This window comes from Helicoverpa armigera, chromosome 20 (assembly GCF_030705265.1).
Source record: "Helicoverpa armigera isolate CAAS_96S chromosome 20, ASM3070526v1, whole genome shotgun sequence".
NCBI lineage: Eukaryota > Metazoa > Arthropoda > Insecta > Lepidoptera > Noctuidae > Helicoverpa > Helicoverpa armigera.
In genome coordinates, this window is record NC_087139.1 from 2,946,456 (window position 1) to 3,190,248 (window position 243,793).

Consider the following 243,793-nt stretch of genomic DNA (forward strand, 5'->3'; position numbering starts at 1 on the left):
CTAACTTACTAACTAACTTACTTATTTACTTACTAACTTATTACTAACTTACTTAGTATTGATAACTTTGACCATCGGATACAATCGGGTAGAAATCATGTGCAGTACCGACGGCTTGATTACGATTGATAATGATGACGAAAATTAACTAGATAAACTATGTAGCAATAACCTTATTATGGTGGGTACAAGTAAATAATTTGACAGAGTAAACTAAAATTTAAAGTCACCAATTCGCCTTGAGCAAACTCTGTATGAGAAAAGGCATTTTCCATGAAGTGGGACAGTAAAAAGGCTGATTTTAATGATGATTCTCTTTATATCAAAAAATCAAAAGTTACTTCGATATTTAAGTAAGTAGTAAACTAAGGGTACATGGCATTGTATGTGCTTACAAACATTGATGGCGATGTTACAAAGAAGTTAAAAATACGCGTATAAAAGAAAATTCATATACCTACAATTTATTTCAAAATAAAACGTCATACGTCTACTTAACTTTTAAAATTTGGTGAAATAAGTAAACGCCGTCTGTATCTTGTGGAAAAGTGTTAATTTCCAACCAATAAAAAATAACATTTTCTTAGTCGTATCTTATTCAAAGTGCAAGACGCTGAAAAACTTTCTCCTATAAAATTGCACCTTAAATCTAAACAGTTAAAGTCCAATGTGTATTAGGATAAGTTAGTTATTATATATGAGTTTCCCAGCTTGGTCAGACGCCGACAAATACTTAGCCAATAAAGTATTTACTGGGGGAGGTAACTGCCATTAACGACAGATTTGCTGAGAAAAGCTGCGTCCATATTGGAGGGAAAATTGAGCATTTGAATTTAAAATTGAATAGTGAATCTTATTTCGATTTTGAAATTAAAATTCGAATGACTTTGAACGATAGAGATGCTGTAAGTGTGAGAATTGCCAACTGTAGTTAAACAAATTTGAAGCATAGTGTAGGTATTTTATGTTCGGAATTTTCAATCTAGAGTCTAGAGCTATGTGCCTAATTAAAATGTACCTACTACTATTACTTTTACCTATTTGTATTACTATTTAAGTAAATTAAGTAGACTAGGTCATAAAAGTAAATATTGACAAGTTTCATAGAGAATTAATAAAAGTCTTCGACAAATACCCACTCATTTTATATGTTGAAATAAAACTGCACAAATATTTATCAATTAAGTCCTAGATACATAGAAAACATGTGTAAACTTTAATTGGAACATTTGATACCTACATTTTTCAGAACCCTCGAACTTTCGAACATTCGAAATAAAATTTTCGACATCGAATTATTGACAGTTACCCAAGTAATACTAACTCAGTGTGAATACAGCCTCTCTATTTATATCGGATTTGTCTCAATTTAAAGTTAATTGTTGCGACAAAACGATTAGTTACCGCCATTTTCCTCGATTCCTTTTCAATTATTCGAATATAATCGAGCGCGGTAATTTATTAGATAATTCGATTTTCGATCGTGCGTCGGAAGGTAGTAATTAGGTTTTATGATTACAGATTTTTAATAAGTTAGTGAGACCATACTTTTATATGGAGTTTGATAACGAAGTTCTTAATTCAATGAGCGATATTTAATTCAATAGTGATTTTGTTTGTAACTGAAAAGATAGTTAGAAAATTGTAGGCATTTTCAATGACCAAAAAGTAATCATTCTATTTGTATTTATGTAGTTAATTTTCTATATCAGGTTATTGGTCAACTAGCAACGTTTTGTGGGGTCTATGCCAAATATTAATTGTGTGCGCTAATCGTCCATAGTTAGCTCAAAATGTGCCAGACAGCGTCCTAACGTAGCGTCAATTCATAATTCTGATATTTAACGTCAGTTGCTTGTTATATAAGTTAACGTTGTTTAGGAAATTAAGTATCTAATGTTTTAGGAATGGGTTTGAATTACAGACATTTTGACTTTTAATTTTAGAGAAGTGTTTTGCTCCATTCAAGATTTGAGCTCAATAACTAAGCCACAGCTTCGACACACGATATGTCGACACGTGTCCTAGCTCGTAATAGTGAGGCGTGAGTTAATCTTAGGTGCAATCAATCGCCTCGGCTAGACGTCCATTCATCTCGGCCGCCGCCAGACCACTGTCCTACTGAACTGCAAAAGCAAGCAACATTTCTGAACGCAATCATTCTCCATTCAATATCCGAATTTGAAAAAAGAACTTGTAGTGATGTGACCTTGCTTTTCCTCAATTCGTTTTTCGTTCAACACGCAGGCGCGCTCATGTTTGGATCAATGCCGAAAAACGGGGGTCCGTGTCCCCCGCGGGCCTGGCCGCAAAGTAAGCGCTTCGCGGCATCTGAAGGGTTAGGCCCGTTGGTCCTGGTTGCTAGGCGACGGCGCCTTCATGTGTGGGTCGATAAAGCCCGCGTTATAATTTTCTTTAATCGCAGGCGGGGGGACTTTGGCGGGTAACGAGGATTTTATGTAATACGAACGAGGATTTTATGTAATACGTATGAAAGTAAATATTTAACCGTGGTTTAAGTTAAATGGTTATGGAATAGATTAGACGTCAACTTTTGTAGCACAAGATGATATTTCAGAATTAGAAACCTCATTGAGAAAGAGATTACAATGATTTCATTAAATCCCTGTTTAACTAATCCATTGTTTTTACATCGAAGATTATGTTTCATAGCTTACAAAGGACCTCTATCTAAATGAATGCAGCAACTAAAAATTCTATACAAAAAAATAATCAGGGATCTATCAACTTTGTTTTCACCTGAAATTACTACTGTCCCTCCTTATATACCTACAATGAATCAGAATACATTCTATTCTATTCCCCATATCGTCCAAACACGACTGTCACTAACCCCGATACATCTAAGTACCATGTACAAGTAATCAAAGACAGTGAAAGTGCTGCCTTGACCCACTGGCTAATAGCTGAGCAAATACGCCGCCTAGCGAGAGTGACATTAGATCCTGTTACACTATACGTAGGTAGGCGTAGACTACATGACAGCTATGTATCTTTGACAGGAGCTGTCATTTCAATGGGGTAGGCACAGATAATACAAATCTAAATCTTATGCGGCCAGTCACTATATGTGGCTATCTATAGCAGATATGTATCTATGACAGGAGCTTGCCTTTCAATGGGGACAGACACAGATTATATTTGGTCAGTCTACTGGGCACGTTAACATAACTCAAGAAGCTACCCATTTTGTTACCAATCAATAAAAAAACTATTCTATTCTCTTCTTTATGTTACCCAGGCAGGATTGTCACTAAGATCAATGGGCTTAGTGCCATGTACAAGTAATCAAAGACAGTGAAAGTGCCACCTTGACCCACTGGCTAATAGCTGAGCAAATACGACGCCTAGCGAGAGTGCCATTAGATCCTGTTACACTATATGTATGTAGCTATCTATCTATGACAGCTGTGTATCTATGACAGGAGCTGTCATTTCAATGACACAGATTATAAAAATATGAATCTGATGCGGCCAGTCACTATATGTGGCCATCTATGACAGCTGTGTATCTATGACAGAAGCTTGCCTTTCAATGGGGACAGACACAGATTATATTTGGCCAGTCTACTGGGCACGTTAACATGACTCAAGAAGCTACCCATTTTGTTCACAATCGATAAAAACTATTCTATTCTATGCTTTATATTGCTAAGACATGACTGTCACTAACCCCATATATCCAAGTGCTATGTATAAGTAATCAAAGACAGTGAAAGTGCTGCCTTGACCCTCTGGCTAATAGCTGAGCAAATACGCCGCCTAGCGAGAGTGACATTAGATACTGTTACACTATCTATATGTACGAAGGTTATATGTGGCTATCTATGACAGCTGTGTATTGTGACGGAGCTTGCAATATCAGAACAGATATAGTCTAAAGATCATGTTGACATATCTACTGTGCTTAGAAAAATCTTCGAGAAGTTTAATTTTTAGATTATTGGCGAACGGCTGTTGAAGAAAAATTATCATCAACTATCAGCCAATATAAAGAAAGTCAAAATAACATAACTTTTCTGATCAACCAGAATTGAATTTCAATGTTGACACAAGATTAGGTACACAAATCCGAACCACCAGGCCTGCCGTGTGTGTTCTTCATCTATTTACTAGAAATTTTGTTCTAATCGTTTTCTAAAAATGCCAATCTTTCTCCAACTACATGGTACTAGGTACATGGTTGCCATTCTAACTCTAGTTACAAACTCATATAGGAATCACAGCAACCAATGATTACATATTCAAAATCAATCAAGACGATATTGTGATTTCAGAACCAATCGCTGCACTACTAATATAGTACCTCACACCTTCAGTGCATAATACAGCCCCCACACAACCCCTATTTACGCACTTGATGTAATCAAAGACAGTGAAAGTGGTGCCTTGACCCCGGCTAGCGAGAGTGGCATAGAGCATAGACCGCCTAACGCCATTGATGACAGCTATGTGTTACCCTAACCGCACACGGGAGACTAAACAGTGGGCCGATGGTTGGCACGACGTAAGAAAAAGACAAAACTTAAACATGTCAAACACTTGTCTAAAAAAAGCTCTGTGGCTGCAAAATGGACCTTATTTCAACGTCATAATCTGAATTTTTTTAAACGAGTGTTATACTGGCGTTTAAAAGTTTTTGTGGTAAGACGGTGTGAATTTAATCAAAGTTTTTAGGACCAAATTCATTGACAGCTTACACGGCAGTTTTTTTAAAACAACCGTTTGCTGCAAATTTTTACATTCTATTTTCAAACTAGACAGTAGTTTTAAGAAAATGTTCGTTTATGTTGTCAGTGCACTTGGGCCTAAAAACTTTGATTGAATTCACGATTTGGGCCTTAGTGTATTTAATACCGGTCAAACATCTGATCGTTGTTAGGTAGGTACTCTCTCTATCTCCTCGTACTAATCAAGTGCCGTTACAAACAGTCGGCCGACTAAAAGTCTCCAGTTTGCGAGTACTCTTAGAGAATCAATTTCAAACGGTAATTATTGTGGTCTGTGGCACTACATCAGTTTGTTGTAAAGGGGATTTAGCGCTAATATACTGAATGGAAAGTTAGAAATTAGTGATAAATCGTTCGGTGCTAACTAAATTGGTTTTCGATAGTCGTTTGCGGTTGAGTTAGAAATTGTTGAACATTAGTTAGGTGTTACGTTTGTAATTGGTACGTGAGCCCTTTGCCATTTTAATAGATATTTAATTTAGTGGATTTCATAAAATGGTGTGCAGTCCTGTTTTCAAGATTATAAAAAAAAAATATTTAGAGCAAAACTAAATGCTACTACTAGAAAGCATCCATTCCTCCAAATCGCTGTCCATTTACCGTCTTACCACAAAAACTTTTTTTAAACGTTAGTTTAAGACTTGTCTAAAAAATGTCTTATTATGACGTTGACATTGGTTCATTTTGCAGCCATATTTTTTTTAGACAAGTGTAAAACAGGTGTTAAAGTTTTTATAGTAAGGCCATTTGAGTTTTCTTATTTGAGAAATATTTTTGAAAATACATGCAAGACTCACTAGAATTATTTACCTAAAAAGTTAAAACCAAAAATTATATACTGTACTCCTCTTCTTCTTAATTTTTAAACAGACGTATTTAATTACTCTACACTATATATAATTTTAAATTAAAGTTCTTTAAGAAACGTATAGAACTTAAAATACAAGAGACATATTCCACCTTCTTCATAATAACACTCGCTCAAACGTCTAAGCTCCTGCACCACTCCGATAGTCAGTCCAAAGCTTTCTAAGGTCAGACAGTGAGAGTGAAGCAGTAATGTGTTACATATTGTACCTACATACAGACATACATATTGTACCTACATACATACATATTGTACCTACATGCATATTGTGTATGGACACAAGATTCACGGCCAGGATCTGCATTCTAGGACATCAAATGACGGATTGGGGATACCGTTGTTAGAATAGTTATAGGTATTGGTTTGGTTGTGTGGATGTGTGAAGTTTGTGATTAAAGATGGGGTGAAATATTTTCAGTATAGTAAGAAGCCTAAGAAACGAAGAATATAGGTATTTATTAGGTGTATGAGAAAATATACTTATCGCATTTTCAGTCTTAAACGGTGATTAAATAACAGTACATGTTTCCTCTTCCTTTATATAGTTGTTACTAGATTATATTTCTAATCATCGTGTTGTATATAACAAGACATTCAAACACAAAATATATTATTTTTGAACCGGCCAACAGGCTCCTTTAAAATGTTAAGCTTATAGCACGAAAGGCCGACAGCTCTTCTTTAAAATTTTAAGAGTATTGCACGAAGAAAAAGCAAGAGACTCCATAGACACGCCAAAAGTAACATTTATTAGGTAAATTAGTTTAGTTTTCACTAATCTTCTAACACATAACCCTACACTGCCTTTCCATTAACCCTATATTAGGCCATCTAACCCCGTTTACAAACCAATCTAACACTAAACGCTTAGACCGTAAACCATAATAGGCATCGCAATCTGTCGGTACCGCACAGGTACTGTTGGTACCGTAGTGTTGGTACTGTTGGTCCTGTTGGTACCACAATGTACGGTAAGGCACTGTTGGTATTCACGCTAGTGTTTGTGGTATGTGAAAGTGAAGGTTTATGTGTCATGGTGTACGGTATGTGTGAATATTGGACGGTTGTGAGATGTAGGGTTAGTGAGTAAACCAGTGGGCAGATGTAGTAGATAAATGTAGTGGACGTACCGTGTCGAGAATGGAGCAAGAAATTTAAACCTAAAATGATTTTTTTACATCTTACTTAGGTAACTATTTTAATATTTTATAAATTTCCTCATCTCGTAGTGCCACCCACCTAATACTAAAATCCGAATTTATAGTTCTCACTGATACTGGTTGAAATATCCAAAAGTTTTCGTGAAATATGGCTTTTATCAATACTCCAAGTAAACATTTTTATGTGGCAAATGAGCACATCACCGCAAGCGACAATAATCCAAAAAGTTTTTATGAACAACAAGAAACATTCCTACTATTTGAATAACAGCTATGTATATAACAAAGACATAAAAAATGCTCAGAGTTATTACAAAACGCGCTTTATATACTTCAACAACCTTATGTTAATACCATAGATAAATCATATAATACATACATCACACAACAAAAATATTCTAAATCTAATTTCCTAATCCCTAACCCGCCGACCGTACTTCGCTCTAGATATCCTCGAACGGGCCACCATAATGTGTATCGACAATGCCTTCCTCATTGAGCGCAACACTACGCTAATAGTAGACTTTATCGCTATCGATACGTTTATTAATTACCTACAAATGGCCAGCACTAGTCCTAACAGGTGTCAATTGATTTGGAATAGAATGCTGTGGTTTGGGGTAGCGGCTCAAATTGTGTTTTAGAATTTAATTTGTACAACTATTTCGTTGTGAAACGTTTAGAATTGCTAAAGTATGTAGATATTAAATTATTGAATTTTCATTTATAAAAAATAATCCCACAGCCATTGATTGCTTCACTACATAAACATTCATAACTAGTTTTTTTATTATTTTTCATCTCCTCTAAGATAGAGTAATTTCTCCAACCGTATTTTACCTGTAAATTCAAACCAATATATAAGCCTTTTTTCGTGTTGAGAAATCATGAAATGACCCCTCACTGTGGATGCAGTGTGGGGGAGCGTCAGACTCTTACTGACTAAACTCCATCATGTACCTTCTTAAGCCCTTTATGTACCAGGGCCGCGGTAACTATTTCGAATAAACCCGCATCCGCGGCTCCTACAATACCTCACATGCCAATATATAAGAAGCCTAAATATCTGAAGCTGTAGGTAAACAACAAATATTTTCCCATCATACATAGATCCTTCGTCACAAGAAGCCATAGGTAAATAAGCCCGAAATTTTTCCGTAGGTACTCCCCTAAGACAGGCCAACGCCCACATAATACCAATATTAGGCCCAAACCCTCCACTGCTCACGTTAATATAATATCCGAAAGTATCATCAATCACCGACCAAGGGCGGGTTAAGTCGACACATGTAAATTTTTCGCACAAATTATACGGAACAGGGTACAGGGTTGCCAGAGTAAAATTTGTTGCTTTGAATGTTGCCAGTTAAAAGTAATGTGATGCTCATTAGGATTGATTGAGTGAGTTGAGATGTTGATTGAAGAATCTGATGAAATATGCATTTTATCTGAGCTAAAGTAAAGTAACAAACAGGTATTTAATGTGAGTTCGTGTTGCGCAATCGCTCTAATATTCGATAACACTCGTCTTATTCTAACTCAATGTTGAAAAAGTCCTGCCTCAAAAATAATTAAATTAAAAACACAACGCAATCAATTCATTCGTGCTAGCATTGATGGAAATCGCTCCGTTATTTAGAAATGGATTGATAAAAACATTTTCTAACCGTCTGAGCCCTCTGACTCTCACCACTTACGTTACACTATATTGCATTTAATTAATCCTATTCATTAATTCCCTCGCTATCACGCTGTAAAATTTACAGCAACATTAGGGGAGAGTCGGGTCAAAAGTAACCTTTCCACAACTGATTACAGTAATTCCATAAGTAGGTATACATTCTACCCCCACGTACCCTTTACGTAAAAAAGGGGAAAAAACAAAAACCGAAAAAGATATTTCACTCCGAAGAGCCCCATTACATTGGTCTTGGTAAAAAAACGTGCTTCCAACGGCTCGCATCAATTAGTGTAGGAGGCGCGGGTAAACAGGCCCGGTTTAGGGGCAAATAATCGGCGCCTCATTTACCGAGCGTTCCGAAATACCCACCCCCACCCAGTGTTTACTAGTCATTAAGCATGAAGACTCCGAACATTATTTGATGCTTAGCTATGAGGGATTTTATTTCGGCCACCTCGCCAATTAGTTGTAGAAAATGGGAGAAAATAGAAAGCAGTAGGTACACGAAGTGCTCAAATTGCCTTTGGATTGACGAAGACCAATTGTTACGTTTGAATCTCCTTTTAATATTGAAAATTAAATTCTTCATTCCCATACAAACCGCGGTATTGACAATTAAATTTTTGATGTGAACGTATCGTATCATATTAACCCAAGAATGCGACATACGTACAACAATTCCGCGCGGATTCCTCGCAACACTTAAAAATTACGTCGCGTCCACAATTTCCGCGGTCGTGTGCCCGACGGGCGTTATTTTTCTCGCGCCATTTACTCAGATGTCCGTCATAGCAGAGATTTTTCCGCGCCAGACACCGGGGAACCGGAGCCAAGTGCTAAAATGCAAATCACGAGTATTAATATTAATATGGACGGAGAGATGAATTCTCGCAGCTCGTATTTATGCATGGCTACTTTAGGCTTTCATGGGAGGCGAAATCTCTTGAATATTTTTGGCTAGTGACTGTTGAGACAGCCGCGATTCTAATTTGTAGTTAGGGTAGAATAAATTATTTTGTGGTTTGTTTTGGAATCTGTGGCTACACATTACTGGCTGCGAACGTTAAATTCGAATTAAGAACATGTCGTATCGAGGTTTGAATGCCGAATTTGTGCAAGTTATGAAAAAGGTTGGATAATATTTTCGTCTGCATAAAACCTACTTAATTTCCCTGAACGCTATCCGTGTTATTCCAGTCCCTTTCCCGTCCATTTAGCTCAGGAAGATGCACGCACAGATAGTGACGCCATAATGGCCGACGTTAAATGCCTTCAATGGCGTCGTTAGGGTTAAAATTAAAAATGACCGTGATGCAGCGTTTTCTTTTTTGTTCCGAAGGGACGGAGCCGAGTTTTGTTGAAAGAATATTTTGAAGGGACGGCCGTTATGACCCTGGGAGGTGTGGGAGGGTTATTATATTAGAGGGTGAGCTCTAAAGGGAACAGTAGCTGACGATGTTGGCCCATAATGAGTTCCTTTTATATTTTTTAATCATATTTTTTTACCTTGTCTCTAGCCGCAGTATTTTAACTTTTTTTTGTGGTAGGCATTTTGGGTATAGGTAGGTACAAAACTAATTTTATTATTTAATAGCATATTTAAATAAGTACACATTAGTGTTTTTACAAAATATCATCTATCCATTTATTTAAACATTACATTTACTAAATATTCTAGTCACCACCTCATCGGTAGGTAACTAATAAAAATACACGAAATTCGCCTAAAAACTCTAATTTAATCATCTAAATTCTATTCTAGACTAGACTTAAGTAAAATGACGCGCCGTCCATCTAGATTACCCGATTTCATCCCACATTACCAAAGCTAGGTATAAAATAAAAGACCAGTTAAGGATTAAGCTTTTACATAATCAACTGTTTGGGCTTAAATAAAAATTAAGCGCTAAGAGTTGGCAGGATATTTTTATTTATGGAGTGTTGTACCAAAGAATATTTTTTTCGGAGGCCCAGCTAAGCTTTTTACAGCTACGTAAAACTGGGCAATTTAGTCTGTCCCCGCAACCGTTAATTAGTATTTTAATTAAAATTAATAGGCGATTACTGGGTACAATTTTCAAGGAGATAAACTTTTAATAGGTCGTGGAGCTTGTTTGAAGCGGGTTAGATTATTACGGCCTGTTTGGCTTAGATAGGTTTTAGATTTGTTTGGTTCATTAAGATTCGACCCATTTTATGTAATATGTATTAAAATGCTGAGGATATTCAACACTGTTCTTGTAGAGGTTCGTATGGGCATATTTTGGTTTTCTTTAATTATTTACTTTATTTATTTTTTTAGAGATAAGGAAAATTATTTACTTTCAACATTATGAAACAGTTTTCATAAACATAGCGTTATAGGTATCTACTGCTAGATACTATCTAGCAGTGCTTTGACGCACAAGTTTCGAAAGTTTTTAAACTCTACTACATTCTCTCATTCTCACAAGATTATCGATAGACTCGATCCGATTCTCAGTTTGGGTAAGAATATAAATAACAAATGCTGCTTCAGGAAAATGTCTGTAAGAACGAATACGAATAAGAAGATACGACAAGTATTAATGTGACACCGGTAAGTAGGACGAGATACTGAACTAAACAGACAGTTACAGCTAAAACAGGAGCAGTGGAAGGTTAAGCGATGCCCTTCACTAGACACTTGTCTTATTAACCCTTTAAAACACAAACGATTTTGCGGTCGCGTCGAAGCCGCGGCCGATGCCAAAAAAGCCAAAATTCTCACGCGTGAAAGTGCCGTACTTCTTTTACCTTTTTCCAATGGCTATCGACGAACCGCCTTTCGATTTCATTACGGACGTCCGACGTTTTTTATTTTTAAATCACGGTGTGCTCCATGCGGCTCAGTTTTTTTTATTTCCCCGAAGTTTCGTCTGTATTTTTTTCCACGGTCTCGTTTCGGTTTTTTATGCACGCGGCCCGCAAACAATGCCATCGCGGCCACCGAATTAACTCCCGACATTTTGCCTTTTGGCGCCAATAAAAATATTTTAATTCGACGCAAGCGTGTTAATTAATAATTAATATTTTTCGACGGGCAGCCGTTTAATGGCATCGTTTAACACGTGTTCCGATGCGATTGTTTTTTCGCGCATCGTTTTCATGAATGGAATGATGACGTAATAGGATAATGTCAGTGGCAATTTTACGTTTTTATTGGACTGCGTGTTGTTGATTTTTTTTTCGGTTACGAGCGCTCGGTCAATGGGACGACTGCATCGTGTTTTAATTTTCAATGTCATTATCACTTTCACAATGAGTACCTACCTACTGATATCTTTATTACGTGCTGTGTGTGAGTGATATCAACATGTTGTTTTTATTTTAATGTGCGGTTGATTGTTCACTTGTGTGAAGCTTGATCTCTTTCTTTAATGTTGAAGGGTTGATCTTAAGCTGATTCCTAACCCTTGTTGAACAAAACTGGTCAGTTGTGAACTCGGGGCGGCGGATCGGGTCACAGGTCACATGTTTGACCTTCGAACACGTTTGATTTGGTTTGGTTATTTTTGACACGTGCTGCAGCGTTAGGGTTAGCCGTACAAAACCAGAATTTAGTTGAGCGGGACGTTTTGATGTAGTTAGTTGGTTGCTATTCTATTTATTCTTTTATTTTTTGATACGTGTTTGTGAACGGTATGATGACTGCAGTGAGCGAGTTTTGGGAGTTCATATTCAATTATTTTATGAGTGACATGCTCTGTCAATGCTGGTTTCAAATCAGAACATCAGACTATGAGTATGCAGTTCAAATCTGACTTTTCTTATAATTCGACCAACAATCTTACTACTAATATTATCCTATTACCTACTATGTCGATGCTAAGTATGCCTAATGGATGCAATTGCCTCATCTTAAAACACGAGACTAATAATAAGGCGCATTGACTGAAAACTGACACTAAGGTATTTGGGAATAAACAAGACAAACTCACAGATCATCATCGACTCATTAAGACATTTCGGCGTTCCGATTCCAAAGGGTTAAAAGGTTACTTATTTCTAAGATATCGCTGTCCATCTTTCTCCAGGCTATATACTCTGACACGCATTTGAAGAGATTTGTGCATATTTATTCCAGCTTTGTCTCTTTTTTATTACATACACCTTGAGTCCTCATAGTCGTAGTATTTACTGTTACAGCCTTTTTATCGTTCCACAGCTGGGCTGCGGCCTTCTCTCGCACGGAGAAGGATTGAGCGTTAACCACCCTTGCTCCATGAGGGTTGGTGATTTCAAAATTTAAAATCCAGGTTTCCTCAAGATGTTTTAGTTCACCTTTTTATCAGCCATTGGTGTCCAAGATATACTCATACCCACCAAATGCGTCGTAGAAGTATTTCTGCCCACCAAATACTTATTTGAAAACAAAGATGGAACAACAATGAGGGTTAGGAACCGCCATCTTTCAGCATTATGTTCAGCTCAATAATCACGAGGGTGCTGCTGTAGCCTCCAGGCCTCATCTCTATACACCTTTTACGACGTAAACACTCGTTGTTAATATGGCTCTCAAAGTTTAGGCAGATACCTATAGAAATTGCCTTGAAGATGTGTCCTTTCCTGAATTTCGTAGAGAAATGAAGAAGCGTGGTGACACTATTATTACTTCATTCCAGTTCTGTGGGGGGAGCCAAGAGCCTAGGTAACCAACTCTTGACATTAACTACCTCAATAATAAACATGAAGGTTGAAAGACTTCTGGATCTCTTGTCTTGTCTTATTATAATGTGCGATTTGCAGAGATTTTTATTCAATTTTATCCTTAACTCAACAAAATTAAAATATTTGGAGTAAGAGTGTTTGTGGCCACCTAGAGCTTCACAATGTCTACTCGTAACATTAAAAAACTAAGCTACGTACAACATAAAGGTTAAAAGTACAACAGTACCATTTATAAACCACACCAATCTACATTTATCAAGTTTAAAACCATACACATTGAGAGCCGCTGTCACCCGCAAGGGTAGGCCGGGGATATAAGGGACAAATCGCCGCTGCCCGCGGCCAGGCACGCAGACCCGTTTGCAAGACGCACCCTCATAATCCCCTTCTCCCCCTCCCCCGCGCCCACCCCTCATTACATACAAGGATAGTTAAAATTTCCCCCTTTCTCCCCTTCGCATTGCAAGGTTTTATGTCTTTAATAAAACGGGGAGCGCTTAAATTTGAGCATATCGCTTACGTAGTTGAGTATTAATATTTGAGTTTGTGTACTTAAATTTGGGATGGGAAATGTTCGTGTGTTATTTGGTTTTTGGGTGGGTAGTGTTTTGGAGGTTTTAAGGCAGGTTTTTTAGAAGCAGTTACGTACTGTATAAACAACTGCCGCAATGTTCCATAATAACAAATCCTGAAGAGGTTTTCATATAAAAATTTCACGATTAATTATAGGATATTGAGAAAAAGAAACTGAAAAACCTACATCCCAGCAGAAGATCGTTTAAAAATTTCAAAATTCCACCTAAGCATCCCAAAAATACACTTAACATCATCCCGCTGAGAATTTAATAAAATTTCCCAACCAAACCTGCTCCAATTTCAAAGCTACATATAAGTCTCCCCGAAGGGTGAAGACCGCATCCGAACCCAACAAATACAGCCTTCTCCCCACCCCCGGATTACGTAGGTACGGAAGATAGTTAAAACCCACCCTGTATAAATTTCACCCGTCAATAAAAGGGCTTTTGTCCCTTAGAATAAAGGGATGTTTTGTTATCTTGAGTATTGGCTAATTTGACAATAACAAAAGGGTTTTCCGTTTTGGGAATTGCGCCCAGATGATAATCAACTTTTTTGTATGTTTATGTGAAAGGCTTTCGTTCGCAATTTCGTTGGGTGGTGAGGATAAAGGCCTAATATGTTTTGAGGCGGAATTTACTCGTCCTCACTCCCTTTTTGTGTTTTTAAAGTACCCTGAGTTATCACGTGTTTAGATATATCTCAGAGTTAGGAATCATTATTTTATATAGCACTTCTTTGTGTGCAAAGAGAGGTGTAAAAAATAATATTGCTTTGTTTGTTATTTCATACTACCTTAGTGCTCCCCTTGGAATCGTCTGCGTTGTATGCTAATAATATAAAACTTATGACTAGGGGAAAATATATTACTCTTTAGTAAATTATAGCTATGTAGCTACTGCAGTCGTGGTGGCCTAGTGGGCAAAGAACCAACCTCTCGAGTATGAGGGCGCGGGTTCGAATCCAGGTCAGGCAAGTACCAATGCAACTTTTCTAAGTTTGTATGTACTTTCTAAGTATATCTTAGACACCAATGGCTGATAAAAAGGTGAAGGAAAACATCTTGAGGAAACCTGGACTATATAGTCTGAAATCACCAACCCGCATTGAGCAAGCGTGGTGATTAATGCTCAATCCTTCTCGGGATCGGGACGATAAATAGGCTGTAACTAGCTACTGACGCTTCGAATAGGTAGGTTCGATAGTTCGAATAGGTAAATAATAGGAAGAAAAGAAAGGAAACACTTTCGATACTTATCTTATGAATCTCTTATTTTAGGAATTACCTGTAGGTTACAAAACCAACTAAATACCAAACTTTTCTTCAATCCTTTCCCAATCATAATAAAATCTAGCCATCACCACTAGAATACCACGACTGGCCCCCAGTAATAGTCCAGTCCTAAAAAATGCAGCGTCGGTTCACAAAAGTCGAGAGTCAAGCGTCAAGTGTTATGGAGCAGGTCAGACTTCCGTGGACTCAACACTCGGAGCGAATCCATTGCGGGTCTCTTTCGTCCTTTTTGAGCCGAATCCGGCCAAGTATTTTATACGGTCTTTTGTGATAGTGGAATTCATGAATCGTTTATGAAGTGTGTTTTGAGTTTGAGTGACCGATTGGTCTTACCTACTTCTTTGTAAATGAGATCTTTGTAGGTCGAGGAAGATAGATTGATTTTGGAAAGTCTTCGTGCAGCAATATAATTCCTAAATGTTTATTTAAGATTATTTTTGACTCACTAAGTTTACGAGGTTTATAAAGTCCTTAGGATCAGGATTTCTTTAAGTTCTTATACTGAGAAGAAGTAAGTTCAGTCTGTGACAGCTTGGGTTCTTAGTCAACGTCCTTTGATGTGGTAGGAATCTTAATGGTGCCATTGTAAAGTATTGGGAACAAATATAATGACCACCATAAAATGCTTTGATACCCTAAGTTTTGTAACCAGAAATATCTACTGAACACCAGAAAAATAAAGTCTAAAAATGTAATAGTACCAGCTATTTTAGTCACGACTTCACTTTAAATTGTATTCGACCACCAAATTTAGTAAATGATCACCAACTCTTGACGACCAAATTAATGTATTATTTTTGCCTAAATAAGTCACTGCGATTGCCATAAAATGTAGGCTTATTACCAAATAAAGTATTATGATGCCATATTAAGTTATGTGTCCGGCTTGCAATGCATGCGTGAGTGTCAGTATGACGAGTGACAGGGGAAAATGGAAGAAAATGACATATTGCGCCGACGCTAAGTAAAATTGGGAACAAGGCAGGAGAAAGAAGAAGAAGAATGTGTTTCTCAATACACTCCCTCGAAAACACACTCTCATCGTACTGTTTAGAGGCATGCAATAGACAATTTTCCACCCTAGTGCAGGAAAAGGGTCCCCATAATGTTATTACATTTATTTTATCAGGCCGAACTTATTTTTTTGGAGTCAGTTTACTTAAACAGGATAGTAAGATGTAAAAACTTTTTTGATGATCATTTACTATTTTTGGCTTACGCATGATTTATTTTGGAGTAATTTCACTTAAATAGGATAGCAAAGTGTTAAAACTTTGGTGATAGTTTTACATTAAAATGCGAGTTTCATTTTGGTGATCATTTACTATTTTTGTCTGCTGTTTGTTACTATATCTGGTGATCAGTTAAACATAAGCCTAAAGTATTTTGTCATCTCTAATGGTAGTATTAATCTCTGAAGCATGCTCAACTTAACCTTACAAGAATCCTACTCACATAAACACAGAACAACCACAGACACAAACAACAAACCCGACCAATCATAACGCCGAAAAACAAAGACAGCTCCCAATCCCCCACTTCGGGAACTCCGATAGTTTACAAACGCTAGCCGGCTTCTTTTTTCTTTCCCGGCGAGAGTTCAAGAGCGAGCGTTTGACCCCGGCCTGACCGTGTCGATGTGTTGATCAATATTGACTGCCTGTGACGTATGGGCTTGTCTTTTTGCTATTAGTAAGAGTTGAGTGTCATTATGGATTTTGTGCGTTTCGGTTTTTTGAGTTTTGGTTGTTGAATTTTTTGTTGGCGTTTTGGGGTTTTTATTGAGGCGATAAAGGGGTTTTAGATGGATTTATCTGCTGGCGTATGGTGCAAAGTAAATACATTGTTGCATCATGCGCCATTGATCTCCAGATTAGACAACTGAGATCGAAAACAACGCTTTTAAAATCACGTTTTATCTAAGTTTTCTTATTTATGAACATCAGTTCTTTCAAAGGCATTTTTATTTAACCTATAGTCATGTGTGCAATTGAATTTTGAGACCTATTCTATATATCATACTATAGATATTTTTCTTCCTCAGCTCATCTCAGAAATCTCATGTGCTACTTTTTTATATTTTCACATATTTCATAATACATACTTGGTATATCATACAGACCTACCCAAAAATCCCCTTACACAATTCTCCGTCATCACGTTAGTACGTACACAAGACAAATTAATTAATTGTAGGGTCGCTCCAGGTCAATTTGGTGCTCGCATCACACTCGAGAAGGGTTGGCATCTGTGTTGGGCACCTGACATCTTCGATAACACTCACCTTCGTGACAACCCTATTTGGACTTCTACCTTGCCTTACCTATGTGCTTTGAGTGGCGGTTACGACTTTTTGTTGATGAAAGGTGGTTAATTTAGTGATGTTATTCGAATTTCAAGAAAAGCAGGGCTCAGTAGCTATTCAGTTATCTGTTTCATTAGTAAGAAAATTTGTAAAACAAGAAAAGAGTAGGGGTTGGGTAATAAAATAAAACAAATCTGGTCGGTTTTGTAGCTTTAATTATTTAAATGTGGATAACATTTCTATTGGGGTTACAATATTATGATCGAGTTATGAATATAATAGTAAACTTTTATCTTTATTTAATGGCTATACTTAACTGTTTTTTATAAAGTATAAAATAAATATATCCGAAACTATATGATTTACATTTTGATTATCACAATACCATCACCATCATCTAAAAATACTGTTACCATCCCTTTAGGGTTTCAAAAGAGATCCTTACACAGGCTACACATAACAGCACCTACTTATACGATCCCGGGATTAAATAAACAAAGTTTTTTGTAGAAATCCCGTGAGTTGAAACATCAAACAGTTTATGTGGGTCCGGTCGGGATCGGTACATTTGCCTAGATTACCCGGCACGCGTAAGGGATCGCAAGAGTAGGTACCGCCGGGGAATATCAAGATAAACGATGTTGAAACGTTAATTTTTGACGTGGATTTTTGCCGAATATTTTATAACGTTTTATGGCTTCTTATTTTTACACGGACAAATACATGGTTACTGAAACAAAATCTTTAATTGCGTTTCTTAAAAAACGAATAACTGGCGCCGAAAAATGTATGTAAGGGTGGTATATTACTCTCTTCCTTTCCTGCTATGTATCCCACATAATGTTAGAGTCAGTTTATTTGATTATCTTCGAATCGTCTTTTTCGAAGATCGTAAGACAGTTACGCTCGTTAAATATGTTGGTCTAATTTTAGTACATAAGATTAACAAATGATTCACTATAGTTCATGTAATACCAGAGCTTCTTCCTACATCTGGATAAAAAGTGTCTCAGTTATTCCTTACATAGCTATTTGTCAGTGAAAGTCCTGTGAAAATAGGTTTAGTCATTTCAGGAACAAACAGACAGCGACATAGACAACGTTAAAAAAATGTTAGCATTATGTACCGACTATGTACTTATCTATAATAATTTAGTAAAAAGCGATTATTATAATATTAAAAACAGATACTACCTACTTACATTTGATCCCATCTGTAGACAGTATGAATATGAACATGAACACAGACACAAAATACTGATTATTATTGTGAAATCACCTGAAGTACTCACCATATTAATTCATATGTTTTTAGCAAAGTTAGTATGTAATTTGTTTGGATGAGCCCTTAAAATAAAAATGCCTTTAAATATTCAAATGCACAACTAACATGATTTACATTCTAACTTCTGCGTGCATATAAAACATTCGTTTCAAAAATTATCGTAATCATATCGTCCCGCATAATAATCCCTAACCAAAAACTGGGCCGAGTTAAATCTTTTCTGTTTTTCGAGCTATTTTTCTCAAGGGCCGTACTCGGAGGGTGAGTTATCGCACGGCCCGGGGTTTAGGGGGTGTTTAAGGGTCGAAAAGGGGGGGTGTGCCCTAATTTTTTACGCAGAGGTTAGTTGAAAAGAGGCTGGGTCCCTTTATAATGGTATTATCTGTATTTGGGATCTCATTGACGTCAATTGACTTATACACGTTTAGACACGTTTTAAACGAAGGTTTTTTAAAACAAAAAAAAAAAACAAATTCGTATCAGCAGAATTTATTTAACACAATTTAGAGTCCAGAAAATTTATCGCCATCTTTATTTTAAATCGCGTTCATTTAAATTACAGAATGGTGCCTTGAATAAATTTGAAGTGGTTTAACTCGTACCTTTTTGTTTAAGCTTCATTATTCTTTATAAAGCACACTTAGAAATACAAATGAATACAAATTAAATTAAACAAAAGTTTCCATTTACATTTACTACACAACTAACAATACTTGTGCCGTGAGTTATTACTCAGTCTAGGTATATGAACAAGATTGCTCCCGAATCAGCTTAATGTAAAATTAATACAGCAAAAACGATAAATCACGAACACCACATGGTACACGAGCCGGTCATAAATTACGAAGATTTAATTAATATAACCGAACAAAATCTTACGCGCCGCCATTTTGGATACCCTTAACCCACCCTCTCCTGCTCGAAACAGACGATTACACTTCGACAACGCGCTTTTTAAATTCGTTGAATAAATGGCAGCGGATAAAAGTCTATACGGCCTATGCGTAAAGAACCGGTTTGTTCGAAATTCAAATTTTGCGCGCGCAAATCTAAGTTTGTCTCTTCCCTACCCCTGTCCTTCTACGGGCATAATTAGGGACGTACCCTGCGAGATGAGATTCGGTTGAAGTTTAAATTGATTCAATCGAGTACCGATGTTTCGCTCGAGAGGCTTCAGCGTGCGTATGTTTTTCCTTTTTTATATTTTTTTAAATGTTTACACGGGACTAGGAATTAATTAGGGATCGGATTGATGTTGCGTTCGATTAGCTTTTAAGGCAGTAAGGATTTCGATTTGTTGACTCGATTCCGGTGGCAGAGGTTTTTAAAAAAAGAAAGAGTTCTCATAATACTTTTGAGTGGCATACTGGCCAAACATGATATCGATTTTCTTTGGTATGTTTGCAGGGAATTTTTAGTGAGTGATATAAATAATATATGAGTTTCTAACTGGGTTAACAGTTAAGCTCAGGTTCAGTACAATAGCTTACAAACGGCTTCAACTACATTTAATAGGAAGTCTGTGGCTGACAATGGCACTTGGCACACAATTCGCTAGTCTCAGACTTTACTGTTCGTGCTTTAGTCAGGTAGACGTGTTTTAGTTTTGAATTCATTTTAGAAGTTCGTTTAGGTACCAAATACCTACTCAGAAAATAACTTGCAATTCTCCGTTAATAATATCTTTTTCTACTGTTTGAGAGCTTTGGAAGCCAAGCATGGTTATTAGAGTGCCACTACGTCTTATGTGTAGTTGATAGCTGTTAGTTTTCAAGGGATACTACCAGTATTTGAACAAAAAAAAAATGATCAAACCATATCAGGGTCATTCTAAAGCTAATCCCAAAGATCTTTTTGTATGGAAAATCATCATCCCTCCCGCTGTGGGTTAGCAGCGTGAGGGAATGTCAGACTCTTACTGACTTAATCCATCATGTTCCTTCGTAGCTTTTTTATGTACCAGGTCCGCAGTAACTCTTTCGAAAGATCCCGCAGCATCAGTTCCAAAGAATTTTCAGACACAAGAAAACAAAAGAATACTTCAATCCACAAATCACTCGAGTCTACATTGAACTCCCCTTCAATAGTCTACATAGTAAATATATGACCGTTCTACACAGCTAGACAAGCACTCAACAGTATGTGTAAATTATGATATAGACATCATTAGAAAACGACGACCTTCGTTTATTTCCAGACATTTGACAGAAGAAAGCCAAAAAAAGTTCTCCAATCCACAAATCACTCGAGTCTACATTGAACCCCCCTTCAATAGTCTACATAGTAAATATATGACCGTACAGCTACACAGCTAGACAAGCACTCAACAGTATTAGATAATTAAGCGCGCAGCTGCGTCTTGTGCTCATCCATCAGCGTCGTTTTTACTCGAATGGGCTGCCGGCAACTGAGTAAATATGTGACAGAGTACGCAGTTGTGTTTAAAAGTGGTTGAGGTTTGAGAGATTGAGAAAATGAGAATGATTTTGAGCAAGTGCTTCCAAAATTTCTGATTCTTGATGAATAAATAAAATTATTTTTTTACCTTTGGGACAGCTAAGATACCAAAAACCAGGTTATAAAACACTGAAAATTTGCATAGAATACATACTACATCTACCTCACCCTAGAAGTTGTGTGACTCGAGGCAAGTGAGAGTAACAAGTTAATTTGAGTGCAAACAATATTATAAATATTATTATGTATGTCTCTGCCACTCGGGACTACAGAGTCCCGGACTTTTGGAAGACGAACGTGGGGCCGAAGCCAACACGCTGAAGGCCATAAAATCTAAATATCCTTATTATTTCGATTTTAAGAAACTTTATTTAGCTTCTTTGCTATTGAGTTTAGTTCCAACGTTCTCGAATGATTCGTAAAGAATTGCAAGTATACTTTAAAACATGGTCCTCTGTTGCTTATCTACTCCTGGCACCGTCCTGGGTACAGTGGTGAAATAATCGTATTTCATTCAAGACAAATGGAGTTCCAGCACTTGATTGAAGTAATGTATACTTATATATATGTACTTACTATGTATTTGCATACTTATTGCGTTAATGGAAACGAAGAATATAATTATAGATGAGGAGTACTGGTTGTATTTAAATATTAAGTATGCCTATTAGTTTAGTGATAGAGAATTCGAAAAGTATAATAAGGCAGGTTCAGCTTTTAAAGTAAGTTATTCGTACTGGCTAATGTCTCTATTTTAGTCTATTTACTTAGGTTTAATTTAATATAAAGGCGAAAATCCACATAGTTTTCTAAGGATTAAAAGTAAAACTGGTATCAGACGAATAACGTTTTCTGAATATTTGGGACAAATCTGAACAGACGATGGATTATTTTGCCACACCGAAAGATCAGGTCAGCCTATTTCAAGTCTCCCTGAAGAATTGTACGGGTCAGACGTTTGGCAGATTCGGCTGAATATTTTAGATCGCCGTCTGAAAGATTTCGATTTTTAAAGAATTTAGTGGTAGGTGTGTTGTGTTGAAGATCGTAGGGTAATACAAAAAAATAAATAATGTATAGAAATGAAATTAATCTGTGATGTATAAAGTCGAGTACAGGAGTTTTTCAGGTAAACTTTTAATTGGTTTCACGATTGTTTATAAAATAAACTGTCAACCAACCTTCAGGGCAAGTATCGCCCTACAGTTTATTCGTCAATGTGCGGTGGCTTTGTAGCATAGAGCAATAAACTTCGAAACAAATTCGAACTTAATTGACGCTTATTAAAAATTCAACATCCAAAAACGACCACGCCTCGAATCTCCAAAATGGCAAACTGGATATTCTTATTAAATCTCACATAATTCTAAACCGGGTGCATTTACGTATTTAACCGGTTCGTCTACGGTTAACTAGAGCCGGGCCGGATAAATTATTTAAGTCCGAACTCTCCGCCATTTCCCTGTGGAACAAAAGCTTGGTTTAGAATTATATATGAGTAGAGCTTAAAGTTTAGAAGCTCTATGTGCAAGTCTAAAAGCTTAGGTCCTGTAGAATTACGAATGGTTAGAGGCGACATACTTAGTAGATAATACATAATGTTTAGAGTCCAACAGCTTCATCAATGGCCACGTAGCAAGATGCATATTGAAGATGACTGAGGCACTGTTTGTTTGCTCGAGCATTTATTTTTGTGGCTGAATAGGCCTAAACTTATTTACAGTTGAGTAACTTTAGGTATTGACTTTCAGGCTGTTCCAACTCATCTTGAAAAACTATTTCTGTTCGCGGCCCTGCAAAGAATGTTTGTCACAATTTCTGGCTTTACTACCATTTGCCAAATTTGGTCAAATGACAGCCAGGGGGACCCACCGTGTCTTCCGAAACACGAAGGACTCGACATCCACGGACGGTCCGCGTCAAACGTTGCTTTAAACTTACGATCGGACCTATGCAGCTGTTACTTAGCCAGAAGCTCTCATGTATTCTTTATCACACCTCCTCAACCGAGCTACCCGGGACACCCAAAACTTACTAAGACTGGTCCAATATCACACACAGTCTACCCATTCTACACTCTATAGAGGGGTGCAGTCAGCACAACATTAGTGAACGGCCGCGCGCCTGTCAGCTAAACGCGCTCCAAATGTGAATCACTACTTGTCCGAACTCAAATAGACGCCTTCTAGCCGGCGAGCGTTAATATTTTAGTTCAACAACAATAAAATGTATTGGAGCAGCTTCTAGAACGTTCCGCGTCTGTTTTGTATGGGTTTCTTTTTGTAAGTAGGCACTTATTGATGTTTTCGGTTTAGAGTACCTACGATTCGGCGGTGATCTTAAATTATATTTAACTTAGATAGGTTTTTGTATCATACTAAAATATCATATTACTAGCATAAGACTGGTCGTCAGATTTTGGCTTTAACCTAGATCGGTTTACGCAGATAAGACTTGAGGAGTGAGGAGTTCAGACAGACAATCGCTCTATATAAAACCCTGACACTCAGCAACTACGTTCTTTAAATATGGATCAACCCCAAAATAATTTGGGAAAAGCTAGATGATGGTGTAAATACAACCACTTAATTGGAGTAAAAACACATTAAACATATTAACACAATCCTATAAGACTAACAAGCTACCATAACCCCAGAAATCCAAGGAGTCGCAATAAACTGGTTTAAAAAATAAAATTAAAAAAAAGCGTCGTCCAAGTGGCCAAGATAAGAATTTATGTTAGCTCCGTAATAACCTAATCCTTTAAATAACAGCTTTAAAGCAAAGACTTGGAACAAACCTCGCGAGCGTGTCTGGGGTTCAGTTAGGGTTGGCTAAATACGCTTTTCTTAGTATTTATTTTAGTTAATATCTACAGAAAATTGTCATGTGTTTCCTTGTTATATTGAAAAAATATATTTTCTTTCCGCATAGTCGATCAGAGTTCCAATTTATTTTTTGACCTTTTGCGTTGTATCTGTGTAGACTTAAAACAACAAAACATTATTTATCCAAACTTGACTGCAAACAGCACTCGAATATCAAAAACAAAGGACAGCCCTCAAAACGCCCACCATGTAGGTATTTCATGTCTTTCTTTATGTATTTTCACCGCATACTTTTCAAATTATATTGCATTCACTAAAACATCACCCGAAAATAATTTATTTATTTAATGGTTCACCTACAATTTTATTGTTACATCGATACATTGTTGAATACAGTGCAACACACTTACAAACAATTAATAAAGATAAAGATTATTACAAAAAATAAAATTCTTACTAGATTTGTATCAGTTCATCTAATTTTAATAATGTCTAATAGAATCGAAAAATACAAAATTGCTCCAATTTTTCTTACAATTTTCTTTTAGGTGTCAGCCCTAAGTTTAGTGACCGTAGTGGATTTGTTTGTTCGTTTTATGCAGCTGCAAGACTTAGCGTAAGCTTGTCTAGCGGTCTACTTGAAATATTGCCACCTGAGCTTATTTACGTCTTTTACTTCTAAATAAAGAAAAATGCTCATTTGCAAACATGGCACCTTAATTAGTTTCAGCTTTTGATGAGTAATTGTAGATTAGTTTATTATACCAAAAGAAGTTTTTTGTTGCTTTCCGAAACTCGGTGGAAATTAGATTAATTTAGAGGTAATTCCTTCATCATCTCAGCCATAGGACGTCCACTGCTGAACATAGGCCTCCCCCATTGATCTCCACAGATACCTGTTGGAGGCGACCTGCATCCAGCGTCTTCCGGTGACCTTTATAAGGTCGTCTGTAAACCTTGTTGGCGGACTTGTTGGTAATTCCTTATATAGTCCTAATTAGCTAATACTACAAAAAACCGAAGCACAAGTATTTTAATAACATTCCTTCGACATTCCATTAGCTGCTGTAGCCTTTAAGACTGTCATCATAATATGATCTGCCTAACCAGTCTTCGAATGACGCATGAAACTGCTACCTTTCACAGATCGCCACTCCATCTTCCCACCATTCCTCTGAATAGACCTGCCATAGTATTCAAGCCCTCCATTAAAAATGTATCAGATCATATCCAGAAATAAGACGAGACAGACGCCACGTCTGTCGAATCACGTGTCTATTTCCGAACGTTATGAATCTTATGAAATTATTCATAGATCATCCGAGAATGTGAGCTGTCAATCCTAATAGCCTGGTTGATATAAATCTGACTTAGTATCGTTTTATATTGTAGGCTCTATGGAATCTGGAAGGTTTTTTTTTTTTTTTAATAAAGCCTTACCGCAGACTTGAGGGTCCGCGCTTTTATTTACATTTTTTTTTTTATTTAATTATAATTTTTTGCCGTCTTGGCCTCACAACTTATGTCTAGTCTTAAGACTATGTGAGTCCACCGCGTATAATTACGTTTTTATTTTAATATATATATGTATACAGAATTTTTTTTTTATTACTTACACAATACTTAACACTATATTCATGGACTTTGGTAACTTAGTTAAACACGATTTTGGGACAGGAACGGATTGGGGATTGGTCTCATTTCCCGCTAGCGACTAGGGACTTTGCGAGTGCTAGTAGGGCTAACATGACAGTGGAGTCTCGATGTTGCATGGCCGTCTTGAGGTTGTATTCGACGACCGTTTTTATTGGCGCGTCCATCGCTCGCTTAATGAAGCGGCCGGTGGCATCGTCGGCGTCATCTGTGTAATAGACGCAGCTAGCCGTATGTCTCGACACTGCCACTACCGCGTGGGAGACGCTGTCCATGTTCCATGGTAATTTTTTCAATCTGGAAGGTTGAAAAAATTACCATGGAACACAACGTTTTAAATATAACGGGAACAAGGTGGGTTTCAGATAAAAGATAATATTCCACTCAGTATTAACTAATCCGTGCGCTCGTAAAAAGTAACCTTGATAAATATCTAACATTAAAATAATTATTCAAATCGATCCAATAGGTACGTACCTACCGAGCTACTGATAAGTGCGATCAAGAAACCTCTTAAGCTTTTTTAATATCAAGTAAACCCTTAATTAATATTCGTATTTCATGCGAAATGTCTGCGATTTTTTATTGAGAATTCGTTCTTGAATATTACTCCAAAAATTGAATAAATTATAAAAATGCCTGCAATCTTTAATCATTAACAAAATTATTCTTCTCTCTAACACTTAAAATCTAACCCAACTACCTAAAGCACAGCACACATAGTAGGTATTTTTCAATCCATCTGCGTCCGAGCTCCAGATGCAGCCAGATTAAATGAGAGTACGAATAATTGGCGGGAAGCTGTCCGAGTAATAGTCTAGTATTTATTCACGTCTTGTGAACTAGCCTTTATTTACGACCAGACTGTTCAATGAGGTCTGAGCTGTGTAGGTTGGTCTTGGGGGTTTTTCTATTGTAGAAAGTAGGTAAATTATGTAAAATAGAAAAAGAAATTGTGTTCAAAATTGTTTTTTACAACAGTTTTATCTAAAATTTTGTTGGGTATATACCTCTTATGTTTGATATAGTATAGTCCTGTAACTACCTAGATGAATCTTAATTTCGGTTTCAATGAAGCTAGAGTCTTCTCAGATCTTTTTGGTTGCTTAACCGCACGGCACAATTAGAAAACCAACCAATCTAATTCCAAATTACAAAATCTACATACCCAAACCAATTTACCCGCTAAATTATACAAAAAACTGCTCGAATTTCCTCGAAAACTGTATCCCAGTCTGGAGGTACAATAAAATTAATTAGAAGTAGCTCTAAACAATTGCTGGGCGACACATCCATCTGGCACGGTACGGTACGGTACGGTACGACACGGTACAAAAAGTCGTGCAGCTGCGAAACGAAATTGAAACAGTTGGAGCTCATTAGAAGAGGCTGACCACGCGACTTGCTCGCTACGTAATTACAAATAGAATGATTATTTTGTGCGAGTACATTTTTAAATTTAGAACCGTTAGTTGTTTCGTTTGATTTTGAAAATGGAATTTGTTTTGCTTTTTGTTTGTTTTGTGAGAAAATTAATTTGAAAATAGAAGAGTCATTTATTTGTTTTTTAAGAAATATTTTTTGTCATGAACCTATTCACGTTCTTAAAATCTTCTTCCAAACATGATATACTAAGTAAATTACTCAGAAAAATACATACAAAGTACATAATATCTTATAGTACATTATATGAAAACACATATTTCAATGAAAAGATGATGTAATCAAATAACTGTCTATCCAAAATTTAATCCAACTAATGAACCAACTACCATCTCAGCGGAATCGCCAAAAATCTTCAAATTTCAACATTTTCAGCGATAAAAGCAGTTCGGCCAAAATGAGCTGCAGCGGTTAAAGCGCTAGATGGCGCTGCGAGCGGTTTTCTTTTGTTCTAGAAGGAAATTGAACAAAGTAATCACTACCTTTTGTTTTAATTGAACGCTCCATGAATGGAATCTCGCGAGTTTCAAGTAATTTGAAGCGCAAAGGGTGGGTGCGGCCGCCATTTTTATGCGGTTAGGAGGGTAGTTCCTTTTGTGAAGGATTTTTATCTTGGCTTAATTGTGGTAATGATTTTTTTGTAGGTTTGGTAGCTTTAGTTGTAGTAGACTGTCGTATTTGTTTGTAAATTAGGGGGATGTAGGGAGATTAAGAAATTGAGCTAAAACTCAATTTAATGTTACCCATAATTTATATACATTACTTTATACCTATGTAGAGCACACATAAGTACCTACGTGCCAAAAAGGTGGTAACTATAAATTAACTTAGCAATTGCAGTATTGTCGATCTAAGAGGCACTTACTCTCACTTATTTTTGTCTTTAAGGAACTTTGTTCCGAAACCAATTTTGTATCTACAAATAATAATAATTTGATATTATTCTCTTTTAAATATTCGAACGTCATTTCTAAAGAGCCTCATCAACTATTCACGCACATACCCACCACTATAACACTGAAATAATAAAAGAACTTCCCAAACGGCCATTTTGTTCGACAAACACGGATCAATAAAAACAAACCAGCAAATTGGACAAAACTCCAATGTTTATCATCACGCGGCTATTTTACTCACAAAATTGCTAATTAGCGTGGCCGCCATTTCTATAGGTGCGCACACATACGCGTATCTCTGAGGATCTATGTGTTAGTTTTAAAGCACGGGGCAGATATGTATTTGATTTTGTTTGTGTGTGTGTGTTAAAATGTTAGGAGTCGTCAATATGCCTTGAGCAAAGGCGTTGTAATGATAAACCTATTAAGGTATGATTTGTGAAAATGCTGCTTTACCCAGTTGTGAAAAAAAAGATAATATTATTAAAATTTCTTTCGGTAACGAATACGTAGAATATGTTTCCATAAAGTATCTAATATTGGCGGGGGAGTTAGATATAGACTTGAAAACCACTCTCACAATATCTACAATAGGTATGGTCACCATATGTTTACCTATTTACTTACTCTTTTAAAAGGTACCTAAGACCTTATGTTTTCGGACATTTTCATTTTACTTGGACTCTATTCACTCATCAAGACAAAATTAAGCCTAAATTAATTCCACGTGCCTATACACGAGCCATTTTATACCTACCCAGATTTCGTATACCTCTTGTTTATAATTCCTTTTGTCTCTTCACAAAGCTTCCCAGCCACGGAGGCTCGACGGAAAATTCATATCAATTATCCCTTTTCAGCAGCTCATTATAAATTCTTTCATAAGATATTTTCAGGCTGGGAGGACACTCTTTATGGCTGAATTTTGTGATAATGGAAAATTAGGGTGACTGCGGTTTTTGTAAGGTTCTCTTGTTACATTGGCAAATGTATTTTGGGTTTTAAATTTGGTAGTTAGTTATGCTTCGTTTTACTTTAAGGATGCGTTGGTATAGTTTGGGTATTTAAGTGTCCTTAAAAGTTTCTATTAACTATTTTGGAGGCGAATATTAGCGAAAATTCACGTTTTTGTTGGTACTTGAGATGGAGAACATAATTTACGTTGTTAGTAAATTGTTAGTAAATTAGGTATGCAACGTGTTTTTGTAAACTACGATATTACAAAGCTACATCATATTTCTCTTTACACATCTAAAAGTATATCACACATACGTACCTATATACAATGAAACAATTTTAAAAGCTACCTTTCGCAATCTGGCCCAAAAAGTAGCAAACAACGCTTACGAACAAAATGTTATTAGTTGCAGCATCACTGGTACATTCACAGTGGTACGTGTACCGTGGTACGAATGGGTTCAATGCGACTTTGGTACAAATTATCGCAGTAATGTGACGCGCGTCGTGTGCTGTTTAATGAGGGATTGTGTGCGGCATCACGGTATGGACGGTGGTACAAATGAAAAGGGGTAGCGGGAGTGGAATGTGAGATGTGGAGACGAAATAGGTAAGGAAAGAATACCTATGAGGTTGGTTAGCGGTAGCGGGTTAGAGGTAGCGTTGAGGTAGGGAAATATTCGGAAGAGAAAAAGTGAGACGTTGAAAAGTACCTATTAAAAATCAAATCCAAAGTCTCAAGGTTTTAGGGAGATCCAAAAGTATTACCGTGGCCCTTAAATGCTTACAGCTGTAACGATGGACAGATTTTAGAACTCAGTCTCACGCGCTCAGAAGGGTGATTTGAACGTTTTCCATTCATAAGGTACACATGTGTCAATTACATACAATTGATAGCAGGAACACATGAACATAACTACTCAAAATAAATATAATTACATGAAATCAAATCATGATTTTAAAGTAGCCATGAAGCTCTACATAACAGAAGTAACGAAAATGTGTATAACATTAATATCGCTTATAACTTGTACCAAAACTCATATTTTTAGTGAAGTGCGTACTTTACGGACGGGCTTACGAGTTATGACGAATTCGCGTGTTTTTCACAGATTACCCGGTACGTATGTACCTGTGTACCTGTGTAAGCGTCGCCTAAGCACGTTTAGACGATTCTCTGCCGAATAGGGGTTTTGTGAAATACTACTATAGAATTATGTCGATGTAGCTGTAGTCTGCGATATTTTTTGACCGAAAAAAGTTGGTTACTAGGTATTCTTTAGTTAAAACTAGATGTTAAAATTTGGGGTTTTTATGTCGTAGACCTATTACAGGTTAAGAAACTTCAATAGCTAGGTGCTTGTTTATATTATGCGATAATACCGCGAATATCTTCATAGCTTCGTAATCAGAAAAATATATCGCTTCTTTTCAGGATCTTTTGGATAATTTGTGATAAGATTAATATTTTACTACGATAAATAACACACGGCTTCTTAAAATACATCTAACAGGGTAGAAAAAATGTTATTTATCACATGCCACCATAAATATGAAGATGCTTTCATCCTCCGGGCTTAGATTACATGTAAATTTTAATGAGAGTAAAAAACGTAACTTGAGCCCAAAGGGAGACTTTGGTGGCAGCACAAATAATACTCCCCTTCCATTTTATGAGGAGGGTTTGTAACGGTTGTCGTATATACTTGTACTTATACTTATGTATGTTCGTTTTGTACTTAGATTTTGGGACTTTTTCTGGAACGGTTATCAATACGTATGTTAAAACGGGAAAGGCCCATTTTCATTGACAACTGTTTTTGACCGATTTTTTAAAAGTAAGTTTTTAGTTTGAAAACCGAAAGTGTAAATTCACAGACCAAAGAAAACAGTCATACCAAAGTCAGTTTTGATTCATTTTAGGAGTGGTTCTATTTACGGGACATTATGTTTTATTCTTCCAAAAAATGTTAGCGCGTAGTAGTTAAATAAAAGTAATACCAAAGTCTTATATATTTATGTCTCAGCGTTAGATAGCTATAAACATCTTTATATACCAGCGCATTATAAAACCTAATTTAAACAACATAGGCAGGGAGCGTGGGTTTAAACCGCGTCCCTTTCCGTTCTTATTTTACATTTTAAGTCTTTGCTGACCCCAGGATTTATATTCAGTGGGCACTTCAGTGTACTCGAGAGACCCATAAATAACACCGCAGAGGTCTGTTGCCCAACTTTTCCCGGCAACCCCCCTTGGGGTCCGGGCCGACCCGCCCCTAGCCCGCAACGACTAAGGTAGAGGCACCGCTTGGGGAAGATGAAAGAACACCCTCATATATCTTTTTCAAAGTGTCTGTAGGTATGAGGATTTTAATTTTGTGAAGGTTCGTTTGCATTGGTTTGGTTGTGTTTGGAGATGGTTTAGGTAGGTACATATCTGTAGTCTGTTTGATAAATTAGTGACTGTGATTAAGTTCGTTTGGGCTTTTTTAGGCAGTTGATAAGTCTAACCTTCGAAAGTAGATTTTCCTATTTTTTTTAAAGAATGTGGTATCCAAAAATAACCACTTCTTCTACGTACAACTATAGTCAGACTTACCTTACGCGTAGGTATGCGTAGTCCAAAATATGTGTTACACAAATTCCTATTAATGAGTTCACTAACACTGATGCAAGCTAATTTTATTTTTCAATTTTTTTTTTAAATTTGTTAATTCTGTCGATAACGTGTTAATCATTTAAAGATTTCTAGGTAATAACAATTCCACATAATATCATTAAAACAAAATTGTATTTCAATTTATTTGGCGCTATTCAATATTGTTGATTGCGTACTTTCTCTCTTTATTTAATTAATAATTACTTGTGTTACACGGTTCTAGGAAAATTCCTACATTCAATTTAATTGTAAACAGTTTGTAATTATAAACAATCAGTTGGTATCAAATTATTTTGATCGTTAAATAGATACTTTTGTATTGTACTTTATTGAATTTGTTAATACAGATCGCTTGCCGTTTTCCCGTGGTTTCGCCCACGGCCCGTGGAAACTAAATAACTGCTTATTCGAGAAGAGTGTAGCTTTTTAAGTGTAATTTCAAATTGGTTCAATAGTTTCGAAGCCTTCGGGGTACAAACAAACTGAAAAAAGTTTCCTATTATTACAATTAGTAATAGATTACCTATGCAATTTATTTGTATGGGGTTAACTTCTCTATATCTATAGAAAAGAAAAAAACTATTACACTTGCTTGCAAAAAATAGTGCCTACCACAGATTACTCCGTTTCAAAAAATTACACTTATTAACAAAAAAACTACTTCAAAAATTAAAAAATAAACCCACAACTTAATTTAATACATACATAAAGCTAATCAACTTAAGTAATTAAGTGTAGGTCCTGTCCTGACAGGGTCACTTGATTAAAATGTATGCTGTAGACCAAATAAAGGAGGGTTTTATTTGCTTTTCGTCCCTGAGGCAATGGGGCCGAATAAATAAGGGCTATGCTCATTAATGTGGTCTTTGTGAAGGTAACTACGGTAATGATGAGATGGATTTTCTTGGTTATGTATGGTAATGATGGAAAGGTATTCATTATAAATTGATCATTCTTGCTTGAGCGTTTGGTAATAAGATTGTTGTGGTGAATTATGAAGATTTTGAGTGAATCATGAAGTTATTGTTGTGATGAGGGTGAAATGTTAAATTGAATCACATTTTTTCGCTATAAATTTCTTAAAGCCACGTTGTTCGTGTATGTATAGATGCTTAATGATTTGGCTAGCTGTAGAAAAAAAGTAAAAGAAAAACAAACAAAAAACTGAAATACCAACCGCACAAAAAAACTAAAACAAACGACGATCCTTATCACCGACACTTGGGATAACAAAAAACAATTCTACGCCAAAAAAAAACAAACGCGAAAAAAAAAACAAAAGGTTAAAAGTTGTCCTTATTTGAATTTTCATTAAAAGTTTCTCCCGTCAGGAACAAAGAACATTTATATTAAAAAAGTCCGGCCGCGGCCAGATATTTATCTGTAGTCTCGAGAGCGAGCCGAATTTCAACTTTCCGCCAAAGAGTTTGAAGAAAAAAATGTAGACGCGACAGTTTGTTGTCCTTTTGGGAAAGTAGGTATGCTAACTATTTCCTGGTCAGAATAGGTACTGAATACATACTTTACGTTACGACAATGATCAACCTTTTTTAGGACTCATTCTGTACGAACAAAACAAAGGCAACTTATTACTCATTATTATTCTTACACGTCTTTGCATCTATAACTAAGAAATATCATCGAGAAATTATCAAGAAATAGTGAGTAAGTATTGCCTTTTCTTGCTGGTATTTTTTTTAACTATAAATCTAATAATGATCTATTTTAAAAATACTAAAAACCCGACTAAAAAACAACTGAAACCTATCAAACAAACGACGGTCAATAATAGTTTTCAGTCATCAGTCAGTGTCAGTGTTAATGCGCTCACACACGATAGTTCGCAAATAATCCTGTTAATATAATAATATAAAAGTTTCGTAGAATGCCCATTGCACTGAAATACGTAACGCATAACTGTCACATTCGTTTTGTTACTGGCTGAATAGAAATGTCACAATGAAATAATGTTTGAATTTTCAAAAAAGGAACGACCATTGCTTATTTAAAAAAATACCTACTCATCTGCTAGCCTTTTCCCAGCACAGCCATCGCAGCTGAGTACCAGTGTTTTACTAGGAGCAACTGCCTATCTGACCTCCTCGGCCCAGTTGCCCGGGCAACCCAATACCCCTATGTAAGACTGTTTGTCAGACTTGCTGGCTTTTGAATACCCGTAATGACTGTCAAAGACGTTCAATGACAGACAAAAGGCCATTGCTGATTAAAAAATAAGATTTTCAATTTTAATGGCACCACAGAGGTTATTATATATTTCAAACTTCCAAAACTATAGTACCTAACCTTATTTGCCTCCCAAAGTTGTGTCCACTTCTCGACCAACCAAAGTGCACGAAAGTTTAATGCCTACGTCCGAGTCTGCGAACTCCTCGGCCGCCCAACTCATTACCGCCCGCCCTGCGCCACAAGACCCGCCCCGGCTACCGCTTGCCTAACTTGTGTAGGGTACAGGGCTGGCTAGGATTACTTAGGTATTAGAAAAATGGAAGACTAGGTAAATAGACAAGAAGATTAATTGCTCCATTTTGTTCTAGAAATTGCTCAGTAATTGTATTTATTGTTACACAATTGTAGCAGTTGTGCTGTACATATATGTATTGTCAAGTATTGTATTCATAAGTAAACGGTTTTTATCAACAAAATAATTCTAAAAACAAAACTTTTAAAATTGGCGTAAGAAAAGTGTTTTGACAAGATAGAGAACGAATTACATTTTTTAAAAATTATATGTTGAGAATTAATAAAATAATGAAATCGTTAGGACAATAGGAAATAAGCGCCATGTATTTTATTTAATACTTCTTATCGAAAGACTATCGTTTTAGTTTTTAATATGTTTACCTACGTAGCTATTCAAACGTGATTACGATTTCTCAATAAAAACAGACAAGTACATAAGTAGCTACTCAATTTCGTAATATACTCCATTAATAATTTTGTTAAAAAATTGCAGAATTTAATACGAAATAACAAAATGCAATTATTATGTTTATGAACTCATAAGAGTTAATTGAAGTAGTTACTTTGATGTATTAAGTGTATAATAATTAAAATTATCGATAAAACCACAACCTTCGAAGTTTCCACTTTCAAGTACGCATAATGAAAATATATGTACTTATTTTTGGAACATTAAAAAGTAGGTATGACTGAAATTTTCTGATCTGTTGCGAAGAAATAATTTTTCAACCTTTTCATTTATTAAAAGTGTTATTAACACTCGATTGCCCGTATTAATATGTAAGTGAAAATTAATACGTAGTTTTCATAATGTTTTACGTCTCCAAAAAATATTGAATATTGGTTTTATTATTTCAAATAAGGCAATTACGAAAACTACCCATATCTCCTACGTTTAATTAGACTAAGCGCTTATAACCTCAGCTTTTCATGTCTAAAATAAAATAGTATGTCCCATAGCTAAAAACGTGGTAACAAAATTAGAAAGAAGAAAATCGACTAAAAATAAAATGACACAGCCAACCCTGCTCGCCACACTCAACAACGGACGTCAACTTAAGCATTCCCACTTGAATAAAAACTTTTTAAAACCCAACCTTAGATTAAAATGTTCTAATTTTAAAACATAATTTAAATTTTTAATCACGCGCAGCCCTGACTCGATGGCAATCTGTAAACGGTAATTAGATTTTACTTTACGATTCGTAGACGGTTGATTGAAGAAAAGTTACGATTAGGGGCCCGGGACGGGAAATCGAACGTTACGGTTTTCAGGTGGCCCCGTGTTAGGGATGGGGCGCGTGAAATGACTTGGAAAGTATTTGATTAAGTTGGGAAAATGGGCCCGTAGTGATGGGAATAAAGCTGGGTAATTTGCAAAGGTTCTCTCTACCTATGTGTTTTCGTTGGAGATTATTCACGTATGGTAAGGTTTAGGTAGGTATATAGACTTTCTCGCTGCTTTGAAATAAGGGCTATCTACTATGTATAATGCATACCTACGTCTTTTTTGTGTTACTCTGATTTTTCCAAAATAAATAACTGAATAAGATAAATCGAGTTTTATAACGAAGGATACTGATAATCAAATGATTATATTATTGTGCCTAACTAGTAGCTTTATAAATAGTAATTATTTAACGTTTTGGAAGGATTTCCACTTCAATTTAATTAATCGAATGCTATTATTTGTTTATTTTTGGATTCTACTGACAATACTGAGATGATTCGCGCAAGATACCGCTTTTCATCGTTGGTGGGTATGTACACGAATGAGCAACAAACATCGACTTTCAAAATGCAAAGCTTTGAGTTTACCGTTTTCGTCAAATTAACCTTTCCAAGATGTAAGTTACAAGTGATTTCACAATATTCAAAATATACAAACAAAATACGACTGTGCACTCGTAGCAGCAGTAGTAGCAGTAATTGTAGCATCGGAATTGCGAAGATATTTGAACGGCAACTTTTCAGACGGGCGTGAAACCGCAGCGTTTTGACCGCTCGTCTGTATGTCGCAAGTAAGGAAGCGTGAACGAATCCGCCGGAGCTGAGGATGGTAACTTTTGTACAATTACCGCACACTGGCGCCGACTCCCGCGCCCCGCGTCCCGCAAGTAGCGTCTGCAAAATAATGTACGTACATTTAGGTTTTTTTTTTTCAATGAGAAATATATTATTACGGAGGTTTTAGCCTAACTACCAGATAAATAGATAAATCCATAATCTAAAAAGGAATTTGAGCTACTATGTGAAACAAACAACAGTACTTAGGTGTACGTTTTACTTATGTAAAATTATTTAGATATTTATCCATAGTATACATAGGTATAATCATTATAAACCAAGCCACAATTCCACTTCTAATTCAATTTATACCTTTAGAAAGAATGGTAGGAGTATCAAATCAGGATGGTATCCTCTTGACAATGAATCCGTATTTAACTATGGTATAGTATTCTTTGATTGAATAATATATCTAGTGCCAACTTTAGAATCAGCGATCTAAATAAAGTGCTCATTGGTACATTTTTGGGAAACCTTTACACATTGTACGACTTAATCATGGAAACAAAAAATCTGTTTTATGAAGATTAAAGAATACAGATAGTAAAAAAAACAAGCTCAATAAAACACAATTAAAAACAGATAATATTTTCCCTTAAAAATATTAAAATACACAAAACTATTAACCCTACACCTGCAGACAGTACTCTCAGAAGTTGCCCACACATGAGTTATAGCCTCACAAGGATAGAAACGTCTAACTTTGCACTTTACCCGTATTTTACACATAATGGTTATATACGACCGGTTAAACTTTCATACGAAACTCACTAATTGAGAGTGCGTTGCGTCTGGGACTTCTAGACTCGAACTAACTTCAGTTTAAATAGTTGCCGGGGTACGAAATTAGATTCGTGCGCTTTGAAAGGGTTAGAGACGCCATTTTGGATTCGATAGTTTTATGGTGTAATTGAAATTCTGTACGTAAAGTGCTGGTTTTAAACCACAAAGGCTTAGTTTGTTTTATAGAAGTAGGTATGTTTTAAATGTATATTTTACACATAATGGTAGATATATATTGGCGGTTAAACTTTCATACGAAACTCACTAATTGAGAGTGCGTTGCGTCTGGGACTTCTAGACTCGAACTAATTTCAGTTTAAATAGTTGGCGGGTACGAAATTAGATTCGTGAGCTTTGAAAGGGTTACGACGCCATTTTGGATTCAATAGTTTTATGGTGTAATTGAAATTCTGTACGTAAACTACTGGGTGTAAACCACAAAGGTTTATTGTTTGTTTTACAGAATATGTATTAGAAATGTTTTTTACATATAATGGTTATATACGACCGGTTAAACTTTCATACGAAACTCACTAATTGAGAGTGCGTTGCGTCTGGGACTTCTAGACTCGAACTAACTTCGGTTTAAATAGTTGGCGGGGTACGAAATTAGATTCGTGCGCTTTGAAAGGGTTACGACGCCATTTTGGATTCAATAGTTTTATGGTGTAATTGAAATTCTGTACGTAAACTACTGGGTGTAAACCACAAAGGTTTATTGTTCGTTTTATAGAAGTACGTATTAGAATTGTTTTTTACATAGTGGTTATATACTGCCGGTTAAACTTTCATACGAAACTCACTAATTGAGAGTGCGTTGCGTCTGGGACTTCTAGACTCGAACTAACTTCAGTTTAAATAGTTGGCGGGGTACGAAATTAGATTCGTACACTTTGAAAGGGTTACAGAAGCCATTTTGGATTCAGTAGATTTTATGGTGAAATTGAAATTCTGTATGTAAAGTGCTGTTTGTGAATCACAAAGGTTTAGTTTGTTTTACATATTAGATGTTTTAGGAAAAGCTTGATGCGGGGCGGGTTAAAATGAATTTAAAGAAGATCGATGGGTGGGATCAATGTTGTGTGTGTGTGTGTGTTTACTACCTATCGCAATTTCCCGAAGCATTACCGCGTTGAATAACTTATGATAAGTATATTAAAGGATCTACAAAATATTTGCCTCTACTCAAAATGTTGCCCATCTACTTATAAATTAAATTACATATTTAAGAAAGTTGAAACCATTTCTAGAATCACTCTACATTCAAAAATCAACAACTACATACAAAAAACAACCTCCTTTTAATACACGCAAAACATTCCCCGAATATTACCTAATTATATTTAATTCCTAACTCAGAGCTTAAACCTTCCCTAAATCGCACACAAACTACAAACTACAAAGTAACAGCTTTCAACATACTAATTTCAATTTTAATTTCGCACATTACACACGGTGCACCTCGTACGATTAACAAGCGAACATTCCTGGACTTTAACCCTACGCTGCAAGCTGCAATGTTACAAAACTAAAATCATAATAATTCGTAACAAATAACTGAGCAGTTGGTTTAATTTAGCTTAGTTCTGCCGTCGCCGCTCCACGAATATTTTAGCGACTATTAAATATTTCGATGTAAGCGGAATAGTTTGTGTGCGGTTGATAGTTTCCTGTTAGGTGTGTTTGAAAATGTGCGAGTTTTAACCGTGTGTGTATTTTTGTTGGTGGCGCCATCTGTAGGGTTTGGGCCGAATTTGTGCGTAGATTTGGGTTGCGTGATTTATGTGTCGCATTTAATCGTAGTTTAATTTTGGTCTGTAGGTGGATATGTATTTATGTAGCTCAAAGTAGAATGAAAAAAAATAGTAGGTATCTTTTATAGTTAAGTTTATTTTTTTATTAATTTTGAAGAGTTGATCTTAATACTTAGTTGCTAATTTTTTCTCCTTTTCCAGATTTACCTATTTCTATAACCTTTAATAAAACTACTAAAAATTCCATCTTCTCGTTCTATTTACCATCGACAAAAAACAAACACACAGCCACGCCTTACCTTCAACAAAGCTACGTTCAAAACAAAACGTAATCTTATATTCCAATTTAAAAATGGAATGGTCGCGTTTCGTTACACGTAACTTCCCCGCCACCTAGCGGTGGTCGCGGGAACTTCGTGCTCGAAGGGTCTACCACTCGACTATTAATTTCCTAAGGGAACTCTACACCCCGGCCCTCGTACTATGAAATGGGAAGAAGGAATATTTTTATTTGTATTTTTTTTTAAGTTTTTTTTTTTAGTTTTTAATTTTAGTGGAATTATGTTAGGAAATAGTGTTATAAAGTTGCGCTTGTGAAAAAATGTCGGGGAATATGTAGTTTGAGCTATAGGTACTTAGTTCGGGACCTAGCAACAAGTTAATGTTTGTGTAACTTATGTGACTAGGGTTTATTTATTTTAATAAAATAAAAACTCTCTTATCCTCTGATATGCAAAACTTTGCTAAATTAATAAGTTTAATTTCTACTTTTTTGTTTCAGAGAATGCTGTTTTAACAAACGGAATGACGGCGATAAAGTTATAGATTGAAGACAAGAAGGATTTTACCTAACGTATCTGAAGTTCAAGATGAAAAAACTCATCTTTTCGGTCATAGAACGTCTTTTTTGAACTCAATTCTTGCTAACTGAATGCTAGCTTTATTTTCTAAAGCTGTAATGTTTGTCTTACTTAATTTCATAGGCTATAAAAAAGTTCAATACTGATAAATTAAAGTTTTGTATTGCCGTTTTTATTGTCAGAAATTAATTATTCCTTAATTCAATGATTATAGTTACTGTATACATGTATGTTTTATTCAAGGTTTTGAAACTTGTAATTTTATTTTGGTAAAGTTCAACGTATCTTTTTAAAACATTTTTACAAAAAAAAACTATTTTTTTTAAACAGCGTATTTTCCCAAGCGTCGTATCGCCCCGCATTCTCATAGTACGCGGGTCCGGGCCGAGGTTTTATCTTCACGCGCGCATGACTATCCTATGGTAATGTAATGAAAAATTACGCCCATCTGATACCGGCGCTGTCTCCGCGCTTTTTGTTCTACCCTTACCTGTGAGGGAGTATGGAATTACTGGATATTATTAGGAGCTTTAAATTGAAACTAGGTAAGTATTTAAAGTAACTTTTGTCAAATTTAAGTGGGTTACGAAGTGAAATCTGTCTTATCTGAGTAGAAGGGACTTTGTGTCAGTCGTTTTCGTAAATACTTTTCGTCAAAGCAGTTTATGTCGATACTTCTTGTCCATTTTAATTTATTACTCTCGTTAGTAAGAATGGGCCTTAGTGTTTACAAGTTTGAAGGTACCTCTCTATATAAATGATGAAATAGAAATCCTGAAGAAAGCTATTACTTATAAGTACAGCTTCAATCAACCCTTTTCATATATCGTGCTATCAAGAAAAACGAACTGGATTCGGTTCAAAGTTAGAAAGATATTTAAGTTTTCAAAAGAATTTAAAGGATCCTTTTTGATACTACTTTTAAAGCAGCTCTGTCTGTCTGTCCGGCTTTCACACCAAAACCACACACTTTATAGTGTCTGAGAGTGAAAACTTATTATCGGGGGCAGATAGATTGGACGTTATTGGGTCTGGGACGCGGATTAAGCCGCGGGAAACACCTAGTATTTACATTATACATACATATTTCATGTAACCCACGATAAATCCTTCCACTCCAATCTTCAAAACCTCGTGACAGGTGGGTACTTTGTTTCTTTGTAGGATGCTGTTTACATTACAGTTCGTAACCCGCATGCTACACTCGCGTGCAAAAAAACGAACCGCCCATGCATCGTCTATGTGTCTACTGTGATTGTGTAGTGGCAAGCTAGTTGGTGGAGTGGTTACTGTGGTGGATTGCTGAGCCAAGGGTCGTGGGTTCGATTCCCGGTACGATGTTTTTGTGTTGACTTGATAAGTATGTTTAAGGATGTGGTGTGGGTGTAAGGATATGTATGTATTTACATTTTCTTACTTCACTTGAGAGTTGAAGTAGTATTGTCAGTTGTACAAATAAACACAAGTTAATCAATAGCTAAAGCTAAGTTATAAGTAGCTTTACTTTGGAGTTAACCGACCACGTGAAAGAACCTCTTTACAGATATGGAGAATGTTTTTTTAATGTTGCAAATAAAAAGAAAATTAAAAGACGTTTTAATAATTATATTTCCTATATTTGTCTATGTATGTAGGTATCGCTTATGAGTGCCAAATGTGCAAGTTCTTTGTGTTCATGTTTTTTTTTTTCAGGAATATCAAAAATGAAATGCAGTTTTGTTAAAAGTATTGTATGTAATTGTAAAGAGCATTCATATATCTCATCCATTAGTTAATCCACTAACTATTATGGATGAGATAAAAAAATGCTCTATTACTCCTATATTTTTTTTTACTACTCTCTGTGAGTCGAATGTATTTTATTTTCTCTCATCAAGGCGCACTAGCAATTTGTAACGAACACAATTTGAATTTGTGAATTGAAATAACATTTTTTTCAATGCTCTAAACATGATATCTGGATGAATAAAAAAATCTGCAAAAAAAATATATTAAAAACTAAATCATATTCATTCAAATGTGGTTAGATCCGTCTTTACAAGCCAAAGGCTCTCCTAGCAATGCGTCTTTACCCTCCGACGCGGCGACTACCCTTATCCCCACCCTTTTCACCCCCTCCCCCTAAACTACCACCCCTGGGTGGCCTTTTTAATGCCCTCCGCTACTCTCAACCTCTCGTTATAATACTCCCGATTCTTAAAAGACGAATTTTACACAAAAAAGACCGTTCAAAACTAAATCCTATTGCTAAACAATAAGGTGTAGATTAGCTTAAAACAAAAATTAACGTTAGATCAGTATCTAATGGGATATCAGATCATCACTGTATGTTCTTTGGAGAAATTTGTTCTTACAATTGTGGATGTCAGTAGGAATTTACACTCTATAGTTAAGTCAATAAGGTTTATTTTCGTGTTGGTGTTTTTGTGTTACTTGTGTCGTTTGGTACGGGGTAGGATCGGAGGTGCAATAATTTAAGCAAAGGGTGGAAAGCGATGGCGAGTTCTTTTTGTAGTTTGTGCGAGTGAGACGTGCGTAGGTCGACAGGGTGCGGGGTTAAACGCGCTGCAGGGACGGACTTAGGGGCCTAGGGGTGGTGGTAAATAGGTGGGATTGTTTCTTTTGTAGAGGAATTGGTGTTTTGTAGTTATTACGATGGTAAAATGTGTATAAAAAATGGTTTACATTATTATAATACTTCGAGTTTAGTTTTAAAAGTAGACTAAGGTAGTTATAATATTGCAAGTATGGATAAGTTACCTTAAAATCGATGTATTTAAATATGTTCTGAAGAGTTCTATATTTCCTTTGCAGTATATCTGGCGTTCTTCTTCTGCAGTGAACCTGAAATAATATAGAAGAGCTAATATAAAATCACACCATAAGTTTACATAAGAATAAATACTTTTTGTTATCTTCAGGAGTGGAATATTAAACTAAGTTTATTTTAAAGCAGTTAAACACTGTAAAACAATAAATAAGATAATTTTGAAGAACACGGGATTTACACGAAAATAATAAATAAAGAAATAACCCTGTGTCTTATTTATCACTATATCAACAGAATAATTCATAACAGGGCCCATTGTTTCATATTCTATGATCATAAAATAAAATACGTTTAAAATAGACAAAATACATGTACCTCTTGTTGAAAATCAAGCCCTCATAGCTAAACCACCGAAGTTGGCATCAAACACTACAATAATACAAAGCACACTGGGTGATTTGTTAATACCACCCAACTTTTCCAAATCCGTCCCTGTGTGCCGTCAACACCCCAAATAGGCCGACGCGCTGCGAACGCTAAAAACGTACCCCTTTACCCCTTTCCCCGATTTTTAAGCCTACTCCCCCACCCCCTAACTCCCGGGTTAGCCAGAGCACATTTACGCGCAATAAATTTTGACCGCTCCTGACTAGCCAAAACAGCCTCACTACTGTACATCACACCAAAGAAATTTCAACTTTATGTATAACTAGATAAGGTTCAAATTCAGTCTAATGAAACACATTCACATAGTATATGTAAAAGAAATGGTCTCGGAGTTTTGAAGCGGCGTTTAACGTTTAGCAAAAAAATGCTCTATTTTTGCAACTTAGAGACGGTTTTCGCTTGTAAAGTTTTTGTATAAAAGAAGGTGCCACTTTTGCATGGCTAGGACAAAGCTATCCTATTTACCTAGGCTTTAGATATTGTGTATTTCTCATTTGTCTTGGCTGTGGTATTGTGAGCCTATGGCAGTGGAGCTGGGAAATAATGTGGTTTTCAACGAATGGCTTTTGTTTTAAGATTGCAATGATCTTGCGTATTATGACGCTTTGTTCTGGTAAGCACTTGTTTATTTATTGCATGAGTTTTCCACGTGAAATGAGAAATGCTTTTTGTGAAACAAATGAAGGTAACGACATTTATCTGCAGGTTCAGAAAACATTAATGTTATTGTTCGCAGTATTAAACATTAGAGTTAGGTACCTACTTACATTAGTAGTCTTTTCTAGAACTACAAGTAGACGCTTTTGTTTTTACATAGCGACATGGACTGTTAATCGAAACATCAATTTTTTTTTCAACGTAGTATAAGATTTTTAACTTCATTTTAAATAAAAGTTTTGTGAATCTTAGTATAGGTATTTTAAGAATGAATAGGAAATTACCTTATTGATCAGCGAAGACTCCACTTTAGTGCAGATTGAGGAAACAATGGTCAGCGTTCACCCGAAGTGGATGCCCTGAAATGATATAAATACAGTATTAATTTTCTTTCAATTTGGATGATGAAATGTTTTATTTTTAAGTGTTTAAAATCAATAAGTAACATAATTGTTTTTTATTGATTTTTCTGCACCTATTTTAGTTTTCTTTGGATATATGTGGAAGTGCGGGCAATAGCTTGTTCCGTTATACCTATGTACACAGTCCATTATAACTAACTAGGTATGTAAAAGAGAAAACTCCTCTCTACCTTTGTATACGTTTGTCAAAATATCTGAAGAATAACATACCTACATAAAACAAACCACTATTCAAGTAATTGTTTAATTTCTAAACTAGCTATGAACCATGGTGTTTAGCTAATTTGTTAGGGGACGCAGGACTAAACTGCGCGCGGTCAGACTTCATAATGTAGGCATTTGTACGAGCATGCGTTTAGGAGATTCGATCTCAGAGTACATCAGAACAAAACATTCTACATCATTAGGGGAAACTTCGAACGTAAGTGGAACGTTCTAATCTAAATCATTGGAACCTCGAAATATTTAAAAGGTACTTAATTTTATAAAAATAAAGGAAAATCGTCACTTTTATGTCACCATTTCAGTTATCTGGTTTCAAAAGAACTTCATCCCAAAATCCGAGACTCTATAGTCCCGTGGTCTGGTGGAGACATATAAATGAAATGATCATGCGTAAAAGTATTTCTGTAGCTGCTTACGTAAGTGTGACAGAGATTGATAAGTGTTTGAGTTGCCCATAAAATTGAGAAGCGTTTCAATATTCGGCCGGTCGGCAGTCGGTTTTGTAAAAGTTGGCATTCTCGAGGTTTTAAAGTTTTTCAGCTACAGCGCACTACGGGTTCAGAAAATTGTATATACTTCTTACGTAAACCGCCTGCAAGTAGTAAGTAAAAATATACCAGAGCAAAACCTCAGGTACAGCGCAGCCACTTTTTATTTATATATTTTTTTCTTGTCTCTATCAGGTATGACAAAGACAAACTACAACAACTTAATACAGTTTGCAGTCTATTTTCTCCCGTTTTCCTCCACAAAAACTTTCTGAACACCTACACCATAAAAGCATCCGCACACTGAAGACTAAACAGTCGGCCAAAAGTCGACCCGATGCATGGCAATTTTTAATTTTATTTTTTTTTATTTATTTTTTCAATCGGTCTAATACCAACTAAATACCTGATCTTTGTAATGTGCGTACTACCATTCATCTTCATACATACTGATTTACAAGTAACTCGCCGTTTTCCCGCGGTTTCACCCGCATCCCGTGGGAGCTACTGCCCGGACCGGGATAAAATGTAGCCTATGTTACTCGCAGATAATATAGCTTTCTAATGGTGAAAGAATATTTAAAAACGGTCCAGTAGTTTTTGAGTTTATCCATTACAACCAAACCAACGATTATCGGCCGACTAAAACTTTGTGGTGTGCACTTACACTTACACACAATTTGCAGTTCATTTTCTCCCACAAAAAACTTTCTAAACTCCCTCTAACATTCAAATCACACTTCGGATCCACAAGCTATGGCATAAAGCTTACTATATATGTATCTTCGCGCTCATTTCGATTACGGGGTAGGCAGCATTGCAGGCTTTAAATCAGTGGTTCTTAACCGGTGGTCCGCGGACCACTGGTGGTCCCTGGAGGCATTCCAAGTGGTCCGCGAAGCTTAGCTTCGCGACATTGCTATACGATATCTAACTTAATTTTTATCGACTTATAATTGCGAGCGGGGGTTTTCGCATGGTACGTATATCGGATGTGTCGTACCTAGTCCCCCCATTCATGAGAAGTTAAGTACGTTTGGGCTAAATTTTACGTAATATTTGGTTTAAGTCCGATAAAATTTCGCGCTCGCTTCGCTCGCGTATTCAGAAACTAAGTGTATTATGGCCCTTATTTTTGCAATTCTCAACAAACAAAACGTTAAGTAGGTACGTTTGGGCAAAGTTTTACGTAATTTTTGTTTTAAGTCCGAAAAATAATAAAGAAATGAGTGCTAATTTAGGTAAACCGATGAGGTGGTCCCCGGCAAGACAAACTTTAGTCAAAGTGGTCCCTCGTGTCAAAAAGGTTAAGAACCACTGCTTTAAATGGAGCTGTAATCACGTTAACTGGTTTAGGGTAGGTTGAATCGTGTGGACATCAAACCTTGTGGGTTTGATTCTTGGGTGATGTTTTATGGAAGAGAAATTGAGACATAAGGTATATTTTTAGGAATACAATCAGTAACACATGATGAGTAACATCATTTAACAGTAAAAATTTAATTTATTTTTGCAGGGACGAAAAAGAAGAGGAAAATTCCAAACTATTTCTTGCAATCATACTGACTATCCTATCTACACGTGGAATTTTTAGAAAATAAAAATAAAAATGATGAGAAATAAAAGTCGTGTTTATGACACCACTACTTATTTTTTATCATCATCCATTAACTTTAAGTCAAAACTGATGAAATCGGCAATATAAGTATTTTTATTGCTTTAAGTTCCCTCATCATCCTTTTTAGGTACTTTACAAAGGTTCGCATTTGGAATTTCTGAGTGTACGGATAATACGTTCAACTATAGCCTTCTGTAGATTCAGTATTTATTCTGTAGGTACAGTCTTCTGTAGATTCTCCCCCACCTTTACCATTAAACCCCTCGTAGATCTCTTCATATAAAACCTTAACGTACATATACCGATTCCTATCTATAAAGCCACATGGTTGATTACGTATGATTAATCTACACTCACACACCCAAAGGGAACAGGCAGGGGAAAAAACAAAGGGCCATTAGTCCAGGAAGTGAGGGCTCATCAAGATAAATAGAAACGACACTATGATGGATCACCTAGCACCGAAGCAATATCTTCCCTCCAAAACTCCTTACACCCTTATCTCCAAGCAACAAAGCTCAAATTCGCATACCTCACACCATCATCCTCAAGCTACACCGTATCTTACAACCTTATCTCAAGGACATAAGGTTCAAAATGAAGGGTGTTTGTGAAGAGGCAAGGTTCCTGCAAGACTGCGTTTGTCATTATCGGAAAGTAAATAGGCGAGGGTTTGTTTATAAAGGAAATAAGGGTGGAATTATTTGTTTAAGGTAATTGATTTGTTAATTTCTAATGGATGGTGGGTAATTCTGTTTTTATACGAGCTTTAGAAGCGAAGGATCCTTATGTGTTGCGTGGATTTGCTCGAGATTTATTTATGTAGACAAACCCTTTTTTGCCTTCAAAAGGTTGGCAAAGGAGAATTATGGTGCGCACATTTCATCAGTAAGTTAGGCCAATAAATGGAATAACCTTATTATTTTGAATGTCTCTACCATCACAGAAATATAAAGTGGTGGAGCTTTGGAAGGCTAAGGCGCCGAGGGAGGAGATAAAACGTAAAAGTCCTTTTAAGTATTTTTTTTATAAAATGGTGACATTATGTATCCGGAGATTATCCCTGGAAAGAAATGTACCCAAGAAAAATCTATAGTTTGTGCTAGACTGTTCTACTATATAGGGATTAGGGAACGAATGGGGAAACTACGGGGACTCCCCACGCCAGACAGAAACCTTATTTAGCAAATCTAACAGTTAATGCAACCACCTTCGCTAAAAGCTAAACAAAATACGAACCCGAAATGAGAAACTCCTGTTTTGGAAAGCAAAAACATGACTTTTCAAAGATTGTTTCAATTTTGTCATGACTTTAGAGACCAGTGTTGCCTAGTCGAACTGATGATTATTCCATATAACGTCGAACTTAGAATTTAAAATGTTACAGAAGAAGTTAAGACTTCCTAATAAGTAAGGAAGACCTCGTAATGGACATAGTCTCGTGATTAATGAAGAACCGTAGTGATGACAATAGCAAAAAGGCAACAAACTTAGACTTAAGTAATCCTTTATATATAAGAAACAATGAAGACTATATCAGATGGTTACGTTCTACTGAATAATGCCTCTTCTGAAAGATTAAGGTATTGCTCTTGAGCACGATATCGAATTTGGAAAACGCGTTGCTTTTGATCAACAGGGACCATGGAGGCCACGAATCGAGATTAGGACTAAAGTAGGAGGATCGTTAAAACAGAAGCAATAGTAAATATTTGTTCATGATCATGGGTTTGTATATGCTGTAAAAAGTATAGTAAAGCGGTCGGCATTTTTTGGCGGCAGTAGGTATTTTTCGGAACAAAGGATTCGAATTAAGAGATGAAAAATGCTGTGAAGGAAAAGCTTTTATTCATATGGTTTAGAACTGGTTATGAGGACTATGAGAATGTAATAAAAAAAAATGTAAAGTTCGAAGCATTTTTTTTATTACGAGTAGCATCTACTCTAGGTATTGATTTCTGAGCTATCTAGTGTATTATTTACAAACTAACAACCACAGAAACCTAATACAACCAATCCAACAGTAATTATCATTCATACCATAATTCTATTAGAACAGTTGTCTAGCGAAACTAAAACGGGGTAAAAAATGACTACGCAAAAACAAAATGGAAGACTGGTTTAGAGTGGGGGCGGCAAAATACGCATGTGCGTGCCCCTACCTCCCTTGGCGGGGGAGACTCGGACCTGCGACCCGCGGCGGGCGGGGCGCGTCCCAGTAGGTACCTATTTTTTCGCCTATCTTTCTTAAGCATCCCTTTGATATCCAAATTTTTTTGGATATTCACATATCTATAGATACCTACCTACGCTTTTGTGTGCGTGCGGTTTGTAGAATTAATAAGCATCCTTTCATTTTCGCCGCCCCGTGTTGGCCAGTCGTTATAAAACATGGGCGCCTTTCTTTTGTCTTTTTGGGCACGGCCGGGGTGAAAGAATTTTAATGTTTAGGTGTTGTAGGTATTTTCGTTTGTTTTGCATTCTATTGGAGATATGTAGGTGTAGGGAAGTACTTGATATTTGTAACTGCTTTACTGCCTGTGCGCTTGGAGTTAGGTTGGAAGAATAGGTATTTTATTTTGAACGAAGGCGAAGAAAAATGTACATACATGTAGAGGGACATAATGTGTACTGACACAATTTTATCAACTTTAGATGAATGGTTAATCATGATAGGTAAACGGATATCCATAAGCGGATAGTGACAAAACAAACAGAGTCGATAATCAATCTCGCACATCACGTTTATTACACTTTTAGATCAAAGCCAGCGCTAGTTCAAATGACTAAAAAATGTTCCTGTCCAACACTACAACATAATCAACGAACTCGCCGTATCGAGCTCCCATAAACTCCAAAAACATGCCTATTCTAAATTCCAATTATTCACTTTGACGTCGCCCGTAGATAATCATCTGTCATACGACGCTGGACGGGGAAACTGACCATTTTACCCCGACCTCCCCGTTTTTAAACATTCACCCCAGATTTTAGCAATCTCCCTAGGTACGCGGGAGACGAGGCAGGTCAACGCTAGCTGGTGGTTGAAAATGGAAAAGCAAAGGCCCGGATAGGTTTTAAGCAGGCTCTGTTTGTGCGTAACGTAAGATTGTGTGACGTTTTTTTGGTCCACAGATAATAAATGATATTTGTGTTTATTTTTGGGTAAGAGTGACGCCCGGTTTTTGTTTGTCATGTAATGCTTTAGGCTGTCGGGCTTAACCGGAGATAGGTGTTTTATGTTGGACTTTTAAAAAGGAATTTTATTTTTGGTAGATAAAATATTGTTTATGTGTAGGTTAGCCCCTATTTTCGTGCTTTGAAAAGCAGTAGTGCTCAAAATGACAAATTCGTTTGAATTTTTACTAACTAAAAAGCACGAACATTCAGTGAAAATAACGTTCAACGAAGAACTAGATAGAGATACGTTTACGTAATCAACTAGGAGTACCTATATTGAGTGAGTAAACACTTCTAATGCATTTCACTTATTAGGTTAGTCTTAGGTCAATAAAGGTTGAACTCGATATCAACTTACCTTTTTCCACTTAAAGATATTACGGCATTCGTTTGTGGTTAGAACTGTTTCATGAAGTTTTTATGTGGTATTTGGAGTACATTTTCGTCTTGAAATTGTAAACATAATTTTGCGAGTACAATTACTAGTTTAGTTCCGTTGTTAGACATGCTCATAGAATGATCTACGCATTTTGATGAAGGTTTCCAAAGTGTAGTTCCTAAGTTTCCACTTCTACCAACACTGCTTAATACTTAAATGTTAGGCGGCTGATTGGTTAAATAAGGCAAAACATTGTCCTACCACCATTGTCAAATACATGATTCCACATCAACTAAAAAAAAGTAGTAAGTACCTAACAAACTAATATACCTACAGCAGGTACATAAAGTACTATCCAGTCCAAAAAACATACCTAAACATTGTTTGTACTTACAAACATTTTTTAAACTTAATAGAATTAAATGTGCCTACGTGACGCCTTTTAAAGGGTGTGATCAATTTTATTTTTTTCAAAGATAAAAAGGGGTTATGTATTTCAAATGTACCTGTACATAATCCGGAAAGCCCGAATTAAATTTTAGCACGTAGGCTGAAAAAAAGGAGGCCCAAACAACCCTTGGTCGGGTAAAAAATGGAATATTTCTTTTTGATTACAACAATATAATTTGTATCTTGTGAGGGGATGTAAGTGAGAGAATGGTTGCGGGTTTTATAAGCTTTTTCATTACAATATTACATGATATACCCAAGGTATGCTGAGGGATTATTCTAAGTACAGCTATATACTTTCTTTGTTTTAAAGGACTCTGAACACAATTCCCGCCAGTGACATCTAACCTATGTACTCTAGCAGATATAGAGTTTTTCATCAAGTGATTATTTGGGATTTTACAATCTGTGGAAGTCAAGATACAAAACTGGTTATACCGTAGGTTTTTTTTAGACCTATAGGCAATTTGCTAACGCGGATTTTTAAGCTGCTTCTGATGGAATGTCGAATTAGATCACGTCAACCCAGTAATTTTTCGCCTCACATCTATGTAGGCATCCATTCCTTTTCGCCTCCGCTTGTAGCTCATACCACTCCCATGAACCCTTTACCGCGCACGACAAATTAAGCAGGCCAGCCCTTTGCGGGCTCCAGGCAAAAATTCAATTACAAACTTCAGCTCCATCCCAAGAGTACATCTAAAGGGTACACTCTACGTTTTTTAGCTCTAAATTTTTATGCGGCCCTTTACAAGGTCGTAAACTGGATGGTTGTATGAATATTCCATTTGGGCCGAAACTCTCCGGTTATGTATTGAAAGTTTACGGAAGGGGAATAATATGGGTATGTGTTTGTAATGGGAGCTACGAGTTTGCTTGATTAAAATGCATTGGAATAGAAGTGGGTGGATGTACGTGGGTTAGTTTAGGGTTAAGGTTTGTCTGTTGTGTAGATGTGATTCTTTGCCGATGAATCGGGTGGTGAGTAAAGAGTAGAGTTAATAAGTTGATATATAAATCAATGTTAAAAAATATCTCCCATCTTTGATGAGCATAAACTATGTATGATTCGTCAAAAATCTTCCTATCAGCTTTATGTCAAGTAAATACTTACCAGGTAATTAAATGATTTAACGAAATTAATTTTGTGATTGTTAATTTTCAGTGCGCGCGAAGATGCGTGAGCGAGTAATTTGTTCATGCAGGACTTACATTCGTTTATTAAATGTACTTATGTATGAACATTTTATAGTATGTAGTTAGTTCACATAATTTGAAGGACGCGATGTGAAAATAATCTTTAAAATTAAGTAAACCAAACGATGATAGTATGACAATCAGCCGTACCTACTTTTAGAAAAAATTGAATTCACGATGAGTCCTGGAATAGTCTCGTGCTCAGACTTTGTTTCATAAAAATTTGGCATACTTATGTATTTACGAGGTATATTTTCATATACACAATGATTTACACAAAAAAAAACACATAACAAATGGATCTAATTTACCCTACACAACACAAAAAATTAGGACAAGGCTCACCGATTTAGAAGTAGATGGCAACCCCAACGCCCCTACATTAAACCCCTTACGATTAGAAGCACGCACTTTTACAGCAATTTGTCAAAAAAGTTGGCAACTTCGCCCCTCCGGGCCCCGCTGGGTCATTTATTATCCACCCCTCCCACTTTTGGGCCCCCCTCAAGGGCCCGTAATTTTACCTTCAAAGCCTTCGCGGGAATGCGTAATGAGTAACGACATGACGTAAATTGCACGGATTTACCCTCATCTGTTTATATAATACGAGTTTTATGTAATAACTGTTTTAGGTAGGTATGTAAGTTTTGAAGTAGGTATGTAGTTACTAGCTACTCCTCTCATCTCGATGGAACTAATTATCGTATCTCGATAAATAAAAGAAAGTAGGCTTTCAAAGAAAGTTGAAAATTAGCACTTTTCGAAGTTCTAGTTTACAAAAGACAGCCCCCAAAAACGCTCGCCCTTCACCACTTCTGGCGAGTTTTTGGTGGGAAGAAGAAACATGGATCAATTAGCACAATTTCTGTATGTGTAGTTATAGAAGCGTCATAGTTCTTATTTACCCGAGTCTATATGTTTCTCTATTTCAAAGTAAAATTATAAAACCACATATACTTACATATCGCTCCATTCCTACACAACATTATGTACGTTTGGTTACATTAAAAACTCAAAAACGGTGCTCGGGTCATTAAAATTCTGCGCTGGAGTTGCGGCATAATATAAAGTCATTATGCAAATGTTGCCAGCTTTTTACTGGAGGTTTAGCCTATTTGCGGAGAAGGCTGTATGTTTTATATGATCATGGCCTGGCTGTGTTTTATGTGGCTGTATGTTTATTGCTTACTTTGATTGTGGAATGAAATGTTTTTTTTTTATGTTTGTATGGTACTGCGAATGGTCTTATAATTTGTGAAGCGTTGTTTGTGTGTTTGGTGTGAAGACTAATCGGTATAATTTGTTGGGTTAATGTGTTACTGTCTTCATTATAATACCTTATATGAGCAAAATTCACGATTTAATCCTCAGTGATCCTTTCAACGTTAGAAAAACTTCGTAATATACTTTCTAAATCAGGTTATTTGTGCAAATTGGTAAACATTTTTTTCACACTAAAACCAAGGAAATCCACTATTTATTCGTAAGTTAATTAAAACCACATTTATAAGATAAACCATTTTGGTAAAGATAAATTGATACTTTACCTTATATGTATTTCTTAAATCCTAACGGATCGATATTCGCAACAAAAAGCATTAAATTGCCTCGAAATAATACAGAGGACTACATTGTGATGCGAATCAGATCGCCCGTGCAACAATGTAAGCTCCTAATTTTATTGCCCTGTCCAATCTGGGCGACATTGAAGGGTAAAACCTTTTTGGAAAGTGTCATTCTTTCTTTTTTTTATTTTTAAATGGAGAACGCGCAACCTTTTTTGTTTACAGCGATTTATAGAAAAGAGGTTCAATCAATCTACGTATGTGTAGATACGGTGAAGATAAAGCAATTTTATTAAGGATCTATTGTTTTAAAAACTTTGGCTAGAAATAGTTTTTTTTGTTTGAATAATATGATGATAATATCCCTCATTTTAGAGTTACATTAAGGTTTGTGTGGCTAACATTTGTTACATAAAAAAGAGCGTTATGTGGCGCCATTTGTAACCGCGCGAACCATAAAATTTGTCCATAAATTACAGAACGCAGGTCGACCCTATAACTATGTAAAAGTTAGGTATCTAAGTAGTAAGTAGATACATACAACTACGTCTATATTTTAGACTATGCTTTGATAAGGGTTTTATTTTCTAGTTTATATTTTTAGTTTCGGTTAAGGTAATATTTATGCAATAGAAATTAGAATTTAATTTAATTTTGCTGAAGAGATATATTAATTATGTAAAATTGCTATAATTATTTAAGCATGAGACAAATTTATTTGAGAAGTAAGTACTTGTTAGTATTTTTTGGTATATTGTTAGTATTTCGTAATTGTTATTGTTAATAAACGAGAGATATTTGACCTAACGTGTTCCTACATACTTAAAACTCTTCCTGCCTATATTTTCATTTCATCAACGGAAGCGAATGGTATTCCCCCACTGCTACTCGATAACAATAGAAGGAGTTGCAATGATTGGTGAAATAGTAAAAGCCGACCTATGGTTGTTAAACGTGCATTTTAATCTAAACTGTAGTATAATTATTTTTTAATTACTCATATTATAATCGTGTAGCTAGCTCAGAGCACAAACAAAAGTAAAGTCAGGTAAAAAATAAAATGTTTGTTTATTAAAAACTTGTAAAAAGGTTTTATTTTACCTGTCAATTCAACCATGCCTTTGATATTACAAATCTGGCTTTGATGTGAAAGAAATGTCTAGATTGGTAAAATTACACACGTATTTAGAAAAAAATAAAATACAAATATCAAATGAACGAACTACCAATAGTTTTCATAATATTTGCGTAACGTTTCAATATTTTATTGCTTATGTTTATATAAAACATTTTAGTGTCCATTTAGCCGTAAAATCCGTTTTTCCAAGCTTCGCGTTGCTGTGCAAAAAAAACTTAATACGCACGCACGTACCTATGTAGGATTTAAAAATGTAATAATATTTTTGTGGTTTGGTACGTACCTATTGTTTTACAAAGAAGACTTATTTTTGTGGTGGTATAATAATACCTAAGTATTGTAACAAAAACAATGGCTACACTATTCGTAAAACTTCACAATAGTTTTTAACTACATTATTAAAACATTATAATATTCCTTATTTCTCCAAGGCCTACATCTGGCTATATTCTGCTATATTAGACATCTATTGACTTTGGTCATGTCTTACTTATGCATTACATAATGTATCCATTTATTAGACCTGGGATTAAAACAATATAATTAATATCTTAAGGAACTTCTTTTGCTTTTTTCTGCCCTGTTCCCAAGTTATTTGGGGTCAGCACTATATCTTAAAAAAATTAAACCGTAAACCCTATACACAGCAGTTGCCATAGAAACAACGAATTCAAAGGGGCACTCAGTATTCTCTTGTTTGTCATAAGAATATGGTTTTCTGTATGGTTTTATATATAGGTATAGGTCCAACCTTTGTACAACCCCCTTGAACATTTACATAACATGATTCCAAAAACCAAACAGGGCTCCGAAAATCCTTTGCCCACTCCTCGGGGCTAATAGGAAATGAGAAAATTAATTAAGTGGGGACAAACACGCAAGCCAATATATGTTTTTGTTTATTTAGGCGCAACTCCGAAACGAAATCGCTGCGTTCATGTTTGGTTCTCTATATGTATGTAGGTATATAGATAATACTATGTGCTTAAGTATGATTAAGATTCTAATTCGGTTTTATGGTTAATTGAATTTTGGAGTAAGTACTTTTTGGGTTGAATTGAATTTGGAATGACCTTTCAGCGTGTGAACTATAAAAAGATGGAGATTGGTGTTAAAATTAGACCTTTCGAAGTCGAAAGAACTATGGGTCTATAAAAGACAGAGATATTTTTTTTCATTATAGGTGCCTAAGGTGTTTTCAAACATCATCTTACAAGCTGTTTAATTTCCCATATACTTAACGATATTCGAAAATCCAATCATCTAATGTTCTAGGATATTTTACAAATCGAGAGCTCATTTGATCCCTACCTGCTAATGCGAATTACATTAACTAGGAAATTAATTGCAATCTCTAGTAAGCAAATTAACAGTTGGATTAGTTATTGTAATCCACTAAAGCTGTGAAAGAATGCTTGTTCCAATTCTAGATACTTGTTCGTCTGATCCAAATGAACCGTTTTTTATTTTATTGTGACTGCTTCATCTACCGAATGTTATAGGTATTTACATAATCAAAGATGCTTTCTGGAGGAGCATTATAAGTTTAGCAGACGACGATTGGACGATTATAAGCTGATATGATTTAGAAAATACGAAAAATAATCAGAGACGGTTTGGATGTAAGTAGATTGTCTTAAACCATTTGTAGTATATTGGGGGAATTGGATCTTATCAAGATCTTTTTATGGAGCTATTTTCAGAAATTAAAAGGTGCCTTGGTAGGTAGAAAAATAATCAAAAGCAAATTAGTATTTCGATTTCCCTAATTTATGCCGCTGTAACGACGCCCAGGTTTACGATCCCCCTTAATTTACCTAAATTAGCTAAAAAATACGCTAATTTCTTAAACAATGGTGAGCACATAAAACCTCTGGTCTGCATGTGCATAGTATATACATCTAATTGCCACCATTACCATTCTCTCTAATGCGAGCCTTAAGCTCCGACGTTGGGTCGTAATTGGACGACTCATAAAGGGGACGGAGGGACCGGAAAAGGGGACGAAAAACGGGCGAGGGGGATCCGGGGCGCGCGGGGAGGGCAGGGAAATGTTATGGAAATGACGCACCGCCATTTCCACGTTTTTGTATTTGATTATCCTTTCAAGACAATATTTTGCAGGGTTCGGAAATTAATGAAGGCAATTTATGCGACACACAGCGTGGGCGCCGGGGTTTTATTTAAATAACTTTTTTTTATACTTTTTTTTTAAAGCCGAGGGTTTTCGGGGCGACTGCCTTTTATAATTGGAGCGGTCTCTGCGTACATTTTTTTGTTTCTGAGGGCTTATGAGCAAGAGTTATGTTTTGAGGTTAGAATAGGCGGGGACCGACCGCTTTGTTTTTGTTTGTACTTTCATTTCTCTATGGGGATTATCACACGTACGATATTAAACGAGAGGGAACCAGCGTGAGTTACGCTTCAAAAAACATTATGAAATCGTAATGAAAAATATTTTTCGCTGTATCATTTTATTTCAATGGTACAAGCAATTACGTTGTTTAATGCAAGCATTCTAGAACGATACTCAAACATAGATTTTGCCTCGCGCATTGATTCGAAATAATATTGGCAGTTTCGAGTTTACAATTGAATTACCCATTTGCTCCAGAATAGGTACTCAAAATGCTCTAAAACATATATTGCCAAATTGCAATCTTCAAACACCATATCATAATAAAAGATTACAATGAGTAGTTTTAATTTAGTCGACATATGAAAACCCCCTTATGTGAACGTCTTACCGCGTATTTGTATAACCTATCTACCTTCTCGTGGTTTTGCAATTGAGATTGAAAGATATACGCTATACTTATGGAGCTAAATGACAAAGCTCAATCTCTAATCGCAAATCAACGGATAGCTTACAGAAATCCATCGTTAGATACATACCCACGCACTTCAGTAAACCATAGCTCCTTCAGATTTTTCGTCCCCAAAACTAGCCATGTCATTCCATTCCACCATGCCACCATGACTAGTTAGGACACAAATCCGGCAATCCAGGACAATTAGCGCAGTCTAGCTCAGGGTCCCATTACTATGGGGTAGCAGTTCCCATCGGAACGTGTCTGCTCGACTTTCACTCTCGATGCTATGCGATCGAGTGGGGATATCGGTTGGGGGTATCGAGAATCGGTATGTCTTGCGGATTAAAATAAATGATGTAGATATTTAAAACGAGATTTAACGAATTTAAGATATTTTAAAGTTAATATAAAATAAAGGGAACGTAAATGGTTTTGAAATGTGTAAAAAAAAAAAAAAAACTATAGATATTGAACCATTTCTTCACGAGTACGAAGCAGGGGTTATCGTATGTTAAACTCATATTTTCTGTATAATTGCAGGTGCCTTTTTCACTTTGGAAAATACACAACGATTCTTTACAATATCATCGCCATGCCATATCTATGAATAATAAAATGAAAAAAATGCCCCCCTATATGCCCTATGTCTCAACACTAAAAAATACCTCCCATAAAAAACAAAAGCTACCTTAATCACGAGCCCAACGCATCCTAACTACGCATAGCCGCGAGGAACACCCAATATACCTATAGCTACTAAATATTAGGTGTACCGTATCTATCGGAACAGATACCGGGATATCGGAGTATCGGTACAGATCACCGTCACTCGTTAGCTCGTCCCGAGTCCCGGGTTCGAGTGAGGTGTAATTGGCGATTCGGGTAGAAAAATCCGCGGTGTCTAGTGGGTATGGTGGTGAGAGGAGAATAATGTTTGTCGAACTTAGGATTGATGAACATATCGATATATTTTTGATATGGGAATAATTGAAGTATATATGTAATCAACGCTCTTCTAGGTGTAAAATCACACATTGGAGTTTTTGAAGCCTAATGTGTCGCTGTAAGATTTGCATTTGCTGTTTTCTCGGAATGAATGGTAACTATTGGAAAACACCTCTGACAGAATCATGACCAAAAACTCGCTCTTCGAAATACCGATTTTGATATTTTGCTTCTTAGTAGTTTTTATTTTCACCCCGGCTCATTGCAAATGCTGTAACATTAATATATTGGGCATAAAACCTTAAACCTGTACAGAATACGGTATTATAAAACGAAATCGTTACACAAAAGATGTTTTTCATGAACCGTTTTCATCGTACGGCCCGTATTACAGTCGGTAGGTACGTATGCAGAGGTAGGTGAGCGACGAAAGCCACTGGGCTGTCGAGCGCCACCAAATCCCTCTGCTTAAAATTGTGCGCCATACCTTTTTATATACAAAAGCCCACCATCTGCCCCAACCCCGCACAAACGAAAATACGCCCTATTCTCAAAACAGAAGAGCGCATTTGTAATTAACAAACAACACCGCCAATGCTCAAAAAAATCTACAATAGAAAATTAACTGTAACAACCAAAAGCTAAGGACCATTTTTGTCCAACCAACATTAGAATGAGACTTTGAGAAAATTCGCATTATGTAATAAAAACATTTATTTTGTCCGTTTCCGAGTAAATAGGACTCCTCTTCCCCTTATATACAGTGATTTAGTGCGCGCGAGATTGTTTTGATAACTCCTTTCATATTTCGCTCGGCGGAGCGTTATCTTAGTAGGAAAATGTGAATATTACGCTTTTTAAAAATGTCTGTTTGTTTTATTTTTTCGCTTCCGCATGCAAAACACGCTCCTTTTCTTGGCATTCGGTGTTAGTTTTAAAAACAAAACACGACGTTTACGCCTTTGTGCAAAAAGTGTTCCATTTTTAATTTAATTTACAAATGGAACGCTGAGCGAGATGTTACAATTCAAATTCTTATTCCTAAAATGGCGTTAACAATGTCAGTTTGGAGATGCGACACGAACTAAATTCATTGGATTATCTTTTAACAATATCACGAGCCTATAGAAGTATTAAATGGCTATTGAAATGTTACAATAAACGCAAACGGATCTTTTACGTGTAGTACCAGTTTTTGCAACCTGCAGCTGGCGTATTTATTTGTGCGAATGATTGTTGCGTACCCCTTTCGCTCTTGACGACAATACGTTCGCAAACCAGTTCGGTGATCTGCAGCTCAAAGTTTGCATTCCGCAGTACCTGTGCGCTGCAGAAACCCTTGTACAAAAAAACAGGTTTCATTCAAACTTTATTGGTGGCTTAAAAAATGATTTTATTCGTTTTTCGAATCCGGTTTTTGCATGATTGCATTAGCTGCGTTTTGCAGAGAGCTCGAAATGAGCGAATTAGGAGAGGGACCGTTTGAATTGCCAATTGTGATCCGATATCGGCATAATGGCGTATATAAAGGAAGCATAAGTCATTTTGTAGCGTTTTTGTGTGGCCTTATAACGGACATTGGATTTTTTGTTACTGAGTATGCTATTGGATTTTTTTAACGATTATTATTGAATCTCAAAAGCTATTGTTAACTGTTAAAACGAAAAATCTAGGGATAATGAGGTTGCGCAACTTAGCTTAGTAGTAGATATAAGTCGGCAAAAAAAAGTTTGTTTCTAATTAGCTAAGTAATTATGCGTCAAGGATATTTTTGATTAAGATCCAAATTATGACTGTTTTTCTAACTAAAAATATGCACGTGGTCATATGAAAAATGTGTATTCGATGTACACAAATTTCGCGAAAATGCTGTACATTTGAAACACGATAGGATTTTAAATTTTTCGCTGGATTCTTCGAAATAACTTTGACGTTTTATTCAGATACCTTTTAACTGCATTTATGAGAAGTATTCCTACCTATATCTATTACGTGATCCCTCCATACTTTCGTTATTAACATGTTTTTTTAACTAAATAGGTTACATAATGATTTATTCCGGCTACGTTGAATTTATGATTATTGTAAAAAAGTTTTAGCTTCACTCCAATAAATATCAATTTCACTAATAGGACAAAGCAATGCTGCATAAAAATTTACTCTTTATGATATATTTTTTTTTGTATTTAATATATTCGTATTTTACTTTGAATGTTTCTATGAATATGCTTTCAGTAGCTAGTTGTGTACCTAAATAATATGAAGTCGTTCAAGCTAATGTCAGCGAAAGTCGTTTAAATATTAAAGTCGTTTACTGGTGGTTTAAAATTATTTTACATTTAACACGTGTTTAAAAAGTCCAGCACACATGCTATACGTCTGTTTAACTATTAATAATATTAAGTACATAAACATGAGCTTTTCAATTAATTTTAAATATTGAAAATTTTACTTTTGTATAATTATCTGCTTTGTTGTATTTTTAGAATCACAAGTTTATATTTGAATAAATAATTCTGTTTATGTCTTCGATTTGATCGTGAAGCATATCGGGTGTGTCGTTCACAATCACATTAAATCATATCACATATACTTTATGATATTCTATGGCGAATTGTAAAAAAAATAACCTAATCCATTCAGTGGTTTAACCACAGGAGTCATTTTTTCGTTTTTATAATTTACAACATCATGTGTAAGCAGAGATAAAGTTAGGAGTATCGTATGTTTTGATCAGTTGACAGCTGTCAGTTTTACTTACTTTTATATGGTGTTCTAATTTTTGCACATTTTTATTCATTTGTTTGAAAAAATCATTTTTTTATTTTTATGTATTTTTCTTTTATCTTTGTGTTAATCGACATATATTAACCAGTATATTAACGCATTTCATTTAATGTGATTATGAACGACACACCCGATATATATATTTCTATGGTACTTTCTATTGGCCGACATCTTCACAGAAACCAAACCGAAAACCATAAAATTCATAAAACCCATTTCCCTACATAATTATAGTAAAGTATAAATGTATAAAATAAAAGTATAATCAATGAGTTGCAATTTAGTCGGCGTAATGCAGATGCTTGATTTGCATTTAGATTAGTGGTGGGCCGCAAGCGTTTTTGTGTTTATATTATAGATATTTTGGGTGTGTGTGCATTTTTGGTGCAGATAATATAGTAAAGAAGCATTTTTTTTTGTAATTAATCAGGCGTATGTTGTTTTGGCGTATTTGGTTGCCTGGATTACTGGGTCAACTGGGTGGAGTCTATTTGAATAGGTCAAATGGGCAGTCAGTCCATGAAAAACGTTGATTCTAAGCTAGGTTATATTGGAAGCCGACCCCAACATCGTCGGAAAAAGGCTAAGTAAGTAGAAATCTTTCTAGATAAACTATTTTAAACGTGAGTTTACGATCACCTATTTTCACCTATTAAAAATATAAGAAGCTGTTGTAATTTTTAAGTCGAAAAAGGATCAATCAGTTAGTCAGATAATAATAGTTACATTTGTTGTTCACAAAATTAATTTCAATAAACTCATAAAACCCAGCTAATCTCTAAACAAAGCGTATTTACGGAGTTCGTAACTCAAAACTTTACTTTTTCACTGTTTTATACGAAAACTGCTGTAAATGCACTCTGTTAAACTTTACAAATATGGAAAAAGTTTTGGAAACGCAGGATGAGAGTAAAATTTACTCTCTCTCATAAACGTACCTACAATTTTTTTTCGTATGAGCTCTCTAATTGTAGAACTCTAAAATTCGGTAGATGTCAAATTAGGCCAGAAACAAATTATCAGAGGGATTATTTTTTTTTTACTTCACTTTTACTTAAGACAATTGAAAACTTATTTATTCAGGCATTTAAAAATACATAATACCTAACAATCTTAGCACAAATATTCTCACCAAATCCCCATCGATTCCCCAACAAAACGAAGACAAAACCACGTTTTTTCCACGATACAAACTGGTTAGGTACATAACATGCCGTTACCCTTGCAAAGATTGTATACAATAAGTATACATATACCGACGTTGCGACAAAGGGTTGCACCCTTCTACCGAGCTCGATCCTGCAGAAACATCGCTGCAACTTTATATACAAGTGCCACATAGCTGCAACGATTTTAAAACCAGTTTCCTTTTTGCAACACATTATAAAGACCAGCTCTGTAACAACTTCCCACAAAAAAACAAACGAATTTCAACCTTATTTATTAAGCAATAAAGCATAGGTATCTTTTTGCAGTGTTGCGGTTTGGTTAGCTTGTAGTTGTGGCCAGGTAAATATGTTTTCTTAAATTAGAGTGGGGACGCGAATTGTTAAAGGATTGCGGGGCCCGATCGAAATTCAGTTCACGTTTGGCTACCGATCGATACGTTGGCTTGTAATTACATCAAAATGTAACAGTGAATAAGTCTTAGAAAACTTTGAAAAATGTTCTACATCAGTAAATGTCAGTTTTTAAAACCAGTGTCTGAAATTTCAAAATGAGAACATCAAATATTCAGAATCAGAATCGAAATACAGCCGAAGCATTTGCAAAAGCTGCAAAATACGTTTGAAATTGTAACTCAACAGAAGTAAGTATCCACAGTTTTGAAGGCTCGTTCTTCGGAGGCAGACCACCATTAAAAGCAAACAATTTATTTATTTATTTGTTCGGAGTAGACGCACGCCATATGGCCGACGCGCATCCTACGCAAAATGAGAACAATTGCTGGACAAAATTGTTGTTGTGTATCCCATTGAGTGGAGTTTTTTACCATTTTCTTCAGTTGTGCCGCTCGGTGCTGCGTCATTTTCATTTATTTATTAGATGATTTCGGCTTTTGTTTCGTTGGACGTTTTCTGTCTAGAGTTTTGCTACTTCTTGTCATATGTTGCATATTTCTGGTGAGGCTCGAATATTTAGTTTTACCGAAACCTTTTACTCCGATGGTGTTAGAGCCGCATTTGAGATAATTTTCTGAATATTAGCAACATTAAAGATCTTTTTAGAGACTTGCAGCCTTACTATAAAAACTAAATCATCTGTTGAACACTTGTCTAAAAGAAGTGTAGCTGCAAAACGGACCTTATTTCAACGTCATAATTTGTCATTTTTTAGAAGTGTTCAACAGAAGTTTAAAAGTTTTTGTGATACCTACGACCGTAAAACTTTTAATTAAACTTGTGTCGATTACCTACAAGTTCTTTCAATCAGTACGCTTCAAGATTCTAAGCAGAACCATTTTCAGGTAAAAACTTCCATTAAGTTCAAAATTCCCTTCCTATATTGAAAAAGCTATACAGGTAGTACCTAATATAGTCTACATATAAATCATTGTACATTTTTCCCAAAACTACGTACCGAATGAAGGGATTCCCGTTCGGGCCAATATTTGTGAAGCCTATTGATATTTGTTCCGGCTCGAATGTTTGACAAAGTGAGCCTGCACTGTTTATGCGCCCCCGTCATCAGGTTGTATTAGAACACCTTTATTTAGGTAGGACTGGAATATTAGGCTTGGGTCTGTTCTTAACGTATTGTGTTCTTAACGAAGTAGGTAATTAATAAGTTTCGGTTAGGTGTTTCACTCGCGTTTCGTGGAAATTATTTCGCTGATAAGAAATAGGCTCCCTCAATTATTATTTTTTTTACAAAAAAACGAATTCTTAAGCTTTAGATATTTGTGTCAGTTTTATCTAAATTATTTATCACATGTGTCAGGTTCTTGTTATAGTTGAAATATTGCCTCAAGGATCGCTTGACTTAGTTTTTATTCAATAGTCAAGCACTCCTTCCTACTCTACCCATTGATGATGATAATATTAAGTCTTAAGACAAATGTCATGCTACGCATTAGTCGTAAACTGTCTTGTTCCATTTCATCCACACAACCTTTTAATCTCAAAACCCCATCAACGAAGAAAAAACACGAAAACAGCTCAAAAATCCGTCACAATATAAATCAACCATCTTCTTTTTCAGTGCCACCAATACGAGTGCAAACGAAAACAGTATCAACGCGTCGCCATTACACGTCAAAAACAAAACAAAATTCGGCGGGAATTTCAAAAATGGAACAATAACCTCTAACTCGGCCACGGACGCCGTTCAGTTAAAAAGACAAAATCGGCCAGTATTTACTCACGATCGAATGGCCGACACTTCGCTGGCGGAATTCTTTTACCGATACCGATATCGATATGAGAATCGATTGCAGTTCGTGGGAATCGAATGGAATTTCATTATCCTATGATTGGGTTTTGGTAAATAGTTTTTATTGTATTCTGTTGTTTTAGTTCTGTTTAGTCTTGAGAGCTTGTTTTGTTATTATGAAAAAATAAAACTGAAAATGAAAATACTGGTAACAGGTATGTATTGAAATGCACTCTCACTTATTTTATGAAATTCAAATCACTTTTCATTACCAAAGCTGTGCCCATGGTATAATAGGCGATTGTAATAACGAGTCAAAATTATTTTCATAATGATAAAATAAGCTCACAAATTATCAAAAACATTGCACCTTTCTCATACTGACATAACATTTAATACGTTAAATAAAACAAAATCACTGTGTATACCTAATCATTATAAGCACTATTGAAAATTCATAAAATTTTCAAAAATGAATACATTACTGGCTCCTTATTATCGAATATCTACCTACGTACATTCTCATTTTTAATTAATTCCATGAATTTATTGCAAGCATTTCTAAATCATTGTGAACTGCAAAATAACTCTTTTTTATTCTTCCGGGAGCAACCTTTTACAAATTTTAATTAGGTTTAAAAATTTGTTCATTCATTCATGTAAAATTGTGAACTTTTCAGCCAACTTATTACAGAATTTTCATAAGCTTTACCGTAATAATGCCTAAGCACCGTCTTTTAAATGTTACTTCAAATATCTAATCCAATCTATAATTAAGAAAAAACTAAAAAAAAAAAACTGATTATGGATTTTTTTTACATACCTAATTTGAGCACTCTTGGCAATATTCTATTCATTATTTTACATTTTTGCAGTACAACGCAAACAATATTCATTCAAAACTTAATCGCGACAAGTATATAAACTTTATCAATACAAAAATATGAAATAAATAAAATAAAATAAAAAACATCATCGAACTTTACAAAAAACTTTTTTTCTAAATTCATTACATTACATTCATACAAAACAAGCATTCTGATTAAAGTAAAAAAAATATGTAACTGTATTTTCTGTTGCTTTGGATTCAATAAATAGTGGATAAAATACCGGTCAATAAAAGTGATCCCAAAGTTTACTAATGCCTTAAACATTTATGTCAAAGTGAAATATATTTTGGAAGGTCATAAAACGCTTTTTTATCAATATGTCATCTATATCCAATTAATTGTCAATGTGAGAAATATCCTAAAATGTCAATAATATGTAAAAAAAACCTGTATTTAAACTTTAGCAGCTGACGTTCACCAAACACTCATCACTTACCGATATTGATTTCAACAAACACAAAATCGATACACAATCAATAAACCATGTTTGTCTCATCACTTAAAAACTATAGACCAATATCTTTTTTCCGTTCCAATTTTAAACTGGGTTTAATATGAGAACTCTTTCGTTTGCTCTTGTCAAATTAGTTTAAATTTAGAACGTCAGCTGCTAATGAACCGCTTTTGTTGTTGCTTTAATACTCTTTTGTCATATTAAAAAAAAAATATGGACCCATCAATGTAAACCATCATGGTACCTAAATCTGCTTAAAATTCAGATTTTTGTAATTAAAACTAAATAAGTATGTATCAAAACTCAAATGTACCTGTCTGATATTTTCCGTTGTCCATGCTCATAACAATGTAATATTTCAAAATGTTCCTTAAAAATCACAAATTAAAATTTATCTCTGATATGTGCCTTATTCCAGATTTAATCTGTTTGCTTCAACATTAGTATAAAAATATGTTTCTAAAATAGTAGGTACACGCACTCTATACGCTCTTTCTTTCAATAATATAATATGTACTGTGTACAAGATAATTTTTTTAATGCAAAACTGTTTGTTAGTTATTTATGTTTCATAGAAATCTTGCAAATTGTATTCCATTCAACATTTGAACTACTTATTAATTTGATTTTATTGTAAAACTTCAACCATATTGTGACTGCATCTACTGAAACTTTGTAACACTGTTTCTGAATCTATTTTGACAACGATTTTGTAACATTTTAGTAATAGTTCAGGCTTATACTCAAGAAAGAAAGACCATTCACCGATTGTCAATTTTTCAATACAAAGTTACAAAATAAACATCAGTACCGAAAGCCTATTTTAGTTATTTCCTCTCCCCTTTCAATCTCATTTGAGTTCTCGCCAAAAAACAATAACATCCTAATTCCAAATGATTTCACTCGCGAAACGCAAACCCATTTAAAACTCTGAAGAGCATGTAATTACACAAAAACAAAAATACACGTTTGCCGCTCCGCCATCTTGGATTCGCGAGGCGTCACAGTTTTTGCTAAAAAAGGCCTAAGTACGCGACCATTCTACATACATATTATGCGAGAGACAGCGGTGATTAAGTGCGGGAGTTCTACCACACAAAAATACACCTTGCCACTTGTAAGATACAGTTGAAATTCGTTTGCGAGGTTTCGTATATTTTTTTTTGGTCGTGCCTCAAGGGATCGAGGAGCATTTAGCCGGCCCACCCTCGCGCTTGCGATGTCTTACACTGCAATATATTATTAATATATGTGGGGCCCAATGGAGAAAAATGGTTGAGCTTCCGAAGGGAAACTGGGTGCTTTATCGTCGGCCTGCTGTGTTAAATGGGGTGGATTATGAAATTGTCTGCGCACCCCGTTTTATAGTCAAAATGGGTGTATAAGAAATTATTACTTTTTGTCATAAATTTTCCATTACGTATATAGAACTAGCTATGTACTTAATTATGATGTTCTATTTGCTTGTTGTTTTTACGACAACTGGAGTTAATTTTTCAGATTGTAACTTTTGTAGGTATATCACCAGACCATCTACAAAGAGGTTAGATATGTAGGTATGTACTTCAAAAATATTTTAACATATGGATGGATTCTCTGAGATGCAAGGGATATCCAAATAAAACAGTCAAGTGTGAAAAGTCTTATGTATTTATTAAACTTACATATTACGACAACCGCCTGGTAAATACAACAAAAAAAAATAATAATACAAAACAACAAAAAGGCCATTCTTTCACATATCTTCATTCTCCATACATCGTTTGTATAAATTAAAGGGTTTTGTGTCAAATGGCAACACCTATTCATACGAAGCCGCCTTTATTTCCGTTATATGCCAAATAATTCCTTTATGTCGAAATAAAGGACGTTTTATTTTCGCTACGGACTGCTTTAAGCTATAAAAATGGTGGAAAAGCTTAATTTAAATGCGTAAGAAATAAATCCGTTTGTTTTTATTCCAAACACCCTGTATTTTGTGGGGTTTATGGGACGTGATACAATTATGTGCGTCGTTATGAAAGAAGTAGGTATTATATATGTAGGTTTGTCAAGTTAACAATAGAAAAAATATCGAATTATGATGTGAAGTTACTGTAATCTACCAGCTATTATATGACTAGATAGCTTATTGGCTGATTTGAAAACTATAGTGAAATATTACGTAACACTCTGTAGATAGAGACCTTAGTAAATCCTGCGTTCTTCTAGTACCATTGTTATCCTATCCTTACGACTCCTCCCACGTAATAAAATTGTACCCATTTTTCTACATTCTTCCGTATCATCTTTATAGACAAAGAATAATTGTGTAGTTAGAAAGAAAGTTTGGAGATCGATGTACTTTCTAATATACTTTTCTCCATATAAAACTACATTGACCAATTTCTCTCTAATTAATTCCTCTACTATCTCACAAAATAAACACGGGCAAAGCTGTCCGCAAAAAATTCAGCTAAAATTATGAAAATTCTCTTCCATAGCATAATCCAGTATTTGATTTACACAGACCACAATTTCCTATCGATATATTCCCGAAAAACTGCAAAATGCTCACGGCATATTCATTTTCATTTTACATCGACATGACATGTTATTTTTAGTCTACCTTCATAATATAATTCCTCTAAAATTTTATAAACAATTTTCAGTATGCCCTCGGCATACATAAAATAGACACGGGATTATACATAAGCTCGAATAAAAGTATATAATAAAACTTCGCACATTGGAAAACCAGTCGTAATATTCCAAATATAAGGTTGATTTTCGTTTGCAGGTTCAAATAGACACCCTCATCTATTACTAGCAATAGGGTGACTCTATTCGCGGACAAAGGGGGTACTCAGTGGTACTATTTTATAAATAATTAATGTACACAATATTTAATTTATTCGTAAATATATTTCGTGATTGGTTTGAGCGTTTATATAAAATTATAAAAGTAGGGTGGGGGAATGAATTATTTACTCATGTTACTATTTTGTAGTTTTCCGGATTAAATAGAACACAGTTTTAATTATTCACGTTAATGACTTTTTAATTGCGTGTGAATGATAATCGGCGATGGTAAGCCTCGATGTGTGTTTGTTTTATTCTAATACTGGTTTTATTTGATGCAATATCATTGTGAGCTTTTTTGATACTCGAATAGAAATTATGTATTGATAGGTTTAGTGAAAGGGAAAATATGCCTTTATTGCAATGATTTCTAATTCGAGATAAAAAATCAGGTTTTGTTTTGAGTAGTATCTAATTTATGGATGTTGGTTCACATGATGTATACCTACTTTGAAAGGCCCTGCAAATGTCATTAAGGATATGTTTATAAGGTTATTGTTTTATTTTCAAGATCTCTTCCTGCTTGCTCAGTATTTAGATGGGGCAGTCTTTGTTGTGAAGCATTCCTTTGCTATTGATGGTAATCCTCAATGTTCATAATCAGCCCTTTAGAGCCCCGCAGCAGGCCACAGACTTCTCATACGGAGAAGGCGGAAATTAATTGCCATTTAAAAATTACCAGCAATAACTGTTACATTGGTACTTGCCTGAACTGGAATCGATCCCACTGACTCGTACTTAAGAGGCAGATGCTTTAAATCGGACTGAGATAGATACAGAGTTGTAAGTATGATAATACAATACAAATTCACAAAGCATCCCGCAGTTTGTAAGTTGTTTGTGATGCACGCCTAGACCTCCGAGCAATAGAGATTGAGAGACTAGAAAAACTTAGCGTTGTCGTCGTACAGCGTTGCTGGCTAAAAGGCATAGAAACTTACCTACAGCTAGCCAAAAGGCCGGACTCCGATCTGAACAATATTAAATTAGACAAATATCCACATTTTTCATTACGTATCTATCTATAATTGAACACGTATTCAAACAATCATGAATTAATATGCAACCCCGCTCTAGCGCACATCTCCGCAGTACTTAGTCTATTCAGTAGGCATCTCCCCACAGCTTCAGTGAACACACCCATCTCAAAAACATTTCGTCTTATCTTTCGACGAGAGCACTATAGAGTCCACCTCTATAGTGCAGGTTCGATCCTAGCAATTGTCTTTTTTTATATCTATAAAAAAGTTTTATAAAACATAATTTGGTAAAAAAAAACAAAAGTTTCTAATTATTATTTTTTTCCCAAATAAAAACGGTGCGCGTATCGTGAAACAGATACTCACCCTACTCAAGGCTTCGTTGCACGCGATGTTTGACACGCGCTCACTTGCTTTGTATGAAAGTCGGCTACTCAACAATAGATGGCGCTTTTTTCAACAACAGTTCTCATGCAGTTATTCAACAATTTAACGTTCTGAATCAAGTCATACGATATTTAAAAAAGGTTTTAAAAATAAGATTACTATTATTTCCATGTATTTAACTTTACTTTTAACTCATAAAAAGTTTTCTAAACCAAAGTAATAACTTAGTTTAGTTCCTCTAAGCTGGTACAGATGGCGCTTATGTAGACGCTACGCTGTAGCGTTTTTGTTGTGTTGTAAATCAAAAAGTCTTCTATAAAAATAGTTTTACATAGTGTAATGCGATTTTGGGATAAACAAAAACAAGTGCAATTCGAATAAAATATCAAATATCTGGAATGCGACAAAACAAATACACAACAACTTTATAGATAATTGCAAACAAATTCCAATTAGTAGTTCATAATGCTTTTAAAACGAATAAAATAACATTCAATCAATTATAAAATAATTGTATTAATTAGCTATCGTGGTTCTACTAATGGAATAGCAATCGCTCACACAAAAACATTGGCAAACGCAATCATTAGACTCTTTTCATGTCATAATCTGACTGACATGCTGTGGCTAATGAAGCAAAACATAGTACATATCTACAAATTGCTACATATTTTTTTAAAATATTTATTTTGATCAGTAAAAAAGATCTTGTTACCTACATGGATTGTTGTTGCTTGGTTATCATTGGACCAAGATTTAATGAGTGTTATACTAGCCTAACATTGAGTAAAAATATCGACACAGTATTTATTAACTCCTTCATAGAAGAATTTTAGTATGTTTTAAAATATTGGAATCAGTGCGGTACAATCATCTCGCGAGCCTTTTCTCAACGATGTTGGGGTCGGTTTCCAGTCAACCGGATGCTGCTAAGTAACAGTGGTTTGCAAAGAGCAACTGCTTATCTGACCTCCTCTAACCAGTTGCCAATCTCTTCGGTATTAAATAAAATATTAACTGCAAGTTTATACAGAAATAGTGTCAGTAATCGTTTGAGATTATTTTACAAAACGAAATTACCTAAAGCCTACTATTGTAAATATGCGTGTTGAGTATATTATATAATTATTGTCTGTCAGCTCATGTACTAAGTATAAAGTTTCTGCTTAGACTTTTCCCAAATATGTTGCGTTCAGCTTCCAGCCAGTCTAACTTAATGGTCCTGAATACGAATATTATGCATGGTGCGACTGCCTACTTGACCCCCTAAACCAATTACCGAGGCAACACGATGTTTCATTAAAAAAAAATCATTAAAAAATGAATTTTTCAATCTTACAATCAAGTCCTTAAAGTATGAAAAAAAAAGTATTAAAAAGTTTCCGACGATTTTTAAACCCGGTAAAGATATCCGCACGCCAACCCGTAGGTAATACTTAAAAAAAATATATCGAAGCACGCGTTGCCATGGCAATAAGCTTCCCGCCAATACAATAACAATTAATTCATTAAGGCCGGTCAGTAAGGGCACAAATAGACAACTGTTTGCTGTGAATAAGTAATGCGGTCAGCATTGTCGACATGCATGGCGGTAGTTCGCCATCACCCCATCGATTGAATACCATTAGATTAGTTTTCAAATTAGTATGAAACTATGCAGGTATATTAGTGTGTGAAAATAAAAGAATACTGTGAAAAAAGTTAAGCCATAGTGCCATCAAATCCCCATCAAAAAAGCTAATATCTAGCCTTTGTTCCAAAAACTACGCATACTTTTCATATTCATCTGAATAGGCAATTAACAGTCGGTAGGTTGGCGCGGAATTATGAAAGACCACGATTAATCAGCGTCAACGTACATACGCTTTGTTCCACAGCTCTATTTACTATGTACATAGCGGTGACATCTCATTATATACCGCGTTATGTGCCTACCCGCCGATCACCTATCTAGGAAGTTTGCACGCAAAAATCTAGCGCTAGGTGCTTGCCCCCCGCACACACGCACATCCCGCCGCGCTGCGAGTGAGACTGCGTGCTAGAAAAAGATAGCCATAAAAAACTCCCGCTGGTGTGAGGTGCTGCCCCCAAAAAAAGCACCAAAAACGCAATCTGCGCAACTTCCCGGCGCAGAATCGTTAACGACTCCGGCTCTCTTTATCGTACACGCCGTGCCTCCTATATTTCTATTTTTTCTCCGTCAAACATTAGACGTAAGACGATTTTGTTACACTACAAAATTCCGCTCTATCACGTCACAATACAGTCTCATTTCGCAGTGCGCGAACGTGGCGTATATTTAGCACGCCGGCCGCTAGACGCACACACCCGCACCGGAACAGAAATAACGATCGCATTTTTGACCGAAAAGGACGGACAGATGGCTGAAAAGAGAAGAAAAAAATGACGACCATTTTGCTTTGCGCACCTACGAGGCGGCCGAGGTGAGCTTTATGTATGCTCTTTTTTTGAGAAAAAAACCCAACCAAAACAAATGCACGTGGCCGGGTGTTATGACCGAAGTCTGGAAAAATTCCCCCGTCCGCTAAGAGATGCCGTTACGAGCGCTATTTTTTCCCGCTCGCCATTTAGTTATGAAAAAATTTACTCGGTGGCGCTTTTGTCGAGCGGTTTAACACGCAAAGCTTCGTACGGAGGGTTACTTTTGATTTTTGGCGACCGATGTCTGTCGCAGTACGGGTTGAGAAGAGAATTTATTGAACTGAGAATGTCTGCGGAAGTGAAGGAAATTGATAGTTTTCCTTCAAGGGAAATGATGATTGGTTGATTGGTATATCTCGCATAAGTAAATTTACTGGGTAATGAATAATAATTGGTCGTTCCTATGGTGTAATATCTTAATATGGGATTTGCCATTCTTAGGACATTAGGATATCCAGGACATATTGTAAAAAGACAAGTATTAGGTAATCCATGTCAAGTCGGGATAGGTGTGGCATTTATCGGCACGTGAAACTGAAAAATAGTAGGTAAAAGGGAAATTGTCTTTCCCATTAAGAATTATGCAGATAAAAGAGTAACCTCGAGATGTTAAAAAGACCGTCGGCAGATTTTTGTACATATACCATTTTGAAACAATGAACCTGGGTCTTAGTTAGAAGACGCTAGACTTTATGAATGTATTTTTATTCAAAGAAAGTATATTAAACAAAGAATTAATAAGGCTTAGCAATGGTATACGAAGTATTATGTTTATATATTGGTATAATACCAGGAGTTATTAATAACTGAATAGAGCAATAAACAAAGCGAGCTAGATAAAGAGAAATTGTAATGCAATTCGACGTTTTTAGAATAAGTAAATATGTAAGTAAATCAAATTGTATTTGGAGAGGTAAATTACTAACGCTACAAAAAATCCTAAGGATTGAAAGATTGGATGAAAATGAGTTATCAGTAACGATAAATGATGTCAGTCACAAAATAAAAATTAAAATGACTGCGACAGAAATAAATGTAAATGTGGATTTTTTTTAGAAGTAAGAAGATTTGGGTACCTGACATCCTGAATCATTACAATATATGTTTTCATTACCTTTTCTACGATATTTCTTTAGTTTTATATTGTTGACAGTGGCACACTTTATATCAAACGCAGTAAGTGATTTTTTTTTGAATATTTTTATGTTTAGCCATTTTAGTACCTAATCATTATGTACATTAAACGCTTTCCCAAGAAAGTACGAAATACTTGGCAATTCGTTCATTTATTTAAATCTATGTTTTTTACGAATTCTTATTTACTAATAGCCTACATGAAAAATACTATAATTATATTCGAACGTTTAAAAGCATAATAACATGGTATGATATTACAAACAATGATATTTCGAGCTATGGAACTTTATTCGCATAAACTGAAAGCAAAGCTTTAATTGCTATTCACAGAAGCTTGTAGCGTTAAAGGATAATAAAACAACTTGATTTTTATTTGTATATTGTTTATTTAAAGCAATATTTAATAATTAACAACCATCACCTTAATGTTATGTAGAAATTATGTGCCAATGTAAGCAGATATTAATTTTTGTGTGTCTAAATTACCCTGATACGATTCCTTATTCCCTATTTATTATTAGTCTGTAGTATATTTTTATATTCAGAGCTCTAAAATAAAAAAACCCATTAGCAAATCTACTAGTTTCTTGTTTATAGGAACCGGGCAAACACCAAAATCATACGTCTATATCTACATTTTGAAACCTAATACGCCGCTGTTCAATTTTTATGAAAATACAATAAAAACGTTTTTTACTATCTCATATATCTATATAGTAACCACAAATAACCATAAATAATTTCCTATGCCAAAATTATTAGAAACCTTTACAAAGTTTCATACTCGTTATCCTAATTTTATCACAGCATTTCCCCCTAGCTCCGAAGCGTGTAAGCAGAAGCATAGCCAAGCCGTAATGAGGCAAAGCAGTAATGCTTACAAGACTTCGAGACGGAGACGACTTCCACCACATCGGCTCGGCCGCTGTCTCTCCACCTGAAAATGTATAAGAATCAAGATTAGTTGTGATTCTCATATTTACTAATGTATGTATAGGTATTGTAAAACTCAAGAGTTTGCTAATTTCAGGAATTATTGGAAAGATAAGAAAATAATTTATAAAATAATCACTGTTAGATAGCCTATTTATTGAGGAAGGTTATATGCTACTTTTATCCGGGTATTGGCAGAGTATTTATGTATAAGTAGTACATAATTGATAGAATACTAAGTAACAAATAATTTTGTACAGCAAAAAGTCTTCCGATTCATAAAATGATGGCTGATTCGTATCAGGTAGGAAGCATATACGTATAAATCTTTTATTACAATTTAAGTTAGCAAGCACGTCTTAAATAGAAAACTCCAAGCAACAAAAAAAATGCAAATGACAAAGAAAATGCTGTCAAATTTAATTTAGTGGTCTATAGATCATTTCGCCTCCTTAGCAAAGCGATTTCTGGCAACAGTGTGTATTTTTATAAATTTAAATTGACATCTGTAAAATTCTACTTCATATTCAAACAAAGGCTATCGAAAACTTTACATAACAATGCAATAAAACTACAAATAACTTTCAAAGACCAGCCTACATGCTGTCAACAAGCACTAGAAAACCAGTAACAGAATAGAAATATTACGTAGTTTTATTTTAATATCATCTAAACATACCTTGTTCAAGTTTCGGCGCAACGGACACACTGTAGACAGCCAATACTTTCTGAAAATAAACAACAGAAACATTTTAGTTTCAACGGGTTTCGAGTAAACTAATAAAAATAACTGCTGGTAACACCATGTCTATACGCTTTTAACTTAACCAATAGTACTAGGAAAATATTTTCTATTGAAAACTGTAGTTAGTTGAACACATTTTTTCACTAACGTTAGATTTGGGATAGTAAAAGATGTTTTGTTAAGTAACAGCAACGTTTAAAACCTTTTTGGTTTTTTGATTCTGTTAATGAAAATGGTTTTTGAATAATTCATGTTATATTTTTAGTTTTTTGTTGTTGTTGTGACTTAGGTTTATCGTTGTTGAGCGCGGTTACTACATTCATATTTTATAGCAAGTGAGTTCTAAATTGAAACAAACTATTATCTATCAAAAAAGTGATCTGAAAAACTGCACAAATCTGAAAGTTGACGTCGTGACACACAAATACAAATTCTTATTTCGTGCTTCATTATGTTTAACGATCATTTTTGTACTCACATGATATATTTGGTGATGATCGAATGAAAGAAAGACGTAGATATATTTTGAGCTCTTCGGGTTCTTGGCGATTGTTTCCAAACATCTGAAAACCATAAAATTTTTGTCATTAGTAAAACGGGGTTCGTTTTAATTAGTATTTTTACCAACATATCCATTTATACACATTTTACATGGATTCGCATTTTCAAATCTGAAAAAAGAGAATCATTACTTCTACAATCCGTTATGATATTCAAAGATTTTTAGGACACCCAAGAATTAGCACTCTCTCGATCCAATTTAGCACATAAAGACTACAAGAATATAATCAACAACACTAATTTCTGAGACCAAAACATCCATTCTTACATAGATTAGTCTAAAATCCTCCTCTAAAAATCTCAATTCAAACAAGTTCTTTCACAAATTCCTAAAAGCCACATTACCCGTACTCCCAAACGACACATAACTAAAATAACAGCGAGATAATTAAAATATTAGCTATAAACAATAACTAACTGCAAAGTATAAGTTTTTAACGATAACTTTGACTGCCAGATATAAACGGATTTATGAGCCTCGAGTGGCGTTTAATTGCACCGAACTTTTAGAACATTATTCGTTGTTATTAATGGTACAAATATCCTTGATTACATGTGCATAGTGTATTTATAATATCTATACTTCTATACTAAAGTACAATAAAAACAACGCTTTTGTTTGTTTGTTTTCAAGGGTACAGAGCCTCCGAAACTATTGAAAAAAATTGTAAAATTATTTGACGTTTGGAAAGCTAGACTATTCCCGAGTAACCTATGCTATATTATAAGGCCTATAACGGGAAGAAGTGAAACCGTGGAGAAACAGCTAATATACCTACTAATATAATAAAGACGAATTGTTATTTATTTGTATGTTTGTAAGAGTATAAAGGCTACAAATCCACGGAAACCATTTGAAAAATTGTTCGCTATTGGAAAGCTAGACTATTCTCACGTAACATAATATAGGCTATATCTTGACCGGCTTCGTGAAGAACAAGCAAGACATAGGTGAAACTGAGGGGAAACAGCTAATCAAATATAAATATGTGTGTGTTAGTGTATATTTGTACAGATGTGTTTAAGTAAATAGCAAAGCAATTAAAATGTTTTGTTTAAACAAATAGCAAGCGTTAAACTATCTAAGTATTGTTTCATGTTTGTATTTTGAAGTTGGAAGAATTTATAGTGTCTTGTTTTTTTATGTTTGTTTTGTGATATATATAGACATTGCTACTTATATTGAGGTTGAATAGGTTTATCTTTCAAAATCACATTAAACGAAATAAATATTTACACTTCTTTTTACACCTGAAACTATCTAACATTTTGTGTACAGCTTAAAACTAATGAACCACATAAAACAATTATTTCTCTTCACTGTTATTACTCGGCAGTCTACCTATAATTCTGGCAGCATACATGTCAGGTTACATAAGGTTCTTATAATTGAGAAGCATGCAAAATATATAAAAGAACTACAGATAGGTACAGCCTTTAAAACACACATCATCCTCCGAGCCTTTTCCCAACTATGTTGGGGTCGGCTTCCAGTGTAACCGGATTCAGCTGAGTACCAGTGCTTTACAAGAAGCGACTGCCTATCTGACCTCCTCAACCCAGTTACCCGGGCAACCCGATACCCCTTGGTTAGCCTATAAAACACACATTTCCCTAATATTATTTTCTTTGTACCTACATAAACTATAAGTACTTATTTGCCTCTACATTCTAACTCAAAAACCGCCTTACATAACCTATTCGAATAAAACATTGGTCTGACATAAATCAAATGACACGGGGGAGGCTAATCGGCTAACACAGTTAAGTCACACTTCCACAAAATTCTTTTACCGGCCGCTCTGCCTACGCTAATTGGGATGAATTACCGATCAAACCCGGAAAAATCGGGTTCGCGCCGCCCTAAACCGATTCGATTATCAACCGAAATTGACCGAAACATGGGTATTTTTTTTGGCATTTTATATTTAACAGTAGATTTTTCATGATGTCACTATGTGATGCGAGTGAGATACTAGTTTATCGTTCCATCTAAAACCGTCTTATATCGTAGTCCATATAATTTGAGTCTACTCACATTCTTATTATGTAGGTACGTAATTCCTCCCGATAAGTAGGTATTTCAAATTTCTTTTCGCAACTATAGTATGTTTTTATTAGTTAGTCCTATCTGTTTTAGCTAAACAAATATATTATGCTTATAAAAAATATTTATTTATGCCTATGTATTACTTACTTACTTACTTATACTCCTCATGGCTGATTTACATTGAGTCAGTAACTGACGTCAGTCCACTGACAAGTAAGTGCTGACCCGGCACTGCCATCGTGTAAATTGATTTGAAGTCAGTATGTACAGTACTACTGACGAAACACTGACACTACACTGACTTTGTGTAAATAGCACGCGTCAGTTTTCGGCGCCTACACTGACGTCAGTTACTGACTCAATGTAAATCAGCCTTCATGTCTAATTACCTTAATTTTAAAACCTTCTAAGGTTGAAAGATTGTTCTAAAGAGTTACAGATGTTTTTGATCGATCGAAATTCTTCAGTGGGTTTTAGTCAATAGAAATCTGAAACTCTCTTCCGAAGCACCCATAGTGGGCCTATCAAATGTCACATAAGATTCTGTATACCGACTTTAAACTGCTAAATCCAACCAAACAACAACACAAAGACACCAAAACTTTCCCATTTACAAATTACTAATAATTCTCTGTTGTTTATAAGGCTATAAATGAGCGAAATTAATTTCTGATTTGCATAGACATGACGTTTACTGGTGTCGGCGCGGCAATCTAAATTAGTGTGGATTGTGAGTGACGGAACACGTTCATTAAACAATTTAATTGGGAACAAAGAAATACGGTGTAGGGGTGTGTTTGTGGTTGTAGGTGTAAATGGTTTGTGAGGAAAATGTTTGTGTTGTACTGACATATTTAAAGATTAGTAAAATGTTTGAAGAAGTAACAAATTCACCCGTAGCACCCAAGACATGTAGGTATATGTAGGTCATAAAATATTTTTGTAAAGATTATCCATGTGCTGATATTCTGTTGAATATCATGGTGCTAACACGACAAGACACTTTTTGTACAGAGGTCTTAAGTACACCCACTATCCTACTAATACATATTAGAAACGCCAAAGTTTCCAAGATAAGGATGCGGGGATGTACATACGTTACTATTTACGAAAACAAAACACATAATGGATTTTCAGGAAACTTGGTAGTAATGTGACTTATGGATATAGACTAATAAACAGAATAGCGTACGTTCTACGCGGATGATACCGCGGGCGGATGAATAACCACCAAAAAGAAACCTACTTAACTTTACCTAACTATCAATTAGAACCGGGTCAACTCAAACACATCCTAAACAGAACGCCTAACACAAAATTGAACCCCCCAAAAACAACAATACAAGACATCAAAATTAAACAACATACCTACTTAATTTCATCAAAAACGGCACTGTACCGTCTTTGAATGACGGCCGGTTTGCTAAAATCCGCTTTTATGTCGTACGGTCCGGCTCGGTGCGGGGGAGTCGTTATACAAGGCGACAAGTTCGGGATAAAGCGTAAATATATCGGGGTGTGAGTGTAGTTTTGGTCGAATTCGCGAGCGAGTGGGCGGCGGTCTTATGCAGTATATGGCAGGTTCGCAGATGGAAGTTTGCATCTTGTAGGTATTTGCAAAAATAAGGAATAGAAATTTTCTAAAACATCATCATCGTCTGCCTTATCTGTATTTTATTTGCGTTGGGTGCCTACATTCCCAAAAAATATAACAAACGCTCACCTATGATTTTATACAGTTTTTGCAGGAAATATGTAATTTCATAACTGAAGAATTGTCAGTTAGCTCGCAGAAACTGTTGATAATGATACAGTAGATACTTCCGTGATACACGCTCACGTAAATTAAAACACAACACAAAATACTTCTAAACTCACAAGCCTGACCTGTCTAAACGAAACACAAACGACAACTACTCCTAAAAATAAGCAATTCAACCCCAAAACTCAAATTTAAATAATTCATACCATTACTGTGGGAATTTCTTCAAAAATCCCAAATTGTAAAGAAACGTCGTTAGATTTCCACATAATTAATAAAATCTATTAGAATAAAAATAGAATAATTTCGTGTAAGGTTAGGGAGATAGACCGGTCATCGTGAGAGTCTTCGGTCAGAGATCAAAACGCATAGTAATGAGGTTCAAAGTTCCCATGCGCTTGCGCCGACCTCGGACCCTTTGACTTGACCGTTGATCTTTTATTGAACTAGTTTTTAATAGATTCGTGATCTTTGGGGATTTTGTGAGATGAGTTTCTTAAAGGGTCAGGTTTTGTTAATTTTTGAGGTCGAGTATCGAGATGAGTTATAAAAAATGGGAATAGGATTATGAACGATTTCCCGTTTTTTTTTTTAATTTTACTTTTATATGAAACTGTTCAACATCATTATTTGAGAGAACATTTTATACAAAAATATTTTTAACAATTTAATATGTTTTTAAAATTACTTAAAATTGTTGAATGTTATTAATTTTATATGTGCCCTTTATTAATTCGTAAACTATCTAAATATTTTGCATATCCTACAACAGATTGCTTGAATTCACATCATGGTGGTGGTGAAGGCGGATCACTTGAGGACGTGTTGTGTATGTGTGAGTGTGTGCGCATGTGTGCGTCTAACAGTAATTATGTATGTATGCGATACATTAGATATTTTAGTTTAATGTTCGTTATTTCGTACGTTGTTAATAAGGATTGTAAGGGTTGCTTGCAGTTTTCAGTTTGGTGAATTTTGATATTTTTTCTTGTATTATAAAAATGTTCTTTAGAAGTTAATTTTAATGATTAGTGGCTAAATTAAATTGATTGTATCATTAACTGAAGTATGTAAAATCTGAAGATAATATAATTAAGCTACAAATACTAAAATGACACGTCATTTAAACCCAAAAAATCATTACAAACCAACAAAACGCAACTAATATTTCTAATTTCGTACACACAAAATTTTCTCTAACACCAACCAGACACACAACCCAACACAGTGTCAAATTTTCAAACAAGAGTACCAACTTTTGCATACGATTTATGCCACACAGTTTGTAAATGAAAAACTGTGTGTGCAGTGACGAATCTAATCCCATGTGAACTCAACGTTACTGCCCGCGGCGGTACTGTGTTGTGTGTGTGTGTGTGTGAGTGTGTGTGTGTAAGGCGAAGTTAGATCGTCCACACTTTACCGCGGGACTCGATAGGAGAGGTACAGTTACGGGTGAAGGTGGATCTTGAAGGAATTTAGATGTTGGAGTTTTGTTAGATTCCTTTTTTACACAGTGCTGTCTAGTGTCAGTTTAAGGATGATATCAGTACACTTGTTAAATAAATACTTAAGTATTTAAAATGGCTAAATAGGATTCGTTAATTTATACGGACAACTAATCTAACCTTTCATGGACTTACTAAAAACATTGTTAGGAATCAATATGCAGACAAAAATAATATTCAAACTCTATCGCGACTCTATTTGACGACAGAATGTTTCATCTGCCTGCCGTCGGAAAGTATTCACACGTATATAGGTTACACTATTATACATGCAAAATGTATCCTAGTAATATTTTATATGTGAAAGTTTCTTCAATAAACCTTCAACGACTGAAAGAAATAAGATTGGTGCACTTATAAACTAGGATCCAACTTAAAACATAGTTCCCTATTTATCTAGATACGAGAAGCAGTTCCGTCAAAACTTCATGCGGCCGCTAGAACAAAATATATCCCAAGACACCCAAAAATCAACCCTCACTTAAACCCACATCCCCCTGTAGGCATACCCTGGTCAGCTCCTAACATCATTAATCTAACTTTCGTGCTACCCTTTATAATAGTTCGGTCCGTTCCCTCGTGAGGCGGGGGAGTTACCGCCCCCACTGGGGGATGTATTAACATACGAATTTGGACCCGTCCAACCTTCTTGGGGGGACGAAATTTAAGTTTTGCTTCGTATTGATCCGGTCTGTTTTAGCTAGTTTAATGATGCATTAGGTTTTTGGTTTAGATGTTATTTTATTATGGTGGGTTTTGGTGTGCTGGTTTTTTAATTTTCTTTGTAAAAATTCTATTTTAGAGTAGTTTTGTTGTGTGGCTAGAGGATGGATGTCAATCTTTTATGTAATTACTTAAATACTCGAATGGTTTTTTTCTTTTCAGGCTAGCTATGTACGTAACTATGTGCCCATTTCGTAATGATAGTCGCTTTTACTCTTTCTGCAAAATTTATGAAATATGTTTATAGAAAAGCGCAAAATAACTGATTGCCTCTTTTGTATTTCAAACGCGGGCAAAGCCCCGGATTAATACTAGCATAATGTAAATTGAAACTCCACTATTTCAATAAAGACTATTACAACCAAAAGTATTGAACACTATTTAGTTTAATTAAAATCCAAATCAAAACACGTATATTTTGGTAACGCACAAAACACGGGAAAATATTCTACCTAAAATAAATATATACAGGTAAATAGCCGACAGCTACACTCATCAGCGAACAAAATAAATAATACATGCATGTGTTAAAACTAAAGCTGCGAACAAAAACGAAAATATTCGGCTATATCAAATATCGAGCGAACTTCAATACGTTATATAGTTACCTATGTACTTTTGTAGGGAGCTTTGTGCGAGCTATCATTTGACGGGTAATATGCGCTCTAAATACTCTGAAAACTGAAATGTTACAGATTATAATTATCATACCTACATGTTTTATTGAATTTAATGTTAATTTGCCTTTGTCGGTGTTCCTGCTGTAGTTTTACAGTGTTTTATAATATTTAGGCGTGGCCGCCATTTTGGTTTTTGCTATTTTGTAATGATGGGCGGTTTTATAGATTTACTATTGGTTGAGCTCTTTAATGGTGTATTTGCCGTGGGATAGTGTGTATTTTTCTATAATTATGTTGCGCACATGAGTCTTCAAGCAACTTCAAACGTCACAAAAACCTGAGATGACCGCTCGCAAGGGCAATTTACCAGAAGACTCGTTTCTGAGCATACTATCGTCGGTTTGTCTATTCTATATTTTATTACTTGTTTTCACCAGCCACATCACGTGAAACGTACTCCGCACCCCAGGATAACAAGTAGCTTTTCTAAATAAATGGAAAATGTAACACTAACAGACCCTAACGAATCAGTCCAGTCCTATTTTATGAGATCACTGCATTCAAACAAATAACTCATATCAACGAAGGCTGAACTTCATAGATTTAATAATACATTAGCACTAATAAATCTCTTACCATTTACAGATAAAATTCTACAATAACCTTCCCGAACAGCAGAATCGGGAAGAAAAAACCCAACTCATCTGACACAAGCAATCAGTGTCGTGTTCCAACGAGTTGTTGAATTAGAATCATTGCAGTCTGCAGACTAAACAGTCGGCCGAGAGTTGACAGCAAATTTTTTGTGCCAAAGTCTTGATTAAAATCAAAGTCAAAGGTTTTTATTGCAAATACTTAGGCCTTTGCAGGCTCCTATGAAACGTCACACTACACTAGTTGCACATCTAAACCTTCAGTCGGTCTGCTACTGGCTAAATACCTGATCTTTGTAATGTGCGTAATACCATTCATCTTCATACGGATTTATTATGAGCGCAAGTATACTATGGACCAACTAAAAGTTAAAACGGTGCGAGTAGTCTAAGACTGTGTGTAACACACATAACAACGGTCAAGAATTCGGCCGGTTCAGATCGGCTAAAAACTTTGATTGGGTTCAATATTTTTGGATGCCATCGGGTCAACTGTCGGGCGACTTAAAGTCTTTAGTTTGCACGAACTCTAGATAAACGTGATTGGATCTCAACGGAGAGGAAATGATGCAAAAGGACAGCGCCGATATGGAATCAATTAGTATGCACCGCAGGCAGACTCGGCCTATAACAGATACATACGTTTTTGTCATTTGTAGTAGTTACGTTAGGTATATTGGTATTGTAGAGGGAATTCTTAAACTGGGTTCTGTGTAACCTAGTAATTCAAAAAACGCTAAATTATCAAGTAGTCTTGTTATGTAATTCGTTGTAATGTAATGCAATCGTAAATATTTTCCGTCTTACCACAAAAACTTCTAAACGTCAGTTTATGCCTTGTCTAAAAAAATGTCTAATTATGACGTTGACATATGGTTCATTTTGCAGTCAAAATTTTATTAGACAAGTGTAAAACAGGGTTTTAAGTTTTTGTAGTAAGGCCCTTTATGTTTTACTTACATTTAAAAAGAAAAGAGTGTAACTTGGTTTATGAATAGAATATGTACTGAAGTCTAAATCATGTTTGAAAAGTCTGACTTTGAGACCCTTTCTAATGCATAAACTATACTGTAGTGCTAGTTGGCAGATGCAAGCTTATGTCCTATCTCATTGTACAAACTAAGTAGGTATCTATAAATCAGTTCAATAGGTTTAGCTTGAAAGGCGACGGAATAGACAGAGCAACTTTCGCATTTATGTATTAATTAGTAAAGATATCTGTGACTCAGCTTCCAGACTTCTAATGATGATGGTGATAGAACAACGGATAGTTATAGTATGTAAATACCTAACCAGCAGTTTTTTTTTTTCAGATGATCGAACTACGGATAATGTTGGTAGGACAACCTATGCAGACAACAACTAGTAGTGTCCTTTTACATAAACCTGACCACAACTCATTCACCACTTCAAAACTATAATACCTATCTATCAGTTAATAGCAACAAAAGCAATCGAACTCGAAGCGGCTAACACTGTAGGCGCAAAATCCTATGTTGGGATCTTTTGATCTCAGATGGTCGGTCCAGTTCAGTGATTCTGCGACTCCATTGAACTGTTAACAGCATCTCGCTGGTGCCACGGAAATAGCGTTTGATACTGGTGAGGCAAAAATATTGTATGTATACCTACTGGTTAGGGTTTTTTTTAAAGGACCTAAGTGTTGTGGAGTCCTCATCAGATTTGAATGGCGAGTGTGTCTGTTAGTGCAGAAAAAGTTGAGTTTGCTTTCATTTCAAAAAAGTCACAGACATCTACTTACCTACCCAATAAGGTGTTTATATCTTAAAATTATACTTCAAGTCATACTGCTAGCGAAAGCGGCGAAAATCTAAGCTTATCATCAGATCATAATTTCGATATAGTGAGGACTTGTGTCTGGCTAACAACTAGTAGGTAGGCCTACTTTATACTTATTCATATGACTTTTACATTATCTTTATATACTCCCAAAATGTAACTGCTAAAAATATAGGTATATACAACTCTACCTAACCCTTCAAGGAAAACGCGCCAATAAAACGAAGAACTTACATACCCACACACACACCCAAAACAAATTACATAATCAACGCGCCCTCGTAAAGCCAAAATTAATTCGGGCGAGGAAGACAAGTGAATTCGCAGCTCACCCTACTTCAGTGGACTATTCAAGAAATTGCCAGCCTCGGGCCAAATAACACGGTTTTATCTAGCGGGTTGCCACCCTACCAACCCTTGCCTTGCCACCCTACGATGGAAATAAGGGATGCCATGTTTAGAATACGAAAATACGAGGAATATTGGCGGAAGATGTTGATGGAATGAAGTTTTTCGTGTGGTATGTAAATGCACCGTGTTGATAGATCCAATTGGATTAGATAAATCAGATTTCTATTTTTGAGTATTTATGTATCACATAATTCACATATGAAAACTATTTCTTAGACTCCATATTCTAGACTGGCATATGTTTTGCTCCTGATCTTTTCAGAAGCGTATACTTACCCTCTATAAATCGACATGGTAAGTAAGTAGTGAAATAGGCGGTAAAGTGCAAGAATGTCTCACTTTCAAACGAAATCATCACCAAATATCTACCGCTTTTCAAGTCATACTTTATTTTTTTTTTTCAAATACTCTTAGCAGCAAGCAAAAGCGTAAATTACATAATACCTACACAAAAAATAAGAAATTAATCATCAAATTCCAAACAAAATTAAGATCCAGAAAAACCGTCTCATTTCTCAGCAAACAACGCAAACACGTCCCTATCTTTGCATACATTACCCCGAAGCTCCCCTAAATTTTTACCCCCATCTCCCTTCCCCCAGATTACTCGAAGATCATCCTTACGCACTTCCCCTGCTAAATTGTGAGTCGTAGATTCATTATTGTTGGAGAACAAAATGAAAAGCGGATGTGTCATAACGGAAAATCGCCGAAGAAAGTATGTGCCAAAATGCGTTTGAGCTGGGGACGAGGATCGTTACTGTTTTCGCCCTTCCACGCCTTATTTAGACCCGACCAGTTTTAATAATACCAAAAATCGTTGACAGATGTCTTAAAGAACACGAGCGCCTCGTTAGTTCGCCCATAACTGATCGTTTTGGTCATGCCCACCGTACGAATTTGACCTAGAAGAAGACGTCTGACCTACCTGCATTACGGCATCATTTTTTTTAACGACGTCAAAAATCATCAAATGACTCCTCCCGCTGTGGGTTAGCAGCGGTGAGGGAGTGTCAGACTCTTACTGACTAAAAACCGTCGTGTTCCGTCGTAGGCCTTTTATGTACCAGGGCCGCGGTATCTGTGCAGCCCTGCATTATGGTAGCTCCGCTCATCTTTCTATACTCTGTGATAGCTGGGTACTTGCGACCCGCTTTCTACCTTATCTTTAAAGGTTCCTTTACGAGTGGTCTATATGTAGGGATAAACATATAGCTTTGGGTTCAGCAATTAACGTTTGATGTGCTGTTTAGATTTAAAGATATGTTTGTTTGTTAAGAATAGGGATGCTATGTTGATGGGGTTTGTGAAACGTAGGTATATAGGTACTGACATCATTCTTAGTTTTTGTTCAAAAGTATACCACCATCACGTAAGAATGTGTATCCTGTACCAGTGCGCTAGTTGCAATTCATGTAGCTATCTTCACTCTGATTTTTCATTGAAATCGCTTAATAATTGTAAATTACATAGACAAATGAAGCAGATTATTGAGACTATATAATCATCGGCAAGGATATTGAGCCCTGACCTTCACCTGCACGGAAGTGATTTACTGGTTTTTTGCCTTAAGTGTACAGTGCGCAAAGCGATCCCCACTCTTCCGCCGAGAGCTCATTATCCGTGCCCATAACTATACCTACTAAGACTGAAAATAATAGAGTTACTCGCTTACATTACAACTATAAAAAAAAAACAATTTTCAACGACCAACAACCAAAATAATTTATAGTCAAACACGCATCTAAGAACCCTTGCATATTAATGACTGCTGTATACGTAACATCTCATCACACTCACACACACACATTTCAGACCCTACATAATATGTATGTGTGTTTGTGTGTGTGCGTGTGATTAATTAGTTACGTAATTCGGGTCTTGGTAGGGCGTTAGTTATAGTTGGTCCTATTGATTTACATAACGTTTTATGGACCTCTGGGGATCGCCAATTTACGCGTCAATGGACACCAGTTTGTTTTATTACAAACTTTCAAATGTTTATATTATTTTAGTGCCTATGTGCTGTGTTGAAAATTAAGCTGCACCTACTGATTCGTTATATCTGTTTTTGTTTGTATTGCATCAGAGTTGGCGATATACAGTCTTTTACAAGTAGCCTTGGTCGAAAATGAAAATAAATAAGTGAAGAAATAAATAATATAACAGTGAAGTTACTTATTTTTTAATTCATTAGCCCTCTTTATTTTTTCACCTCAAAATAATATTAAGCAGCTCTAGTTACCCGTTTTAAGTTGATATCGTTACTCATTGGACTACAAAAGGTTCTCTGGTCATCCGCTGCAGGCGCATTTTAGGGCGAAATTTTATATACCTAAAGGTTTAATATCAATCTAGAATAGCACAAATTATTACAGAATACACTAATGATTATATCAAAACATTACGCCACAAAACATCTAATTAAATCTTAATATTAAACTCAAAGCGAATTCCCTCAAGGGTTGAAAACTTGCCCACTATTCAGACATTTTGGAAATTAACAAATTCCCTTTTATAACGCTGAATGTGAAACAATGTGGCGAAATACTTAGTCCGGGGCATGTCAAATCGACTTAAAATGATTATATACTGAAGCTTGATATTAAACCTTATATTTAAAGGAGTAAGGTCGTTTTTGGAGTGTGTATCTGGTCTTTTGTGGTAAGATTAGGACAAAGTAACACGTATTAGGGAGCTAATGAATACCACAAGTCAGACGTTTGTTCGAGTGAAATACGAAAGAGGTTACAACATAAACTTAATTGTAGTTTTTTTTTGTATGCTACAATGTAATGAAGATTTTAAGGATAGTAGTAGGTTTTTTCGTGCAACTGGTACCTAATAGAATAACATTGGTAAATTAGTGGTGTAGTAAAGAAAAGTTTTGATAACATAGCTTTCAATGACCGTTGGTTTAGATGCTAATGGGCGTCAAAAGTCGTCATTATAATGTCACTAAACTTGGTCAGTTTAATAACAACAATTTTCATAAAGTAAATATATTTAAATTTACCTATGTACTGCAAACAGCACCGGTTAGATTTTCAGACCGCTTTCAGACGCACGAATGACATTTCTTTATACGACCTTTTCTTTCAGAATCTTCCATACCTACACACTACAATCAGTTACCCGACATACAAAAGGTGTGTACGCAAGGTGCGAGCTGATGTCGAATGGCACGACTGCCTCGCAGCCGCCGAGGCGGGAAGGCACGCGAGCGCCTCACCTCGCCAGGGCTACTCCCATAGCGAGAGAAAAGTATTCTTTTGTGAAAACCTTGTGCTCAACGGTAGGTAACTAACTGACTGTTCTTTCGTGAATGTTTAGTAAATGTCTGTCTCAATTTGGCGTGTGCTTTGTAATAGTACGTTACATCATCATCATTCTGCCCTTTGGTACTCTATTTTTATTTTTGGGATCGGTACAGCATGTTTTCTCCTTCCATACTCTTTTACCTACAGTTTTCTTACGACGTATTGCGGTAAATAATGTCTTATTGAATTATATTCTTCTCAAATAACGAGTTAGTTGCCAAGAGCTGCTTCAGGCTTGCTTTTAACGGGCGCTTTACTGCTTACTGGCTCTAAAAATCACATTTACGATGTGGACTTTTATATGAAGTACATAAGTAGATACTTTGTTAACTACACAACTTGATGATGATGATGACATCCTATTACTTCTCATAAGGACCATAGGACTCGCAGAAAGCTTTTCCACTCCTTTCGATGGAAGCAAATCCTTCCAACTTGATGATAACCACTAAAAACAAACGCCAATCTCGCGGCCAAAATATTCACACCGCACACCCCTACATGAGTCAAATATCTCGCGAGCCTCCTGTAATTGAAAACACAGTATATTCGGACAGTTTTAATGGCCCTTGCCTAATGTTCCAGATGTGATGCGTTAGACGTCAGCCGAAGGTTTGGACGGCCAAATAACAGAATATTTGCTGTTCGGGAACAACGTCAAATGACACCGGTATGTTCGAAAGGATTTATTTGTTGTGTGTCACTAGGCTTAAAAAGTGTTGAATGATATTCTGTTGTTTTAGTTGTAAAGGTTTTTGCTGAATATAGGCTTTTTATATGGAGCGAATACATACGTTTCCCATGAGAGGATGGTCATTGCTAATGGAGACGTAGACATTCATATGTCAGTTTCTTTTTGTCTAATCCCTTCGGTAGACAGAGGTCTGCTAGACTAGGCTACGCTGACCAAATAAACCTCATAAAATAAACACAAACCAAACTAATCTCAGAACAAAATTAGCGCACTAAAAACTCGCCCCGAAAATTCTTAATTAAGCCTCTATATAACGAAAATACCTAATACAGTGTTACCTAAACGTTACAAAGCAACAACAACAAACTGGAACTTTGCGGGCCTGCTTAGGTAATTGTTAAACCTGGCATGAACGCTTTTTCCCGCAACATTACGCTAACTTCAGGAAAGTTGGCAACTGGCAGCACTAGCGGAACTACTGTAGACAACTTTGTAGACTATATGGAACCCACAAAGGTACGGTATCGCGCCATCGCTGCTATCTGCTTTTGCATGCAAATGAGTTGGAAAAGTCTGATGGAGTAAGAAAACAAGTGCTGAGGTGCGCTGCGCTAAAATGCTGCTTTTGCACGTTTTGTATTGGCGAATATGATTTGCATAGTTTTGGTAGTTACTTAGGCAATATTTTGTCATAGCTTCACTTATCATCATCGTCTCTTATTAACCAGCTATATTAGCCGGAAATATTTTTTACACAACATTTGTGCCTACATATCAATTCTTTGAAGGGTATATGGTGATATGCATGGGACAGATCACTTCAAAACTTTTCTTCACCATTCCCTCTTTCATACCCTCTCACATACACAACCAATCCAATTCCCCACCAAATCTTATCACCTATCAGACCCTGATGATCAGTTCGTCAGAAAGCGCCATAAGAGCCGGGGCCCCGGGCCCATAGCGCGGGGCGCGGGGCGGGAAGCAGAAGTTTGCCGCGATAGTTGCGGGCACAGCCTTTGTGGGCCCGCCCCACGCGTGAAGCCGTCTATAATGGTCGCAGTTACGTCAAACTAGTCTTGGGTAGGTATGTAGGTATTTTGTATGTGCTGATTTAGAAATAGCTTATATCTTTATGCTGTTTAATTGCAATTTTGGATTTAAAATATTTTGTGATACAAAAATTAAAACTGGTGAAAAATATTTCAGGTTTTAACCAAGTTGTTCGTATTTTTCTGACATATTATACATTACATTCACTTCAACACCGTTGGTAAAAAAAAGCCTTGGTAAATAACAATAACATTGATAATGTTTATAAGATCTTAGAAAAACAATTTCAAAATCAATTCCCTCTACCAGAAAATACAATGCCATGATTTCATATAACAAGGAAAAGAAAAATGTGACGTAAAAAATGATTATAATAATTTATGCCAACTCTGTAGCCACTGTAGCACGGCCCGCGCTATCTGAGAAAGTAATTTATAAAGTTGGATGGTTGGACGATAGCTTCGCATTATTTATCTTGTCCGAGCATTATATACCTCGGCTATGTACTGTTATGTAACTATGTAGGTAAGGTTTTCATGTCTTTTCAGGTGAATTTTATATTAGGATCTCTACCTACGTATAATATGGACCCTGTAATTGATCTTGGTGTGTTGACTGGTATCAACATTGCCATAATATTACGATTCTCCAATTAATAGGCGAATGATTTTCATAGTAAACCCAAATGTAATTTATAACGACATAAAAAGTGTTTCTTCACTTTAAAGTTTTATCTTCAATTTATTATGAATCCTTATCATAATAAGAAGGATCGTTAGATGCGTTTCTCAAAAAAATATAGGTAACTATTAAACAGTTTTAATGAAGACTCAATTAATATATGTCTAGCATATGTACCTATATTATTATGTGCCTTTGGTTTTGTTATTCGCAAAATAAAACATATTGATTTTTCACTGCCTCCCCAATTTACAAAAGCAACATTACAGCCCCCCAAAAACGACATTCAAAACTACACTCCGCACTTAGTTTTAACGATCGCCTCTTACCCCAAGTTTCCATCTTAACTCTGTAGGTCACTGACCTCTGGACCCTTCACGATTAATGTCCAAGGGGTCAGCAAGACTCACTAATACGGCGAAATTAAGACGAACCCTTCGACCCCTTCGCGCCATCTGTAACCCCCTCTTGCAAAATGGTCGCCGTTATATTACAAGGAAGGATGTTATTTTGCATTTTATTTTCGCCTAAACTGTTAATTAGGCGTAGAAAAAATGGCCTATTGTTTTCATGAATTATTTATTTTGTTGTATTGAATAAATTAAGGTCTTAAACTTTTTTGTAGTTGAAATAGGAAGGATATGGTAGGCATGCAATTTGATCTTGTTTTCAGTTGCCTAGACTTCAACGCGTTTAAGCAAAATAGATGTGCATTCTGTGTATTTATCTAAGATTGTCACTGAAATACTGAATACCGTAATTTGAAAATAAAAAACAATTCACAAAAATAAGCACCATTTTTATAAAAAAAACAGAAAAAAATGGACGATAGAAATAAATATCTACACAGCTGCTTTGACATCGAAAAGAACGGGTGTCAAAAATTGTTACAATCCTTTCGCCTAGCAATATTTTTTAACTCAGATTCAACTTGTTACATTATTAAATTAGAAGATGACCTAAATAAAATTGACAATGAGCCTACAGTTATTCCAAATCCCTATTTACATTCATGGCAGTCCCTTCCGACATAGATACCTAGTATGAATAAAGGCTTTGAAATCGAATAAATAATATAATAGGTACAGTTTACTTCTCACAATAGAATATAGGCTGCTTTGCTTTCATATGCGGAAAGTTGTTTTCTCGAGACACCAGTCAAAGCGAGGACGACAACTGTTGTACTCACTAAGTATACTTACCTCTCAAGAAAACAAAAACAAGGGGAATTTAAGACCCAACCAAAAACCATACAAAAGAAATTAAGTATACAGCCATGGTCCCAGACTAAAACAACGAACTCAATTCCAAACAAAGTGGTTTCCAAAATCTAGTTCCAAATAATGACTGCTTCAGACGAGAGGATATGTAAACGATAATTCAATTTTAAACTTGCAAGTCCCTCCTATGTACTTAGACAAACAGTGTGCCCATACTATTGCGATGTTTGCTTTTGTAACTAGAATTAGTTTCTGTCTGACCCTTCTAGAATCTAATTAGGGTCGTATGACGTCACTACGGATTCACTTAACTGGTTATAGGCTTGTTTTAGAAAACAATTGAATTTCATGTGTCTCGAGAGGTCGGTAAAGTGTGATGGGGAGATTCCACTAAAATGTGTTCGCCCACAAAGGTTGCAATTTAGCGGACGTTATAGAAATGTTCGAGCGTCATATGTTACTTTTTGCTATAGGGGAAGCCCGGGCAATAAGCATAGTGCGGGTAAGAAGAATAATTGTTTTTTCCATAAATCTATAATAGAGGGAGCTTTGGCAAATTTTCTAGTCGTGTCGCGTGCGACCAGCGACGCCATCACAGTTCAACCAAAACAATACGCAAGTGCATTTGTTGTGGAAAAAATAAAAAAGAAATTTCGCTGTTTTGTTACGATTTTTATGAAGGTTTGTACATGAAAATTTTGTATAAATCATTAGTTATCTATGAAATGTTTTATTTATCCAATTGCACGTTTATTTAAGTATTATTTGTGAACGTTACTTTTTGTTTACCTACTAAAATTATTTCGAGCCTTGACTTGTTTCGAATATGAGCGTGTTAGATTTTGATACATAATAGAGCAATTTAATGTATTATTTATTTATTGAAATCCCAAGAATAAGTGTAGGAAGCAATGAATAAACATAAAGGTATAAAAAAATAAATAAAACATTTTCTATGATCAAAATCAAATCGAAATGAAAAATCATTTATTCAAACTTGGCTGCAAAACAGCACTTTTAGAACGTCAGGTATTTACAATAGACAGCCCCCAAAACGCCCACCCTTCACCACTTCCTATGTGTTTTTGCTGGGAAGAAGAAGTGGTGGAACAAACTCCCCAGCAACACAATTCTGTCTGTATGGTTATAAACTATTTTAACATAAATCATATAAATCATAAAGAAATAATTCCATACGGTACCCAAGGTAACTACACAAGTAGAGCATAAATATATCTTATAGACATGTATAAAGCGATAGATTACTATACATTTTAAACATCAGCACAATAATACATATAAACAACAATTACAATAAAAATCACAATAATCACATCATAGTAAGAAAGTATAAATCAGGAAGAATACTTAACTTTCGTGTGTTGTCACCTCAACGTCCACCAGAAAAGTGCCATGACTATTTTAAAACATTATTTCGAACAGTCATACTATCCCGCCAAAATTGACCAATCACAGACAAGTAAGCTTTATACACAAATAACTAAATTCACAATTGAAATAAACTAATTTAAACACACCAAATCTTATTTAAAACTTATAACGATAATTTTAATATTTATTTTATCATTAAACATGTAAGATTTTAGATATAAAATTTAATGAACATAAAACAATTACATAAAGGTACCCTCGTTTTCATGTGCGTTTACAGAGACAGTAAAAATATTCAATATTTGACATTTAAAGTTCGTTTACAAAGATAGTTAAAATCAAGAAATATACCATAATCTGACACGGCCATACTGACCTGTACTTCGCTCTCGAAGTACCTCTTTATATTATACTGTCTACAAAACATTGGTAATGCTTAAAACTTAAAAACGAATTCAGTTTAACATTGTTACCGCCTCACTTCTCACATTAAGTAGACGAATAACAGAAACTTAAAAACTAATACAGTTTGTTACCGCCTGACTTCTCACATTAAGTAGACGAATAACAGAAACTTAAAAACTAATACAATTTGTTACCGCCTCACTTCTCACATTAAGTAGACGTATAACAGAAACTTAAAAACTAATACAATTTGTTACCGCCTCACTTCTCACATTAAGTAGACGAATAACAGAAACTTAAAAACTAATACAATTTGTTACCGCCTCACTTCTCACATTAAGTAGACGTATAACAACTACAGCATAACATTGTTACCGCCTCACTTCTCACATTAAGTAGACGAATAACAACTACTGTATAACAATGTTACCGCCTCACTTTTCACATTAAGTAGACGAATAACAACTACTGTATAACAATGTTACCGCCTCACTTTTCACATTAAGTAGACGAATAACACCTATAGTATAACATTGTTACCGCCTCACTTTTCACATTAAGTAGACGAATAACACCTATAGTATAACATTGTTACCGCCTCACTTTTCACATTAAGTAGACGAATAACACCTATAGTATAACATTGTTACCGCCTCACTTTTCACATTAAGTAGACGAATAACAACTACAGTATAACAATGTTACCGCCTCACTTTTCACATTAAGTAGACGAATAACAATTACAGTTTAACATTCCAACCACTCACAGTAACTACACAGTATCTTGTCTACTATTTATTTATGTAATTACAATAAGAATTAAACCACACATTAGTCGTTAATACAATGATTTTATATATAATCGATTTATTCTTAAGCAACTGACAAAAGAAACAGCAATCATTACAAACTACTATGCAGACATTATACTATTCAGACATTATACTATTCAGACATTATACTATTCAGACATTATACTATTCAGACATTATACTATTCAGACATTATACTATTCAGACATTGTACTATTCAGACGCATTATCATCTACCCATTCACCGGTCCATAATCTTAATTAATCCTTAGCAATAATAATATTTCGTGAATTACCTAGACCCCTCAAAATATACCTATCATTAGGAAGAATACAAATTATAGTATATTTACCCCTTAATCTAGGACCGAGTTTGTCATGACGCCTAGATTCTTATTGACATATACCGTATATCCAATCTCAAAATTTATAGTATTTCGCCTATAAGCATCAAAACGATTTTGAAATTTAATGGCCTTCGATTGCAACCGCTGTCGTGCTAATTCTCGATCTACCCTGACATCAATATACTAGGTTCAGAAACATTAACATCATTAAGGCCAGTGAATTGATGGAATTTTGGCATTACAGCCAATAAGTAATCGAATTGGAGTAAAACCTGTTGATTTTTTAACAGTTAAGTCTGAACCTTCTACAAACCGCTTGGCCAGTCTGACAAACCATCACAAGCCGTATTCAACATAAACCACTGTAGACACAACGTTCGATTCAACCAAATCAAAGCAGACCCTTTAAGGGCCTTACCTGCCTTAGCCACTGTTTCTATGCTACTCCAGGTGAGATCCTTGGCGAGCGTTTCAATGTTGTTGCACCATTGGTAGCACCGTTGTCGTTTTTCTTTTTTTTTTTCAGATCAAAGACTGGAAGCGCCACATCATTATGATTGTCTCAGTATCCATCCTGAAACATGGCCATATGTTAAAAAAATATAATTGGAAGCAGGGCATCCCACTTCTGATGTTAGATTTTGATACATAATAGAGCAATTTAATGTATTATTTATTTATTGAAATCCCAAGAATAAGTGTAGGAAGCAATGAATAAACATAAAGGTATAAAAAAATAAATAAAACATTTTCTATGATCAAAATCAAATCGAAATGAAAAATCATTTATTCAAACTTGGCTGCAAAACAGCACTTTTAGAACGTCAGGTATTTACAATAGACAGCCCCCAAAACGCCCACCCTTCACCACTTCCTATGTGTTTTTGCTGGGAAGAAGAAGTGGTGGAACAAACTCCCCAGCAACACAATTCTGTCTGTATGGTTATAAACTATTTTAACATAAATCATATAAATCATAAAGAAATAATTCCATACGGTACCCAAGGTAACTACACAAGTAGAGCATAAATATATCTTATAGACATGTATAAAGCGATAGATTACTATACATTTTAAACATCAGCACAATAATACATATAAACAACAATTACAATAAAAATCACAATAATCACATCATAGTAAGAAAGTATAAATCAGGAAGAATACTTAACTTTCGTGTGTTGTCACCTCAACGTCCACCAGAAAAGTGCCATGACTATTTTAAAACATTATTTCGAACAGTCATACTATCCCGCCAAAATTGACCAATCACAGACAAGTAAGCTTTATACACAAATAACTAAATTCACAATTGAAATAAACTAATTTAAACACACCAAATCTTATTTAAAACTTATAACGATAATTTTAATATTTATTTTATCATTAAACATGTAAGATTTTAGATATAAAATTTAATGAACATAAAACAATTACATAAAGGTACCCTCGTTTTCATGTGCGTTTACAGAGACAGTAAAAATATTCAATATTTGACATTTAAAGTTCGTTTACAAAGATAGTTAAAATCAAGAAATATACCATAATCTGACAAGCGCGTTGGGCAAAATGGATATGGGTAAAACGGATACCTATCCGGCAAGGTAAATAATAAGGCATATAGGCAAATAATAAAAAAGACCAAGATTTCAGAGTTAGCAGGCCCCAGCAAGACTAAAACTAAAAGACCCTCAGTCAAACAACAGAACAAAAACCCGAAACCAGATTTTTACTGTTTAGTGTGCGCTGAGAAATACACTGAACCCCCAGCCGAAGATTGGATTCAGTGTAATCATGCAATCAATGCAGAAGCTGGGCTCATGAAGACTGCACTTCTTATGTAGGAGTTGGCAGCTACTTCTGTGATGAATGTGAAGACTGATCTTAATTAATTCAACATTATTCTTTTTGCCCTTGGGGCGTATCCGTTTTGCCCGACCCCTCCGGGCAAAACGAATAATCGATAAGTTTTGTTAATGCTCATTATTAATATAGAAATCGTTAAAGTTTTTAAGTTTATGTGATGGTTTTCCAAAGATTATTAAACATAGTACAAATTAAAAGTACAAGGAGTTCTATTGATTAACAGATTGTGGTTTTATTAATATTATCCCTTAACATATGCGTTTTGCCCGGGCTTCCCCTATAGAGTAGACCAGAAGAAATATTTGCGTGCGTCACAGTATCGTATAGTGACACATACCGGTGGAATCTCGCCTCAAAGATGCCAAGAAAATTGGAAGAAAAATGATGAATTCACTAACAGTAAGTTTTTTTATACCTGTACTCTTTAATCTATTTCGAAATACTGAAACGTTATTTAACTTTAAGTCTTGCTTAAAAATGTTTTTGTCGCAGCAATTTACATACCTAGGTATGACACAGATAAAATGATGTCTGAGCCGTCTTTGAAATAGAATTGCGTTTCAGCATTCGGCTAGCATTAATAAAGAACTTTCAATAGACCAATAGAAATAATAGAATAGAATAGTCTAAACTACCATTCAGCAAACCACAACTTTTCTAATGAAAAGTCAACTAACAAAACGATTAAAAATCCCACCATCAAACCTCATTACCGACCATTCCCTTTGAATGCCACATTATGAATACGGCAATCCAAATAGTGTACGCTCAACTTGATAGGTAGCGCGAAGGCTAGCAATTAAAACTTCTTTGTGCCGCCGTACCAGAGGGGTCGCGGGGGGGTGGGTCTGAGGGGTGCGGGGGAGGGGGTGTTGAGGTAAGCCGGGTGGTCACTTGACGGTGTTCGTAATTGGAAAACTTTCCCTACGGCCGAAAGCAGTGATAAAGGTTGCTTGTGACAATTCAGTGACGGTCATATGTTTTGAACCGGAATTAACGATTGGTTTGGGCATTTGGTGTGAAAGAAATTGGGTCTGTTCAGGTCCATTATTACTGGCTGAAAATTTTACTAATATTTTAAATGTAAAAGTTTGTAAGGATGTCTCTGTGTATGTGTGTGTCATATGTGTTTGTTACACTGTCATGAAAAAACTACATAGATTTTGATGAAACTTGGCAGTGATGTACCTACCTACCCTTTATATAAAACAATATATGGGCTTCTTTTGTCTTTAAATGGGTATTATTTAATTACATAATATATTACCAAATCACAAGGAACACATTTGTGTACTAAGACATTTTATGTACACCGTAAAATGTGAAAACCGGTGAGAGAATTTTGTATTATGCTGTACTAAATTATACCTACATAAACAAAGCAACATGAAATAGGTATATCAAAACAGGTCAATACAAAATCAACGCCAAGATAACAGCCAAAGAAACCCAACTATCAGTACAGAAACAATAACTATTGTCATATACAGATAGTAGTACCATTCACATATTAAAACCGATTGTCCTTAAGACAATAGTCGAGCCTCCAATGAACTGGGACTTACAAAGGAGGCGGGTCTCAATGGCTGCCATAATTAAATACTCTATAACTATGGGTAGTTGTCCTTTCTATAGGACAATGGTGGAGATAGGTAAGACGTCAGACGCTTCTTGGTTGGTTGAAGGTGTGAATGGGGTTTCATCAGGTAAGTGGGTACTTATTGTTATATTGAAATGGCGTGTTTTTTTTCAACTAGTGTACTTTCTCAAGTACAGTTGAGTAGATGTATTACATGGCGAAAAATTTGACTGTGAAAAAAAAACTGACCAAATGTGGATCGGATTCGCGCACGAAGGGTCAGTAGGTACCTACTAAAGTCTAAGAAACGGCCAAAAAATTATGCTTATTGCACAGATATTTAATTTAATTCTGATTTGTTGTTAATGCGACAACAACCATTGAGGTTCATGAAATACAGCGAATTAGTAATAGGGTCCCGTTATTCTCCCGTTACTCAAATACAACTCTAGAATGTAAGAAAAAAGTGATCAAATGGCTTCTTACTCTTAAGTATGAGGAAACAGAGGAACTACTTAACACGCACAAAGATATCTAACATCCACACACAATCACAAACACAACACACTCACACTCACACGCACGCACAATCACACACACCCCAAAACATTTTCACTTCACTTTCACTTCCATAACTCACTCATCTAGCTCACTCCCAAACTAACTGTTCTTTATTTTGTTAGAACCAACATACTTGTTCGGGTCAAGGAGGCCAGGAGACCCATGTCACAAGTTTTTTACTTAGTATGGGCTCCTGTCTCCCTTCCTTACATTAATATTGTTAAAATGAACGGCATCTGTATTATTGGGAGAAATAAACATATTTTATTATTATTATTTATTATTATTTTATTGTCTTTCTACTAAACCCTTAAAACGTTAAATTCTCAATTATTTTGGGTTTTAAAATACTTATAGTATATTTAAATTAAATATAAAGGTAATACCGGTTTCTTTGAGAAGAAACACTCCCGATTCAAAAACCAAGAGCCATCTTGAAAATATTCACAGAACTAACGTTGCAAAGCAAGCCACTAAACAAACAGTACCTACCTAAACAACATTGACTCGTAAATTTGAACAGCCATGCAACACAACTAGTTAGAAAATTAGTACATGAAAATATTGTGGAGCAAACAGAAAAGCTGGGCAAACAACTTATTAACACATTATTTACATGGGCGAGCGTTAATTTTAAACATGTTTGCTGTAAACTGTGAGTTCGGAGGGATTGTCCTACACAAAGAACATGGCGACGGCGACGTTGCGATAGGATTTTGGGTAAGCGGTTACTGAGAAGCTATATAGCCATTAAATAGACGGATTTTCTCATCTAAGTATTCAGATATTACGAGCGAGAGGTGCGTCTGTACCTACGCGCCAAAACTAAACAGTTGACAAGAGCCCGTATAAATTATGACATCTGAAACAGCGCGTTTGGATTTTTATCGTTCGAGAAAAAACCGAACGGAAAATCAGCTGCTATGAAAGCGTTGTAAGCGATAATCTCAAACGGAAGAAATAATACAAAGACTATGTGTACTGGAAATGACGAACATCACAAAGAAAACTGTCGATTTGGTTTAGTCGTTCTAGAATTATGTATAATCCTAGATACAAATACCTACACAAGCTACTGGTTATTATGTAAATAAGAGAAAGAACCACCACTTACAAAATAGCAAACACATTTTTTAATTAAATCCAGGTCAAAACGATTTCAGTAAACTCTATACCTAGGCGTATGTTCAACTTACAAGTACTTGAGTACATAATCTACATACCAACTTACGGCATTTAAAACAGACGTGATCCATGAATCTCCTTCGGTTTTCATAGCTTAACTGAAACTGGAGCACAAACCCAACGGTTTCCCTTGGTATTACGTTACACAATAAGTACACAATGTTATTTTCTTGTGCAAACTGTGAAATTTATTTAGTTTGACGTGACGGTCTAGTTGGCACGCCCCACGTGTAACTCACTAGGAAATAGTCGAAATTAGGTGTAGAAATGTATGCTATTTAATCAGTAGCTAGGTATCATAGAGAAGACAAATAAACTACATATATAGGTACCTATATATGTAAAATACCTTACTGTTACTGTAATTGTTACAGCCTTTTTATCGTCCCACTGTTAAGCACAGGCCTCCTCTCACACGGAGAAGAATATTTATTTTACCTTATTAAAAAAAAATGATAATGCTGGACTATATATAACCCATCTGTGCTGTAGTATTTTTTATTAATTAAAGTTGTATTTAAAAGTGGGTGACTTTATTTTAAGCTTATTTAAAACGTAGTGATCATTCCTTCACTGATTAATTGATTTCGCTTTAAAAGTGATCGCAATTTTATTACTTATAAAAATACATATTCTGCCTAGTTACACCTTGTAAGACGAGGGCGGGATATCACCAAATTCAAAATGGCTGCCCCTAACCGCCCTCTTTTCGCAGTGTACTGTTATATTTTCTACTTATATCTATCAAAGTAATTCCTAGGAATTACTGAGAATCTAGATTCTCAGTTAGAAATTCTTGAGCCCTCAGCTAGCTGGTCACTTCATACATATTCTATTTTGTAAGGGAATCATCTTCCATTCAGGCGCGAATAAATCAGAATTTGAATTTGAATGCGGGAGACCGTTAAGAGTCGTCAGTGCCCTGTGGAAGTTTAGATGACTTGACTAGTGTGTACATGTAAAATAGTAGAGTTGATATATTTTTTTATTAACTGTGGTTTAATCTGAAGAACATATTTCTGATATGTCCGTGAAGAACATAAGTAGATGACGTTTATGGAGAATATGATTTTAGTATATGAGCATGTAGTACTGTTGTAGAAAACTGGATTAATCACACATTCTCAACTAATTCTCCTTTCAAAACAGCAGTAATGTCCAGCGATTTTAATCGACGACGTCCGGAGCAAAGATGATTGTGCCTTTTAAGAAATGTCATGCATTCGCTAGTAGATTCTCTTTGGTAACTTCAAAAAATTAGGTCTTCATTTAATATGGTGGCGGCTTAAATATTTCAGTAGCCGTGACGTAGTTGATAAACAGCGAACAACTTGAAACCAAGCGGTCACTTATTCTCTACATAAGCAACAACTACAACGTACATACGGAGTTTCATTAAAATTAATTTTCTCCAACCCTCGTTAAACTACGGTTGAAACTAGCAAATTAATTATAAAACACGTCAAAACAAGATATGAAGTTCGACCCATCTGAGATTCACAAAGGGTGGGCCTAATTCGGGGACAGGGGCCCTTTCTACCCTTATCGCAAAGTCTCATCTACTACCCTTCCATCGATCTTAAGGGTGACTTAACCCCCAGCGAGGGAGGGATGAAAGAAAATGGCGAGGGTGGCTTAGGGATCATTTTTGGGGGTCGGCCGTGAAGTTCTAAGGGGTTAGTTTTTGTACCGTCATGGTGTTTCTCGGAAATTTTGTTAACGTAATGGATTTAGTCGAGGGTTAGTAATTGTTTCAGGGTTTTATTTTGTTATTGTAATGTGTGAAGTTTTAAAGGATTACAAGGATTTTAAGCGCCCAAATATACCTAGTATGTTTGGGTTCATTTTCTTGAGAGAACCTTTACATTTGTCTTGGTAGGTACTAGATCTTGTTAAAATATATTATAATAACCATAGATGAACAATTGAACTTGACGCATGTCATACCTATTTAATAGTATCTACCTACTACGTAGATGATACCTTATAGACTGTGGATTCATTATACTGTGATTATATTAAAAATACTTTTGGTGTACCTAATAACACGTCAAACGTCGGCGTACGTCAAAATATATATTTGATGGAGTATCTACTGAATCTACTGCAATGTATCGTATTATCAAAAACCCAAATATGAAATAGTCTTCGTAATTAAACCCAAGACAGTCGATAAAAGTCCAATAAAAATTGCCAATTAACGAACTAAACATACAAAAGCAACCCCATTTAATTACATTACGTTACTAACATTGTAATATCTAAATCGGTAAGCGAGTCACGGCTACAGCAGAATTGTCGGCGGACGAAAATTGTCCAATATACTGAACACTGACAAGCCTTCTTAGTGTGGGTATGAGGGTGGACGCCCGCTTCTGACCGCGGGGGACGCACTTCTTACGACCGATGTAAGGGCTGCCATTTATATTTTTGACTGTATTTTTAGTTTTTTGATTATTTTATTATACATATTTTGGTTATTGTTTACTTATATCCAATTTAATTGATTTTAAAAGATTGTCCAATATACTGAACACTGACAAGCCTTCTCAGTGTGGGTATGAGGGTGGACGCCCGCTCGTGACCGCGGGGGACGCACTTCTTACGACCATTGTAAGGGCTGCCATTTATATTTTTGCTATATTTTTTAGTTTTTTGGTTATTTTACTAAGTTTTGGTTATTGTTTACTTTTGTCCTATTTAATTGATTTTAAAAGATTGTCCAATATACTGAACACTGACAAGCCTTCTTAGTGTGGGTATGAGGGTGGACGCCCGCTCGTGACCGCGGGGGACGCACTTCTTACGACCATTGTAAGGGCTGCCATTTATATTTTTGCTATATTTTTTAGTTTTTTGGTTATTTTACTAAGTTTTGGTTATTGTTTACTTTTGTCCAATTTAATTGATTTTAAAAGATTGTCCAATATACTGAACACTGACAAGCCTTCTTAGTGTGGGTATGAGGGTGGACGCCCGCTTCTGACCGCGGGGGACGCACTTCTTACGACCGATGTAAGGGCTGCCATTTTAATTTTTGGCTATATTTTTAGTTTTTTGGTTATTTTATTATGTTTTGGTTATTATTTACTTTTGTCCAATTTAATTGATTTTAAAAGATTGTCCAATATACTGAACACTGACAAGCCTTCTTAGTGTGGGTATGAGGGTGGACGCCCGCTCCTGACCGCGGGGGACGCACTTCTTACGACCATTGTAAGGGCTGCCATTTTAATTTTCGCTGTAGGTATTATTTTTTTTTTTTGTTTATTTGTAATTTTTTGTATTATATATTTTCTTTATTATTAGACTGTATAGGAACTGGCTAAAAGTATTAACACATATTGCCATGCTTGCTTGATACCTATTGTGAATTTTCGAAAGTGTTTCGAAAATAAGATACGCAACCCACAACGAATAATAGGAAAGTGCTAATATTGTAAGGCTAAAGAGTTTGTTTGAACTTAGAAACTATCGGTCTTGATTAAAAAATATTCACTTCAGTACTAAATTAACCATTTATTGACGACGGCTATATATGCTACTTTTCATTTGGGTGCACCAGTAATTTTGGTCCCAGGGCCCGCGGCGAAACCGCTGGCGGAAGCTACGTACGTTACTATCAAAATAATGAAAAATTTTCCTTTTACTTTTCTAATTCTTTTCTAATTTTCCTTTTCTCAACCAAAGAATACATGCCCATATAACATGAAAAACCCAGCACAGCCCTACCCCTAGTGCGTACAAAACCTCTCATATTCGGGCAAGAAATTACATACTTTAATCTTATCGCCGGAATAAAATAGAATATTAAATCGGTCTCTACCCACGCTCGGAGAAGGAATGCCTTTTGTCCTCCCTGACTATTGGCGCGAATTTAAATGTCTCTAGAAAGGAATTTTGAAAAGATTATTTGAATTTGCTCGTTTTTGGATTGTCCTATAAGAGTTTTTGTGATGGTGGTATTCTTATTGGTGGAGAAATTGATACTAGTGAGATATTGCTATTAGAATCGATTTCTTTCAACATTGTCAGTTTCTAATAAGATACTATTGGTTTACTGTAGTGGTTAAGGCTATCGATCAGAAAATAATATCTCAATTACTGAAGAAAAACGTCACCATCTGTAGATTTAATTAATCAAATTCTCTAATACCCATAGCGTCATATCTCAGAAACGGCCCATCTAAAATATTCACCCCGTCCACCATTACTCCCTCCAAACAAAGACAGCACTATCTAACAAAACTAAGCTCAATAGAGGGACCCTTATTATTTTACAAAGCATTCTAAACATGTTCATGGAAGACACGCACACACACTTGTCTCTATACATCGCACAAATATATCTAAGTGTCGGAGGTTTTGGTCAGTTCTCCTTATCCTTTCCCCCTTTCGACACTATAAGCCCCGACGCCCCGTCCCTAGCCCCCCACCCCTCATAAACACTGCTAAACACTGGCGCGCAAAATTGTAAAATTCGTACTTACGTTTTGTCTCTCTCTAGCGAACGTCAATTTGTTAAGATAACATAGTCGGAATTCCCGACGTTATTTACGATTCGGAAATTAATTTAAAGGTTAGTAATTAGACGCCGGTTTCAGAGGCAGCGGGTTCCGTTCAATTTATTGGATTTGTTCGATTGTCGCTTGCTTTTGGGAGTTTGAGATAGTTCGATAGCGATGTGACTTGGGGATTGGGTAATGGTCGACTCTGGCTTATGTACAGCGATTATATAACGCCGATGAATGTCGATTTTGTGTTTGTGTGAGCATATAGGAGGTTTCATGGAAAATTAGTATGACTGTGATGTTACTGAAAAATTTCACAGCTTGTTTTCTGTTACATCGGCTACGATTATGTCTTAAAACAATTATCCATATCTAGACACACGGCAGTGTGTCCGCCAAGTTCGAGCAAAAAAGGCGACACACCGGCCGTGGGTTATATTACACGAACCATTTCGGGCCAAATTCGACCCCCCTGTAACTCAAAATCTATTTTATTTACGCATATCAAATTTCTAGTATCTGTTGAGACCCCCTCACTTATCTAAAATACAAAATTTCATTAATATACCCATTGTAGGTCTTGAGATATTGACGTCAGAAAATCGCTATTTTTACTATACACTCACTGACTGATTCACTTATTCACTTATTCACTTATTCACTGATTCACTGACTCACTCATCAAAAACCTAGACCACTTCTAATGGTCGTATTGACTTGAAATTTGGCATGGAGGTAGGTCTTTATGTCAAGGTAAAGGGAAAAATCTGAAAATGGCCAAGTGTGAGTCGGTTTCAAAATAATGAAGGTGTTTTATACCCGGTGTAAATTTATACCCCTAAGGAACTAAAACGAACTAAATTTATCTATATTTATATAATATATCTTCGAATGGTACAAAGGTTTGTATTTAGTCAAAGTAAAGTAAAAATCTGAAAACGGCCAAGTGTGAATCACTTTCGAAAATAACGAATGTGTAACTTTGATCCACGAACATAATATATGATAACATGTCATGTCAGTCAGTTGGTAAATCTAGTCATAGTTAATCTAGTTCATTTCTTTGTAAGAAACATAGTGCATATTAAAAAATCTAAAAGATAGTATAAATGAGACATTTCTTTAACTAACTTCATCATAAGAAAAAAATAAAATAAACAACCTTACAAAAATAAATGAAATCCCACCCAAAACAAAAATGTGAAAGACTGCCAAGTTCGATAATATGGGAATGCTTCGCCTATAAAAGAAGTGAGATCTGAATAAGTACCAAGTTCCATACACATACCTCAGTTAAAAATAGTTACTTTTTAATGATGATTACTTGGCAAGTTTTAATAGAAAATTAAATACTTGATTCATTGCGTTTAGTAGGTTTATAACAAGGTGTATGAAAACTTGCTAAGTAACATCATTAAAAAGTAACTATTTTTAACTGAGGTATGTGTATGGAACTTGGTACTTATTCAGATCTCACTTCTTTTATAGGCGAAGCATTCCCATATTATCGAACTTGGCAGTCTTTCACATTTTTGTTTTGGGTGGTAATATACTATCTGAAACCACCTAAGAATTCATAAAAAAGGATTGACTGAAAACGCGATGGACCACAATCAAAGCTCTGTTTATCTCCTTTAAGTTATTAAATAAAAATCTAAGAGACCAAAAGAGATACATTATATTTTGTCATAATCATAGTGCCTTATTTTAGTGTGATGTAAATACATAATTTCCCACGTAACTAGAAATACGCAACTACATCGGCACAAATATATTTCGATACTCACAACCAATCAGAACTTTTCAACAATTAAAATAAAATACACTAAGGACCAATCTTCCTTTCGGAACTCGCATACCGACTGCAAAAAAGGTCGATAAGTCAAAAATATTCAATTAGGTACGAGCATTAATATTCTAGCGTCGCGGTCGTCAAGTGCCGTCGGGGGATAGTGCAGGTGGCCCCCATTCCCCCAACCCGCGGCTAGGGGGGGTGGCTGCGGAATGATGGCCGAAATCCCCGTTTTTAGGCCTAACCAACCTTTTTAGTATTCACATAAAGTTTTTGCCAATTTTACCGTGTGATTATCGAATATTGTATATGTTTTGGTTAATTAGTGTTGGTACCTAGTTGTTTTGGTATTTTTCTATTGTAGTGAAGGCATGTATAGGTTTTAGTTTTAGTACAAGTTTCTACCTATAAATAAAAAAAAATAGAGTCTCATACCTTTGTTCTTTATTGCGAGCCCAACTTTTTGTGTTAAAATATTAAGTTGGCTCTTTCATTTTTTGACATTCTCCTTGTTATGCCGATACAAGGCTACATCATGTCATAATATGCTCAAAAAAAAAATACACAAAAAAAAACTTAAAAAAAAAATCATTGAATTCTCCCCCGTTTTTCACCTATTCGCAGACGCTAAAAACCCCAAAGAAACTACAACCACCTTACAACCTTAACCCCACTTCATCAGGTTTGGTACATAGACAATAGCGTAACCCGTCGGCTGACGCGCCACTATTAATCATAGAAAATGACGCGGGCCATTGTGTGAAACGGCTCGGCTCAAAATTGTGAAAACCTATCCTGAGCGCGCACGCGAACTAATAACGCGGCCCGCTCACACTTCGCAAAATGCCCAAAGGGGGGTACCGTGCGCAGAAATTTGCGAAAAAAAAAGAAAAAAAATTAAATATGGAAGTTTTTTTTTTGGTAAAGATTTTTTTTTATGATTAATGTTATGTTATTAAGATGATAAATAAAGGCATATAGCTATTTGTTAAATATGTAATTATTTGTGTGCCTCGTGTTTTTTTTTTCATTTACAGTCTTATTCAGCCTTCGCTCGACTGTAAATATTTATACAGATGTTAAGGTTGCGTCTTAATTATGGAAACCATGCGCAACTCAGGCAATGATTTAGTAGGTATCGAATGAAATACATAGTATGTAATTTATTGTCTCAGTTAATCTTATTATTTACATACCTAAAATCTTTAGTAACTCACTAAAACTGCAACAGCCGTCTTCGAAACAACCTGACCAATCCACCAAACTTGACTTAACCATCATGAGTTATTATATAAAAAATTTCAACATACAAAAAAAAACTTCAACCTTTTTTCACCCACCACTTTTCCGTTGACCTTACTCCACAGCTTGACGATGATTCGTTGCGCCAGTGTGGGTGTTGATCCCTGCGCATGTGTGCGTTACCATGACATTCTGCCACAGACGTGATATATTGAGAAGTGTTCCAAAAATCGCTATTAGGTATCCAGTTGCGTACGTAATAAAAGGCGCTGTTTGCGCTCGCCATGATTTTACGTGCGTGTTTTTGGGAGTAGCTACGGTATCATTTTGTGTGTTGGCGTATAGCTAGAATCAGTAGATCTATAGTGTTAGGGTAGGATTAGTGGTAGGTATATAAAGCTAGGTTTTTTTGTTAATGTCCCTGAAGAGTTATTCGTCTATTATGTATAGGTGTGTATTTCTAGCTAGCCGCATCCAGCTCTTAAAAACTACCGATAGTCGCAAAAAAATGGTTTGAAAGTTTTAGTGGTTTTATTAAAAAGTATTTTACCCTACCCGTAGTTTTGTTTAGTGGATGAAAGAATCTACCATTAGTAAAGGTAAACTTTATTGAGAAATAAACTTTGCGCTAGGAAACCTGTCCTCTTTCCTAACCAAATGTACGTTGGTCACGATTAAGTTTTTAAAAATGTTATGTTGTGATGGAACTAAAATTTTTTTGTGCAACTAGTTTGACGCTTAGAAAGAGCTGTTAAATAGGCCTATTTAATATAAAAAAAAATACTTAGACTTTGAATTCACTGTTACCGGATTTTCCTTTACTTGTGCTAATTAGGTATAAGACGATGACATTATTTTCATGATCCTAGGCGCAATCGTCTCGCGTAAATATTAAACAAATGCTGCTTTGCCCGTGACTTCATCCGCGTATTCTTCAGAGCACGCTTACTGGTAGTAGTAGGAAAAACGGCTACCTACCCCTAAACTGTACAGTCGACCTTCAAGAAAAATAAAGTTCAACTATTATTATAACCGACTAATATATCCACGGATAGACATTATTAATATAAAAAGGTATCTCAATACAAAGAAGTTCTCTTATGAAGGCTAAAATAGAAAAAAAATCTTCATGTTGAAACTTGATGATGTTATGAATGTTATCCAAAATAAGTTTTTTTTTTCAGGTTTAGGTTATACGTAATTTAGCTTGCGACCTCCCGCGTTACCAGGTTATAGTGAAGGTTCGGGATACCCACACAAGAATCCACTACATCACCGGTTTGCCTATTAAGAGTTCGTGCTGAAGTGTCAGCCACAACGGATATAGCCTACGCTAACTACCACAATTACTTACATAGATAGATTAGGCACCTCAAATAGTAAAGTATTTACATAAAGCTATCGGGCTTTTGTACTTATTTGGAATACTAAGTAACTGAAGATCACGCGAATACCTACTCATTAAGGCAGTAGAAAAGTTACTTAATAGTTGAGTTAGACTGTATATTAGCCAAGGGTTTTTTTAGCTATCTTTAATTAATGTCAAGATATTCAGAGAGAGCCCTGGCACTCATAACACAAGTTTACTCTTAGCTTGAGTGCTAGTGCTTGTATATCATTAGTGTTTAAAAACCTGCAAAACCTTAGAAATTGTAAAACCAGTGAATAAAGAATTTATTTATTTAATTTAGAAAATATTATAAGCCCCGTCATCAACTTACGCATTTTTTGTAACATTTAGCAACAAGAGGGACTTGTCACTATTAGCAGCGACTAACAATGGAAACCAAATTGATTATGTAAAATGAATCTATAATATACCTATAATTTTTTATTTATTCCAAAATTTAAGACGTTTCTATTAAGTTAAAAAACAATTAAATTCGATCACGCTGTATAAAAGAGAGGTTGGGAAATCATACTAAGTTTTACTACAAAATCATTTGAGTTAGCATCAAATAAATTTTCTCAATTGGAGTCGATCTTACAAGGGAAATCTGGTTTGATTCCATTTGATTCCAGTCATATAAGACTAAATGTGTGTGTGTATAAGTAAAGCTTTTTCAGACCGATGCAATTTCTAAATTAATTAATCCGAATTCCGTGCCATGATGCTGTCAATACATTGCAAATGTAATAGACACACATCCCAAAAATTGCAACCGAATATTGCAAAAAAAAACTACCTACTCCTATATCCAAGAATCAATAGATAGCTAGCAAAAAAAACGCCGAATAGATGGGAGAGTCAAATAAACCGAAATCATGCATTCATTCCACTCCGCGTACCATCTCATTTGCGGGCGGCACAAGAGAAACAAACGCCTATCTACGTATATTTTCGAATTTTATGCGTACCACGTTCGGGAATACGCTAGTGTTCGACTCTAGTTTTTGGTAGCCATATGTGCGGCCAGCGTTAGTTGACACGTCACCACGCGAGTAAATGCCCAGTTTTGTTCGTGTATCGGGACGCGAGCGGAGGTGGAGTGGGCCAAGATAGACTGGGTACGTTCGCTAGTGTGCGTGAGTAGTTGAGTGATAGTGAAGGGGTTGGGCCGGCCCGCGCCATCATCGCACTGACTGCTGCGTCTGTGTTAGGAACATTTAAAATGCCTCCCCGTGACGATCACTGCGCGGCCATTTTTTTTTCGGCATTTTTTTTGCAAATTAGAATTTGTTGATGTAATACATGTCGGTATTAGAGTCCATTTATTTTGTTTTGGCTACTACGCCAAACATGCACTACTGTAACAGTTTTTTTTTACTTGATTTTGTGTGCGACGGTTATTGCAATTTCATTACAATTTCAGAAACGTACGAATAATCAATACCTATGAAACAAAAAAAAATGCCTAACTAAGTATATTGAAATTGCAAAAGCTCCCAATTCGACAATCTAATAAGATTATTTATGTAGATAGTATTAGAAGGTACACAAATTCCAACATTAAGTAGGTACAATCGCACGTACCTACGTATCTAAGGTTGATTGTGTTCTAATTGTTTAAGGCCCACTTTCCAATCATTTTCTCATCTGAAATGTATCTCCTGTAAGCAGAGATTTTAAAATTGCAACTTACATGCTCAGCTCCTATAATGCTGTAAGTAGGTACTTGGGAATATCTTTATCACTTTCCCAAAAACTTATTTGAAGACTTTTGATGCGCTCGTAAGTAAGCTCGTAAACTTTCATCACTAGCACACTTTTCACAAAGCTATATTTAAATTTTTCATATATTAATGTTTAACTGTTTCAATACTTTTTCATATTTTTAAAAAACATCACATATTTTTTTCACTTCAAACTTCTTTACACGGAAAAACTTCACTAAACCAAGTATTTCTGCAAAGGTGCGTCTAAATGAACGGTCAAAGGTGAAATGGTCAGATCTTAAAGACAGCGGTCATCCTTTCTCACATAAATTAGAATAGATTTGCATTAATTCTGATTCATCTCGTTTCGATGAGATCCGCTCAAATATAGGGGTCACAGCGTCGCGATAACTGGTTCCAATCGTAATATTTAAATCATTACTTATCCTGTTGTGTATGTACATACAGGGAAATTACAATGCCTTAGAGAGATAATAAAGTGTACGTACATTGTAGACTAAACAGTGGGCCGTCAGTTGACGCGATGACTGTCAAACTTTTCTTTGTAAAGAAAATCTCGATTCTAAAGGTTTCAGTCGCTCTGATGCCGGTTAAATACCTGATCCTTGTTATGTGCGTTTTTTCGTTCATCGTTTATGAGCCCAAACAAGCTATCGTTCGCCTAAAAAAGTTTGCGATGTGCGGGAGTTCTTAGTCAAACTGGTCAAACTATGCATAGGTAGTTACTGTCTTAAAAAATCCTGAACATTTATGATGGATTTCTGTGTCCAATCTGTCCGTTTCTTGCCGATTAGCGATCCAATTTTGACATTAGCTGAATATAATGTCATTCAAACTCTAGAACTACGTTCAGTAAGTCTAAAGTATTTCATGGTAACTAGGTGTTGCTGTTTGAATCACAACATTATCTATCTAACTTCATTTAAATATAACATCTATTTACACAGTATAGCACATAATGTAATAAATGTGTGTGTATATAATTATTTAACTGTAGTAGAATCTCAAGTCTATTTTTAACTAGCTGAACCCGCGAACTTCGTTATCGTTTAAACCTTCCCTGGCCCTCTACAAACATTTTAAAACCAAAATGAGCCAAATCGGTTCAGCCATTCTCGAGTTTTAGTGAGACTAACGAACAACAATTCATTTTTATATATAAGAGATAAGATAATTTATCATAACAAATCTTTTGGAAGTTTTTACACTTTATGTCCTGTTAAGAAAACCTAATTCTGAATCCAGCTCGGCTTTGTTCATAGACTATGAGTATTTTCTGTGTACTGTATTTTAAAGAAGAACATGATTTGAGGAAGATGTTAACGGCAAACAAGCATCCTTTTTAGTTGACTCCAAAGGACTGCAGGATGCGGCTAAAGAACTTTGACTAGATTTAAGACTTAGAAAGCAATACAGTAAATAATAACAATGTACCCGGTGAAAAATGGCATTTACATCACTTTGAAAAAAAAAACCGGCCAAGTGCGAGTCGGACTCGCGCACGAAGGGTTCCGTACCATCCAAAGTAATATTCTATATATAGGTATTTATGGATATCGAGCAAACATGAGCAAAAAATCACGTTTGTTATATGGGAGCCCCCCAACTATTTATTTTTTTCTAGTTTTCAGTATTGTTGTTATAGCGGCAACAAAAATACATCATCTGTGAAAATTTCAACTCTCCAGCTATCACGATTCATGAGATACAGCCTGGTGACAAACGGACGGACGGACGGACGGACGGACGGACGGACAGAAGAGCGAAAACAATAGGATCCCGTTTTACCCTTTGGGTACGGAACCCTAAAAACTATACTTTAACTAAAGCAAATGGGAGGACTGCAACTTGAAACAGCACTAACCACAAGAGGCAAGGGATGAATACTTACAATAAGTTTGAAAGATGGCAAAATCATCATTTGCCGAGCCTTTTCCCAACTATGTAGGTATGTTAGGGTCGGCTTCCAGTCTAACGGGATGCAGTTGAGGGACTAGTGTGTTCAGTCAGCTGTTGCATAATGAGTCGACTATTATAAGTAGATATATCAAAATGTATGAAAAAAAAAACATGCGAATTATGTGATTATGGCAAAAGGCTCTTGAAGATTCAGATACCATCAGACATTATTAAACCATTTCTCAATCGGTATTATATGTATTTGTGAAACTTATGTGTTACATATCTACGTGTTATACATAAATCGCCTATTTATGTATAATACGTATCTAACTAAAAAGCTCTGAACATTCAATAGCCTTTACTTGCCTAATCTGAAATCGAATCCGCTACAATCGCGCTATTCCCATTATGTACTTAGGTAGTTAGGTACTAATTGTTCTTCGTGGTTTTATAAGCGACCCAAGATAACTATTTTCGCACCTGTGCGCCTATATAAAAGTAGCCTATTTATCCTTTTCAAGCTATAAATGTATATTCTGTGTATCAAACATTTAAATTGGTTCAGTAGTTTTGATGAAAAAAGAGATAGGTAAAGCGACTACTGTTGTCACATTATTATAGGTATTTTTGTGATTGTAATTCTACAAAATAATGAATTATTTCCTATAAGACTGCGTATTTCTAAGAATAAATGTGACCCGAGAAACAGTTACTATGCTATAAAGTGATTTGAAGCTACGGCAATGACTACTTAATAGGTAATAGATATGTATTAACTTGATTTGATCCTACCTATTTGATTTTAATTTAGTAGCCAATAGTTCGTATCTGTCTAAAACATTAATATGTCTACCTATTTCTATCGGTAACAGCATATTTTTCCTTTTGTTTGCTATCATGTCAGATAAAAAATTCTTTGAGAACATGAACACTAATGCGAAGTTTGGGTAGCTTATGAGAAAATGAAAGAAAATATAAAATGCCAAGATTTATTTACATTGAAAAGAAAAGATGTATCCAGGGCAAAAAACAATAATTATGAAATTAATAAACTAGCAAGTACGGCATGGCGCGCGACGAGTGCCGAACTTCACAAAGATTGTGTTACGGGTGATGCGGCAGTTCTTGCGGCCTCGAGCTCCCAGGGCTGATCCAGCTGCAGAAGCGCTACTTCCAGCACCATATCCGGATCCATAAGGAGCATATGACTCTTGGGTCGACGAGCTAGCTGCTGATGATCCACGTGAGCCACCTTCGATGATTATAACCTTGTCAGATGATCCACTTGCAGACGATGAGGCTGCCGAAGATGAAGACTCCGATCCGTATCCATTGTCATTAGCGTTAAGACCGCTTAATGCGTATTGTTCTGCTTGGATAGCGTTAGCTGATGCTGATGCGGCGGCTGCAGCTGCTACTGCTGCGTCAGCGGCTGTCTCTACGGCTGCTTCTACTGCTGCTTCGGCTGCTGCCTCCGCTGCTGCTTCAGCTGATCCTGGGCCATAATAGCCTTGTCCTCCTTGGCCACCTGAAGAGGCACTGGAAGATGCAGAGGATGACGATGAGGAACCTCCATCAACAATGATGACAGTGGTGTCTTGTCCGTTGGATTGACCAGATGCGCTTGATGCTGCTGCTGAACCTTGGTTGGCACCGTTGAGTCCACCGAGGCCGTTAAGTGCTCCATAGCCGTTACCAGATGAGGCTCCTGCGTTTGCTCCTGCACCAGCTCCAGATCCTGCACCTGCTCCATATCCTGCTCCTGCTCCATATCCTGCACCGGCTCCGTAGCCACCTTGTCCGTAAAGACCGTCAAGTCCTTGGAGGTCATTGGATTCATAAAGTCCATCAAGTCCGTTTTGCTGTCCATAGCCGTTTCCTGCTGCGCGTGCTGCTGCTGCGGCTGCTGCGTTTGCACCGTATGCGTCAACACCGTCGAGTTCGTAAAGGCCGCTTGGTCCGTATCCTTGTCCAGCGCTTGCCGAAGATTGTGCGTTTGCGTTGGATCCAGATGCGCCTGGTGCGTTGTAGAGTCCATTAGGTCCTTGCGAACCGTATGGGGCGTATCCGGCGCCTTGGCCTCCGCGTCCTCCTCGTCCACCTCGTCCTCCTTGACCACCTGAAGAGGCACTGGAGGAAGCAGCTGATGATGCTGAAGGTCCTTCACCAAGAATGATGACGGTGGTGTCTTCTCCGCTTGATTGCGAAGCTGATGCCGATGAAGCCGATGAGCTGCTTGGTCCTTGGCTAGCCCAGTTAAGTCCACCCTGTCCATTGAGTCCTCCGTAGTTGTTGCCAGATGCAGCTGCTAATGCTGCTGCCTCTGCTGCTGCTCCTGCTGCGGCTGCTTCTGCTGCTGCTTCTGCGGCCGCTGAGGCTGCTGAGGCTGCTGCACGAGCACCACCATATACATTATCACCATTAGCTCCGTAGAGGCTGCCTGGTCCGTAGCCTTGTCCAGCGTTGGCTGAGGATTGTGCGTTTGCGTCTGATCCAGATGAACCTGGGCCATAGGCGAGTCCGTTAAGTCCTTGCGAGCCAGATGCTCCGTATCCTGCTCCTTGGCCACCTCGTCCTCCGCGACCACCTCGTCCTCCTTGGCCACCTGAAGAGGCAGCGGATGAAGCAGAGGCTGACGATGAGGAACCTCCATCAACAATGATGACAGTGGTGTCTTGTCCGTTGGATTGAGCAGATGCGCTTGACGCTGCTGCTGAACCGCTTGAACCTTGGTTTGCACCGTTGAGTCCACCGAGGCCGTTAAGTGCTCCATAGCCGTTACCAGATGCGGCTCCTGCATTTGCTCCTGCGTTTGCGCCTGCACCTGCTCCATATCCTGCACCGGCTCCGTAGCCACCTTGTCCGTAAAGACCGTCAAGTCCTTGGAGGTCATTGGATTCATAAAGTCCATCAAGTCCGTTTTGCTGTCCATAGCCGTTTCCTGCTGCGCGTGCTGCTGCTGCGGCTGCTGTTTGCACATGCGTCAACACCGTCCGTATTCCAAAGGCCGCTTGGTCCGTATTTGTCCAGCGCTCCAGATTGTCCGTTGGATCCAGATGCGCCTCCGTTGTAGAGTCCTTAGGTCCTTGCGAGCCGTATGGGGCCCTGCCCCCCCGCGTCCTCCTCGTCCACCTCGTCCTCCTTGGCCACCTGAAGAGGCACTGGAGGAAGCAGCTGATGACGCTGAAGGTCCTTCACCAAGAATGATGACAGTGGTGTCTTCTCCGCTTGATTGCGAAGCTGATGCCGATGAAGCCGATGAGCTGCTTGGTCCTTGGTTGGCATAGTTGAGTCCTCCCTGTCCATTGAGTCCTCCGTAGTTGTTGCCAGATGCAGCTGCTAATGCTGCTGCCTCTGCTGCTGCTCCTGCTGCGGCTGCTTCTGCTGCTGCTTCTGCGGCCGCTGAGGCTGCTGAGGCTGCTGCACGAGCACCATTATCACCATTAGCTCCGTAGAGGCTGCCTGGTCCGTAGCCTTGTCCAGCGTTGGCTGAGGATTGTGCGTTTGCGTCTGATCCAGATGAACCTGGGCCATAGGCGAGTCCGTTAAGTCCTTGCGAGCCAGATGCTCCGTATCCTGCTCCTTGGCCACCTAGTCCTCCGCGACCACCTCGTCCTCCTTGGCCACCTGAAGAGGCACCGGATGAAGCAGAGGATGACGATGAAGAACCTTCCTCAAGAATGATGACAGTTTTGTCTCGTCCGTTGGATTGAGCAGATGCGCTTGATGCTGCTGCTGAACCTTGGTTTGCACCGTTGAGTCCACCGAGGCCGTTAAGTGCTCCATAGCCGTTACCAGATGAGGCTCCTGCGTTTGCTCCTGCACCAGCTCCAGATCCTGCACCTGCTCCATATCCTGCTCCTGCTCCATATCCTGCACCGGCTCCGTAGCCACCTTGTCCGTAAAGACCGTCAAGTCCTTGGAGGTCATTGGATTCATAAAGTCCATCAAGTCCGTTTTGCTGTCCATAGCCGTTTCCTGCTGCGCGTGCTGCTGCTGCGGCTGCTGCGTTTGCACCGTATGCGTCAACACCGTCGAGTTCGTAAAGGCCGCTTGGTCCGTATCCTTGTCCAGCGCTTGCCGAAGATTGTGCGTTTGCGTTGGATCCAGATGCGCCTGGTCCGTTGTAGAGTCCGTTAGGTCCTTGCGAGCCGTATGGGGCATATCCTGCACCTTGGCCTCCGCGTCCTCCTCGTCCACCTCGTCCTCCTTGGCCACCTGAAGAGGCACTGGAGGAAGCAGCTGATGATGCTGAAGGTCCTTCACCAAGAATGATGACAGTGGTGTCTTCTCCGCTTGATTGCGAAGCTGATGCCGATGAAGCCGATGAGCTGCTTGGTCCTTGGTTGGCATAGTTGAGTCCTCCCTGTCCATTGAGTCCTCCGTAGTTGTTGCCAGATGCAGCTGCTAATGCTGCTGCCTCTGCTGCTGCTCCTGCTGCGGCTGCTTCTGCTGCTGCTTCTGCGGCCGCTGAGGCTGCTGAGGCTGCTGCACGAGCACCACCATATACATTATCACCATTAGCTCCGTAGAGGCTGCCTGGTCCGTAGCCTTGTCCAGCGTTGGCTGAGGATTGTGCGTTTGCGTCTGATCCAGATGAACCTGGGCCATAGGCGAGTCCGTTAAGTCCTTGCGAGCCAGATGCTCCGTATCCTGCTCCTTGGCCACCTCGTCCTCCGCGACCACCTCGTCCTCCTTGGCCACCTGAAGAGGCAGCGGATGAAGCAGAGGCTGACGATGAGGAACCTCCATCAACAACGATGACAGTGGTGTCTTGTCCGTTGGATTGAGCAGATGCGCTTGATGCTGCTGCTGAACCTTGGTTGGCACCGTTGAGTCCACCGAGGCCGTTAAGTGCTCCATAGCCGTTACCAGATGAGGCTCCTGCGTTTGCTCCTGCACCAGCTCCAGATCCTGCACCTGCTCCATATCCTGCTCCTGCTCCATATCCTGCACCGGCTCCGTAGCCACCTTGTCCGTAAAGACCGTCAAGTCCTTGGAGGTCATTGGATTCATAAAGTCCATCAAGTCCGTTTTGCTGTCCATAGCCGTTTCCTGCTGCGCGTGCTGCTGCTGCGGCTGCTGCGTTTGCACCGTATGCGTCAACACCGTCGAGTTCGTAAAGGCCGCTTGGTCCGTATCCTTGTCCAGCGCTTGCCGAAGATTGTGCGTTTGCGTTGGATCCAGATGCGCCTGGTCCGTTGTAGAGTCCGTTAGGTCCTTGCGAGCCGTATGGGGCATATCCTGCACCTTGGCCTCCGCGTCCTCCTCGTCCACCTCGTCCTCCTTGGCCACCTGAAGAGGCACTGGAGGAAGCAGCTGATGATGCTGAAGGTCCTTCACCAAGAATGATGACAGTGGTGTCTTCTCCGCTTGATTGCGAAGCTGATGCCGATGAAGCCGATGAGCTGCTTGGTCCTTGGTTGGCATAGTTGAGTCCTCCCTGTCCATTGAGTCCTCCGTAGTTGTTGCCAGATGCAGCTGCTAATGCTGCTGCCTCTGCTGCTGCTCCTGCTGCGGCTGCTTCTGCTGCTGCTTCTGCGGCCGCTGAGGCTGCTGAGGCTGCTGCACGAGCACCACCATATACATTATCACCATTAGCTCCGTAGAGGCTGCCTGGTCCGTAGCCTTGTCCAGCGTTGGCTGAGGATTGTGCGTTTGCGTCTGATCCAGATGAACCTGGGCCATAGGCGAGTCCGTTAAGTCCTTGCGAGCCAGATGCTCCGTATCCTGCTCCTTGGCCACCTCGTCCTCCGCGACCACCTCGTCCTCCTTGGCCACCTGAAGAGGCAGCGGATGAAGCAGAGGCTGACGATGAGGAACCTCCATCAACAACGATGACAGTGGTGTCTTGTCCGTTGGATTGAGCAGATGCGCTTGATGCTGCTGCTGAACCTTGGTTGGCACCGTTGAGTCCACCGAGGCCGTTAAGTGCTCCATAGCCGTTACCAGATGAGGCTCCTGCGTTTGCTCCTGCACCAGCTCCAGATCCTGCACCTGCTCCATATCCTGCTCCTGCTCCATATCCTGCACCGGCTCCGTAGCCACCTTGTCCGTAAAGACCGTCAAGTCCTTGGAGGTCATTGGATTCATAAAGTCCATCAAGTCCGTTTTGCTGTCCATAGCCGTTTCCTGCTGCGCGTGCTGCTGCTGCGGCTGCTGCGTTTGCACCGTATGCGTCAACACCGTCGAGTTCGTAAAGGCCGCTTGGTCCGTATCCTTGTCCAGCGCTTGCCGAAGATTGTGCGTTTGCGTTGGATCCAGATGCGCCTGGTCCGTTGTAGAGTCCGTTAGGTCCTTGCGAGCCGTATGGGGCGTATCCGGCGCCTTGGCCTCCGCGTCCTCCTCGTCCACCTCGTCCTCCTTGACCACCTGAAGAGGCACTGGAGGAAGCAGATGATGATGCTGAAGGTCCTTCACCAAGAATGATGACGGTGGTGTCTTCTCCGCTTGATTGCGAAGCTGATGCCGATGAAGCCGATGAGCTGCTTGGCCCTTGGTTGGCATAGTTGAGTCCTCCCTGTCCATTAAGTCCTCCGTAGTTGTTGCCAGATGCAGCTGCTAATGCTGCTGCCTCTGCTGCTGCTCCTGCTGCGGCTGCTTCTGCTGCTGCTTCTGCGGCCGCTGAGGCTGCTGAGGCTGCTGCACGAGCACCACCATATACATTATCACCATTAGCTCCGTAGAGGCTGCCTGGTCCGTAGCCTTGTCCAGCGTTGGCTGAGGATTGTGCGTTTGCGTCTGATCCAGATGAACCTGGGCCATAGGCGAGTCCGTTAAGTCCTTGCGAGCCAGATGCTCCATATCCTGCTCCTTGGCCACCTCGTCCTCCGCGACCACCTCGTCCTCCTTGGCCACCTGAAGAGGCACCGGATGAAGCAGAGGCTGACGATGAAGAACCTTCCTCAAGAATTATGACAGTGTTGTCTCGTCCGTTGGATTGAGCAGATGCGCTTGACGCTGCTGCTGATCCTTGGTTGGCACCGTTGAGTCCACCGAGGCCGTTAAGTGCTCCATAGCCGTTACCAGATGGACCAGCTGCTCTTGATCCGTATTGGCCTTGAGCTCCCTCATAGTCGTTTGGTCCTATGATTTCACCGGATGCGTAGCCACCTTGACCATATAGTGCTCCGGAGTTCTCTCCTGATACTGCTCCTGCATCTGAACTTGCACCGGAGCCGTATTGTGCATCAGGACCAGCTGAGGAACCCTCCCTAATGATAACAATCTTCTCACCAGGAGCTGAGCTGCTTGGGCCGGATTGTTTTTGCGGTTGTACCTGAGCTGATAGTCCTCCAGGACCCCTGAGGTTGATAGCGCTGGGGCCACCATAACCCTGTGCGTTTGCTACTGCAGACGCTGCAGCAGATGCTTTAGGACCAGGTTGTGGTCGGCCATTTGCAATTGCAGATGATGATGAAGATGCACTGGAAGAGGCTGACGCTGAAGCAGATGAGTTATCTTCTTCCTCATCGAGTCTCGTCACTGTAGACTCTTCCTCGATAACTATTTCTTTACCAGTCTCTTCATCAATTTCAATGAAGAACTTTTTAAAGATCTTTGAATGTCCATGATGTTTTTGCAAGCCTGGTGGTAGAGAGTCAAATTCAATCTTTGATCTCTTCGTTTTGATCTCTTCTAAATGTCCGAATTTGTCTTTGACAATTTTATCAGTTTCATTTAGAACCGTCGTGTGACTATTGGATTTATCAAGTCCCGCTACCTTTAGCGGGTTGAAATTTGCAGCTGCGTACTGTAAATGAAAGAATAATACTTAATCTTTGAAGTTTGAATTTTATTTTTACGGGACTTATTTTATATTACTCATATTTACGTTGTTAAAGTGAGATTTAAAAATAACTAACTTTTGTACTGTTAAGATTTTTTAAGCACAGATTTTACGTGGACTGGATTTACAAGTTTTACAGAGTATTAGGTCACAAAACGTGTTTGAAAGAAAGAAATACATTAAAAATATTTAAAGCACTTAAGTAGTTAAAGGTCAAATTGGCTAAAAGTGGCAAGAAGTAAGCAGAGATGGAAAATGTTTGTAGGAGGCTTTCGTCCGAGGACGGACACCCGACGGAGAGCCTCGATGGATGATTGGAGCAGACACCACCGGGAGATAACCGGATAAAACTAGTATCCTTATCCAGTTACAACAGATATTTTTACAATATTGTGAATAATTTTAGTAGACAAAATATTTCAACAGTTAACCAGGTATGCAGAGACAAAATAGTGAAAATATATGAAGAGTTCTTACCTGCAGAGTGCAGCAAAGGATCACGAGGGTTATTCCTCTCATTTTGGATTGAGAGTTGGAACCGAACTGATGCCGATACAAAATTTTCAGACCTTTTTATACCAAAAATCTAGCCTAGCATTGACGTATAGAACAAAATAAAACAAAAGTATTAAAGTAAATATTGACAGTTTTATAGAAAGAAACAACACCTTTACAATTAGAACAATGTTATAGTTTAACAGCGATTTTGAACAATAAGTAATAATTATAGCTTGATTGAGACATTGTATCCGTGATTATCGTACGTCAATATGAAGGAACATCTGTTTTTAAAGACTTAATACTTCTATAGAAATACTATTACAATGGACAATTTATTTGTTCTAGAAAAATTGATTTTGGTTTACCTGAAAAAGTTATATAACATAACATCAAGTTGAAGATAAAAAAGGGATAAGTTCGTATACCATGGTATATCTACTATGTATCTACTATTTACCTTAACATAACTATGATTTTGATGAAAGTTGGCAGTTATGTAGCTTAGATATCAGAATAAGATAAAAGGGGTAGTTTTTATCAGGAACGGGAATTAGTTATCTAGGGCACATTTTTTAACGACGTCAAAAATCATCAAATGATCCCGCTGTGGGTTAGCAGCGGTGAGGGAGTATCAGACTCTTACTGACTAAAATCCCGTCATGTTCCGTCGTAGGCCTTTTATATACCAGGGCCGCGGTAACTCTTTCGAACAATCCCGCAGCCCCGGCAAACCATGGCCCTGCTGGGCCCCGCTGGGGTTGCTGACATCTCTGTTATCTAGGGGCTCAGGTGAAGCTGAGATTATTACATAGCTTATGCTAGTTTAGCCGTTTCAGCGTAAAAGATTAACGAATATATTATCATAATAGAACAGTGATTCTTAACCGGTGGTCCGCGGACCACTGGTGGTCCCTGGAGGCATTCCAAGTGGTCCGCGAAGCTTAGCTTCGCGACGTTGCTATACGTTATCTAACTTAATTTTTATCGAGTTATAATTGCGAGCGGGGGTTTTCGCACTGACGTATATCGGGTGTGTCGTACATAGTCCCCCCATTCATGAAAATGTATGTTTGGGCTACATTTTACGTAATTTTGGTTTTGAGTCTTAAAAATAATTAAAATTTTGCGCTCGCTTCGCTCGCGTATTCAGAAACTGTATACGTATGCCCGTATTTTTGCATTTGTCAACAAACAACAAGTTAAGTACGTTTGAGCTAAATTTTACGTAATATTTGCTTACCTATACAACTGCTGACATGCGTTTAGCTTTGAGTACAACTGACCCAAAAATTCAGTTTTTTTTTTTTGATAAATAATAAAGAAATGAGTGCTAATTTAGGTAAACCGATGAGGTGGTCCCCGGCAAGACAAACTTTAGTTAAAGTGGTCCCTCATGTCAAAAAGGTTAAGAACCACTGTAATAGAAGAATAGTTATAATATCTATTACCGACTCTAAAACTATGGCAGTTAAAAGTAATTTTATTAGTCAGTCACCTATCTGGTATCTATCATGCAAATTAAAGGGTTATAAGAAGGGATATTAAGAAGGGTTAAGATTAAGACAATCTTATCTAAACGCCGATCAGCTCTCAAGACAGTGAAAGGGTTAACATTAATTTCCATAAGATTGACACAATCCCGTCTTCATTTTATTTTGTACCTTTATCGCATCGTCTTAACGTAATGTGTTAATAATGAAATTCAGAACACTCTATGCACAATTAACTAGTTAATAACTAGCAATCGCGGTATTTTTGAATTGTTGGTGGGCTCGAAAGTAGCTCCTAATAGTTCCTATTTTTGGCTCGATACGCTCTTTTCTTCGAAAAACCTTACAACCATCCAAAATTATGATGGTACAAAAATACATTTAATGAGCATATTTCAAATCATGTCGAAATTACATATGCCTATTATACATAGTACTAGCTCCTAGAACTACTTTCTGCACCGAGACAAAAAGTATCCTTTCTCGATAAATGGGCTAACACTGCAAGTATTTTTTACTAAGTAAGTATTTAACTGCAAGAATTTATCTCTTCAGCATTACAATATTAGTAATTACCTATCTATCCAGGGTAGAGAAGATATCACCGTTAACTGAATCGCCACCTGTTTTTCTAGTCAATCAATCGATATCCGTCAGTTACACCCTTGTCACCGTGGGAGTCATCATTACTGATAATGATATTTTTTGTAATGTATAGAAAAAGGTATGGGTATGAGTTTTTTTGCCAGGTTTAAGCATAAGGATGGTAACATTTTTCTCTCCATATGTCTTTAACGAACATTTGACAGAAAAAAATACCCAATGCGAAAGAGGCAGTTCTTCTAAGCCTAACCTAGAGATGGTCTATTTAATTTGGCAATATGCTTAATTATAGGTGTATGCTTCTTTGTTGTCCCACTGTTTTACTTAGAGCGACTGTCTATCTGGCCCCCTAACTTAATTACCTGGACTCGGCTTGCAGTCTAACCAGATGCAGCTGAGTACCTACCAGTATATTAAAAGGAGAGACTGCCTATCTGATCTCCTCAACACAGTTACCCCATCCACCCAATACCTCTTGATAAGACTGGTCGTCAGACTTGTACCAAATACGAAAATGTTTGTCGGTAAATATTTCTCTAATCCCAGGTAAAACTTGTCCGATTGTTTGAAGAGGTTGCCAAACATCGTAACGGTCTTCTTCGATCGTAAAACAACCCTTTGTTAGTCCGTCTGTCTCGAAACAGAGCTTTAATTAAGGGCAAGCGAGATTTATTACCGACTTGAGCAAGCAAAACGTCACGTCTCTATGGTAGTGTTTGATCAAATTAATTTTGTTAGAGGATCTTTCTAGGTGTTTTTTTGGGTTGATAGTCGGTTTGTACTTTAATGTTATAAATGATACCTAGATTATAAATGACTAGCCGATTTCCCGCGGTTTCACCCGCGTCCCGTGGGAGCTACTGCCCGCACCGAGATAAAATATAGCCTATGTTACTCGCAGATAATATAGCTTTCCAATGGTGAAAGAATATTTAAAATCGGTCCAGTAGTTTTTGAGTTTATCTATGTATTACAACCAAACAAACAAACAAAGTTTTCATCTTTATAATATTAGTATAGATGAGAAAATTTGTTAATAAGCAAGAGTTATATTGATCGCCATTTGAATTTAGACCTTTTTTTATTTCCGCAAGTCCAGAAAAAGGTTCTCTAAAAACAAGGGTGAAAGCTCCAACTTTTTCATCCATATATTTAAGAAGTGGCAGCAAGAAATAACTATAAAATATTAATTAAGCGTGCTTTAAGGGTACAATAGCCATGTTAATGGCGTACCATCTGATACCATTTAGTTACTAATGAAGACGACGCATAACAGATGTTGGAAACTCACGCTCACGATACATGATATTGTGTCTGTTTATAAAAAAAACTTACACTGAAAAGCAGTTATCTATCTATCTAGCTCCAAACCTTCACCATTGCATAGTGTGTTCAGATATACTCCTTGGTCTCAAGTTTTTATCCTGTGTATGCCTAACAATTCTCAAGATTTCCAACATCAGATCCTGACCTGATGATTATAGGGCCACCTGTGAGGTAATCCCTATCGAACAAAAAAAAATTGCAAATCGGTCCAGGCGTCTTCGAGTAATCGGTGAACATACATAAAAAAAGATCCCGTCGAATTGAGAACCTCCTCCTTTTTGGGAAGTCGGTTAAAAATGGGATGTAGGTACTTGGCATTCTCCTTCTCCTATAATGCTAGATTTTACTGTCTTGAACAACTATGCAACTTTGATCAATGATGAACTTTGATGAACTTTGATCACCCTAATGTTATAATTTATTTCTACATACCCATACTCTTCCTTACAAACGCAATTTTAATAGTAGGACTAAAATCATTATTTTTAAAGTCTATCTTTTACCAATTTGCACTCCCAATCCTAAACCAGCCTGATGTGTTTCTTTTTCTAGAAAAAATAAAATAAACAAATAATACCTATTATTAAAAAAGTTCTTACAATAAAGGCTTGACAACTAAATCGTTTGAATCGATTGCCCATCACTGTCTTAAACCAATCAACAACCTGCACTCGGAACTAATAAGCCATTAAATCATTAAAGCATTATTATATTCTAGATATTTTGAACCTTATTCCTAACTAAATAGAGTTGTAAGTACATTTAGTTCAACCCGACCGTTACAGAAAACAAAAAAGAGTATGTTTTTTTCTTTTCAATTTGTAACAGATTATAAAAATGGAATCATTATTTTTTTATGATTTGTAAATGAGGCTCAATGCTCCTTTTGACGAGTTCATTAGAATGAGCATGGCAGATGTCGTCAAGAGCTTTTTTACTATGAACTAAAATATGGGAAGAATAAATTGATTTCAAGTTAAACAAATATTTTTTCGTTAAAACAAAAAATTATATCTACTTAATTATTTATAATAAGTAAATAAAACTGAAATTACTCATAACATAGTCCCATATCCAGTTCTCCAAGTTTGGTGACTGATCTATTTATTCCTATACTTGTCAATATGTAGACCGATACCCCTTATTATAAAGCGTGGTTTAAAAAAAGTGCCAGCTTTTGTACCTTTAAACCAAAGTCCCGAACAAGATCAGTGGACTAAAGCGGGTACTTCTTAAAACCACGTTTATAATAAGGGGGATAGAGATTTATCTTTCCTATTTATAATCCAATTACCTTTCTTAAAAAAAGTTATTAATAATTTCGAATTCCAGTGAAAAAAAAACCAAACGTCAAATCGAACAACTTCTTAATTCAAATCAGGCGGGAACTTACCAAAGTTCGACTCGGACACTCGCTTCGCCGTGAAGGCACAAATTAGTAGTTTTCGCAAGTTTGGCATCTCGACAAATGACTTAAGTGGTAAATCTGCTAGCAATTGTCGGCCACTTCGGAACTTAGGCTTAACTAACTTAGCTTGTCGCCAACAAGATAGTGTTGTCAAATTGTTACTAGTTACTGTCACTGGACTGTCTTGTTTGGCAAGGGTAAGTTTTCCGAACTAAAGTTAGCGGCCATTTTGTTCAAATGCTGAACTTGTCAACAGTTTTTGTCTGGCCTTTTAAGATTTAATTGTACCAGTTACATGCTAAAGTCTGAACTTTTAAAATGGACCGATAGTAACAGTTACATTTATGACGCTAAAGAGTTTATTAGGTTGGTTAGATGATACCGCACATTAATCTCAAGAACTACTGGTCTGATTTCACACAATCTTTAAGTGCTAGTTCTCACATTTATCGAGAAAAAGGTATGTTTTATCAGAGTGTGGGAAGAAGTTCCTCTAAGAGCATTCTGCAGACTAAACAGACCCGATGATTAGCAAATTTTTTAGCCCAAATCTTGATTCTAATCAATGTTTTGAGGCGGTCTGATACCGGCTAAGTACCATACAATAATACTACGAAATCTGCGTACTACCATTCATCTTCATACTGATTTATGAGCCCAAACGAACTGTCGGGCGACTAAAGGAAAGCTAGTTTTACAAACAGCTGAGCATAGACTTATGATCATTCCACTACCCTAATCACTAGACCAAAGAAACGACCATCTGTCGTAACGCTCACTAACTTTATATTTATTATTACAAACGTCTTAGCCTTATCACCCTTCCTTTAACACATCCTGTAACTTTCTTCGACTAAGAACAATATTGGCGCGTGCTGTATTGCCAAGGGAAAGTCAACCTTATTATCTAAGTAGTAAGGTGTATGAGTGAGGTGGTAATTTGTACTAGTGGCACAATTATGGAAATTGTAGACATCCGTTCGTGTGCCAAGCACGAGTCGTGTTTTATGATGCGCGATATGCTTCTTAGTTTGACCAGGTGGCTTCTTTTTTGAATTTTTTGAACGTTTTTTAACGGATTTAGGAACAAACATTTGTACCTTTACTAGGAGTTTTTTTGTAAGATAGGTAAGTACCTATATCACAAAGAGCTAAGCAGCTATTTCTTGAAATGTGAAGATTGGGCTTGTGTAGGTATGTCCTAAGAAAACTCCTGTAATAGGAACTTTGAGAAAGATAACAATTAATCCTTAAGGTATCGGGGATTTTTATGCGTTTTTTTAGATTAGGCGGCCTATTTAAAACTTTACCATTGTAGAAAGCTAGGTCCTGCAACAAAAAAATCTTTAATTCAATAATACGTTAGGCCCGTCTCAGTCGAGCGCTTGTTTTTGAATATCGAAGGAGCCCATAACGTTCGACCATAACGTACGGAGGGCCAGGGAAGGTCAACTTACGGGTCGCTTTTATGGTACCTAACGATGTAGTGAAAATATTGATTGAGTTTTTCTGTTGTGATTTTTATTATTTTAATTGAATGTCTAGCATAATTTTTCCGGAATTTACACTCGAGCCGAGAAATTAATAACGATAGGTACTAGGATTCACAAACTTCTTTATCTTTCTAGGTCATGGAATCTTAAACTCTTCGTTACCTTTTCTTTTTTAATATTTAACTTTTTTTTAGGTTTGTCTCTCTATTTACTAGGCAAACATAGTTTTTTACCAACAAATAATATGAAAAATAAATAAAATTGTACGCATTTATAGAAATAAAATTGTAATAGATTGCGGGCCGCGGTTTACCGTCCAGATGTAAGGGCGCGCGCCACGTACGACCGTTAAAATAAGTCACCGTGCAATACTTCCTAATGCAGGGACGAACTTACAAGTTCATCCTTTTTTTGTTTACCGATTTAAGTGAAAGAAGGTTCTAATTCGGTTAATTATTTTTGTAGAGATCCTCAACAAAAGATGCAAGCTGAAGTTAAACATTTAATTAAATTTGAAAAAATTAAATTAAACGAAAAACGCCGGTACTCAGGCAACTTAGTTGGGAAAAGGCCAGGCAGATGAGTATAGGAAAAACTTAAAAAATAATTTACCTGATGTTTTTTAAGATATACTTATATAATTCTGTTTAGGTAATAATGCTACTTGCCGTAAAAAAATATTAGCAAAGGCTTTCAAAAATCCTACACAACAAAATACCCATATAGATACCAAATTTTTTTCACTTTTAATTCAAATTTAAAATAAATACATTAATAGGTAGGTTACAATATTGTCTTCCTAGTCCATCCCTGATGTTGTTGTCGTCTTTTATGTGTGTATGAACAACAGTAGTAATCGCTAAGAAAGCTCACCCTACTAAATAAACCTTTCTATACGAGCAGCTGTTCTAATGACGTTTAGACTTTATTGCCTTCATAATAGATGTCATTTTACATTAGCAAATGCGCTCTATTCACCTTCTTACTTTAACCAGTCGCCTTTAATGTTGTGATGTGTTGAAATTGGGACCGTCGCCTCTTTTTATTTAAGTTTAGATATTTTTGATGAAATATTTTGTCTGTAATTTTGGTATGAAAATATTTTCTTCGGAAAAAGCAAATTTTCTTTACGATATGGGCGAGTAGAATATTTATTATTTTTCTTGACTTGAAAATAATTTTAGTTTTTTGGATGAAAAAACTTTAACGCTTACAGTTTTGGCCTTAAAATTTAATGTCATATCTTTACAAAGTATTGCTACTCATAGTTCATCTCTTACACTGCTTCTCTACGTACCTAATCCAACACTTTACCAAAAAAAACCTATCACACTCACTCTCAAAACACGCTCAAAACTCAAACAAAATAAAATTCAACGGCCACTAAAAAGCACCCACTTATCAAGATCATAATAAGGGGAGTTCGAAGGGTCCGAACGTACGTAACGTCTTTTGGGCTCAAGACGAGTTCCTTGTAGACCGTCGTACACGCGGGTCGCGGGTCGCCACCCTAGCTCTCCCGCCAAAATTCAAACTGACACATTCAAATTCAAAATTGTTCCATCGTTCAAGTGTCATTTGTGATTGTCATTTTTATTTAAATTTAGAAAAGTGTGATTAGTTCCTATTCAAATTTAAAAAAATATATAGTTTATGGTGCTTTTTTTTCTCAAGTAGGTTTTATTTAAAATTATTGTTTATTGTGCAATATTTGTTCTGTGTAAGGAAATCTATGGTCTGATTTAAAGTGCCTTAATTAATGTTAGTTTCAACGCCATTGGGGATTGCCAATATAGTGGTAAGTGAGTTTGGTATTCTTATTTATTTTAGTGGTGATGGGTATTTTTTTAAGGATTTGATATTTCTGCAAGTTCTATATTAAATTATTATATGTAGGTATGTATGAAAGCCAGGGCAGAATTTTTCATCAGCTGTTATTTTTATAAACAACAAAGAAGTAACTCAACAGTTAGTTCGTGAAAAGCTACTATTGCAAACTAGTTTAACTACTTAAAAAGCCTACTTAACTAAAATAGCACCTTCTTCATCCTTTATTATTTTTCAGCACGTTCCTTTCAAATAAACCGAGGCCTAGTACGTTGAAAAAATGGTTCTTAATATCATGAATTTAAAGTTCAAAATGTCATTGCGTATACATTAGAAATGGTTTAGAAAAAAAACCTTGCTATTGGATTACTCTAATCATCAATGAATGGCCTAATGATAAACTGACCGACACACATCAATAAAAAATATAATAACACATAAAAAAGAACTTAAATTAAAATGAATTTCCAAATTAAATAAATTATCCATTAAAATACTGACGTGAAATAAACAGTTCATTCTTTCATTCATTTTTTCCCAGATCAGATGAAAATAATATGGCGATTAAAATATATTCATTGACTAATTACGTAACGGTACTCTTCTTTATTTATTTTTTTACTTTGTCATTTTCCGGAGGAGGTGAGCAGATCAATAAAATGTTGTAACTTAACCTAATGCTAATATTTTTAGGAAGAACTTTAGATTAGGTAAATTGACGACTGATTAAAAAATGCTAATTTAAAATTAGGGTCTAGTAAATAGCAACCTCAGCAACCTGTGGTATTAGAGTACCTATTCTGTACAACTAATCAAAGTAATATCCTAATCCTAATTTAAACCCAATAGATAAGGTGGTTACTTGTTCCTTTTTTTAACAAATTCAATATACCTCTCACTTGACCACTTCATGAATTTGTTTAAGTATCTAAATGGAAGTTTTGACGAACCTACTTATCGCAACTGGCCCGCACTGAAAATGAGTACGTCATGCGTGTGACGTCACAATCGCCATCAACGGAACACCGATACGTAATCGTTCCGATGAGGGCGCGCGAAACGCGAAAAAACACGTTATTTTTAAACGTTAAACGAAATAAAAAAGTAATGAGTTATTGATTCGGTCGAGGTCACTGGCTGACCTTGGCATTCGGGAACACCGTATTACAGCCTGTGTCAAGGCTGATTTTATTTATGCACTCATTGAGCATTTTATTTTTAAGTACGGACTTTTTTTCAGCAACTTTTTCGTCAATGAGTTACTATTATGTAGTACGTGCTATCTGGTACTGCGAGCTCTGTAAAATGAGGATGAATCTATGCAATGCTTAGGTGTGCATAGAAACTTTTCTGATGGAAATTGCCAAATGGACATGAATATTAGGTGCCTCTATTTCTTTTTCGCTACGATCAAACTAGTAATTGAAGGACATCAAGATTGAATGAAAAAGAACCACAGTATTGATATTGTTTTTCATCCGTTTACAGTTAGCTTTATTCCTGAACAAGTTGTAGGTATTTGACAAGGCGTAGAGGTACAAACTTTCTTTTTCTAGTCAACAACAAAACTTCGGCTGGCAGGAAATCATTTATACATTCAGACATTATGCAAATTCTTAAGATATCATCATCATCATCAGCCTATCGCAGTCCACTGCTGGACATAAGATATGCAAATCATAAAAAAATCTGTAGTTTTGTTATTCGCCCTGCAATTTAATTAACAAACATTCAAACTGGGGACACGTCTACAATCTTGGGAAGTGACGTACTTACAAGGACAACACAAGGAACTCGCCATTTAAATTCAAATTTTAATCAGCGTGCCATAGACAATGTCCAAGTGGCCAGTCCGATAGACCGCAAGGAGTATTTAATTGTCCCCTAGATTTACGAGAGGCCGACGTGTTAACCAAATTGAAAGTCGCCTATAAATTAGCCGGGGTGGACGCCAGACGGTAATTCAGCCTTGAGATTTACATCGAGGGATAGTTTTCAAGTTAACTGGTTTATTACATTGTATAAGTACATAATTTAATTTGTAAGAATATCTTCCCATATCAGCGCTGCAAAATCGCAAAATCATAATCAGCCATACAACCTTTTTTTGCATTTTTCACCACTAGCTCCAAATATGAACAGAAAATTCGTTGCACGCAATAATCTATCACACTTTAAATTAATGCCTATCTATGTGTGTGTGTTACACATACGTGTATGTCTAGTGTACTTCTATTCAGGAAAAACTGGCACATGGTAATATGGACCGTATTGTTATTAGGAATAGAGTTCTAAATATCTAAACAGGTTGTGCGACTTTTGTCGTTGTGTTTTCAGATGTAGCTTTGACGTCATAGGTGCATTTGTATGTAAAGAGTAGGATTTTATTATTTCGTTTGTACTGTTCGATGAAATATTATAATACAGCCATATACCTATTAAGTATAGAACAATAGTCGTTTTCCAGTATCACCTGGGGTCCCGTCTCGTCCCGGGCTTACTTTGCGTACCGGGATAAAATAAAGTAAATGTTACTCGAGAAGAGTGTAGCTTACAAAACAGTGTTTTTTTTAATAGGTTCAGTAGTTTCGGAGCCTTTACCAAGAAAAAAATATTCCTCTACATTATATTAGCATAGATAAGCCTTTCAAAATGAAAATATCCATGCGCCTATTAGTAAGGTCTCCTTGCTCAAAAATGACAGTGTCGATATCAAAATAATCCAAGTTTTGTCTATTATTAGGTAACTCTACTATGTACTGAAAGTCATGGTTTAACTGAATCACATATTTTTTTAGAATATGTTTTATTAACACTGGGAAATGCAAATTACAAATAGCTACTGAATACCTTTTGAAACTATTGTTTTTTTTTATTATTTTAGCTACTAATGTAATGGACAAAATAGGTACATAAATACTTGCCTGGTAGATTTTGCTTTTCTAACTACATCAACCTTGTCACCTGGGGCCTGGGTGACACGATAACTTGTCAGATCTTCTGACTTCTGTCTGACAGCTGCCAAAGTTATACATTTTCAAGTCTATTTATCTTCTTTACTTTATTTAATTTCTTTTAAGCACCTTACAACTTGATGAAAAGTAAAACTTTTCTTAAATACCTTCGTTAAAACTGCATTAAAATACGAATATTTCTCATTTGATCAATATGAAAGGAGTTGAAACTCAAACAACCACAATCCTTTGCAAAGTTCTTTTATAAAACTTATTTTTGTTAAAGTACTAATTGTAAGGTAGTTGCTAAGCTGATAGCGAGTAGCGGAAAGCGATTTAGGTAAGTAAGTAGGTGTCCCAGTGCAATAACAGTTAAAACGTAAAAACATTGAAATTACTTTATTAACATTTAACCTATTTAATAAAAGCTTAAGGTTAGAAGAGAGCTATGCTTTCCGCTCTATTACGATTCTAACTTCCAATCATGACTAGATAACATTGCATCCGCACACGTATTAATAGATCTTTTAGGCCCGGTTGTTCGAAGCTCGGTTACTTCCAGGTTAGGGTTAAATTCTAGTTACAGTAAAATTAACAGGATTTAAATTCAAAAAGCGTTGTTGAACGTTAAAATTCCATAATAAAAATGTCAAATTAACCGTGGTCAAAATTGACAACGGTAAAATTTTAACTTTAACTTTACCGTAACGTACGAACAACGGGGCCTTAGCAGTAATATTTTAACTAGTTTCTATTACTCGCAATCCTGAAACTAATTCAATTTGAGCTTTAAGTTTTTGATTATTAAATGATACAAGTCCTATAACTAAAAATGTTCTTTACAAATCGCTACCGCTGGCTGTATGACCATAGCCTAATGCTTATAAAGGATTACTACCCCTTTTCTTTCGCTCATTGTTCTGCCCTTTACCGTTTAAAAAAAAAACTTAACAACGATCGAAATTTTGAACGTAAAGAAACCGCTTCTATTGAGTCTAGACTTTGGAACTTTTGTATTTAGTTAAATTTTTAGGTACCTACTTACAAAAATTCAGTTAGTCAGTTAAGTGATTATTTCTAAAGCGACGATTTATGTTATCTAAGTTTAATACGGAAATATGTACCTACTTTTTTTATTCAAGTAGGGTCTTGATTATGGAAACATGTTTTTTTATATTTAGTTTTGTTGAATATCGAGCGTTATAGAATTTATTACACAAATATCCAATACTATATTAGTGTAATATTACTTGTTAGCAAAAACTGTTTCCCCCGTTACGATAAAAAATGCTACACGCATTCTACCAACTTTATTATTGTTGGCAACATTAACCACGTCTTATTACCGTCACCCTTTTATTCCCAGGTGTTTAAATAAAACAAGAAATAAAAACTTGGATTCGTTTTAACTGAAGCACCTCTAGAAACACATAAACGGACTTTAGGTTCATCCCGGACATTATAAGAGTACAATGTTCCGTAAAACGGAACATCAAAACGGATCTGTGAATTGTCACACTTCAATATCGGTTCACAAGAATATTATCGTAAAGATAAAAGGGAATTCCAATGCAAAAATGAACTCTTTGCTGCATTATTAAAGTCGACTTTCCTATAATGTAGGCCCCACGTATGACGTATAACAAAACAAATGAAAAAGTTTTTATTTATCACCTCAACACTTCATTCTTAACGCTAACAAAGAGAAATCAACCTTAACATGTGCAAACAAAGTCCATTTTCTTTTATTTAAACAGATAAGCAGCAATAAAAACGTTCGAAATTCAAAGTTATTCGTAATGCTAAAACGTTAAAGGTGTGCCAATAAAAAAGAAGTTAGCTTCTTACGTTAACAAGGTGTGGGATATGGGCCCGTGGCCGCCATTTTGTAGCATTTTATTCTTATTTTGTTGCACAATTTATTTCGTATCATAAATGGACCCCTGTAAAGGGAACGGGTATGTTTTGTCTTGTTCAGCACGTTTTGTTTTAATGTGTTTAATTTTATTTTTATATTTATTCACATATTAAAGTGTCAGTTTTTCTTACTGGAGAAATTAGTGTTTTTAACCGACTTCCCAAAAAGGAGGAGGTTCTCAATTCGTCGGGATCTTTTTTTATTTTTTTTATTTTTTATGTATGTTCACCGATTACTCGGAGACGCCTGGACCGATTTGCAAAATTTTTTTTTTGTTTAATAGGGTTTACCTCCCAGGTGGTCCCATAGTCACCAGGTCAGGATCTGATGATGGAAACCCTGAGAAATCGAGGGCAACTTTCGAAAATTGTAGGCATACGTAGGGTAAAAGCTTGACACTAAGGCGTATGTCTGATAACACTATGCAGTGGTGAAGGTTTGAAGCTGACCTGATGATGAAGTCCAGAGAAGGTTGAGGGAACTTGAACAATGAATGTGTAAACTACCTCGTGTTTGGGCTTATTTTGTTCGTATTGACAAGACCTTTGCAACAGTGAAGGTTTGAAGCTGACCTGATGATGGAGACCAGAGAAGGTCGAGGGAACTCGACAATTGAATATGTAAACTACCTCGTGTTTGGGCTTATATTGTTCGTATTGATAAGAACTTTACACTTATGCGGATAGTGACAACTATGCTTGTCACTGAAAAGCTAAAAATAAAAAACTTTTTACAAAAAAATAAAACCGACTCCCAAAAACACTGAAAAGCAAAAAAAAACTATTCTTAGGTGCATCGGCCTAGAAGTCGGTGGCGAAATAAACTTAGTTACATCCATTAGACACTGACTTCTAGGCCGATGCACCTAAGAATAGTTTTTTTTTGCTTTTCAGTGTTTTTTTATAACATTGTGTAGCGAAAATTTCTAGATTGATAGACTGAAATGTTCTCATGGTACCTTATTTTTAACCGAGTATGTGTTACCCATTGACTCGCCTATTGCAAAAATAACTACCTATTCCAAAACTATATATTCTTATGAAAATACTTAAAGAATTTTCTTAAATAGTCTATTCCTACTTCTACCTTACATCTCATTTATGACCAGTAGCTTAACCTAACGCATAACAGATTGATGTCCTACCTTCCCGGGTATCTGTCGTCAAACGCCTGCAAGTCAATCTACCGCGAGTTAAGGAATTCACGAGGGTTTTACGATGCTTCTCGCGGTAACTACGCCAGGGTGACAGTTTATGGGCCTTAGAGTGGGAGTCGCGGTAAGGATGACGTGTTGTAACTGTGGGATGAGACTTTTTTTTTGTATGAGTAAGAGTGAAGGATGGAATTGTCTGAGTCTGAGTTTTTGGATAGCTACAAGTCAAGGAGATTTAGATAAATGAGTAGATTACTAGATAGGAGTGTTCTATCTTCGACCAAATTGTCGCTTACCATCAGGTGAGATAGTATTCAAACGCGTGCTTATTATAAAAAGAGTTTAAATTGCTGCTTCGTTTATTTTGGGATCATAAGCTACTGGAATTCAGTAGCTCTAGATAAAAATTATAGAGATTTTTGCACATTGTAATAAATACCAAATAAGTTCAAAATCTTGTCTTACACTAAAATGTTAGTTGATATATAACTAAAATGTTAGTAAATAAGTGATAAGTTTTCCCCCCAATAAAAACTTTTCTTGTATACCTTCTCATCTGCCCAATATTCTCAATTAAATATGGTAAGTACTAAGGCTATCAAATGATAAGACCTTAACGCGATTCACGCACCGATGTTCTGAGAAAAATTGCTTGTAAAAGTAATTTATTTAAAATAAGTAATTGAGTAACAGGTTTACGACATTTTGTAGGGTTATAAGAAGGCACTTTATTACCTTATTGTGATAAGATATTGTGACTTTATTAGGGCATATATTGTTTAATATTTGGTTCATACCTTAACCTATATGGTGGTATATTCATGTAGGTACTGAAGGCCCGTACAGGTTGTATTTAAATTGGAAATTCCAATTGTTTCTTTTGGAGTTTTACCTTAGACAATAAACACCTTAAGATATAATTTTTCTGTTTCAAAATTATTAATAGAACTAGGTGAGATTCAATTTCCATAATGATCAACGAAATTCCACAAAAAAACAGGTCTGTATTTATTACTTTAAAAAAATACATAATTAATACAACAATTATACAATTACAATACAATTTACATATTTATTTCATATATAATACATATCATATAAAAGTATATTTTTTTAATATTGTTAGTTTATAAAACAAACTCAGCAATATTCAAACTCGTTATAGAATCGTCTAATCTGAAAAACTTTGCATTAAATAACATACTAAAACTACTCTGAGAACTATCCAATGTTATATTGAAATCTAAACCGAAATATGAATTGGCTACGGCAAACGACAAGAGAGTCTATTGCAATCTGAACCAGTACATAAACAAATCTCGTCGCCACCGGTTAACCAACAAAATGTAACTCCTTTTAAGCTTTGAAATAACTTTAAATCGATGAAAAGGTGTATTAAAATCAAGAAAATACTATTAAGTGTTATATAATAATGAAAATATATCACGATATACAAAATAGAATGCCATCTAATCTCATTTCGAGACTACTAACGCCATCTGTTGTAATTAGTTGAGTAACACCGCATAATGAGCTTTCATTGTTCAGATTATGAGTTGGATACAAATTAAAAATATTTTCAACAATCCGTTGAACACAGTACAGGTTGACGTTAAAACAGTAACAGTATCGAAAGTGTCAAATGCAAAGGTACTGTATTCAAAACGACAGAGATCCGACGACATGATCAAAACGTCTGTAAAAAACCAATGAAAACGAAAAAGAAACTGCAAACGAAAATGGCCGTTGAATGCCTGGCGAAGTGAACGTTGCACTTTCACGATTAAAAAATAAAATTGAAAAAATAAACGACGCGTTAGAAATGAACCATCGGCTAATAGTTCTTATTGACGCCGGAGTGGCGCTAGTGTGCAAGCTCATTGCTACGAACTTTAGTTCTGCTATCCGACGCTTCAATATTATGGCAGCACTATCGATATCTTATTAGAATTATTTTTAGCAAATAGTGTTATTAATGTGTAGCTACCTTGTTAAAAAAAATAGACTAGAAGTTCGTTTCGAAATCATACGAATATGAATTGTTTTTTTTTTACTATTATACTACTTTTTTTAAAGAAAAATAAAATCAGCAAACGTTTGGATTGTTTTTCGTTTCAGTTCTTCGTTCTCTAAAAGTCATATTTTCACCGATTGTGTATATTTTGTATACAAAAAAATTACTAATTAGTGTTTTTTTGTTTATTTTTGAGTTAATGATCCAAAGAATAAACAATAAAAATAATCGTGCGCGCCAATAAAGTATTGAAAAGCGTCGATCACATGATCGGTGGCAGATCGAACCGGGTCAAGCACAACAGGTGAGCTGCGGAGCGCATCAACTAAAAAATAAAATATCGAAATGTGAAAAAATAATAAAAATCAGCAAATATAGTAAATTGAAAAAAGAATAGTTGTGTTTCGTTCTGGCGCGGGGGTTTCGTATCTGTGCGTCTCTGTCGTGAGTGGCGCACACGTGGTTTTCGGTAGTCTCGATTCGGGTGTTGGAGCGAGGGCGCGGGTGGATCAGCACGCGAGGGCCACATCCCGTCGCGGCCCGCGCCGACCGGCTGCGTTGCCCGTAACCTCCGAATGACCTCATTTTTTTTTCTCCAATGTAAATATTCGGCTCGTTTTGCCGCATAGTCTATAAGTGGTATTAAGTTCCTTCGCCGCGTTCGATTTTTTTTTAATTTTATTTACCAGTTAATTAGTGGACGTTCCAAATTGACTTTAGTCGCGTCGAGTACTTTTGATTACTCGTAGTGTAATTTTTCTAGTGTAACGACTTGGTTCTTCTGGATTGGATTAATTTAGAAATAAAAAATAAAATTGTAAAAATAATAGTTAAGTTTCCCGGACGTTACGAACTGGTTATCATAAGGTATTTGTTGTGGTGTTGATGGAAAAATAGAAATAAGTTAATAATCAAGAATCGTGGTTCCTTTCGAGTTAAGGAAAAATTGTGCAGGTAATTTGTGAATGAAAATATGTTGTGATAATTTTGGTTTTATATTTTTTGTTAATGGTTTTTTTGCTATATTTTTTTGTATGTTGGACATATCGAGTTCGCTCATTAGTTAAAAATTCTATCTCAGAAAAAACACTCAGTGCGTGAAAAAATATTAAATTTCCCTCAGACCGAACAGTTGTGGTCAAATCGTATTGTATGTAAACAAATTTCAGTGGCATTTTCGATAAAAGGAAACATTTAATTTATTTCTTGTTATTTTACTCTTTCCTACAAAAATTTAGGAGTGGGACGAACGAAAAAATTTCAATTTTCAAAGTGTGACTGAAAGAAAAAATCGAGTAAACTTTTTCTTATTTTCTTTTTTGATAATGCAATCAAACGAAGTGCAAAAAAAAAACAAGTTATCAATTCTACAAAACTAAAAAAACTGTCAGAAAATTCGATTTTTGTAAGTAATCTTAACTTATCAATTCGTAACTTGCCATCGAGACAAAAAATCGACATCTCACATCAAGAAAAAAAAATACATAAAAAAAATACTCGTAAATAAATAATATTTAAATTGGCGTCAGGTCGTCGACCTCGCCGGCCCGCGCTCTGATAAAAGAATCATATTAATTCATACTCATTCAGCTGTTTACACTCACTTGCGACAAAAAATTAATATTAAAAATACGTTTCCGAACGTGACGGCGTGTTGTTGTGTTTTTTTTTTCAACGAAATCTGTGTACATTATTGGTTTTCCCTTTTTAAATTTCCCGTCAATGAGTCCCACATTATTGAGAGTCGAAATTTACGTGTGGCCTTTTTTTGAAAGTGTAGTCTTTTTTTTTAAGTGTAGTTTTTTTACCGAAAATGTTAATGCACGATTTTCATGATCATGATCATTGATGTGTGATACATAATTTTTGATTCCCACACTCGAAATCCGAACTTGTTTTATGAATGTAAAAAGATAACTATTTTTCGATGTCAGGGCCGATCTAAACAGAATTTGATTTAGAATATTTTACTAGTTGTTATGTTTGCTTTGTTAAACGTTCAAAACTGGTTATTATAAAGGGTGAAGTGACATAAATTCTAAAACCCTGTCCATGACCAATTTTTCGATTACACTAAAAACGTTTAGAACCCAATAATTTCAAAATGCATTCTATTCACCATTTCGTTCTAAACATTAGCAGTTAATCAGAACTCGAGTCATTGTCTTAAAATCGATCAGCACTCGACACACGAGTGTCAAACAAAAAAACTGTGATGTCACTCACTCCACCATAATGCATTAAAAAGTACAATCGCTGAATACGTATCTCTCATTGATATTGTCGGGTGCCGATTACCGGGGATTTTTTGCGAATGATTGAATTTTATTTACAATTAACCCGGCCTCGGCATCGACGAAAGCGAGAGTGACGATTAAATGCCATTTAAAAATAAAACAGCCGCCGCCATAACATTGGGAAGCCGATAATTTATACGCGTGTATACACCGCGACTGTTGACAGATCACATCTCAACTATTGCCGTTCTAACGCGGTTTGTGCACTCTGTGTGGTGCTCTAACTGGGTGAATTGTATTGGTGTATAGAAATGAAGGGTTTAGTCACAGACATGAGTAGTACGTAGAAAAAAAATACAAGGCGTAGACAAAACGTCTTAGCTGTAAGAAACCGCCCAAATCGTAAGTAGCTGGGGGAGCGCGGGCGGCGCGGGCCCGCCTAATTTGTCTTAGGCGGAAAAATCGCGCGGCGATTACAAGTGGCTCGTAACGAAGTCGGGCCCGGGGCGGGCGGGGGAGGGCGGCGGGCGCGGGGTGGGGGGCGTGCGAGCTAGGGGTGGCGGCGCGGCCGGCCGCGGATACGTCTCAGTCGTCCGTCTGGAGTCGCGCCGGCCGGCCGGGCCGCGCGGCGTAATACACGTTCCTCGTGCTCTTGTGATTATAAATTTTAATAATACAAAATTCCAAAAAAGTAATAATTAAAAAAAAATAACCGCGTCTAATCGAAAATATTTTTAGGCTAAAATCCCCTCGACCCTCACTTTTTTGACCTAAACTGTTGGCAGTGGAAAAAAGTTTTTTGCGAAATTTTTAATATTTACGTCGGTTACATTTGTAAAGAGATTAAAACTTTTGGCCGTTGATGAGAATATTTTTATTTAAAATTTATTTTTCTTAACTAACGAGCGATCTCGAGTGCGCGATTGATGAGTACATAATAATTAATGTTAAGCGTTATATTAATATTAAGTAATAGTAATTGATCTAAACTATTGACTGCCACAAATATCGTCTGCTGTACTAAGTTATTATATTTGGACTATACTTGTGGTTTACTCGGACGTACAAACTTTTTGTGATTCGATATCAAGAACTCTTCTCCCGGACCAAGGTTGTGATTTATATCAAACGTATTGTAGCGCTAGTGATTTTTGAGAATTTTTTACTTTTTGTGAGAGCTTTGTTTTTCTTTTTTTTTTTCAAAAAAAATAAAATGATGTAAACAGCATAGTAAATGCCAGTATCCAATATAAGAATTCATACTGTGATTTTCATGTATTCTTTTTTATTTTGTATTTTTTTACGTTTTGTAGACGCTCTGTATTTTTTCGGCGTCCTCCGACGGGACGGCCCGTTTGATCCTATGATCGAAAATGAAAATGTTTTTTCTATGGGACTCCGAAATAAATACAATTTTATGTTCATTATTTCCGCTAGTAATTTTTTTTTGTATTTTTAAGACGATTCCATAAAAAGTTTTTTTTTTCTTTTCTTTGTTACTCGTTGAATTCTAACAGTGTACATTAAAATTTTATCATAGCTGCTTAGAAAAACTTTTTATGGAAATGTTTTTTTTTTCGTAGACTTTAAACCATGTAGCATTTTTATTTCTGTTATGTTTTTTCGCCATTTTAGTACCTAAGGATTTTTTTATTTGTTATTTTTTATTTACAATAAACATTTTTTTGTTGTTTTTGCTTGTGTATTTTTTTATTGTGTCTTACTTTGAGGAAAAGGTAAGTGACGACATTCCGACGCTTGAGATGTTTTTTCTTATTTAGGACTAGATTGCTTAGATGTCTGTGTTTTAGATTAATAAACTAGACTCTTTCAATATTTTCTTTTGTTTTTATCAATATTTTTATCAAAGATTATTTTTTACTTGTCTGTAATTTCGCTTAGAGTGTCGTATCTGTCCATGTTTTTAGTAAAATGGTAGCGTATTCTTAGCAGACAATTTTTCTTCTACGAAACATGTTTGAAAGCAAAAAATCTTAGCCGCGAAATTATTTTCGCATTTCAACTGAACGTCATTTTGTCACTCAAAATGCCTATCAATACTTTTACCGCTAAAATACTTGCTCTATAATCTTCAGTTCGTGAAACAGTTACTAGTGAACATATCATCTGTTTTTCTATACAAGTCATTTATTTCATAAATGAAAGTCTAAATTACCATAGACTTAGAATAGGACGCATAGTACAGCCCAACGTATGGACAATGGAACAATAGGACAATAATTCAAAAGGGAATAACCTGTTTTTGAAACGGGTTTTTTACTCATCCTTATTTTTTCTTGAGGTCGCATCAACCGTATTTCAATCTTTATTTGATCAGTTAGGTTTTCCATAGCTTAAGTATTCTGTGAGTTAGAAAAAAGGAGGTAGAACGGGTTTGCTATATTTTTCGTCGCACAATTTGGATATGAATAAATAGAAAATATAAGATTTTTTGTGTAGAAGCTACGTTAAGTTTTTTTTTTAAGTAGGATATCCCGAAAGCAAATACTTCATGCTACATCGAATAGGATACCTTATAAGATTAATACTCATTCTCTATAATATATGTGCATGTTTGTTACTGTCTTTGACGCAAAAACAACGGAATGAATTTTCATGAAACTATATGGCAATATAGGCTATATGTTTTAATCGGATGAGGGAAGTAGTTCCTTTGAAAAGTGGACGGAACCGCAGGCAAGGCTCTATCTGTTATTTCAAAAACATCAGTACTAACTACCAATAAACCAGACATCTCCTTTAAAACGTAGGCACATTTAGATTTGGTTTTATAAGAATGACCAATTAGGATAGCTATGGACTATTTATAGGTAGGTACTACTTGCTTAATATCTCTACTTAATACATAACGCTGAAAACCTTCTTTGTACTTATGAACGATATTTGAATGAAACAGGAACTGGTCCTATTTGAAAAACTGTTTCAGAGTTTTAGATAGCCTCATTTATCAGGGAAAGACATAGGATAATTTTCATCGCGGCCCGCTAAGCAGTTCCCTCGGGGCACCTGAAATCTCGAGAAAAAGTTACCTAGGTATATCTAAGTATTACTAAATGACTGTCTATCTGTTAGGCCTGAAAACTGAACCCATTTTGATCAACATAACACAACGTAAGGTACGATAAGATGTTGATATTTGGTTCTACGATACGGTTCACATAGGATGGGAAATTCTTTGTAGCTTTTAGATATTATACGAGAGTCGCACCATCTTTTCTGCGCACGTAAAAATAACACGGAGCGTCACAATAACCTACAGGGAGTAAATCTCCGAAAGATTTCAGCAGTTTGTTGTTCTTTTCGAATCCTTACTAGTACAGGAGATTTTGAATGTGAGAGTAACTCCGTCTGTATGCTTTCACGCAAAAACTTTAGTAGATTTATTGAAATGCTAAAGCCTCAAAAAGCCCTTGGCTGCCTTTTATCTAAATACACGAAGTAATCCTCTCAGGAGTTCATATTACATCGTAAGAATTGACCCGTTCCCGAAAATATAAATTTTTCGCCAGCCGTTTTTGTAATTCTACATTAGGGTGCCTAATATTTTCAGGAGAGATATATCCTATAGGACAAGTCAGCTTACTTCAAATACCTCATCAATCAAGCTAAATAAAATTAACTTGTTGATCTTGCAAAGGTCCGAAACCAAAACCAACTGAGGCGTTTCAATAAACCAATTTTAGAAATAATAAAGCGACCCCTAGCAAAGACGTCACTAACTAAACAGCAAACTAAGCTAACCATAAGGGTCCGCTTTATAAAGTTTCTATACAAAATCATAGATGGCGTTAGTAGTGCCGTCGCACGCGCAAGACTATGGCGTTGTACTGCAGTAAGTTTGTAGATGGCGCTACAAGTTCTGAATAGTGTAAAAAGTTACACCTTATCAAAACGTATGATTTATATTTGTTATATATTGTATTTTATCCATAAAAAACGGTAAAGACTGTGAAAACAAAGAAAACTCCTATGTACCTAAATTACTAATGTTTCAAACAAAATTCGTGCTATGTAAAAATATCTCAGCCAGCAATAACAAGCATAAGTATAGTACAATTAATTTATCTATTTCTAAAAGAGCCATTTATTTTTCTATAGTGACATCTATCAATCAAAAACCTAACATCAATAGATTTCAAATTAGTATCAGCAGATGGCAACATATAACCACCCCTAAAAAGTACACAACGCCATCTATGATTCAAATTAAAAAACGACATACACATTACTTCTCATATTGAGTAATAGATGGCATTAGTAGCACATACATGCTATGGTAGTAAAATTAGTGAGATAATATTTGAAATGCTTTCATAGAGTTATGGTTTTCTCATAGGTAGGTATCAGAGATATGTTAGTTACCTGTGTATGTAAAATATATGTATGTTTGAGAATAAGCACATTAGTGTATATATTTTGGCTATTGTATGAGACAGTAAAGAGACTTGGCAAATTGTATCTTCTTCGGATTACAAATTGAACTGTGGCCGCCTTTTATGCTTTAATAAAGTCCCGAACTGTTTGCTACTTCTAAATGTTAATTATATGCTCATTATATTTAACTTATTTTTTATTCATTTCAACAACAAATATCAAAACCTAACTTAACTAAAACATGTAACACAAATAGAAACTTTATCACAAAACTTGACATTTCAGTAGGCGTGTTACCCCAATAGGAGGAGTTTCTAAACTTCTAAGAAAGTGGGCGGGGCAAGACGTAGGCGGGACTTGTCTGCTATTGGCTGAGACACTAGTTGACATACCTATTGATATTCCAGAGTGGTCAGTTGGTCAGTCGTGTTCCAATAAATATTTGATGTATCGGAGAAATGGGACATTGGTTGTGTAAGATATAAATAGGTTTGAAGACTGGTTTATGTTTCTATGTCGTCACAATACTATTTTAGTTCATATTGGTTAACACGATGACTAAGTGTGGTTTTACTAAGGCATAAAGTAGGTATCTATAGTTAGGGAAAGGCTTTATACAACTCTTGAAAAAAGTTAAGTTGTACCTATAAGTATGTAGGATAGTGCGGATACTTTATATATAGATAACTGTACCTTGTATGTAATATTGGTGAAGAAAACATAGCTCCTATTTGTAGGTATTGTAGGTAAAGACTAATACATATGTAGTTATATAACAACTATAGCTACAGTTAGGATTGTTGTTAAAAAATAACAAACCTACCTCTAGTCCAAAAGTTATATAAATGATTTATACATATTCAAAAGGTACCTATCAATACATCTGAATAGCTAGACTGATCCAAAATCACAAGAAAGCTACTATAGGTTCATGCCACGACGATTTCTGTTACATAAACTTACTTATATCCATTTTATCCAAATAAGCAAAAAGCCAATGGGTCTGTATCCTAGTCCAAAGAGTTCCAGGTATTAGAAATGAGCATAAACTGTTGATTCTGTCAAAGGATTTAGTTTCTAGAAATTATTACCTACTGTTAGTGATAATCTTGTATGTTTGACTGCAGGGAAAATGGCGCCTTAAAGCTATTTTCTTTTTGTTTATTTATGTATTCATGCTAAGTCGAATAAATTATAAATAAAAAATCATTCAACACAGATTTCAGCGGTTAAAAATACTTACATACTTACATATTTCTTGATTCTTAAAAATTAAAAATTAATATCAATAATTCGGCAGTTAATTTAATTGCATGCAAGTGAATATAGATGGCGTTACTATCGCAATTATAATAAACCTAAAAGGAAACTATAAAAGTCTTTTGTTACCACGAAATTCTTTTTCAATAAAATAAACCACAAAAATGTTTGTTACTCAGTAGCAATAAGCTGTTAACAGTAGGTTCAAGAAAGAAATCATTTGCTAAATTGCTTAATAACACCAACATATCAAAAAATACACATATGTAATACAAGATTTTTTCTTCATATAAGTAACACAGTAACATAAAAATTGACCTACAATTCTGCTATCACCCAAATACCAGCCCACCTCTTCAGGGCGTCATACCAAGGCCTCATAAGAAACGAGGCGTGTCGCGAGGAGCCGCGCGGGGGTGCGGCGGGGCGGGGGGCGTGCACAAGACGTTAGTAGGCGGGGCCTAAGTTTACACTAACTTGGATCTTAGAAGACGGATGGTTTAAGTGGCTACAAGAATAGATCGTAATATCCAATTGTTGTCTTGTGTGCTACGATTGGACTACGCCGTAGCGGTGGTAAATGTCGTAGCGCTACGAAGATTTTATTTAGTAGTAAATTTTGATAAAATGTGTTTCTTCAAGTAATCGGCTTTATGACAGCCAATGGTTTTTAATAGCAGTATCTACTAATTTCTAAGCACTTGACCACATAAATACCTACCTATAGATATTCTCTTCTAATTATACGCACACTGTATTTTTCTTTCCACATCTACCCCAGTTTTATTTAAACTAACTTTTTGTTAAACTAACTCCTTCAATCTCTTCTATTGCAGACTTCTTTACCATCTACACCTAAGCAGAACATCTGACACCCTTGCGTGACATCTTTACCCATATTTTAGGTAAGTCCTTATAATTAAAGTCTTTCGCGACATCTGCTAACGATATACTAAAAAAAAACTGCACTTATGTTCATGCGGTTATCACTAATAGATGCAAGAGATTTATGAAGAAGATATAAGCTATGATAATGTCATATCCAAGAAATATTTAGAAGACTATATTTTCACCTGATGTCAATTTTTGCGTTCAAAACTCAACCAAACAGAAAACACACTTTCAAGCCTAGACAATCGCCTTACTTTACTCAAGTGCTGCAAACAGTCACACGGCAAAGCAGTTTCTCACAACAGAACCACTAACAGTATTAAACCTACATACGTACAATCATTACTTAGAATGCGATCTTTTTCAACACAAGGCTGAATGGACCCAACCCTTGACGTTTAAAAAAAAGAAAACTCACGCATCGCGTTCCATTGTACGTTGACACGAAGGTAGATCTCATTAGAGAAACACCCCGATCTGATGGCGCGAATCTTCGAGTCATTACGTGGAACGGAGCGGTGTGGCGGACATTTTTATTTTTATATTTATTTTTTTAATGTGTTTCGCGCGCTTTTTTTTATTGGATGTGGGTCATGTATTGTAAGTTGTAAGGAATGTTTGGTGAATAAAATATTTGTTGGTTTTCTTGTCATTTTGTGTAGTAGTATTTGTAAATGCACGAGCCCTTACATTGCAATACTAAAACTAAGTATACTTATATCAAACAGACTAGTCTTCGCCAGTAGTTACAACCGCATCCCGTGTAAGAATTACACTGCTTACCCAGATAAAAGCAGTCTATAGCACATTTCCCAATACATGGGTAATAATAATATGTAACACTAAAAATGTGTGTTATATCTATTTACTTAGTTCTTGACATTCGCGTAGCGCGTTGAATCAAACAAACTCTTCTGCTTTATAATTACTACATACCTAAACATACCAAACTAATTCTCAATTTTTCTAATGTCTCTTAACCAAAAAAACCGTCAGCTCCCAATCACAATAGGTACCAGGACGGCATATATATATTAGTACTATTTATATGAAAATAGCAAACTAAAACACATCCAAACTAATATTATAAATGCGAAAGTAGGTAACTCTGTCTGTCTGTCTGTCTGTCTGTCTGTCTGTCTGTCTATCTGTCTGTCTTTTCTTCACGCCTAAACTACTGAACCGATTTGTGTGAAATTTGGTACAGACATAGTTTGAAACTTGAGAAAGGACATAGGATAGTTTTTATTACAAAAAAAAAAAAAAAAAATTATTCCGGACATATAGCGCCATCTATTGGTCAAATCAAAAATCTGCTGGTAGTCACTATTCCACGCGAACGAAGTTGCGGGCAAAAGCTAGTTATTCTATAAACCACTATACCCCAAAAACTCATTAAAAATATACCAAACGAAAAAACCGTCAGCTCCCAATTGCAATAGGTACCAGGACGGCATAAAAAAGAGACAGTCTACCACAAACGCTGAGCAGCAACTAAGAGCATCTCCATTAGACTGGAGAGAACGGCTGTACTTAAGATAGCAGTCGAGTGTAAGGAGGTATATTAGTATATTATATAGGTACTACATGAAAATAGAAAACTAAAACACATTTTCCTATAAGACACTATACCCCAAAATACCCATTTAACAAAAAAACTACAGCTCCCAATTGCAATAGGTACCAGGACGGCATAAAAAAGAGACAGTCTACCACAAACGCTGAGCAGGAACTAAGAGCATCTCCATTAGACTGGAGAGAACGGCTGTACTCAAGATAGCAGTCGAGTGTTATGGTGCAGCCGGGTAAAGGAGGTATTACGGCCAGGAGTCTTCATTATCTGTGGAAAGAAATGGAGGGGATGTTGGGAGCGATTTTCTGGATATTATTATTGAAATGTAGTGATGAAAGTTTTGTCAAAACGAGTGGTAAAAAGTATCTGGAATATTTTTTGTCATCCTACCTGTGGCTATATAACCAATCAGTATGTAATATAATTTATCAAACTTCTACATAGACTAGACATTAGTAATTAGGTAGGTATTACAGTAGATTTGAATATTAATATTTTCATAAATGACCACACTATATTTTACGTAGACACTAATTCTAATTAATAATTTACATTTATTTGCTTAAAACTACCTAGCATTTACTACATTTTATCAAAGAAAAAATAAAAATTACACCACTTTTCACTCAAAAGAAAAGCCCCCATTATATTAAGGCAGCGAAACAAAGCTAACATTATTAAATTTATTCAAGAAATTCGCGTAAGGGCGCGCACACATGAGCTTGCGTTTCTGCGACAAAAGACGCGACGACACAATGAACTAAGTTGCCGCAAGTCGCAAATTGCTCGCGAGACGCGTTTAAATTGAATGTCGAGGTGTGATGATGGAAACATAGGGGAGTGAGAAATAGGCGGGCACGGAACAAATTTTTTGAGTTGAAAATATTTTGGATATTTTTTCGGGTCGATTTTTGACAAAAACTGTTCAAATACGGCGTTGTTTTTTATTATTTTTATTGAACTATGTAAATGGCTAATCAAACTAAGCCACTATTAATTTGTACTTCTCTATACCCAACATTATGCCAATTGAGAGACGCATAGGATCACAACTGAAAAATATTAAAAGAAAAGAGACTTCATCAACGTTTCAGCACCTTACTTTATGACTTAATTCTCAGCATTTAGGCAACCAAAAAAGCATTCCAACGAAAAATCACAAAACAAGACAAGCTCCAAAAACTATCCTTCTTCTCCACCTCACACCAAATCAAAATACACCACCAACTAAAAAATCTTCTCCAAAACCCTTTCCAACACTACCCCATCTTCTCCAACAGGCCTGTTCCCACTAAACCCCCGTAGACACCACAAGCCTACATTTACACGGTACCTTGAGTACCAACGAGTCTCGCGCCAACGCCCACACATAGCGGGTTAAGAATTCCAAAGTTCTCACATTAAGCCGTCGCGATAAAAAGTAATTATACCGTCTTTAGAAGTGTCTGGATGGCTTTGTTTGATAGTTTATGAATTAGTGTGTGGGGGATAATGTTTTGGTGATGATTTTGTTGGTTAGATAAATCCTACTAATATTATAAACGCGAAAGTCTGTATGTATGGATGTATGGATGTTTGTTACTCTTTCACGCAAAAACTACTGAATGGATTTTAATGAAACTTTACAATAATATAGCTTATACATCAGAATAACACATAGGCTACAATTTGTAAACATATTGTTCGAAATACTAAACCTGCGCAGACGAAGTCGCGGGCACCAGCTAGTTAATAATAAAGCAAATTGATGCTAGAGTAAAGTATGACAAGAATGACAGTTGAAGATTGACAGCCCCTAAACGAATTTTCCAAACGGTGCCTGTTGTCAAGAGAGTGTAATTTTATTTACTATCTAGAAGTAGATGCTGATCTACCAACATACAGTAATAAGACTTTCTTGACCAAGTCCAAGCTATGACCAAAACATCGTAAAATTCTAAGCCAATTTCTAGTTAGGTAAATCCTGCATCCACGAACAGGTAAATGCGTCAAAGAAACTCACTATCTTCCAAAGCCATCAGTAAATAACAACCAATAAAGAACTACACATATTTCATGAATCCACACACATCTTGAATCCACAATATAAAACCAGTACTAGAATTCCTCCATATTCCATTGGCGCGCATTCCGTGACGGGCCGCCATTGGCCAACGTACTTCCGTTTCCTGAAGTCACGCCAAATTACTCTTCAAAGGTTGGTACACCTGTATATAAGGATGTATGAATTTCATTAACATAATTGAACTTAATTATAGGCACGCTTGTTAATGGAAATGGTGAGAACTAAATATATGAAAATTGTGTGTACTGATATGTACTGATTTTGTTCCGGTTTTACTCGCCTCTCAAATCAGATAATACATTATCTAGTGATGTGCTAAGTTACTTCTAAAGCTGTTCATTAGTTTCTATGTTGCTTGAAATATTATAATTAATTACAAACATAAATCCATCTCTTTTCGCGTAAATTGACCGCAGAAAATTAGACACCTAGTCAAAACAAACATTATCTGATACTATTTACTTTAAGATGCAAATTATTGAATTACATCATTTTAACCTTGTTTTTACCACAAAAACTGTTACTTAATATTTTCTTTAACATATTTGCAATCAATCTATCAATATTAAAACCATCAAAATCACTACCCTCAAAATAAAATTACCGCTAACTTCAACAGAATCTCAAAGCCACACCGCACCATGTCCACTTCTAACAAATATTATTATTTTCTTTCGCGTACATTTTCCCCTTATACTTGGACAATGGGGCAACATTGCCCAGGTGGGGCGGCAGATGTGACTTACTTGCGCGTGCGCCGCCAAAGCATGCAAATGAATGCATCATGTTTATGTGGACTTATTTAAATTTTGTAGCAAGTGAGGTATTTGATTGTAGTTTTGTGATGGTTAAGACTGCTTATTTGTATAAAAAAGAAATATAAATTTACCTATTTTAATTTTACATTATGATCAGAATTATTCAATTCAAGATATGGTTACATTGTCTATATCTTTCAGTAATTATTCCACAATTTTTATTACAGTAAAAGAGTTCAAGAATTTTTCAAAAACGAACACTATATTTGCCTCTTGTCATACCCAAGTTGCAAAAGCAAGCAAAAAATCTGGTCAAAAAACGTTACAACTACCGAAAAGAGATATAAAAATAGAAAATAAGACCGCTCATTATCTTAAACCTAAATGAGAAATTATCCCATTGCAAACCAATTGGAATACACATCTTTGTTAGGGGCTAAAAAATATTCCAACATTTGAAGGGGAGTCGCGTGCCAGGTGTATCGTAGCCCCCATCCGCGATATAATAATAAGTACTTATTATCACAGCTCCTTATTATTTCTTTTATTTCTTGTTTTAATTGTCCCCGACTTGGCGTTTGGTCCTTTTGTTCCCGTTTAATGGCGCATTGTTTGTTCGTCCTTTTAGCGTACGCGTGCCGTAAGATAGTCTCCGCTCGTTGTTTCTTTTTTTTAATGTTTGAATTATTTAATTTTTGGTTGATTTGTTTTGTTTTTTTTTGTCTTTGTGGAGAAGTTTCGGACGGTTTTCAAATACGTACTTTAATATACCTAATCAAATTCTGTATTGATACTTGCTCCAGATTGACTTCATATTTAGGTACCTACCATATGATACTTAAACTCCGATAAACGACAAAAAATTGTAGATACGACATGTTTCTTAGTAAAATATCCTTCTTCAACACATCACACTAATATTTAAGGATGAAAGGTTTTATTTCTGACAAAATGGCTGTAGATGCTTTTTACTTCACGCAAAATCTTTTTAGTACTGTCGTACAAATAGGCAAATTATCGGCTTGCAAGAAATTGATGTTGCACAATCAAGGGCAAAATCTAGTTCGATCTAATTAAAACACACATCAAGTATGAAGATTCCTACAAGTTAGATTAAAGGGATGCCTCAGTGACCGCGGATCACACAAGATTGGGGGACTATCACATATTTGGGGACAAACTTGTAATTGATTTTAGCACGAAGTTTTAGCCATTAGTGTTCTTGGTTTCTTTGGTGGTCTTTGGAAGTAGGTTTTAGGTTATATGGATTTTTTTATTGATTAATTCGTTTGTTTTTTTATATATGTTGACCATCAGTAAGTGATACCGCAGTCAATATATTAAGTACGGTCTATACTTAAATACAATAAAGAGCTATCTACTCTTTTTCATGCCTCAATTTTTCATGTACTGTACTTGAACTATTTACTGCAATTCAGAAATAAAATATACCAATAATAATCATCTCTATTGAATTAAGAATTGAATTGAATTATGCTAATCGCATTTTTAAAAATAGGTACTTTAAAAAAAAAACGCTTCAAAATAGGAGCAGATTATTTCCCGAACGGAGTTCGGGCACAGAATATTGTAAACATTAAAAGTATTTTTGACATATTTCTACCACCCTAAAATACAACCCGGATTGTCAGCACCTTCAACAATTGTAGGCATGATGCACCCCATAGCTCAGTGTCACAACCATTGCACAAGCCCTCTCTATAACAATCACAAGTACACACCTTTCGCACGCGAATTATTATTAAATTTTGATCGATCACGTTACGTAAGAATAGTCTTTGATTAATCCTAAATGGCTATAAATTCATATTATTGATAGAGGTTTTGTACTTAATAAAAAAAGTAACAAAAAATACCCTCCCATCGCCTAAAAATAGACTTTGATTGAACCTATATTGCTATTAATATATTTTAATGACATATGTTTTACCATTAAAAAAAGTTCAGCCAAAATACGTTCCATTTTTGCAATAAATGTCTCAAACGGCCTTCCAGACATTAACAAAAAAAAACTATACTTTATAATAAATAAACCGAATCAAGGTGTCCGATTTAAATATTAAATACATACACGTACATACAAATTTTCGTCCCGTTTGGGAATACGGCCACAACGCGCAGCGCAACCGAAAACCAATGCGTCAGAAAACAACAAAAAATGACGTGAAAAATACACCTGCATTACTATAAAAAACAGCGTTAATCATAATTGATATTTCAATCTTTATTGAGGTAAAAAAATGCCCGGTTTCTGTGAAAATATGCTTAAAATGTCCGATAGTTCTCACGTTAAAAGTTGCAGACCAAATCGAAATTTTCAAAAGTGCCTTGAACTTAAATTATAGTAACTTCTTAATATCTGTATTATTTACTTAACATCCTAAACTTAGAAAAAAAACTAGAATACTCACAAAAGTATTCTAATTATCTAGTTATCGTTAGTTATCGTCGACACGGTGTTTAGTAGTTTTGAAAATTTCAATTTTTTTACCACCTTTGAAGCTTGCTGTACATAGGTACTGGACGAAATATGGACGGACTTCCCAAGGTAAGCTTGAGTGAACGTATACTTAGCAGGGTCGGGAATCCTGAGTCTTGTTTGATTTGTCTCAATCTACCGACAGATGCTAGTAAACCGTGTGTCCTCATACATATCTAATTACTGGTAGAAACAGCTGGGCGACAGTTGATGTTCAAATGTTTGATTTGAATAAAGAAGGTTGATGCTTAAAAAATGCATCTGAGATAGATGTGATGATCTTTTTTAATTGATTCATTAAAAACGTTTACACAATATAAGACAAAGTCTAACAACGTTCAACTAAGACGTTCTCTGTTAATATAAAAGAAGAAACAGTTTTAATATAGATTCATAAAATAATAAAATAAGCTTTAAACAAAATTCTAACAAACAACTAAGCCTGACATGCTGAAAACCGCATCAAAATCGGCTTAGCCAAACGTGAGATAATCGCGCACAAACATACAGGTTAAACTTAGAACCTCCTTTTTTGACGTCAGTTAAAAAAAAAGTCAATCAAAAATACATTAATTATTTTTATAGATATCCTAATCTTAAGGAGAAGACATAAAATACAAAGTTCTCATCCTTAAAAGAGCAATAAAGTAAAGAGTGTGAACATCGGCTCTTCCTCAGAGGGACTGGAGTGCTCTCGATATACCCGTGAGATTGTGAGACCCGTCTTAGGGATGCCACTTCAGAAAACAAGACAACTAAGTATATTCCAGCAAGAAAAAAAAAGGAAACTGTACTGTAAACAGGATTTCGTAGACACATAAAAATCACATATTTCAAAAACTTCATAATTTACAACAAAAAAAAAACAATCATAATTGACTACGCTGAGATCATTACAGCTGTAAGAAACATGTTCTTAATCAAAAGAACACCAAAACAAAACAATATCAAATAAATTCCACCCTCAACTGAACATTACGCAATAAACCACGAAACACACAAATAACACAAATTAACAGGCAATGCATAAACCCCACATTTACATTGCGTGTTGACAAGCATTTACGAGTATACCGTGACACCCCTAGCGTTTTCTTAACCCTCCGTCTCAAGACGATGTAAACACCCGTTTAGTTAAACACACTGGTAAGGCAAGGTCTCACTGAAAGCGGGCGAGCAACTCGTAAAATCGCTCAGTTTATGAAAACAAACGTCTTAAGGTTGTACAAAGAAATTGCTGTAAAACAAAAAGGCAAAATCAAAATGATTGTACACGTGAATAAAAACACTTTATATTTAAACAACTGCATCCGATAACTGATATTAACAGAATTCGATTAAAAAGAAAAATGAATGATGAAAAATGATGCCACCCAATTATTGCGGACGTTATTTTAATAACGCGTAAAGTATTTAAAAGAGTTGTATAAAACGTGTGAGGACTTTTTAAAATATTTACATTTTCACAGTATTATTTACTTGGGGTATTGTAAATTTTATTTTTAAAATAATATTTACTGTTACTCAGTGGCCGAATCCCGTTCGATGTTAAAAAAATGAATTTATCAATTTGATTTAATTCTTTAAGGCCATAAGATATTTATCGCTTGTACATTTATTTTTATTTCTTATTTTTGCACAATTATATTAAGAGATAAAATATTCATAATTTTTATTTCTTTTTTTATCTTAAGACGTTTGTTTCTTAAAATCGCTTTCAATAGCACCTTGTCCTAACACTTAAATGGATATTTTCTGCTTAGGGGAGCGCGACGTATGCTTCTTATACTTAAGTGTAACGCCGTGGGAGGGCTAAGTAAGGTGTTATATCTGATTGTGAACTAACCATTTATTTTTATTGCTTGTTTTCATAAATTATGATTGAGTGACTGATTATACTTTGATATATGACTTATTTCAATCGACTAGTCTTGACTATAACCTAATAAAATTATGATTTCCTGACTTTCTGGCATAGTATAAATCATAATATAAGAAAGAATGCACAAAAATTACTACAGTAAAAAAACTTGCCTATCAATATTTACACAATTAATCGGAAGTTAAAAGGGTTATCCTAAATACTTTTTTGCGAACTTTAAAAGGCAAAAAATACCAAAAAAATGCTGTAGATAATTCATATAGCACACCTTGAGAAGGCTCATCAATTTTTTGTGCAAATGTTTGGCCAAACATTGGTTATGCACCGCAAACATATGTTCGGCGCGTGCGCATAAAATTGAACACCTTTTCTGACATTTGTGGCGATATATTGGCTTTAAATTTCTTTGTTATTGTGTAGGCTGTTACAGATTGCTTTTTTTGCAGTTGTAAACATATGTTAGTCATAAATTGTATTGTAACTAAATGTGACTGGTAAAAGTTCAAATCCTATAAGCTCTCTCTAAACTCTTTGTGTAACTATGTAGCTATCTACCTAGATACTAGAAATAAAATACCTATCGTTAAGAAATGGGGCTAGATTTTTATTATACTCCTCAGAAATAGCTTTATTTTTTTCCCGGAGAAATATCTACTCAAATCATAAAACGATCTGCTATAATCGTGTTTATTTCGCAAATGAAAATATGAATTTTATTTAGCCTACAATTAAATAAATAAATATGAATTATTGAATCATAAAATAATTCCAAATACAAATCTCAAAAAAAAGCACCACGAAACCTATCTATATCTATAACCAGCCAATCACAACACAGGTGACATCAAACGACATAAAAGCCTGATGCACCAAAACTATACGATAAACACGAAAGTCTGTCCGTCTGTCCGTCCAAAAGTAATATCTGTTGACATGACAAACAGGGCCGACTCGTATCAGGACGTTGAACTTTACGTTTTTTACTTTTAATAAACATTCGAGTTTACGCTACTGTTTTTGCTTGTCTGTGGTCAGATTTAAGTGAGTTTCTGTTAGTCTCTGGTTTTGGGTTTCCGATTTTTTCCGGTTTTAATTTTTGTTTGAGCGAAAACTTGGATTGTGCTTTAAGTTTTTGTGGGACACTTTTGATGGGTATAAAGTGTAACTATTGTACTCGGCTTAAAGAATTTGTTAATCATTTAATGCTTATTAAACGTACCGCCTTACCTAATTTAACAATAGGGAACAAGACTTCAAGCCTTCTGAAAGTCTTATAATTACATCTCTCATTCATATGACTAATGGTTAAAAAATCTCATCTCATTTGATCCCCTCCTTCAATACTTAATACATACCTGAGTATGTATCTTAAATAGATAAGTAGATACTGCTACATACATATGTCTGCCTTCTATTTCTATGAATGAAACTTATCCTTGCCTCGTAACAACTATTAAAATTAATTAAAATAAAACGGAAGAGAGATAACAATACTCATATTAATAGAAGTTAATATCAATTTCCTGTGAAAGTGCTTATCGATCGGAGGGTAAAATTAGCGTGTCCTCCCGACTTTCTCTGTAACCCTCTCATAGGCCCTCCCAAATCTTTGCTTCATCATCATTTTAATAGTGTTTTATCTATAACTTTCATCCAAAACATGGGAATTGGTTGTAGATTTAGATTCTTATATGATCTTCCCATACGCTAATAAATGACTAGCTGTATTCTTATAAGTCATCTGCTTTATATCTGTCTGTGAAAATCTTAAATCAATTTTAAAAAGAACTTTCCTTAATATACCTACTGCCCTTCTACTATAGTAATCTCCTCCCAATTTCAAGCGACTATTTGATGTCAACTCACACTTTTCTCATTACACTAACACATCAAAACCTAAGCTCAAAACCACAAAGGCAACAAAAACAAAAAACCGCTAAAAACGCATAAAACACAACAAAAAACGTGACAATCGAAATTTGAACAAAAAACAAAAAACGCGCGCTCAAACAAACTGTGAGCTAGAACAAAATGGTGGCTAAACTTTCTAGAACGCATAGATCTATGCGCGTAGGCAAGAAGGTTTTAATATCCTAGGAAGTGCGACAATCGCCTTAATCAGGGTACAGACAATGTGTGAAATGGGGCCACGCATCCACCAGGCAGCGTGATTAGTTGCTTTGTACCGTCCGTTTTGTGAGAACTTTGGTAGATTCGTGCTGTTATGATTATTTGCTCGTGTGTATTGTTTTTTTTTTTGCTGTTGTTCGAGTGTTTATGTTTTAAGTTGTGGTTTTTTGTATTAAGTGATGGTAAATTGTTGGCGTGTAAGATGATGGTCTGTGTGGATCTGATGGGACAGCTCACGTCCGATTGAAGCCCCAAAAATGGTTAAGTGATAAAATCTTCTCTATCAAAACAGCTATGAAAGTAATGTTTACTAAAAATCGTAAAGAATCCAAAAACACATCCCATTCCTCTGCACACAATAAATTACATGTACCTAAGTACTTCCTATAAAGGTCTGTCTCTAGTCTTTCTATTCGCCCACAAAAAGAGCAACATACCACCAAAAAAAACATTTGACAGCACAATCGCATTGAGCCGCCTGCAGCATTGCATCTTCTTCATAGTCCACACAACTACGTACGAACATAATTAAAAATAAATCGCTTAAAAGACAAAGGCAGTAACGACGCGAGATTTCGTTTTATTACGGGCTGTGGGTAGGAAAAAAAATCATTTCGTTACATAGGAAAGAAAGACTCGAGCAAAAAACACAATAAAGATACAATGTAAACAGGTTAGGGTGTACTTGAGTAGCTCATTAAGCGCAGATGCGCTGGGATTAGCCGGTTGGCTCGTTTGAGCAGAGCGGGCCCGCGCAGGCCCACGGCTCGCTTCATCCACGACTACACTGCCTTTGTTTAACCTATTTCGGTTTAGATTACGCTTTTACAGCGATGAGAGACTTAATTAATTAAAGATGTTTGTTGCAATTATTGTGACTTTTATTTTTCTGTATTATTTTATATAAAAACCATTTTCAAGCCCTTTCAGTCTTACTGGATGAGCCATTACACCGTCTCGTGAAGGAAATACATTTCCGCTGAAGTCCATTTTTGTAAATAAAACATAAAACCTCCTTCAATTCCATACATGCAGCTAATCATGCTCTGGCAACACTCGAGGCTCTTTTGTTTAAAAATTCTGCGATTTTTAAACGCAAGTACGATTTTTTTTACCTCTTGTATCGATAGACTGATGTTTTTTGCCGGCGTACGTCGATGTCGCAATGTTCTGTCTGAGTGGTCATGTAACCATTATTCTTGTTAAGTGATCGGAGAATGGCTGGCGATGACATTTCGGAAAAAAAGGAAACAGAAAAATTCCCGAAAAAGAAACAAGAATTCTTTGTTTCCGCAAAAGGCAGAATTGAGAGATCCGAAACGCTTTGGCGTCGGTTTCTCTTTATTTGGTTTTAGTTTTCTAAAACCGCTTGTTTATATTTTATGTGTTCGTTTCGCACCTTTCGTTATTTTATTAGTTTGCACCGAACATGTTATCTTGTGTTTTGAATTTCGGTTTTACGAGAATCTGTTCCATTTTTCGGCGTATGAGGTCCATTTTTTCAAATAGAGTTCTTGTGAAACGGACCATTTTTCTTGCCGTAGCGTCGATTAAAACATGCTATTTTTTATCTTTCAGACTTTCTATTGAACTAAGAATACTTTAAGTAACGACATTTAAGATGATTGAAATGCCCAAGAATAGTTTTTGAAAAATAATCTTCCATATTTATTACGTAAATAAATACAGTACGTATAACCTACTGTTACATAAACTTATTCCTAAAATCCTCTAGAACAATGATCACACAAACCACTAATTAAAATCCTAAATCTCATAACACTAAGTGATCAATGATCTAGCTAACAAGATCGCGACAGTACAAGCGATGCGCGGGAGCGGGAACTACGCATAGCGCACGGAAGCTACGTCACAATGGCGGCCGCCCGCTTCCGGTAGGAGTCACGCACTACCGCCAGTACTGACCAAGAGAAAGTTGGGACAATATTTTTTAGGTAGGTATTCTTTTTTGCTGGAAAATATATTTGGTATTTAAGAAATTTTAAAAATTTTACAGCAACTATATTTTTTTATCAAAGGATTGTTTTGAAGATTATTATTTTAAAAATAAATACGTATGAAATCTATATAGCATAGTCAAGAAATAAATATATAATATGAACATTTTATAAATTTGGTTTTAGACAACTAAATATTCAATTAATTAAATCGCGAGTATTTAGCTATACCTAAATTAAACACCAAATACAATAGATCGGTATCTACATAGTTCATATTTAACTAAAAAATAATAAAAAAAGCTTTTTCTAATTAAAAAGTAAAGTCACCAATGTATTTTCTATCGGTACAGTCAGGTGTAATAATTACATTACCGTATCACAAAGGGGAAGTGACCTGTGGGAATTTACGGAAATAATTCAACTTTTATAACAAAATTCTTTCACATTATGTTTGAATGCACCTGGTGTAGAACAATATGGACTCAATTATCTATTGTTTTATGTATTTCCTTCTTTAATGGCACATTTAGGCTTAGATAAAAAACATTACCAATTGCATTGTTTTCTATTATAGGACGATATTTTTATCCATAAGACTAAATTTAAAATTGGCATAATACCTTTAAGTGATTAAGCGTTTATACTAGTTTTCCTTATTAAAATATATCTACAAAATATACCAAAAACAGTGAATACAAAAACATGTCTTGACGTCATTGCAATTGCAGATAAATAAATACATATGATTTTTATTAATTCTTAGGTAACTAGTTACCTACCCATTATTTCCTCAATGTAGTTTAATGTGCATATATAAAACCACAATTAAAAAGAGGGTCACAACATACCTATCTACATAAAATATTGCAAATTCCCGGTAATCACCATTTTAGTTTCCCCTCTAATTTAACAACTTCCGCAGGAACGTAAAACACGTCATATTGTCTCTTCATTTACTTCCACATTTACACATTAATTAACACATTTTATTACTATCAAAATACATTAGAAAACCAAGATAAAATATACGAAAGAATCTGCTGTATTAAATTGTTTGTATACGTAACCCTTTGACTGCAATCGGACCTAAAAAGTCCCCTATAGATAACAGGTCAATCACCTACCCATTCAGAACATCAAAGATACAAAAAGATGAATTAAAAAGGTAAAGGAAATGTCATACGATAGCTTATAATTTGAAAACCTGTGTGGCAAAGGAAGCGACAAGTGAGCCACTTGCCGCCATTTTCTTGTTGCTATCTGTCCCGGTATGATATTGTAATTATATGTTCTCTTTTGTGGCGGGACTCTATGCTTCCTGTCTTGTGTGAGCGTTACGGGGGTGAGGCGCAAGTTATAAGAGGGTTAAAGTTTTGTGAAGCTTTGAAATAATGTTAATATTTTTCTTAGTTTTGTAGGTTAAAAAATCCCTTTAGTAGTTGATTTTTTGGAAAGGAATGATCTTTGACATACCTAAGTGATGCAAATTATAAAGTACATGTGGCATTCACAAGAATGTACTCATTTGTTTTCAGTATAAAAATACTATACTTTTATTTGGCTCAAGTTGGAAAAAAAAGTTCGTATGAAGAAGAAAGTTTAAACATAACATACAAAAATACGTCCTAATACACCATATCTTAAGACAAAGATACATTTAAATATGAAAAAAAACTTTTCTCACAGGAAACTGTAAGTAGCCTCATACAAAATAATGATTGTTCTAAAATCGCTAGTCGCTCATGGCTCGGCCCACACTATAATGGATGTATGCTCTTTAATTGAAAGGGGCGATGTGATTTAAATAATTTTATTGATGTTAACTTCTCATTTCCATAACTTTTTACGCTTATTTCTTTCATGAGATTTTTCAAAATAAATTCCATAACTAAATGTCGTTTTTTGGAAATTGTTAAGAGTTTTCGTGGAATGTTGATTCTTATAAGAAGCAATACGAAAATTATTTTCTTTTTTAATTTCTGTATACAAGATGTATATAAACCTCTTCTTTACCGTCAATCAATCAAAACCGCCTATCTAGAGCCCTTTATGCAACAGGATTTAGGTATTCTATTTGGGTAATAAAGGTATAGGTTAAACCTTTGACTAAAATAAGTATTGACATATTACATACCCTCTTTACGAGACTCCTTCAGCCCACAATCACCTATAGGTATCCTATAACCCATCCATAAGAATAGCTCGAAAATTGACCTCAAAAGTTGACCGCCCCGAATTCGCACATGTACCTATTTTTAAAATACCTAATGTAATGTAGCGAAAACCGCATAATAATTCATTCAGCAATTTTTCAATTTATCGCGAATAGAAACTCAAACACTGCAGCAGAGGACTACTGTTTTATAATTATGTCGTGATTTCCTCGTCTAATTATCACCGAATAGTTACCCCTAACCAATAACAAAACCAAATTCGAATTAAAAATCCTTCAAGTAACGCTTCACCAAATGTCACGTTTATCCCACTGAAGAACTAGCAAACAGATGTGTTTTAGAACGCATACAGAGGATGAAACCAACGTAATATGACCTCTCATACCATCTTTGACTCGAACAAAGTAGAAGCTACGTAAGAAATCGAGGGATCAATCAATTTTGGTGGTCATTAAAGACCAGTTTGTGTGACAATTGAAATTGGATTTTATTGCGTACAGTTAAGGTAGGTTTTCGCGTGTCATGTTTGATGGTATTTTGATGGGGTGGCGTGTGCTAAATGCTATTGATTATTAGAGATTGTGGCACACTAACATAGATAATTGCTGTGACCTCGAGTACTGTAGTAAATCATATGAATTGTTTATGAATTTTTATTTAAATGGCTATGATTATAAGTGTTTAAACGGGGTTTAAACCCCTTTATTTAATTATAATCAGTATTCGATTAGTTGGTCGTTGAGTGATGATACTGTTAATTTCAAATTAAGTTGTTTATAAAAATCAGCAGTTATTAATATTTTTCTAACGTTACCTACTGCATTTGAGTTTGGAAAGTCCACAGCCGGGATTACCTACCCAATTATATAAGAACAGGTATAGATAAAAATAATGTTTTTTGACTTGAAAACAAGCTAAAAATTTAACCGCAAAACATCCGTTTAGTCTCTCTACACATTATTTTATCCTTTCGTACCTACCTGGAAAAATATAACCTGCCTACATGCTTAAATTATAACAGCTATAGGTACTCTGTTTAAATAGATTGGTATATAACTAAAGATAAACCATTTTGAAATGATGTTTTATTTAAAAACGTTTAAAAATAATAACATAATCAATTGAATGGTTCAATTTGGCATATTGGCAGTATTTCATGTTTTTGATATTTGTGTAAAAAGTCCTTTACAGATTATTTATGTATTTGTATAAAAAGTTGTCTTAAGATTATTTACCTTTATGCCTACTCGAATGAGGTATAGGCGTTCTAAATTTAAACATATAGGTAAATTATTTTTTTTATACCTAACACACGGTGTTCTTACTATTACAAGCCACGTGTACCCAGCCAGGTAGATATAAGAAATGACATGGAGCAAAAAGTCTTTAATAAGAAGATGACCTACTTCAAAATTTGCACCTTTTGCCGAAAGAGTTTCTTTGATAGAACACCTTGCTTGCCATATGGTGGCCCGCATGTCTTGTCAGATTTTTTTTGAAAACCACAATAATTGATTTTGAGTAAGAAATAGAGGAGTTAAATGGAATAGGATTGTGGGGATTAGATGTGCAGATTTTTGTGTTTTTGTATAAGTTAAGTGCTTGTATGTCGCTAATTGTAAAACAATTGAAAATCAATTGTGAGTCGCGTATAAAACGGTATACAACGGGTTAATTAGTGGATGAATATAGTAAAGAGTCGCTATTACATGGCAGTGTTTAGTATTTACTGTAATATCAACAAACTATATCTAGCTATGTAACAGATAGACATAAAAAAAAAAATACAATTATGTAACAATCATGCTTCATGAGGTACAGACTTGGTGACAGCGATAGCTTAGCAGTAGGGCTTGGGTACGAAACCCAAAAAAGGAGGACCATCCAAAAAACAATTAAACTAACAAAATTCACAATCACCAAGCAAACATCGGAGAGGATCGCGAAAAAAAAATACATAGGCCGAAGTACCAACATGGCAGCAAAAAAAAACTAATTTCTCCTTTCCATTCACGTCCACATATTGTCTTTGGTCCGCGTTCTGCGTCAGGTAATCAAAGGTGGACTACAAAGCCTATCTCTGAGCTTTTTGAATACGTCCTTTGCTTCCGTTTCCCGTTTCATTCATATCTCAGTAATTGGCTTTTGATTTATATTGACGTAGTTACAAAAATATATTGTCTTTGTTGGATTGGCCTTATCTGTTTCTGATTGATTTATTTAGTTTCAAAAGCTGCTGTCGATTTTTTAGGGATTTTCGAACTGTTCAAGTGTCTATGTAATTGCCGATTTTAAGCTCTCATTGAAGCTAAGCAAGCCTGGTAGTAAGATGTTTTATAGTCGTCTGTGTTTCAGAGTGTTTACAAATATTTCCTCTCGAAACAAATAACATATATCGCAATCACTGTATACCTACACGAATCATTTAGTATATCATGCTTACTTTAACATATATATTAAACAAGTTTTAAAAATATTCTGTTTTTCAATCAATTAGAAAGTTAAACCATACCTACTTACTAACAATCAAACCATTAACTTTCGTCAACTAAAGTACCACGAAAGTCAAGTACGAAAGAAAAATGACGCAGGGTTTTAATTTCCTGGCCTAGCTCGTAGGAAATAGAGTACGCCTCGTAGGCCGTAGCAACTCGTACGAAACTAGAAATAAGCTAATATGTGGTTGAGGCGTTCTGATTTTGGGCCGTATTGGTACGTCATTTTGTACCAAAGTAATCTCGTCATATGTAGAAAGTCTTGGTAATTGAAAAAGTATACTATGATATTACTGCTAAAAGTAGACGAAGATTACTTTGAAGTTTTAGATGTTCTACATGTTTTTTTCTGAGCTTTTTGTTTTAACCGACTTTCCAAAAAGAAGGAGGACGCATTTGTTGGAATCTTTTTTTCCTCAGTATACTTAGTTGTAGTAATGCAAATGGATTATAAATGATGCTTAAATACTAACTTCTTTTCCCAACAATTTTAAAGTCGCTGTCATGTCAGTATGCATTACCGACTCAAATTCAAATCCATACAGTACCAGTACTTACTACAAACAGAAGACGCGTCAACAATTTGAACTTAACCGCCAGCCGCACGCGTCACAACGCCCCACGGTGCAACCCCCGCGAAAGGTGCGCGCGCGCACGATCGAGGGGACTCGCCCCTATTATCTTTAACATTTCCAAGTCTACAAGATAAAGCCAAGGGGAGCAGGGGGTGATTTTCTTTATTCTTCACCCGATTTTATTATTATTTTTTTAGTTATTATTACTGTGATTGTCGAGCCACGCGGCGCGTGCGCACATGTCGATCGACCCCTGTTAAAGCTCTTACTTGTTCAAGTATTGTTCGCGGATTATAAGGATACATTAGTGGTTCATAAGTTTTATATTATTATTACGTAACTGATATTAAAACTCGGTACTTTATAGGCGAAATGAAAGGTCGTTTAACTAAGCTAAAGATGTTTGCCAAAATCGTTTTTACAATAGATTAAACTGCACCTTGTAGATCTATTGAATACAAGTAGGGTATCAGAAAAAAATTAAGATGCGTCATCCGGTATTGACAAGTAGACCACCTTCTGGCAAAAATATTACAAACATGTCTATGTAATTTTCTAAGGCATCTTATTTATAAAGATATAAGGATGAGAATCGTATATTTCTTAAGTTTTCTTAACGCAACACCTTTTTGGCAGACCCTAGATTGACAACTAACCAGTCAAGGTAAATTCAACCTTATTACAAACTTTCAAAGTTGAATTTGGAAAACACCTCCTTGCAAGAAAAAAACGTCTTTACAAGTCCGACCAGCTGATTTTACGCCCGCACCTTACGATAAACATTTATAGTAAAACCATTTCCATCAAATACCAACCTTACTTTCTCAAAAACAAAGTCTAAAACCGCTTGAAGACGTTCGAACATCGTAAGGTGATTCATGTCTTCTCCTTAGAGTTTTTGACCGATGGAATTTGAACTTTGAGAGATGTGAATAAGGTTGAATATAAGTTTGATGAAAAGAAGGCACGTGTTAAAAAGATAGCATCGATGCACATGTTTGATCCGGCACTTAATGTGTTTTGTGGGCGTATCAAATGTCTTCATGGTTGCAGTAACAGTGGCGCCTAAATCAATCTCAGTGACCAGGTGGTTTGTTCTCGGCTGTTGTAAGTTCCTTATTTGTTTTGAGGAAAGTGATTTAAGTCTACTACTGATGCTTAATGAATTTTGTTTTATGATGGACTTCTTGATTAGAATGTTTTCAGCGTTTGGTGTTTGCAAAAAAATTTTTTTCGCCGTTGCCCCCTTCCTAGGAAAATCATCTAATACACCCGCATTTTAAGGTCTAACATCACCGATCTGTCACCAAACCACAATTTTTACTAAAAAAATCTTAATTTCCCTTCTCGAAAATATGGAAACCTATAGTCGTAATCGTAAATCGTAAGTCAATAATTCGATACATCCAATATGGCGGTGAGTATAATCCTACAGACAGAGCACTCAGCGCCCACTACACTACAATAGCTGCTTACCCCTCGCACCTTTGACCCGGCGCAGGCGCAGCTGCTCAAGCGCCCAAGATGGCGGCGAGGGGTGCGCATCGCGATCGATAAAGTTTCACGCGAATCTAAGTTTGTTAGGTTTTGAGCGTTTTGTGCGGTTTGGAAATTTTATTTTTGGTATTTTTTGGAATTTGGAATCGGTACCAAAAAAGGCAAATTGTTAATGCACGTAGATATATCTTGGGCGTCTTCAACTTAAAAAAAAAACACAATTTGATAAAACGTACACTTCTTACAGGTAATTATTATACTCTACTACCAAAGATATAAACTTAACCTGACAATCATCTATCAAAAAATCTCTAAAAACAACATCCATAAATAGACTCTTTAACTTTTTTGCCATCTACCTACATCGATCAACACATCGCAATCTTATCAAAAGATCATTAATTATCTATTCGATTATTTCTCTGCCAAAACAATCGCATCCCGAAACTCGATACGTTTTCGATCACAATGGAAGACATCGATCGATCATCGGCAAAACATCTTTCGCGATCGCACGCGCCCCTACAGATGCAAAAACGCATTCGCAGCTTACATGCCAATATCAATAAAAATAAAAATCCTCTTCGAAGTACCCCCATTAGATATACGCGAACAATAATGCAAATTCTCTGTAAAGATTGCACATCTGTTTTGGCAATAACGATTATCGATTTTAATATCGAATGATTCGATTTATCGACTTTACTTGACTATGAATCGATATACCTATGTATATTTTAAAGAAAGACGGATTTCGTCCTAAATTCGATAATTTAGGTGATTTCAGTTAAGAAAATCAGAGACACGGTCGAAAAAATCCATCTGTAGTACAGTTATGACAAGGTGTAAGATGCACATTTGTTCCGGAGGATAACTTGTATCATACGCTTGTACGCACCGGGCACGCGACATTTTGTCCCGGAATAGCTAAAGGTGCAGCCGACCCCTTTCTCCTTTCCTCTATTATTATATTCGATACGTCACAATAATCGAATCGACCCTAGAAAAAGTATGAGGGTCTTAACAATTGATCGATTCAAACAATTGACGGCATCCCTAGCTCAGAGGCTGTAATATTTTACAATTTTAAATTTAGAAGGCGATGGGGTTGGCACAATTTTGAAATTATTCTTTTAATTTTCGAATGGTTTCTTTTTTTGATGCACTGCACTACTTATTCCTATTTATGTAAGAGAGATACTAGAAGATCAAGAAATCGACATAAGATATACCTAAGTGGACAACAGATTTAGGTCAAGCAATTTGCATTTTTAACCCGCTTTCACGAAAAAGACGTCATCATTTCGTTAAAATTTCTTTGAAATGAAGGCTAGCTCACCATATTTACTTACGTTTCTTTCGCTACTTTTGTGCGAAATATGTGCAACACAGGTTGAATAGGTCTATGTATAATGCTAGGTAAAAGTAAAATAGATGAAACACAAATTACCTGAACCAGACAAAAACATCTACTCACATATAATCGCCATACGGCTGCGACCAAAGAGTCAATGACTATAACTTCCGTGAAATAAAATAATTACGAACGCAGCGGTCATCGGCACTTCCGCTACCTAGCCGACGCCATTTTAGAAATCATTTGAACGTAGCTTCCATTTTCCGAATGATATTCGGGTGTTATGACGTCACAAGTACATGGGTACCATTGACATATATTCTAGCGATAGACAAGAACATCCATACAAATAATTTACCCGCTTATGTCGTCTGTTGACATCTCGTTGACGTATTGTGACATTTAGTCATCCTCATTGATGTTAATTGCTGAAGTGTCGCTCGTATTTTGCCTACATTTTTCATTACTCAAAAAGTTTATATCTAAGTGAATTCAAAATCATGTAATATATCAAAAAGTTTATTTATATCTAATTGAATGCAAAATCATGTAATATATTAAAACCAGGAACTTATTTTTAGAGTTTTTAATATTAATTACGATGTTTTTTGTCTTAAGAGGGCTATCACAAATTTTCGCGAATTTAATTATTTTTTCTTGAAAGTAAGAACATACCATGACAAAGTGAAGTCTGTTTTCATTGATATTTTACCTACTGCCAGTTTTATGGCACATCTGTTTCTGCACGATTTTCTTAATCCATAATTTAAGATGGCGGGCGGGAACAAATTAATGCATATTTGTAAAATTGAATTATTAATGAAAAGTATGATATACAAGCGTTGTAATAGCATGAACAGCGTGTAATTTTACTAACTTGACTCTCGAATAGTTTATATGTGTAAGTTTATACCTTGATATGTATTTTCTATTTTATAATTGTCGTTTCATAGACATCCATCTGACGCAGGCGTCAAAATCGCTCTGATTTGCCATTTTGGGCACTGCATAGTCTGCACTGCAGTTCAGTGTGGTACGCTTTTTGTTCGGAACGTTCTATCTAGTACGTAGTACATATATATCGATGATGGGTACTTTTGGAAATAGAACTTGTCAGCAATTTGAATAAAGAATGCTCTTTTCTTATTAGTCAGTTTTGATTCGAATATGACATTCTATTCTAATTTTTATTCCCTGAATTAAAATGTGGGTTTCATTTAAGAAAGACCAGTTCCCGATATGTCTATGAAAAAGCTTCATTACTTATAAAAACTACAGACATAAGTAAGAAACGTGGAAAATAACTTTGTATTACTACAAATTAATGATAGCAACGATACTTTTTAATCCTGGCTCTAATCAGAAAAATTATGCTTTTAAAAACTCTTTTGACCAGTGACTTAAAGCAAAAAGCTGAATAAAAATCCTCAATATTGCCAGACTAAAATAAAGCATAGTTAAGTTAAAAAGCAAACTGCATCGACTCGTTATTTATTCTTTACGGCGCATTTTCTTTCTGCCTCCATTAACTGGAGGTACCTTGGGTACACTGTCCATTGATACGTAAAAAAAAATGTGCTTACGGTGTAAAAAAGTGGCTTTACTTTGATGATACGTTCAGGCTTTACATCAGAGGCTTTAGAACGATGTACGTGTATTTAATGTTTAATAGTGTATTATATTTGTGTGTTATTTTATGCGTCTTTGAGACGTGTGTGTGTTTTTTATGCCTGACTGTACGTTTGCCGTTTGGAGGACTGAAATAAAATAATCTCTAAGTCTATTGAAAATACTCACGTAAAATCATGTGAGTAAAAAATTAATAAAACACTAAATATACACGTAATATCTTGAACAACTGAATCCAGCCACATAGTAAATTCTCACAACTGAAATCCACATTTAAGCTGTTTGCATTACATTACTCCGATAAACAGCTCAACATTAAAACTGCAGCTTGGCAGTAGTTTGCGCAGAAACTTCCAAAAACCTAAGAACTAGTGGTACAGAGGTAATGCGGCAAAGCACTCGAAAAGCCGCACAGTCGATCTCCTGGCCATTAATTAGTCGCTCCCGGTATCCGAGTCTTAATCAAGCATAAAATTAAAACTTGGCACACGCCGAGCCCACAGAACTAAGGGTGCGTCCACGTACCTTATGGCACGGCAATTTGTTCAAGACATCTGGTCTCACACCTGCCCGCGCCTCACCCCTCGAGCTCATACCGATATACCGCCACTACAATACTTCTTCACCCCACAAACACATTACCACCACAAGAATAGAGTCCAAATTAACCCATCTAACTGCACAAACAACTTTGCCCGTGTATTATGGTTTTGGCACAAGGTCCAATGCCCCCGTCATTCATCGTAACACACACTATTAAAATTTCGGAAATGACGAAACAGTTTTCTAGCCCGATCGTCGCAATTCAAGTGTGAATTTATGATGGAAAACTGCTGTTTGCTCATTAAAAAGTTTTTTTTCGAAACTGTTTGTCGCCAATCTGGGATAACGGACGTGTTTCAATTAGTCGAATCGGGCATGTTTGTCCACGTTAGTCGGCCGTCAATCTCCATAGTCGGCCTATCTACAATCTCGGCGTAAACACGCCGTACGTTCATTCACCCACACATGCCTCCAAGACGTCGGTGTACAGGTGTGCGTGTGTGCGTGTCCATTCAAGACGACGAGTCCTTACGTCGCATCCGCTGACGTCACAAGTCTTACAAATGGGCGTGTGAACGCACCCCAACACAGAATGTGTTTTGACAATTCCGCTGACGAGATAAGTGAAGGGTTAAGTATAACATGTAATTTTGATTTGACTTTCTTGGTTTTGTAAGTTTGATTCGTCTGACTTCGCATCCGGATGGGCGGCGTTTTATTGCCCTGTTCTTTAACATGATAATTCGCAGTTAGTTGTCAATCAAAAAACCAACCCTAACATTCCGCGACATACAGATATCATGTTTCAATTTTTTCCTATAGACGCTAAATTGCTTTATTACAACCTGATTCTTTAACATATCTATTGTCCAATCTTGTACCCGAAAACGTTATTTATAACCTTGAGCATTACAATTTGGACATCCTGTTGCAACTTGCAAAAAACGATTAAAATTAAATTTGTCTCCGCAGGGGTCTAAGGATGCGGGACGATACTGGTAATTTGGTTGTAAGTAGACCAATATTGGCTTTGTGGGAATTTGGGCCAAGTAGCCAATTCGTGGCCAAGTAGCCTATTGTAGTGAGGGGATAAGAATTGTTCCTTGAATGTGAAGGCCCGCATCCCGCGAATAAATATTAATGGTGAAGGGCTCTTGGCCTTGTGGGACATTTGTGGGTCTTTTGCTGTACAAATTGGTATGTTCTTGAGATGTCCTAACTAGTTTGGTTGTGCACTAGAGCTTTATTTGTTTTATGAGGGAGTGTTACTAAAATTGTCTAGCTAGGAGAGCAAGATATACAGTAAACAATAGGAACTTTTAAGAGAAAATATAACAAAAATTTACTGCTTATGCAGAGCAGGCCATGTAATGAGCAATAAGTAAACAATGAGAACTAAGATAACTAAGACCGATAAAAAAACGAAGTATTATGTTAAGAAATACAAACCAAAATGACGTCTGCAACTTGAATGAACTATAGAAATCGAAACTCATTCAATAAAAGACGGCAAACTAACCAAAAGTCAAAAGTATCAAACATCTGCGAGTTTTTTCTCAATTTGTGCAAAATATTAATCTTTTATAGCACTAATTTGACACGTATAGTCGTATACTGCCTTTGTGGAGTTCAAGTGTCGTAAATCGGAAGCTGGTGTTGATACGATTAATGGAAACAGATGTTAGTGGAAAAATTTGTGTCGGTTTCTAAATCTGCACATGTATGAAAGTGAAGGTGAATTTGTAAAAAAAGTAGAGGAATAAAGTACGGCCTTTGAACACTAAATAAAACTAAAACTGGCTAACATGGCCAAAACAATAAACTTTTAAATTGATTGAAAATTGTAAAGAAAATATAAAAGCAATAGAAAACTTATAACCGACTTATTCCCAGTTATCACATCAGCTTGTAACTATGTATCTACTAAATCCTCATTTCTTCTCGAACTGAATCAAAACTTCGAAGGCCTAATTAAACCTACCATAACCATAATAATTGATTCTTCAAAAAACTCACAAATGCAGCTACACGCACCAGCAAATAAATCAACCCACGCTACTGATACATAAGTATAACAAATAACTTCCTGTACTTAGACCTTACACTTACATGACAATTAGCCTCTTCAGTGTACCGAGCCCTTAGTAGCCCATAAATCGATCAATGGAGTGTACCCTGGCACCTGGTGACTGATAGTAAAGAAACATCTTTCGGTACCTTTGGAAGAAAGATATATTGGAGTGTCTTTAAGACGTTTGCTGTCAAGCAAGCTGCAAATGTAGCAATAAAAAAATGTAATACATGATTATAAATATGTAATTCCGTGGAGTATGTAAGCGGTAGATTTATTCCTTGCTTTTTTCGCGAAAGTGAATTCAATACACCATATTTCTAATTAAGAATCAAGTAAGTAAAAAATAATTTAATGTGTTTCTCTTTCACCACGAGTAAATGAAATCTAACTAGGAAATATTCTGTCTTTCATGTTATTATGTTCCAACTAAGATATATACTTTTGTTTTTACTACAGTTAAAGTGTTGATTAACTTTCAAATCAATTGATATTTTATCCCTAAACATTCATATATTTAAACAACGATACAACACCATAAACTTGATAGGGGTAATTCACCAAAAGATTGCCTTTATCGCCATTTATCGGAAGAAACAAAAAACCCCATAGATTTCCTATAGACCGGCGCACGCGCTCCCACCGGGTGGTCGCGCACGTGGCCACCCCTATCCGATCGATATCGATAAGTAGTGTTGTAACTTCTTATCGATTCTTGGTAAAAGGAAACATGTTGAAATTGGTTTTGACTGGTTTTTGAAGACTTCCGAATTTTATCCGATGGTTTTTTTTTGTTAGAAAGATTAGTTAGTGTCTTTTACAGTAGATGAAATAAGGCATTTGAAAAATTACAATATTTTTTCTTCTTTTTTCAGATCAACCGAAGGCTACGGGCATATTTCGCAGTGGATAAGATCTCAAAATCATATTAATGGTAAGCTATTATAATAGTGAACCGCGTTAATTATATTTCCTAGCTAATTACTAGCAAACTTCCGAAATAAACTAACCAGACTTTACATATTTTCTATATCCAATACTAATTTACATTTTCAACACATGATTTCGCATTTCAGGCTTAGGAAATATTTCATACAAGTTAACCTAATCAAATTATCTCAGACACCGAAAATTCACAAATAAAGTACAGTCAGACAATAAAATCCAATTTCAATTCTGACTTGACCGGCCTTTTATAATTCCTTTGTAACGTACATACGCAGTTTTAGGGCGGTATGAACTGGCTAGCACCGGTTTTCGACGGCCGAACGCCGGAATAAAACCGGCTGAATTTCGTACATATACCCGTATTTTGTCTGCGGCCTGACAGGGGTGGACAGGGCATGAATTTTCGAATAATCAGACGTGCATATGTGCCTGGACACTTGCCGCCCATAGACTTATGTGACGCGATGGCCGCTGTCATAAAATTGAATTAGTTCCTTGGTTGAGCTCGTTATGTATTCCTTTTTCAATTTTGTATTTTTTTTCTGTATTTATTTTTGTAACAAATATACCTAAAAATCTTTTTACTGACATTTTATTTTTTATTAATCTATATTTAAATAGAATACCTTGTGAATGTGACGCAACGAGGATAACATATGAATAAATATTTTTTAGGTTTCTTTTTGTTTTGTTATTTTCCTGTGAATTGTCCTTTAAATCTGCTAAACTATGAAGAACAATATAAAAAAATACTATAGATATTTAAAATGTACCTATGTGATTTTACGTAGAATATCGTTTACTAAGTAAAAAAAGGAGTTTTCCAGTGTAAAAATAATCGCATTATACACACATTAGCTACAGAGTATTCATAGTGGACAGGCCGACAGTTTTTCCATCCCCCCGTTCAGAAAAGTTGTGAATATTTGAAGGGCGCAAATTTTCGTTGCTGACTGTACATAGCTCTGTTGACTTGTTACTACAGTCGCGGTTATAATGTTACGTCGTTTTGCTGACGGTACGGACATATCCGGACTTTTTGGTAGTATAGTTTTAAAAGCTTGTCTAGCGATGGATAGGTTGAACCTTTTTTGTTGAATAACCAAAGTTTTTGACGGGATTTTAGTTCGTTAGGAATTTAGAGACGATTTGTAACTGAAATTTTTGTTGAACTTAGTTTTAGTTGCAGTTACATTTGAATACATAGACGTATAACGAAAAAATGAACATAAATTATGTAAATAAAATAGAAAATGAGGCAACACGTAGAGACGCATAAAACAATATAATAAAGACTCATAAATGAAAATACATAAACGTAAGCACATGGCAACCTTATCAAAGGCACAAGTTAACATGACTAGGTACAAGTTGACAGCCCAAAAATGACAATGAATGAATAACATCGATGATCACTTTACAATGATATCATAACAAACTTCAAACGAAACCACACACAACACAGTTTCAAAGAAATCTAATACATTAATGGCGGATATCTGTTCCTCAAAAAGCCATAATTAACACTGAAAACCGATAAAACGTAACATTAATCAGTTGTGCAGTTTTGAGCATCGAAAACCTACGTTTAAGCTATCGACGCCGTATCAAAACCAGTCATCGCGAATTCGAGGCGAATGGCGTGGGCTATGAAAGACGCGAGATTTAAATAATAATGACAACTATGCTTATCACTGAAAAGCTAATAATAAAAAACTAAATTACAAAAAAACTAAACCGAAAAGTCTACCAAATATACTAAAAACTAAAAAACAAAACAGCGTAGAAGTCGGTGTTTAGTGCGTAATGCTATGTTTAAAATGCTGGTACTCAATTGTATCCAGTCAGGCTGGAAGCAGTTAGGTTTAAATCATTCTGATAGGCTTTATCTTAGCCGAGTGAGCAAAAAAGTTACCATGGGACGCGGGTGAAACTGCTAGCGACATATAGTATTAAAAAAGTAGACCTAGGAATGTTTTATTATGAGAAATACTACCTGTTTGATATTTGATAACAATTCTAACACAAATTATCAATTAATTTCGGGTCAAGGGCAACATCATTACACAATCAATTTTGGAAATTAGTGAACGCCCGCAATTGTTACCGGTTAATAATAGAAACGTATACATTAATAATTATAATTGGTGTTTGAGAATTGCAAATATTGCAGTTAGTATAGTTGTTACTATCACTTCTACATTATAGAACATAAAGTATATGAGTAATCTAATAAGATATTATACTTAAAAATACCTACAGAAAAATAATAGACAAGACCGACATTTGACATTACGGAGCACCTAGCCTTTGAAAACATGACTTTATACCTAAGTATTAACATGACTTCGTACTTTTGCTTTTATGAAGGTAAATGTAAGTCTTACATACTGTTTTAAAAAATACATAAACATATAAAGCCTTCATTGTAAACCCTACCAAAAAACATACGAATGCGTAACAATAAAGTTGTTCCTACCAAAACGCGTTCGGAAACTGTTGTCGGTAAACTACGCAGCGCAAGCTTTCCCGCGCACTCTATGGCCCAACTTTTCACCATAGATAAGACATGACGTGTCCGTTATGAGTTTCTGATCAGAACCTTGCATTTGGAAACGCCCACAGACTACGCAGGCTTTTTGAATGCGTTCGAAAAGCGAATTAGGTGTTCGATTTTTAATTATAGTACTTTTTTATAAACCGGATTTTCTAGGTAAGCATCAACTGTTCGTATTTATTATCTCCTCGTAAACCTTTTCATTAAAACAGCACAACAATATCGTTTACTCTAAAACAAAATGGATGAGTTCAAAAGCAATGTGAGTGAGGTATTAAAAAGGAGGATAAAAAACATTTCATAAGTCTCTTTTGTTCTGCGCCTGCATAAAGATGAATTAACAATAAAAGCCTTGCCCATCTCTTACCTATAACCATTTGAAGGTATACTAGATTTATATAAAGTAAGATATCGACGTATTAACCAATCGTAGGCTCCAAATAAAACCTGCGCTTATCACGCTCACATTCACGATACCATACGCCGGAGGCCTAATCAATATAAGTAGGCACTACTCATTCAGACGCCATAATTCCGTTAATAAAAATACAGAGAGGAAGGCTCAAGGGGGGTGGTGGGGTCGGAAGCGCAATGGGCTTCGGAAAATTCACCCGGTGAATGGGAAAGCGCGGCGATAGACAAACAACCGGGCTGACCCCCGCTCGCCACCCTAAATCCCCCCCCACCTAACCGTACATTTTGAAATAATGCCCCCAATGGCTCTGTTACCTACCCACCACCATTTTCCAATTTTATCGCCCGACAAATATCGAATTTCAAACATAATACGAAAAATACAGTGCCTAGTTTCACTAATAAAGCCTTCGGACGTCAAATGCACGCATCTTACTAAAGTTAGCGCCAACGCACAGAGAGGTTATAAATCTCGTCGACACGAAATGGCTGACCAGCGCCATCCCCCTTCCACAGATCTATGTTGCTATAGCGGCTCCGATGCAAAAGTGTGCACCATAAATTTTATACAAGCACCAGTGTGCGGTAAAACTGAAATAGGCGGTTGTGTGTGTGCGAAAATTCGTGTTCGTCCCGTAAGAGGAGTGGACAGTGGCCAGTATTGCTTTGTGTATGCGTCGTGTACCTACGGAAATGGCATCGAGCCTACCAGAGATACGAGAATGTTACGGATTAATCAAAATAAATTTTATAGTAGAAACACCGCGGTTCATTGACGTGAGGTTAGTTAAACGTCCTGATAATGAAATAGATTCCGGCCTGACCGCGTGCTGTGGTCGGGTTTTGCTCTAAAAATACATTTTTACACTTCCCGCGTTAAATTATCTGACTTTGACACTTGTCTATGAATTATTAATGAAAGAATGACCGATATTATTCTATATTCAAATATCGGAAACGGGAGAGGATGACATTTCAAAATGTAAAATGGTTGGAAAAAGTATGATTAGTGTAACATGTTAGTAGGAGTGATGTCGGAAAGTTAATATCGACAGGCAGGCGTCGGTCCTGCGACAACGTGTGCTGACAACAAATAGAGGAGCATAGGCCAGCGCACGCAGCCGACAGCCGTCTCCCAAGTTATCTAATATTACAGAACGTCACCCGAATTCCCGCTCGCTGAGCATTTTTCGTGCTCGCTTTACTTTTTTTCTTAGTAACGAAGTAACCGGCCTTTCATGTACTTTCCATTCGGGCGGTTCGAGCGCTGAAAGAAGTGTGAATCGGGCCGTGAGCATCGCCAGTCAGGTGTGCTTAACTCTCAGAGGACGTCGGACTTCCCCCGGGTCGAAGCCACTTAGTCTGCTTCTGTCACTAAAAATAACAACTCGTTTATTTTTAAAAAGCCTACCGTTCCGGGCGGCTGTACGCCATAGGGTCGCCGGCACCAAGCCTGGCAAACCTTTTAACTGGCCGCACCAGCAAACATACATTTTGTGTGTTGTAAGTTGCTCTGTGCCGCGGTGAATAAATGATTTTTGACTTCAGGATTAGATTTACAGCGGTTATCGCCAAAGCCTTTATGGATAATAGATGTAGCCTGATCGAATGCTGTGAAAAGTTAAAGCAGCCCGGCCAAAGTGTGTTAGGGTCCATCATCAATGCTTCAGTTACCGCCAGCTCGTTCGATGTAAAGCCTCCTATTATTCACCTCCATGATCGAATAATGTTAGCCTAATTGTGATGCATTGTCGCTTGTTTGGAGAACTAAGATGGCTCACAAAACTAGTGAAAGGCGATTACTACGAAATTGCTCATACAAACGTTTATCATAACAGAGACAAACAGCTAGTTATACAACGCCAGTGACAGCCCTATTGTGAAGAAAGTCTAGATGTCGCGTACACAGACAGGTATAATTGAGTCCAAAAGCGGGGAACTCACACTGATGTAGCCCGTATTAAGGACGTTATCGGTTACGCACTTATATTTACTCATAAACGTAGCTAAAGCGGAGAGTAGTGCACAAAAACGCATCTTCTCCCCCCTGCGCTGGGCGCCCCCACCCCCACCGGCCGGCGGGCGAACGAATACATTCGACTAGCCCATTTGCAATATCGCATTGTGTGAGTGAGTGTACGCGGCGGTGCGTGCCGCTGTGTGCGTGCACACACACACACACCGCTAGTTTGCTTAGCCCGTGCGTAGTTTTACCATGTACATACATGTACACACCGTATTGGTTTTCTGTACAACCGTTGGGCTTTAACAAATTTCAAATTCACAAAATCGTGATTGGTTGGTATTTTGTTTGTATAAGCGGACGCACTGTGCAGGCCTGGCTTAAAATTTGCTACCAGATAATTCGTTTAGGTATAAAATGATGAGTTTTATCGAATTTTGTTTACGATCTCGCCGTGATTGTGATGCATTGATGGCGGATGACGATTGATATTGTTTGTTCCGGTGTTTGTTATTTATTAGGGACTGTATTAGGAAATGGATGAATAAATTTCAATCATCACTAGAGCATAACACCTCGAAGACATGAAAAAACTATATTGACGCCACATTATGGGCACAAATGAAGCAATTAAGTGGCACGCGCCCTCGTGTATGGCCGGAAGACAGACGGTCTAATGACCATCTTAGATTCCAAATATCAATTTCTAATAAACCGTTGGAGCGGATCGGTGGATCGACGTCATTTCCACAATTCGTATATAGAACGTGACAAGCCGGAAGTGCGCTTTGTGCTCCACAAAAACTAACTAATCAAGCCAAGACTTCCGAATTCGAAATTGAAACTTGTCCACTCATGGTTCCTTCGCCGCCTGCCGGTATCAATTTAAAACTTAAGACACGTTCCAATGGTTATTTGTAAAAAGTTTTTATGCGTTTCTGGCAATAAAAAAGTAAAAGTAACAATTTGTTGTTTTTATGTTGTCAATCAACAAGGAATTAATGAGGTCTCCCTAACGTTCTGTCTTAATAGTTTAACTGAAGAAAGTAGAAATGTGTTATAACTTATGAAGGGAGCAAAATTAATGACTTCTGACTTGAGGAGAACTAATAACTTATGTGATGATTGAGAATAGCCTTATAGTACCATTTAATACCATACTATAAGGTCGTCAGCCTTATAGTGCCATTTTGCTTCAAAAGTGACTTAGAAATACCAAGAAAATTGTTTAAACTAACTCCTACATAATAGAAAATTCATCCAAGATTAGATTAACTACAAACGTCTTTTAAATCAGCTGATACAAGATCTTACCGCGGCTCACACATTTCTTAACATATAAGTTCAAAAGGTTTTGTTCCCCACGTCTTACCCTACTCTTATATCTTCCCCAAGACAAAGATCTTCATTCCACATCATTGTTCCATACAAAACCGTGAAATTAAAACTAATCAAGCATAACCAAGAATACCAAAAACCAAACACTGCATTTTGAACTTTGTGCCTTTAGCATAAGGTTCATAAAGACGGCATTGTTAACATTGTAAGGGTGGTTAGTTGCAAGTCTCTGAGACTAACGCAAGTCTTGCATTTTGAACTTTGTTCCATTGAAATAAGGTTCTTATAAACTGCATTGATAGCATTGTAAGGGTAGTTTCTTGCAAGTCACTGGGACAAACGTAAATCACATATGTTATGTTTTATTTTAACATTTGAAATGGTAAAATAAAATGGTGGTAACAATTCTTTTTAATTATTAAGTTACCCCAAGTTGGTAATGCTGTATCATTGTGCCTTGTGAATAACCCTTTTTGATTTTATGTTACTGACTCTTAATTTTTTATTTTAATTTACGCCTTGTAAGTATCCGTAGTAAGTTATTAGAGTAACTTAATCTTTGCTACGCGCTACGAAATGCTACGACACTATAAAATATCTTAAATGACACTAGCAAAGTTGAAATAAACCTTAACATATATTTTAAATTTTTGCAATCTATTTACCTACATAGGTACATCTTGAAGTAACGAACACATTCTATCAATACTGTAGTAGTTACGACAGATCTAAGAAACTCAAAATAAACCATATTAAAAAACAATAACCACATAAGAACCCATAAAAGCAGTCTTTTGTTTTTAAATAAATTTATAATGTACCGTATCATAAAGTTGAGTTCAGACGCGCGACAGATGCGCTCCGACCGGTACGCCACGCGACAGCTTGTCGAGCCGTTGTAGACGTAATTATGCGCGAAAAATGAAGGCGGACAGTTTCAATTCAGTGGGAACTGTTAGATATGTTGTTATGGGCGTTTGATGAATTTAATGAGGTTTCGATAGTTAAATAACTGGTTTTCTCTGTGATTATAAACGTGTAATATTTTGAAGTTCGTTAAGAAATAGGTAGCTGTGTCTTTGAGACATTAAGATAGTAGTAGGTACTGAAGGTAATTTAAACTTATAACTTTATCATCTTCGCATATGAAATTGATATTTATATCGACAACCACCTAAGCATCATTATCAGATATATTTAGGCAGCAAATTGTATACTTCCGTATGTTCTTTTTATATGCAAAAATATTAACTAAATAAACATATAGGTACGTATAAAGAAAATATTACTAACCAAAAATCAATCAAACAAAGCTGACCCAACCATTATTTAAATAAGCAATTATTACCTACATAATTAAACCCGTAAGCTTCTTTACATTAAACACAATATCCAGTCATTTCACCCTCAAGACAGCGTTGTAAGCGATCGCATAATATGACAGTGTGGACGCGCCCTAATGACAGTCGAGCACGCGATGATCGTAATCTTGAGACGGTTTTATATAATATCTACGTTATTATTGGGAAATTAAATTTCCTTTATGTATGCGCAATTAGTAGAAAACTTTGCTCTTGGCTCCTAAAATCATATTTTAATCGATCTTCGTTACTATAAAACTAATTATTTACCAAAAGTATTATTGTATAAAGTATATTGCTAGAAATTCATTTGACTGTATAATAGAAATTCAATTGGTCTCGCGCATATTTGAGCTCGGCATACAACAGGTTAAAATATATGAATATCATAGTCAATTATTTATTTAATTTTAAACATGTATAAAGTAAAACAATATTTATCTTTAAATTAACGCTTAAAAAATAAACAAAAAAAAAGAACCTAACCTCCTCACATTACCATCGATATCCTACCAACCCTCCAATCCCATGGGAATATTAGCCTACTTAAACAATGTAACAAAGTCTGACCTGTTTGAGACGGGGGCCCGTGAGACCGGCCGCTCGTGAAACAATGGCCTCCTTAACCGCGGCGACAAAAGGGTTAACTGCCAAGAAATAAGACGGAGCGAAAAGGAATTCCAAAGAGATTTCTTTGGTATAAAAGATTTTATTCTTTATAGAAAAAAAAGGTCTTGAATTCATACAGGTTATTTTATACCCGAAGTTTAGATAAATATTAAGCTCTATTGGTCTTACTACAAAAAAATTAAACAGACGTTAGTCATGTAGTTAAGGATGATTCACCACACAAAATTATATTTATATTTTTTGTGGTAAGACCATACCTCTAAATGTGTATACCTACTCGCACTGTAGGTATATTTTCTACCTCCCATAAAATCATTTACCTCTTTCACCGTTCAGACACCTATAACCACTTCAAAATCTATTCATCGTTAAGTGCTAATTATACCACAAGTCCCCTTGTGGTCCTCCATCGAAGAACTCCGCAGTTTCCCTCACAAATCACTTCCTTCCTAAGTAACAGGATACGCCTAGAGTTCACACAATCAAAAAAAGATTTGTCACTTACTGGGAACGGAAGACGCGGTTCCCAGGCAATGGGCTAGCTAAGTATTGTCACCCTTTGGGAATGACCCTTGAGGGCTATCGGATATAAGGCTTAAATATGAAGTTGCAGGTCGAAAGCAGAATATTTTGGTAGTGGACGGATTTTGATAAGGCTTATAGTTCGAAAAGGGGAGGTAAATGGGTCATCTAGGTCTGTATCACAGGACAATATTCACTTAGCAGTATTAAGTTACGAACTATTCAACTATTCCAATGTACTTAAAAATAAACTGTGCTGTTGACTTAACTCTGATATACAGACCTACATTTTCCCAAAACCTCAGTATCTATCTATCCCGCTTAACGTTTAATTCGTCATTAATCATCCCCCAAAACCACATACCAACTAATCACCTCTAAAACTCACCTACCACGTCCTATGACGGACCAAAATAAAAAAAACACGACCATAATGTAATGATACCGCCCTCCGCATAGAGTACTTAATGCTCAGACAGGAAGGAAGAGAAAGACGACCTCGTGAGAACTGTGCAAGCGCCGTGTGAAACACAGGTGATCTCTGTGGTCTACCGAGGTAGACTATTGATATTTATTTGTGGTTTTGTTACGGAGTGTGGCTATCTTAGTGGGAGTAGGGTTAAGACTGTTGGGAGTCGTTATAGTCAGAACGTGGTAAGTAAAATGTTGTTTATAGAGTTTTTACTAATAGACAAGGAATTCTAAGAATATGGATGAGTAGCTAATTAAATGAGAATTGAGTTATATTAAAATTAATTATTTAGCGATTCTCATTGTATGCAATAGTTACCAATTAATGTAAAATAACTGTAAGTCAACTAATAATAGCATTCGAAGCAAAGAAAGCCTATTTAAAATCGGAATTTAATGTTGTTGTATGTTGTTAAATTAAAATGCATTATCTTTTCTCTAAAGACCTTTTCCACCTAAACCAAGAAAGGTAAGGTTAAATACCTAAACCAATTACTTAACCCTACAATAAACACACAGACACACAAAAGAGCCAAACCCATACATTGTATGTATATTATGTATAAGTCACCAGTTCATCAGACAAACAAACAGGTTCCTCTGTATCAATTGCAAAGAGGTCATCTCGTCCTTACGAGTAGCCGCAGACTGCAAACTAAAAAGTCGCCCGATAGTTGCCCGATGACAGGAAAAAAATATAAAGGAACCGCGAATTCAATCTAATTTTTCCGTTGGTCTCATCATTTCCGGAGCTTTGCCTAATTATGTTGGGGTCGGCTTCTAGTCTTACTGCATGTAGTTGTGAAGCAGTGTTTTACAAGGAGTGACTGCCTATCTGACCTCTTCAACCCAGTTGCCCGGGCAACCCAATACGACTTGGTAAGACTGGTGTCATACTTACTCGCTTCTGACTAACGACTGAAAAGTATGTAAAAAAGACAGCCGTGAAATACAGTTTAACGTTCCCTCCGAAACACAGTCATTGGTATCCCAGATAAACTTAGAAAATGTTTTTCAGTCGCTCTGATACCAGTGAAATACCTGATCTTTGTAATAAGAGTACTATCATTCACTTTCGTTCTTTATGAGCCGGAACAAACTATCGGCTGACTAAAAGTTTGTAGTGTGCACACATCCCGGCATGACTCACTGTCAAAACGTGGTATATGACAACTAATAAAAAAAAGATCTCACTCAATCGTTCTGGCTCGAAGATCGGAGCGACGACCTTATGTGTGGGCCAAAGAGTGAGCTGAAGCGGGTGTTTTATTTATAGGTATATAAGTTAATGTAGTAAATGTTTTGGTTTATTGTAGAATGGCATTATTATTAGAATGCAGTACTACTAAAACCAAAAAAAGTTAGTAAAGACGCTTAAAGTAAATGATGTATAACTTTTGTGAATGATTTATAAATGACTCTTTTTACAGTAGCTCAATAAGCACAGTATTTTTTTAGCAACTTTTTCATTATTTTTATACATTTTTTTGTAAGTAGTTAAAGGTGTTGTTTCCTAACAAAGCAAACAATAAAAACCACACTTAAGACACACAAACTATTACTATTCCACGAAAATGTACACCACACCGAAAAACACAAAAAAAAAATCCTTAAAAAAACTGACAACTTATATTACCTCATCCCTCCGATCTCCTATCCCTCAAAGCATTACCAGCAGAGAACCCAGGGTCCACCGGAAGGAATCAGGGCTGGGGCCACAATCTCCACGTCCGCCGTCACTTCCGACTGCAAGGCGTGACGGCCGCTCCCTCCGACCTGCGCACGCGTCGCTTTTGTACTTAATTAGGGACTGCACTGATTTGGTTTGAAAAAACTTTCCGGTACTAATTATGGCATGGTCAGTGGGTTATTGTTGTGTAAATTGTATGTATAATACGGCATATAAAAATATTGAAAAAAATGTCTTATATGAAACGTTTAAGTAGTTTTATGACGATACAAAACGTTATAGGTGTAGGTATGATAATGTAATTTTAAAATTATGAAAAATACTTACGTGGTCTTCCATTCCTGTCGTGAAATCGAAGTATCAATAGTTGAAAATCTCTTACAAAAAAAATTAAGTGACCCCAATAACTTGACACTGATTCGATCTTACTTTACTCAAACACATATTTAATAACCCTGCGACTGCAGACGTCAAAAAATACTTATTAAAAATTTAATTAATTATTTTATCTTATTAACTTTTAGGACTAACTTTCACAAAGTATGACTAAAAAGTGAAGTCCGATTCGTCTTGAAGTCCTTTTTAATACAAAGTCCGGTGTATTTTCGTTGCGTCACCCGCTACGATCCTTTTCTGTAGCCCGCGGGAGTTTTTACGTTTTTAAATAGAAGTAAACAAAGGTAAACGCATTGTTCACGATTATCTATTTTTGTTCAGACGATTCTTTGTTCAATTGTTCGTTGGTTATATATATTTAAAATGCATATAAATTTAATAAATCATCAAGATTTTTCTAGATGTATTCAAGGTTTTTTTTTTAATGGTACGTTTAATACATATTTTAAACCAGTTATTTTATCCTATACTTTAGCCTTCTTATGTATAGCAAAAATGTTTAACAAAGAAGATATCTAGCTACCTATAAAGACTGGTATTGTTCCACGCTCCAAGTTCGCGATCGTGCATAGTTTTTCCCTAAACTATGTGCAAATCACGAGGAACAAACAGGGTGGCTCGGTAATTGCTTTCCTTACGTAATTATAATTGGCGCGAACAGCACATTAATTATTCATTAACTCTGCTCACCCTCATTTGGCGTCGACTTGAGAAACGCTAGTTAAACATGTGAGAGCCCCACTATTTTTCTAATGGGAGCTTATTTTTTAATTGCGGATTTTTTTTGTATTGGCATTTTTGTTTTTAAGTAAGTATAGACACTTATACAAGTACTTATCGATATTTTATGTGTAATGTCTTGTTTGTTCAATTTTACAACCAAAAAATAAATAATGATTAAATGTTTACTACTCAATTTTATTTTTTAAACAATTATATAAACATACATATTTAACGTTGCCTGTATATATATTTTTTTGTAAAAAAAAATGAAAGAAAAAGACTAAGATATGCATTCTTTTAAAAAAACAATAAAACCCCAGTTTCCTCAATCCCAATTCCCTAAAATGCAATAGACCTAAACACCAAACATTACAAAAAAAACTCAATTAAAAAAAAACCAGTAAGTATCGTTAACTATCTCCGAGTTAAAACGCGACTATATTAAAATCACGATGTTGTTCTTGAGGCGGTGAAGGGTTGGCGGGGTGGTCAAGTGCTCCCCCATCTTCCCCCCTGCGTACAGAATGCTAAATTATGAGGAAAAGTGATAGCGAACGGGTTAAGAAATATGTAAGGCGTTATAATAGGCTGTTTTATAAATTGTGCTGTATTTTTTTCTGTTAAATGTAAGATTTTTTTGTGTTTTTTTTTTGTATTTGTGACACTAGTTCGTATGTTAGTACATATTAGAAAGATAAAAACAATTATGTAGGGATACGACTCAGCTACATTATTTAAGATTTTTTGTTTTTTTTTTTCTCAATTTGATAAAGTGTTATTTTTATTCTACTAGGTACTTACAAAATAATAAAAAAAACTTCCAAAACATTAATTATTACAAAAGGTGCTTTTTACCTACTTACTTACCCTTCCAATTTCCATTAGAATAATTAAAAGATGCCTTCAAAATATTTGAAACAAAACACGAAATAACCGTTTCACTAGAGAAGTATTCCTGAGACAGTCTAATGATGTGGTTTTCAATGAAAGAAAGGATCGCGTGAAAGTTTTCTTTAATGTACTTTTAAAAGTGCCTCAAAGGCCCACCAGCATTTGAGGGTTGGTTTGTCCACCGATATTGTCCTTTATAAGTTTTGTATAAATAAAAATTAAGTACGACGAATTTCTCTGTTAATTCCAATTAATTTCGTAAACTTTAATGAAAAGGAAAACGTATAAAGTAGAATTCTATTTTTGTTTACGAATATCTTCTTTTAAAATTTACTGTCCTTTATACATGACTCATGAATTAAATAATGGAAGTATTCTATAATAAATGTTACCACAAAGAATTAATACGTATAACCAATTGTATGTATGTATTTTACAATTGTCTTGATAAACGCATTTCTTGTATTTTCCTTGGTACTTTAAACCATCCATTTTATGACTAACTATAAGTTTTTGATACTCACGTTTAAATAGAATATAACTTTTTCCTTACAAATAAATCCCTGTGGTAATATGTGGTAATATTACCTTTGTAGAAATAAAACAAAGATCCCCACATATGTACCTATTAATATAATATAGCAGTTTTACCTTATTTAATTATATAAATAGTTGAACTAATTCTTTTAAATAAAGTAAGTAATCCTTTTTAAATGTGAGTCATCTTTTATTTTATCCACAAACATAGTTAACCTTAAAATTAATAAACACAACCTATACTAATATTATAATTATGTATCAGCCTTTATATCGTCCCACTGCTAGACACAGGCCTCCTCTCTCACAGAGAAGATTTGAAACCAAAATACTAAAATCAAATCAGGGTAGACTGGAAAACAACCCAGTATAGTTGGGAAAAGGCTACGCAGATGATATTTAGAACCAAAATTCTTCACAGGACTCGTTAGACTAGTATAAAAGTGTAAGCAAGAAAGCAAGACAAAGCTGCGTCGGTTGCAGAGTGCGTGAAAAGGGCAGACAATGTCATGTATCAAGTTCACGAGACTGTAGCCCAAGTACAGTGGAGTACATAACGTGTTGGAAGATTTTATTAGGAGGATAAATAATTTAGTCGTATTGATTTGTGTGAGAATATTGCAATATAGACTTAAATTAAAAAGAAAATCTACTCAATTAAGTTTAAAAAAAATAGCTAAGTGCATACAAAAATAGCTCTGTGCATACAAACCAATGATTATGAAATTAAGTTAGATAACACAATAGATTTTACATTTGCAGTTTTTTGTAACCTGTAGCACATTATTTTATTAAATAAATACTTACAAGCAGTAAGTAATGTGTCTTTAGCAAATTCCCAATGTTATTCTTGATCTTGAATATAAGCAGATGAGATAGTAATAGGCACAGGACGGATATTCTTAACAGCATAACTATTATTCCTATTTAATTGCCCTTTAGTTATATAACTTATTCTATTCTTGATTGAATAGCTCCTTAAGCCAAACAAAAAAAAATTGTAAAAAAAAAACAATTACAAATTAAGCCACCTTTGTCCCCACCAGTACTTGAAATAGATTCCTTTCGTATAAGATTTAGAAACGGCATACTGTGGCTGAGCACAATGCGATGTAACGTAATACTGTCCGCACACTGAACAATTAGAGCGTCGCCTTTCTCAAAGTATTCGAGAACGGATTGAGACAATGAACCTTTTGTTTAAGGGTTAAGGACACGGTTTAGTGTGAGGCCCCCCTTTTTTCAGAGGTGTATAGAAGTAAAAATGTTTGGTACAGTGAGATTTTTAAGGGATCTAAATAAATACTTCGTGATGAAACTATCTTAATCACTATTCATTTCAAAATAGAAAAAGAGGTTTACTGACTGATGGTCGTTCCCAATAATTAATCTGTGGTTTTGCTTATCAAAGATAGAATTTTAACACTATCCCCATCCATACAAGTAATGTCAAATTCCTTTCTCTACAACTCCTACAAACAACAGGAAGACAGAATATTGAGAAGGACAGTAAAACAACAAGTTCACGTATCAAATACCTGCATATATACTTAACTACACGAACAAATCAAGTCGAAAAATACACCAAATGACATTAAAACAACGTAGTTTCAACTCCAATACGGTGTAAAACTAAAAATATGATGACGGAATTAAAACGGCCCCGCCGTCGATGTCTCCCCGCCGCATTATTTTTTCTTCCACTAAAGTCTGCCTAGACTTGGGGGAATGTCTTACCCCTTTTGGGGGGTACTTGAGGCCCTTATCTGTTGTAAGTTTGTACAGCCTAGTGGATCGTAGGGGACCCCCTTTCGTGATGCATCTTGAGTCGTGTGTAGCGGAGCAAGTTATGATTTTAGGTCATGATATTTTTAAAAAATTTGAAGGGGTTTCGTGGTTGTGGATGGTTTTCAGTGTGTGTTTGTGTTACAGTATTGACGTTTATGTTATGTGAAGTCATTTAAGATTAAATGTTGTTGTGATTTGTCACACAATGTGGACTGTATATGAATGAAAAAGGTGAAAGAGGCTAGCTTTTAACAAGATAGGTATAGATCAGTCTTTCTTTTTCAACTATTTCTTAGCAACTACTTATACAATATTCATCCACAATAACGCAAAATCTCGTATATTTTTAACCAAAAAATAAACACTGTAACATCTTTAGTACATTCCCAAAAACGTCTAACACCAAAAATATTTCACACTTGTCCCGCGACGTCCGCCTACTTATGCGTGCGTTGAGTATTTTTTTTTATTTCCTTCTCCCCTTAGCTTGTCTGGTCTTCCATTACGCTGAGACTTCAAACAGCCGCCACAATACCACTGATTAGTGCCCAGACGGAAACTTATAGCCTTTTTGGATTTTCACATTTTGAATAAATGTCCGATGATTATTTTTTGTCTATGTTTTGGCAGTTTTTTTTGGGAAGTCTCTGTGGCTTTGGGATTTTGAGAAGGTTTTTCGAATTAAATGGAAATAGTGAAGTTATATAATACAGCAATCGATTGAACAAATACTAATAAAGCCTGGTTCAAACATATTTTCCGCGCGACTGCACACATTACGCACAAACGAGGCACAACCAATAAGCATCAAGCTCAACTACAAAAAAATCAACTCCCTAATTTTCGAACGAACGAAATTCACTCTTTAAAAACTATTCGGAAGCCCATCCAACTCGTAATCCCGCTCGAATCATCGATTCTCAGAAATTCTAGTCGAGTCCTATTAAAATCTCGATAGTGAAATAAAAAAGTAGGCCCAGTACTGAACCCTGTAATACGGAGGCTTCCCGCCTTGTAGTTAAGATTGACAGACGGAAGGGTTGAGAAGGGGGGTGGGGGGGCGATAGGGGGAGTGAATTGAAAGAGAGTGGAAAAAATTATACGTGGCAACCGACGCATCTTAACTTCCGAGGCTGCCTTCCGTGGTCCGTTCGAACGGCCAGTGCACTTGGCGTGAGCACTGTCTCCGATGGTGATTTTAAGTGGTCGAGTTAATTTTTTTCACATTTTCATGTGGAAATTTAAAAGATATGTAATTAAAATTGTGGTATAAATACGGAGAGAAGATGACATAAATATAAAGTGTCACATTGTTTAGAATTGCAACATTTTTAGAACATAAGTATGATAGCAAAATACTTGTGTATCCTGCCTCATTTTCCCACGAACAACATTAATTATAAATAATGTACTTAATTGATACAATGTCTGGCACACAACACCTAGCCTCTTATGAATCCTAAAACGTCTCTTTTTCTAGGCTCACACGATTAGTAACAAGATTAATTTTTCGTGTTCATATTGCCCACGGTAGCATGGTGGTAATCAAACGAGCGCTCAAGCTCAGTAAGTAATCAATTGTCTACAAGTACTAAAGTACGTACTAGCTTTTGTTTTACTTATTTAAATGAGGATTATTTGAATCTGGAACGTCGTTAGAAACGTCAAGTTGAAAACTTTTTAATTATCCAACATTCCAAGTGAAGACATACCGTGACATCGTTATTTTTTCACTACAAGATAAAGAAGTTAATAAAATAAAATATAAAAAATAATGAAAATTACAAACTGCACACGTGAAAGTGCTCGCAACGATACGAGCAAGTTCGGGTAGCAAAAACTCGAAAAAAAAAAAACTTCTAAAATTCCCGACCAGCCTCACGCATAAGAGAAGTCGGCGAAAATAGGAGAATTAAAAAAAAGCAAAAACAAATAAAAATATTCCACCGAAAGCAAAACCTAACCTCATTGGCGACGCTATCGTAATTAAAACGAAAAAAAAATAAAAGTCCATGTCAACTCCTTGCACTTTCCTAAGTATGAATTATGCCGCTCGGTGTATTCGTTAAGGGGCGGATCCATTCATTCTTTTTGTCCGCTGCCAGCAGTTAAGGAGGTCCGTAGGAAGGGTAACCACCCCCCACCCTGAACTTGCGACTCGAGAATATTTTTTTTTCTACACTACTCGAGTCGACGTCGTTGGAAATCGACACACTTGCCGGTAGTTTGTTCCGCTGCAACGATGATAGTTCGAGTGACTTTCGGCTTTTGAGAACGCCGGGATAGTAATTTCGTTGATTATTTTTGCTAGCTCAACATCAGACAAGTTGTTTGTTGGTTGTTAAATTTTCTATTATTATCTTTGTTGTTTTTTGTCGCTGACGACATTTTAGAGATGGATAATGAGGTCATTAATGTCTTGTGTTTCACATACAATGGAGGACTCCCGATAGGAGTACCAACTTTTTGAAACTATCAACACATATCACCCTACCACATTCGGTACTTACATCATTTTTACATTACCTACAACAAATAAACTATCTCAACCAATGTCCTACTCCACACCACCACACTTCTCAATTAATTTCTATCGACAAAACAAAAAAAGTCACACAACCACGTCCCATCCCTACACGCAAGGAGCTTGTAAGACGGTAATGAACTGAATTTCTTCGCTCTTTGAGTCTGCCTCGCGCCTCGCCGCCTCGCCTCGTATAACCGAGTCAATTGACCTCACTTTCTTGAGGAGCATCTCTATGGATGATGTTTGTAAAGAGGTCATTTAATTTACATGCCAGTGTAATTGCTGGTGAACTAGTGCAGTTTAGTGATCTTCTTTTGTTTGTGGTTGCTTGGTTTTTAGGTGAGATGTGGACAGTACAAACATGTACGTGTATAAGTAGGTAGCTCCAAGCTATACAACGACTAATGGATTGATTTATAATTTAGTGCTAGAAGTACCCATTTAAAAAAGCTTTATGAGACATGGCTTGACAATCTGTCACAATTCTTTACATAATATTTTGCAATAGCGTTTTTTTCTATACTTTTCATCAATTTCGAAAGACAAGTGATGATAACTTTCCTTTATGTTCAACTAAAAATATATTTTCAACCGTCAAAATTTAGCTTGGTTCATCCACTAACATTTCATCACGAAGCAGTCGTTAATAGAATAATAAATTACGTGAAAAGCACTTGAGAACTGCAATCCAGACTGAATTCGCGTGGCTCCCTTATCTTCCGCACTTACTAAGTACCGCTGATCGCTGATAAACACAAACTTTTGTTTTACATGCGTTTTGAGCCAAATGTCTGTAGTATAAGGCATGTAGGTACAAGTCTGTCTATTTTGAAATCCTTACTTCAGTTCGGGTAGGTAATCGTTTCATGAACACTAAGGATTGATTATATAGGACTAAAAGGTCCCAATTTATTATTTGAAGTCGACTCAGTATGTCTTCTTTTCTATACCTTCCTATCCTATCCTATCATATCCTATCCTATATATATAATACTCTACTCTTTGAAGCCATATCTGTTCATACCCAGTTACTTTTCTATGGATATTAAATGAAATAAATGCTCATTATTTTATACCGTCTTTCATACACCAATTAAACTTATCTGCTAGTTAACTACCCAAATGATATTTAAATATACCTATATCAATAATAAGATATCATTATAATTTTGAGCTTAATATCTAGATGAAAACAAAGAAAAGTCTTACAAAGTTCTAGCCTAGGCAATCTAATCACAGCAAGACTATTATCCTGTAATGGGACATATCCCTAAACTGTTGCTTGGGCTTATCTTAAGTTCAACTTGTTACTTAGCGCAGTTAAGTTTACCCTCGAGACAACTTGCTATAAGCTTCAAGATTAAGACGGGCCGATCGTTGTCTTAAACTAAGTTTAAGTTTAGTTTCTTGTTGTTAAGTTAGAGTTGTGCAAGATTTTATTGAAGTGAGTGCTTTTAAGTTTCGCGTCATCTGGAAATCAAATTAATTCACAAATTCAAATATACACAAATTATTACTTTCCAGTACATAAATAAACAGATGACGTAACAATTCATGTTATAATATATAAGCCCTTTATTTCAGACATAGTTTCACTACAATTATTGACTTTTCACAATTGATATTAAGCAATTCCAAATATAAACACATATTTTATAACAAACCGACAGGGAAAGATAGAAAAATACGGGGGACACCGGAAGACCTTAATCCATCTGTGGGACAGCATAGGCAAATAAAAAATAAACTGTACCATGAAAACAGCGCTTTTATATCTTACAAAAATTCCCAAAATCGACTTCAACAGAAACACGGGCTTCTTCCCTATCATGACTATCATTGCAACTTAAGCGAAATACAACATCTTTATCTATAATTGCAACATTATTACCAGTAGCGGACATGCATATCCTACTTTAACACTTGGACAATGTTTCATTGTACGCAAAGTCGCACCGTCCATATAATCTTGCGCTTAATAACTCATTAAGGATATATCCTTTTTACAAATTGAAACGCGCTCAATTCACGCGAGTTAGTTTTGCGGATGTGTTTACACATATAGACTACAAAAAACACACAGTCTAAAAAAAATAAAATTGCAGTTAGATAATTTGGATTCGACAATGTTCTTCGAAAGTGACTTGTGTGTGTGACTTAAAACTGGGGAAAAATAAAACAGCTTAAGTACAATAGCTTTTGAAAGAGATTAGTGTTGTTTAAAAACTAGTGAGAAATTATAATTTCTTTATCAGTTTCACAATAGCTTAAATACAAAAAACAATCAAAATAATCCCCCAAAAAATACACCTACAATCACCTCAACCGATTAATTTCCCACAAAAAAAAAGACCAGCTTTATTTACACTACTTTCGAACCAACAAGCAGTAACGAGATCAGCGAACGGCAATTACAACACTGACTACTCTGTGGCCTGCAGTCTACAGTCTACAAACAACACCACATGCGTACGACCACAGACAATTAACACGCAGTATTTAAACAGGAAGCTTGGAGGATATGACGATATAGATTTAACCTTTGCCACATCCTACATCTCGTCTTGGTTTTGACGCAACATCATTTAGACAATTAGGTTGACTCACTGTTTATGATCAGACTGTGGCGCCGTTTCTTTAAGGATTGCGTGACCTGTTTTAATAAGAGATGAGCTGTGACTAATATTATTATCAATGTAAAGATAGGTACTCTTAATATAAAAATTGTGTCGAAACTATTGCACGGTTATGAAGTACCACCCGTCACTAAACGAAACGTTTTTAGGAAACGGTGATTGAATAAGACTGCATGGTGAGAAGATCGTATAAAACGACCCTATTCGATTCTAGTGATTCATTTGAAATGTAGTACGTAAATCTTAGAATACATCACACTATAAATAAGTTCATAAACATAATAAATATCACCTCCATCAATTAAAAAACCCGTTTGATAAGTAAATTCCCATTCTTGTCATTTAAAGAGTACGTGATAAAAAAGCTTATCTCTTTACACCCACAATATATTGATGACGTCAGATTTAGTTGGTTTTACAATTAATCACTGTTATAATACGTCACTATGCTATGACACTTGATAAAAATTACTCAAGCAATGAAATACTTGTGACAGTTAACGTTATCAATGCGTGATAAAGGCAATTAAATATTATATTATTATTCGCATATTTGGTAACAGATCAAGGCCCAATTGCTCCGACAACGTAAACTTCAGATTTCTTAAAACGACTGTTTTTTTGTTTAAGTTTTATTGTTATGTAATTTCAATTTAATTCCGACATTATTTTTTGACATAATTTGAAGGTAAGCCTGACACCTAGAATCAAACTTAGTTATATTTTTGACATTCATAAGTGCCTAAAGTAAGGTAAGGTAAAGACCTAAATGAAATAAATGATTTGACTTTGACTTTCACACCAGTCTCTATGTTTAAAGCAACTGTATCCAAAAAATCATGTATTTTGATGTTAAGAAAATAAATTGAAATTGATAAATTGACTGTTTACTTTGAAAATTGAACGTGACAATTCATAGTAAACAATCGTTTTAAGAAAACGGGCGTTTAAGTTGTCGGTGAAAATGAGCCTCAGTGTTCCAAGCTTTTAGAATACTCCACTTTAAAATATGCGTAGTTAGAAATAATAATACAGATTGAAATTAAAGTCTTATCGCTATTCTAAGCGATATAATTAGAATGACACTGGTCAGGTCAAAATTGGGCGCAATAATTATGATTCATCTAGTTCTTCCCGATCTATATATATTAGCGAAATACATTTTTATTACTTAGTTAACTATGAACATACCCTGCAAGAAACCCAAAGAGTAAGTAGTGATTCAATTGTTTATTTTCTTTTTATAAAACACTAAGGGTCTTACTACAAAAGTTTTTGTGGTAAGACGGTATCCGTCTTACCACAAAAACTTTTAAACGTCAGTTTATGCCTTGTCTAAAAAAATGTCAAATTATGACGTTGACATATGGTTCATTTTGCAGCCAAAATTTTATTAGACAAGTGTAAAACAGGGTTTAAAGTTTTTGTAGTAAGGCCCATTGCTTCTATGAAGTTATAACTTCTCATGGACAAAAAAATATACACGTAGAACACTATTTATTTCATAATAATACAGCAGTTTATGAGTGCACGTGAAAAGACTGAAATGGCCTTAAACCATTTAATTGTACCAGGTTAGTAGATATCCTCATTTGCACCGTCCGTTTCCGTCGCTAAAATAGAATAGGTGTCCCAATGTATATATATACATTTGTACAAGATGTGCTCAATTTGTACATATTATGTCTAATTGTAGCCATTTAAACGTTTATAGCAATTAGTATTCTTTGGTTTTTCGGCGTTTGTAATTATTTTTGTAGTTTGAGGATGATAATGTTATGAAGTGATGATTTCCTTTTGCCGGTCTTAAAATAGAATGCCAAAACAGTAATTTGAGCTGATTAGAGAATAGTTTCAGAATATATTTATTTTCTGTTTTCGAATAGTAACTGCAAGACTCTGATAACTTCTTACAGTTCTTAACTATTATAGCTTAACTAAGGTAATATAGGAGAAAACTTTGCAATAAAAACTACAAATTAAACGGACAAAGTCTCCGTACAGACTTCCAGAATTTATTCAAAAACAGCAGTTGTATCTAAGTACAGTATCAAAGTCTAAGTCTGCAAGCATTTTAGAAAATCCTCAAATAATTCCCGCTGCAGGGCAGTCGCGCACAGCGGTTATTACGCATATTACACTTACGAACAATCGCCATTAATGGTGGAAACTTGTACTGTTGCGTACACAAGCGACTTGCCGGGTCATTCGTAACCCGAGTCTAAGTTTGTTACACGGACCGTTAGAATGTCTGACATGTTGGAAGTTCGGAACTTCACGTCTTTGTGTGGCAACTGATAGTGAATGTACAAGATAGAATACTAAGTTACGAACAGAGTACAGTTCTAAGTTCATTTGTGTAGTTCCACATTAAATATGCAAGACGGTTTTAATTCAATTTGAGTAGCAATTCTGTTTATCCTTAAACACCGTAACCTATCCCAAAATATAAAACATTATATTAGGAAAATAAATTCCAAAAACGAATACTCAAAAAGCATAATAAACTAATTAAACGCTACCTGTTTTCAATACATCCGTGAATGGCTATCAGAACCATGCACATTTACCTCGAACTCCAAAAACGCTTGTCAAAAACATCCGTTGGCCGTTCTAGAAAGCCGTGTGTCGCTCAGATATCTCTGTTCGAACCAAGTATACTTTGGAAGGACGCCAGAAGTCTTTTTGGCCTCAAGATGTCGTTAGAAGCAACTTCGGTAATACCGCAAGAGTATGTGTGTTTAGTGAGCCGTGGTGCAATCGAGTGCAATGCAGCCGCTTTATTTGTACACTTAATGCACTTCGGCCCCGGCCTTTGGTTCAAAAGTTTTTGCATTTACATATTATTCGGGAATTAGGGCATACCTTACTTTGATGCGGGAATTAGATGGGGAAGTTCGGCTGTGTGTTTGTGATATTAGACAAACATGTCTGTTTTATCTTATTAGAAAATTTTGTATATATAAATATGTAGGTATTGTGTCTGGATTCATGCCTTCCCACCTTCAGCAAGAAGTTTTTGTGCTACTTATTTACTTTCCACACTTTCTCACAACATGATTTTCACTCCTCAAAAAAAAACAGAAATACTTTAAAAAATAAATTGAGAAGTGGTAAAGATAATTTGGTCATTTTACTCCTCGTCAAGGACCAACATACTAAGAAAATTCTTATTAAATTGAAATGAACTAGAAAACTTGACATAAACATACTTATCGTCTCTCATTTTTTATATTAAAGATAAAATACTATATGACCTTGATATAACTTCAGAAGGTATTTGAAGCTGCGTGGGTGAGTCCGCAGGATGTGGTTAGTTTTAGCACGATTACACATGATTAAGTTTAATACAATTTGTTTAAAGGGGGCGTATGAGCACTCGAGTAAACATACAGATAAACAATAACTTAGGTATGAATACTGGTCTGATCTTTGGTATACTTCCTTTTGGGATTTACTTATTTGACGGTTTTTATTTATTTACGGATTTTTTGTTTTATGTACACACACATTATAAAGAAAGACGACAGGAAATAAGGATTAACAACGGTGATAATTTTTATTTCTACGTTCTAAGTTTTTCAACTTAAGTATAGGATTATTTGTAAAGCAATACCATATTTTACATACAATTTGATGAGGAAGAAATATCTTACTACTGTAATGAGATACAACTGTCAAAACATATCCACGAAGTACGTATATAATTTAAGTATTTGCACATTATTGTTTTCTTATAAGCAGAATCATATAATATATTAGAACAAAAACATACCTAAACAAGCTTTGACATAATTCAATCACCGATATACTTCACGACCTCCACAATAGGATGATATCTTCCTTAAATTCAATTCAGGGTTTTACCAAATATCGTTAGATATTCCCCAGTTTCCTTAAAAGTGTAATACGTAACACATTGTATGTATAAAATTGTTAACTACCAACCTTTGAGGTAGGTAAGTCACGTTGTATGCAGTTTTTATCACGTGAGAGCCTCATGTTACAACAATTACAAGTCTATACTAATATAATAATAAAGATGAGTAAAGGCACCGAAGTTACTGAGCCGATTTGAAAAATTCTTTCACTGTTAAAAGCTACACTCTTCCCGGGTAACATAAGATATCTCTTATCCCGGGCCCGTATCGGGTAGTAGGTAGTAGTTTCCACAGAACGTTATGTAATAGGAAAGGTATTCCAAAGTTTAGCACACGCAGATTATGAAATCCCTAGAAGGAAAATGGATGAAATAATAATTTTATTGGCACACTTTGTCCTTTCTAAATACATATATATAGTTATAGATCCATTTTTGGAATTGTTAAAAAATCCTTCATTCTTACTGAATATCATTTATTTAACTTCCAATTACGTTTATATTAATGTATTGGAAAAAAAACATTTAACAATTATGTTATCGTCCCATTTTTCGAATAGTCAAAAACCCTTTACTCAATAGAAAAGTTGAAAGTTTACCAAACAAGTGACTACAGTACTCATAGATTGTAGCAACGAGTTGGGGTTCCGCGAACAAGGAACGGAACCCCCGTTCAATTGTCGAGCTAACGAGGAAACAATCTTGCACGCGCTCCGCTTGCTGCGGAACTCCAGTCAATCTCAGCTGCGCGGGTGATGCACAACGGATGGACCAGGGCTAGCTCTTGATCTTTTATTATTTAATTCAATACTCAATTCTTTATTGTATTCTTACTAGCGACCCGCCCCGGCTTCGCACGGGAGAACAGTATTTCCCCACTATTTAATGGATGCTATTAAGTATACATATAAACCTTCCTCTTCAATCACTCTATCTATTAAAAAAATGATATCCCATTTTCTTTAATTACTAAAGCCATCAGGGTGCAATTCGAGTTCAGATGTCTAGGCTGGTGTTAATAGCTCCTTTGGGCTTGGAATACCTATGCAAGTCATTAGAATATCCTAAACTTGACAAACACTCAGCTATTGTGCATATTGCTAGTCCATTCGCGGAAGACCTACGGAACCTTGACTAAACTTTAAAAATCCGCCTTTGTCTCACAATATACTCAATCATTTTACCTTCAATATTATTCAATGGGTCCCATATCCCTTATCATATAGCAGATATTTTGAAAGTATCAGCCCTACGAGAGGAAGCTATAATTCCGATGACAGTGGAAGTAGTGTCCTAAGTACAAGTGGTTATATAAGGTAATGGGTTGTGTTGTGACGGCCCGTCGCGGTGCTAGGATGTCTCTATTAAAGTAATTGATAGACGAGCTCTGTGCTTCGCGTCATCATATTTTACTGCAGTGTAGCATACACTAGGATTGTTAGGCGTTGTTTGCACAGGACAGTGGTTTTGAGAATATGAAGTGTCAATCAAACTCGCTTCTTGGGATATATGACTCGTGTAAACAGCCGTAAAAGCTGTATTGTCAAAAAAAGATCTGTTTATGTTGTTAACGACATTAGAACTCCAAAACAAATAAACAAGTTATGAGTTATGACTTTATTACGTCCCAAGAGACTGCACTAACTAGCATTATCTACAGGAAACTTGAAAAAAACAATGCCAGCCTACAAGGAACATAAAATAAAAAATATCAGAGCCCGAATGACAGTATAAAAACTTAAGTACGGATGTATGAATAATGGTGCACGCGATAATATCCAATGTTTTCCTTCAAAACACAATAACTGGTGTTTCTGCTTGATAAGAAACCACGACCAGATGTGGTACTCAGTTACTGTCCAGTGTCGGCCACGTGACGGGTTGAAGTATGAGCGAATAGCGACAGTGGGAACAACGAAGAACAGTGCTTATTCTTCGAGCAAAAAAACGAAGAAAAAGGCAAAGAAATATGCGATAAGATCAAGTTGAAGTTTTGATAGCTTTGTAGCTCTGTTAGGGCAAATGTCTTATGTCTATGCCATATATTTTTGTCTGTGTCTCGACGCTGGTCAAGCCTGAAAAATTACATTGTAAATGAACTCTCATTGCTGCCTATATTAAAACTATATTTAAGCATTTTTTTCGCTCTGAAAATCTGAAGCAAGTGTCAAATCTTGAAGTCACCTTTAAAAATCGCTACAGCTCCTAACTTAACCAGCTCATTATTAAATTGTAACCAGATATGTTTTATCATTTTTCTGTGCAGGACAGACGGACAAAACGATAAGAAGTGTGAGTGTGAGGCATACCATGTCGTGTTTCGCAATCTATTAATGTAACTGGCAACACAGGACAGGCGTAACCCATTTTCATGTGTTTCAAATTACAATACTGTTCGATATTCAAATGTTATAAATGGAATTTGGAATCTTAGTTTATGGTTTAGTTATCGATTACGGAGATAAAGCTAGTTTATGGTTTTTTATTTTTTATTTGAAATGAGTTCTGTTATTGCAATGTGCCAGCTATTTTAATGATGATGATTCGAATTTTAAAAACCATAATCAAATGTTCCGAATCGGGCGTAACTTTAGGATATAACGATTTTAGATTTTGACATTATATAGGAAAATATTTAGTAACTTCACTATTAGAAAGAAAATAATAACTCCATTTTAAATTTATCAAACCTATTACTTTAAAATAAGGAGGAAAACACGTAAAACTTTTATCACAAAAGTTACATAACTAACTTAAAAAAAAGGACATAAAAATCAACCAAGAACATAAAAAAGTTTGTAAGATATGGCTTTCTGTGGTTTTAAAATTCTAACGAAACATCACTTATTTATCATTTATATAAAACCTTTTCCTTAGTACCATGAAGGTAGGCATATAAATAGTATGTCTACAGGATAAATATAAAGCTTAACCTTTGTAACATGAATACCTTTCTAGGAATATCTTTCTTTATGGGAGAAACCTGTAGTAAATGTTTAAACAAATGGAGTACGTTCCTGAAATATAGGACTACAATATAAGATTACCATTGCCCATTACGCCTTTATGTGTATTTTCTTTACCCAACTTCTTTTCTCATATTTCGGTCATCGTACCTACGGTTAGACTGTGAGATGACTCCAAGATAGTTAGGAAAAGGCTCGGGAGATCATGATTTCGTCATCAGCCCTTGTATCAAGCATGAAAAATTACGTCCTCTATCTACATAACACAGTAGAATTATATTTTTGATGGAAAGAAGTGACTTTTTAGGCTCGAAAAATACACAAAGGGACTAGTGGAAAAACCCCCACCAATCTAAAATTCGTGTTGTTCTCCTAATATTGTTATAAGCGACTGTTCAACTTTTTTTTTTAATTAAATTAAAAATTTAAAATATTTTATTCGACTTCGTAAAACTAGCTCCCATCAAGATTGTTTACTAAACTAAGGTGCCTTCTCAAATAGAGTGTAGGTACCTACATGGTTATATTATGTACCTACAGCATGATTATGTACTAAAAAAGGTAGTGATTGCATTTTTTAACAGCACTGCGCCAAACCATTCGAAGATATGACCAGTATGACTATCCATGTTCTGCAGTACAAATAAGTAATTAAAGCATATTTTCATATTGGAAGTAGCGTGGCCCTCTCGCATGTTGTACCGCTCGTGTCTGATATTAGCCATATGTCACAGCGATACCGACGTAGATAATGACGACTAATAAGTGCCTGTCTTCCAACACACTGGTGAAGGGATGGGGGCAGTCGATAGTATTTGTCGATGTTGGAGGATTTTATCGATAGAATTACAGATACTAAAGTCTGGTCTCAGTGTCAACATTTGGAAATCAAGTTGGTCAGGACTAATCGATTCCGAATATTCTGGTAGGTATAAATTAATTTTGGATATAGATAGATATTTCGGTTTAAAATAATACCCACCGCATATGTTTTGAATAGTATTTGGTCATTGGTTAGTAGTCGTAATCTTAATTAGTAATATTAGGAGTATCTTAGTCAGTAAACTTTGGCCTTCAACATTCTCGATAATATAAAATTACACCATTCTAAAATACTATCGACATATTTCAATAACCTACCCTTTAACGACGACCTTACAAAGTTATCGACAACGCCACCTCGCAGCCCTCAGCGCGATCTTATCGCTCGGTTTTTATTCTCGTGATATCCACCGATAAGCTGAAATGTCCTTTTTCATAGAAGCACAGTAATGGGCTAGGAGGCACGCTATCCATGCTTATAACTTATGCATACTGATTGCTCTACTTCCACCCTTTACTGGACACGTTTTATCGTAGATATTTTGTTTTTTGTCTTCCAACGTCGATATCGGTCTTCGCATCTCTAAATTTATTTCGAATTACGAATGTGTTCTAGAATGGAACGTGTTTTAAAGTTGATCGAACGATGCTCGTACTTATTTGTCATAGTTTTAAATGACGAATAAGTTTACTATTTCTAACACATAGTTTAGTTTTTTCAGATAAACATATTGACATTTTACAACTAATTTCAATAGGTCTATAATTTAATTGCCATATCTTTTTCCCGATTAATTTGCGTCAACTTTCGAACTATTTTACTGGTTTGTTACATTACACATGGAAAACCAGCCACAACCAAAATAGAACACCCATACTCCCACAAACTAGATCAGTCTCACAACAAACACATTTCTAACGTCCCAATATATTCGTTATCAGTAAATTTAACAAACAGATCATAGCACTAAACAGACGGACGGACATTATATGTGTAATTATTAGTAGGTAAATATGGGTACAAATCACTGGCCACACGCGACTATTTGACCTATTTCATGTACCTCGCATGTCTTGTCATCCGCAGCCTTGCTTGCAACACTGGGTGTATTCAAATTTAAATTGTCAAAGTGATTGTGGAGTATGATAACCGTATCTTTAGTAATTTTAATGGTGGTACTATCGATTAATATAATAAAAAGTACCTATAGTAATATAATTGGGTACGGAGAAACATTTAAAATTAATTTTTGCACCTTTCAGTTTAGAAGGACATTTCAAATTAAAATGTTAGGTTAGCTGAAATCTAACAATACTTTTAGCAAATGTAGTACTACGGATCTGGTAGCAAAGCCTAGAAAAATGTTGCATAAACAAAAATTTATGAAACGTGAAGAAAATTACAATTTATATGTAAACGAATATTTTGATACTTCATAATCCATAATCATAATCAATGACCCAAGCCATCGTTAAATATTATTCAGATTTTCTGATACTTACGACTATTTTTAGGACCAGTAACTATTTTCTAATTAAAACCGTTAACCCAACATATGCCTAAATTATCCCAACATTATCTTGTACTTACAATTCCTTGTCCTACCACCATGGCGTGACGGGACCATATGGTCAACTGACCATAAGTCACCGTTGAAATAAGGTGAACAAAAGATAAAATGTAATTGCAAAGGGTAGTTCCCACGCATTCCCATACAACCCCATGGTTCGTGCCATATGGTACCATGATCTTATCGATAATTATTTTTATTTTCGTACTTATTTTTCCGTTCATGTGAATTAAATAATTTGAACTTAGAATAAGTTCATCAACATGAAGTAATAAATATATCAAGAAGCTTCCAATAATAGCAATATTTTTGTTGAAAACTTGCACTAAATTGCAAAACAGTCATCTACCGTGGGGCCTTTTAGGTTTTTCTATGAATCATACACATTTTCTAAATTAATTTTAGATGTCAAATCTTACAACAAAATAAAATATCCTAGGATTTCGAAAAGAAAATCTTAAAATCCTTCGAACAAGGATGGCCTTGTCTATAAAAAGATCGATAACGATAACAGTATTAAAATGTCGAAAAAGCATTGTTCACCATTTTCAGAAACAGGATTACACTTAAAATACATTTTCCATTAAACTGCTTAACTTGGTTTCGGTTGCTAATAATATTGGATTTTACTTTCGAGAAAATACCCATACCTTACATTTATATAATACGTTTACATTATAATACTACCACGTCCTTTTGATTTTGCCCACATTTAAAAGGAACTCTTTTATATACCTAAATAAAAACCTAACCTAAGTCTTGCTCAATAAATGGTCTATCTAACACTGAAATCATTTCTTAAATTGGAACAATAGTTTCAGAGATATAATCATTCAAAAAAACACACACACTATCCAACTTAACAATATATGTATTAGTATAAACTATAAATATAAAAATTCTCCTTACTTATGTCAAGTACTTTCCTGTGGGTCGTTCCGCGAGTGTAGGGAAAGGAAACGTTTCCGTAAAAATTAGACGACGTCGGGTCACGCCAAATTAAGCACGCCCGGGTTGAGGCACTAGTGTTGGGGAACTATCGATATGGAATGTCGGAATGTCATCGGAATTTCCACGTGGGACGCTCCAATTGACGCAGTGAAATGTTTGCTTGATGCAAAAATAACAATGTAAAATTGTATCTAGAAGGCAATCAACTTCATAAATTTTCCAGTCACAAATACCTATCATTTTTTTTAGCATTAAACTTTTTTGCAGACAAAATCAAAAATCTTCCTAATGTAATAACTCTTGAATAATAAATAAAAAGTCACTGTCACATGTCAGTAAATAAAACGTCACACACCACAAAATTCTCTCAACCTTGCATACTTAAGTCAAAACTTCACAATACAACACAGCATCCCATCACCAACACAACAAAATTCTCTTTCGCAACACACGCGAGTAATTCACACAGCATATCGATAGTCGACATTATCGACATTCCACCTGGATCGTCCCTAGCGCGCACCCCTACGCCTGAAATCAACAGGTCTCGCCTGTACTCGTCTCGTTCACGCAGTACTAAGAAACATGGCCTTTTAAGACAGTATATTGTACTATGGTAGTGTTTTTTTTTCTTGCTGGTAAAAAGAAAAAGGTTTTTCGTCTTGGTATGGCTGAGAAAATTCGTAGAAAGATGGTTTGTGCAGGTGCAGTCTTAAAATCTGCCGCATCAATGAATTATGATAATTTCGATCGACTTATGGTATAAGAAAATAACAGGATAAATAAGTTTGTAAGCTTGTTTTAGTTCCGATCCTAAAGTTTGCCTTATCTTCTCAAAATTATTTGAAAGCATTGACTCTTTCTTCATATTTTATTCTCAATTTCAACCTTCTTAATCTCCAAATAAATACACCATTTTATAAAAATTCTTACCCTAGACTTTTCCATCAAAATCACAAAACAAAACAATATCTAAACCCCAGCATTCGATATTCAAATCCCATTCGCGCCAAACTATGGGTCAGAGCAACCATAGTGCAACCGATCGCATTTGACGCCACATTGCTTATTCATGAGGTTAATTACCTTAATTGTTTTATAGAGGTACATACCAGAATCGGTTGCAATGTAGGGATGTAGTTTGGTAGTTTGCGGTCCCATTTTGGGGTTCTTTTGGGACCAAATAGGGGTTGAATTTGATTTGTGATGATGTAAGAAGCTTCTAAAGATGGTTTGTAATTATGCTGTTATAAGTCTTATGTCGTGGTACACAAAGGTCATAATAGCGAACCATAAAATAGAAACTTATGAGTCACATAGTTCAACCACAGCGCATCAGTCCGTAACCAAAAACAAGCGAACAAAAGAAAAACTAAAATTTTCACAATTCATTTTCACAATCATTTTATCTTCCCACAAAGTATATCGACCTCCTATAAACCATACAATGTGAAACAATTATAAAGAGCAGGAAGTACCGGAACAATTTCGAGATGGTCCAGCGACTCACTGTTTACACCTTACCACATAATGTTCTAACTTATCAAAGCAAAACCACCCTTATTTCTAAACACCTAAAGTTCAAAATTGCCCTGTTTAAGCAAGGTAGGACTTGGATGGTTGACCGTATACATCTCGCAATCTCTTGTATGGAAATCGTACAAAAATGGCGGCAAATTACGCGCGTCACAATGACCAAAAGAGTTCGTAATGATATATGCGCAGGCGACTCGATCTAATGTTAGCAGATGATGTATCATACAGGATGTTGTTCGTTCGTTTGTTCTGGAAAATTCTTTGGTGATTATAACTACTGAAAAATACCGTTTTAATGATAAAAATGTCATCTGAAACGCGACCTTAGTGTCGACGTTTCTAAGTAAAATCTTATAAGAATCGACGGTCTTAGCTGTAACATAAGACATTAGAAAAAATATATCGATCAAAAAAAATCTCATAGTAATTGTTTTTTATTTGAAATAGGACTTTGAAAGCTATTTCGCAACGTCAAACTACATAGTTGTCCAAAGTGTTGGTCTCATAGAGAAGAACTGTCAAGAAACTACATAAAAATGAGCGTCATAACAAGATATCCTTCATACAAAACTATGTATAAAAGTCCTTCAAAATAACATAGAGATAAAGTATAGAGCTCGTATTGTCACAGACTGGCTCGCTGGTACTTTGTTTCATTATGTAGAACACAATACGCTCTACATAGGTAAGGTCTAATTGGAAATGTTCTGTAACCGAATAGACAACACATGAAAAATGTTGCTGTGTGCTCTCATGTTGAGATGGACCGATGTTACTGACTGTTGTGTAGTTTAGGGCGATTTGGAAAAATTCTGATAAGAAAAAAAAGTACTGAAAAATAAAAGAGACTCATAATGATTGAGTGAAAATGTCTTCGAAATAAAACATGACATACTTGTCTGTTATTACTAAGACATTTTTCAAGTTTCTATTATTTTTCATAAATTTTTCCTTTATTTATTTTTATAATATCTATAAAATATATTATAATTACACATTAGCGTCATTTAACTGTAAGATTCCCATCAGGAAAACACATAATATTTCGTGATAAAATTCCTAATGGCCATAAATATTCCTAATTTAGGATACAATAGCGCAATTAATTTTAATTCTGTATAATGCAACATTACATGAAACTTCAGTAGGTATACATTTATTTACGAACAGTTCATTATATTATTTTTCAATCACCTACATCTTATTATTCCTTGAGAATAAAAAAGAAGCCTTCATGTAATGTCAAACTATCTTAGAAAAAGTTTCTTGCCGGCTCTTCTCGTTGAGACCAACTTTTTAGAACCATACAACTAGTGTGCCTTTTCATAAGATCCTTTTATTCATATTAATTAAACATTCCTATTCTTAGAAACAAACACATTTAAGCTATAGTTTGACAGTAAACAACCCATTTTCCCACCTCCTAGAAAGATCCCACATATCCTAACTTCTCAATTCACCAGCGACACAAGCAGGCGAGCCGTGACGCCGGTCGCAAGTGGCCGGTCACGCCAACATCGGAAGTCATCCGCTATTGATACCATCTCATTGTGAACAGCAATTTGCTGCCGGATGTAGGAGAAGGCTGGCTCCATGAGTATGTTAACTCTTTGGTCGATAAGAAAATATTGGCTGGTAGATGTTTGAATTTGGATTCATTCTTGAGACTGAGAAAAGTTTTAGAAAATATTTACAACTTTCAGAGCCCATTTTAGGTATATATGAAAAAAAATGTACAATGTAAATAAATATCATGTCGATATATAGTGTCCTACTAAATCCTTAAGAAATTCCATTTGAAAATTATCGTCTTGAAAGAAAATTTTCTGGTAAGACATTTTTTGTGTTAATGTAATCTTATAAGATTTTTGTTTAACATTGAATTTGACATTAAAAAAAACTTAGCGATTCACCAAATAATGAGTACGAAATAATATACAAAACACGTATCGTACAAACAATGGATTCACACAAACATGTGTCTCTCAGAATTATTCCTAACATTTTCAGCTTCATTGTGATCCGCGCACGGAGTCACGCTCCAGAAGAAATTAATGCCATCATGTACGTCCAGCGTGTCATTACAAACACACGTACAGTTATTATACCTACTCTATACCCAGTCTATTCAGCCAATAGCAAGCCAACAGCAAAACAAAACAAAACTTAGCAGACTATCCTCCGTATCGATCTTACTCAGTAATTATTCTCAATTGCTTATAAACATTCATATCCAGTCCACCTACAAATGCTAGTGATATTCAACCATTTTTATTATTCGTGTTTTATCTCCAAACCCATCGCACTTTCCTTATACTTTCTAATACTATGTGATTTTGTTTTACCACCAGTCATTACGAGAAATTATCCAGATATTCGTATGATAGCTCCGAACTTTTAGTTCGGTATCAATGTCTAGCTGCCCAATATTAGGCGATCGATTTCTTGATAATATCTACGTTGCTACCTAACTGAATAGAAAATACAATTAAGTCTGGTTGGTTTGTATTGGATGTTTACTGAATAAGAAATATACTTATTCATAAATTATTGTGTTTATAGAATAAGCTCTACTTGCTAAGTTATTCGGAAGTTTGCTAGTACAATTTAATATGAATGCATGTTCTTTATTGTTGTCGTGTCATAATGCATCGTCTCGTAGCGCGGCAGCAGGCGCACGCGCCGGCGGCCGCGCGCACGGGCAGGTGTGCTCTGACGCTTCCCCCTCCTGTTGCAGAGCGGGCAATGCGGCGCGAGTAGCGCGGTGGGGTCCTACCCGCCGCCCGCCGATCGGCCAATCGTGGCCCGTCTTGCCTATGATGTCATCGGAAGAGGAGGCCGATTCTCCCTACTCGGATAAACTGCTTAGGAAACAGAAGCGCGCCAGACAGCGCGTGGACGCCGGTGAGCCGCGCAATTCTTACTCGACTCTCACGACGAACGGACTCGCGCCCGCGCGCGCCGCACACATGAGCGGCGGACTTTACGGCGCCATCTTCGAGGGCCGCCAACACTTCGGCCTCTTCGGCCCGGGCTACCCACCGGCCGAGATGATCAACGAACTCCTTGGGCGAACGCCCAAGCAGGAAGACGCTGGGGACGAAGCCTCAGGCGGCGATATCGCGCACCGAGTGCTGCGCGATATTCTACAGAGCCGCAAGAAGGAACTCCTGCGCCTTTCCCCGGACAATAACAATGTGCTCGCGAACAACAACAACGATGAGCCTAAACTCAAGATGTCTCCGGAGCGACCGCAATCCCGGGACTCGCGACCAGACTTGGACGACGCGCTGCTGGCGCTCGACAGCGCCGGCGACTCGCGAACTTCTCCGCTGCCCACGCATCCCTCGCAGGGCTCCGAGCCCTTGCTCGCGCCCAAGTCTGAACCTGAAGATCGTGATAGTGATGCTCAACGTTCTTCGCCGCGACCGCTCGATGTGAAACGTGCTCGTGTTGAGAACATAGTGTCGACAATGCGGTCGAGTCCCGCGCCGCAGCCGCCACAGGTGAACGGCTGCAAGAAGCGGAAGCTGTATCACCCGCAGCAGCACGACGGCGCACATGAGCGCTACGGCACCAGCCACGGCAGCAGCGCGCAGACAGTCTCCGACGAGTCGGAGGACGACGCTGACAGACCGCCGCCCATCGAAAGAAAGTTAGTAGAAAAGAATGCACTTAAGTCACAACTTAGGACTATGCAAGAACAACTTGCAGAAATGCAAGAAAAATACATGCAGTTATGCAATCGTATGGGACAAGAATCAGAGACGAATGACAACGATGGTGCTTCTAGTGATGTAGAACAGAACGATGACCCTGTACCCAAGTCTGAGCCCGCCTCGCCCGCGAAGGAGGTGCCTCCGCCTATACCTAACAGTGTCGCGCCCAACATGCTGTCGCAAGTGATGAGCAAGATGATGTCTGCTAAGATGCACGCGCATGCAGTGGGTCACCCGCACCTCCCGCCCGGCTTCAACGGCGCGCTGCCGATGATGCCGCACCTGCCGCCCGAGCACATGCACGCGCCGCATCCGCACCAACACCTCAACAATGCGGCCGCCATGTACCTTAATGTTAGTCAAAAGCTATTCCTAGAACAAGAAGCGCGCATGAAAGAAGCCGCTGAGCAACAACAACAGCAGCAGCAACAACAACAACAACAAAATAAGCAGCAGCAAAGGCCACAATCAAATCAACACTCGCCGCAGCAGCGACAACTCGGGCCAACGCCAAAGCCTCCGCTATCGTCAGAGTTAGCCGAGCGATTAGATGCGCTCCGCAGCAATGCGGGCTCAGTGGGCCCCGTCTCAGGGGCGGACCTAGAAGGATTAGCTGAAGTGCTCAAAAGTGAAATCACAGCGTCACTCGCAAGCCTCATCGACTCAATAGTGACGCGGTTCATGCATCAGCGACGTGTCATGGGCAAGCAGTCCGAGGCGGCGGCAGCGGCGGCCGAGCAGCTCAACAAAGACATCATGATAGCGACACAGATGCTCGACAGAAAGTCGCCGCCATCGAAGCCACCGCAGAGGCCATCAGGGCAAATGTCAGGTAACCAACCCGTCCATCACCCGGGAGCGCCGAATGGCGTCCCGTCGTTTCTGACACATAACCCTATGATGATGAGCCAGATGAACGGCCCCCGCGCGCCCAGTGGCGCGTCATTCTCGATGCACGCCGAGGCGAGCGGGCCGGGCCACGGTGCTCACATACGGCCTCCCACAGGCATGTTCCAGACGCCGCCGAAACCGCTCGGACAGCTGTACATGAATGGACACTTCGACCGGGAACCCAACCCTGAACAAAACGAGGCCCTGAGTCTAGTCGTCACACCTAAGAAAAAGCGGCATAAGGTAACGGACACGCGGATTACGCCTAGAACTGTTAGCCGAATTCTGGGAGAAGGCGTGGGCCAGTCGCCGGAGAGCAAGTTCCCCGAGTCGCCATCGCCACGGCCTTACCCCGGGGGCATGGCGGGGCTGCCGACGCCGGTAGCCATCCCCAACCCCGCGCTGCACGAGAGCCAGGTGTTCTCGCCGTACTCGCCGTTCTTCGGCGCGGGCGGCGGGCTGGCGCGGTCGCCGCCGGCGGCCCCGGAGCGCGAGTCGCCGCCGCTGCCGCACGCGCCGGCGCTGCTGCACCCCGCGCTGCTGGCGCACCACGCCTCGCCGGACTACCTGCGCCACCACCACGCCAACGTGCCGCACCACGCGGGCGCGCCGCACCACCCGCTCATGGACGCGCAGGACCCGCACTCCGACTGCAACTCCACCGACCTGCCCTACGACGGAGTCCAGCCTACTATATCCTTTTCAATAGAACAAACATTTTCTCCTAGGTATCGCTGATTGAGGTCAACTCGCCGATGTAACTCGAGTAGATCGGATCGGGCACCGCACACGCCCACTCATATCTTATTTCTGTAGTGTTTAACCTTACGACTGCCGCCGCCTACTTCCTACTTACTGGTTAGCTATTACGACTGAGGAAACCTCACAAATGCTGCGGTTTCTACGTTTTCCACGATCCCAGGCCTATCGCGTACTTATGAGCTGTAGAATTAAATTACGTAAACATTAAGTTTTCTTTGGTTCACTTGTGCTACTAATCACGTACAAAATCCGGAGCAGAAAGAATCTTGTTAAGTACATATGTCAATCCCCAATTTAACTAATCCAATAAATGACTACTCATATCAATAGCTTACCTTTCTAGACTAAAATCTTGACAGTATCGCGATCTTCCAAGCATCTCTATCAATCGGTATAAACAAACATAATCCATGGAATAGCTCGCATAAGTGCAGACGGCTAAGGCACATTATAAGATTAGAAAATGCAAACGGATTAAGTATTTGTGGTGCTTCATAGCGCGCCCACGACAAGCCGGGATCTAATCAGATTTTATAAATCTTTGAGGGACAATCCTAAGAGATATGCCTGTTTAGAAATAGCTGAATAGCCTTCACTTTACTTGGTCTTGTTCTTAGGGAAAACTAGTCGTAAACAATTACGACATAGCTATTGTTTGAGTAAATAATAATGTAAACTTTGATCTATTAAGTTTGTGGTCAATTGTACAAACTAGGAAACAATTGTAAGATTCTATAACATTGACGTCATTCTTAAATATAGTCTATTTATTAACTATAATATAAAATTCCCCCTCATCATCGATACCTATAGTAACTAAAAAGTCTTAAAACTTTTTTAACCAATATATAAATCCAACCTCTTTTCTCACTACGAACAATCAATCTGTCCCACAGAAAAAAAAACAATTGATTCCAAATTGAAAACATGACACTATGTTCCATTTACAAATCTTTGCAAAAATTCCTTTAACTCCTCTGTACTCGTCAACATTGACGCCGATGCACCTCCGCAAGGCGAAGCTGATGTTCTTCTGGGTGCGGTACCCGAGCTCCGCAGTCCTCAAGATGTACTTCCCCGACATCAAGTTCAATAAGAACAACACGGCGCAGCTGGTCAAATGGTTCTCCAATTTCCGGTAAGTGTTCTTTTTTTAAACTCATTTTGTGGTATGCAAACTCTTTGGTGTGTAAGAAGGTTTTAGTGCGTCTTTTTTTTTTTTTGAGGACTTATGTCAGTTTTACCGTAACAACATATCAGACAAAGCTATATTCGGATAAAATTAATAAGGCTTAATAGATAAACTATTTTGTCCCATTAAATAATAAGCAAAGCAAAATGATTTCGATAAAATCTTATCCTCGTTATATTCCGTTAGTTTTAAACAATGCATCATAACAGGCCAAAAATATCATTTAATTAGTTGTAAATGTTAACCAATAATGTGATATCACTATCCTTTTAGATTATTTTCAAAATGTTTTCCGTTCCCTATTTTAATCTTGTGGTTAATACATTTTAGATAGACATAGTGACGTAATGGCATGAAAAATATTTCTGCGCGTTTATTTCGCATTTAAACTATTAATATTATTGATTACCAATAGGTATAGAACATTATATTTATCCCTATTAATCGATATATACGAATCACTTATTAAATCATTTTTGAGAAGTTCACCAAAATCAATCAACTATCAATTTTTTTCCATCTTGCCGTAAACTTAATAATTCCTTCGAAATAGGGTAAATCTAATAGGTAAATACCAATTTCGACATCTTCCTTACGACTAAAGGGTTTTGATTCACTATTTCCTAATTATGAAATTCTCGTAAAAGGGGCGACTCCCCCTAACTAAAATTTAAACGGGTTAGTGTAAACAAATAGGGAAATTTAGTGGCATTTACTTTGATAACTTAATAGTTTACTAAACGTGATTTTATAACTACTTCCTATCACTTTAAAAAATCAAAACTATATATTTTCCTTAATTTCAAAGGTAAGAATACAAACAAAGTTGCGTAATAATAGACTAGGTTTGCTTACGGAATATAAAATGAAGAAATTGCAATAAAATACAAAAGAAGGTCAGATGCTTCTAGTCTTTAATTTTCTTAAATCGATCGAAGACAATGTCATGTTGATAATTTTTTCAAGGAAATTATAGAAAACATAGCATAAGTTCTACTAACCAAGGGGGAAGGTTACATTACTTTGTAGAATTTAATTACGTAATTATATAAACGCTTATTCAGAAAAACGACAGTTAAAAAACATTTTTATATTTCGTCGTGTTCTGGAATAATATACAAAGCGTTAAACTAATCAATTATTTAGAAATATAAGGAAAGCTCATTTAAAGGAAAATAATAAATTTAATACCACAACGAAAAATCATTGTACCAAGTACTTAGGTACTACAAGTTACGGAAAAATCCGCCCCAGTATTGATTTCAACTCGAAATGTTTTCGTGTTATCTAAGTCCTATGATAAGGGCGTGCTCCTATGATAAACACCTTCCCCCCTTCTTTCACACTATCTGATTATTCTGATTCACTCGACTTCGTATCGATTTTAACGCTTTCGCACTTACCCGCGACTCGATTCAGGAATCTAGATTGCTATCTAGTTTATCTTTCATAATGTTGCGTATCTTCTTTTCTGTGATTTTTTGTCGATAGCTACGTAATTCTTCTTATCGATTTATTTTGAAATAAAATCTAGGCGACATACATTCTCTAAAAAACTTAAGAAAATCTACTCATGAAATTGAAATTCCCTCCCATTAATCCTCCTAAATAAATTGCATAAAAAATACAAAGAAAAGTACCTAACAATTAATCTAAATTACCAATAAATATTACCACAACATTCGATTATCAAATTCAATATAATTATATCAACATATCGAGTATTCGCGTCCCACATTCGATATCGAACACGCGACTCGATATCGCTCACCACCGATCCCCCAGAATATACGCACTGTCGCGATGTATGCCAAACACTTGATACTGTTGATATATCGACTTTTATATTATTAAAGCTTTCTGCTGCTATCTCAAGCTTGTATTATCATTATCTAAGTTAGATAAACGATACTGAGTGAAAGCTTTGATAACGAACGTTTGTATAACATAGTTTTGTTCGCACTAATTGTTGTAATGTGCACTTGTTATATTTGTGTAGTCTTCTGAATCTGGATAAAAACGTACCTACATAAAAAATACAGTCTATAACACCACTCATACTTACATATATTCTTAACAGTTACTGTCTATCTAGTGCCTTGTTTCATAACTTTAAAGAGCTCCATTCCTTTACAAGTCACAAATGAGCGGTCAAACGATGACTCAACTCAAAAGACCATCGCGACCAAAAATAACTGTAAAAAAAGTAAAAATCAAAATGGCTACCGGGGAAAATCTTCCTCACACGACTTGGACAAGTTAGTCCATTAGCATTGTCCCCTTAATGGTCGTATTGTGGACATCGGAAAACGACCATTTCCTTCGCGATAAACATCTCTGAAAGGCTGAAGGGGTGAGGGTAGTTCTATAATCGCACGAAAGCCAATTACTAAGGTCCGACGTATGTTTTTCAACATCGATTAGGCTAAGTTTAAACTTTTCTGAGGTTAGTTTGAATATCGAATGTCGTATACAGTGTGGTACATTATTAAGGAGACTATTTTTAGTGGTCTATAGCTCATGATAATAACGCGGTATGTAGATGAAAATACAAAAAATATATATTGCGAAATGTCATTACGTTTTCCTGGAAACATTAAACAGTGAAGTTTTTGACAAATTATCTCTCTATGTTATGTAGTAGTATAACGTCAATTATGTACCTACTTTCTCTTCCAAATCCAATTTAAAATCCACCAAAAATTTACAAAAATGGTAAAAGTAAAACGTTCTTCCTCTCTATACTTGATTATTTCTTGACAATTTTAATTTCCAATCATTAGTGTTGTTTAATATATATTTCGTTTATTATTATTATTATCGATTTCACATAATTAAACTTATCTAAAGGCTATCGTTAACTTTGACTTCACATTGATTAGAGTACCTACTTTTTTTTTAATTAAACCTAATCAGTCTGTTTTATAATAGGATTTAACAAAACGGGGCTAAAAGTCATCGATAAACTTCGCGATAACATTATAATAAGCTAATCAATTTGAAAAGATTTGTTTACAATTTTAAACGAAATTAAAAATCAGTAGATTATGCAAGTTAAGCTTTTTACACTATTTCATTCGCGCTTCATTACTTTCTTGCAGTCATTTACTGGGTTCTTAATCTAAGCAATCATTGTAATTCGAATTTCAAATAAATAATTACGAACCGCCGTCAATTTCTCAAACCGTTCGACATTCGAAGACGTAAGGCCCGCACACACGACCGGCCACTTGTTGACGTGTAGGACATCTCGAGGGCTCTAGTTCCCGAGAGCTCTCCTTGTGTCTTTTAGACGGTCGCCTCGTGTGTCGCGCCTTTATATTTGTTTTCTTTAATGGTTAGCTTGCCAAAGAGGTTGTTTGCCGAAGTTGCTTAGTCTGCCAGCCAGTTATTTTATGCTAGAATTTCAGGTGTTATGATTTAGTAAATCTGCAGGCTCATGTCTAAGAGGAAAATAGACGCAATGCAATTTCCTTGTATCATAAAAGAGATGTTGGTTTAAATAATTTATTTAAATCTAAATGCAAATTAAAAGCTGAAAATAACTCTGAAAACAATTACATTGAATCTTTTCTAACGAGTCCAGTGGCGATGTTTACGTCTTCAGCTCATTTAAAATCAACGCCGCAAAAGTTCAAACAAACACAAAAGTCTTCACAGAAACTCTCCCGGGGGGCAAAACAAACATCCTTTACTCAAAGTCGATGCAAAGACAAATTCTTTTGGCGCGCGAACTCAAAGAAATGCGCGGGCTTGCAAACAAAGAGTCACTCGTAGAATTAGCCGGCGCGACGATAGCACTAATTAGCAACGGTGACTCGTTTAAGTTATTTCGCTTAATTAAGTTGCGCAGAAGTGGTCTGCGGCCGGCCCGCCCCGAGAAGGCGTCGTAAATTGTTAGAAACACGGGCAACACTCCAATTAATCTTTTTACACATCCAACTAGTCGCATGAGGGTGTGCACTTAGACCAGCCGAGGTAAAAACCTTTTAAGCGCATACACACGGCCGCGCGGTCGCGCCGCGCAAATGTACATACGTCAAGTGTGCTCACCCCACACTAATCATACGCTTATTATATCATCAATACTTAATTAAATTCTCTTTTAATATCATTTAAGTAACCATCAAAATATTTCGGTAAATAAATACCGCGCAATAGACTTGAAGCATCAAATAAAAACTGAAGTTTTGAAATTAGAACGCAAAATAAACGGAATCAACCACCGAAACATTTCATAGCGATTATAGGCAGCGAATATTTTAAACTGAGATTTAAATCTCTCATATGTAAGGACTCTTACAGTGGGATACGGAAATGTTGCCAGCCTTACGTCGCAATTTCCACATGCCTTTTTAACTTACCGTGTTAACAGCCAGAGGCTGTACATATTTAGTTCAATATTTAATGTTGTAATTAAAAAACTTAAGTGTACAATTTTATCGGTTCGCTATTTAACGTAAACACGCTTTGACATACTCGAAACGTTATCAAAGTGTAAAGGAAAAAGAATTAAAGTAAACGCGAGTAGACGCGTGTAGTCCGCACATGAGGCGGTGTGTAGACGAGCCTGTTAGTGTCACTAATTCATCCCCCACCTTGCTTGCTCCTCGCGCCGCATTGTATACAGAAACTGTAAAATTTAATTGGTTGGCTAATACACTGCACCCGTGTGGAGTCTAATTTACGTGTTAACATTTTTAATAAGGCCCGGCGAGGCTAGGGCGCCAAGTGGCCGGCCATTTATATCGCGCCACGCTCATGCGAGCACCTCCAGTAATTAATACGACCCTTTCGAGGAAGCTTATGAGTAGTTTTCCTTCAAAAAACCTGCTAATTACACGTCAGAAGTTTTCATTTGTGAGGTACATGTCGCTAGGAGCGCCGGCCACTCAGCGCCAATCCCATTAGCAGGCGAGTTTATTTACCATAAGAATTCGTCTAAAGCCATATGCGGCCCAAAAAGAACGTCACACCTTAGTACTAAATTCTCGCTAACGTGTCTTTACTTCCGAATTAAAGTTCACACGCACGCAACAGCGTACGTAATAGGTGAAGAGGGCGCGGCATTATATTTACATATCATTGCGATACGCTAGCCATTATAAAATATTAGCCTTTCGCCGGCCATCGTCGTTAATAATATAATTAAAACACGCGAAGGCGCGGTATTACTTATCGCAGCGATCAAGGAGTGAGTCGTGTAGAAGGGGGTTTATAATTCGAATGATGTTCCGTGGCCTAGTTTGTCTAATAAACGATGTTTTTTACTTACATTTACGTAGGTCTCAATGCGATCAATCGCGGTAATTCACGTTGAGCGGTGGGTCTGTAGGCTTGCAATTGGCTCTGAAGGCAGGCCGCACGTTGCCGCAAACACAAGTAAGCGGTCGATGTAGCACACGCGATGTACCATCCATCAGCTAATGAGTGAGTAATTAGAAAAGTGGCGGTTTCTTCCGACGGCCGACCTTATCTTGTCTTCGATGCGCCATTAACTTTTTTAATTACTCCACCCTTCGCCTCCCTTGTTTCATACAAAGGGTATTTCAGGATCGATTGTGAGTTGAACTAGAATTAGCCGATGTATCATTTTCACAGAAAAAGAAGGATAAACTGAGAGGCTGGATTATAAATAAACCCACCTTAGATTTACATTCAATTAGTCACGTAGGCAATTATAAAAGCCACTGCAAAATAAGTAGATACCTACCTATACCAAGGAAATATTTCAGTCTTATTTTTAGTGGGACTCTTGTCATAATTTTTCGTGTAATTTAAGTATGTTTGAGTCGTGTGTCGTCATGCAAGGGCACGCCTTGTGGTGGTCTCGAAGGAGCGGGCGCGTTCCTTTCATTAGGCTGTACCTTACAACGCCTTAGCACAACTGTCATTTTAGGCGGGAATGTCACGCGAGTTTTTTTACGGCAACATTAATGACACAGATAAAAAATTGAGAGAATGTATGACTTAAAATAGGTTCTATATTACATAGTCAATAATACTAGTGGAAAAATGTTATTATTTCAATAGAGAATAATTAAATCGACTTCCAAATAACTATGTTATCAACAATAATAAAAGCTAACAATTTTAAAGTCAGTGAGAATTAATTAAAATAAACTTTGTTACTTCGAAATGAATATTTCTTAGAATTGAAATATCTGTAATATTGTTTTGTCCTTATTCTATCCTTACTGTAATGGTCGCTATCGCTGGCAACGGAAGTCGACCACTGTTCTTATCTGGTGCACCACTTGGCTATAGCTGTGCCAACCGATTGTAATAAACGAATGATTTTTAATCGAATGCAGAAATCTTCATTTAATTTTTTTTACTACACAAAACCATAAACAAGATTTTTTTTAGATTTTTGACAGCTGTCATTTTAGAACATGCTGTATGTCACACCATTTTAAAATACAAAGGGCATAGTATCGTATTGTAATAATTACTTTCCTCCTTTTATTTTTATCTGAGTATCGTTTTAATTGTTATTATTACAATAAAACTATAGTAAATATGTTATCGATAAGACCTAAGTATATATCGACTTTTCACTGCACATATTATTTACTTGGAACTATATCTATCGACCAGTTACTGAAGACCTCTAAAGCTTACCTAGTAAAACTACGTTTGATTGTTTTATTAAGTATAAATAGGTCTAAATAATTTGGTTCCAATCAGTAACCTATAAAATATAGAGTAATTAAATACCTTTGAAGTTGACACCCATTTTGTATTATAAAGCAAATATTTTCAGGAAATAAATTCTTTTTTGAAAATTAAATCTTTGGCTACCAAAGATGTTTCCCATTTGAAATTCTGTAGTTACCTCAACATAAGGACACAACATTGAAGTAAAAACCACAAAAGTTATGAAATTCCTTATTACCTAACGTATGTATGTAACACCGAACTCGGTATTTCCTAATATTATTTATATCCCTGTAATAATCACTAAATATTATTTGTTTTCATAAATTATAGGTATGCTTCACTGTACTTAATGTGGCATTAAAGTTGGACGAATTACCGACAGTTTTAAAGTATCGATAATATTATGTATATGTATAACATTGATAAAGACATCATTTTTAGAAATAAAAATAGGTCCTTATAATCATTTCATGCAATTTTTCAAATATTAAAATGTATAATTCATAAGTATCAAACAGTAAATATAATAATAATTATTACTTATTTAATGAAGGCACTGACACTAATGTAAACAAGAGTATCGCGTAGCTAATTAATTAAGAACAATAATAAAACCTTGAGCATACAATGTATATCATGCAACTACGTCTCAAGGATAAAACATACCTACATACAGTTTACATCATAAAAACCGTGAAAAAAACTATATTTATTTATTTATAACAACTTTTTCCTTTATCTTAAATATATTTTTAATACTAATACAAAAAAAACTGAAATGGGAATTCAATAAAAAATATTAGCAAATTCCCATTCAGTCACTCAATGAAATGGGAATTTAGGAAAAAAGTTGCGCAACGAAATGGGAATTTAGGAATCTCGTCGCAATATCTTGATGGTAAGTTTTTACTAACAAAAAACTTAGTCGTAAGGAATCATACAGGGTGAAGGTAAAAAGGTGTGGTAGGCTGTATCCACATGGGAAATTAGGAAAGTGCGACAAGTCGCAGACCCGCCCTAAGACATAATTAATTAATATGTATAACCTGCCCTTACGTTTACGAGAATGTTAAAGTTTTTATTTATTGTAGTGTCGTGTGTCGTGTGAACTAAATATAATAGGCAGGTACGCTAACTAAGTATAGCTCTTTGTCTTTTCTGTTTATTTTCGTACTTTTTTATAACACTGTGGACAGTGACAGGTGTGTAATATAGAGTATCTGTGTTTAATATTTTTAAACGGACTTCCTAAAGGATGACCAATTTTTACGCTGCAGGTCTCTTTTCTTTTCGCGTGAAATAATTTATTACACAAAAAAATCCTATAAACCACAAACTACACAGAAAACACCAAAGATTTCTATTGACATATTAAATAAACGAAATAATAGTAAAATCTTGACGAGTGGCAATGATCACAGCCCCAGGGAAATAAACTTAAGTACGAACAGCAAGCAAGCTTATATCTAGTCGCATTAAAGTAATTATCGTTAGACACACCCTGTATATTAATACAGGGTGATGCGAAACTTATGAAAATGTCTTTTTTTTATTCAGAGTTCCGTGTCGCGTTGTCGGGTAGTATTGTGATCGAAGGTTCTACAGTTTTTTTCTTTTATCTTTTCTCAAAAAGAAATGGGAAGATTTCTGTTTATTTTATTTTTTTTTGTAAATTCCCATTAAATGACAACAAAAATACGCTCAAAAGCAGACATCCAACATAAAGCTTGACATACACAAGCAGCCACATAATAAAGTGACACTCGAAAAAACTGTTTTGAAACTGTCTCCGGACAGTAATTAACGAACTAATTCAGCGATCAAGTAACCGTGAATGGTCAGCTTTACGTAGCCCTTAAAAGGCAACGCGTGCGTTTAACCCTTTTTTTTTTCGAAAAAAAATTTAATACCGAAGCGAGTAGTTGGGGTAATAAAATCTCTGCAGCCACTCAAATGAGCTGAACTTTTGAAGCCTGGGGTAGAAGACAGACGGGTCAGCGTGGAGGGAGACGGTTGCCAGGGACGGACTTGGAACTTGGGTTATGTAAGACGGTTGTTCTAGGTAGTGGGTTGGTTGGTACACCCAGATTTAGATCAAGATGACTGAGGTGACGATGTGTTGTCCAGTATTTTTAGTGTATGTAGGTAAATGTTAAAGTAGGTTGTGTTCTAATTATAAAGAAAATATATGTAAAGAGTACATTTTGCCTAAATGACTAACAATAGAACCGTTAGCTTAATAAATAATATATCACAACTTCTATAATTAGGTACCTATCTGAAATAGGTAAATCGGTAAATTTTAAAATAAACTCTTGCCACATTAGATATGTTAGGTAATCGCGACAATAACAAGATAATAATAACCATTTAGCGGTCATTTTAGCGTTAATTAAAACCGATACAAAATGAAAACTCTAAATATCGAGATAACGACTATGTTTTTCCTTAGTTTATGGTTAATCGATGGTATTTATAACCTCATACTTATTTGTTGACAACGTTATTTTGGTTTTCCCGTAAGTTTTTGCATGATAACGGATTTATTTCGCGAGAAAGTTGCTTACGCGCAAGCTGTTATCATAGATGTCTAACCCGCATGAACCGTGACTTGAAAAACAATTTTCACTTAAGTCGAAGTCGTAAAAAAGCAATAAAAGTTATTTCTGAAGTATTAATAAAACATTACAACAGTACGCATTTCAGAATTTAGATACGTATAAACCAAAATTAATCTAGAAACATGCGATACAATACGTATTTAATAAGGAAAAACAGTCTGACACAATAAGCGAATTTTTCATGAATTTTAATCACATTTATTTTGACAAGTTCCTCATACCACAACCACAAGCATATTAGCCTTCTCAAGACGACAAATTCTTGCAGAAAACATCACAGAAACATAAATAGCAACATACACAGCAAACACACGATACACGACAAAACATCAGCTCAAACTTCAAACTTTTGTTTTTGTCCACAGCACATTATTCTCGAGTCGACCAACATACTCATTATATCATAATTTGCACATTTTCCACCGTCTGATTACGGCCCTGTGTCGGACGGCGCAGTCTGAAAAAAAGTTTTTTCACTAACTGAAGCATTAATCCGGCCTGGTATTAGTTTACTCGCTCTTACTTGTCTGTGTGTGCGTTCTGAGCATGTGTGCGGCAACGCCGGCCAACTTTTTTTCATAGACTACGTAAAATGCAGATGCGACGTTTCATTCTGTGGAGTGATTTAAGATGGTTTTGAACTAAGTTTACTGTTGAGTAACAACATCTTTATAGTTTTATAATATCACTGAAAGATGTATTTAAGCAGTTAATTGTGTGTCGGTGTTTATTGTCTAATCATTCTGTCACTTCAGGAATTGTGTAAAGGAAAGTGTGAACGACTTTATAGTCAAAGACAAGTTTTACCTGTAATTGTAACTAAATGTCCAATTCCTCATAACACCACAAATAAATCCATAACCCAAACAAAAAACCGCTTATTCAACGCTACAATTTTCATTGCAAAAAATACGAAAAAAATGCCGTCTCTGTAATCGCGACGCTCTGTAAAATGCAGTCTGCCGGCGCATTCTCCCGTGCTTCTCCAAACCTGGACGCCGTCCACTCACACACACACACAAAGCCCCCACACACACACTCACCTGATGCAGTAACCTACGTATGCAGTAATACCTGGCCTTTAGGCCCGTGTATCACGTTTAATAACTATTGTATTTGTGAACGATCGAAATGAGTGTGTTTTTCGAAGTCCGCGTTGAAAAACGTCTGGAAACTACTTGCTTTTTTTTGTTTTTTATTTCTGCCCAAACGTGCGTAGTTATGCTGAAATTTTATGAGCTTTTTGGCAGTTGTTAAAGTTTGGTGTGTATTGGTCTGTCGGGTTTGAAGAGATACCCTTACCTGTAATGGGTAGGTGTAATGATGTGAATTTGATCCGTTCAGAAATGAAATTTTGATGAACGAATTCGATTTTCTCGTTGTTTGATTTCAACGTTACAATTTATTATATGGCAACTTTATTTAAACTTCGACATCTTATAGTTAACTACTGAAAAATATAAACTATATTTTCCTTCCTTTTGAATCGAAAAAATGTTGTCAAAGACATACCTACAAAAGCTAACAAAACCTATTCTTGCATTATATTTTGAGCCATTGTCTATAAATTCTATATATTGTATATAACAATGACCAGCAGGTCTGTATTTCCCCCATACCTATACAAGTACATCAAAAGGAACCAACCACGTACTTAATTAAAATTCTTAACAATCTTCGTATCACAAGGAAAAACGCTACAAATTAAATAATAAAGCGTAATATATTTGTACGGTATTATTATCTCAATTCCTTACAAGTTATATGGGACAAAGGAAGTATGTGCCAGTTCTTCAATGTGTTACTGAAAATGTGTAATAATATGTGTAATTATGCGTCATTGCAGAACCCCAATTTAACTGTAAACTGTACAATTAATAACAAATATCACATTCCACTGCAAGGCTTGAAATTAATCTTCCTTTTCAACTGTAGCCACAGAAAATGCCTAAAAGGTACTTAACTGTCCTAGATGAAAACTTTACCGTAACGAGAGCCACTCCCAAATACGATTACAATTCTCTAGTATAAGGGAAAGTTTGAAAAAAGAACCGTTTTCTAATAGAAACTCTTGAAGTACAGAGGTTCTTACCCCGTGCTATCAGTTAGCGGTATGCGCAAGCGCCCGCATCCCGAAGCACCGTAAGCTATGGAAATAAAGATCGCCATCGACTCTCTGCCCTACATACTTGCTTGCTTTGCTAATCAACCGTTTTATGGGTTTCATTTTCTTTAATTACTAGTACGATAGTTGTTGAAAATGTTTAGGATTTTTTTTTATTTTAACTGTACTAAAATGTGCGAAAAAAGACTTAACCTCGGAGACGTTTACTTTGCAGGTACATAACAGGCTTCAAAATATTTTCAGTCTTCTAATTCCACATTTTCCCAATCGACACCAATAATAAGTGTTCTTAAGAAAATGTATCCAAATCAATGCTAACGGATATTACCAAGATCAAAATATCGTTCAAAAGTCGAGTATAAGTTAACACAAAAAATCCACACATTCAACAACAGTGGGAAGGGATGAAAAGAAACCAGAAAAAAGCTTCGTACGACCCCCAAGTAACGTCTTGGACATAGAATATAAAATTCTCAAGACGCGAAAACTTGAAAAAACCCTATTGTTCAGTCGCAGCCGTGTGAAATTACGTAGGTAAATAATAATAACTTACAAAGTTATATTTAGACTACGTAGTAAGCAATTACACAACAGTACACGAATTTACTTGGGATTACCAATACTTCATTTCATACATATTTAGTTAAGGAAAACAACGTAACGGCGCTCTGAAGAAATCCATAATTTCCTTCGACATGTATAAGTACCAGGAAAACACGACCTCCAAAATTCTTCAAACGAATAGCTTTAAGTATAAAAATAAATACCAATTTTTTAAACACTAGTCATTTTCCCGCGGTTTCACCCGCGTCCCGTGGGAGCTGCTACCCGCACCGGGATAAAATATAGCCTATGTTACTCGCAGATAATATAGCTTTCTAATGGTTAAAGAATATTTAAAATCAGTCCAGTAGTTTTTGAGTTTATCCATAACATCCAAACAAACAAAGTTTTCCTCTTTATAATATTAGTGTAAATATGGTATTGATGACACATTACTAATTAGTAGGTAGGTACATAAACAGTTATGTCACTTCTGTAGTATTTCATAATCTGTGTTCCTCGTAGTTTCACACGGGAATCAAGTTCGCTTTCTTGAGGGGAGACGGTTTGCTCAAGAAATCCCCGGGTTATATCATTGACAATGTTTAGCCACCCCTAATAGCGGTTTTAATGGTGTCAAAGCAAAATAAAATTCGGAGTCAATCTTGATTTTATTGTGGAAGAAACAAATGTTTTTGTGAGACTGGATTTGCTAACTTGTAAAGCGAAAGGTTTAAAAATAATGTTATTAAGTTAACTTTAAAAGTACGCAGGCATTGAACAGCTCGAGTTCATAAGCAGATTTTTCAAAATAACCTTACCTAATCATCACATTTTTTTTTCTTATATTATCGGTCAATACTTATCCATACCGTCCTAGTAAGAATATATTTTTTCTTTGTAGTATAGCTCAATAATATATCATCCTAGTTTAAAGCATTTTATTAAAAAGGGAATCTTGTCTTGCAAACATCTACCAACGTCTTCCAAGACACCAAACTTTCGATTCCGTTACAATCAATACAAAAAAAAACTTCTGCAAAAAATCTATCAAACAATACCCCAAGACGTTAGGGTCCAGGTAAGCAAGATGCGAATCCTTAAGAAAACTTAACAATAGCGTTTACCACCACACAAATATCAACTTTACGCCTTAAAGACTAAAGTTCAAAATACCATGTCCAATCATGTGAAATTTTGACAATTGTAAATGCATGCTGGTAAGGAGTTTCCTTCTTTAATGCGTAGGAATTAAGAGTTATATTCCTGTGTATGTTTCTTTGCCAAAAATATTCTTACAAGGGTAGATTGTGTGAACAATATAACAGCTGATTCCCACAGTTAACGGTTTTATTTAAAACTCGCTAGTTTAGTCAGCAGCACACGACATTGTTAGTCACAAAATCAGAAATAATAATTGTATTTATAGAAACTGCAATTAAATGTTGTCTAATTTTACATGATACAAAATTTCCCGTTACATTTCTTGGTAATGACTAAAATTATACTACGGTAAAACTGAAGTACTGTGTCACACACAGTGGGCAAAATACCCAGAAACAAAAGCTAGTTACATAATCACAAATTAATGTCATCATCCTCCGAGCCTTTTCCCAACTATGTTGGGGTCGGCTTCCAGTTAACCGGATGTAGCTGAGTACCAGTGCTTTACAAGGAGCGACTGCCTATCTGACCTCCTCAACCCAGTTACCTGGGCAACCCGATACCCCTTGGTTAGACTGGTGTCAGACTTACTGGCTTCTGACTACCCGTAACGACTGCCAAGGATGTTCAATGACAGCAGATAATCACAAATTAATATAAAATCGTACTATTCTTAAAACTAGGTTCATTTATCTTGTTTGCCTACGTAAAAGGCAAAACTTTTTCTTTTTGCAATCGCTAGCCCGCATTACATTAGCATAACCTAAGCGTTTGTACGTTTACTGCTTACAAATACGTCACTTTTTACGTCGATTCGTATCGAAAACATCGATAAGTTTCACCTACAATTAGTAGTGAAAAGTTTGGAAAGAACCTTTTTATTCAGGTGCGTGAAATGGTTCCTAGGTGACGGGTGTAACCGCTGGTCGAATTTATAGTAGGAAGTACTTAGGTATTTTATTTTTAGGTCGAATTATCGACTGGAAGCCGATCCAAATGTAAGTAGTTAGAAAAGGCGTAGCCAGATATAACCAAGATAGTGTCTTTCACCTCCAAAACAAACTGCTTTCAACTCTAAAACAAAAATCTCAGGGATATCCCAATTCAGAATATTACTATGTCGGTTTTATTCGTCACTCGATTGACTAATAATTTCTCGTACCAAGATCCAAAGTACGTCTGCAGCTATTAATAATATACATTAATTACTTTCATTAAAACAACAAGCACTTACACACATGTGTTGACACCCCACATGTGTCAATGCCTCACTGAGATATCAAAACGTGTGTCCCATTGACTTATCAATATTCAATATGACTAACTAATGACTTACAGATATGACTAATAACTGAATTACAGTTACTCATACATACTTTAAAAAAAAAATACAAAAAAATATTCACAAAAAAATGAAAAGTACAACGATTTTAATTGAAGATGCCTACTTAGAATAGCACAGTGGTTACACCGGCTCCCGCGCCCGCCAAAAAGACATCTAATTATTTAGACACTTCATTTACTTATTCAATTAGTAAGGCTGCGATATCGCGTGAAGTGCCAATTAAAAAATAATAGAAGCCCCGGTGTGCGAGAGAGAGGAGTGTCATGAGAGGTTTAGAGATGATCCGTGCTCATTGACATATGAGAGTCGTGTTATGCGCTAATTTTGTTTGACGCGTGCCTTCAAACTATTTTAAGAATTATTTTATTTTTTTATAAAAAAATATGGTATGGTAATTTAATCAAGAAGGTTTACAAGGATCTTGTCAAAGTAAAACCATTTGATCTGTGTCAATTCGTATGTATAAAACTTATCGAAAAGATTTTCATACTAACCACTTTGTTAGTCCGCTTTCGTAATTAAACCGACTTTTTTGTGAAATGTAACCCTAAAAAAGCTCATAAAATTACCCCCAGCAACTAGCTCGTCACTTGCAGGAACGTGAAAAACCGAATTAGCTTGTCTGAATGCGAACTCGTAAGTAATTAGCCTCGCGAGACTCTCGATTCGCTCAACTCGCTCTCGTAAGCGAACCGGAGCGAAGATAGCGGAGCGATGCGACGCCGAGAGAGCGAAAATGGCTAATCAAATCCTTTCCCGCTCTCGACGGTATTCGAGGGCTTTTTATTTTCATTGTGCCGTGAAGTGTCACGGTGTAGATACGTATAAAGTTTTTTATAGAACTCGTTAGCCAAGCTTCATCAACATTTTATTTGTAGAGAACAGACTGATTCCTGCGTCTCCCACTAGATTTTTTCTTTTATCTAACGTTTACTGTTTGTTCTTTACAGGGAATTCTACTACATCCAGATGGAGAAGTATGCGCGACAGGCCATCAGCGAAGGTCTGAAGACGGCGGAGGACCTGCATGTAGCTGGTGACTCCGAGCTGTACAGGGTGCTCAACCTGCATTACAACAGAAACAACCACATTGAGGTGAGCATACACATTTTCATTAAACAAGACTTGAAGGACAGCTGCTAGAACTAATCAAAAATACAAGACAATTTTGAACTGGTTTCTAAGTATCCCTTTCCAACGATTCCAGGTGCCACCAAACTTCAGATATGTGGTTGAACAGACACTACGAGAGTTCTTCCGCGCCATCCAAGGCGGCAAGGACGCGGAGCAGAGCTGGAAGAAGTCTATCTATAAGGTGATCTCGCGACTGGACGACCCAGTGCCCGAGTACTTCAAGTCGCCGAACTTCCTCGAGCAGTTGGAGTGAACGACAAATCGACGCGACGCACATTGTTTCGGCAAAAAACTAAATTATATTTAAAAAAAAGAAAGAAAAACAAATCATTGGACGATTGTTTCGCACACCAAAATTTTACGACACTCGCATTTAGGCCTTCAGATTCAAAATTATTGATAAAAAAAGTTAAATTAAATTATTAAAAGAAATTTTGGATTTGTACGTTGGACGTCGAGTGGCGCGGTCACCGCCGTGCCACAAATAACGCTCTACTAGAAAATTCATTAGGTTATTACGAGTAAGAGAAAATTTAAGTCACCTAGAATTTTATTTCTGCACATAATATATTTCGCTATATATAATTATTATTATATTATTATTAAGTATTATCTTAAAATGGTTTTTATAGTTGTGTATATCTTAAAATCATTTATTGATTTATTCTTTAAGGAAAAAAACGATTAATATATTAACTGCTTAAGTTTTGATTTTTTGTTGTTTTTATTTTTGTTTAGTCCTTTGTTTCCTTGTCCTTTGGAGCATGCTTTAGTACGTTTATCCCCGGTAGTATTTACGTTGAGGCTTCGGCCGGAAATTGTCAACCTTTACCTCGTCATACTTATTTTAAGAGTAATTAATTAAAGTTAACCATAGACATTAGTACAATAGAGCAGGGTTATTTTTCGATCCACAAACAAAGAATTTAAAGATTATTTTTATACTGATAGCCGGTTTTAAGTTCGTGCAGAGGATTTATCAATAGAATAAAATATAATGAAGACACAAAATTCGAAAAAATTACACATCTTAAGTGAAGATTAATGTAAACATCCTTGTTTGTATTTTCAATATTTCGGCAATGTTCGGATCGCAAGTTCAGTTAGTCCGGTATATGCGGGTTCCGTTCCGCTCCGGATTAGGGTTAAGTTTATTTGTTAGATAATACTACTTTCTGAAAGCCTGCGCGGGCATCTCTAAGTACATGACGCGAGTGCGGGCCGTCACTCCCACACGTTAATCAAGGCATTACTTTATCTAATATTACCCATATTCATACACAATACACACCATATACCCGATAATGATAAGGCAAACTGTAACACTCTTTATTTTCTTTAACACTACGTATCATTTTTGACTACGGTTTAGTTGATTTACCCCACAGTGATGCCCGTACTCGGCAGGCGAGCGCTTCGCGGCGGCTATCAAGCACATAGACATTTGACCCACATCCAAACAGCAGCAATAGTTGAAGGCAAAGCAATACAATAGATCTAAATCCCAAAAAAAACATCAAAATTCTCAAAATTACAGCTACATTATTTGGCATCCAACAGAAAACCATTTCGCACTGGGCCACCTCGTCCGAACAGAAGTGCCTTCAAAAGAAATATTGATTTTTTACGAAAAAAAAAAGAAATTAAATACAAAAAGGGCCCTCAATAGACCTACTGCCCAACCGGGGCCGCCGCGTAGCGCCCGCGCACCGCCGCCCGCGCACGCACCAGTTCGCCCGTATCGAACGACAGTATACATACACACACTTACTATTATACTATAGAAGAATAATTAGTTTGATTCGTAGATATATGTAGCGCGTGGTGCTGGTCGCCGGCTCCGCGACCGGTGACGACGCGCGGACGACTCCAGGGGACGGACGGAGAGCGTCGCGGAGCCGGCGCCAGCGCACACGCATCTCGATGTATTTGTTATATCATGTAGTTGCCGGCCGCCAGCCCGCCACGCGGTCACACTTTCAGTTCACATCCTCAGTTTACAGAACAAACAGATATAAATCATTATTTCGCTTCTCAAATAGGTATAACACGATAAGATAGATAGTTGTACAGAAATGTATAGCCATTTGTACATAATAACGATAGTTTTAATACAGATGAGATAATATCGAGTAACTATCTTAGCGTTAATGGTATTTAATTAAGAGACAATAGACAAAACTGGAAAATATCTATTGTTTTGCATAATTGTACAAAATGTTTAAACCATCCTGATTTGTATGTAAGTAACCGCGCGGGAGGCCGGCCGGCCCTAGCTAAGCAAGTAAGCATATTTCATTTGATATTACACGTTTGTTATCCTTTCATTTGTAACCATTTTGAAGTATTACGATAATATAAGAGTACCTCAGTTTAGGATGGACCAGGCGTCGACTGGTGTGCTTAGTAGCTCAGGTTAGGTGACAGTTAGAGATACTGAAGTTTTTGAGACATCGACACATAGATTAACACGCAGCCTCCCCCCGTCCGGATACCGGTTTTTATTTTGGAAATTGTCCCCGACGCGACATCGCGCCCCCACACACCCACCCTCAGACAATAGCCCGGGTTAAGTTTCCACTTATCAGGTACACAGTCGTCCCTGGGCTTATTCGAGATCGAGCAACGTTCAATGTTACGTTTACGATTGTATTTTGTTACATGTTGTTTGTTTCTCCGTAACATAGGCACTGGCGATTTAGAGCTGAGAAGTGTTACACTATCTGAGTAGGATAACGGAATTGATGACAGATATTCCTAAGCACATGTAATGTTAAAATCACTAGCGGTATGGTAGCGTTGTTAAGTATCAGAGCCACTTGTTAGCTCTAAACTGACATTTACCGATTAATTCCTTGTATAGTAAGTAATGAATTCGTTATTCCGATCTCTCCATAGATTTCTTCATATCTAATAGAACTGTTACGCAGGCTACACTACACATATTACAATAGAAATGTATTGATTTCCCATCAACAGTTATCAACCGACATGCCGTAATTTGCAGATACTTGGAGCCGTATTAAAATGTTTTACTACAGTATTGTTTCAAGGTCAAAACTCAGAATATGTACTTATAAATTTATGTAATTTAATGCAATTTTTGTCCGGATTTTATACTTGAGTGACTCACTGTGCAATATAACAAGACCACAATGGATATAACATGCGATCGAGCCGATATTTTTAAATTTATTCGATGTTCAATTATTTGTAAGTTATCGGTTGACAATTTTTCTAAATTTAATAAAAAAATTAAGACTCAAGTTTGAAACATCGAAATATTTAGTCCACAGTGATCATGGGGGCTAATCCCGCAGAAAAAGTACAAAATTCGGTGTTGACTTTAAAGCTCATGTTTGTATCTATATATAATAATATGTATGTAGATTTATTGAAATTGCCCGTTTCGGCGTCATTTCTCATTGTTTTCATATTCTTTATCTAGATGATAGTTTATTTATGTTTCACGAAAATGTACTTATCTAAAGTTTTTGCTTTACACTTTTAGTATTTTGGAATCCGTCTACGAAAATGTTTGGATTATCAATGTAAAATGAAATAAATATTGTAATTATTTTCAAAATTAATTATAAATAAAAAAAAAACAATATATGTAGAAAGTATTCGGTTTCACGTTTGGGTATTATGGTTCCTAAATTTTCGAAATTGTAATAGACTCTATTGTATGTAGCGTTTCATTTTTTGGAGGTTAGGACATTTAGATTTACCAAATAGCTGTATCAACTTTTCTATACGTGAAAAATCAATAAGGGAAATTGCTGAAGTTTAGGTAGTTATGAAAATAAGTATCATTCTTAATAATATATATATTATCTCATAAAAATGACAAAAATTGAGCACGGATATACTATTAGGATGTCTTGAAACAAAATACTGCCGACGCTTATCAATAAAATTTAGTGAGATAAGCTCGAACGCCCAAATTGTAAAAGTATGTGAACGTGGCATTCGTCCCACGACACGGGATCAGCGTTCATCATTTTATATTCGAGATTAACCATACTGTAGTGGGTTTCAAACAATATTTTAAATATCCTTGTGGTCTTCATTGGTAACAGCGATACACGTTCAGTTCTGTATTGTGTGTTCGTATGTAATGTGTTAATTTAGTTTGGCGAGCCACAGTCCATAACGTGGCGGCATTTTTATAATATATTTGTAAACTATAGCGAGCGGACGCGGACGCCAGTGATAAAATTAGTGACAAAATTTAAAAAAATACAAAATTATTTTTGATAGTGGCGCAATATTTTTTGTTCACAGCACGACACGTTTCGGCCCACTGTGGTCGTGAGCTGGACAAAAGGTGATGTGTCATTAATAAAATTGAAAAATTTTGACTAGTGTTTAGGCGTCATTTCGGTATCCTCGCATTTCGGCTAAGTGTTAAGTGCCCGCGTCCGCTTGTTTTGATATATTTAGTACAAATTTCATGATGTTAAGGTTACGAGGCTCAAAGCTTTTCTTTTGTGGCGCCCGCGCAACCGCCCCCGGTACGCGCCTACGATATTAATGAGTCGTGTATAAAATTTTATTCAAAAAGAGTATTTTTGTATTGAATATTTCTAAAGTTGGTGTAAAGGTCAAAATTCATAAATTATAGCGGTGACAAAATGGAACATTAGGTAAATTTAGAATGTCATGCGTTTTTTGTATTTAATTTTAAGAATAGCGTCGGATATAAAACGTTTAGGAGCATTAACCATTTGTAAATAAAAAGTTGAGCGGCGCGGCTGAGGGGCGGCGGCGCGGCCGGCCGGTTATATAGGTAAAAAAATATATAAATAACTCAAAGATGTTTATATGGTTCTGGATGTAAAAAAGATAAATTTAAAAGCAATTTTAAGGTGAAAAATGTGGAAAAAATTGTAAACGATTCTTCGGTATTTGTGTTAGAATGGCTGATAGCGGGTCACTATTGTAATCTGTGGGCCTCAGACAAGTCATACCTAATGTCAGGAAACTAACCTAACCTAACTACGCATTAATTATTACGGTTCTTAATACTACAACAATACTTATACATTAATATAATATCACATTGTCATAATGCTTATAATTTACGAGCGTGTGTCTTTGTCCGTGAATGTTTTAGGATCTAACCACTGTTCGGTGTATTAGACATTTAATAAAGTGGAATTATTGTGAATGAGAATAAAAATTGTATCTAAATTGTGAGAGCCGGCTGCGGTCGGTTGCTCGTTGCAAATTGCGTTCGTTTATTGGCATACAAATTGGCGGTTTCAAAAATCTGTTGATCAAAATTATCAAAATTATTGAGTGGAAGGAAGTAGGTACGGTGGAACATTAAGTTGTATCTCTATAGCATTGTCAGCATGAAGACTTGTTGATACCAGAGAGGGATGTTTCTTCGTGAATATAACGAGTAATAAAGCTAAGCTTTTATTTGAATTATGGCTTTTATTTCTTAATTACCTTTTCCCTTTGTAGCCTTAATAATTTGTAAAATATGCCCAAAAACATTTATAAATAAAATATGTTCTCTCAAAAATAGAATTTAAAGACAGAAAAAGTCAATTTTACAGATTTAGAACAAAGGACGATGGGCGTTTTGTTACCCTGTCCAACAGTGTTGATTATAGTACCATTGCGTAGGTCTTAGCAAGGCAAAAAATATTTACTATGACGACTAGTCCCAAATCCTTGTGTATTTCGTGTGACATCAACAAATAGAATGTTGAATGTTCATAAATCATCAACGTAGATCATGTAGTTCCTAAACCCAACTGTATCTAATAAAAATCGGTTAAATGTAAGAAAAAAATGGAATTTGGCCTTCTTAAAATGTTGACTGTGCAAACCTTTGCAGTTCACGCAGAACTAGCTTATGTATTTGACGGAAATCTTTCAGAATTTGGTACCTACCCATATGACTTGCCCATTGTCCTTTGATGGAACCTAGTAATTAAATATTTCTTACAACAAATGCTGTAAAACCCACTGTCCTATGCGCATCAGTGTCATGAAAACAACTCAGTGTGTTATTTTACATAATTGTGTCAAAAAACATAGAACACGAAAATTATCTTAAACCGATATAGTAAATCTATAGCATAATTTTTCATAAGATTTTTTCAACTATGAAATTTTCGTATTTTAGCTATCCGCGAGATGGCGCCACTTTCGCCGTGCAGGAATAATCCTTGTCAGTACGATAGACGATACGTACGATGACTGAAACATTAGTTCCTCATCTCGCCACTAGATGTCACTGTGCAATTCACGCTCGTTTCTGAATCGCGGTGTTAAGATTCTCCGCGAGTTAATGACCCTCCCCGGTCACTTTAGTTCGGTATCGCTTCTCGGCCTTTTGGCTAAGATCAAAGTGTAGTATCTGTTCTTTTCAGCTTAATATCTGAAAGTTCCCTCACTGAGGGACCAGTATATTAAACTGATTTTTGTAAACTGATGGGATGTTCGGGGCTCGCTTCACTCCCGTCACGGGTCGGCCCGGCATTGCAGTGCCGCCGGGATCGGCCCACATAACACATTGAAAACCATTGAAACTGATATATCATTAGAACATAACATCACCTTAACAGCCTTTACAACCTTTTATATAGAGAATATTTTCGTTTTAACAGCCTTGAAAATTTGTGAATACATGTCTTTTACTTAACAATTTGTTATGTTAGACAGAACATATAAGAGAATAATAATTAAACACAATAATAATTAAACACACTCATAAACAACAAGAAATATGAATAGGACTGTATATAATTATTTTAATGAAAATGCTTGTGATTTATAACAGCTGTACCTATTCCGATGCAAGCTTTGAAAGACAAGAGCAAAAACAAAACACTAGTGTAAAAAGGTCTCACTTCAAAGTTCTTATGATTAGTGCTAAAAATGATATTGCATATCGCAAACAAAGTATTCTTCATTAAAATTGTTACACCTACCTGGCACGTGTCTGGCACTATTTTCCACATGATGAAAACTATTAAAAATTTCGTGAACGCTAAAGTTACCGGCGTCGCCAATGAGGGATACAAGACTTTTAAAACAAGTCTATAAATTAATGTTGTCTCAAAAATAGATAAGACAGAAAAAGTAAAACAGATTTAGAACAAAGGACGATGGGCGTTTTGGTCCCCTGTCCAATAGAGTTGATTTTAGTAATTATTTAAATTTTAAAATTTTTACTATGACGACTAGTCCCCAATCCTTGTACATTTCGCGTGACATCGACGAATAGAATGTGGAATTTTCATAAATCATCAACGCAGCAACGCAACCGGTAAAGTCAGAAAAAAAATGGAATTTGGCCTGGCTTGCCGACTGCATTAATAAAAGACTGTGCAAACCTTTGCAGATCACGCAGAACTAGCTTATGTATTTGACGGAATTTTTTCAGAATTAGGTACCCATACAACTTGCCCATTGACCTTTGATGAAGCCAAGTAATTAATTGTTTCTTACAACAAATGCTTTAAAACCCACTGTCCTATGCGCATCAGTGCCATGAAAACGACTCAGTGTGTTATTTTACATAATTGTGTCAAAAAACATAGGCTTCACAGCCGACATAAAATTATCCTAAACCGATAAAGTAAATCTACAGCACCATTTTTCATAAGAATTTTTATCTCTATGAAAATTTTCGTATTTTAGCTATCCGCGAGATGGCGCTACTTTCGCTGTGCAGTAATATCCTTGTCAGCATGACAGACGATACGTACGATGGCTGAAACATTAGTTTTCCGTCTCGCCACTAGATGTCACTGTGCTATTCATGTTCGTTTCTGAATCGCGGTGTTAAGATTCTCCGCGAGTTAATGACCCTCCCCGGTCACTTTAGTTCGGTATCGCTTCTCGGCCTTTTGGCTAAGATCAAAGTGTAGTACAGGGTCTGTCAAGTTTGTTCTACGAATTGCATTAAGGTGGGCTTGAAAACAAGAGAGAGTCAACGACATCAGAGTAAAAGAGATAAATATATAATGTTGCCACCAAAAATACAATTTCGTATTCTCCCTAATAATGAGCGTATAAATTGATTTTTAAAGTAAATTACCCTTGAAGATACTTTTAGCTATTATTCTAATGCCAAAAAATATACTTAGTTGAGAAATATTAGATATAAAATTTAATATTACTTATTAGAAAATATATATGGGGGATTATGTGTGGCAACACTAATGTCCGGACGCCATATTGGTTTTGACATTGTTGACGTCACAAGAAAAATGTCTGCGGCCGGTTGCGCACCATTTTATCTTGTACTAATGTTTATTTGTAATAAATAAACTACTTCCATTTAATTCTACATACATTGATAACGTTGAGTCGAGCTTGCTCCTCCGTTGCTGTGTTTTGGTGAAATTAAGTGTGTATTTGTGAGATATAGACTCGGTGTTGAGACAGTGACTTGTTTGATTTTGTTTTGTGTTTAATTCGCGATGAGTTCACAAAAAGAAAACACAAGAATCTGCTGCTTGTGTGGATCTTCACCTTCTAAAGATCCCAGCATCACTTTGCATCGGTTTCCAAAGCCTGGCACTAAAAATGCTCTGCGGTATGTACACTCCATGCTATTCGTCTTAGACGACATAGAATACCACATTTATTGTTAATTCCGCTTCTAACTACCACAAACTCACGTAACATATATACCTATATACTTAAGTCCCAACTTTCCTTGCCAAAATCATTAGGTACTTACTATAAAAAGTTTTCTTGCTTACACCATTCCCGTATCTAATATAACATCTCTTTCAATCAAAGCGAAGACTACCCACTGACATGATATAATAATATCTTAACTCGGAAAATGATTAAAATAGTGTGTAATTTGAGAGCAGTGGTGGCCGAGTGGTAACTGCCCCAACTTACGAGTGGTAGGTCGCGGGTTCAAACCCGATCTGGCGCATAACTTTGTGTAATTTATTTCGTCACTACTGCTCTCAAAACGGTGAAGGAAAACATCGTGAGGAAACCAGCATGTCCTAGAACCAAAAAAAAATTCGAAGACGTGTGACATCCACCAATCCGCACTGGGCCCGCGGGGTGGATTATGGCCCAAGCCCTCTCCTAGAGAGGAGGCTGTGTCCCAGCAGTGGGAACATTAGAAGGCTGATGATGAGTGTGTAATTTTGATATTTTTAATTTTCAGTTGTGAATTATGGGCAAAGTATTGCTTCCCAAACGAAGCCTGGTCTTCACCAAAATTCCAGGACGCACTCCATAAACAACATAAGATGCTATGCAGCAAACATTTCAAAAGCACATGCTTTAATGAGAAGAAGTTGTTCAGAACAGCTGTACCTGATGTAGTAAATGTTTGTAAATATCAAAATATAATTGGTCTAGTGTCTTTCTCTTCCTAATCATTTCTATAATAAAGAAGAAATAACACCAACGTTTATTACACAATATGATAGAATAATTTAAACCATGTCTGTAAACTTGTTGTTTGTTAAACAAATCGATAGTATTCTTTATTGTATAATAACATAGTCTTGTTTTTATAATAGTAACACTTTAAAACTAACTAGAATTTTTGTTTGTTTATGTTTTGATGTTGAAATTGTATGCAATAGGCCCATCCATACTTGTTATTTTGGACGAAAATGTCTGAAATACCTACCTAAATTGATTAAATTCATGTATTTTAAAATTCATTACATAGGTGCACATACTTGTGATTTATGAACACCTTTTGTACCCTATTTCTGGAAATAAATTATAATTATTAACATGCTAAATAAAAAACTCTTGTACTGTAATCTTCCTTTTATTACACTGCTGCACTGCTCTATAAAGATAAATATTAGCAATTTATGCACAAGTACACTGTGTTTCATGTCGATTATTGCTGAGCAAAATGTGATAATCTTGCTCAGCCATAATCGACGAACGCACTGGGGCCCGATTCTCCTAATTTTACGATTCAGTCGAGTCGATTCACATTCGACTGAGATTCAATCCCGACTCAATTACGATTGAAGCATATGTGGCATTCCGCTATTTTTTCTTTGAAATAAACGTTTTTATCCTTTTCTGTCATTCAATAATGAATCATTTTGTCTGCAAATGATTTACGATTGCAATATGATTGTAGAGCAAACTACCGTATAGACCAAAATCACCAAAATAGCAGACCAATCGCAAACCAATCGAATGTCGTTGGAATACGATTGGTCTTATATTAGTAGCAGAATGCCCGATATGGTTAAAACTGCTACTGCGATCATATTGCGATTCAATTTCTATTCGATTTTAACATTATTAACTTAGGAGAATCGGGCCCCTGTACTTGTGCATAAAATGCAATAAAAATGACCTATAGAATATACTGTAGTTTGAAACTCCCGCCCTAGCTTCTACTCTCTAGTTTTCGTGGGCGGAATATAGATGGCGCCGGCCGGTAAGGAAAAATTTCCTCATAAAATTTGTACGGAGTCGTTATTCTTCCCTTTAGGGTATATATGTTCTGTGGTGTAGTATCTGTTCTTTTCAGCTTAATATCTGAAAGTTCCCTCACTGAGGGACCAGTATATTAAACTGATTTTTGTAAACTGACGGGATGTTCGGGGCTCGCTCCACTCCCGTCACGGGTCGGCCCGGCATTGCAGTGCCGCCGGGATCGGCCCACATATCACATTGAAAATCGTTTATAAAAAATAGCCAGTTTTCTTTAAAATTTACATTAAATTAGACCCTCCTCAGCCTTAATTTGAATATGGTCTTCATAATTGGTTGAACCAAAACTAATGTTGTAGTTATGATAGAAATGCAACATGATAAAAATAATAATTGAAATCACGAAGAACTAATTTCGCACCATGTTTTTCTTCATAACAAATGCTACAAAACACACTGTCCATCAATGTTACGGGAAGTGCACAGTGTCTTTTACATAATTAGGTAGTAACAAAATACATAAGTATTAGCTTCAAAGATGACAATAAATAGATATTCTTCATTAAAATTGTAACACCTGCCTGGCATTATTTGATTTTCTAGACGATGAAAACTATTAAAAAAATCTTGAACAAGCAGGACAATTTCGGGAAAAATTTAAAGTTTTTCACCGCGTATTTTTTTTTATGGCAAAATTTAATATTAATATTTTTTTAATATTTAGGTAATGTGTATGTGTAGGTACGTAATTTGTAATTTTTGGTGGTAAGAAAGATTGATAGATTGATTGGTGGTACGATAGATGTCACTGTGCAATTCACGCTCGTTTCTGTATCGCGGTGTTAAGATTCTCCGCGATTGAATGACCCTCCCCGGTCACTTTAGTTCGGTATCGCTTCTCGGCCTTTTGGCTAAGATCAAAGTGTAGTATCTGTTCTTTTCAGCTTAATATCTGAAAGTTCCCTCACTGAGGGACCAGTATATTAAACTGATTTCTGTAAACTGACGGGATGTTCGGGGCTCGCTCCACTCCCGTCACGGGTCGGCCCGGCATTGCAGTGCCGCCGGGATCGGCCCACATAACACATTGAAAATCGTTGAAACTGATATATCATTAGGACATAACATCACCTTAACAGCCTTTCCAACCTTTTATTTACAGCCAGTTTCTTCATCAAAAGTTAAAGCCAAAGTAAAAGTCAAAGTAATGTCTTAAGTTAAAGTAACGGTCAAATTCAATTTTTCTATTAGTTTTACTGTCACTTTAGCCTTGAAAAAACAAATTTGACCGTTACTTTTATTTTAGACATTACTTTAACTTTTGATGAAGAAACTGGCCGTTAGAGAGTATATTTTCGTATTAACAGCTTTGATAATTTGTGAAAAAAAGTCTTTTACTTAACAATTTGTTATGTTAGACATAGAACATGAGAGAAAATAACAATTAACACTCATGTTTATTACATGGTACATTAAAACTAATGTTATACAAAGTTTTTACCTCATAGCACAGTGATTCACGCTCCATACAAAGGCGGCCATAAATACGAAACTCACAAATACTTTTAATTAATTTATTTTACACGTTGAAATATGTTAAGAGAAGTGTAAATTATTAAAATTATAACATATCCACATTCATTAAAAAATATATCATTACTATTTAGGTGTAACAATGTCTCGCAGTAATTTTGTTTTAGACGATAAACCTAGAACATGTCATACTGCGACTTTTAATGAAAAATCTATATAAATAATGGTTATTTATATTAAAAACAACCATAAAGGAATAAAATAAAACAACAAAAATACACGAACAACCTTTTTTGCAAATACACACAAAACACAAAATATACCAGAATACATACAAGCTCAAAAGTATTTACTACAAACAGATAACAAATCTAGTACAATTTTTGATAGTACACCTTTTGTTTTTGACAGGGAACTTTCGTAAACCTGTTAGGAAGGGATCTGAATGAAGAAGTTGATGGTTCAACTTTGTCAGACTTCTGAGATACATGTAACTCAATTCGCTCTACATCAATATTTTCAACTACATTCAGCCAATCTGAATATTTCTCTATAAACTTAGACCTACTACGATTTGATATTGCCCAATAATGAGAAATTCGTTTACATACATTCATAATTTGATTACTTAAAGTCTCTAGTTTGATATTTTCGATGTCATCCGAAAGGCACGATGTTTCTGTAAAAGAATTCAGGACATGTTGCATTTTTCATTTGGACTACCTTCTTTAGAGTGCCAAATGTCAAAAATAGTCGTCTTCGAAACAGAACATTTGAAAACTTTACCTAAAACAACATGAAAGCTGAACTTAAAATATAAAGTTTTTTTCTTTACTATGGACATGCATACTTTGACACTCCTTAAACCCAAGAAGGGGCAGAAAGATGCAGATGAAACTTATATGGTTTTATAAGAACATCCTCTTTATTCGAAAAACATTTGCCTCAAGTGCAGCACTGAGCAGCAAAAAGTTATAGGTCCAAATGAAATCAAAGTATACCAAACAAATCTACAAAAACGCTACCTTCAATAAAAAAATAAAATAAAATATTAAACGCATTAAAAAAAATAAAAAAGTAGTTGATAATAGAAGTACATACCTTGGCCTTGGACCTCCATACTGTCACCATACGTAAACACTTGATTTGGAATAGTGACACTCAAAAACAAAGTGTTAAGTTTTGATGACTCACACGTTGCGATAATTAGACTCGAGATGCGCTAACTTCCGATGCACAAAAGTGAATAATAAGTTGACCTTATGACACTGGTATTTAGAGTTTTCGGAAGCTTCTTAACTTGTTAATCACTTAGTAAGTAGATCTAATGGGGATAAGCCGATGACATTTTTCGATTTATGGCCTTAGAGTGAATCACTGTGCATAGCAAGCACCTAATAAAACACGCTGTCGTATGTACATCAACTGAACAATGTCTTTTACACAATTAGGAAGTAACTAAATGCATAATAGACTCCATAGACAACAAGAAGTTTTCTTCATTAAAATTGTAACACCAACCTGGCACATGTCTGGCACTATTTTCCAAACGATATAAACTATTAAAATATTCGTGAACGCAAATTCAATTTCGGGAAAATTCAAAGTTATAAACTATTATTAGTAAGTATATAAACTATTTTTTTATATATAATAATTATCTAACGTTAAACTTTTTGTGGTAGGAAAGATTGATACTAAAAGGGTAGTATTTAAACGCAAATCAAAAAATATCCTTTTTCTATGCAATAAGATTCCGAATTCCCATCAAAATTACTGATTGCACAGCAAAATATTCAACTCAAAATATCACTAAACACACTACAATTTATTTTCGCAGCGCACAGCGATTTTTCCTAAAGCAAAAGCTTTTTCATCAATGCACAGCTAACAATCTTAATGCACATTATACATGTTAACTCTTTTTCTTTTAAATATAGCTTCTATTTTTATATTATTTACAGCAGTTTTTCTGAATAAAACAGCATTTTATTAGTCATAGTCATCTTATTATCTAGACACACGGCAGTGTGTCCGCCAAGTTCGAGCAAAAAAAGCGACACACCGGCCGTGGGTTATATTACACGAACCATTTCGGGCCAAATTTGACCCCCCTATAACTCAAAATCTATTTTATTTACGCATATCAAATTTCTAGTATCTGTTGAGACCCCCTCACTGATCTAAAATACAAAATTTCATTAATATACCTATTGTAGGTCTTGAGATATTGACGTCAGAAAATCGCTATTTTTACTATACACTCACTGACTGACTCACTCATCAAAAACCTAGACCACTTCCAATGGTCGTATTGACTTGAAATTTGGCATGGAGGTAGGTCTTTATGTCAAGGTAAAGGAAAAAATCTGAAAATGGCCAAGTGTGAGTCGGTTTCAAAATAATGAAGGTATTTATACCCCTAAGGAACTAAAACGAACTAAATTTATCTATATGTATATAATATATCTTCGAATGGTCGTACCGATCTGAAATTCGTTACAAAGGTTTGTATTTAGTCAAAGTAAAGTAAAAATCTGAAAACGGCCAGGTGTGAGTCACTTTCGAAAATAACGAATGTGTAACTTTGATCCACGAACATGATATATGATAACATGTCATGTCAGTCAGTTGGTAAACTTAGGCCATTTAGTTAATCTAGTTTATTTCTTTGTAAGAAGCATAGTGCATATTCAAAACTTAATAATAAGAAAACAATAAAATAAACAACCTTACAAAAATAAATGAAATCCCACCCAAAACAAAAATGTGAAAGACTGCCAAGTTCGATGAAATGGGAATACTTCGCCTATAAAAGAAGTGAGATCTGAATAAGTACCAAGTTCCATACACATACCTTAGTTAAAAATAGTTACTTTTTAATGATGTTACTTGGCAAGTTTTAATAGAAAATTAAATACTTGATTCATTGCGTTTAGTAGGTTTATAACAAGGTGTGTGAAAACTTGCCAAATAACATCATTAAAAAGTAACTATTTTTAACTAAGGTATGTGTATGGAACTTGGTACTTATTCAGATCTCACTTCTTTTATAGGCGAAGTATTCCCATTTCATCGAACTTGGCAGTCTTTCACATTTTTGTTTTGGGTGGGTTTATTAATTACCACATAATGAGATCAGCAAAAAATACAAAATTAAATACAAAATTGTAATTTATTGAATTATTAATAAGCGTCCACGCTTCCTTTTTTGCCCAATAGGCCCATTTTTAGCTTCTGCAGGTGGCGCCACGTACTTGAGTTGGATCGCAAGTCCGATGATATGCTTGCACATATAGTTCTTAAAAAAAATGGGGCAGGGGCATTTTTAGTCATTGTCAGTACTTCGTTTTGGCATACATTTCATATAAGTAGTCATTAAAAGGCAGAACTATCATATTTCAGAATGTTTATAGTCAGAATAATATCTTGGCAAAGTTTTGGAATTTTTATTTTCCTGTAAGCAGGCATGCAACATGCAGCAAGCATGGCTTCTGTCACGGCTCCGGCGCTGCGGGGCTCCGGCGGTCCCATGCGAGCTCAGGCCGCCTCGCCCCTCCGCGCCTACGCGGTTTTGAATTGCACTCTAGGGGTAGGGCAGACAAGACTACGTGGAGTCGGTTTTGCTGCGATTCGTTTTCGTTACTAGCTTCAATTTTTCAGTTAATTTGTTCTGCTTTTAGAAATAATGCAATGTGACAGGATTTTTTTGTTACAATAATCATTAAATTTGCCGAGCATGGCTTCTTGAAAATTAAGACAAATATGATGAACAGGTTTTGTTGTACTTACTGGTTAATATACGACTGGGATAGTTATTTTGCTATGAAATATGCAAAATTTGCTGTGCAGTCAGTATTTAATGCTTGTATGTAGTATTTTTGTACAAGAATAAATTTAACTGTATTGCATTATAAGGAAAAAAGTAATGTCATATTGATGTATAATTTCGAATTATCTGCAGTTTGAGTTTTGTTAAACATTTAGTTTATTTGTAGTGAAGTAAGTTATTTGATGTAAAAAAGAATATAAATGATGAGTATTTATTGATAGGCGATTATTTATTTGATATGCAATTTATAATATCCCATACTAAAACCCATAAGCACAACAGGAAAATGTTGCTAAGAAAATAAATAAGTGGGTAGTTTAAAAACTACTAGAACAATACGCTTTTGTAAATGTAGTGGTCAAAGTTTTATACTAGACTTTTCTTTCTAAGAAGTCCGATCAGCTATGATACGATGTTACATCATGAATTTCCACGTTACAATGAAAATCGTTTATAAGGAATAGCCACTTCTCTATGTAATTAACATCAAATTAGCCCCTTCGATATATTGAATATCGCAAACAAAGTATTCTTCATTAAAATGGTACCACCTACCTGGCACGTGTCTGGCACTATTTTCCACATGATGAAAACTATTAAAAACTAGCTGATCCCGCAAATTTCGTACCGTTCAAAACTTCAATGAACCTCTACAAACTTTTTAAAAACAAAATAAGGTAAATCGGTCCAGCCGTTCTGGAGTTTTAGTAAGACTAACGAACAGCATTTTTTTTCTAAGGTCAATTTCTTGAAAATCTAAATTTACCGTACTGTTTTTTTACATAGAATTACCAAACATTTAGTGGTAAAAAAGATTGATACTTTAACTCATAAGCACAATATGAAAATGAAGTCAAAAAAATAAATAAGTGGATAGTTTAAAAAACACGCTTTTGTAAATGTCGTGGTCACACACGGAATGTGGAACGGATGTGTGGGGAGTGTGCAATACACGACTTTTCCAACCAGTCCAAAAATCGCCACGATGCATCATGAAGTCCAGGTTTTATTTTCCAGCTCCCTTCATCAGATCAGTTCGACAGTTCCATATTATTGTATTGCCATCAAAAGAACATAGGGCCAGGCCACAACAGTGCGTTGCGGCGTCGCATCGCAAAAATCAACGACGCATATCATATTAATCGCATAGCTGTGCAATGTTGTTTTTGCGATGCGACGCCGCAACGCACTGTTGTGGCCTGGCCCATACAGTTGCCAATTTCGTCCGTTATCCCTATGATCCTTGGAAGATGGTATGTACTTGGATATAGTACGATGACTGAAACATTCGTTTCCCATCTCGCCACTAGATATCACTGTGCAATTCACGCTCGTTTCTGAATCGCGGTGTTAAGATTCTCCGCGATCGAATGACGCTCCCCGGTGACTTTAGTTCGGTATCGCTTCTCGGCCTTTTGGCTAAGATCAAAGTGTAGTATCTGTTCTTTTCAGCTTAATATCTGAAAGTTCCCTCACTGAGGGACCAGTATATTAAACTGATTTTTGTAAACTGACGGGATGTTCGGGGCTCGCTCCACTCCCGTCACGGGTCGGCCCGGCATTGCAGTGCCGCCGGGATCGGCCCACATAATACATTGAAAATCGTTGACACTGATAGGTACCTACTTAGTTATCTAAGGCCTAAGGTATTAAAAGATTAAAACATCATCTTAGCAGATTCTCTAACCATCTATTTGTAAATAGTCTTTTTATTTTCGAAATATCTTATTCCTTTAAACAGCCTTGATAATAATTTATGAAAACTGTATATTACGTAACAATTTGTTATGTTA

General features: G+C 36.1%; 2 protein-coding genes and 4 non-coding genes across 9 annotated transcripts; 5 read left to right on the top strand and 1 right to left on the bottom strand.

Moving 5' to 3' along the window:
* Positions 1-113,451: 113,451 nt before the first annotated feature.
* On the bottom strand, positions 113,452-120,843 carry LOC110383372 (fibroin heavy chain). The gene is made up of 3 exons (XM_064039855.1): positions 120,743-120,843; positions 115,567-120,229; positions 113,452-115,444 (listed from the first exon to the last, which is right to left on the bottom strand). The coding sequence occupies exons 1-3, from the start codon at positions 120,782-120,784 to the stop codon at positions 113,529-113,531; spliced, it is 6,621 nt and encodes a 2,206-aa protein (XP_063895925.1). The 5' UTR covers positions 120,785-120,843; the 3' UTR covers positions 113,452-113,528.
* A 7,985-nt stretch (positions 120,844-128,828) lies between these two features.
* Positions 128,829-226,933, top strand: LOC110381538 (homeobox protein prospero). Of its 4 annotated transcripts, XM_064039649.1 has the most exons (8): positions 139,763-140,300; positions 145,681-145,749; positions 171,821-171,879; positions 206,801-208,614; positions 208,789-209,366; positions 210,419-210,573; positions 226,039-226,183; positions 226,296-226,933. In XM_064039649.1, the coding sequence occupies exons 4-8, from the start codon at positions 206,880-206,882 to the stop codon at positions 226,473-226,475; spliced, it is 2,793 nt and encodes a 930-aa protein (XP_063895719.1). In that variant the 5' UTR covers positions 139,763-140,300; positions 145,681-145,749; positions 171,821-171,879; positions 206,801-206,879; the 3' UTR covers positions 226,476-226,933. The 4 variants fall into 4 exon arrangements, with proteins under 4 accessions (XP_063895718.1, XP_063895717.1, XP_063895719.1 ...); XM_064039648.1 differs by lacking the exon at positions 139,763-140,300 and adding an exon at positions 128,829-128,884 and having other exon boundaries at positions 206,801-209,366; XM_064039647.1 differs by lacking the exon at positions 139,763-140,300 and adding an exon at positions 137,443-137,906 and having other exon boundaries at positions 206,801-209,366.
* A 5,628-nt stretch (positions 226,934-232,561) lies between these two features.
* LOC126056296 (U2 spliceosomal RNA) lies at positions 232,562-232,754 on the top strand. Its single transcript, XR_007511977.2, has one exon. It is a non-coding gene; the product is annotated as a U2 spliceosomal RNA (small nuclear RNA).
* Positions 232,755-236,673: 3,919 nt separating this feature from the next.
* LOC135118318 (U2 spliceosomal RNA) lies at positions 236,674-236,872 on the top strand. The gene has a single exon (XR_010277513.1). It is a non-coding gene; the product is annotated as a U2 spliceosomal RNA (small nuclear RNA).
* Positions 236,873-237,526: 654 nt separating this feature from the next.
* On the top strand, positions 237,527-237,719 carry LOC126056301 (U2 spliceosomal RNA). The gene has a single exon (XR_007511982.2). It is a non-coding gene; the product is annotated as a U2 spliceosomal RNA (small nuclear RNA).
* Positions 237,720-243,399: 5,680 nt separating this feature from the next.
* On the top strand, positions 243,400-243,592 carry LOC135118319 (U2 spliceosomal RNA). The gene has a single exon (XR_010277514.1). It is a non-coding gene; the product is annotated as a U2 spliceosomal RNA (small nuclear RNA).
* The last annotated feature ends 201 nt before the right edge of the window (positions 243,593-243,793 follow it).

Coding starts and splice junctions, on each gene's coding strand:
- LOC110383372 (XM_064039855.1), bottom strand. CDS start 120,784: ATGAGAGGAATAACCCTCGTGATCCTTTGCTGCACTCTGCAG. Junction 120,230..120,742: donor TCCTTTGCTGCACTCTGCAG/GTAAGAACTCTT, acceptor TTTCATTTACAG/TACGCAGCTGCAAATTTCAA. Junction 115,445..115,566: donor GGCAGGGCCCCATACGGCTC/GCAAGGACCTAA, acceptor ATGTGCAAACAG/CAGCCGCAGCAGCAGCACGC.
- LOC110381538 (XM_064039648.1), top strand. CDS start 206,880: ATGATGTCATCGGAAGAGGAGGCCGATTCTCCCTACTCGGATAAACTG. Junction 209,367..210,418: donor ACGACGGAGTCCAGCCTACT/ATATCCTTTTCA, acceptor ACTCCTCTGTAC/TCGTCAACATTGACGCCGAT. Junction 210,574..226,038: donor AAATGGTTCTCCAATTTCCG/GTAAGTGTTCTT, acceptor TGTTCTTTACAG/GGAATTCTACTACATCCAGA.